The sequence below is a fragment of the Coloeus monedula genome (assembly GCF_965178545.1).
Source record: "Coloeus monedula genome assembly, chromosome: 4".
NCBI classification, from domain to species: Eukaryota; Metazoa; Chordata; class Aves; order Passeriformes; family Corvidae; genus Coloeus; species Coloeus monedula.
Window position 1 is genome coordinate 17,380,610 of NC_138784.1, and position 288,358 is coordinate 17,668,967.

At 40.6% G+C, this 288,358-nt stretch overlaps 2 protein-coding genes across 4 annotated transcripts; both read left to right on the plus strand.

Moving 5' to 3' along the window:
* Positions 1–14,711: 14,711 nt before the first annotated feature.
* Positions 14,712–125,126, plus strand: DGKI (diacylglycerol kinase iota; the record flags this gene model as incomplete). 3 transcript variants are annotated; one of them, XM_082279600.1, is made up of 29 exons in its annotated part: positions 14,712–14,768; positions 17,203–17,259; positions 23,637–23,708; positions 24,040–24,156; positions 30,036–30,122; positions 31,312–31,407; positions 33,210–33,292; positions 34,640–34,700; positions 37,769–37,882; positions 38,415–38,552; positions 39,713–39,791; positions 43,750–43,805; positions 44,654–44,716; positions 44,946–45,019; positions 46,356–46,467; positions 48,885–49,084; positions 59,964–60,064; positions 69,481–69,560; positions 71,407–71,451; positions 74,508–74,577; positions 77,057–77,097; positions 78,675–78,802; positions 79,344–79,469; positions 96,672–96,697; positions 113,049–113,086; positions 114,647–114,767; positions 122,069–122,105; positions 124,004–124,103; positions 125,010–125,126. In XM_082279600.1, 29 exons carry the CDS (start codon positions 14,751–14,753, stop codon positions 125,124–125,126), a joined length of 2,457 nt encoding a protein of 818 aa, XP_082135726.1. The 3 variants fall into 3 exon arrangements, with proteins under 3 accessions (XP_082135726.1, XP_082135725.1, XP_082135724.1); XM_082279599.1 differs by lacking the exons at positions 14,712–14,768; positions 17,203–17,259; positions 23,637–23,708 and adding an exon at positions 52,473–52,535 and having other exon boundaries at positions 24,049–24,156; XM_082279598.1 differs by lacking the exons at positions 14,712–14,768; positions 17,203–17,259; positions 23,637–23,708; positions 79,344–79,469 and having other exon boundaries at positions 24,064–24,156; positions 59,964–60,086; positions 69,452–69,560.
* Positions 125,127–151,718: 26,592 nt separating this feature from the next.
* PTN (pleiotrophin) lies at positions 151,719–222,904 on the plus strand. Its single transcript, XM_082280677.1, has 5 exons — positions 151,719–151,894; positions 205,184–205,293; positions 206,772–206,945; positions 207,990–208,151; positions 222,614–222,904. Exons 2-5 carry the CDS (start codon positions 205,185–205,187, stop codon positions 222,664–222,666), a joined length of 498 nt encoding a protein of 165 aa, XP_082136803.1. The 5' UTR covers positions 151,719–151,894; position 205,184; the 3' UTR covers positions 222,667–222,904.
* The last annotated feature ends 65,454 nt before the right edge of the window (positions 222,905–288,358 follow it).

The window sequence follows — 288,358 nt, forward strand, 5'->3', positions numbered from 1 at the left end:
GCCACAACCTATGACTTTTGAAGAAGGCCACATCTGTGCCTCAAGAGCTGTAAACATGATTTTGGACCAGAAAGATAGAAATGAAATATAAGTGAAAAGAAGCTGTAATTCCTTGGGGGATTCTTATAGGATCAAAGAAGGTGGTGGTTTATGACTTTCCTTCCCAATGGCATCCCCATGCCTTGTTTTATGTAGTTGGATGCTGAATGGATGACTTTTTCCAGCCTATTAACTAAGAAAAAGCAACAGGTGTTTGATTCTTTGTATAAACTCATATTTTGTCTCTCCTATAAATGGTATTTTGAATTATGCATAAATTGATTTAACAGGTCTAGTTGGTGTGTAAGGAATAAGTGTAATGCATGAGGACTCCACTGACACTGGCAAACATAACCACAGATAGTACACTGGATTTGATATTTCAGCTTAGTGCCAGATGAGTAACTGATCTCCATTAAACAGTAATTTCCAGTGATCAGGTTGCTTTATTCTTTCCCTAAACTGCTTTAACAGGAGATGGCATTCAAGCACCATTTCACTGAAGCTGAAATGAGATGCAGTGCTGCCTCTTCTGATTTCTGGAGAAGGCTGGGGAGGATATTTGGTAATTATGTTTGAGGTATATATTTGTTATATATACACTCTGTATATACACTCCATTTATTTGTGTTTTTCTTCTTCTTTTCAATTTGCAGGAAAGCAATCTCCAGGTCAGGCCTCCAGCACTTGGCTCCTGTGCATTCCCTCAACATTGCAGTCACCAATGGACCTGTGAAGGAACCAAGAGCGGCCTTAGAGTGGACTGTAGGTGTTTGGTTTTTTGGCAGTTAATTTCAGCAGTATCTCTAGTTAGTGCTCTCTCCATCCTTAAATCAACATAAGACATTGTGTTTCTATCAGAATTAGTGCTAGTCATTAGGAACATGTTTCTATTATGAAGCACAAGGCAGAGACACAACAACTTGTGGGGACTTGAGTAAAACATGACAGATTTTCCAGCTTGGAAGCTGTGTGGCTACATTTGCCATCCTCCTTCTTGACAAAGTCTGCCAACAAAGGTTGATCTAATTTTAGCACAGTTTTGTGCCTCTGCTCGATGGGCGAAAATTTAAGGCTGAAGACACACGTCAAGTTGTCTGGATCTGTAGAGTAGGTAATTGCAATCTTTGGTCACAGTTCTTTGCAGGTGTGATTAGATTTCTTCTGGGCCCAAGCTGGCATATAGACATGGAGAATATGTTTTTGCCTCTCCTATCTTGCTTCTTTTAGGTTTCTGGGCTGGACCACATCAGGGCTGGCCAAAAGCTAAAGCAGACTGTTAAGGGCATTGTCCAAATGTCTTTTAAACATTGGCAAGAATGGGTCACCAACCACTTCTCTAGGAAGACTGTTCCAGGGTTTGGCCACCCTCTCTGTGTGTAATAATGGCAAGTCTGTACCTCCCCATAACCATCCCTACACACCTCCCATGTGTTTATGCACAGGTACGAGCTAAGAAGATGAGCCATAAGCCAGCAGGTCATACAAATGTCTCAATTAAAGCAAAGCATGCAGTAAATTTTACACTTGGCTGTTGGTAAAGAGCTTGATACATTGCAGTATCAAGGCACCAGCCACCCAAGCAGGTTTTGGTTGAAGATAACTTCTGTTTTGATGAATATGGCTTATATTTATCTTTGCTCTTTATATCAAAACAGAATTGCTTTTTAGATTGCCTGCTCTTCTTGAACCCCAGCTGTTGCACTCAAAGTTTAAGAGGATGAAAATTTGCAGGCTGTGCAGCATGAAGTTGGATTAGATTCACTATGAAGGTCTGCAGTTTGAAAGCTTGTGTAGAATCCTCTTGGCAGTGCTTTGGAGAATAGCTTGTTCTTTCATTCCAGCAAACCCAGGTACTGATTCAACAAGGTAGTAAAGATGCCTGTTTTGAGCCATCACTGCTGTTCAGTGGAAATCTGAAGGATCAGAGACATAAGTGAAGGGTTAAGCACATTAGCTAAATGTAACACCTTTGAAAACGGTATTTAGGAAAAACCAACAGCAACAATTCCTGCAAAAAATCCCAAAAACACCCCTGAACCCCAAGACAACAACCACAGCTTGCCCTTACTCAGTCAATTGTCTGCTACTCCTTTACCAGGATGATCCATGATCCTGTGATGATTACTCCTTTTACCTCATATGATTCCTATACAGCAGGACTTGCTATAGGTTGGTAAATATTTATTAAATATTGTGGATTTTAATTGTGTGTGATGTTTTCGCAGTTTACTTCCTTGCTTATGGTTTAGATTTTTGATCAGTTCAATTTCTTAGCTGTTTACAGTCTCTCAGACTGATGTTGCTGCTTTACTTCACACTTTGATTGGAAAAGGGAGGCAACCTGTGTCATGTGGGGAGAGGCACAGGATAGTGAGTGGAAGATATCTGTGGCTGGGAGGAGACTGAACTGACCAGCTGTAGTAACTGGTAAAAAGGAGAAAGGTATTTCTCAAATCTGAGGTATGATGGAAGTAAGGTTTGGAGACTTGGGGACGTTGAAACGGACCAAAGTATTTTAAAATGTAGTGAACTTCAAAAAAGAAAAAACCCTAAATTTTAAATTAAGTCCAGAGGTATTACTGCAGGCCTGGGCCCTAGGGTATATCACCATGCCCCGCAGCCATAGGGAGGAGGCGGAGAGGAGATCCAGCAGGCAGGAATTGTGCAGCAAGATTGATTTATTTAATTATTTTACAAACTCTTTTACAGACTTTTTTCTTCACAGTCTAATTGGACAAGGATCAGCCACCCCTTGGGGGTGATTGGCTAAAATCCTAAAACATCCATTGTCAAAATATTTTTCTACTATACCATAAACAAGACTTTTCAAGGCTGCAGGTGTTTGGATGTTTACATACTCTGCTACCTCTTCTGTGAGAGAGAAAAGTCTCTCACGGACTTAGAAAATAGCAAGAAAATCCTTGCTAGCAGCATTTTTGTATCTACACAGAGGTGTATTTGGTAGAGTGAAAAGATATTTCAATTGATGTGTCGGAGCCAGAGAAGAAGGTTTTGTATGTAATCACTGGAAGGCAGCATCGATCGGTGTGTGTTGCATCCCCATATACATCATCCTGCTCTTCAGTAGTTCTGAGGATGATTCTCCAAGGACCCATGATGGGAGATCTTTTCAAAGTCTAAGTGACACAAACATAAATTGTCGCTTGATTTAGCAGGGAGGAAATGTTTTCTACCACAGTCTTCACAATAATAACTGGAAAGAATTCCCTGGCCATTGCCTCCATTTTTGAGAACTGCTTGCAGGTGATTTGCCATTATCAGATGGTCTTGTGAACAGGGCACTGAGTCAGAGAGTGGGATTCCATTCTCTGCTCTGTCACTTACCTCGTGAGTGAGCTCAGATGAGTTGTTTTGCCTCTCAGTACATCAGCCTTTCTAGCTGTAAAACAGAGGTGACGATTCTCATGACCCCCAAGACATTTTACAGAAAAAACCAGAATTCTTTATTATTGTTGTTGCTACTGCCTCCCTTCCCTGAGGTTTCTTTTCCCTAACATAGTGTCCAGTTTAATCACATTTGTTACACCTAATTCAAGTTAACTTGCAGCGTTGCTGTATAATTTAAGGTTATCTTTTCACACCAGGGCCATACAGAATACAGTGTCTGGAGTAAGTGTTATAATAACCAGAGGGGAGTGCTGAGGATGCCTTACCAAAAAGGAATTGACCTAAATGGCTGCCCCTGTGATACGTTTATGCATATCCCTTTCTCCCACACTCCTCCATTTTAGACATCACTCCCAAGTGTTAAATAATAAAGTAAGTAAGTAATTCTAGCCCAGATTCTCAAGTAAGTACAGAGTGAGCCGCCCAATACACTGCCTGCGTGCCTCTGAGGATCTAGGTCTTTGTGTATTTTTCTACTGCCATTTGTTACCAAGGATTATAACCACAAGCTTGTACACAAAGTCCTCCTGTAATTTTAAGTACTGCCTTCTAGCTCTTCTTTCTATGGTGTCTACAAAAATATTGACAGCCACTAGAATAGTAGAGAATAGTAGAGTGTTGAACATCCCCAAATATATTTTTTTTTTCATAGTGCATTTTTTCTGTTGATGCCCATTTCTTTCCTTCTCCCATGACAAAGAGATTTAGAATCTTTCCCCCATATCTTAAGAAGCATTTGAAGATATTCAGTTCCATTTTTGGAGGTCAATGAAAAAACTTGACTGATCTGTGCTTTGTGTTCTGTGAATGAATAGCTGGACACATTGAATGTTTTTTAGAAGAGAAATATTATGACTTATACCATAAATTATGTGTGTAAAGGACAAAGCCAGAAATCTTACAGACTTAACAAGAACAGAAAACTATGTGTCAGAGTAGAAGTTGAAAAGTGGTATTTGGTAATATGTGGAAGCAGGCTTAGGTCGGGAGCATTGTACAAGGCATTACCTGATTCCATACAGATGGAGTAAGGAAAGCCAGACCTCATCTAGAGTAGGATCTAACAGGAACAGGAGGGGTTACAAGGATGGTTTCTGTAGGCAAATCAACAGTGATAGGAACAGCAGGAAAAATGTTGGGTTGCCACTGAATAGGTTAGAGAACATGGTGATAAAGGACACGGAAAACCTGAATTGCTCAGTCCCCCCTTTTTTTACCTCCATTTTTTGCTGGTAAGAGCTGCCTTCAGGAATCCCAGGTCACTGATGCCAGTGTCTGAAAGAAGGAAAACTTACTTCTGTGGATAATGATCAAGTTAGGGAATACTTAGACTGAACACACAGAAGTCCATGGGACCTGATGACATGCACAGAAAAGTGCTGAGGGCTGTTATCACTGCTAGGACAGTCTGTTGTCTTTGAGTGGTCATGATGGTCAGAGGACAATCCTGAGGACTGCAACAAAACAAATGTCAATTCTGTTTTCAAGAACGATAAGGAGGATCCAGGGAAGACCAGGCTGATCAGCCTTACCCTGATTCCTGGAAAGGTTATGGAGTAAATCCTTCTGGAAGTAATTTCCAAAAATATTAGGAATAAGAAATAATTGAGAATATTCAGCATTGATTTATGGAGGCGACATGATCCCTGACCAGTCTTACAGACATCTGTAATTAAATGACTGCCTGGAAGATGAGGGGAGAGCAACGGCTGTTGTGTTGACTTTTGCAAGGTTTTTGACACCATCTTCCATAATATCCATGCAGATAAACTGATGGGGGGATGGGCTAGACAAATAGACAGTGAGGAGACCTATACCAGTGAGGTATTTGTAATTAGTGAATGTGACTTTGAAATGAGTCTGTTGCATCATATTCTGTGCCTTTTTGGCAACAGTCAGTAGTTCTGTCTACTTACTGTCATGGACAGTAAGTGCTTGGAAGTGCCTAATGATATGCTAAAGCTTGGATAATTAGCATATGTGTTAATACAGTAGTAGAAGTTTTACATATGATGAAACATTTCCCTCAATATAGATAACTTTATTTCTTTTCCCCATGAATGGTTTGGCTGCTGAATCATAAGTGCCTAAAAGCCATACTAAATTTTGCACCAAAGGATGGGCTTTCCTTCCATTAGACGGTCTTCAAGGCTAAGTTTTGTGAATTGGGAATTGAGCATTCAGTTGAAAAGAGTTGTACATTATTAGATGCTCTCATGATAAAAGGAGAATCTCAGGGTATGGGTATTCCATTAGTCACATAAAAACATGAAGAGGTGATGAGAATTCTAGTTCAAATTAAGTAAGTTGTTGTCGTGGTTTGACACTGCTTTAGTGCCAAGCCCCACAAAATCTAATTTTTTTCTTCTACGATAGTTGAGCGGAGAAGGGGAAATTAAAACTCCATTTTTCATAAGGTGAAATAAGGATTATTGGGGACAACGAAAAGAAACTTCATGGCAAAAAGAGGTCCACGCTTAAACAGTTACAGTATAAAGAAAATTTGTTACTAACAGAATTAAAAGCAAAAAGAAATAATAAGAAATTAAAGCAAACTCCCAGAACACTTTTTCCTTCCAGTACCGTCCCTCTTTCCACCAACCTGTGCAAGGGAAACAGAGCATGGGGTTTGGTCAGTGTTTCATTTCTTAAGAGTCTTTCTTTATGTTTAAGGAAAAGAGTTTCTTCTCTTCGGGAGCTTTCCCATGGGAGATAGTTCTCTACAAACTTCTTTAGTGGTTCAAACTTTCACAAACCAACAGTCTGCCTGGAAAATCTGCTGCAGTGAAAAAATATTCCTCCCATGAATTTTGCAGTCTTCTCACACTGCCAGTCATGGGCCAAAATAGCCATGGGGTTTAGTCTTTTAAGGATGAACTACTCCAGCCTGAAAGCAAAGTCTCTCTTCAATCTCTAAAAGCCTTTCACAACATCTGTGGGCTCTGGCATTGAGCACTTTTTCATGAGCTGTGCGTGGATTTTTGCATCCCCCCCCATGTACTTGAATGAATTACAGAGGAACAGTTTGTAATATTGCAGTCCTCACCATGGCTTGCAAGGAGAATTTAAGTTCTGGTGCTGGAAGCGCCTTCGCCCTCTTTCCCTTCCTTCACAACTGACCTTGGAGTCGCCATGTTAGCTTCTTTCACGCGACTCTAACTTTCCCTTCTTTCTGACTTGGAAGAAAAGATGGCATCTGCAAGCCTTCAGCTGAGAAGTTGATCTCAGTCGGGCCTGGCACCGGGGAAAGACCCGTCCAGTCTCTCACCGTTGGCCGCGTGTGGCGTTTTTCGGTCGGGTGTGGGCCATGCTGGCTGTGTGGAAGGCTCTGCTGGCTCCGTGCAGTGGGCCCACAGTGACTTCAGATCTATCTTGGCCATGTGGTCCCTGCTGCGCTGTTGTTTAAGGCTGATCACGGCTACCTGCGGAGCTGGGACAGCTTTTTCCCCTGCCTGTGCAGGGGGAGCGCAGGCCCACTCCAGGATGGGGCCTGGGGCCCCCTCTCTTTGCCACCCCTGGCAGGGGGAACTGGAACAAAAGGAAATTCCCGCATTTCCTCCTTCTTTAAATATGCACATTGCAGTGGCGTTGCCAGCTTTGCCATTGGCCCAGAAACCTGCCCATGAAATCTAGTTTTAAACCTACCACGGTTGTGATGAGTGCAAGCCCCATGTGTATTTAGAAATTGCTGAAATTTTGTGTGCAGCTGATGCTTGAAGTGCTGTGTTCTGGATCAGTAGTTCTACTCTGCTGCTTCTTTTTCATGAAGGTTTGAGAATTGAGATTCTTTCCAGAGAGATCTAAAGAGGAAAGAGGTCTGTCACATTTCAAAATGGTGGCCAAAATTACCCTTGTATTTTTCCAGTGGTGTAGAGGATGCAGTGATTTTGCAGATGGTGCCCTGCTTGAAAACATGTATTTTTTCACATTGCTGAAATGAAACTGTTATCAGCCAAAGCAGTGGTTCATGAGAACATAGGGAATTATCAACTCAATTGATAGCATCTGAACATTGCTGCTCCATGAAGACAAATGTTGTCATTCTGCTTCTCTATACAGGTGATCTCTTAGCTGAAGCTTATGGGGATCTCAAAATGCAATTGATGCAGAGATGTTGGAAAGCATGATGGGGGAAAGGAGAACCGTATCTGCGTGCTGTTTTATTTTGTTCTATGTCCATGTATTACATTTGCAATAATTAAAAAATACGTGACCTCTACAAGAAAAATATTTCCAAATTAAAATGTCCTAAGATGAAGTTAAAATTGAGAATATATATCAACAGAAAAATATCTGTTGCATTGCTCCTATTTGCAGCATGAGTATTGCAAACTCTGCAATTTCAGAGTTAAGGGTAAAACATAAGCCAAGCATGACAGAAAAACATTTGGGAAAGAGACATCCAAATAAATTTGTTTCTGCTCAATAATCATCTCATAAATAAAAGGGCCAAAACGAATAATTTTTCTTACAAATGTATTTAATTTAGATTGATGAGCACTAATTTTACACTAATCATAAGTATTGCCCAGATGCATATTTGCAAGAAGATTCTTCTCTCTTGCTGGAGTGTTAACAAAGGGAAAACTTTCTTACTGACTTATTTTAGATATCTTTCTTAAATAAGGTTTTGTGGAATGTCAGTCATAGCGGGAGTGGAGGAGAGTTCCATTCCTCCTGTTACAATTAGAGATACAACTCTTTTGAACTAGAAGTTTGGGCTGACTGGTTCATTTGAAGTACAGCTGCTTGACATGGCAAATTAAAACAGTCAGGTTTATCTGCATTGCTTTTGAAACCATGCTGACTGTAATCTGAGGAACAGTGTGGTATGGAGATACTGGAGGGCTTTAGAAAAATGGTAATTCTTGCTCTGTCATTTACTGTGCTGGAGCACTTGAAGAAATCTAGTTGAATTAGTGAAATGTGCACAGCAAGTTACGAACACATGCATATAATTACATTGTTCCCAAACTCCTAGTCCTTGAATTCTCATTTCACTTCCACTTCAGGGGAGATTGTGTGTGGTATTTGTTTCGTAGGCAAGGAATGTTTGCTATACTGAAATTATTTTTGTTTGCTATTAAGGTGGTAATGGATCAGGAGCAATCAAATGGGAGGTCTCCATCTAGGGGAGCACATTGAGTTCGTGTGTCCCCTGTGGGCCAGGCTGCATCTGCCAGGAAAACACTGCTGCCTCCGCTTCGTTGAGCAGTGGCTCTTTTTCTTCCCAGATACTGAGTTCACACACTTGCAAGGGCTGGGAAGCTGGCGACGAGAGAGTGTTCATGGTTTTCTTTATTAGGCCACAGGCATTGCTGCTTTATCCACAATGATGGACAGTATCCATTTTCCACATAGTGAGCCATGCCAGCCCAAAAGCATGATTTGATGGGTCAGCTGAGGTGGCCCAACACTGAGCTGGCACCAAACATCAGTCCCGTTGAAGCCATCTTTAACCCACCACTCTTTATGTCAGATCCAACAGTTATGTGGTCACAGGGTGAGTCATTTTGTCTAGCTGATTTGGGAGATAAGATATCTGGTTTTTTTCCATTAGCTGAACGGATTTTATATGGAGCTCTACAGCCACAGATTCGGCATGAGGAAAATGGCAAGAGCATGAGACTGGCGTCTGTGGCTTCAGGGACAGGAGGAGAACGACTGCTTCTTTAAAAGCCATTAAATCCTAAAGCCAACGTAAAGACATCAAGTACAAAATAAACCAAACTGGCAAACTTTTTATGGAAAAAAAAAAAAGTCTGTCTCAAAATATACAAGTGATGACAGAACTTGTACTGTGGTTTATCTTTGTGTTAAACAAGATGTCATCCTTGAGGTTATCCCAGGGACCTCTTCCTGTCGGCTTCTGTGTTGGTAGGTGGAAATGAGTGCCCTTTTGTCCAGCATGTTGTGGAATATTGCCTGTAAATTCTGGAGTAGAAAATACTGTTTTATTGAAGTAAAAATTCTTCATAGAAATGTATTGATTTTTGCAAAAAATTTTTGTCAGAAGTGAATAAAAATTTGGCTTATAAAAGGTCACAGCACTTCCTTTGACTATATCATCTTGGTTTCCATAAGTGGCAAGAGAATGTCTCATCATATGAATGACAGAGCCCTGTAAAATTTAAAACAGTAATTCCCTTTGATCTTATTGAGACAAATTAACTGACAAAGAAAGATTTTTGAGGGAGGGCATTTCATCTTGGGCAGCCTCAGCTCTTTGCTCTGATTCAGGATGAAAGATTTTTCAAAAGCCAATTTGCTGGAATTGAAATTGTGAGTTTTCACACACAGTGAGGTGAAATTAATTGTGGCAGTAGGTATCTGGAAGTGTGCCACTTATACCGGATCAGGTTATTTACATTTTTATTACTTAGTTGTGTTAGAACTCTATAATAACATGAACTACGAAGGTCATCCTTGTAGACTACTGACTAATTTTATTTACATGGTGATGTAAAGTTAGACATGTAAATCTATGATACAGTCTGGAACAATACAGAGCAAACAGTCTAAACTAGGTTATGGAAATAGGCCACTTTATCTTTAGAAATCCTGATGGCAAGTTGTGTGGACCTGGTCTGAATGAAGCAGCAGTTAATCTATTTTTTAATGTAATTTTTATTCCTTGTTAAAAATTCTGTCCCAGGAGCTGTGTGCTTTCTTACTTAGCTTTCAGAATTCGTCTCTCATCAGAATCTTTTATAACCTATGAAATATACCTCTGGATTATAATGTTGAGTTTGCACTGTTTTGTCAGCAGAGAACCTGCTCAGGTCAAGTACCCTTTGGTGAGCTCATATCCTGCTGCTCAGGAGAAAATAGCTGCAATATAAGGACACATCTGAGGGACAGAGTTTAAAATCTGAATAATGTACCCTCTAAGGGCTTGAAGAACTTCTTAGGTTAGTGCAAGTTCTTAGAAATTATTTTGCATTATAAAAGTGTTGAAAATCCTCACCTAAACTATTGTGCTCTAGGAATTGGAACATTTCTGATGAAGTTAAAGACCTTTAGGCAGGTAGACCTCTCACCAGAAAACAGCCAGTGTTATTCTTGTCCTCTTGTCTTACTTGAAGTGAATGCCATACTTGTGGTAGGCACCGTGTGAAGCCTTGCATAGGTCCTGGCTGTTGTGGATGCACTCTAAAAAGCAAAGGGTTTTGCTACTTCTACTTTTCTTCATTATCTAAGAAATCAGCATGGCAAGAGAAGCTATCTCATTTTATCACTTTGAAACTGACAGTGGTGTTTTAAATAAATAATTTTATCCAAGATGGCTATTTCAGAGCATCCTGCTGTCGGACGCCATCTGTTTGGTGAGCGTCATCATTTGTGACTTCTGCTGTGTGGGAACCAAATGTCAGACTGTCAAAGCGTTTTCTGTCATGCTCTAATTCTAGCTGAACAGAATTCCTATTTATTCACTTTTCTCAAATAGTGTGCAGAGACTTTTAGGCTTTTTAGTCATACCAGGATTACAGGCAAGTGAAACCCATAGTCTATCTACAACCAAGTTTCCCTAGAACAAGAATTTGCATAGAATCAAGGTACAAATTTGGTCAAATGAGGCTGTCAAGACAAAGTTAGATGTTAGCCTGTTGATCACTCCTAAATATCTGTGTGCTAGGTAGATTCTTTTTTGAGAATATTCTCAGATGAATGTGCTGTTATTTCACATATAAAGTTAAAGTCTGGTCTCTCCTGGCTGCGTAATGTTTTGTTGATGTATTTGCAAACAGAGTGTTGACCCAGCCACTTCAAAGAAAGCATTTTCCCTTGTCTAGTTAATCCCATCATCCTAAAGCTACAGTCAGCATGTTGCTTTTCACTCCTGTGCCCAGTTCTCAAATTTTTTAGTCTCTCCAGTTGAAAGTTCATTAGTTGTGTTTTTCTTTCATCTCTCTGGATTTTCTGTTTCTTTAAAATTCTGTGTACACCTCATGCTTATGAAATCTGAATTCCCAGTTAAACTATGCAGCATGTGGGAAGAACATCAGCAAAGTTTAACTGAAGTGCGCTCAAAACCACTTTGGTTTTGATTGGTGACACATCATTGTATTGTCAGCATCCTTTAAGCTGGGATGGTCAGCCAGGGTAATACTGATATCTGCTATGGTTTTGTGTTGTAGAAAACCAAAGGAACACTGGTGGTGTGGTGGTTTTTGTTTGTTGTTTTTGTTTCTTTTTTTTGGTTGTTTTTTTTGTTTTTTTTGGTTTAGTTTAGTTTTCTGAATTGATGTTGAAAATCAAAAATTTTTTTTTCCTCTATACTCACATGGCTGATATTCACAAAACAGATTAACAAGTATTTTTTTTTTCAGGAAAATGCTGTGAATGGAGAGCATCTGTGGCTAGAGACAAATGTTTCTGGGGACCTCTGCTACCTGGGGGAGGAAAGCTGCCAAGTCAAATTCTCAGTGAGTTATTTTTGGATTTCTTTTTCTCTTTCTGAGGTAACAAGTCTGGCTTCAGACTGATGCAGTGCTCAGTCACTTGAGAGCTTGAATTGTTTGCCCGTGTTCCAGAAGGAGAGCAAAAAGGGCAAAAGGCTGCTGGTAAAGACTTTATTGCTTCAGGAAAAAAGCCCAAACCAGTTTTGATTGACCCAGGTTATATACACAGTGAGAATGTATGTAATGAACAGTTTTACTAACATGGTAAGGGGAAAAAAGGGTATAATATTGAGATGTTTCAGGAATATTAAAAGACAGTAGTCTGTTTTATATAAAAATATATACAAATATATCACTTGTTTCAGCCTCTGAGAGGAGGGTCTGATCAAATTTCTGTAATTTTAATCACTGCAACGGCTTGAACTGAATTTTCCAAACTCTTGAATGCACTCACTGGCAATGAGTGCACTCATATTTGAGTGTTTACCTTCTCCTCTTTGGGAATATTCAAGGTTAGCTTTGTATTGAAGCTTTTCTGCTGCGTATGAAAAAGTTTCACTGGATTGATCTCATACCCATGTGTCTGTTCTTTGTTACAATGCCAGTCTACTTCAGGAGCTCTTTTTTGCCTAGTGTATCAGTAAAATTGCTTCAGCCAAAGAGAAGAAAATACCCAACCCCCTCTTATTTTGGTATTTAGGTAGCTTGGGTGAGAGTGGGGATCCTGTGTTCAAGTCCTTGATTTGAAACAATGCTCAAGGGGGTATCTTAGCCCTTGGACTGTGAAGGTTAAAGGGAATTCCTCTTCTCTGGGATGTTTGTGGTTGCTGTCTGTGACTCTTCATGATACTGTCTTTCTGCTTTTATTACCATCCTCCCCAACCCTCCCCCCTCCACCTTCAGAGCATTTAATTCAAATCAAAGCATTTTGAGTCACTAATCACCCCCAGTTTTCATGGCAGTGGGATCCAAAATACTAGTGCTTTCCATAGCACAAATTTAATATCCATCTCCCAAATCTTCTCAAGCAAATTTGTGGATACAATATTGCTGCTAGCAAGAATTTTTCTTGCTTCTTTCCAGTCCTGTGAGATATTTTTCTCTCTCACGGAAGATATTAGCAGAGTTCTATAAACTATGAACACCTGCGACCTTGCAGAGCTTTGTTTATGGTACAGTAGAAAAATATTTTGACAATGGATGTTTTAGGATTTTAGCCAATCACCCCAAGGGGTGGCTGATCCTTGGACCAATTAGACTATGAAGAAAAAAGTCTGTAAAAGAGTTGTAAAATAATTAAATAAATCAATCTTGCTGCACAATTCCTGCCTGCTGGATCTCTCTTCTCCTGCCTACCACTGTGGGATACTGTGGTACAAATTGGTTACATTATAGAATACAGCATTAAGGCCAAGCCTGAGAAGCCTATGGCTCCTTAAGAGTGCTGAAGGAAAGTCCCAAAAAGTGCTGATTGTGTGGTGATACTCAAGGGAAGAGTTACTGTGTGCTTGCTGTGCACTTACGTTGGTCCTGAGGCACTGAGCTTTGGCAAAAGCTGGACACAGGATTTGTTTCACTGAGTGGACCTTTGGTCTCAGCCAGTGTGATGGTTCTTGTGTTCTCAGCAGAAGTTTGCCTTTCTAAAACTGAGAAAATTCTTCCTCGTGATTTAGCGCACTGGAAGTAACACGGAAATTTAATAATATGTTGCATATGGTGTTCACAGAGATTAAAAACATGAACTTACTAAGTAGCAAAACATGTGAAAGCTTAAGCTTAGTCTGCTATACGATGCCATGATTCTTTAGGTGAAACATTAGAACACCACATACATGTGAACATATACAGTTAGGGTGTATCTAGATAAAGATGAGAATTAATAAAATTACTAGAATTATTCCATAATGTGAGCTGAAGCTGTGTTTCCTGTTTCTTCATGAGCTTATTTAAACTATGCTGAAAACTATAAAGAATTAATTTATTAGCGATTTAAATGGACATGAATAAATTGAGTGTAAAAATCCAAAGCAAAGGAATATCAACTTAGCGTGTATTTGTAAATCTTCTGTCCCCCAAGCACAAGTCTGTAAGTTAAATTTCTATGAAAATTAATTCATCTGGTTAATTAAATTGAGTTTATGGAAGTAAAGTAAGTAAATACATTCTCTGTTCTGGATGTATTCTCTTGCCTTTGATATGCTTTGGCCCAGGGGATTCGATGGAAATTATTTCAAAAGCTCTACTGAAATTAATAAAGCTAACCAGCATAATTGAGAATTTTGTCCCTGCTGTAACATTTCATAAGCATTTAACAGCATTCTCTGAGAACTTTATCATTCTCTGCTAAAATGACCCAAGTATTTTTCTGCAAGGCAGTGGTCAGGCCGATCAAATTAAATATTATATGATAAGCATGAAATGACCTCTTGCGAACTGATCCAAGTTCACCGATTTGCACGTACAATTTTTCTCCTCTTTGCACTGCCTTGACTCATCATCTTCATGGGATGCTTGCTTTTAGAGTGATGCTCTGCAGTGTTAGCAACCTAATCCTCTACCTAAAGGGAGGCATTCACTTCTAGTTCCCAAGCTGGAGTGCTGTGGCTGTGTTTCTCACAAAGAAAACCAGAAGAGATTTAACCAGAAGAGCTTCAACCAGAAGAGCTTCAAATCTTTTCATTTATTTATTTGTTTTGTACTCAGTTCAGAGCACCAAGAGAGGAGAAAAAAAAAAAAAGGATGTTGCATAGGGAGTGAAAGATCTCCTGTTTTCCAGCTGACTTTGTTTTCCTGAGGGAATAGCTCACCTCCATGCACCCACGTGTCCCTTTCCTGTTGCAGAAGTCTGCCCTGCGGAGGAAGTGTGCTGCCTGCAAGATCGTGGTCCACAACGCGTGCATGGAGCAGTTAGAGAAGGTAAGACATTGCCATCTTCTGGAGCCTGACGTAGCCAACACGCTTTTAATTCTTTTAGTGAGGTTTCAGCCTGTTAAAAACTATATATGCCACATTAAGTTTTCACAGCTGTTTTAACAATGCACTTGTTAACAAAAGCTGGCTTAAAATTCCACCTTTTTTTTTTTAAGTATGTTTCTTCGAACCCTGTGAACTATAAAAAACCCAAACCCAAGAAAATTCAAAACAAAAGACCAAAAATTACAGAATGCTTTCACAGTTTTAATATTTAAAAAATAAATTGCCTCTACTTCTAGATTAAAAATTGAAGCTAGAAAATGGGGTATCCTGTCATGTATGAAATTGGCCTTTTAGAATTCCCCAGCTAAAGCCAGCATAATTCATTGTATGACAGCTATACTTATTATGAGCAGTACAGCATAAGATGCTAGTGTGAACCTTTTCTCCTGTGTTTACTAGACTATGCTGTTTTCTCCTCAAAACTTCAGAAATCAGCTTTTTGTCTGTAAAATGGAAAACATCAAACCTTTCATGTATACTACCATTATTTCTGTGAGCATCTGTCCTCCTTTGCATTTCCTTCAAGGATCCTTGATCATACTTAAGCACCTACAGAATATCTATCACTGACTTCAGTCTTCTCCTCAGTGATTTGTCTTCATTATGCCTAACTGGAAATGTGCTAGAGAAACCTCCCCCCACCCTTTTCATTCCTGGTGGGATATGTGAAAAGAAATATGTGTGGGAATTTCCCCACTGCTGTCATTAGAGCTTCATTTTCACTCCTATATGTTTAGCAATGTTGTTCTTCATAAAAGAAGCTGATGCATAACGAATTTATAGCAGCAACCCTATGAGGAGAGGGCTTTTTCCTTCCCAAGGAGTTGGACTCCTGTTGACAAATCCCACAGTGATCGCCATAATACCAACTTGGAGAGGTACCATTTCCACCCCCGATGCTTTTATCCACAGTGAAATTAACATTAGCGCATGCTTTCAGCACAAAATGTTACCAGTGAATTTTTCATGACTTCCTCCATCACCAGCAGTGCTGACTTTCCATAGCCCAGCGAGCTGGTGGCACTGCCAGCCAGAGGAAATGAGCACTTAGATAAAACCCAGCTTGCCTGTGCCATTATGGAGACTGTGAAATCCGCCTCTTGGCAGAGGGTTGTTATAAAGTCTGTAAAGTTTAAAGCTGGTGGGTAAGTCTTCTGCTTGGCCCTCTCTGCAGAGGCGCACGTTTTAGGCAAAATAAATGTAAGCTGGGTCTTTCCAGCTTGCCATGAGTGAGCAGTGAAACAACAAATTGCCATTCCAGGTGAAGAGCAAGGGAAGAAGACTAATATTACAATGCCCTTCATTTCTTTATAAGCACTAGGTATTTAGTTTACTTCTTTTTTTGTGTGTGTGCTTTTTTTATTATTATTTTTATTTTTCTCCCTAGACCTAGTATTTTGAAGGCAATTATTAAATGAGGGAAGAACTTATTTATTTGGGGAGGGTTGTATTTGAATTTGGAGAAACTTGGTCCTTCTACCTTCATAACTGAAGCATAGCTGTGCAGTATCTTTAAATGTTTAATTCTTTGAAATATAGTCAACTCAAACTTATTTCATTTAGTGCATCCTTACTTCACATATCCTTTGGTCTTTTTCCAGGTCTCAATCTTCAGTGTATTTTTAAAATTTCTTCATCCCTCTATTCTTATTTCTGTAGATTTTCTTTTCTCAAAAATTTTTTTCCCTTTCTCTAGGAAAGACTGCTTTTTAAAAAATTAAATACTTTTTACTCTTCACCTTCCTAAAAATGTTTTCCATTCATGGAAACTCCTGTTGTCCTCTTTGTCTTTCCTCTCCCATCTGAATTGGCAATACCACTGCATGAGGCAGTACAATGCTCCCCAAATGATTTGTGGCTGGGGAGGTGGATGAAAACATCTTAATTTAAGGAAAGGGTAGAAATTTATGGTGATTTGCATGATTCTTTATGTAAATGACAATTACTCTACAGATTTTTTTTCTGAAGACATAAAGATGGGATGTGCAAAAAGGTTTTACAAAGTGAGATTTCCAGCACCTACTAACTTTTGAGACCTAAGCTGAAGTGTGCACTTATTTGCAAATGATCTTCAGAAAAACAAAACAGATGAAGCTGTTTCCTCCTATAAGGAGGAGGCAGTTTAAATATTTGAACTGAGTAGGCAGCAATAGCATTAGTGCAGATGGGGGTTGTGTAGAGATCTAGCAAGGAGAATTAATATGGCATATGAAAAGAGATTTTTCTGACATCCAGGTAAGTTGCTTTTTTCCACCTAGTGAAGTTTAAATATTAACAGATAATAAATGCTTTGGAAGTCTGGCCTAGATAAAAATATTGGAATAAATTTTCTTTCAGCTCACTTTAAGTTCTAATAGTTTTATTTCAATGCCAGATTAATTTTCGCTGCAAACCGACTTTCCGAGAAGGAGGCTCCAGATCTCCAAGAGAAGTAAGTAAGGGACAAATGATGATAGCTTTTCATTTGACATGTGTGCTGATCCCCCTGGTGTGCAGCTGCAGAAGTGCTTTTAGATTGAGAGGAGTCTTAGACAGAGAATTTGTTCCCAGTGGAACATGTTCTCCTCTCCAGAATAAACGTAAAATGAATTCTAGCCGAAGCTCTCTATTACTTACACTGACAGAAATAATTTCACCTTTCTGTTGTCTTTCGCCCATTTGTTCAGTAATTCTTTTTCCTTTTTTTTTCTGGTAGCATTTTTTTTCTTCCTGGCCTTTGAGCTTGTATTTTTATTATTTTAAAAGTCTATTTCCCTCTCCTTTCACTTGTACTCTCTTCATATTTTTTTTTTTCTCCTCTAGAAGTATCTCAAAGATAAAATCAAACATTTAAAAACCTGAATACTGAGGAAGTAGTTCTGGCCTCATTTCAATGTGGATAAAGAAAACACCACCTTGTCCTTATTCCTCCTACAGTTTTGGTGGTTTTTGAGGTTTCCTGCCATGCCTGCTGTGCATTTTGCTCCACTAATTGCTCCACTCGCTGAAGGAACTTTTTCTTTGGTGTCTGTTAACCAATTTCACATAGATGGTACCACTGACTGCAAGGTGCCATTGTTTCCTAAACCACATCTTTTTGTCCTTGTTTGCAGAACTTTGTGAGGCATCACTGGGTGCACCGGCGGAGGCAGGAGGGCAAATGTAAGCAGTGTGGAAAGGTAAGATTTCCAGCACAGCACAAGCACGACACAGGGCACTCAGAAATTCTGGGTAGCCTGTAGGTCCTTCGAGTCACTGCCTTTTTTCCTATCACAAACACTTGGCCTCTTTTAATGGCTAATGACAAGCCTGAGATGTTGAGCATAAAAGTCCTGATTCCCACGTGGGAAGAGAAAGGCAGCGGCATCTGCAGGTATGAGCACATCATTTGTCCTGGGAGGTTGTGTTGTACTGGCTGCTAAAAATGAGGAGGAGGAAAGCTGTGACTCCTTGAGCCTTTTTAATTGCTAAGCTAACCCTGTACTAATACGATGTTCTTGTAGTGCTGTCCTCTGTGCCAAAATTGTGATGGCCTATTTTTCAGGCTCCTGGAAAAGAAATGCTGTTGCTTTCCTTCTGCCCTAGCAGACTCTAAGATTTGTGAGACTGCTTCATGTTTCCTCTGCTTCATAGATTGTAAAAGTTTATTTTTAAAAACCTATAAAAATGGGGAAGAAGTATTTTAGCTACTGAAGGTCTTTCTTCTGAAATATTATTAACCTTTTAATTATATTCAGATATATTTAAAAATTAAATTAACAGGAGTTTAGCTTCCTTTCTCTACCACTATATTATACTTTTACCTCCTTCTTTACAACTAGTAAGAAAGTCCATGTCTCATCTCCATGGCACAGCACTTCAGTCAGAGGAAAATGAGATTTGTATCTGGCTATTCATGCAGATTTTCAGCTACCAGCTGCAATAGGACATGCAATTAAAATGTGATGTCCTTGCATAGCAAGTACCATAGGAACAGTGCAGCAAGGCACTTTGCATACAGCATTCTTAGGGTATGACTTTGCCATCCTTCTCTGTGTTCTTGGCCTGGATCTCCCCATAAGCATTTGGAGTTGATTTTGCAATGAGAGTGCTTACTGGCTATCATATCAAAACCTGTACTGGGTATGGGCAGCCTTGGTCAATACAGGTCTTCAAGCCCAGCCATCACAGAATATGGAGAAGTTCAGAGAAAATCTCAGTTTTCTCCTTAAATAAGAAATATTCAGTTAAGACTAACATGAGTATACTGTAGTAGAGTGGTTCTTTGCCAGGAAACAAAGAATAAGAGAAAATTATAACACAAAAAAAATCAGTTATACTTACTGGCCAAGCAATCTCCTATTACAGCAAAATACATGTGCTCTGCTATAACATTTAAAAAACATCCAAGTAAGAACCACCTTTATTATTCTCTTGTCTTGCAAGAAAAGGGGAACTATAATTGAGATAGAATGACAGTAAATTTAAAGCAAGAACAAAACCCATTATTCATGGAATACTTAAGGATTCTTGTAGATCTCGTTGTGTAATAATCCTATCCCATCCCATGCCTGGAATGGGATGGGTAAATATGATCATTAATAACAGTTCAAATAAAGAATGTTTTTCGGATATATCCATCTCATGCTTCAAATCATAGGTAAGTGGATAGGAAGGAATGCACCCCATATCCTTAACATAGCCTTGTGGCTTTAAATTCTGTGTGCCATTATGTGCCATAGCTGGCACTTCCTGAAAAGTTGAGTACACAGGTGTATGTCAGTGTTCCACCTTAGATCAGAAATGCAGTTTGAAAGAAATTTTCCTTATTATCATCCCTTCCAATGGTTCACATGTGGGACAGTCTTGTAACAAATGAACTTTTAGATTAAACTCATTTGAAAGTTTACTCTGCAGTTACGAGTGGGCATTCAGTCCACAGGACCAGACTACAGCTAATCCAGAGTAAAATTATCTGAAAATCCTTGTGTGTGGTGTCCTGAGAACACACATTACTTGCTAGTGCAAATACAGCTTATATGAACTCATCTAGGCTTTAGGTTTTTACTCTTCCCAGGGGTGATTTCACTGATTTACTGCTGAAGTACTATATAGAGAAATTGATACCAGGGAAAGGGGACCTGGAATGTGCAGTGTAACCAAGCAATCTATTTCTGTCTTTGTCTCATGAATTCCCAGAAATTGTGGCTTTATATTTAACAACCTATCATAATTTCTTTCCTGTGGTCTTGCCTTGTTGAGCCTTCAGTTCTTGTAAAGTTGTAGCATTTACATCATCCTTTAGCAGAAATTCCTGAACTTAACTACATGCTGTGAGAAGAACTACATTTGGCTGTTTCAAACCTGTCACACATTAATGCTTCATCGCTGTTTTGTTGGAAGAGATGGTAATTAAGTGTTCCCAAGCCATGGTATCAACAACATTCATGATGTATAAGAATTCTTTTCTTTCTATGAAGATGTGGAAAAAAAGACAGTTTCATAGCTGTTAAGTTTTTGTTACCTGGGATCATCAGAGAAATCTGGATACACTTTTATCTTTATATAATATGAAATAAAATGCTCAGACCATGTGGCCCAGCATCCATTTCATAACTATGTACAGTAATAGAAGCTTAAGGAGGAATGAAAAGGAAATGGAAAGGAGGAATGGATAAGAAATCTGTTTCTCATATGCTTCCAGTTAGCAGTGGCTGAGGGGCTTTCTGAGACTGAGAGCACATTTTGGACCATAATGCTAAACAAAAACTATTTCTTTAACCTTCCGTAGTGTCCAAAGCAGGGTGTCCTCTATACACCTGCATTATGTCTACAGTGTCTCTGTCACTGGTCCCTTTAGAGGTCTGTGGATTGATGCAGAGCTGCAGGTAAAGTTAGGACTGACATTTCTAGTACTTGAAAGGCTATTCTAGTTCTTCATTGTTTAGCAGAGATCACCATCCAAATGCTTTTGCTGAAGTCTGTATTTGAGTTGTAATAATACCTGGCTCTCCTACAGTAATGTTGCATTAGGGTATCTCTAAGAGCACTAAAAAGAGAAAATCTATTGTAGGAAAATACCAGCAAAAAATACTATAAGTAGCCCTAACACTGGTGTGAAAATAGTCTTTAATGATAACTACTTCTGAGACTATAAATAAAATGTATCAGAACTAGTAATCCCTATGTGCTCTGCTTGGTGCATGGGTGTTTATATTAATTTGTACTTTGATTCAGACTATTCAGACAGGTTGAATTACCAACACAAGCTGGTTTTACGGACATTCGGGTGTTTTTTTCCTAAGAGTACATTTTTTTCTGGTATGCACAAGTGTTTATTTCTACAGGAGCAGGTCACCACATGGGGTTTCATGTGTTGTGGAGGGATTGGTTGCTGGAGAATCAGTGCTAATCATATACTGTTAGGCTGATGTTCTCAAAGAGGTGAAATTCATTTTATGTCTCAAAATTTCTCATTTGGTGCAGACCTTCTTGCATGATCGAGGACATCTAAAATTCAATTTTCCTTTTCACTCAGAGAAGGCAGAAAATATTATTTCTAGTGAAATGTGGAGGGTTCCTGTGTTTCAGTCCAATAGGCCCTGTCAAATCTCACTGTGACTTATTTTATCAATTATTTTATTAAATATTTTATTTAATTATTTTATCAATTGCTTTATTCGTAAAGCCAGCTTTCAAATAAATGCTATCTTACCCGAAACTTCCTTAGGAACAATTAGCTCACATTTGTAAAGCAATTTGAGGAAGGAAAGTGATGGTTTATTGCTACTTATCATTAATATGTTTTTATTGCTATATCATTTTCTCTAATGACTCCCTAAAAGCTAAATGCCTTACTAAATAAATGAAAAACGGTCCATCCAGAACCAGACAAGCTGCTCAGTCCATATGTTTAAAATGCACAGCGGATGGGCTGTGGAATTAATATACTGAATTTAGTTTTAATTAGTGGAGATTTTGGGAGAGAAGAGTTTTCCCCCTGGCTGTTACAAAGCAGAAAAAACCAAAACACTTCATGCCCATGAGGGACTGAAATAGTTCTTTTTATTTTAATGCACTTTGGAACAAGGAGAAGTGAGATTTGTGAGAAACATTTCGAAGCACTAGAGTAAGTAAATGAGAAATAGCGTTTTGTCCAGTGTCAGACCTCTGTTCCACCACTTGTATCACAGTTACTGTCACTCTGGTTTTATGCCCACACTGGATGGCAGACAAGACGTGCCCAGCCAGAAGTATCTGGCCAGCTTGTCTTTGTTAAGCCACTTCACTACACTCCATTGCTAAGCCTGAATTTGCCAAATCACCACCATTATGAAGAATGTACTCTTTGAATTTCTCTGAATGTAAACCGTGAGGCATTAGGGGAAGGACTGAAACAAAACCCCAAAAATCTAGCCAGAGGTAACACAAGCCTTTTCAGGAGCTGGTCTTGGCAGTGAGGTCTGTGTGGCAAACTGGTTTGAGTGCATGCTGGGGACACCTGTAGAAGAATCTGCAAGGTGGTCAGGCAGGTAGAGCCTCCTCCCCTTCTGAGTATCAATAGGGTTGTCCTCAGCTGCCCTGTATAGAGAGATTGTAACTCAATCTCTCACCTAACAAGACCAGGGCATCTCTGCATGTTTTTTATGGTTGTTTATTTAATTCTTCTTCTTGGTATGCTTGACCTTGTCATTTCACTGAGCACTAATAGGCTCATTTTTCCTGCAGGATAAGAAGGACTTTAATAACAGAAGCAGTGAGGCAGTGTCCTGTTAGATGTTACTAAATCAGTTTGTAACGTTTTTGCACTGGGTCTTGGGCATTGCCCACTGTGTGGGAGATTCAGGTGTTACTCAGCTTGTTGAAAAGAAAACTGGCTAGCAAATTCATCACTTGGTAGAGAGATCAAATTAGAAAATTCTGGGTGGTGATGGGCTACTTGCAGAGGTAGAGAGGCTTGATGGAAGCCCATGAATAAAGGATCTAGCCAACTGCAAATCTGAAATCTAAGTAGTGAAGGTGATCATGACAAACTCCTCAATGAAATTCTGCACTTTCCATCTCTCCAGCCATCAACCCAAATATTTTTCTCTGACTGAAATAAGCTTTAACTCAACTCAAAATTACAGACTGTATCTTATTGTTGCCTGTGTTAGATGCAGAAGGTTATATATGATCCAATTGTCTTTTCCAGCCTTAGAATTTACAGCAAAGTCATATTGCATTCTATAGAAAGAAGCTCCTCTCTAGGAGAATAAAATCTCATTTTCTGGTTGAGGTGGGCTTTTTTATCTTTAAAAATGTAAAGAAATTTTTTTGTGTGTGATCTGAATCAGACCATATTGTTTTTTTGGGAACTTACTGGAAAGATTTTAATTGGAGTCAGTTCAATAAAACTATAAACTTAATTACTTAATTTCCCTTTTAGAACATTCCCAGAGAGACATTGTAGTTAATTTTGTTCTGTAGTAAAAAAAAAAAAAAGGAAAATTCAAATTTTTATAGTTAGCGTAAACAAGGATACAATGACAGAACACTTTGTTCAACAGAAAATCTGAAACCTTCAGGTCTGTAGAAATCCATTAAAAATTAAAATAGACATTCCATCTCTATTTCTTTCTTTGTTATTAACTACAAAAAAAATTAAGGAAAAGCATAAAATTTTGCAGAAACCCTTTTAAAAGGATTGTGTGAATATACCCCAGTGGCAGAATCTTCTCTGTTACCTCCTGTAATTGTTTTATCCCTCAAAAGTCTGCTTCCCTAGCACAGTCACCTGGCTAGAGCTAGAGGTATATATTTTCTTATAGTCAAGAGGAATTAAACCCTTTTTCCCCCTGGTTATTCTAGGGCTTCCAGCAGAAATTCTCCTTCCATAGTAAAGAGATTGTGGCCATCAGTTGTTCCTGGTGCAAGCTGGCGGTAAGTGGATAATGCTTCAGGAGACTGTGATTTGGGTTTAACTGGGAGTGGTTATGGGGTTTTTTTTGGTTTGTTGGTTTGGTGCTTTTGTTTGGCTTGGTTTGCCTGTGTTTGTGTCGTCTTTTTTTTTTTTTTTTTTGTAAGAAGGCATGGCTTAGCAAGATAATCTTTAGTTATATGTTCCTAAATCTCCATGGTTTGAAGGACTTGAAGATGGTGGAGTTGGGAATATTGCTCCAGTTCTTGTACTATCACCCTCTTCTTCTTCTCCAGGCTTCCCCTTTGTCTTTCTTGCCCTCCTTCTTGAGTCTACTCTTTCGTTCTCTTCCAGTTCCATAACAAAGTCACCTGTTTCATGCTACATCACATTGAGGAGCCATGTTCCCTGGGGGCTCATGCTGCTGTCATTGTGCCTCCCACCTGGATCATTAAGGTGAAGAAACCTCAGGTAACTGCATGCTGATGTCTGTTTCTGAAGCTGTCTGGCTGTGCAGGGCCTGTCTGGCTGTGCAGGGCCAGCCTGGCTTCTCTGCTTGGTCCTCCTTCACGAAGGCATGCTTGTTCAACCTTGTCTCTATCCCTGAAACCCAGCATACATCCATGGTGGTTATGAACCTGTATCCTCCTGCCCCTCCATCAAGTCCTTCAATAAATTTCCCTGTTTGGGATGATTAGCAACAAACATGACTTGTTCTGAGCTAATTCAGCTCAGAGTTGTTCCTGTAACTGTGAGTTCAGCAAGCATACTGCAAGAAATCCCGTGTGGTAGGCAGTCAAGCATGTTTCATTAAATAGAGCTGAGCAAATACAGGGAAAAACTTCACAAACATTCACTTGAACTGCAGTAAGAATTGGCTGTGTCTGGACTGGCATCCCTCTGAATTTGCCTTTAATGGGCCTGTAAAGAATCAGGTCTTACTTACCACCAGTGCTTGCGCAGTCAGCGGTAAGCCCACATGCTCCTTTAGTTGCATGTAACAGGCATTGGACTTCAAGCCTTTTGTGATGGATGTGGTAGGTCTTGGAGAGGGTAATTCACTGGTGAACACAACAGGGAGAAAAGATATCCAAAAGAGAGCTGGCCAAAAATTAAAAGTGGGTTCACATCATGCAATCTTTGAAAGTCTGTTTTCACTCCAAGTTGAGCTGAAAGAAACAAACACTGAACATATCAGGGAGTCGGAAATGGTGGCTAAATTTTTATTTCAGAATAATATTCTTTATTTCAGTCCATCCTTGGGAAGTGGCCTGGGCTTTTTGTCTCTGCCTCCTGGCTGTCAAGAAGAAGCTAAGAAGTTCAGGCTGTAGCCAAGGCACTAAGGCAAAACTCGTCCATGAAATGAGAAAAAGGCCTGAAGCCTAAATTGTGACACTGTCTTTAGTTCCAGTTTAGGGATATGGCCAGCAGATTTGGGCATGAGTAGGATTTCTAGCAAGCTGGTTATTAAAGACAAGAAGCAGAGGAAAGAGGAGATATATGTATAGAGTAACCAAAAAGTCAACCAAAGAGGCCTTTATTTTTCCTTTAGGTCAAGAGAGAGCATAACAAGACTCCTAACCACCTCCACTCTGAGAAAAAAGGGGTTTTTGCCATTTGTAGATTTCCCCCACACTCTTCTTTCTCTGTTTTAGTCAGTCTCCTCCAGAGAAATACTTTTTTCCTTTTGTTGAGGAATGTTCGAGGCCTTGGCAGGGACTTAATATCCTTGGCTAATTTTCAGCAACTGTCTGGTATTTGACAGATGTATGCATGTTTGACCTATTAAAAGAAGCTTTTCTTCAATCATTTTGATTTTTATTTTATTTAATTTTTAGTAAAAAACCAGAGTAAAAAACAAGACCAAACCAACAAACCCTGATGTGTAATTTTCTTTGATTTGGCTTTTGCCTAAACCAGGCTACCTTCCTTATAACATTTGTAGAGAATTTGCTTTCTTGTCCATTTTTTTTTTCAATAACTTCAGAATAAAAAATAAATCTAATCTAGGTAATTATAATTTATAGAAAAAATATTTTTTAAATAAAGGCTTAAAATATTAAACTAAAAGAAAGTATCTGTTAGCTTTGTGTGCCTGAGTCATGAGCACAGAGAAAGTACTTCATTATTAACTTGCCATCACATATCTAGTCCTTGAAATTCCTGGTCTGTAGCATGGAAAACCTTATCTTGAGTAGCTGAAGCATTAAATAGCTCAAAATTATGACAATGGGTGCATTTCCATGAAGCTTCTTAATAGCACCCGTTGGAGTTATGAGAAATGCATCTTTATCACTTTAGAAAATAGTGATGCATCTTTTGGATGTGTTTTCAGATTTTTGGCAGAAGTCTTGTTTTCTTATTTATTGTTTTCTTAGGAAATATTTTTCCTCTCCTGCTGTTTCTGGCCAGCTCTACTTCTACATATTATGACCCTCTTCACCCTATAGAAATATTTGATAAACACTATGAAATATTTAGTTCATTCGATCCAGAGAGTACAAACCCAATATTTACAAATTTTTGTAATTTCACATTAAAAAAATGAATGTGTAATCAACAATCTGTTTTGCACATATTCCACAGTCAGAATAAATTTGGCTAGAAGCTTTTTGGGTTTAAAATATTTCCTCAGCTCTAATTACCTACTTACACTGGTCACAGACAACTCCTGAACTGAATTCCCTGCTCATATAAAATTGATTTTAGTGGTGCCTGCATCCTGTTTGTTTGTGGTTTCCTTTAAGTAAATAAGATGGCTTTTTGTAGCAAACCCTTACCCTGTTTTATAATCTTTATTTTTTGATTGCCACAAAAATAGTTTTCCATGCTTATTTTGTACAACGTGGGTCACCACCTTTCAAATATTAGGCTTGCACAAAGACCACACTCTGTGTCTTGTTACCAACAATGTTGTGCTAGTGAAGCATCGTGTTGTAATTGGTTAAGAACAAATTTATGCTGACAACCTGTGTTCTAAATGGGGAGCTTTTGCTTCTTGTAAGAAACTGATTGCAAGATGAAGAATATTCAGAATGGTTCAAGCAGCTTTGGAATAGGTGGTAGCCCTCTGTGTAATGACCCACTTACATGAATGGAAAACTCCCAATACCTCTGCCATGTTATCTGTAATGTGAGCCCCTTCTGTAATTTTCTGCTGATTTTCTGTATTGTTAGCAGTGCTTTGATACCAGCTCTGTTTCCCTGGGGTTCAATACAGTTCCATCTCCTAGTTTGTGAAGCAGGTCACCCCTGTTGACTGGTGGTATTGTGTTATAGGGGAGGTTTGGTAGCCAAAGTGGTGTTAGCTCTGGCAGTGGACTTGCTATGTGCTTGTGTTGTGGGAGAAAAGTAGATGATAAGGAGGATCTGACTGATGGATTTACTGATTCTGTCTTCTGTTTGGGAAGACAAAGGCAGTAACTGTAAAATTCCAAGGTTTTTCTGTTCAAGGTGAGTAAACTTGGTGTTTTCTTCACCTCCTTTGAGGACTGTTAGCTAGTTCTAGTGAATACTTGTATTTTTGGGTTTATTTCTTTATTTCCTCAATTGCTGAGTGCAGTTGGCTTGTCTGGTAGTGGTTTGTGAACAACCAGGAGATAGTCAAGATTGACCTTCCCAGATGCTGTTCACTGTTTAAGTAATTTGAAAATCAGTGTGCTAAAAGCCTTTGGAAACCGAGGCTGAAATATTGTTAAGGAACAGGTTGAAAGGTTGCATTGGATTTGTCTGAGGTAGCCCATGACCTTTGCACCATCCAACACCATACAAGAAGGACTCCAATTCTTCTGTTCATCTACCTAAGCTTGCTGAGGGTTACACTGACCATTCAATAACATGAAACATCTCTTTTTGAAGATGGACAAACTGACATCCACAAAGGAGAGGTTTCCTCTCTAGAGGCAAGTTAGGATTTACTTATGGTGCCCATTTAAAGGTATGCTTTGCTATCAGGTACCTTGCTGAATAACATTATATGTTTACAAAACGCTCATTACCTTGTTCTGTGAACAAGGTATTACTTATCCATTTCTTCACTTCAGTGTGCAAAGACTGCTGATTCTCTTTGGCTGTTACTCTTCTGCATGTTTGCAAAAAACCCTGCGTATGTTTAAGCAGCTTTTTTGCTGTTCATCTGCTATGGACATGTGGTTGCAATTACTGTAGCAAAGCTTTCGGTTCTGTCAACACTATAGATGTAGGCAGGTTTAAAAATTTTTTAAAAAAGAGGTCGAATAACATTGTTTAGTGCCTTTTTGAGTATGGAAATGAAAGTGGTTATAATCATGGATGGACTCTTAGACTTAACCCTTTCCTTTAATACAGCTGTATGCTTTTTTCCACCCCACTGTTAGGTACATTATAGTGGGATTTAATGGCAACTACATTTAAACATTCTTCAAATTATTCTTTTATAATTAGCAGGGTTTTACTGAACTGTCTTTACGCTTGGTATGCGTGTGAGTGTCCAGCAGACTGCTAACAAGACTGTGGATAGACTAGATCTCCTCTCTCTGTCCTGTGCTTTGCTCCAATCCAGGGAGAATCCTTCATCAGAGAATGCCTGAGGAACTAGGCTAAAGCTCCCATGGGAGACAGCTTTGAATGTGATGCCCCCCTAACTTTCTATTGACAACAAGACTTTTGCCTACAGTCAATGTGACTGCTGAGGTAGGGCAATGCAAGACCATGCAGTTGGGATTGCTGATGCATTTGTGTAGCCAGTGCAGTCTTTATGGTTTAACATGCTTTCAGGATCACTGTGTATCAGAGTAGGGAAGAGTATGAGCACTTCTTTGTGTGGTTTCTCAAAATATGTTCTAAAAGGACAAATTCCTGTAATTGCTCTGCAGAGCTGTCTTGTCTTCAGTATTTTCAATAAACAATATGGCATGATTATTTCCTTCTCCAGGAATGCTGAGAGCTTGGGACCTTGTGCTCTACAGCAGGCTTCTCTTGGTCCAAGTGATAAAGGATAATACCTTCAGGTATTTCAGTTAGATAGCTGTTAGTTTTTCTTCTCAGGAATGTGGAGGCATTGTCCTGTGTATCTGGTGTATCATAATCAAGTCTTTATATTCTGAAAGTGGTTGATGTGTATTAAACAAAACCTATTAGTAGCTATTTCTGTTGATGTTGGATAACAAGCAGGATTAAGAATAGACATTGGTTTTAAAGATTTGATGATCTCTGCTTGTTGACTTTCATTAGTGGTATGCTTCTGGTCAAGGTCAGGGCAGAAATGAACTTTCAGATTAGCTGAGTGAATCTTGGTTTCCATCTTATAGCTAGGAAAAAAAAATCAATGAACTTTCTTTCCTCATGCTACTTTATTTTCTGGTGGTAGTTAGACTAGAAGTTGAAATACTGCAAAAATATTTGGAGTATTTCCCGTAAGACAAAATTTCAGTTGTGGAAATGATTAGGGTTTCCTGCAGGTATAACTTCAATTGCTGAATTAAAATAAATAACAAAATATAATAAAATTCTCCTTTTTGGACTGTTCTTATCCCACCAGAACACCGTTTTGCTCAGTGTCACTGAGCAGACTGTCGCCTGCCTGGAGAAAAGCCTTGACATAAGTTCTATTTTAATAGGTTCTGCAAAAATACAAGTAGTTCTATTTTTTTTTTTCTATGTAGTTAAGTGATATTGTTATTAAAAACACAACAAACAGTCACCCCAGAAACACCTTCTTTACTTAAATCCTTAAAAATTAACAATTCAGTTTGTTCCTTAGCAGATGATTACACAAGTTTCTTGATAGGCCTGAACTGACTCTACAGTGCCAGCATCATATGCCATGGTGGCCTACGTTATGTTGAGTCATAATGGTTGCCAGAGCTAAAACTTGTTGTTTTCTTTCCTTAAAAAAAAAAAAAAAAAAAAAGCAAACAAAAAAACATGAAAAATACCTTATTTATCATGTTTTTTTATTACATCTTTATGCAGGTGGTCTCCATACCAGGAGACGAGCCTGATTGGGCAGGAGACTGGAGCCCCGAAGGGGAAACGGGCGTCTCCTACCCCTATTGGGAGGGTTGGCAGGTACAACATGTGGTGTTATGTGAGTCTATGGGAGCATCTGATCTTTTTTCCCCCCTCACAGCGTGGGAAAGTTTCCAGTTCCAAAGCACCAGTCTGGTCTCCGTGTGTGGCTTTCTCCATAAACGGTGGTGTGGAAGTGTAAAGCATGCAGCGCATGTAATTTAAATCTCGAGCATGTGCCAGATACTCTTATCATTCTCCAAGTGGACATGCATGGAAGAGCTTCGTAAAGGGGCTCTGTCTGGGCCTGTCTTCTAAATTTTGTTTTGCTTTTCATGTATTCTTTTTTTCTTTTGATGTAGAACTCCTTAAAGACTTCAACACGGCGAAAGAAGAGAACGTCCTTTAAAAGAAAAGCCAGCAAAAGAGGAAATGAAGTGGGTATTCAAGTGCTTTGGAAATCATGCTCCTTTTGTTTAAATGTCTAAACACAGACTTAAAAGTTTTTAGGCATTTTTTTTTTTCTTCTTTTTTTTCACGGAAGTGTTTAATATATTTTTCCCCTGGAAAATTCCATGCTATTGAATGTGTTGTTAGAAGAGATAAAACTTGTATGAGAAGTTTTATTTTCTGAGTTGATATTTTTCGAGAAACAGCGTACCAGACTCCAGAAGGACCATCACCTAATGAAAGAGTGTTCCCTTGGGATGTAAGAGACTCACCTCACACCCTTTTTTTCCACTAAGCAGAACAGGGGTGTGAAACTGAGGTTGTGAAATCCATGGTGAGTGCACTGATGCAAGGCTGTGGTCTGGTTTGAGGATATCTTCTTCAGGAGATCTCATATTAAAATTTGGCCACAGAGAGAGAAAACAGATTGTTGATCTATTGGTTTGATTTACCATGTGTCTTATAGAGGACTGTGCTTCCAGATCTTTCCTAGTGGATTAGTTATATAGACAAACAGCCTCATGGGAGAGGTGGAGGGAGACTCACCCTTGCATAGCCAGGGCTTTCTGGTTCAAATCCTTTCTATGGTGGGAGAACTGCAGACCAGAAAGTGGAATCTGTGTCTGTAAGAGCCCAGGACAGTGCCCTCTTACTGGGCTCTCAGGTGTCCTGCAAGGGTAAGGGAGTAGGGAGGTAAATAGTTTTCTCAGTGATATCTCATGTTGGATCTGTGGCATTTGTTCAAAGGTGGGAACGCAGCAAGGCCAAGAATTTGGGAGCAGATTATCTGCAAATAAGTGCTTATGCAACTTGGCTGTTGGAATTAATGCAATAAGTAGTTCATCTCATTCTATTTTCCTTTGGAAAAACTGTTTGTGTTAGAAATAACACTGTATCTGACACATAATTACTGTTGTGTGAATAATTGCAGGAAATAGGGTCAGAAATAATCTTGAAAGAATTTTGAAATAGTTGTGTGCTACTCTGAAATGATACTTTCCCCCTCTTATTTTATTCTGTTGTCTCAGCTGGATAAATTATTCTCAGCTGAGCACCACATTGACATGGCTGTACTGTTTCCAGTACCTGACGTAGTTTTGTCAGAGCTAGGTTGGGTCTTCTGTGTGTGCTATGCCAAGGAAACATACATCTCTTGTGCTAAAGCTGTTTCTTGCTTCTGTTTCTCAGGATAACAAAGGCCGGCCTTTTGTGATAAAGCCTATCTCCTCTCCACTCATGAAGCCACTGCTGGTTTTTGTCAATCCAAAAAGTGGAGGGAATCAGGTAAGAGTATCAGTTGGGTCTGAATCACAAAACTTAACAGCAAGGTTTCTGCAAATGAGACTAGTTCTTGGCCAGTCAGATAGGAAGGACTCTATGCCTGAACTGCAGCCCTCAGAAGGGGTCCTTGCTGTGGAATGGCCTTTCTGCTCCAGTGGAGTTGGATGACTGGAATGGGTACTTGAGTATTTGAGTGGTTGTACTCCTCCCTTCAGATTCTTGAGAGGAGTCTAATATGATAGTTTGGAGGTTTTCAGAAGATTTCATCTTTCCCACAGAAAATCTAGGTTTCCAGTGAAGTTTTAGGCTTACCTTTATCCAAAAAGTGGTTTCCTAGCTTTGCTAGGAAAGGCTGTTGAAATTACTGAATGTGGAATGACATAATTCCTATGGCATCTAAAAAAATCATTAGTGGTCTTGTACTGCACCATAGAGACCAAGTTTCAGTGACTAAAATGCAGCAGACTTCTTCCTTAGGATTCTTGGAATGAATACTTACCCAAGTGAATATTTTCCAGGTTCTGCCACTTTTTGAATATCAAATGATCTGAGGGCCTTTTAATAGAAAAGATTGATGTAAGATACAACAGAGGCCTATAGAGCATGGAGAGTAGCATAGGCACTGCTCATTTTCTCCTCTGTTAGAATTAGGGAGGATATAAAGTGAAACTGTTTAGACTGATTCCAAACAAAGGAAAAAGCTGGTCCTCCTCACAGTCTGTAGTTCAGCTGACAAACTCCTTGCAGTAGGATGTTGTGGATGCTAAACATTTAGACAGGCTGAAGGAGATACTTGGAAGTGAAAACCCTGAGGATTACTGAAGTCCAGTACCTCCCTCTGGTTCAAGAGTTCTATGAACTGCACACAGCTGAGACTGGAAGAATACTTGTGGCAAACATCGCACTTATTTTCTCTCTTCTTATACCTTTTCCTAGGTACTATGACTGCTAGTCTTGGTTCTTCACTTCAGGGAAGGTGTCAGGCAGAAGAGCCGTCCCTCAGAAGGGAGAACTATGGAAAATATGATGTGTACCCTCAGGCCATGTCTGAAAGGCATTCTTGAATTAGAGTACAAGCTCACCCCATAGAGTTCTTAGCTCTCTGCTGCTAGTAGGAGATCCTGCCACTGTGTGCCTGGGCAGAACACGAAGGAAGGAAATTGAGTGGAAATATGACCCCCAGAGACTGAGAAAACAGAAATTATAATAACCTTTAGGTGATGGGCTGGCCACACTGCGCTGAGTGATGGGGGCAGCTGTACCCCACAAAGTCCTTAACTCCTGCTGCTTTAGATGGCAGAGGTTACAATTATGAATGATCATTGTGGTGATGGTGGAGGCCTGAGCACTGTCATTGCTTGGATATTGGGCAGGACACTGTTCAGCATGATGGAGACTGGCTACAATCTTGTTCAACTTCTTGCTGTCATGGATGGCTGAGGGTGAGGTGGGATAACAGAGGTTTCTTCTTGTTGCAGGTGGTGAGAGGCAGGAGAACAGGTTGCTGTGGGAGATGAACCTTTGGTCTGACCCCAAATGCCTGTTCTTATGAACCATTAGTGATCTGTGTTGTTGAAATTAGTCTATATGCCTGCATGTGCACCTTGTCCAATTTGGTGGGTTGCTATTCTACAGAGCAGTCATTTGCTATGCCACTTTCTAGTTTGTCTTCTTGTTTTGTGTTTGCCTTATAAAGCACAGAAAAAAAGAAAAGCAGTTCAAATGTAGTGAATAATGCACACTTATTTGCAGTAATCATTAAACTACTCATAATTTCCCTTCCTTTGATTTTTCTTTCTTGCCAGGGCACCAAGGTTCTCCAAATGTTTATGTGGTATTTGAATCCACGCCAGGTCTTTGATCTCTCTCAGGAAGGGCCAAGAGATGCGTAAGTACTGGAGCCTTCATCACTGAGCACCCTATTTCTTGTCTGGTCAGGAAAGCAGGAGAAGATCTGCCTTGGCTAGATTAGTGACCGTGTGAGGCTTACATATCCAGGTTTTGGTAGCATGGGAAGGGCTGCTGTGGTGGCTTTTGTGACAAGAGGTCAGGAGCTGCCCCTGTGTCCAGACAGAGTCAGGTCCAGATGGCTCCAAGGCTTGCTGCAGATCCCAGTGCCTGACCATTCCCTAATGAATGAGCATTCCAGTGGGGTGAGGCTGCCTCCAGACTGCCACACATGGTAGCACTGTATGATTGTCCCTGCTTGCTGAGTAACTAACTCAGCTTATCCGGACAACAGTTGAAGTGTAAGCCTCTTCCAAGGGAGAGAGGACTCTCTTAAAGGGCTGATTCTTGCTGCCAAGGGTTAAGAAACCATCCTTCTGTGCTATTGGACATGGGGATACTGGCCTTACTTAACCATCTGTTCAGAACTACTTTCACAATTCGTAAGTATGTTTTGTATGTTTTTGTAAATATTGTTTCTATAAATATTTTACAGTAATAATGTAAAATCAAATATTTGCCTGTAGAAGAACAGTCCAAGTGTTTCCTATTCAAGGAACCCAGCCTTTTTATTTTCCTGCAGAAACACCTGCAATGCTGTTCTCTCATGATGTTTGGAAGCTTTAAGTTAGACATACATTTTTCAGTGCTGTATAATGGGGCAAAGGAAGGTTAGGTCCTCTGGTTACTTGGCTCTCTAGATGTGAATGTGTCCCTCCCTTCATTAGAAAATATTTCATTATGCCTTTTTGAAGGATACAACTGAAGGAGCAGGACTTCAAAGGGTACTTTTTCTGGTCTCTCCTGTTGGCATTTAGTTCACATATGCAGAGAAAGAACTCTATTACATATTCTTGCCTTCTGTGGTGTTAAAATACAGTCACTAGTTGAAGAAGCTGTCACATTATACAAGACTGAGGAATGGTAGCTCAACAAGTCATGATGAAGAACACTAAATATTGTTTTAAAACCTCAATATTTAAATTTGTTTGCTTTAGGGTAAGAGAAAAATGAAAGATTTTGACCTCTATGGAAGGAATGTGAAAATCTGGGAAGATGCTAAACTGATCAAACACTTGTCAGGAGGTGCTGCCTAAGATGGAGGAAGGCCCCATTTCACATCCTAGTGATTTTGCATTTCCACCTCCACTCAAATTCTTAGTAATGAATATTTGAAAGTGCAGTAAGTGGTGGGTTACACTGTCACTCAGCAAAATGCATAAAAAGTATCTGCATTACTGTTCTTACCTTTTTTCTCTCTCTTTTTCCCTTTTCCCTCCCTGGGCAGGCTGGAGCTGTACAGGAAAGTGCCAAACCTGAGGATCCTGGCATGTGGTGGGGATGGGACGGTAGGTGGCAGGGACCTGGCAGTCCCATGGTCTTGGATCAATGATTAAACTCTTCACAGTGGCAGGTTTCCCACCTCACACTGCCTGCTGAGGCATAGAGAGATAGCATACCTTACACTTGTGAAATCTAATATTTGTTTTTCAATTTTCTCTGTGGCCTGCCCTGTGTAGCTATGGGGCCAGATTTTCATGTCCAGAGCCATCTTTCCTTTATGCATAAAGATTTTATACAGCTTAAAAAAGGTAAAGACTAACTTTGCTGGTCTCCTCGCAACATTTACATTAGGTCTAGAAGGATCTAGAAGGTTAAGTTAGTATCTGGGAGCCATTAAATCTTAATTTCTTCTTCCTGCTAGATTCTGGTAGATCCAGGTTCAGTATTTTTCTTTACAACAGAATTTCTGTGTTCTTAGATAAGTGACTGGAGTCAGATCTTTAAAGGATTTGGGCACCTTCATTTGGAGAAAAACTCTGCAGCTCAGGGTCTGAAGGTCATGAGTGGTAATGGAGTTATTATAATTGCATTCTGTTTCCAGTACTTAAAAATATTTTAAATCTCAGTCTGTGCCACTGAGTGCTAAATACTGTTGAAAAACTGACCTTAATCTCTAGGGGGCTCAGTTCCCCAACATGTGTTTGATGGCAATTTTAACAATAAGTATGGTAAGGAAAATGCATTACTACTTGCAAGATAGAGTGATTGGACAGAACAGATCTATGTAGATCTTTAGGACATGGAGAGGTGGTTGGTTTACTTTGTAGAGAGCTGAATCCCCTCTCTTAATTCATCTCGGCTTGAATTTCTGGGGGAATTTTTTCAGCTTCTGTGTATTCTTTTAAAACCCCAGTGGCAGGGTTATTAATATCAATGCTTCCCCTGCAAGAGTGAAGAAAAAAATCAGTGATAAGACTGCTGTCTTTCTGGTACATGGGAAAGTAAGACATAACGGTTACTGCATGATGAACTTTCCTTAAGAAACATGCAAGGCATTGCTTTAGCAGAAGACACAAGCTGAGAAGAAGTGTTTTGATCTGTTTTCTTTCCCATCTGAGGAAGCCAGTGTTTTCATAGGGAGGAAAAATTAATCATGAAGACATTAAAAGAGAAAAGAATGCAGCTACATTGAGTCAGACCATCCTATTTCACTTTGCTGAAATTTGCAAGCGAGAGGTGGCAGCACCTTCTCATTAGTATGAGCAGCACTCCACTATTACATTTGCTGCTGCTCACTTTGAAGCAAATTAATATCTAGTTATTTCTAAAGCCATTACATCTAGAAATGAAAAATATGGCTCAAGTGGACTTAATGAATATGCAATGAGACCAGATGTTACCTCACATTATTGAGGTGAATCAGAACTTATTGTAACTTTTCCATTGTCACTGCTTGCTGTTACTTCCTGGGGCGGAAGTGGAAAGCTTTGCTTTCAAAGCAGTCAGGAGCTTTCTGTTTACAGGGAAATGATAGTCTGAATCATCCTGGATTGTGCAACAAATGTACAAGGTTTAGAAGTGACCTCAAGTTAAATAGCAGCGTTGTGCTTTCAAATTAGTAATTTGAAGTTTCTGTTCAGCTGTTAAAAGCATCTACAAAAGTGGTGGATGTTGTAATGTTACCTGTAGCAGGGGGAGGCTGAAGCACAGATGTGTGGATTAAGTCAGTGGCAATGACAACGGACTCTTTAAGAAGTCCTGGCCCTACGGATGTTATCTTGACTTTTTATTCTGTCTCCTGTTATCAGTGCAGAAGTATAGATATTTTGAAAGAGAGAGGATTGCTTACCTCTGAAAATCCATTTAAAAGACCTCAGTATTTTTGGAGACACCCAAGGTCATGAGAGCTGTAAGTAGTTGAGATGGCTGTTGTCAGACAATGAACTCAAACAGGGGATCACATCCCAGATGAATGCTTTAATAATTGGACAATTGGTTATGATAAATAGCTGTCTGATAAATGTCATTTGTGCAAAATTAAATTTATTTTCTAAGGAACTTGGAGAAAGAAATACCCTAGAATACTAAATAGCATGGTGGTTTCTGTATTTATCAGGCCACCCCCTCTGCAGTCCTTCAAACTGCAGCTATTTTTCCCCATGCCCATGTTATGCTGGGTGCCTTTTGTGAAGCTCCAGTGTTATCTTGGTTTGGGTTGAGAATCTATTTGAAACCACAGTAACATTGGTTGGGGGAAGAAAATTTCAGTCCAGCTGTAGTCAGGATTTTGATTTTCTGTCCTCTTTAAAAGCTCACATTTCCAGTAGAAACTGAATCTTTGAAAACTGGCAACAGGAAAAAAAAAATCTGTTAATTTTTTATTAATTCTTTATCTAAAAATGCAGCACAGGTTCTTCACAATCTTTTTTTTAAAGAGAGAAGTAGTTTAAGAAAGAGTCCTTTGTTTTTGTAGCAGGAATTTCAGTCACCAAAATTTGATAACGTCTTTAGCAACAATTCTTGCTCCCCTTTGAAAATTTCCATTTAATGAGAACAAAATAACTTACAGTAATTTGTTCCTTCTGGCTAGGTTTCTATTTGAAAGTTTTATGTAGTCCAGAAGAAAGGAGAAACAGTTCTCTGGAATAACTAATAGCTTAGGATACAAAAGAGACAGTTTCATTGTTCCAATCCAAAGCCTTCAACCCTGAGCCTTAGTCTGTCTTTTAGTCTAGTTTTTTATTATTTTATTAGATATGTATGTGTGTGTGTGTGTACCTATATATTGTATATATACAGGTATAATGTCTTGTACTGAGTGAAATAATTCAGCACTAAGGTCTGTTCTCTGGGAAAAAGAGACTTGTGAGCAAGTTCATGCTTGGCAGGACAAGTTCTGAGACACCATGCTGTTTTAATATGTCTCTCATTTTCTTTCATAACTGTTGTCAAAAGTTTAGTTCGTTTTACATAATGATAATTTAAAAAATTATCTTGAATTGTCCATATTATTCTTCATTCATTTTAAAATTTATTTTACTTGATCTTCTCTGTGAAAGAGAATATGATATTATCAAAATATGTCTTTGTCCTTTTACTATTCCTGACATTCTCTTAATTTTCCTTTTTATAGGTGGGCTGGATCCTATCCATCCTTGATGAGCTGCAACTCAGCCCCCCACCTCCTGTGGCTGTCCTTCCCCTTGGCACTGGGAATGACCTTGCTCGCACCCTCAACTGGGGTGGGGTAAGGACTGGCTGGGGCACCCTTACGTGGGGGTTCTCAACTTGCTGCTCAGATTTAGTTGTGTGGGGTGGAACTTCTTTTTTGGCTAAAATAGTAGGCAGGGCTGTGTCCAAGGTCTGCTTCACTCTGGCAGAATGGTTTGCTTCAATTTGCAGTCTGGGATTTTGAATTACTAATGATGTTGTTGCAAAAAAAGCGTACATAGATGTACCTGGTATTTCAGGCCAAGTAACAAGAACAGTAATCAGGCTTCTAATTTCAACAAAGTTTAAACTTTCTCTCTGTTTATCCTTTACTACAGCACTGAAGTTATTCCAGGAAAGGCAAATATACCTTGAATTCCTCTCCCTATGGCCTTACTTTGCCTGCCCTAGATTTGTGCACCCAAATAGTAGCTTGTTAAAATGCATGATCAAAAATTTATCGAGGGTCTTAGGTGTGTGTGAAAGGAGGGAAGTCTGTCAGGTAATTGGTGAGTAACTCAATTTGTTGTCACCATCTGTGGCTGATACTCTGGTCACTCTGCTGTCAGGGTTACACAGATGAGCCGGTGTCGAAGATCCTGTGCCATGTAGAAGATGGGACCATTGTCCAGCTGGACCGCTGGAATCTTCAGGTGGAGCGCAACCCTGATTTGCCCCAGGATGAGCTGGAGGACGGGGCACGTAAGGTTAGAGCCTGCTTTTTCCCATGGAAAATATAGAATGCTTATGAACATCTTTGGGTTACATTTTAAGGAGCATGGATGAGGAGTTCTGCAACTTTTTAATTTTTTATTTGCATCTCTCCCTGTGACTCTTTTCATGTGTCAGTGGTTCCAGAGTTGTGTGAAATGCATTTATTTGTTGTTTGAAACTCCCTGGCATTGAACATTTATGTCAAGGATTAAATCCTGGATAAAAATCCCTAGCGCTTCATCAGAAAGGTCATTGGTGTTTTTCTCTAGTTGCAGGAGTAGTAATCCTGTGACTACCATCCATTCCCCAATTAGACAAAACTAAAAACAGGATGTAAAATTTTATTCCTTAGGATTTTGCTAATGGGTACCAGATGTTTCCTACTTTACAGTAAGGTGTAGTGTATTTTTGTGTTTAACTTCTTTGTGTGTGGGTCTCCACATAATCTCCACTAGTGTATCTTGGTAGTTGAAGAATGGGAAAATTTTAGTGGGGAAATCACATAGTAATTTATCATTTGGACTGGTGATGTTGAAAATACTACAAAAATAGAAACCCCTCCCGATTCTGTGAACCATTTTCCTCTTCTCAGGGATAATTTCCAGCTTATCTATTGGATGCTACAGTTGTCTCTCTACAGCCCTGTTGGGTGTGTGTAACAATGAAAAGGCCAGATGTGTGCTTGCCTGCCTCATGCATCCTCAATAGGATTAGAGCTTCTTCTCTGGGACTTGGATTGCTCCTGGTTATATATGAAGTGAGAAGAACACAGCTGGAGTTTCATTTGCCATGCTGAGCTTGAAGAGCTAGCAAAACCTTTGAAAACCTTTGTGTTGGTGATATCTTAAGTGGTGCAGCCTTATGGGAAATCTAAATGACAACATAAGGAACCCTTTGATGTGTTAACAAAGACACATATATGATCATAAAGCACTGTAGGTCTCTTTGTGTTCTTTGGGCTCCTGTATCTGATCATTTTCCACAAGCCATTACTAACCTTCAGAGCAACCTTCTGCTTACATTTCTCTGATATTTTCCACTTTGTTCTTAGTAGGTTCTCATGATGAGCCAAGTTTTAATGCTTAAACGCTGGTGTGTTGAGAAGTGTTCCATTCATGTTGTTTTTATGTCTCTTTTTATTATCTAATTACAGCTTCCCCTCAATGTCTTCAATAATTACTTCAGTCTTGGGTTTGATGCACATGTTACGCTGGAGTTCCATGAATCCAGAGGTAATAGGAACTTTTTATTTCCTTAGCCCTGTGGGTGGGCAGTTATTTTATTAATTAGAAATAGAGTTGGATTTAACATCCTGTTCTTATAATTCAGAAGTAAAGCTGGAACATAAAACCTTAAGATACATACAAGAAGAAAAAGTGATTGTATCATGAGTTTCCAATTGATTCACAATTAAAAAATGAAAAAAGTACAAGGAAGATTGTAATTTACTGGAGGAAAAGGGCTAAAAGGGAAGATTTCCAAAGTTTTAGATCTTGTAAAGGAGATGATATATAAGTCAGGTGCGAGTGTGGAAGTGGGGGGAAGAGAAGAGCCACAAGACTGGAAATAGCAGGAATATGATTGTGTTCTCAGACTAGACAGCTGTTACCTATGGATCAGTATAGCATAACATCCCTGGACTTGGTACAGACCCAGAGTGTCTCTATACAAGTAAAAGGGTTAAAAGTCTGCAGCAGTGTCAGGAATTTGAGCAGTTGTAGCACCTTGTCTGTCCCCTTGCCAGTGGCAGTTATGCCACCCTGTACATATTGACACGTGGCTTAAGCACTGATATGAATGGCTTTAGGCAGTGCTTGTAGAAACAAACCCTGTTCAGGTGTCTGCCTTCAGCTTTTGGTCATTCCAGCTTCATATGCAGGTATTTTTTCTGAAACACAGCCTTCCTTATATTCACTGTCATGCTATCAGAGTGTCATTTCAAGATGAAAAGATAGCACACTAACGACAGGCTAAATAAGAGCAGGATACATGATGGAATGAGCTAATGCATATTTTATGATGTTTAAGACTGCTTCAAGCTTTAGGAATAATAATGAGGGGCCACAAAAGGGCACAGGAATGAAATTATGACAGCTGTATGCGGTTTTTTTTATGAGTGCATATCACTCTGCATTGCTAATGTGACTGTGAATATACTGTATAGATTAAATGCATGGCTACTTTCTCATTTAATGGAGGCATTATTAAATAATGAAGTTATGGAGCCCTATAAAGAATGAATGTTATTCCAGACATGCCAGTGTTTTAAAAATTTACATGGGTGAAAAAGCACTTGGCAGAGCAAGCTGTGTGTCTGAGTACGTATGGCCAGGAGACCTTTTTGTAGCACAAGTCTTCACTGCTGGTGTCATCCTTATTTTCTTAAATGCAAAAATATATGAAACGAATTCTATGCATTTTAGGAGATGAAAGCTTATAGCCTTGGAGGTGTTGCTGGCGTGTGGGTTGTATTGTTTTTCACGTGGAATTGGGGTTGTGCTGCTTGGAGAAGAAAAGCTTCCTGGGAGCACTAATTATAGCCTTTTGATACTTGAAGGGGATTTATAAGAAAAATGGACCCTGTTTCAATAGGACAAGGGATAATGGTTTTAAGCAAAAAGAGTGTTAATTTGGACTAGATATAAGGCAGAAGTTTTTAACAATGAGGGTGGGTAAACGCCGGCACAAGTTGCCCAGAGAGGTGGTGGGTGCCGCATCCCTGGAAACATTCAAGGTTGGGTTGAATGAGGCTCTGAGCAACCTGATCTAGATGAAGATGTCCCTGCCCATTGCAGACTAGATGTACTTTAAAGGCCCCTTCCAGCCCAAAGTATCCTGTGGCTCAGTGAATTAAGCAATGCAAAGCAGATTATGATCTCATTTACCATTGATGACAATCCAGAGAAATTCTTAGCAACAGTAGCAAAATGTAAAGTACTTTAACAGCTATAGCACTTATGCTCTTGAGATAAGTGGCTGTATGCAGTTGCTTATGTGGAGCTATTGTAATCACACATAGTATTAAAACAAATGAATACCCTGCCTGCAAACCAAAATAAGATAAATTGTTATGAACTCTCAGCCTAGCAGGACACTTTATGCAGTAGAGATTGGTCAGCTGTTATATTTAGAATAAGCAGTGATTGCAACGTCTCAGAGGAACCTATATATTAATGTGGCCTTTTCCATGGCAACCTCTACACTTTCTTGTGACTAATCAGATTGAGACTTGAGGGTTGGATCCAAGTCTAATGTATTTAGCTCTGCTTCTTCGGGAAGTGTTCTGGGTAGTGGCTCTTTCCAACTTCCTCCATTGTTATCCTTATGCTTTGGTAGAGCATGGAAGATGCAATTTACTTTATCCCTGCTGACATGCTGTTTGATCCCTCAGCTCTGCAGGACTGTTCATTTGCAGGAAACTCCCCCACTGCACACAGAGTCTAACATATTCAATTTTCCACTTCCTTGATGGTTTAGGAATGATGAGGATGGAGTGAGCCTTGGATATGCATTCAGTAATTTACTTCTACAATCAAGGTTACACTCAAATCAACTTAAGGCTCTATTTTACATCACAGAGTCCTTACTCCCCACCCATGCTCATCTGTGATGGCAGAAGTAGGAGCAGTAGGTTGAGAGACTGCTTAGTCCCTGACCTCAGAAGAGCTCCTTTCCTGTTCTAAACCAGGGCTTTTGTTATGGGGAGTGTTTGTCATAAGATCCATGTATGATCCAGTGCTGTGGTGTCTGCCGTCTCTAACCATTGGGGATAGTTGCATGAGAGAATGTGCAGCACAGGCACTAAGCCTTCAGAAGCCTTCTGCTGCTTAGCATGGGGTGTCAGGACTCTGCAAAGAGCTGTGAGCTCAGTGTGATGAGATTGACTTATACAATTAAATTCATTTTTTGAGGTAGAAGTGGCCCTGTCTGAGTTTGAGTCACCTGTGACACAGCAACAGGTATAGTAACTGACCCAGCAAGCAAATCAGAAACCTCAAGCAGCTCATTTTTATGAAATGGAGCCACATATTATGAGATGTAGTGGCTGCCAAGAGAACTAGAAGTATTGTGTTAAGTGGTCATTTGAGGGGTAATTTGGATGTGTCCTCACTAAAGTGATGCTTTATCCAGGACTGCTTTGGTAGTTTGATGTTTTCACTAGAGAATCGATGGGCAAGGGTGAGTAGTTGGTAGTAACACTGAATTCAGTGCCAGAAGGGCTGCTTCTGGAATCTCTAGATGCCACAAACAAGGAAAGCAGTTTCCAAGGAGGCCCAAGAATGAACTGTATTCTGGGAAATGTGCCTTGTATTGGGAGATTAAGGGAACTCCATTTAGCTTATTGGAAAGAGGGTTAAGAGGCAATTTAATTACTGCCTGTAAGTATTTACTCAAGGAGAAGATATCTGATAGTTGAAGGCTCTTTAATCTGACACAGAAGCATGACAAGATTTAGCAGTTGGCAGTTGAAGTCTGAAAATTTCAAGATTGGAAACCTCCACATTTACATTAACAGTGAGAATAATTAACCATTAGATGTATATTGGTACTAGACTCAAATTTCTCCATCACTTGGAGTCTAATCAAAATGAAACAGCTTTCTAAATAGGTTTTAGAGTAGCCAATTCTTTTTTTCTTTTTTTTTTTTTTTTGCTGCGAGAATCTTTGGGTAGATATGTCTATTCCTTAGTAACTCTCTAACACTTTCTTAAATTCTGATTAAACTCTTTAATTTAATCAGAATTTAAGGGTCTTTTCCACCTTGTAATTTACTAATACTATACTCCTTGTTCAAAGCACGGGTTAGTGTTTCATTAATTTCTAATAATTCTTAGAGAGTTGTTCTGCATTGCTAGAAACAGAAGTCTCACAAATTGTCATGAGGCATCATAAGATTAATAGTCTGAGAGGTGTTAAATTAACTGATTAAATTCCTGTTACCTCTTTGCTCATGTTTCCCTCTATTTCCACTCTCTACCAGAAAGGGGAAGGATTCAATATCAATGTTCAAAATCTGATAGCAGAGAAAGGCACAGATGGGGGACTCATACATAGAAAACCTATTTATGTTAATATTTTCACTGAGTGATACACTGAAAGCACTGTAGTGCTAGCAGGGAATGTGAAGGTATAATGAAGTCTACTTGTTTCATTAGGGTGTTCATACCTTTATTTTTCATCCTTTCACAGAAGCAAATCCAGAGAAATTCAACAGCCGATTTAGAAATAAAATGTTTTATGCAGGGGTAAGTACAGATTTGTCTTATGGAATGATGTTAACTTAGTTGTTTGAATGTTTTCTTAATTACCTTCCCCCTCACTTTCTCACATCAGAAGGTCATGCCAGTTACAATTTCAAGTGCACACATGCTGTTTCTGGCAGTGCCACACAGACGTGTCTGTAGAAAAGAACCTGAGGTACTATTATACAGAGCTGAGCAGGTGTGAAAAGAGCCACTCCTTTGGACACAGTCATGGTTGTATCTTGGTCCCTCTGCTTCTGGCTCATAAGCTTCTCAAGACACTGCTCTGCTTCTCTCAGGGTTTGGGAAGTGCATTGATAGTGACTTTTCTAGAGGAATTCCCAAAGTTTTGGCCTTTGTAGCTTTGAGGAGTAGTCTTGGATGTAGGGCCATGGGGAGTGCAGGGCATAAATCAGGTATTTGGAGTGATTAATAATGTTTGAATATGCAAATATACTTGTGCATTCAGGAGGCAAATGGACAGCACTTTATTCTAAAGCTGTTAAGAGCAAACACCATTTTGATAACGAGTGGCATATAATGTATTTCTGGATGGTGACACCCACTGTACGCATGTGCCTTAAACATGGAAACAAGTGAGTGAGCAGGAATTTGCACTTAACAGTCCAGGATATCTTGCACTGGGGTGTCCAAGGACTGTTTTTCAGTTAAGCTCTCAAAAGGAGAAGTATCACAATTTAAAACAAAATAAAATTATATCTTCTGAGAGAGTAAGTTTGACAAAAGGATGACATTTTGGTAATTAGCTCTCCAGGGGGATAAGAGCTGAGGGGAAAAAAAAAAAAAAGAGCGAGAAGTGTTGGCAATTCCTGCACTTATTTCTGTTGCAGGCAGCCTTTACAGACTTTCTGCAAAGAAGCTCAAGAGATTTATCCAAGCATGTTAAAGTTGTGGTAAGTATAAGAAATTGTGTCATAGTATTGTGGGGAGGGGGTGGAGGTGGAGGTTTGGAGAGAGAGTGAGGTGAGAGTTTAATGGCTCTGTTACTTTTCAGTTTTGAGCATGACATTTGCAACACATTCCAAGGAAAGTCTTGGGAAAGTTGTTACAAAGCAGCAACACTTCTCTTGTCTGTGGCTCCATTCAGCAATTTCTCTGTGCTCTGTCACTTTGGCTTTGTAGTGTGATGGTACAGACCTGACCCCAAAGATCCAGGAGCTGAAGTTCCAGTGTATAGTGTTTTTAAACATACCCAGGTAAGTGCAAGACAGATTCTTGAAGTTATACAAGAAAAATAAAAATAGTTTTCAAAAGACACTTACCAGCTGTCCTAGACTTGGTGAATGTGCAGGGAGCATTTTGCCTCTGGGCTACCTTGTTGAGAGCTGGAAGCTTATAATGCTATTAATGAGCAACCCAGAATGGCATCAGAGTTCAGAGTGCAGCAAAACCATCCTTTAAAAAGTTGAATATCCTGATACAGTAGAAATGCTTAACAAACACACTTTGAAAAGTTGTTCATATAACCTGGAAATAAGTTAATAAAGAGACAGATGTCTGGTGTTTTGCTTTATTAGAATCAGAGTGTGAAAAAAAGGAAAGGGGGAGGAGGGGACAGAAATGGAGAGAGGGGAAGGATAAGTATTTTACCAGTTAAGGAATACCAAACTGCTGAAAGAAGTTAAAAGGTGCCCTTAATAAAAATATAGCTGAATTATTAAAAGTTGTCAATCTCCTGCTCTCTAGAACAGTAGTCTCCAGGCTTAATTTGATTGTGCATCCCTATCAGTAAAAATCTTTCAAGCACCACCCCAATATTTGTATATTTATAAGTTATATACATGTACCTCTATACCAGTATTACAAACAATATAAAGCATGCACAAATATAAATTAAGAAAAAATGTCATGAAAATGAAACACTTATTTTAATGTTTGTTTTTAAATTTTGCTTTCTTATTTATTAAAAGTAAAAGCAATATTTTTCTTCACATCCTCTAATTGTCTTGTCAGTTGTGGATTTTTCTTGCATGCACCCCACTTTGGAGACCATTGCTTTAGACAACCTCCTACTTTGCTCCACGTGCAGTCCCAAGCACGTGCTCTTTTGAGTTCTGCACTGCAAGCTTCTACTTGGTGTCACCTCTCTAAAGTTCCCCCCTTCTGTCACTTTTAGATCACTTTCACATCTATTCTTTGATGGTAGAAAAGAGAGATGCCACAGCTGTATCTGTTCCTGCTTCTTATGTCTCCCTGCCTCCTCAAGCTATGCAATGTTTTGCGTTCCTTGTGCTGTTAGAACTGCTGAGCTAGCAGGGAGAGAGGAAATAGGGGCAAAACAGCTTTATGGCTTAATAGCTCACCAGCAGGAATCAAAGCAAATAGGGAGAAAAGAGTGCTGCTGCTCTGTTACCTATCTCCTGGCGTTTCACCATTTTCCTCTCAGAGAGGGACCTGATAAAGTTTATGGTGGATACATTTGCAGGTGTTGTATCAGCTTGGAAACAAGCAGAACAGGCTAATAGGCTACTAGTCAGGACCCATCTGGGCAAGCTGCTGCCTCAAACTCGCTCTCCAAACTTCTCTCTGTAGGTACTGTGCTGGCACAATGCCCTGGGGAAACCCTGGTGATCACAGAGACTTTGAGCCTCAGCGTCATGATGATGGCTACATTGAAGTCATCGGGTTCACCATGGCCTCACTGGTGAGTCCATGGGGGTGCTGCCAGGCTGGGTGAGCTCTGTGGGCAACACTGCAGAGGGCAAAATTGTCCTTGTTACTGAAGAATGAGTGGGTTTCCCTGTAGTCAGCGAAGGCCAAAGCATTTCTCTGCTGTTAAATGGCAGAGTCAAATGGTTCTTTTCTAATAAGAGATGTGTTATTTAATAATAAAAAGTATTCTTTGTAAAATATGGCTAATTTGCATCTGCAGTGCTTCCAAGTTAAATGGTAAGATTATTACAGTAAGGACAGTATGAAAAGTCATGATTTTACTGTGGGAGTGTTCTATGATCAAATAAATACTGCTTTTTTCTTTTTAACTTTTGTCTATTTCAATCTATTTCAATAAATGCCTATTTTTAGGTATAGCTAGCATATAAATATGAAATATTATATTAAATTGTATGCACATTCAGTTTCCATATGCTCACCAAAAATCTTGTGAAACCTTAGTAATAGCTGTGGAAAACTTTATTAAGTATTTCTTGCATGAATTTTATGTCTCCTTTTTATTCTGCTAGGAAAAGGAAATTCAGCCAACAATTTAATTTGTCACTGCACTTTCTGTCAATGCTGACCTTAAAGTGAACTAAAACTGAGTTACCATAAAAGCAATCTCTGTAAATACCCTGGTGTCCTGCTGTGGCAGTGGTCAAACACAGTGACAGTGTCTGCAGGGAGTGGTTAAAAGCAGCCAGAGTTGGTAGTTAGTGCTAGCACTAGCCTACCTAAGGCACTGCATCTTGGACTTAGTGTGGCCAACAGAAGGCCTGTAACTGGGCTTCCTGGCAGGTTTTTATAGCTCACACTTAGCTCCATGCCTGTAGGCCTTTGTTGCTGCTGTCTCATGTAAGCTAGTTTAAAACTAAGATGGATAAGCCTGTTTTAGCTAAATTCACTATTTGTGTGACCTGCCCTCAGTCCATAACGCTTTCACTAAATATCCATGATAATGGCGTTTGTTTCCTCAAAGAGAAATTCAGGCAAATCTAAGCTTCAAAGTAAGCAAAAAGCAGTCTTTGTCAATCTTTATTTTAAAAAGTTTGTCTGGGTTAAGGATAATTTTGTGGCATTTCTTTTTTTTTTTTTTTTTGATGAGTCTAGTGGATTAGGAAAGAAAAATTGTTTATTAGCATAGTAGATCTCGTGGAATAAATGTCAAGAGTTTAGGGCATGTTTTTGAAAATGCTGTCAAAATTCTCTTTAGCATGTACCAACTGACAGTTTTCAGTCAGAAGAGTTTTTGGGTTTGTCACTAACACTGCTTCAGCCAATGGAAGTGGCTAAAATGATCTCAAAAGCTACCAACAATTTCAACTGGGGCTGAATTCAAGATGTTGGGTCCTTTGAGCTGCTGTTTCTCTTTAAAGGAAGCCTAGTTGAGAACAGAGGGTCTACAGGTGTACATTGGTTGTGATGCTGAAGAACGATTGTAACCCTAGACTCTCTTGATATAACCCTAACTTGATTTGTATGTCTCTCAGATTTGCTTGTTCATACCTAAGTGGGTCTGTGAAACCAAGGGAAAGAAATACTTTATAAGAAGTATTAATTATTATATTATTGATGCTATTATCAATTGATCCATAATATTAAGTGCACAGAGCACGATTAAGGCCTTGACTTGTGTTTAGGCTGTTCTCTGTCAGCATTTCATTAATATAAGATTTTTTTTTTCTGCTTCTGAGAGGTGAAAGCTAACAGTCACATAATAGTCGTATTCATTAAAAAAATACATTTCTGCCCAAATATGTCTGCCTAGAACTTGAAGGATCTGCTTATTGTCTTCCTTGCTTAATTTCTTTGAAATGAATTCTTAAACATGATATTTAATTGTTTTTGACAAGGTCCTTCTGCTTGCTCTTTTCAGCCAAATGTTGAGGTTGACTTGCTGTGTAGGCTTTCACAATAAAAAATTTAAATTTATCTTAATTATCATTAAGGACTATCCTGTTCAGGAAGGGGAAATAATTTTTCTGTCTCGCAGATGTATCTAATTAGGGACGTTGTTTTAAAGAGCAAATAATTATTAACATTACTGTTATTGTAAAAACAAACCAACCAAAACAATTTGAAAGCTTGAAGAATGAACACAGGTATTTATTTGTGCGTGCACATATAGGTGATGAGTCCTGTAATGCACGTGGTTAGATATCTGCTTGTTGCCCACCACTTTTCTTTATGAAATTTGAAGTATTGCTTTACAGTTTCAGGGTGAAAACACTTTCATTGTGCTCTTTTAGGAAAGCTTAGGTATGGAGTACTGTGTGATGGATGCTGGCAGCAAAGTGGCATTTTGGATTTGTTAACTGCCCCAGCTGTCTCTGTTCTGAGGTATCTTTTCTTTTCCCTGCTTGGTGTTTTGTTTGTTTGTGTTTTTTGCTTGTTTGTTTTTTGCAGGCTGCTCTCCAGGTGGGCGGTCATGGAGAGAGGTTGCACCAGTGCCGGGAGGTGACGCTTTTGACGTACAAGTCTATCCCCATGCAAGTGGATGGTGAACCCTGTCGGTTGGCTCCCTCCCTCATCCGGATCTCCCTAAGGAACCAAGCCAACATGGTGCAGAAAAGCAAGAGGAGAACATCTATGCCTTTGTTGAATGAGTGAGTTGCATATGTGCATGTCCTAGTGGCAGGAGGCCCATGTGGGGCAGCATTCTCAGTCATGGATTTTGCATGTACTGGACTTGCAGCGCATTTGAAAAATAAATTTAAAAAATCACATCTTCTGAAGTCCCTTTTCACTCTATTGTAAATACTTATCTGACTTTCTTTTTATCTTCTGAGTTACCCCTGTCTTGCTTTTAGACTGGTGTTGTATCTTTCTGTCATGTATTTATTTATTTAGAGAGGTTTCTGCAGGCTTGGCAGTGTACCCCTTGGCTTCTGACAGTTCTGCATATGTATGCCATTTGCCCTTGAAGTTTTTTTTGATTTAGTTTCTCAGCTTTATTGATCTGCTTTTTAAGCTGCATTGAAGACCCTGTAAGAAATTGCCACTATCAAGAACTAATCAGGACATATTTCAGTCTCTGTTGTGAGCACATGCTGCCTGGCAGAGTTTATGGAGAAAGACCTGAATGTCCTGAAAGAACCCTTTGTACTTTGTAGGAAATCTTTCTCCAGTATAGAAACCCAAATGAGTAATGTGTTTTGTAAATATGACTAGAGAAAAGCTAAGAAGATTGGAAACTAGTAGTTTGTGAAGAGGAATACTTAGGACTAACATTCCTTTCCATGATTAAACCTTCTTTACAAGCACTTCAGGAAAATTTTAATTAAAGGACACCTAAATGGTCAAATTTTGACCTATGAAAATGTCCATCTAATAAAGTCATTTAGATTATTTTGTAGAGGGTATTACTGTAATCCTTGTATAGGTCTTTATTGCTGCTAAAATGAGTGATGCAAGGGACTTGGCTGTTTTTCATCAAGTATTCTAAACGCGAAGCAAAACAGTCTCTCCCTTATCCAAAGATACTGAAATAACAACCTAAAGTTATTTAGATTCATTTAATTCAAACACTCATGCACCAAGGGCTTTAATATTTCTCAGGAAATGGGTGGGGAATTTTGCTGTTGCAATTGTAATGGTGAGGCAAGTTCTGTGAAGAGATGTAATACCTTTCACTAGACTAACTCATATAAATGGGAAAGAAAGGACAAAGTCTTAGGCACATCTTTTCTTTTAGCTATCTGAAAAGTTGTCTCCCATACAGCTGTGTATCTAGTGAAAGATATTGCTTTACTCCAAACTTTGACTCCAGCCCTTAAGAGTTTTTTGTCATCCCCTGGCTGTCAATCTGTTCATGTAATCAAAGCCACCCTGGTTACTTTCAACATGTTCCTGTTCAATTTAGCACTCTGTTCTCTTTCTGAGACTAATGCTTTTATTTTCAGTAGAAGCCCATTTCTCTGATGTGCAATTTCTATTTGTCTGGAAAATATATAAAGTATGCTCATCTTTCTGGAGCAGAGAATGGCAGACTCTTGACTGTGGGCAGCAGTGCCCAATTTCACCCAACCACTACTCTTCAGTCATTTGTGAAAACTAGAATAAAGCAAAAGGCAAATCTGGGACATCTTTTCCTGCACTGAAGGAGATTTATGCAAACGTAAAAAGAAAATTCTTGGTATTTCAAACTGATAATTACCATGGTTAGGTTTGGACTTTTAGATCTGAATTTAAACTATGGTAGGGAAATACGGATTTGTAGTATATGCGAATTGTCAGGGGGATATTCTTTGTGGTTTAACTTTATTTAAATGTGCCATGGTACACTAAATTACTGTCACAGTCCTTTGATTTGGCTGAGGCATTTTTCTGCAGATCTGTGTCTTGGGAAAATGCAAATGATCTGTCAGGAACTGGAGTCTCAGCTTCACATATCAGAAACTGTGCGTGTATATATTTACATCTATTTCTATATCTATCTGTGTATGTACTTCACTCTGAAGCATTGAAAGCGAAGGTCAGAGGAGTTGAATCTCATGGTGTGTTAAAAAGTAAATGGCATGTTAAAGGTTAAAATCTAAGATATTAGTATTGTAAGAAGTTCATTCATTGTCATGCTGATTGGTAGTATTGCACAAGTGAAGAAATTTGTAATTAAATATGTTTATCTATTTTTCTTAACTTGATATCTAGGGTATAACTCCTTGTTCTGTTGGAATCTCCCAGAAAGCCTTGTATGGGATTGAACATGATAGATTAAGGGGTTATTTATGACTATAATTTGAACGTTAGATGTGTGAGATAAGTAAGTGGGTCTGGAGCTATCCTTAGTTACTAGGCAGCTCTTCTTGAGCTCCTTGCCAGGAAAGCAATTAGAAAATTATCTTGGTCACAGAAATGCAGAGTTGTTATTATTATCAGCTTTGATATTGTTGCCAGATAAGAAGTGGGAGTGATTAGAAAAAGACCTAATTTGAAGGAGATTTACACTGTTTCTATATTTTTTTGTCCCAAACATCTTTGCTCTGGGGGGTGGGGTTTTTTCTCCTTGAAACCCTTGTTGCCTTTCTCATTCCTGTTCCCCACTATTGATCATGGTAGCATGTGAAAGAGACAACGTATAGCTCAGTTTTCTGTGATTGAGCCAAGAAAGTGGTTGTTGTGAGCTATACCAAAAATTATGGGGAATAAGAAGAGAAACTCTGGTTCAGCTTTTCCAGGAATAATTTTCTGATTAGAAACTCCTATGTAGTATATCCCCCAGTAAATTTCAGTTAATGAACACTTTATGAATTGCAAAACGTACTTGGCTCTCACTGACTTTTAGTTTGGGTTGAGGAAGAGCGTCCTGCAAAATGGAAGAGGAAAAAGAGGGAAGGGCTTTTAGATGAAAAAAATTCTAGGCACCTGAGAAAAAGAAAGGCACCATTTGGATATTAACACTAAAGGTGAATTAATATTGGGAGTCACTATATATAAAATGCAAGTTTACCTAAAGTATGAGAAAAAAGAATGGAAACAACAATTTGTTATTGTGGATACATAATCTCCAGTAAGGGTACTTTTTCTTAAACGGTAATTAGAGATGGTCAACCCTTGGAGCCAGTTCTATCCATCTGGATCTCAGCTTTGATGTTTGCCTTTTTGGACCTGCTTCCAAAGTCTTTTGCTTTGAAATTTTTCAGTGCCTGTGAAAGAAATTCTGGGATCCCTTGTCCTCCTTGTATACTTATATGCCGAGCTTGTCACTGGTCCTCACTTGTGTCTTTGGAAAGCTCCTGTGTGCCACATAGCAGTGATTTTCTCCATTTGCATGTCTTCAGTTGCTTTTGGCTTCCTAGTGTGAGCTCAGAGCTCTGCATGTCCCTTCATTCAACTTTTATGTGACACATTCCTTTTGTTTCTGTTTAAATGTTGTGTGTCTTTCTCTTTCTTTCTTCTCCTCCACTCCTCCTCTCTTTCTCTCACCATTTTTTCTTGTCTGTCCTCACTGTGTGCTGTTTTTCTCCCGGCCACTCATTTCCTGCTGCCTTATAGTATCCATAAAGTGCAGTCTGCTGACCTGAGGAGAGTCTCGGCTCCCCCTGATTCCTTCACTGTGTGAGTATCTGGCTTTTTTCTATCCTATAAGTTCCACAGCCTTTTGTTATTACCCCGTGTCATTCAGCCAAGAGATGAGGCAGTAAAATCCAGTGACAAATGGGAAGAGGGAGATTAGGTGACAGCACGACTGATGGGTGCAGGCTCTTGCCAGGAAGGGCACGGTTCTGTAGTAGTCAAGTAGTGTGAGCAGGACATATCTGGTGATGGTGACCAGCTTCAGCCATGAGCCAGCTCCCCAGACATCCATAGCAACAGGCAGATCTGAAGTTAAATGCCAGGCATCATTCCTGGAAAGAACTGAGATGAGATCTTTTCAATCCAACACAGGAGGTTTCCTCTGAACACGAGGAAAAATACTTTTTGTTATAAGGTTGACAGAGCACTCTCACAGATTGCCAAGAGAGGTTTCAGAATATCCGTCTTTAGTGATATTCAAAACCCGCCTGGACCTGGTCCTGGACAGCCTGTGCTAGGTGGTCCTGCTTGAGCAGGAGTTTACACCAGATCACCTCCAGAGGTCTCTTCCAACTTCAGCCATTCTGTGATTCTGTGAAATTTCAGAAATCTGCAATACTTCATTGTTATTTTGCAAACAAGGTAAGACTTCCAGTTTGGTGTGCCTTATTCCTGGGTCCTATTTGGGTACACTAAATTACGGTTACAGTCCTTTATGCTCCTTTATGAGGAGCATAAAGTAATGAAACCAACTTGTCTCACCAACTCAACATCTAAAGCAGCCTCTAGAAAAAAGTTGGGGTAACCCTTATTTCTTACACAGAGCATTGAGCTGTGTGTCTGGGAGAATAAGTACTATATCCAAGCTCAGGGATATCCCTTGGAAAATGACCTCCGAGTTTTGATGCAGTTCATTTTAATGTCCCGTTTGATAATCAACTGTCAGGATAAAGCAGGGAGAGAAAGACTTGCAATCCCCAAACTAATTTGAAAGTCAAAGATGTTTTCTATCTTAAAATCTGTAAAAATAGATTAAATATGCTGCTGCACTGGGGCTGCCAATTATTATGTCTGGCAAATTAAAATAAGAACCCATGAGGTAACAGGAAAATTTGATTTGGATTATGATGGCTTTGAGATTCAAACATGCCCTTGTTTTGTTGTTGAACAACATAGAAGCAGACTGAGTTCCAGTTAGGACTGAACAGCAGGGCAGATCCTACTGAGACCTGGATGGATATAGCCTATCTTAGGTAAATGTCAGGATTTCTGTGGCAAGAAATGCATGGGAATTTGGGGTAGCCAATTTATTAGGATCATATGGTCTTTTTTGCAGGGACAGTAGAACTGTAGTGTGATCTATTGCAAATGTTTGTACAAGGTGTGTAATTAAATACAAGTGTTGTATTTTTGAGGCTCTTTTAAAAGGAAGGTAAAGACTTACATTTTCCAGCTTTATGTTCAGAGATGAGAAGATGCACATGTGAGAGTAAGTTTGTCTTATGTGATTGATGCAAAGGAATGCTGAAAAAATTACCATTGAAAAATAAAACATAATTTACTTATGTAACTCCTACAGCCCTTCTACAAGTGGAATAAACACTGTGGGTAGGCTGTAATTATTTTTTCAATTACAAAATCTGCATAAATGAAAATACAAATATCACTGTATTGGTAAATCCTATTCCTTTATGGAGTTTATGTGGCAATGATTTCAGCAGAGTATGTCTATAAAACCTGTGTGAATAACAAAAGGGTAATAGAAAATAATATTTTTGCTTATAGAGACAGAATCAACTTTCTCAGGCTGAATATGGTTACTGTCTACAAGAGGAGAGTCTAATAAAGAACAGTAGGAGACAAGGTGTAAGGGAGAAAGTGGTAGAAAGTGAACTATTTTCCAAATGCAAAGTTAAGGATGAAAATGCTTATAGACATCTTCTCATTTTTTTATGAAACATGATTTATAGGGAATTGAGTCTCATCCTTTCTTTATCAGTTTTTCCTGTTTAGTATGTGGGTTTCTGAACATGAGCTGTCCCATGTGCTCTGGCAGCCCAGAAAGCCAACCATATCCTGGGCTGCATCAAAAGGAGTGTGGCTAGCAGGTCAAGGGAGGTGATTCTGCCCCTCTATTCTGCTCTTGTGAGACCCCACTGGAGTGCTGCATCCAGCTCCAGGTCCCCAGTCCCCACCATGGGAAGGACATCAACCTGTTGGGGTGAGTTCAGGCAATTAGAGCAATGGAGCACATCTCCTGTGAGGAAAGGCTGAGGGAATTGGGATTGTTCAGCCTGGAGAAGAGAAGGCTTTGGGGTGACCTCACTGTGGCCTTCTGGTGCCTGACGGGAGCCTACAAGAAATATGGAAAGGGACCATTTACGAGAGCATGTAATAAAAAGTGGAATCATTTCAGCCTGTAAGAGAGTAGGATTAGATCAGATATTAGGAAGAAATTCTTTACAGTCAGGTACTGGAACAGGTTGTCCAGAGAGGTTGTGGGTGCCCCATCCCCGGAGGTGTTCAAAGCCAGGTTGGGTGGGGCTTTGAACAACCTGGTCTTGTGAAAAGTATCCCTGCTCATGGCAGAGGAGCTGGAACTGGGTGATCCTTAAGGTCCCTTCCAACCCAAAAAATTCTGTAATTCTGTTTAGTGGGATTATTACTACTGGAGAATCCACTGTGCTTGTAAAGTGTGAGAGAATCACAGTTAGCATGCAGGAGAAGAAAAGCAAGTACCAGGATTCTACTGGGAACTTCAGTATGTGTTTGTACTTTAAGTGTCTGTATTTTAAATGTCTGTGTGGGTGTGGCCTCTACAAAGCAAAGTGTGTTTGCTGAAGCAATTGTGAGATAAGAAAGTGCCAAAGAATTTACTACAGTTGGGTTAACCTGGTTTATCTGGGATAACACTTATGTCCTGGTTTTGGCTGGGTCATGGCTGATTTTCTCCCTAGTAGCTGGTACAGAGCTGTTTTTTGGATTTATGGAAAATATAATGTTTTGGCTGCTGCTAAGTAGTGTTTATCCCAAGTAAAGGACTTTTCAGTGTCTCATACTCTGCTGCTGAGGAGCTGCACTCAAAGATGGGAGGGTGTGAGGCCAGGTCAGCTGACACAAACTGGCCAAAGGGATATTTCACACCAGAGAAGGTCATGCCCAGTATGTAAACTGGAGGAGTTACCTGGGAGGGGTCTGACCACTCTTTGAGAATGGGCTGGTTGTTAAGCAATTGCATTGTGCATCACTTTTTTCTTTCGGGTTTGTTACTCTCTCTACCCCACTTATCATTACAATTATTATTATTACTACCATATTTATTATTAGTACATAATTTTGTTCCCTTATGAAATCCTTATCTCAACTATGAGGTTTACCTTTCCTTTCCAGTGCTTCTCCCACCCAAAGGGGCTGCCCTTTTGCCCAGCATTCCATGACGTGGCTGCTCATCTAGCTCAGATTCTCAAATGAAAGAAAAAAAAATGTGGTAGGGCTTATAATTTTAAGGTTATTTGTTTAGATAAAGAGCTTAGCAAGAGCCTTACCTTAAAATAATAGTGAACTTTTGTGAAGCCCTGAAATTCATCCATAGAAGAGACTGGAGGAGTCTGATCTGTCATGGCAGTTCTTATGTTTTAAGTAGATAGATGCTGTCAGAAACGTATTTTTAATGTACCATTTCCAAGCTTTGTCAATGTGATCTTGAGAGGAAGGTGAATTCCTTTTTGTCTTCTGGCTACAACTTTCCTCTTTCCAATTGTTCAAAACATTTAACTAATTTTCCATGTTTATTTCTTCTCTAGGAGACAGGTAATTCATTAATCATTCATTGTCACTGCAAACATTCCCTAAAAGACTGATTTTTTTTTTTAACTCGAGTATTTGTTGTATGGGGGGAAGTAGATTTCCTTTCCTGTTTACTGAATCATGTTAAAATCTGTTTGTGTGTAGGATGGTGGAGGCTGTATTATTGAAGATCTATCAGAAATTTGTCACTGGATTCTGTAGACTTGTTGGACTGTTTGTACTTATTATTCCTTTCTCTACGGAGACATGAAGCATAAGAAATGGTTCATAAATAACTGATATAGGGATTGGGGTATTTATAATTTACAGGTCTGTCTTCCCAGCTGAATCAGCCTGGTGGCATGGCAGAAGTGTAACCGGCTGCTGTGCAGGAGTGCCAGGCTTGGGCAGGACCCAAGCTCGCTCTGCCCCTGTTGTTCCCTGGGTGCCTGGAGGCAGGAGCATGTTTCCTAGGAAAACCAGCTGTGCTCCAAGTGAGCTGTCTGGCATCCTCTCACTTGTTGCTGGATGATCAATAGGGATGAGAGGAGGAAGTCACAACCTCAGCAAAAGCTGAGTGTATTTTCTAGGTGAAAGATCTTGGAGAAGATTCGTATTTAGGGTTTATGTTTAAATGAAATCCTTATAAATAATAACATGAACAAACAGAATGGTTTAGTTGACCCAAATCTTTATTTACATCCTCATGAGGCAAATGACATTTAATATTTAATTCTGTGGATTGATGTGTTTGTGGAATGAGGATCTTAATTAGATTCTTTAGGAGGTAATGGAATTCATTCATCCATACTTTCAAATACATTTTGTTGACTGTGTAATACACCGTTCAAAAAATAGTAGACAAGTAATTTAAATATTTTAGGTTGAATTAAAGCACAGAAATATCCCCAAATTTATTTATAAATTGTTACTATATGTGGAAAGCTTTTCTTCCTCTCGTTGTGGCTAAGCAAGTTGTTTTACACAGTATTCAGAGACATCTATTTCTATTAATACTGTACTAGTGTTTGTTTTCGGAGACATTCATCACCCTGTTATTTGCTTTTACATGGACATGCTTATGTATTTAATCGTTCTGGTTTCTGCATGTACTGAGTATGTCTGAACAAAGACAAACTGATCGATTTGTATAATAATATGGATTATTATGCAGTGTCTATGAAGACTACAGAAGCGTTGGTAGTGGAAGTATTTTGCTCAGCTGCATTAAATAGAGTTCTGTGAATGAATGAGTTAATTAGTTTGACTGATGAGGACAATATACCCTGGTGTCAATTGCTAGTCTGATAGCACAAGAAATGAATATTCAAATAGTGAGCTTTAGAATCAAATTTATTTTGAATAGGTAATAAAATTTAGTGACAAAATGTGTCAGCCAATGACTATTCTAAGAGGAAAAGGGTGTTTGCAAAGAACTGATGAACAAAACAAGCTTCAGTTACTGAATAAATGTCTCTTTTGTGCATGTGTCAATATACACACGTTTTTAGGAATGTGTACATGCTTACTTGTATAACAAATATGCTACTTGTGACTGGACCTGGCTGCATGTATAAATCTCTACCCTGTAGAAAAGACCTCTTGGCATTGTTATTTCTGATAATAGTTTATTTTCTGTAGAAAGCTACTGTTTCCAAGGCTACGTTTTTTTTGACTAGGACAGCTAAACTTTTCAAGTGGACAAGAGGCCAAGTTCTGTTTCTTTCCAGTTGTATGTTTTAGCACACAACCTGTTTATGTAGTAGTTTTAGCCTGTCTTTATAAAAATGGTGTGAGAGGAGGGCAGAACAGAATATCAAACTCTGGTACTTGGCAGCTGATTGCCCTCCTACACTGGACCTGCTCCTATTTCTCCTCAGAAAATACATCACACTTAAGATGGCCTGCTTGCTGTTCCTGCAGAGGCAAAGTCAGAAATATACAGTGCGCCTATATACCAAAAATTATACTTTTTGCAAAAGCATGGGAAGTATCCTCTTAAACGTTTTCTAATTAAAAGATAATTTTGGAGAGTGTGTGTGTGTGGCTCCTGGAAAAACAAATATATTCTAGATTTGCTCTTCATTTTGGATATTTTTCTCCCGTGAGCTCCCAGCAAACAAAAAGGGCTTGCTTGCTTCTTTGCAGGCGAAAGGACTAATTTGACTCAGAAGGTGATACTGTGTATGCAATAGGTTGCCATCAGCTTCAAGCCAGGAAATAAATAACATTTGTTTTTCTTCCTTGCCTGGCAATAGGTAGTGAGTCAGCATATCTACAGAAGTCAGTGTTGTCTTTCTTTCCCCTTGGTGTCCAAACACTATCCTCAGGTTCTCACAGGTAGGTTGAGGGGAGGCAGATAGCCAAGGTTTGGCAGATGTTGGCATGAGGTCATCCTGTTTCCCTGTCTTTCCTCTCCTGCTTTCATGAGATATTCAGGTTATTCACTGAGATAGAGTTGAAACGAGGCCTGTTGTGGTAAGTCTGCCACTGATTAATTGATGAAGAAAATTCACACTTGAACCAGTGCTTAGAAATGAGGTAACACAGGTAATGCTTGTGAGATGTGCCTTGTCCTGCACTAGCAGTGCAAATGCTGTAGGTCAAATAGTTTAAAATTGAGGTGAAGAAAGAAGCAAACCTGTATATTTATGATAGTACACAGCATTATGACTTTCAAAAGGCAGTGTGTATTAGTCAATATTACTGTAGGCAGAGTCCTGTTACTAACAAAATTAAAACAGAAAATATAGACAGTCTTTTGGTGAAAGCACGGAATGAGTAATCATTGCTTTTAACTGACCTGGGGCTGAGTTCCTATAGAACAGGCATTTGCTATGTGCATTATAATACACAGGTTGTCTATCTTTCTTCAGAAGTGGAAAATGCAAATGTGGCTAAGTTTATTTGCATAGCATCCAGCTAAACTTAAAAAAATCATATAATAGGTTATATTAAGGTAAGAATTAGTGTGAAATGAAAAAAAAGCTTTTCTGGACAAATTTCTAGAAATATATGAACACTTAAATTTCTAGATACAGACCTATTGAGTCTTTCAAAATTATTACTAGTTGAGGTATCTAAATCAGACCAAAATCTGTAAAAATGATGTTAGCATACAGCTACTTGCTTTTAAAAGTCCTCCTGGGTTCTGAGTACTAGACTTGCAATATTAGAAATCCGGTTGTTAGCCACATTTTTGTTGACTGTTTCTAAGACAAGACATGCTGGATCAGGATCCTTCAGAAATTTGGTGTGGATACTCTGATGGGCAGAGGAATGGTTGTCCTGAGATACTTCCCAAGAAGTATCTTTCCATGTCTTGAAATTCAAGGTGGCAGATCTGCTGGCTGTGGTAGGGCTCTAAGAATGTACACAAAGTCGAACTGGAGAAGGGGGGGGGTAGGTACATAGGGGTGTAAGTACTCATAAAAATCTTTACACACAAGCAACAAAAGGGATTCTTGATCTTGCTTATTATTTAAGGTGTAATGTCTATGCTTTTGTGCAGTAGAAAGTCATAATTTTAAATGCAGGAGTAGGCCTGTGGGGACTTGGCCCAGTTTTGAAGAGGCTTGTTCTTCTTCTTCTTCTTTCAGAGAAGATTGAAATCCCTTCACATCCTGTTTTCCTTCACTCTTCTAGGGAACACTTTATCTAAGAAACTTTCTTCTTTTCTTGCAGCCCTCATTCCATCCCAGATCGCCTGCGGATCAGAGTGAACAAGATCAATTTACAGGAATACGAGGGGCTACATTACGACAAGGAAAAACTCCGTGAAGCTTGTAAGTTGGAAGTAGCCAGATTGTAGCAGCTTTTGGTAGAACATTCTGTACAAATCTTACCTTGACCAAAACAACTCCTACCCCAAAAATAACAACAAAAAAACCCCAAACACAGAGGCAAGCGTACATTTTTGGATGTGTAATGTAGAGAGTACACTCATCTGTATGTGCATATGTACAAATGCGTTCTGTCTATATAAATAACCCCTATAAAGATCATGTATAGAGATTCCACCTGCTTTCTTATTTAACTATGTCTGTGACCTCTGATTTTATTTACTGTAAAATAAGTGGTTTTCACACAGGGTATTTTTTTGCTCATGTTTTTCTGTTGGTTCTGCTGGCTTTCTAGTATATAAAACTGTACCCGGTTTTGTGATTAACATCAGATTTCAAACTGAGTGGGAGACCATGATACATTTGAAATTGAGAATGTGCACTGACCTGGAGCATGGTTCTTGCACAGGTACATTTATCTCGGGGAACAAATCTGGCTTCCCCACACTGTTATTTTTTACCAGCCTTCAGTCTTCCATTTCAGAGAATAATCACTGTTTTGTTTCCTTGTGTAATGGTTTAATTGCCGTGTTCAGGGGTAAGTCAAAAGCAGACAGTGGTTGCTTTGGCAACATTGATGATGACAATATGCACTTAAAAACGGAGTTCCTTTTCTTGGTGACACACAGAGTCATTAATCAATGTGGGACAGGGCTGCTTGTGATAACAATTTAATAGTCTTGTTATGCATCTGGCTCATTATTCATATTAAATTATAAGCATGACTGTTGTGCAACAAAGCTTCGGTTCCCTCTGCAATACAGAGTGCTCTGGTAATTATAGGATGGCAATCCTTTTAATTGGTTTGCTTACCTTATTGTTGGAAGATAGTTAAACTGTTTCCATTTCACTCTTCTAATTCCAGCCCTCCTCATTCTACCATCTCTCCTTACAACAAAAGAATTGAAACGGCTTAAATTTTGATATAGGTCTTGACAGCCTTAACTGAGGTTCCTGTTAGTGGATTTTGGTCATATTTAAAGCAATCAAAGTCTTTTTCACTGGACTGAGAAAATTTTTAACAGGATCAGGATTATTCCTCACTGGATGAGAATTTGCCTCAAGTTTAAATTGAGAGTTTGAAATTGAGTGGATTTCAGGCCACATTCAACACACAACTCTCCAACACTGTCAGAAACAACTTGGTTCATTTGAGAAATTCACATCTGAGGAGAACTATCCTCATCCATCCCTACTGTGGATGTAAATTTTCTGTGTCTGTAGTTAGCATATATTATGTCCTTAGGAGCCATTACATATTCTGACACAAATTATACAATTTCTTACACTATTGTCACTGCAGTGGTAATTGTGTATCTATGTTATTTGTCACTTGCCAAGATACATAATGATAACATTATAAGAAAATGCCGGCGACTGATCTAACATCTTAGTTTTAGATTTTATACGTATTTGATCACTTACTAGGAGTGTGCTTAAGAGCTTATCATTCAAAAAACAGATGTTTGTTCATCAAGACTTAAAATAATTGCTTTTGGACATTGGTGGGTCATTCACAATAAAACCCTTTTGTCTCTTTGTAGTTAATGCATGGCCAGCTTGATAATATAACGTAGCTGTACTGGACTATTCTCCCCAGATATTTTCCATTGTGTTGTTTTTCCTACCAGTCCTCTTTGAACTGTCTCACTAATGCTTGTACATTACTGTTTTTACAGAAGAATATGAGAAAGCAAATTTTCCCATCATCCTAAAATTTAGAAACCAGAAAAGATACTTCACCTTAGCCTTTGCAGTTACTAGGAACGTCCTGTGAGAGGACATGTAACTTGCACTAGACACTGGTGGTCATAAGAATACTTCTCTGGTTCTATAACTTAAAATGTCTCTTTTACTGGGGAGTTGTTACTGAAGAGGTGCTGGTTTCCTGCAGCAGGACTGTAGCTCTTGTGTGTATGGATGTCTCACTTGATGCTTGCAGGAGACCAAGTTTACATACTTGTTCAGGCTTTGGCAGAATACCTACAACTGAATTCCAGAATGCTATGCTTAATATCCATTCTCCATCCACAAGGATTAAAAGCACTTCTACCTCCCTAAATAATTTGAGAACAAAGCAGAATCTCTCTCAATCTGAACAGGAAAAGGAAGCTGGTTAATAAGGAGTTATCCCTGAAGGAAAAATAGCAAAGAAGCTATTATGGTTTTTGCATGTTACATGTCTCCATAATACAGTTTTGAAAGCTCTGACTTCAGTCTAATAACCTGGATCATTTTAACTCACAGTAAATACATTTAACTACCCTTGTTTGCTTGAAGTACTGATTTGAATCTATCAACTGTTTCACCTAAGATAGCACTTCCTGACATAGAGGAGCTCATGGTACAAACTGTTCCATGAAGATTAATCTTCACTCTGCTGGAGGTAGACATCTCATTTTGAAAGCTTCCAGAACAATTAAAGAATGTCATTTTGTCCTTTGAAGAGCATGGTTGTCCGTTGCTCATTCTCCTTCTGTTTTCTACTTTTTTTGTCAATGCAGCTGGCATTTAACCAAGATGCTGTTTCTGAATTGTCCCTTTCTTCCCTCCCCTTGCTCCTTCTTTTCTCCTGTCAGCCTCTCAGTATTGTGCATAGGATGATTAATGGTGGTATAGAGGATGCTTATTGATCCTTCAGTGAGGAGCGATGAATGCTTCCAATGCAGCATTTTAAGAAAGGGATATATGTTGGCATTTTATTTAAGTTGTAATGCTCTTCACTGCAAATGTAGTTGTCTTTTCTAACACCTCCTTATTCATGTCCTAAGCACTTGTCACCTTAGTCACAAGCTTCACCATCTCTGGCCAATATGACAGGTGTACGTTACAATGACCATAACTAAGATTGTCTTACAAAGCAAGCTGGACTGATGTTTTTAGGTGGACAGAATTTAATTCTGTCTTTTGCCTGCTTATGTTGTGTGCACTCTCTCTGGCTTCCTGTTATAGCAGGAAAGTGTGAGCCAATGCAGAACTCTGGGTGAACAACTGAATTATTTTTAAAACAGCAAAATCTTTCTGTGTGACACTGTGTTTTCTTCTTTCCAATATAACTAAGAATTTCCTGACAATGGAGGCACATGCAGAAACTAATTATGTTAAAAGAAAAAATTAGCAACAAATAAACCAAACATAATCTAGCTAGTGACCTAGTGATCTTCAATACTTCTTAGTCCTTCCCAGCAACACCATTTCAGATTTGCACCATAAAAATGTATCAGTGAAGTAACTCACCCTAAGCAGTAACTGAACAGTTGTAGGATTTTTTAATAGGGTACATCAGCCCGTACTGCCCTCAACTTGTGTGTGCCCTAGCCATGGAGAATCATCTTAGCTTGCTCAATACCACTAAGGTTAAGGCGGAATCATACCTGACTGCAGTGATGACAGTATCAGAAATAACTCCCAGCCCTGTATCAGCTCTGGTTTCTCACAGTTTCTTTTACACAGAGGCAACTGTTCCATATATTCTCTAGAATAAAATAGCACACTAGCTTCTGAAGGAATTTTAAAAGAAAGTTTAGTTCCAGTCATATAACAATTGGACTGTCTGTAACCTAACAATCCTTTCCTGTGCAGCCTCCTTGCTCTGTGTGTGTTCATGATGCTTTAACATGATGGGATCTTAACCTCGAATTCTTGTCTCTTTGAGCAGCTGAATGTGTATAACGCACGTATCTCTAATATCTGTGGATTACTTGAGGGTTTTGGGGTCATCCTAGGAGTTCTTATCAGATGCATGGGGGTACATGGAGTGACAAGCTTGTGAGTTATTGTGATGTGTACGTGTACAGTGATACTGTAGCTTCCTCATACCAGAAATGCACTTAGAATCCTTGATCTCTCAAAGGCATTCTGACTCTCTAAAACTTAGGGATGTGACAGGTGAAAGTAATTTGGACACTAGTTCATGTGATTATGAACTAGCTAAGTAAGAAAAGGTCAGCACTTAGGACTTGGTATTTATATCCTGAATATATAATGTAAAAGGCAGCAGGGAGCAGAAGACTTCCTGATGAGCCACAAAGGAAATGTGCTCATATTGGGGAGCAACTTTGAGCTGGATGGATTTAGATGAGACAGGTTGTGCAGCTATAAACCTTCTCTTTCATCCTGTAAAGGAAACACCAATGGGCATTTATTTGTCAGGAGATCTCTTAGGGCACATGTTAGAAGCTCCATAAAAGACAACGTTGCCTTCACTCTGCTTAGAAGTCAGTGCCTTGCTGTAACAACTTTGTTTTGCCAATATGTGTTGTGTACACTAGCTAATTTAGGCATTTCTTCTTTACACTGTTTTAGTAAGACCTGAAACTGAGAGGGGTTGGATAGATTGCTTAAAACCACACAGCAAAATGAAAGCAAGAGGATTAGAAATCAGTAGTGAGTTAAATATTGGAAATTGTTATTGCCTGAGGCCGGGGGAAGGAGTAAACCCAAACCACTGAAATTTCGTATCATAGAATCATAAAATGATAGACTCATACAATGATTTGAGTGGGAAGGGATCTTTAAAAATCTTGTTTCCAACCCACCATCATGGGCAGGGACTCCTTCCACTAGACCATGCTGCTCCAAGCCCCTGACCTTGAACTCTCCCAGGGATGGGACATCTACCACTTCTCTGGGCAACCCATTCCAGTGTCTTGCCACTCTCACTGTAAAGAATTTCTTCCTAATATCTAATCTAAATCTACTTTGTCTTGACACCTCACAAGGCGTATTCAGTACAGTCCTCTGCCTTTTGAGCTAGTGGGAAATTGTCATTGTAAGTTTGCCATCTTCGTTAAACTAGAAGAGATGGGCAGTATTCCAAATATGTACAAATTTATATTTACCTTAGAGGAGTGAGGAGAAGCAAGAATATTAAGTTCCTTTTCAAACTTTCCAGGAAATCATACTGTAGTTTATCTTTCTTGGATAGGCTTTTCTGTGAGGCTCTTCTGTCCGTATTCTACTTGCGTGTTTCATTAGCGCTTTTCTGATTTGATTTCCTCTTACTATTTCAGTTCTGGTTGTCCCCTTTGGATAACTCATCCCACGCACATCCTTCCTGCCTGTCTTAGTCTGTCTCTGCAGTCCTCACAGCTCAGGTTCCTGTTCTTCTTCTTAACCATAAATACTTATTCCTTGTTTATCCAGATCTCTGCTGTCGGCTCTTAGTCCCAATACGCATTCCCAGCTCTTCAATTTTTTTTTTCTGTAGTCTGTTCCTTTTTGTGTGGTGTTTGGCACAGGTTCTCTCTTCCTTTGACTTGGGCAGCTTCTTCCCTTTTGTGGCAAGGTATTGGAGAAGTCACTGAGAGACTGGAGGGGATGACTGCTTTTTCAAACATGGTCTGGTTTAATCCGATAACCTGCACTGTGTTTTACCTCCTTATATGTGAGGATTTTGCAAGTCGACTAAAAAAACTGGTAACAAATGAACCTAGGAAGAATTGGGTTTTCTCAGTATAACAAGCAGAAGGGATCTGAAGAGGCACATGGCTTAGATTTGTGTGGCAAGAAAATCCTTTGTCACAAACTCAATGTTATTAAAACCATACTGGGGAAAGCCAAACCTCTTAATATAAATGTCTGAATATTTTATAATTCTCTACCAAGAATTTACTTGCTCCTTCATATTCGTAATACTGGTGGAGGCCCCTCAGGAAAATGGCATTCTTATGCCATATTCAGTAGTGAGGATCCTTTATTTGTTACATTAAACATTTACAGTCCAATGTCTAATCTCCCCAGTCCCCTGAGGTATGTCAGCATCAGAACGAGTTTTCCTGGCATTCGCATCTACTGTAATGATTTGTCTCGAGGCTGCTTTGTTTGGGATTTGAGTGGGTTAGTCATGGTATTAAGATCACAAATTGAATCCTTTCATAACAATAAACAGGGAAGTTAATTGAATTTTATAATATATATATTTGGACTTCCTTCATTTGTGTCCTCAAAACTATTATAGAGTTCACTAGCTCTAGGTATTTAGCATGATGGGCACTTAATAGGTCGAAGATTTGTTTGTTGCTTATAAATTCCATAGCTAATTTCATGAGGATGTAGGAAATCACTCCTAATCTTGCAGTTAATTAGAACACCACTCAAGCCATACTGCTGCATCTACCCAACCCTCCTCCTGCTGATACTTGGTTTTGGTTAGTGTTGCTAGGAACAAAAACCTTTCTGCAGTACTGGTTCGGATTATGAAGCAATTGTCTGCTTGTCTCATTTCCCAGGGTTCTTGTACTGCTGCTCATCGCAGCTGCCTGGACAAAGTCCTTTATAATCACTCAGGGAGCACAAAGGAACTGGGAGCTGGATGCAAGTGGCCAGAAGAGCAGGCACCTCAGGAGAAAAATATCTGGCACTTGAATGCTGTGGCTTGGCTCATGATCTGAGACTATTCCTTATTTTTGGCATATTCACATGTGTGGGTTTATCCATGTGTTCACAGGAGTGGACAGTGTGTGGGTACATGGAAAGTCGCTTTGTAGTGCCCATGCTCTTAATGTAAATATTTGCCCTCCCACCTCTCACCTGGCATATCCAGTAATCCTGAGCCCCTCAGCACAGCTCTGTGCTGTCCACATCCTCATCCACACAGCAAATGCAGAGGCTCCTTTAGTCCTGGATGAAAGTGTCCACAATGTTTACTGACTGCTACGACGTTGGCTTGGTCTTTAACTGATTTATCATAAATTAACTAATTTTGCCTCTATTGCATGGTATTGCACTATTTGCAGAATGAACAGCAACCCCATAGTTTTTATCCCATTATCAATCACTAAGCATTTGCTTTTGTTTTAGAACAGAAACTATTGTGAAGCACTTTGCAAGTCTTGACTGTGCGGTGCATTTTGATTGCTTATTGTGGTTAATGATAAAAATGAGGGCTCTCAACATTTTCCTAGCTGAAAGCCAAATGCATCTTGCAAAAGGAACCAACCAAGCCACAAACAAACAACAACAACAACAGAAGTTGGAAAACAACATTTTAGCATATACTGTAGTGTTATCCAGTAATGGCTTCAAAGGTTTTTCAAAGGGCATGAACTATATGGAATGGAACCACTTGAGACCCATCTCACACATAATCCCTTAGCTAGCCATTGACCCGAAAAACCATAGATCATTCTAATTCACAATTTCCAAACAGTTAAGGCAGCACCATTTTTTTTAAGAGCAAAGTCACACAGCCCAGAGTTTCAGAACTGTTTTTTGACCACTATGAACCTGTATGACATAATTTAATTAAAGCTGTGAATCACTACTTCTTCAATCATTAGATGAGACCCATAAAGTATCACCACAAAGATATCTATTGCATGCTAGTTTTTTCTTTTTAGACATTTTGGTGGATTTCCCTAGAATAACAAATGTTTTAAGGTCCTTCTCCTTTGGGCTGTCAGGAATGGTGATAGTTAAGGATTCCAATTCTGTTGTCTGTGTTGTCTTGTCAGCTCAAAGCTTTAGTCCCCATTACGGATACAGAAGAGAGACAAAATCTGTGATAATAGTGTGTGAGCCTGTGCTGTAACTCCCTAGTGCTCTGTAGCTATTGGAGATGTAGCCGTGTCTGCTGCAATTCAGTTTTCAGAGCTATAAATGAACTTAGCAAACACTTTTTTCAGAAAGGGCTGCAAAGGGATCTGCTCAATTGAAACTAGATAGCCATTAAGAACTCTCTGCATAGAGCTTAAGGGGCTCCTGCCAAAGCAGGTTAAGCAATAATAAATGCTAAGCAAAGAGAATCAGTCTGTAACCCAGAGCACTAGAGCACATGAAGGAAACCCTTTTTCTGACCCTCCTTCCACTCGCTTGTCTCTCAGTCTCTGTTCTGTAATGAAAGAATCTGGGAGGTCTCCATAAGACCTGTTTCCACCTTGCCCTTCTGAAAATGTGCAGGGGGATTGTCATCACTTTTGGATGTCAGTGTTATTTCAGGAGATGTGTGAGCTCTTCCTTCCTGCTTATTCCTTCTTTATGTTATTGTTTCTTGCTCCAGCACTTTTTCCCCTGCTTCCTGTTTTCCTGGGTCCACAGCTCTTCTGCTGTTCAATTTGCCTTCCAAACACAGTTCTGGCAGCTTTGCTGAGCCCTGTGCTGGCCTCTGAGGTCCACAGTGACCTTGACTACAGTAGGTGCTCCCCAGGTCTTCTCCCTGGAAGCTGCTGAGCTCCTTTTTGTGCTTCAAGCCCCGGTGGTCCAGAAAAACAGATCTCTGTTCCCCAACATCTTTTAGCACTGTCCTGTTCTCTTGTCAGAATGAAGAGCTTGTCAGTATTTAAATATCTCTCCCTCTTAGCCAACTTCTTTTCAGCAGCAGGAAGGGTTGCAGTACAGGTGTTTTTTCTGTTTATCTCAGAAACCTTGGTGATTTTATGTTGCTGTTAATTATCCAGTTATCAAAATTGTTTATGAATCGATATTTTGTTCTCCTTCTGGAATATTTCATGTGAGGATTTATATATCTTTCCCACTGCTCCCATAAATCTTTTAGCCATTCTTTGATTAAAGACCCTTCAGGGAGAAAAAAAGAACTTAATTCAGTGATTCAGTTTTATAAAATCCAGTACTCAAGAGTTTTCACTTGTTTTCTTTTTATTTAATGAGGTCTTAGTAGGTAGCTCTCTTGGTGCTTTTCTTGTGGAGTAATTTTTTTCCCTTTTATTGGATTCTTCATTGTTTATTTTTCTTTTTGTGAATTTGTTTTGCACTCTTTTTGGCAGCAAAACCAGAATGACTGTAGAAACCTCAATCTCCCATTATTAAAAATTTTGCCCTAACCTGGAGGGAATTTTTTTCTGCATTTTCATAAGTTATCTCTTTTTTCTGTCTGACTAAATATGGAGATGTGTCAATTCTCTGTGTAGATGGAATAATGCCTGTTTTGATTTTAGAGCAGCCTTACATCCAAATAACCTGCTGTTGGATAGTTTTCCCTGAAATCAGGCTGTGACTATCATTGCTTTAAATCTGTAGAATTTGAGTTCTGAGAATGAAATATCACTCTTATTTCAATGTATAAGGGTGCCCCCCCAAACTCTTGTTCTGGGGTATGTTCCTTTGTTTTGCAGATAATATTTGATGTTCAGATCTGAAAACGAAGTACATAATTTAACTGAATATGTTTTAGCTTCTTTCATGAAACCATGAAAGCCGGTTGAAAATGAAATATTTGATAATTATAAATGGGTGAAACTAATGATGGATAATATGCTCCTGCTTTTAAATAACTGTTAAGATTTAGATAATAGCAAACTTTCATGAGGTTATTAAAAAACAAAATTGGAGCCCATCACAAGTCTGTTAGAGTCCAAGAGGCTTCAGTTAAAGTGGTTTTTCTTTGTTTTTGATTTTACCAGCCATTCCCCTAGGAATCATAGTTGTACGAGGAGACTGTGACTTGGAGACTTGTCGTATGTACATTGACCGCCTACAAGAGGTGAGGCTTTTGTGAATTCAGATATAATTTACTAATCTATTTATGCTTCTTTCAGTTCTGAGTCTAATAATTGCTACAACCATGTATCAAGAGTATTGCAATTTGCCTACCGTTGAAACCAAATTTCTAGAATTAAGATATGGTAATAAAAAAGTACTGAAAAATGTTCCCTAAACAGAAAATTAAAAATCATACTGATTCCTTTTAAATGATAACTGAATTGAAGTGGGTGGGTGTGTTTACTTCTGCTTGATTCACAATGGAATACTAGGACTTTCCATATCCCTTATTGAAATTACATAAATTATGGATTAGAAAGTGTGTTATGCAAGGATAAACATTGTGGTATTTGAGTGGGTCTAATTATGCAAATGTCATTCTTTAATACTGTCATGGAGCAATCTGGGACACCACTAAACACAGCAAATATCAACTAGATATTTTCAAAGACACAGAAATGGGTGTTCATGCAGCTAACAATAGTGTTGCTCTTATTCTCGAATACCTTGCCTCATGAGAGTTCATTCTACAATACAGTCTGGGAAATGCAGACTCCAAGTGGTTCATTGCCCAAATCATTTTAAGTGTGAATGCCTTTAGTGATAAAACTAATGGTTTTCATTAATGTATTGTCTCTGATTTTTTTAATCTCTTAGTGATAGCTTTCAAGAACATTTACAAGCCTGAGGCCATTGCACTTACAAACAATTTATATATTTACATTTATAACAATTTATAAATTGTTGGTCTAGTTTATGTAGGAACAAGGAATCTCATCCCTTCAATTGAACTCTTTGGGAGCCGTTGACTTCCCATAGATTTTGGAACTCTGCACTTGCAGTCTGAATATGAGCATCTCACTTCAGGCTTTCACTTCTTTCCATTTCAGCCAGAATTCCCTTCATCAAATGCGTTTCTGGACATTCAGACCTTGGGTGTGACTAGTATTATCAGACATAAAACCATATTGTAAGGCGATGCATATTTGACGTATCCAATACAGAATATTACAGTGAAATAATCATGATGATGATCTCATCAGATTAGAAATGTGATTTCACACAGAGTTCTGGCAGTTTTAGGTATAACCCTGAAGGGTTATACCTAAACTATATCACAGCTAGATGTTCTGGTTGAATTACCCCTAGTGGATGTGGAGGAACCGTGTTTCTCCAACCTTTTGCAGAGTTTGTACTACTTTTTTGTGTGTGTGCTTGATTTGGCTCAGTCCCATTTGCTGGGAATAGAAACGCCAAGGTTTACTGGGCTCTGTCAACTTGCATGCTGCCAAAGAGCAATGGCCTGCAGGCCAGGCTCTTTGGTAGACTATGTCATGAACTATAATTATTTGACAAAATCTCTATTAAAATAAATTAGATTCCCGAACCCTGTTAAATGTCAGGATCATTCTGATATGACCTTTTTGGAGTGAGGTTGTCTTCAAATAGAGAGAACTGTCAGTGGTTTTCTTTAGTGCATTAATCACTCAGAAATATTTGTAAAAATGTCTTCCAGATTTTTGACATATTTTCATTAATTTTTGTTGCTGATGTTGTAAGTTTAGATAGTTCTCTTGGAAAAAATTGAGTTTGTAACATGGTAAATATATATTAGTGTAATCTCTATATTTTTTAAACTATTTTTTGGACCAAATGCATACAAATCTTAACTTTGTGTACTTTCCTTGACTTTTCTGTAGTGTTTGTTTCATATGCTTAAAACCAGTGAAAAATACTTGCAAAATGATTTGTGTTTGCCCAACCGCTTCAGATAGTAGAACTGCAAACAGCTCTTGTTGTTGCTTTAATCTTTTTCATCACTGCTGTGTTTTTCATCCTCCTGCTAGGACCTACAGTCAGTAACTTCTACTACACAGAGAGTTCATTACCAGGTAAGATAAGCTTTCCTTTCAGTATCAGAACGAATAGAGGCTTAAAAATGGGAACGGCATTCTTTGCATTCGAACCCATATGTTCTTGAGTGAAAGACCCATATGTTAGATGAGTTTCTGATCATCTGATTATCTTATTTACCCTTAAATATTGGAAACTCGTTCTGCTTTCTCTTGGACAGGCCTTATGGAATCACCTTTAAAACTAGCACAGCATGATGATGCGAGTGATATTGCAATGGCAGTATTTTGCACACTGAAGTGAATGTGAAAATGTGTCCTGTAGGACAAATGACAAAAGTAAAATTGTTTCTCTGTTTGAGAAACTGAACAATAACATGTTGTATAGCATACCTGTTGTAATAAAATCTATCAGTGAGGAAAAAAAAAAAAAAGGTGTTTTAGCATCCCAACCTCTTAATAATTCTGTACAGGACAGACATCTACCTTTACTTTAACATAATATTCAGGGTAATTTTTTAATCCATCCTAAGCACATTTGTGTTTTCTGCATGAGATAAATAGGTTTTAGGTTAGGTGGATAGTTCTTAAAATTGGTCTCTTTGTGCTTTACAACTTTATTCTACAGTTTATGTAATACAGAACTTGCCTTTTTAGTTGGAAGTATGATTCAAGAGCACATATTTCTCTCATTAAAGTAATTCATTGTAGAGCATGTAAATTGGAAGTAAACTAACTGAGACTAACTTTACTGACTCCTGAAATTATTTGATAGTAGCACAGAGACTTTCCACAAATCATGGTCAGTTGACACAGTGCTTAGGATCACAGGACAGGTTTGCATGGTGCTGATAGCATTTTCCTAGAAATAACAATGCAAGTCTTGTTGGATCAGCCAGAATGAGTTCACTGAGAAAGCACACAGGGATCCAGCTGACAGGAATGAATTGTAGTGAAATTGTAGATAATTTCTTTGGGGTTAATGATGACTTGGGTGATACAGAATTCCAGTTTCATGAGAATGCCAGTAGATGCACTGACTGCAGACACTGTAAGAAAATGCAGTTTGGCATGTTTTCCTGGAGCTGCCTTCTCTGTATCAGTTCATGGTTCATTTCTTTGTTTCCCTATCCAATGCTAACTTCATATTCTTGACATTTCCATCAATCATTGCCCTGGAACTGAGTTTTAGAGAAGTGTTAGTGTCTAGCAAATTGACTAATGAACCAGCATGTATGATTCTGTTCCACTCATTATAAATTAACCTAAGTGGCTGCTGACTGCTCCATGTATAGGAAACTGCCTGAGGTAAAATGAAGAACTAAATCTGCATATATGGGGAGAGCTACAAGAGAGTATGAAATGTCAGAAATCAGCTCCATACTTGGCTCTAACCTCTGCAGTTACAGCAGTATATAAATTAGTTTCCTACCCATCTTTTGTAGTGCACAGCAGTGTGAAATCCCTAACATACCATTCACTTTTTATGATGCTGCATTTTAAATTCACCTCTCTCTGTGTTTTGTCTTCAATACTTGTTTGTCTAGGAATCTTCATTGTTTGTTTTTTTTCTCAGTGGGTCATTTCTGCAAATTGTCCTCTTAGGTTAATTTGAGGTTTGCTCTGTATTTGTTGGTATCCCTCTACATATTACAGAAATGGGAAAAAGCAGGGGATAAAGAGCATGAGTAGGGTGCTTGAGTTAATGGAACTGTCTTCATACTTCACTAATAAGGCGTCATGGGTACTTTTAAGCCTCATAAATGCAGTTCTCTTGTGTGATTCCTCTGCAGTTCAAAACATAGGCAGTCAGCAGAAATATTAACAAACCCAGGTGCAAATGAGAAAAAATATACCAGAGTTCTTTCTCATTCTGTTTTGTTTCTCCAGTAAGTTTAATGCTCACAAAATATCATTCTCATGGGCCTGAGAATTTGCAAGCTAGTTCTGTAGCTGAACTGTAATGAAGTCTTGGAGGGAGTGTGTTGCAATATGCAATGTGTGACTTGAGCTGATATTTACCAGCAGTATTCCTATCTTCATTTTGTACATTTTGTACTCCATGAATTTTACTCATTTCTCCTGATTTTATAAACTCAATTTTAGTACACACTGTTGGATGTTTTCTTGCTTTTGTCCTTTGTGTTGCAGTCCCTTCCTTTCCACACAGAGTGGACTAAATATTAAGATACATAAAGCTTTGTGCATGTAGATACATCGATGTCAGCAAGCCTAGTAGAGTTCAAAGATCCTTGATTCTTCCACAAACACTCCAGTGGCAATACAATGTAACCTAAAAATCCCACAAGTCCGTTAGCCCGTATTAGACAAAGTTGTATTTTAAATCTGAGTCTGTGAAATCACTGAGATATATTATTTGCTCCTCATGCACAGTTACAGTTCACTTTATGGGATATTTTGCTCTCATTGTCTCCATCTCTGTAATGCACAGAGGCTGGAGACCATAAGCTGTATATGAGAACAAGGTTTATGGGATCAAGTGAAATCCTCTCTGTTGCTTCTACTCTTTCTTTTCTTGCCACGTGACTTGGTACACCGCTCTGTAGTCTTTTGCCTGAAAGAGGAGTAAAGTTAAATCTTGAGGCAACGTGTACCTGAATTTACATTTACAGATGTGCTGACTGTACTGCTTAAGATGTGAATAAGGATAGGATCTGTGTCTATACAAACTGTGTGTGCCAAATATCCATGCTACTGTGTTTTGCCCTGTGCAAATATATTTGTGTTTAAATGTTATATGCAGCAGATTTTGGAAGTTGTCTGACCATTCACTGGCAGCATGGAGCAGAAACATGATCACACTGTGCTCTCTTAGATCTCTTTTGATCCCTTTTACCTCTCCAGTAAGAGATAAAACACATGAGGTTCACTGAGTCCTTGATGAGTCTGGGTCAGGAAGAAGATCTTAATTCCTCCCCAGTCATTTCATTTGGTTCCTGGGTTATACAGAGTTTGCACATTGTGCAATGTCAGTAGAGCAAAATGAAAAAATCAAAGTCTAGAAAACAGTCCTTTTTAGAGAAGAAACAGCTTGTTGGGGTTTTTTTATAATGTAATTTCCCTGCCCTATCCAGGACCAGGAAAGCTCTTTCCCCAGAGTACTTTCTGTTCAGAGGCTCTCTCCTAGATGGTGCTTCCTAGACGGTAAGTTCGTCTCCCTTCTCTTTTGCCTGGCATGCTACTTGCTTCTGGTGTGCTTATGGAGGGTAGATCTGAGTGTATTACTAGAGAGGGGTAATTGCTCCTTCTTGTTACCCTGAGAAGGTAAAAAAGGAGCTGAGTGTCCCCCTTTCCCTTCTCAAAAAATGAAACAGGCCCTTCATCTAGCAATCAAAATATCTGCTGTAGCTTTTTCACCCCAAAGTGAGGTGATCCCCTGAGGGAGGTTGGAAGTTTGGTTTATCAGTGTCTCTGCTGTGGTGAGCAGACTTTATCACGTGCACTGCCTGTGCTCAGAGTGCAGCCAGTTGTGGCAATTCACTGCTGCTGGTAAGGCTGAGTTCTTCACCCTGGTTTCTCTGCAAGTGCTGTATTCTTTAGGCACTACAATGTTTAGGTAACAGAAAGGTACCTCCCTTTCCTTGTAATGCTGCACTTCATGTAACTCCCTGGAGAGCTGCACTTGTATTTGACCCAGACTTTGTCAAAGCAGATGACTTATCTGGGCTTTACATCAGGCTCCAGAGCACAGGAATTAGCAGCTGAAATGGATGGCATCTGCTTTTACAAAAGCTTCAGCATGGGGGAGACTTAAATTTTTAATGCTCTAAACAAAAACAAATTCTCCTTGGCAATTTCTAATCACCCTTCCTTGTCTCTCATGAGGGATATTGATAAAAGGCATAGTGAGAATCTATTTGGTTTTTGGAGAAAGCTGGATGGGTAGATGTGTTCAGTTTTGTCTTTAGTATTTGATATTCCTGTGCAGTGCCAAAACCTACAATGCTCCATCACTGTGCCCTTGTGTCAAAACTGCAGAGTGAATGAACCTGATTTCACTTACCCAAATAAATGCAAAGTGGATACAAAAAAAAATCACATCTGATGAAGCACATTGTAGATGATAAATACTTTTGGGGTTAGTAATATGAATTATTTTGCAGTGACAAGATTCATAATACGTGCTTGATTTAGTGAATCCCCCTATTTTCATGTGTTTTTCATGAGTAGCATAAATTTCCCTTGAACATATTGCTAATTCAGAGTCAATATCTGTGGCCATGCATTTGATTTATAAAGAGCTCCCAAGCATATTATTGTTCTTCAGATTCAGAATTTGAATTAATCCCATTAGACCCATCAAATTCAGTATATGCTTGCTATACTCTCATCAGAACAAAGTAGCTTTTTCTGTCACATATTTTAATGTAATCAATTCTTCTTACAAGACTGAAATCCATTTTATACATTTTTAAAATATTTATTTCAAGTTAATATTTTCAGTGACTGCTGTTTCATTAAGCCTTATCTTTAAATGCAGCATTTAATGGGATAGGAATATCACAGAATCATAGGAGATTAAGGGTTAGAAAGGACCTTAAAGATCATCTAGTCCAAACTCCCCCTGCCATGGGCAGGGCCACCTCTCACTAGACCAGGCTGCTCAAGGCCTTACCCAACCTGACCTTGAACACTGCCAGGGTTGGGGCATTCGCAACTTCCCTGGACAACCTGTTCAACTATCTCACCACTCTCACAATAAAGAATTTCTTCCTAATATTTAGCCTAAATTTCCCCTTTTTTCAGTATGTACCCATTACTCCTTGTCCTGTCACCATGGTTCCTGATGAAGAGTCCCTCTTCAGCCTCCCTGTAGGCCTCTTCAGATGCTGGAAGGTTGCTTTGAGTTCTCCATGCAACCTTATCTTCTCCAGGCAGAGCAGCCCCAACTTTCTCAGACTATCTTTGTCAGGGAGGTGCTCCAGTCCTCTTATCAGCTTCAGGGCCCTCCTCTGGACTTGCTTCAACAGTTCCAGGTCGTTCTCGTGTTGGGGGCAGCAGAACTGTACACAGCAGTCCAGGTGGAGTCTCACAAGAGCAGAGGGGGAGAATCCCTTCCCTTGACCTGGTGGCCACATTCCTTTTTACTGCAGCCCAGGACATGTTTGGCTTTCTGGGCTAAAAGCACACCCAGCAGGTTCTGCTGAGTTTTTCACCAGCCATCACCCCCAAGTCCTTCTCTGTAGGGCTGCTCTCAGTCACTTCTCCACCCAGCCTGTACGTGTGCCTGGTGTTGCCACGGCTCCTGTGAGGACCTCGCACTTTGCTTTGTTGAACACCACGAGGGCTGCACTGGCCCACCTCTCAAGCGTGCCAAGGTGCCCCTGGCTGGTATCCCTTTGCTTCTGCATGTTGACTGCACCACCCAGGCTGGTGTGAGCAGGGAACTCACCAAGGGCACACTTGATCCCACTGTCCCTGTCTCTGACCAAGATGTTGGTCACAGCACTGACCGAAGGGACACCACTCATATGGACATAAGGAATCTGCTTATGTTCTTGTGGAGCCACTGTGACTTCCCTGACACAGAGCTTGTGTTATGAGCTACTGATGTCAGTGCAGCCCATCTTGTCCATCCAGTTTTGCTCAGACTATTTTCTGCTGTTGTTTCTCTGTGTTGCAGCAACTTCTGCTGATCGTTTTTACCGCATTGACAGATCTCAGGTAAATCCTTATTTGGTTTTTCTTTCTACAGATTTTTTTTTTTAAAGCTATGTTATATGCAGCTTAAAATGAATTATCTGCCATTCTTCCTGTGTATTGCAAAATGTTACTCATGATGTCTCATGAGAAGTAGAGAAAAAAATTCTGGGCTGTTTTTTAGTTGATCTAATTCACTTTGTTTCACTGAAGGTCTGGTATCTGCTGACCATCTGCCATTCTGTTCACTACCAATCTGATGTACAGATCAGAATTTCCTTATCAAGTCTTACTAGGGGCATCTGTGTGGTACCAGTGTATTTGTATTTATCATTTCACTGATGTTTTTATGCACCAGAAGTCTTGATCCTGTGTGTGTGCGCCATGAAATAGCTATGGAAGTTATGGTGTTGCTACAATTTGAGAATTATGAAAAGAGATTCATAAAATATTCCCAAGGAACCCCAAAACAATGCGTATCTCTGCTGGATTCAAACCTGTGGCATAGATCTGACAATCTGAATATATTTTCTAAAAGACACTGAAAATTTTACAAGGCTTTTGGTATTTCTGATTTGTAGCCAGAACAGGCCAATTAGTGGCTCAGCATTAAGTGCAAATTGTTGATTTCACACAGTGATTGTTTGTATCTGGTCCCCCTGAGAACTGTGTAAACTGTTTCTGAATCACATGAACATATTACTGTTTCTTAGCAAAAGCAGCTGGTGCTTTAGTTCAAGCAGAAGGAGCTGTGACTTTAGTTTAGAGTTCCCAGGTTCAGTCTCTGCATGTAGCCACCATGGGACTTCTTTGCACACAGTCAAATAAATGCTTTGATGTTGTAATCTAACATTTGGAAGGCAGGGGTGAAGAAGATGCTGCTACAGATTAAACTAGGCAATGTGACTCTGTTTGGCTTATTCTGCATTTCTCTAATACTGTACTAATGGTCATCTTTAACTCCTACTTCATCCTGTGTTTCTGTGGGGAAAAAATCAGTACTGTGTGTTGGTCCCAGCACACAAACAGTGGCAAATTTCCTGGCCATTTGCTGACATAGACAGGCACACTCACACTCAGTGGTTTTTTTTTGAAAGAAAATGAACCTTCATTGTCAATAATAAAAATAAAGGACTGAGAAATACAACTGTGGTAAAGGAGATGTGAAAACAGAATGTACAAGTGGTGGAGATCTGGAAGAGTACCCCCAAACAATGAAAAGTTCTGTCAACCATCATTGAAGAGACCTCAGGTGTTGGTCCTCATTTTGAATGTGAACCTCAGCTTTTTGGGTAGATGTCCAGGTGTCCTCAGAATGGTATACTCGTTGAGTAACAGCCTTTAAAGTGTTGCTGTGAGTGTGCAGCTTGGTCATTGGGAATCTTGTTTGGCTTGAAATCAATGACATATTAATAGGTGACTTCTGTGGCATTGATTTAAATATGTGTGTGTGTGAGTACACATTCAAATAAAAACACAGAGTCCCTTGAATATTCTTCAGAGACCCTGACGTGCACTCAGCTCACTCTAGGGCAGCTGGGTACTCTGAGAGACCAGTGATGCTGCAGGTTCATTATTTGTTGCTTCTGTCACTCCAACAGGAACATTTGCACTTTGTGACGGAAATTTCGCAGGACGAGATTTTTATTCTGGATCCAGAGATGGTAATGTCTCAGCAGGTGGGGACACCACCAGGAATGCCTGATCTGGTAGTGGAGCAGGCATCTGGGTGAGTGCTGCTGGCATCTGATTTTCAGCAGTTGTATTAGAGATGGGCATCTCTTTCCGGTCCCCTTTTCTGAAGGATTAGGAGATATGGGAGGGCAGGTATTAAGTAGGAACAAATCCAGCCGTGGTAATGACAGGCAGACAGTAGTGTAACATCTACTCCATTAAGCTTCCTGGAACACACAGCAGGAATAGTGGACTTCAGCACCTTTTAACCACCTCACACCACCTAACCCTAAATCCTGCCTTAAATCTCTAACAATTGAGTTACAAACTTCTTCTCTGAATGGTCAGATTCCACTGTGTAAGGCCCTGAAGCCCTTTGTGTCTAAGAACGATCATGAAGTGTCTCTGTTTCTTATCATCCTCTTGACGGATCAGAAATACGTCTATTCATCTTTAGGAACAGTTTTGCACTCATAGCGAATTAATTTTAACTTGCCATGGGCTGAAAAATGCTGGGACCCAATAAGCATAAGACAGCTTCAAAGTGGAGCTCACAAGGGGTGTGAATGCCTTTCTCTTCCTTCTTCTCTCCTTAGAATATCGGATCGGTGGAACCCTGCAGTTCGGAAGAGGATGCTGAGCGACAGCGGCCTTGGGAAGATTTCTCCCCACTACGAGGTACCTGACAAACAGAAGGACGCCAGCCAGACACATATGCTGCAGTAAGAGCCCTCTGCCTTTCTCTGCTTGATGATGCACTGTCACTGTCACCACAGACAGCTCCTAATGTGTCCTTTAAGCTTAATGAGTTGTCCCGACATTACAAATTGTGCTGAAATTACAAATACCTTTTGCTAATTCTCTTATGCTTCTCCCTTCTGTTCTTCTTCTTTATCCATTATTTTATGTTCTTGCTTTTGTTTCGTTCCCTGTGGCACCCTGCCCTCTTAATAAACCTAAACCCAAGTATTTGAAAGAAAATAACTTATTTTGGATGTCTGAACTTCCAGCTAAGAAAATCTTGGCAACTGGTTAGGTGAACGGTCAAAACATTCACCCTCAAGGCAGCTCTGATGCAATGTGACAAAGCAGAAACCTCTAGAACGGCTGCTTATTGTCAAAGATGTGGGTAATGGTTTTCATATAATCTTGAACCCTGTAGGATGGCTGTACAGTGGTTTTCTGTCTGATTATTCCTTTATGAAAGAAATTTTTACTGCCTTAGTATTATCTACTATGTTCAGATCTATTTAAAAATATCTCTTATTCTGCTTACCTATAGAAGTGGTTCTTACCTTTTTGGCTATTTCACTTTAGATTTTCAAAACCATCAGTAGATCACTATCAAAGATTAGATGGGAAACACCTGTCAGAACTCTGTGGCTGGCTTTGAAAGTTATTTGTGTTTTGGGGTTGTATTCTCCCCACCCCCCAAGTATATGATGTATAATTATGTTTCTAGTTCTACTGTATCAAGAACCCTATGGGTAGGTTTTAAGACCCGTATAGTATAGTACAGCATAGTAGGTTTTAAAACCCATTTTCAGCACAGAAAAATTTGGAATAGTGACAATGTGGTCCTTTTTCAGATTTTTTTTCTGTCAGGATGTGTGTCGGGGGGCTGCAAGGTACAGAGCAGGCAGAGCCTACAGCTCCAGGACAGGTGCAGGGTGGATGGCAGGCTGCATGGCCATGGGGCTACCAACTGGGAACTTTTCAGCTAGCTGAAAACTGCTGTCAGGGGGAGGTGTCATGGCAAGAAAGGGTGATCAAGGTAGCCCTGCCAGGAGACAATCACCTGGTTTTCCCCCTGAGGGATTCTGGATCAGTTCTTGATACTTTTTGCAAAGTGAAGAATGGTGAATTCAGATTAATTTTTCCACAGACTGGAATGGCAGGGCCCAAAATCTGGACCTGGCAAAGCTGTGAGAAAAATGATACTTGGACAGATTTAGGCAGTGTGGAGAGACGGTGAGAACATGTGGACTAATTTCTAATTGATAAGAAGAATGATTTTGTTTACACCAGCATGACTGGAAATGTTTGCTTTGCTGTAACAATTACATTTGGTAGATTTATTAAGTACAAGGTAAGCCAGTAGCATTGCTCAGAGTAAAGTGTCCCTGTCACTGCCTACTATAAGGAATTGTTTTCTTTACAGCTTCTCTAAACTTTAATTGATTTGGCTGAAATTTTTCATGCTAAGACTCAGTCTATGACTGATTTTTTTCCTTTTACTAAAAACTTCAACAAAAAAGCCAGTTCTTTCTGAAGACAAGATTTGTGGGAAATGTGCTTCTTCAAATGACCTTCTTTCAAATAAATAAATCCAGTGGTTCTTTCCTGAGATGTGTTAGTGCTGGTAGTAGAATGAACTTCATTGGAATGAAATTTTGGAAGCTTGACATTTAGTAAAATGTCATCATAATACCAGGGAGATGCCTTCTGCTGTCTTGAAAATTACCCCTGAATTTGCCCTGCTGATGAGGTTGTTTGTGCACTTTGGAGACACCTCAGATTCAAGAGCTTTGCTTTCAAAAGTTTCTGTCTGTACATGCTCACAGAAGAGTTATGCTTCTCTGTGCTTAATTTGGGTTGCAGACCTGCCCACAGAGCTGAGGGAAGTGGGGCTGTGCTGCTCATTAGCTGATCTCCAGTAGCAAGGAGAAAAGGGATGCAGCAGTCGTGGTCAAATGGAGATGGGTCAGGAGAAGGTCTATGAAGGGACAAGGAAAAGAGGTTCCAAGAGTCAAAGGAGTAGAAGCAAAAAGGGAGGATGTGCAGGAACTCGGGGATGGGATGCTGTTAAGGGCACAGAGGATAACCGGGTGTCTGGGGAATCAGAATGGGAATAATGAAAAGGAGGAGGGCATGGGACACTGATAGGTAAGAGATGAGTGAGGCAGGCTAGGGGCATGGGGGAAGGGTCTGTGGCTGATTCTCTCCAGAATACAGAATTATGGGTTTATGCAGGTTATTACACAAGTGGGAAAGTTCTGAAATATGTTTAGACACTTCCTTACTTGCTACCAAGGTGGAAGGTGTATGGTAAATGAGTCAGGGGACTGCAGTGGAGGCAGCAAGGTATTATTACAGTTAAGACAGTTGAATGATGCTCTGTGGGACTGGCTTCTCTTTTCAGAATCTGTGACAGAATTTCTGAATGGTGAATATTTACAACAAACTTTTCTCAAGTGGCTGGTTCACCATGGGCTCCTCATTCTATGCATGTCCACTGTGAAGTGGGTTTGGTTACTGGGAGGCCATTACAAGGAGATTTTGAAAGTGTGTGGAGGGCTGGAAACTAAGCAATAGGCTTTCCATTGCCTCAGGTTGTATTACTGAAATGAATGGAAAGCTTGTGCCTGCTTTCCCAGCTGCAGAATACAGATAATATTGCAACCTCCCCTTAAAGGAGCACAGTGAGGGTAAATTTCATGGTCATGAGAAACCTGGAGACTATGGGGAGACTCTCAGAGATGCTGAGCAGGACATTAATCATTTTGCCTTCTGTGCACAGTTTTGGCAGTGTGGAAGAAATAAATCTTGAGGCTGTACAGGAGGATGTCAAGCAGGTTTCTACTTAAACACTGAGGAAAGAGTCTAGTAGAGAAAATAGAGACTGGAAATGCAACTAAAAGTTGTTGTAACATTTGAGTGCAACAGGGATGCAGTACGATGCTCAGTGATGTGAGATCCCAAATTTCCAAGCTTCTGGATGTTTGAATTTGCAATCTAAAAAATCTCTCCAACATGGCACTTCAAAGAAAAAAACAAGTACTTTAGAAAGCATTATTATATTTTGGCTGCTAAAGCTGCTCACAGGTTCTTTGCAGAGATTTGTCCCTTCAGAAATTATTTTTCAATTCAAAGTTGAGAAAAGGATTTCAGCAAAATTCCTAGACAGGAATATGGCAGAGAACAGAGGGGACAATTCCTCCTATAAATAGAGCTCTCATGGATCTTCTAAGAGTCATCAGCATCCAATGCTTTATATCCAGTCAGAAATATTGCACAGCTCAAAATGTCTCCTAAACAGGGGTTGTGAGTGAACCTTTTCAGGTGTTAGGAACAGATTAAACCACAGCTGGTCATCATATAGCTTCAGGATGCTTAGAGTGCATCTTTCATCGCTCTATAAACACACATAAATATGTGTATATGCATATATATATATACATATAAAACTTCTTTAAGATGAAGTAATTATTTCTGACATGAATAATGTAGCTAAAAATTCAAAGTATGCAGGTAGAATGATCCCTTATAGTGTTTCAATAACTGAAAGCAGAGAACAGAATATGTGATCTAAAAATAATTATAATGTTAGGTGTTGCTTTTGATCACAAGCTATGTGGTTAAAGCGTAATGTGAATATAATGGTTCTGAAGCAGGGGTCTTTCTGAGAGAAAATTTATGCTTTTGTTTTCAGTTAACTGAGCTTCACATTATTTTCAGGTAGCTGTTGATTAATGGTATTTCATGTTTTGTTCCTTTTTTGATGGCTGTTTGATCTGTGATGAACTGGACAGATGTGAAATAGTGTCTTGATGCAGTAACCAGGAGCTGGGGCAGATTGTAGTTGAATAGGAACATCAGTTAGTGTGAACAGTGCAGAAAAAAATAAAGAAAAACACAGTGGGAAAACAATTTTCTAGGACTAGAGGTGCTTGATCTTGAAAAAATTAAATATTCTGGTCTGACTCCACTGAAGCAGGTAACTGGACTCTTCCTTTGTATGTGAGTGGGTTCATCCTATGATTAAATGGTGCAGTGAGATGCAGAAGACCTCACAGCCTGCTGTAAGTGTTTGTTGTTGGCCATATATTTCTCTTAGTTATGTTTGTCACCCTGTTATGTGATGGGGCTGGAAAATTGCTAAAATAAAAACCCCAACGGCATACAAAGATGAAAAGGTGCCTATACCTCGGTAGAGGTTTAATCTACATCATTTAATTGAAGTCATTAATTTTCCCACTATTTGGGAATAGTTACTCCCCACTATTGGGGGAGCAACAAGCACTTTTCTAGCATCTGTCCAGCTGTGATGGCAATGTGTTTCTCAAGCTGCTAGCTGCAGATTCGGAATTGAGTGCATGGCTCGTGAAGGGTGGGTGAAGGTTGGCCAGGATGCCATCTGGTCCTGTCAGGGAGAAGAATAAAAAACGCCTGTAGGTGCTGGAAGATGGCTGCAGCCCTTTCCACTAAATAGACATTAATTAGCTAGTTTTACCATCCAGGCATTGCTTTATGAAGCAGTAATAGCCTAGTTTCTCAGAGGGAAGAAGAAAAAGGCTAAATGCCAAGTGTTTAACAGCCACAAGAATCTGATCGTTGCCCAGGAAATCAGTGTGACACTGCAGATGTTATGAGGTGGTTTAGGGTATTTTTTAAAGAGAAATCTTTGTGTATTACAAGATGAGAAGAGCACCAGGGATACAAGTTTGCATGCAGAAAGGAGAAAGAATGCTCATTAAGTGAAACTTTAGAAAATATAATCAGAACAAGAACTGCCTAGTGACAGTGAATCTTTAAAATTTCAAAGGTTGGTAAGGACTTGAGAAATCCAAGGGTTTTCCCAAAAAATATTGCATTGGAAAACTCAACATCAGCTTCTAAATAGGTGGAGTAGTCTGCCCTACTGTTTTTGATAGCAAAATCTGAATTAATTTTCAGGTTTGGATTTAGTTCAAGCTGCATTTATAAAATTACACTGCAAGAGTGAAGTGCATGTGTCTTAATCAGGTATTTGTACACCTGTAAGAATTACTTTCCATTCTGCAGATGAAGCTCCATGGGTACTGACTGCTTTCAAGCAAATCTTATTTTAGTGAAGGCATAAATCACCATCACCTTTATTGTACACTCCTGTGTAGTCCTTATAATAGGACTAGAATATAACAGAGTGAAAGTGTCTGTTTTTTGCTCAACTCTCCCTTTTCTTTGTCTTCTGTTGTCTTGGATACTTTTACAAATAGCTTGTAAGTCATCTCTCTCACTACCTGAAAGTGGAGCATGAGAGATTTGCCTAAAGCAACTCTCTGCCTCTCGCTAGGGAAGTCATGTCAAAAAGGAGGGGTTGTCAGTGGAAGGGAAGATGTAGACTCAAAGAAGATGGAAAGTATTGTAAAGAGGATTTAGAATTATTCAGAAGAAGGTAAACATGAATTAAATAGGGAAAGAACTTCAAAGAAAGCAAAGAAGAAAAAATTACAAGAATACAGCAAATGAATAAGAAATGGTTTGGAGTGAAAGGAAGTTCCCTAAGTGAGACTGAGTGTGAAAAAAGTGATGAATTTTGGTGTGGGGTCTAGTCCTGTATTTTTAAAGCTTTTACCATTTGTCAGCATGATGCAGCCACAACATTTAAAATTGTATGCACATCCCAGACAGAGGCTACAATTTATCCACCATTAGGTAAACCTTTCTTCAATTGCTGCTGTAAATCTTCCCTTACCCCCATGTATGAAGAATTCTTTGACAAGGATGGCACCTGTTAATTTTGTTCCTCTAGTGCACAGGTGTGGTAAACAATGTAATGTATTTTAAGCTTCTGTTGTGAATATAATTTCTCTCTGTATACATCAAGTTCTTAGCCATGTTCATTGTTTTGGGAGATTTTCAGTGGGGAAAAATGCAATAATTATTTAGGGACTCCTGGCCGTGTCTGACTAGTAGAAACACCTTGACTCAACTGTAGAAGAAAGGCAGAGTTGGGAGAGGAAATCAGTGTTAAAATAAGAGAGGATGGAGAGGAATGCTCATACTAAAATACCTTTGCAAAGACTGGCCTGCATGAAATACGCTCTTGGTTTATCCTGAGTGGGTTAAACATGAGAACAGCTGCTCTTAGCTCAGGATGCAAGAGGCTTTGTGCTACTTCAGCTGGAATGGTACCATCTCAGGGATGCTTCTGGGCATGGAAAGATCCTGGCATTTAGTTCTGATGTCTGAAGGCACAAAAGCAGGATGAGGGAAAGTGTTGTCACATACAAGCCCTGCCAGGTCAGGGGACGATCCATGGCTTTGTGGTAATTGCACCCACTGGACCTGAGGGACCTTTGCAAACAACAAGAATCAAATGGTTCCGGAACTATTCAACACAAACTTTCAGCAACTTCTGGTGTCACCTTTAAGTGACTGCATACAGGCAAAACCTTATTTAATCATCTCTTCCTCTGTTCTGATTAGTAGCATTTCTATGTCACTACTGTCAAGTCTGGCCTTATCTACTGAGAACTGGGCTGTAGAAAATTCGTGGGTTTTACTTAAAATTTTCTGCAACAGTCATTAGTAATTGGTACTTACACATCATCTTGTCAACCCCAGCTCACTAATACTGAGCTTTAAGATACAGCTTTTGCTTCTGCTCTTGTTAACCGCAATTGGGAAAAGAAGAAATCAGAATTTGGTTTAGATTTGCATGTCTATGACCATATTGGTGTATGTGAATGCAATGCAAAGAGCGAAGAATGAAGTCTCCAGCCTTTGCTGCTGAGGCACCCAGTTACTGAGGGGTTTTAATAACAGTAGGCACATCTGAAGTGGGTTTGGGCATCTGCCCCTTCGATAGATGGCAGAAATAGAGCACATCCTGTATTGTATCCTGTACAGTGTTTTTGTTTCTCATCAGTACTTATTACCAATACATTTTATCATTCTGCATTTAGCTTCCCAGAGTGGATTGGGTGGGATTTAACTTCCTCTTTTCTCACCAGCCTGCTGCCTCTTAATGGCTTTTGTGGCATCTCAACACCTGATGCACAGCGGAGGAAATTCACCCTGCTGACAAATTATTTTGACAGACAGTGACATGCAAAACACTCCCACACACGATGAGACTATAAATCAGCTTCTTTAGAGAGATCTTGCTTCTTGACTGGCATCTCACTTTCCAAAAGGGAAATGCAAGCAGCCCAGCTCTCCTCTACTCCTTGGGGCAACTTCAAGCAACAGAATGCACATGCACTTGACAAAGGAACCATCTTACTTGAATGTTAAAAAGTCAATTACCACCTATCTTGAAAGTGCTTCTGAATATTTCCATAGACAAAGGGGAAAAGCCAAGTTTTCCTCATGGAATGTAAGTTTTTATTTTGGAGTGCATTTAAAGGATAAAAAATGATGTTGTCAGAGAACAGATAGCTGGGTACCTTGGTTTTCTTTAAGTGGTTTACCTTAACAGCTATTAATCTGCTTTCCACTCTCTGGCTGATAGCCAAGACTGAAGCAGTAGAGTCTCTTTTGTCTTTTTTTTTAACAACTGTGTTCTTTTTTCCACCTTTGCTTCCATCCTTGTTTACCTACTTTTAGTCCTGCAGAATCTTCACTGAGAAGTAAAACAGCTTTACAGCAAAGAAGACAGGAATGTATCAAGAGAATAACTTCTCATAATCTTGTTTTCTTTTTGCCTGGGTAAAAGCAAATGACATTTGATAATTTAATTTTTAGGGCCTACTGCTTTCCGTGCAAGCTTTGGACATGTGGTAACTGTACCTGGCAGGAGAAGAGTAGCAAGAGTAGATCTGACAATGCCACTGTAGAATGTGCATTGTCCCTCTCTCCAGCTTTGTGGAGTGGAAACAGCAGACCTGTGGTCTCCAGTGACATTAAAGGCACTGGAAAAGGGGATGAATGGGTTTACTACGGTGATAAAGGATGATTGACAGAAAGATATATTCTTCTGGGTATACTTTAAGTACTGTTATAAATATAGGTTGAATATTCGCCAGCATGGCAGACTTACAATCCAATCAAGATCAGAAAAGTAGTGTACCTTGTAGTTTTAGATATGTGTGTCTGCATTTGTGTGTACTTCTTACTCATTTATAAGAGTTGAAGTAAGAAAAAAACCAACCACAACAACAAAACCAAACCCTAATCCTGCCAGTCCTAATTTTCTTAGCACTGCACAGGAAAAGCAAGCGTGTGTCCATGTGCTCTGTCCCTGCCATAAGGAGCTGCCATCTGCTTGGAGAGGAGATTGGTTCTTAATGTGTTCTCACTCAGTACCAAGCTGTCTTATCAAAGCCAAAACTAGCAAGCTTCAGAGCCTGGGTAAGAAACACAGTCTTGTACATGTGTTACACACACATTGGGCTACATACTGTGTTCAAGCTTTCACACTTGGACATCTCATAATATGCATTCAGACTGTGTTTATATTCCTGTTCATATCCCTACATTCTGGTTTAACAGGCTTTCAAAGAGAATAGAAATATAGTTTGGTAAAATAGCTGCTCTAAACTATCACACAGAAGCACTACTTTGCCCAAATTGACTGTCTTAGACACAAAAAAGCCAAACCTTTCCATAATTCTTCAAATTCTTCATGTTTGTATTTCTACTGTGGCTGAAAACTGGGAAATGTCAAAAATACCATGCAACAAAAAGCTAAAGACAAAGGATAGTTGTGTGAAAATAGGTCATCTTTTGAGGTTTGCAATGGAATATTTTAGACCTGCAAAGTTTAGTGTTTGGGTGAGGCTGGGAATGACATTCTGACGTGAGCATTCACTTAACTCATGGAACAAAAAGTGAGATTTTTTCACTGGGGCTGCTTGGAGAGTTCATTGCTTCCCAAGTTGTGTGTCTTGGCATGGCTGCTCTGCAGGGAGCTGGCCTTTCCCTTCCATGTCTAGGGTGAGTGTCTGAGTCCCCTGGCTCTGGGCTTATATGTCAGGGTGTAGGAGGTACAGTGCCTCTTTATCATGCCTGCCAAAGGACTTGGGTGAGCAGAGAAACTTCTGAAAGCTTAAAAACATTCAAATTGTCCCTGCTTGCCTGCTGCTCCTCTGCACTAGGGAAGGAGCACTAAAACCCACAGCTTTGTCTTGGTAGCTGAGACAGAGAGTGTGTTTAGCAGTGCTGGCACAGAGGTGTGTGCATGGGAGGGAAGTACACGGGAAGCAGGGCCATAACATAGAGCCTTGCTGAGGTTCCTGGCAGCACTGATGCCCATGGGCACGCAGGGACAGATGGACCTGGCTAAATTATGCCAAGAGCTGAAATCAGAGAGCCAGAGGTGGCTAGAAGCCAGTGTAACCCTGACTCCTAGATTCCTGTTTCTGTGCCAGGCATCTAAAAGTGCAGCACAAAACCAAATCTGAAATTCCCATTAGAAGTTTTGCTCTCCATTAGTCTATAGCAGGAGTCTAAATGGCTCAGCAGTTCTGCTCTGCCTAGGATCTGTGTGTTATGCATATTAACTAAGGTGATTTTTAATTTTTTAGATTATTTTTTAAAAGATGGCAGCAAAGTGAGGGTTTCTTAGTGCTTAGCACTTGTTAAAAATCAGGCCACTTATTTTTTAACATAATTGCAAGAATCTTTTTCTGAGGGATTCATGTATTTTAGGAGCAAAATGCTGTTTCTCAAAAGTGACTGTTTGCATTGTTGTAACAAACACACCATTTAGGGTAGTTTCTGGATTGTTTAGAAACTCAAAGTGGCCTAAGATTATTTGGGTAGTGCCTCAAGACACTAAGCAGCTGATGTGCTTCACCTGCATCTAGCCTGAGGGCCAAGTGGAGATGTGTCTTATGAACTAGGTTATACCTGAGGTGCTTAAAATGAGGCTGTCATGGCATTGTGCTTAGCAAAACAATTTCTTTCTCTGGGTTAAATAAAAGTTAAAGTCATAACAAAGTGACCTCAGCTTTAATCTTTTCCTGGAAAAAGTAGAAGTGCACTCATTTGTTGTTGAGGAAAAGTCAGGTGTTTTGTTACCTAATAGATATTCTTTTATTTTCATGTAGAATGCTAAGGAAGTGCATAAATGTAGCCACTTCAGCTCCTGTTCCAGGTCTTCTTGACAATCAAACAACATCCAGTCCCTTGACATTCAGTTTGCTGTTTCACTAAGGCATTGCATGGTGTGCCTAGATCTCACTTTCTTTTAGGGTTAGAGCCACATCAGCTACCGCCTTTCCTTTGCCATTTGACTCCCAAATTCATCAGCAAATTGTCAGGTAGGTCAGTGAGGATTTGGAAGATTTAATTAGAATCTGGAAATGGAAGAATAGCATTTCAAAGAAGCTGGGATAAGGCCCTCTTCAAAATAATTTTCTTGAATTCTACTGAGATATTTTGGTGCTATGTGATGATAATAAAAAGAAAGGCTAAGTATTTAAAAAAAGACAAAACAAAAAACCAAATCCAAACAAACTGTGATCATCCTACAGTGATCCTGCTGCTCATTTGGAAATCCCTTCTTTTTCAAGTAAATACCAAGCCAGCTTGCTCAGGTCATGTTTTGAGGTAGAACTATCTTATTCAAGATGAATTTATAGAACATTTCTCCATCCTTCTCCTCCTTTTTAAAAATCAACACTAGGCATGTTTGGGTTTATATCTGATTTTGTAATAAAATCTTCTATTTGCTTTTTAAGCAGCAATTCCCAGACAGCTCCTCTGGGTGTCAGTACAGCTTCAGGTATAGCTGCATTGTGGCGTTACAAGTTTTCATTAAACCATTCCACAGAGGACAGAGGAGTGGTAAGAGATAAAAAGTTAGACAGGAGTGAAAAAAGATATGTGACAATAAAAAGGGGCACTGCCATGCCTGTGACCCAGCAAGGAACACATCTGAGCTGCCCTGGTTTCCCTAAGAAGCACCAATTACATTCCTGTATGTTGGACTGCACGTGAACAACCTGATTGCTCTGCAGGTAGAGACTGAGACTGCTGGAGGAAGTTACAGAGATGCTAGAAGGAATACTGATCTTTTCCTTTAGCAGAATTAGGAAAGAATATTCTCTCTAGGTTGTTGTTGCAGACTACAGGACATGTCCAAACAGATTTCTGCAATCTAATAGATAACTTGAATGGAATGAGATTCAGGGAGCATTGCTGGCCAGCATTTTCCCATGTGTGTGAGACAGTATGGACATTGGCTGTGAGAAATATTTGAGAGGAAAGAATGACAGGAAAAATGCGGTAGTAAACCCAGAAAGCTTTGTAGAGAGATTTAAAGAATTGCAGAAAAACATGGGTTGGGAAGGACCTCTGAAGTTCATCTTATACAAATCTTCAGAACAGATCCAGCTAGATGAAGTTCAGAGCCTTTTCCAGATAAGTTTTGAATATCTGCAAAACTGGAGATTCAACAATCTCTTTACACAGCCTGCTCTTCTCTTTGATCATCCACATGGTAAAATTTTTTTCCCCTAACATCCCGTCTGAATTTCCCATGTGCCAGCTTGTGACTGTTGCTTCTCCTTTCTTCATGAAGACTCTGTCTTCTCTATACTTTCCTGTTAAGTAGTTGAAGGCAGCAATTAGATTTTTCCCAAACCTGCTCTTCTTACTGAACGAATTCAGCTTCTGTAGCCTCTCCACCTATGCCCACACCATCTCTGCAGCCCTTTCTGGAACTCAGTTCACTTTGTCAACATCTGTCTTGTTCTGAAGACTCCCAAGCACTGAGAAGAGGGTCAAAAATCACTTCCATCTACTTTATGGCTCTGCTCTAGCAAATACAGCTCAGCATGTCATCAGCCCTTGCTGTCTCAGGGAACTCTGCTAACATCAGGAACCCTTTCTGAAAAGCTGTTTTCAGCTGTTAGACAACCCAGCCTGTCTTGTTGCATGGATTTACTCCTCCTGAAGTGCAGGATTTTGAATTTGCCTTTGCTGAACTTGCTAACTTGCTGTACTTCTCCAGCCTCTGATGGTCACTCTGATCTGGGAATGTATAGGGCCAAAGTGAAAGTGTGGGGAAGGTCTCAATAGTTCTTAGACTTTTATTTTTCATCAAGTGCCACGGCAGAAAATGGTGATGCCCAGACTGAGCATTATCTGGTCAGGGACCAGGAAAGCAAGCAGTTCTGCCTTTCTACCAGTAAAATGATGCACTGTCTGCAGCTGGGGCTGCAGGGGACTCACAGTCCCAGAGGTATTGATATAAATTGCTGAATGAGAGGGTTTCCTCACCTATATTTAAAAAATACTTGATGTGCTAAAAATTTTCTTCATTTGCAATCAGGATATGTGAATAAATCCTAACAGGGGTGCCACTTTTGATTCTGAAGAGATGTACATTTAAAATGAGAAGGAATGGGTTTAATTTGACAGCTCTTCCTCTCCCCTCATCACAGGCAGCTGTTGTCAGACTGAATTAGAAAGTGTGAAGAAATACATTCCTTAAGCAGGAAAAAAGTGGAATGGTCATAAACCCCAGTAGAATTGCTGCATAGAGATTGTTATTTGGCCTTTAAATATTAAATGGCTGGTTTTAAATAGGCCTGGTGCAGATGGTTTCTGCTGCAGGTTTATTGATTAAAATAGCTGCTTTACATTAGCTCCAAGTTTGTTTCTCCAGAGGCTTTTGTCTTCATGAATAATGTACCCATTGGCTGAAATTTTGTTAGAATTCATCTCCTGGAGGCTGGCTGTATCTCTAGGTTCCGAAGTCTCAGTTGACTAGGCTCAAAATTGTGACAGTCCCTGCACTTCCCTCCTTAGAAATGAATATTCCTTCTTCCACCCGTCTAGTGCTGAACAAATCTAGTGCTTGCATATTGGAGAGTGCACTTGGAAATGGTCTATTTGGCTGTTTGAGAGAGGCTTGTATGATACTGAAGGTTGCCTTGGCTATATTGAGGATTAGATTTTTGCAGCAGTTCATCCAAACCCTGTGAGTGGAAAAATTCCAGTGAGCTTTGGAGTAGACTGTGAACTTGGAGGCCTGTCATGGTTTCATGTGGGCAGGTCTCATGCCTTCAATATTGTAAGTACTCCAATTTGCTGGATGCATCTAGTGCATCTATGATCAGGCTTTTTTTACACCATTTTTATGGCCTTTTTATGCATTTCTAAATATGTGTACCTTGATTTCTGGAAGATGCTTGTGGATTTTCTGTTAAGCCTAAAGGTTATTGCTTTGCTTGCGTAAGGAGTGGTGGAACAGACATTGCACAGCTTCCCCTTGCAGGCTGAGGCTTGCAAATTCTGTTATCCCTCTGAGCTGAGTTTGCCACTCTGCAACAGGAGAACACTGCTGCTGGACCTATAAGAAAGGAGGGCTATGAACAGCATGGAAAGCAGAGCTGATAAGACCTTTCTTGATAACACGCTTCTCCTCCTCCTCCCTTCTGATCCTCTTCCCTATCACAGAAATATTTGTCTTTCCTTTAACTATCTGCTACAACAATAGCTGTCTGTAAAACCAGAGCAGGAGGAAAGTCAGATTAAAGCATTTGGTGAAAATATGTGAAATCAGGCTCCCCTGTCTCATTTATGCTTGGGAAAATAAATATCATTGTTAGTAGAAGAGCTAATTGAATCTTGTGACTCTGGAAATGTAGCCAGTCACAGACAATCTGGCATGCCTTTATTCTCTTGGGGAGATGGTTGTGCTTTCTTTCTACAAGTTAATTTTACACCAAGATAAAACCAGAAGAAAAACCCAGTTGATATGTGTGTGTATGTATATATATGTAACGAAAAAAGTTATTCCATTCTGAAATGGCCAAGAACAGGATATTGCAGTGCCTGAATCTTTTCCTGAAGATTCTTTCTGTTTTGTTTAACCAAATGAAAATCTCTTCAAGATGTCATTTGGCGAAGTGTTTTGACCCAGGTGAGACCACAGATCTTGACAGTTTATTAGTTTTCCTGAAGTATCTCTGACTTGTGTCTAATTTTTTTTAAGGCATGGAGGCTGTGAAGATGATAACTTGCTTCTTTATGACAGTAAAACACATAGCAAAGATCATACTGGGAGGGTAGCTGACAGGCACTAGACAGATGGTTCCTGTGTGGATGTTAGCAGATGAGAATCCTCCCTTCTTGGGACACCTGTCTGGTGACCAGTGCTGCCACAACATATCTCTCACACTTCTTACAGACCTGAGAGAAAGATGTGTGACCGGAAATATGAGCATCTACTGGATTATTTCCTGTCAGGAATGCCCCCTGTGGCTGTGGAGTGAGTGTGTGTGGCTGAGAGCAGGTCATTAGGCTTTCTCTCTTTCCTCCCTTAGAGCCTGTCAAAGGCATGGGGTGGACAAGTCAGTGCACAAAATGCCCAACACTGTTTAGTGTGGAGGTTTCTGCAGTCTCACTTCCTTCCACCATAGCTACAAGCAAGACTCCCCTTGGTGTAGTTAGGACAGGACTTGAGCAGTTAGGAAAGCCTCCCCCTTGCTAAAATTGCATGGCCTGGAATTGTAGGAGGATGCTGAAAGTCCTCTCTACTCTTTGCCAAAATACTTCATGTCAGTAGTGGAACAAAGAAAGCCCAGTTTATTGCGGCTGCTCCTTTGGTATCTCCAATGGTGGAAGCTCTCGTTGAGGCTTTTCCTGTGGCTGGGATATTCAAACCCTTTCTTTGTGCCTTTGCTACTACATCAGAAAAGTTAAGCTTATGTTATTGTTTTTCCTTGTGAAAGCAGGAATTGACTCTCTAACTCCTCTGTTAACAACACATGAAGTGAGCCAACAAGCTCAGAGTTTATCAGGGTGAGACAGAGAGGTGCATATATACACATCAAGATACTAATATAAACCTGATGAAACTGATATAAATAAGGTTATATAAACCTTATTTTCTCAGGATATCAGGCTACACAGTTACCTGATGGATCCTTTCAAATAAAAACACTCATAGTAGCATCAGTAGTAATGTTAAATTTCTTACAGGCACTGTATTCAAGACATACAACAAAACAAAAAGACAGTAATATTTTAAAAAATAGGTATTAATTTTAGGCACACAAAATATGCATAAACATGTTTTTCATCCTTTCCTTCAATCAATGCTTTAATTGAGAAGGCATTGGTATTGTAATAGTGTCTCTTCTGTTGTTGATGCTTTAAGGAACTAATGACATCTGTTTTCCCAAGCATAAAGAAGCGCCAAATTGTAGGATAATCTGTAATGTTTATTTTATTGTTTCAAATAAAGAACTGAAAGGTGATGAGACTGGGCAATTAAGAAACAAAACAAAGGAATAAGCTCTGCTGATGCAGTGGAATACTGCATTAGCAATGCGGGGGCAGTCAGGATACGTGAGCTAAGGAACCTGGCATGACACTTGCGTGTGAAAATATTTTCAAGTATGTAAAATTTGCACCACTTTTTATGATCCATTCTGCACTGTTTAACCTTGTAGGAAATACAGTGTGTTGAATTTTGATCTTCAGAAAGGTTTCTGTTAGGAGTTAAGGACAAAAGTCTGTAACTAACCGATCAAAGCAGCAGGACAGTTCTAGTGTTGCCTGCTAAATCCTCTGGGTTACCTGCATTCCTGTTGTATTTCCACACACATGGCTGAATGGTCAGGGCAGAGCTGGTCTGGCTGGCAGCAGAGCAGGATACATGCTTAGGATGTACAGCAGCAATCAGAGCCTTTAATGGGAGTAGAGGATTAATTAATTCTGATCCATACAGACACATTGGCTTCTTGTGCAGTCAGAATCCTAATTAGGCAATCAAATTTTTTCCTTTCACAGTGACCATTGCTCCAGCTGTGCTCTAACTCTTTCTTCTCTTTATTTGCAAATCTCTCTCTTTTTTTACAGCAAAAGAAAAATTACATACTTTGGCAGGAAAGCTTCCTTCTTTTCTTTCAATTTTTCCTGTTTGCATCTACATATTTGCATATCTACTTCTGTTGTTCTATATTCCCTCAACCTTCATTTTCAAACTCTTGTTATGAAATGAGATCATGGCTCCTTCCTCAGCTCCTTTATTCCTCTAACCCAGGGTTCCTTCCCTTCTTTTCCCCCCTCCAGCCCTCAGCCCCTGCTGACTCAGTTAAATATACAAGTGCTCTTTTCCCCTTTGTTCCTTCTTTTCCCTTCACCCCTCTGTGGCTGCTTTTCTTATGTTGGCTTTGATCTGTTTGCTGGCAACACTAACATTTTTAAATCTTTTCTAATTTGTTATTTTTGTACATTTTTTTGAAATTATATATCTTGGAAAGGAAACATGGGTTGCCCCATTCACTGCAGGGACAAACTCATTGTTACTTGGGTGGGAAGACTGTATATGCAATTGAAATCTGCGCTGGGAAGTGCTGAGGAATGGCCCAGTCCACTGGACTGTGTGCTGTCAGTCTGGTCTAAATAATGAAGGTACACCTCAGATTCAGCTGTACAGTTAGCCTCAGTTTTGCTAAGCCACACTTCTGCATAAAAGGGAAAAATGGAGGGCCAGTACTTCAGTGTCTTTATGTTCCTTTGTTCTGGGTGGTGACCAAAACCATAAGGAGTGTGATCCTTAGTGATGGGAACTGGACACAAATCCCTGGAATCACTGAGGTTCTTCTCTTTATCAACAGGGACACTGAGAGGTCACCTGTGTTTTATAACCCTTCACTCTCTTGGGGTATTATCAGAGTCTTAACCCACTGGTTAGGGTATCCTGTAACTCTTGTGTTGCTGCTGGTATGTTGCCTTTTTCTGTACCTACATCTGTCCAGATGGGTTTTTTTTTTTTGATCTGTTGTATTACTTCTGTGAAGATGGTGTGAATTGTTATTAATTACAACTACTGTTTTATGCTAACCACTACACTGACTTATGGCAAAAAAAATGGCCACTGTAATGACTCTTGAGTTCCTGCCAAGATGTAATTTCCTTGACCACCTCTAGTTGTGAGGTTTTCTCCTGGCAGTGACAGTATCAGATGAGTTTCTGCCAAGTATCTACAGACAGTCTTGGCATCAATCCTCATGAACATGGCTCCATATGGTCACTCTGGCCTGCAGAACCTGCTGCTAGATGGCCTGTTCGGCTCTATTTCTTTTTTCTTTCTTTTTTTTTTCTTTTTTTTTTTTGTCAGGTGCCTTTCAGTCCTCTCTTCTAAGGAATAAGGAAAAAAACTTCAAATTACTCCATATCCCATTCCCTACACTGAGACTGAACTTTATTTGTGATCTTTTTTTACCAAAGATTGACTGCATTTTGTTTTATTCCAGGTCACCGGTTTCTTCAGAAGATCAAGGTAAGATCTGTTTTATAGATACTAACAGCATATTAAAAATGAGACCAAAGACTAGCGAGTAAGCTCTGTTTTAACCCAGTTGTGGTGGAGAAAAATGTTTTTATAAAAATGAAACTTTGATGTTGATGAAACTGTGTTCACCCTTGACATTAAGTGCTTGATCATTTAGTTAGTTTAATTGGGACTGACATAAGTTGAGTCATTTGTAAAATGAATCTTGCTTAATCAAATGGAACTATTGCAAGAGTTTACAGTTTATTCATCCAACTGTATAGAGCTTCACCCATGGAAAATTGTGTGGCTGAAAGGATCATGCATGTTTTTTGTAAAGATGAGAACATCTTTCATGACTCTCACAGTACAGCATCTTTATTTCTGAGAGGTGAGTGTATTGTGCCTTAAAAGCTTCAACACACATTATCTTGGGTTACCAATAGAGTCATTTTGGTAGGACAGTATGGAATTTAGTGCAGCTAGGCTCTTCTACGTGGAAAAGTCTCATGGCTTGAGTAGCAGGACTTGCAGGTTATGCCAACATGGTTGCTCTGAAGGAGACTTGAAGGATCTGATCTTTCCCTATGGACTAAAGAGGGAGTTTGTGGTGACCAGGTGCTTAATAACGTGGTAAACTAAAGTCCATCTTAAATTTAATCACACTGCGAAGGGGTGGTAATTGCACTGCCAGAGTTGCATAAGGAATGAGGAACAAAAAAAAAGGGAGACTGACTGAGAGGAGGAAGTCCATCATGTGGCTCAGAACTGGGAATACTATTTTGGTCCAAAAGAGAAATATCTATTTTCTTCTGGCATCCAGTTTGTATGCAGTCACACAGTCAGCAAATTTTCTGGCCAATACCGTAAGTATTACTTAAGAAAGGTCCACATGGGAATAGTAAGGACTGTTGCAAATGGAGCTGTAAGTGGGTCTGAGTCTGGAAGTGTGTCACTGAACTATGTTCACTGGGAGTGTGGAGTGACGAGTTAGGTATCAACCTACATTGTCTTTGGCTCCAGCCAAGAGCTTTTTAGTCTAGTATAGTGGATGTCAAATGTATTGTCATCAACAAATTCTCTTCCATCTCCTTGACAAGTCCTTTCTCAGTAAAGAAAGTTGTAAAGAAAGCCATAAAAATGGACAGACACGCAAGACCAAAGATCTATCTGGCCTATCTAGTCCATTCCTGGTGTCTGGCAGCAGCGGATCCCATGACAAATAAAAGTATGAGACTGGCAGAAGCATACAGGTTTAATTTCCTGGTGCACCCTATTAGATTTTTGTGATTTACAGCTCATTGATTTTGTGAACCAGATGGAGTTTTCCTGTTTAATAGTTCCTCTGCTTTTTACCATGACTGCAGCTTCCAGCATGCACTACAGGACACTTGTGAGAAGTTAACAGTATACCTCATGTCTCCATCTCTGAGAAGAGATTTGAAATCATTAGGGTCTAATATACTATTTCAGGACCTGGATTCAAGCTGCATCTCAGTGCATAAACTTGTTAGTGATAGACTGCTCTTGCTTTTTCATTTCCCTTGCATTTATTCTATTGCTTTATCTTCATCTATTAATGGAGCAACAGACGGTGTGTATGCATTTCCTTGTGTATCTTTAAAGGTTTGTATTTCATGCTGTCAGAATGCTTTCCTTCTTTCAACTATTTTTATACTATTCTAGTTTTTCACAAAAACTTCCTGTTTGCCATCTACCATCTGCTGCCACGGTTTGGCTTTTCAGGTTTGATCAACATCTCTGAATAGCCTCTTCTTCCTTGCTTCCCTTTCTCTCACAAGCAAGCTCTTCTGAAATGCAGAGTGAAAGGCCTTGACCAATTAGTGACATGATAGTGCCAGTTATTAGAAGTTTCGTGACCATGGAGTATCCAGCTAGGTTTGTCATCCATGTAAATAAGTAGGAGCTTCTCTCAAGCACAAAAGATTTCCCATTCCCCAGTGACTTTTCAGAAAGAGGGGTCCAGTACTTGGATTTCCTCTATCCCACCATGCCAGCTACAGAATATGGTAAATGGGCACTGTACTAAGAAGAAAATGTGATAAAAGTGCTGCAGCATAAGCTCTTTAGAGCCTAGAAGGTTCTCAGTCCGCTGAGACTGCATGTGTGGAGGCATCTCAAATTAGCCTTAGATCTCAAATCCCTTATCTAAACAAAAAAGAGAGGCTCCAGGAGAGAGCTGAAAACTTATCTCTGAATTTTATAGTGTTTATGCAGATGTCTCCTGGCATATTGTTCTTGGAGTATGTATCTTGGAATCAGTTTTGAGACTTACATGTTCATTAATAGTCAGTACTCAACTGCGTACCTATTCAATATGTTAAACACTCTTTTTTTTTTTAGTAAGGTAATAATGCTTTGGGCTACACAGTGAGGAAAGATCCAACTGTAGAATACTGTACCTACATTCTGTCCTGCATTACAGCTGCTCTTCCCTATTATGGACACCATTCTAGTGCTGATTTTCTGATGTGATAGTTGATCATTACTGAGAAAAAGCTCTTCCTCTGTTGTGTTGAATCTTTTGTTTTAACCTCCCACTTGATTCCTGATCTTTTTGTCTGCTTTAATATTCAGTCATCACTTTTTCTTCTACTATTTCTCTGTGGGTTTTTTTTAATCATCCTCTTCTTGCTTTTTAAACGACTCTTTCCCATGGACCACAAGGTTGCATTCTGCATAGATTTTTGCGTTGTGCTCCTCACCTTGGTTTCTGAATGTCCTGCTTCTCCTCCAGTGTGGACTGACTGCTTTGAGCACTGGTTGCAAACAGTAGCTGTAGCATCTGTAGTGTTCTAACAGACTTGTACCAGAATTAGCATCTAATGTGAGTGGCACTTCCATTAATCCCTGACGGGACAATGCATTATGCTGCCTTGACAAGTGGGTGAAGATAAAGCACCATCTGTCTCAGACTGGGCATCTATTGAACAATTGCAACTGCACACAATGCTCCTTGTTGTGGACACATGTTAAAGGCACCTTTATCAGTTACAAAACAGAGCCATTTTAATTGGCACAGAAAGGGAAAGAGCACTGCTTGAAAATCCCAGACTTCAAAAGAAAAAATACCCAAAGCCTCTTTGAGATTTTAAAAGGTTGGTGTCTTTGTTCTTGGTACAGATAGTTAGGAAATAGATAACTAAAGAGTGAAGTCCATCTTTTTCTTTTTTCTTTTTTTTTTTTTTTTTTTTTGGGATTAACAGAAGGAGTAGACAAAACCCCTAACCCTCAAATGCTCTAACTGATTGACAAAATGATACAAGCCAAGTAAATCCTAAAGCATACTAGTTTAGACAGGGCAGTGATGACTCTGAAGAATGACCTTTTTGGTGAGGTAGGCCCTAGTGCAGTTACCTGCCCTGCAGCCTTGGAAGTCAATGGTCTTCTTTGGGTGTTGGGGTTAAATGAGACTCAACAACGGGAGAGTGTCAGGCCCACAGAAGTCTTGGTGGATGTGATGAGGGACGGCCAGGCAAGTCATCTCTTAGGGAAGGTACCACCAGCTGTACTTTCACTGCATAAAAAGTTCTGGTCATATGCTCAGGGTCTGACATTGCTGGAGGTTATTGTACCCCTTTTTTCTGGAACAGGTAGGGTACTGTGATGGGAATGCAGATTTCTAATACATTGCATTGCCACTACACAGTCATTGTCTGGTTATCATTAGGTGAATAGTTGAGGTTTACCAAACTCTTCCTTCACCCAGCACCCTTCAGAGCTGCACTGTACTTTGTGGGCACACAGGCTCATGCCCTGCTCCCTCCTATTTACAGCCACCCTGCAGAAATCTGCATTAAAAAAATCATATATTTAGCTTCATCTGGCCAAAGTTGGGTTCTCTCTACTGTTCTTTGTTTACCTTGTGTGTTTGAGGTGGTTCTTCATCATCATGTGAGCAGTTGAGGGAAATGGCCTTAAAAAGAGTACAACGAGTTCTATTTCCATTTCAAGTAGTCTGAAAAAACCCCAGCAAACTCTTGCATGTTGCTATTAATGGTGTGGGGATATTGACATGTTATTCATGTCATGGCAACTTGAAGCTGATGCTGTTCAATATTGTGTGTCTAACTTGAAACAGAGGAAACTTGCCTTTGATGGATTTACTCAGTTTTAAGTAGCTGTACTAATGCACTTCAAGTAGCAGTCAACCAGAGCTTAATCCTTATGCATCTGAGTTGCATTCTGAATGGGAAACAGGAGGTTTCAAATATTTATGCCACTGCTCTCTTACTCATTTCTCTATAAACTAATGAAACTGGGCTTTTTGCCTTGTTTTCTTCCAGCAGACATGTTTTTGCTGCGTAAGCATAATTTCTGTAATTTGAGGTTAGTGGTTTTGGTGGGTTTTTTGTGTGATGGATTCAAAATTCATGAGGGAATAGGGGACAACTGAGAAATTAATAAAAAAGGGAGATATATTCAATGGAGCGATTTTGAAGATGGTTAGTTATTACAAAGTAATAATATTATGCAAGGGATTAAGATAAAGGATGGGTTTTCTGCTTGAAAAGACGAATAGCGACACTCAAAGGTCTTTCAGATCCTTCCAGATGCTGGCTCCATGTCATGGAATCACTCCATGACTTGGAGTCATCCAGCCTGGATATCCTACACCTCGGAGGAATTTGTGTAGAGCCAGGAGTGCATTAGAAGTGAAGTGAGTTTATAATGGTGACTTCTACATTAGTCTCTATTAGGAAAAAAGTTTCCACAGGGATTGCTTGGCATGGGTGCAAACTGGAAGTTTTAGGTGGGACATGTAATTCTGTCTCTGGATATCCCTCTGCAAAGAGAGAGCTGCTATCAGAATTGTAAGGAAGGGATGGATCAAGTGTGTGCATGGAAGGCAGTGGTGGCTCCATGCCATACAGGAAAATGCTTTGCTATGCAGTATCCACTCCTGCCTTGGAGGCAGAATGTCCTGTACACTGTGGTATTTACTCTGGTGCCGTCTGCTCCACTAAAGAGAAGAAATCTAAACACATGCAAGGAGGAAGAGGGTTGCAGGAGTCCCAGAAAATAGCACAAGAAGCAATAACACTTCTGGAACCTCCAATAGATGAGATTTCCTGTTGCACATGGTGGCCCTTGGAAACTCAGACTTCACCCTCTCAGCCTCCTTTCTTCATTCTGGAGCCACTCTCCACTAATCTGGATAGTCAGAGTCTGCAAAGGGATGTTCTCCTCTAGAGTTTTGAAGCAATCTGCCGTACTGATTAATAGGATGAGCAGGGTGCTGCAGATGAATCCAACCATCTCAGTGCTGGTAGAATTAAAAAAATAAAGATAAAAAATGAATGGCTATTTTGTACACCAGATGCTTTCGAAAGATAGAGAGGGGATGCTGTGCTCTTCATGGTGATGTTGCAGCTGTTTACCCAGCAACAAACTGAGATGTCTTGCAATGCTTCCTCTGTACAAATTAAAGAGTGTATGGGAGGGGTTGGAGGGGGGGCTCCCGACTACAGGTATTTATTTTGATTAATTAGCCCCTGTGGGAAGAAAGCCCTCCTGGATAGTGTTTTGAAAGTGACTGTGCCCAGCTGAGCCAATGATGCCTTGGGGATCTGCTCTGGGTTTGTTCATTTCCTTCTCAGATCAGCAGAGGCTGGTATTGATGCAGACCCAGGGTACCCCTGTGTTATGATCCAGTTTCAAGGTTCTTAGAAATGTCTCTGCCCGAATTAAGGTGCAAACAAGATCATATGCCAGTGAGAATAGTAAGGGTTTTATTTGATGGTCAATATGAGAGAGAGAGAGAGAAAGAAAGAAGTAGAAAACAGGTGGGGGAGGTGGACAGAAAGAGTGACAGGGACAGAATAAGGAAATTATCACCACTCCGTGCATCCCAACGATGTTTGTTGATCCTCCCCAGCTGGTCTCTCGGTGGTGAAGGTCCCCCAGAAGGCACAGAGTCCCATGGGTGTACATGCTCAGGCTGGGTGGGCATGTCCAGCCATGTCCCCCTGGGGTGGGGTCAGTCTCTCACAGCAGACTCTGGGTCTGTTGCACCACGTGCAGCCCTGTGGGGCCGAGCCTCTCACGGGAAAGTCCCGTGGATGTGCCCTGTGGGGATGGGGGTTCCACAGCTGGGCCAGTTTGTGTAATTGGAGGATGGGTGCTCACTGCCTCTCACCAGAGGCTGCACCATGCACCCAAAACCTCCTCCTCCCCCCTTGGCTGGGGAGAGTCTGTGTAAACCTGGCTTCTGTGAGCTGTGCTCTCACCCCAAACTCAGTTGGAGGCTTTGGCCTATTGTGGATGCATACCTTTCCCTCAGCCTGAGGTGATTGAACATTCCTTTTATCTAATCAGCAGTTCGACTTAGAGTCCAAAGTTCTTCAAGGAGGTTTCTGTGGCTGCAGCTTCTTTAAAACTTTATATCAATGTTTGAGGCATGAACTGTTTCAGCCTCTGACACCCTGGCAAGAGAAAGCACTCTGTGAAAGCACATGTCTAGGGCTGAGGGAGGTCCTTTCTGGACAAAACCCTTAAAAGGTGCCTACACCCCACCTCTTATCATATCCAAGCAGCCTGAGGGGTCAGTAGACAGCTGAGAGGGAGATGTCTGGCAGATGTGGGCATCTGAATCAGTAATAGATAAAGCAGAAAAACATTTATTTCAAGATGGCCACTGCCATTATCCTTTTTCCCCTCTGGAGGAAGTACGAGCAAGGAATATGTTGTCTCAATCTGAGCACTTGTTTTCAAGCAGAAGCTCTGGGTAACCCTGCAACCTACTTTGCTTCTTGGCTTTTTTCTGATGGGATTGTTCATGGTCAGATAAGAGTGGCGATCACTTTACCCACTGAAGAACCTGCATAGAAAAAATATTCTCGAACTGACTTTTGGATGATTTAGTCTTCCTGTGAAGTGCCAGCTTGTTGAGGAAGAGTAACTTAGCTATTGCCAGGCAAAGGCACTGCAGCCAGTGTTACAGTGGCAAAAACCTTAAGGGAGTGTGCTAAGAGTGCCTGTGATGGGAATGATCTACAAAGTCGGGGAAGAGGGAGGAACAGTGTGGCCCACAATGCTTCTTTTTTGCTGTCCTACTTATTTTTAAATTAAAAGTAAACCACTGCTTAACTATTTTACCTAGAATTCTCCTTCTGCCAAGGTAGTGCCACTCTATTGATAAAATTGCTGCATTAGTCAGCCAAAGTCTTCCCTGCCTTGTGTTCTCACCTCATCAGAGACATTTTCTTCCACTGCATCACTCCTGAGAATGACATTAATTGATGTCTTGGCTGAAAAATAAAAATGGTGGAAGGGAAAACGAAGGCAAAAAAGAGATGATGTGAGCCAGATGGTGCTTAGTTTATCTGTGACGGTTCTTTGGGGTTCTGAACTATTTACAAAGGCAGTCCTTTTTTTTTTCTTACAATCCTTTCCTTTTGTAAGTCTGAGTTAAACGATCTTGTAGCAAAAGTTCAATACTAGGGTCTGAATACTTCTACTCCTAACTATCAACTACACTCTCAGCTCTGCACTAGTGCCACATAAACAATTCAGGTTGGACTCTAATTGGCATCAAAGTAGCTTTAAACTGAGTCTGAGTGAAAATGGGGCTTTAAAGGCAGCTTGAGTGTAATTTACATCTGCTTGAAAGCCTCTTTATCCTTCCAGAGTTGTATGAAGGGACTTCTGTGTAAGTGAGAATTTAGCCTTTCTTTCCCTTCAGTATGCATGTGTGGCTAATTTTACTTTTTTCCCCCTCCTTCTCTCCTACCAGTGTTTTGGTGCTGTTGTTTGAATTTAAAATTCTTAAAACGTAAACGCTCATAATGTAAATTTATAGCCACCTGAGTAATGATTGATTTTTTTACACGTTAATATTTTTTCTTATTCACAAGTTAGGCCAACAGGTGCAATCAAAACTGTGTCAGTTCTCCAAATCTGCACGGGATGCAGTGCTTTCTGTAACTAAAGGACAACCCTCAAATATTTAGAAGGGTTTTCTACCTCCTTTGTGCAATCCTAGAAATAGATGTTATTGAGGCATGACTTATTCAGAGGGCCAGCAGACTTCAAAAGTGTCTCTCTCAAACCACAAGAGAATGTGTGCTTATGCACGTTTTCCTGTACAGATGAAATAGTTCAAGATACTGTGTGAAGGCCTTTGCAATATCCCTCTTGTTGAACAGCCATCAGATGTGTGTGTCTGGCTGCTGCTCAGCTGATGTGCTTCTGAGCTCTTGGTTGCAGCACGTTGCTGCCCTGTCAGTTTTCTTGGTCTCTTGGGAGCACTTTGAGCTCTCAGGCTCTTTATTCATTTGTCTTTCATGGAAATAGTGCCTGCAGCAGAGCTGTTGTGAGTTACCTAGACTGGTGCCATTGCCTTCAGGTTCCATAAGAAGCCCAAGACTTTTACGAATCTGAAAGCCTGTGGAGAACCCTTGTTTAACACCTGTTTGTTTAGGGCAGTGGCAGCAAACAGATACATTTTGGAAAAAAATTAAAAATTAATGAGTCTTTGCTTTATTTAGCACAAGAGATACTATGATCTAGGCAGGAAACCTCTAAACTGCATGTATTTTTTGTTGTCATATTTCCACCATGCTTCTTATGCAGTCTTTGGGCTGAGGTAGAAATCCTCTAGCAAGTTCAGGAACCTTTTTCCATTCCCATACAGCTGCTTCAAGTGTAGACCACCAGATGCTTTCTTATGGTTGATTTTGGATTAGAAAGATATGACATAGGGATAGACTTCCTAAAATGGCTAATGAGAGACTTTTGCTTCTTTAGAAGTTAAAATTACATTTATAATTTTCAGGCTTACAGGCAATCAACTTCCTCATCAAAATGCCCCTTGTTTAGTTATAATGCAGCCTCTTCCTGAGCACTGAAACCTGTGGCTGATTCTCATGGTCTGTTAACTGTCTGTTGCTGAAGATGTTTCATTTTCATTGCTCAGCACCAAACTTTAAAAACTGTGCAAGAATATTCTTCTGTCAGATTCCTCCTCAGTACATGGGCTGTGTTTGCCAGATGCTCTCATGAAAAAGGACATTTTGTTCAGCCTGAAGAAGAGACGAGGCTCCAGGGAGACCTTATTGTGACACTTCAGTACTTGGAAGGGGTTTACAAAACAGGTGGGGACGGATGTTTTAGCAGGGCCTGTTGTGCTAGGACAAAGGCTAGTGGCTTTAAACTAAAAGAGGGTTGATATAAGAAATAAGTTCTTTTCAGTGAGGGTGGTAAAACACTGGCACAGGTTGCCCACAGAGGTGGTGGATGCCCCATCCATGGATACGTTTAAGGTCAGGTTGGATAGGGCTCTGAGCACCCTGATGTAGTTGAATATGTCCCTCCTTATTGCAGGGTGGTTGGACTAGGTATACTTTAAATGTCCTTTCCAACTTGAACAATTCTATGATTCTGTGATTTTTTTCTTCTTTCCTGAACACATCTTACTCTATGCACAAGTATAAGAAAAAAGTCAGTCCTTAAAGGTATGTGATAGAACCAAATACTCTTGTCCTTTTCTTGGCTTAAGGAGTGCACTGTTAAAATAATAAGCTCCAAAGAGGGTGAGTATCCCATAATAGGGGCTTGATGCAGCTTTTTGCCCAAGCAGTTAGCTTATATTTGGGGAATTTTGTCTCATTCTATCAGGAGAAAAATTTGGTTCTAACCAGTCAGACAACTGTTTGATGTAAAGCATTTTTTCAGTGAATACAGAAGAAGTGATTTAACCATTTATTTCTGGATTTTTTGGGGTTTTTCTGCCAGCAACTATAATATCCCTTAACCTGCAAGGCTTAATTTCTGTTTAATTTTTTCATAGTCTTCAGTAGTCACTTCCACTACTTGCAGGTGCATAAAATATGTGAAGAAGAATTTAATTGCTCCTTTCACTCAGCTTATCATCAAAGGAAAATATTTAAGCATCATCAGCTTTGGTGAGACTTGAGATTGTCTGTAGATCAAAGACCTGTGAGCTCACAGTCATTCCAACAAAGTGTTATTAATTTTGTAATTTAACTTCTCAGTTATGTAGACAGTTTGGCATGTGTATGTTATAGGTGGTTTCAGGTTTTTTTCTGTAACTTTAAAAGCAGATAAAATGTTGGAAAGAGGTAAAGTTTTTGTAAAAGCTCAAGTGCAGAGATTTGCAACTGCTCTTCATGGAACCCTAAAATTGTTCTATGGGACTGGCAGGCCTCTCAGAAATACCAAGTGAATTCACTGCTCTGTATCTTAGGTGCCTGTTTCTCATAGTCCTCTCAGAAGGGAAGTAATCCACGAACCAAATCCCTGTGGTGCCCCCCACCCCTTTTATCTGCAGGTCAAGGCTGGAGATCATAGCTAGAGTAGAAAAAAGTCAGTTCTGTATGGGTAAGTTATATTTCTGGGTAAGTTATATTACTGTCAGTTTGTCATAAAGCTTTTATGAGCAAATTGTTTACAGAGAAAAGAGTGCATTTCTGAATGATAATCTGTATGGACTCCAGTAATTTGAAAGCCCAGCTTTTTGAGTGATTGATATAGAAGTTATTATTGATTTCTGTAAAAGTAGTGAAAAATAAACCCCAAGGGCTTCTTTTATTATCACTTCTGTAATGCTGATCTTTAATAGCTCAGAAGACTCCAACTGTGTAAAAGCACTCTTCTAATCAGGGTCAGCTTTTAACTTCTCAATGTGTAAAGCAGTAATTACTTTAAATTTCTGACTATGAATTACACAAGGTCTAAAACAGCAATAAAGGGTTGGAAATGTTCTGGAAGTTAAGGATAGTCCAAGTTTAGTAACTGTCAAAAATCTGATGAAGTCACCTTCTCCTATAGTTTCTTCTTCATTATCAGCTCTACAAGGTTTAAACAAGGCAGCATTTTTTGTGGTATTCCTTAAGAGTTCCCCTGAGCACTCTAGTAGGAGATGGTGGTGAACACTGTGATTCAAATTCTGGAAGCCCCACACCAAAGCTCTTGTATTTTTTATTATCTGCCTCCAACCAGTAAGAAGCATCCAGCACTGAAATGCTGATGGCATATCAACTCTCAGTGCTGAGTCAGTGACTTAGAAAGGGCTGGACAGATGCAGGCATTGCCTGTTAAATGAGGTTTCCACAAGGAGCTGATCACTTCAGATTATCAACTGTCATACTGTGTCTTTTGAAAGAGCTAAAGGTTTTATGAGCCTCAATTCTGCTTGAGTTTAGAGAATCACAGAATGGTTTGGGTTGGAAGAAACCTTAAAGAACACCTAGTTCCAGCTCCCCTGCCATGGGCAGGAATGCCACACCCACTAGATCAGGTTGGTCAAAGCACCCTGCTCCAACAAGGTCTTGAGTTATGGTAGCTGAATTTTGTGATAATATCCTATGTGCTTAAATATTCTCATACTCTGATTAGATGCATTGATACCCTGGTATTTTTTTAACTCATGGTAGGATGCATTATTGCAAATAATACTCTGCTCCCACACTGCATTTCATTCATAGGTTTATAATTGCCTGCATTTTAATCATGAATGTGACAACTCCTTGGTGTGGTATATATACTTTATAACATGGTTTTAAGTAATTCTGATCCCTTCAGTTACAATTTTTAGAACTTTACTGAAGAATTGCTTGTAAGTGTTGAAAACTTCAAAATTGCTGTACATTTTAATCAGCATTCCCTGTGGCTTAGTTGGTACAGAATTAGTGGGTTCAAATATGGCATTGAAAGGGTCAAATCAGGTGTGCAATCTGATTGATAAAATCTGGAGGATATTTATGCTTTACAAATAACTTTTACTCAGGTAAAAAGACACATTACCCCTGTACTGCTGACAGTGGCAGGCTGCAGAACTACCTTGTTCTTTGAGATTCTTTCCAGTGCAGACCAACTCCTCTTACTGACTCACTAATCATTATTCAACTAACTTACTAAATATCTTCCGTGTCAACCTACTTTAAGCAAGGAACTTTGTGATTCTGAGATGTTACTTACATGGGTTTACAAGAATCTTTTTCTTCATGTTCTTTCTGAAAGTGTTTTAGCAGCAAAGTTTCTGGTGTGATAGTAACCTGGCGATGAGCCCTGCGTCTGTCCTTGGTGTTAAGCTGATCAGCAGCTTTAGGATTAGGATAAAATTTTTCTGCAGGGCATACCAGGAAGGGGGTAGTTGTTTGAGGTTTTTCCTTGCTTGTGATGCTTCTGAGGATTTTCATGGCTTTTGAAGTGAGCGAGGTGATAGTGATGACTTCTGATTCTCTCCTGCTCTATTCTTCTGATGTGCTGCAGCCACTTGTTAGCCCTCACATTTATGAGACATTCTCATTCTGCCACCTGTATGGTATATGAAGAACTAAAATTTCCAATACCATGAGCATTGCCTGGTGCTAGGAGTATCACACTTTGGAAAACCTTAAAAGAAGACCTCCTGTTTTGCCCTTGTTTGGTTGTCATTCCTGGAGGTGATCAGACATGTCCTCCTGGAATCATGCCATTCTGAAGGATCCCCTCTCTGTCTTAGTTTGACTCTTAATTTAGCTGCTGCAAGTTGGAGGTCATTTTCTCTAGAGCTCCTTTAGTCTGTGGAGCACAACATGAACTGATGCAGGGAAAACCAGGTTATTATCTATGGAGAGTTATTTTCTCTTCTGACCATCCAAGCAACCCTGTGAGACCTCTCAGGCATCCTGCAGCCTCTGAAGTTACTGAGTGTGAATACTTCACCCCTTCTTTATCTGATGCCCAGTGTTTAATGACCGATTTTGCAGCACTGTTTTAATGGTGCTGGGTTCACATGCAGAGCCAGAAAGCAATTGTTATTTCATAAGTTAATTTTGTCTGGAAAACAAAAATGTTTGTTGTAACTCAGTGACATTAATGTATATTTTTAGAATATGAAATAAAACTAGTTGTTTCCAATGGGAGCAATGGATACCAAAATAGAAATTAGATGAGTGATATATGCCCTAGGAAAAGTAATGTTTTCAGCATGAGTGTGTACTAGTAGTTGTTTATCCTGTGTCTCAAGCTGCATTAGTTTGCAGCATTACCACAATTCAATTAGCAGCCTTTTCAACATGGCTTTTTTTTCTGTTGGATCATTATCCACTTGTATCTGCTCAATAATAATTTATAAGTCAGGTATGCGTGTGAGGGGGTTTGTTTTGAAGTGAGTGTTTTTTTGGTGTTTGTTTTGGTAGTCATTTTTTTTGTGTTTGCTGGCAGGCCTGGGTGGAGTTTTTGGTGGTTTTTTGTTTTGGTTGGTTGGTTGGCTTTTTGTTTTGCTTTGTTTGTTTTTGTTTTATGAAGATTATTTTCTAAGTTGGGTAGTTAGTCTTATCATCCCATCTCAAAATCCATCCAGTAGAAATCAGAAGTTGCTAGTCCCTGGCAGCTCTTCCACAGATCACCTGCATTTGTGGCTGTCCACATCCTACCAGGTAACTAGGTAACTGGTTTTGTCAAGATCCATCAGCCTGGCCAGGGACTGACACATTTGCAGGCAGTTTCAGCTGAGATCTCAGTGATGCAGCAGGGACTCTCTGCAGGGGTGTACCAGTGGAGAGGGCTGAACTTTGCTTAGGAGGCAGCCTGGGGACCGAGTGCTTCCTCAAAATATGGACAGAGAACTCCAGTCACCAGTTTTGCCAAACTGTCACCTTACACCAGCAATAAAGCTACTTGCTAAATAAATATAAAAGGTAATAAACCACTTTTATTCATAACGAGAAATGCTTTTCTTAGGAGAAATTGAGAAAATAATGACTTCATTAAAATGTTAATTAAATCAAGTAATTTTTAAGATATCTTTAAGACCTGAATGTATATTATATATGACAAAAGAGTGGCATAGTTCATTTTATGTATTACACCATCAGTGCAGTGTTGCTTAGAAGAAATAAAACAATTCTCACTTTAATGTTTCTAATTTTAAGCTAGCCTGGCATTACATGTTAACAGAACTTTTCTCCAACTTCTCAGTCTGCTCTCTCTTGTCAATGCCATCTGCTTGCTTGCTTCACCACCTCTTTAACAACCAGGTGATTTTTGCCATCTTCACCCTCCTCCTCAATATGCCCAGCAGTCCCATTTGGGTTTATGGGGTTAGTGTGCTAAGCAATATTTGTATATTTATGTAAACATGTTCCTGATTCTAAAGAACCTTGCTCCATTTCTAGCTCAACAGCTTCTAAATCTTCCTGCATCAGGACATACAGCTCTGAATTATTTTACTGTAGTCTAATCTCTTGTTATGGCAACTTGTTTTGTTGATGTGCAATGTATTCATTTATCCAATAGGTTCTACTGTAGCAAAGCACTTAATTTAAAGAGTGCAGGTAGACTTGGTGTGAAAAGAATGTAATTAGCTCAAAGCTAAGCACTTGCTTAAATGCTTTGCTGGATTTGAGGCTTAGGAAAGAGATGAAAAGATTGGTCTAATTATGTTGAATTTGTTTTAGAGCTGCTTTGTCCTAATAGCCTTATCACCAGACCAGCTTCTGGTGATGGATATTCAGCATAGAAGATTTTTCACATCTTGTCAGGCTTTTCATAGAATCATAGCTGTCTCTCCTGGTTTTTTTGAACTGTAATCTTAAGCGTGGCCTGCATAAGAAAATGCATCACTGCCTCTTAGGAAAGTGACTTCAGGGAATCCATGTCTTAAAAAATTGGATGTAGAAGGCAATGAAAAACTGGTGACTCATGTCACCAGTTCATTTGATTTTCATGTGCAAGGAGTGCAAAATATTTATACAATTCAGACTGCGGTAGATTAAAGACGTCAATGAGACCAGACTGATGAAAAAAAGAGGGAAATAGATAAAGCAAATTACATGAGTTAAATTTCTGCTCTGCTATTAATTTGGGCTGAGCAATTGTTTGAACCCTTGGGAGAAAAAAAGAAGGATATAAGCCACTGAAAATAAAAACTGAAGATTGTTCTAGTTCTTACCTGCTGGTGTTTGCCTTCTTCAGTTCCTAAAATCTATGTGTCCTCACTTTCACAGATGCCAGAGGGATTTTTACGATTTAGCTTAACTCCTGGGCACTGAAAAACTGTCCTAAATCTAAGGTTGCAAGAATTGCTGCTACTGCTTCCTGAAGACAGGACCTAGCTGGACGGGGTTTCTGCTTTTCCCACTGCTGCGTGGCCAGGGAATCAGGCATTACTGAGACCAGAAAGCCACATAGCCAGGTGTTTTCAAAGAAAGGGACACTTGTTGAGTTGCCTTTGAACATCCTTCCTCTTCTGCAGTGTTAAGCTTGGATGTCTTGTCATTTCTGAAGGCGTAACAAGCTCATCATGGAATTCCCACTGTGGTTCTCTTTCCCCCCTTGTTCCTGCTTCCGTGAGCTTTTGGCATCTTTATCAAGGATGGCACTTGAGCAAATGCTTAATTTGATTGCACTGCCTAGATGCAAAGGTAGAAATGGGCTTAGACACTCTTGAAAAAGTATGAGTTGAGGCAGGTGTTTAATGCTTTCTAAGATGCAAACCACATACGTGCTGTCTCAGAAAGACTATTCATCGTTTTTTACAATATATATCATGATAGGGAGAAGGAGGAGAAAAGAAGGAGATAGCCACATAGTGGTAGGTTTGTAACAGCTTCTCTGGGCAATAGAGAGTACCAGGCTTTTGCCTTCCTTCTGTTTTTTAACAGGCTCAGGGCAGACAGAAGTGGGTGGGGAGAAGCTCCCAGCTGTTTGCAGCTCTGTCCTGCCTTGTTGTGAGCTCTTATCCTCTTTGTTGCTTTTTCCTTCTATGTCTGTTTAAAATACAAAGGCTGATAAGGTGAGGGCTGGCTCTTGCTTTGTGTTTGACCCTGCCTGCCAAACCCAGGGGACTTGCTTCCCGCTGGCATCTAATAATGTTTTTGTAATACAAGTAATTGTGAAGAAATTTCTCTCTTGTCACTTAATCATCTACAATTTGGGGTTCTCAGTGTATTGGGGACTGACTGACCATTCCACCATTGGTATGGCAAAGTCTGACAGGTCTGAAGACATTTTCAGGTTCTCTGTGTGGATAACACTGATATCTTCAGTGCTGGCTCAGGTTCTGGAGACTCGACCTTGTCCATCTTGTGGACACTGTTGAGAAGTCTCAGAAGTATTTCAAGTGAAAAATTCAGACAGAAGCCTACAGTTCCAGGTCAGCATTGGAAATGATGGCTTGATGTCCATACAGCTTTCATCACCATGGGTTGTCTTCTGCCTTTCCAATATGTGTCAGTGCAGGGTTTGCACTGGTTTTAGTAGCACATGAGAGTGCAAGTGGACTGGGGGATGTCAGTCTTAACTTGCACATGCTGTGAGCTATGTCCTCAGCTGTGAGGCTGTATGCATAATGCTTTCTGCCTGACATCAGTTTTCTTTTTGCCTTTTGCAGCACTTTTACAGGCAGTCGTATCTGGTGATCTACTGAAGGTAAGTACAGAGCACTGAATGTCCACTTATTCACAGTTTTTTGCTGGTCAGATATACTGTAAATTTTATCACACCTCTGCTCAAAACATAAATAGGTGGCTGTAGGGACTGCTGGCAAGGGCCATTTTACAGCCTTTCCAGGAAACCCTGAATATTAGGGGAACACATCATTTAGGTGAGGTGTGAAATTTGTGTGAATAGGATCTGGTGTTAGACAGCACCTTTTTGCCCAGGATTCAGAGCCCACTGCACAGAGCAATGTGCCAGTTGCTAACAGGGAAATTACTATACTGGCAGCATTGAACAGCAGGGTGGTTCTGACACAGCCTACCACACAAAAGGATATTTTGCACCAGTGAGGTTGGTGGCCAAGCCCCCAAGTGCTAGCTTTTTCAAAGTCTACGTAGGCAACCACCAGACCAGGTAGAACAAACCTCAGCTGGTTGTTCTATCACCTGATGGATGTCTCAAAACATGAAGTGCCTTGGTATAGTTGGTTTGGGAGAAAAAAACCACTCATGCAAAATTTTTTGTGCCCAATGACTGAAGTCCCGCATCAGAGAGCTATTCAGGCTGCATGTCTTAGTAGCCAAGTCAGGATCTGAGAACATGCCCTCAAATTTGGATGAGGACTGTGATTAATGATTGCAATTTTATCTGTGAGAAGCCAGCTTGGAGCCATTTGTAAAAATTACAGTGCTGTTAGGCCAACTTTTTGCCTGCAGGTGCCCCTTCTATACCACTGCCTCAGCACTTGTGTCTGCAGCATCTAGGGAGCAGTCCTTCAATCAGTCATAAAAATATTGTCTTCTTTCCACTTCTTGAAAACTTTTTGCCTGAGCTGGCTTTGATGGGGAAACTCCTTGCCCTTCCTCAGATGTGCTGCATCATAAATGAGTCCTCAGTGTTGTAATTCTCTCCTTTTTCTGCAGTGATCTGCACTGCAAATCCCACTCTCCCTCCCCCAAAGTTTGCAGCATTTCCGAGACCTGGCTGGTTGTAGTTCCCCCCTCATTCTTACCCCTCCTCTGCTTCCTCCTCGGCCAGCCCTGAACAGGGGGCACAGTGAGAAAGGAGGTCCGTGACAGTCACCTCACCTCCTTGTGGAATTTTGAGTTGGAATTTTCTGATTTAGTCAGAAAATCTTCAGCTCCTGAGCTAAGGAAAAATTTGAGTCTTCAGTAAAGAAGCCAGAATTTTGTATCAAGTACATATATTTTAATATATCCCAGCAGTTTCACCAGATGTGGTTTGCAAGCATTGCTAGCAAACAATAAATCATCACCAGTAGAGTAGCAATGTCTCATTGTTTAGGAAATACAGACTGTTCTCTTTAACCCATATAATTGTCAATACTTCTGGTTTCAGATGTTTTATATTAGGGCCTAAAAGCTGGTTTTAAATTTATGTCTTATTTTCTTTTGTTTCAATTTGGTACTGACTTACAATTGGAACCAGTAAAGAATTTACTGACATACTTGTTTTTCTGCTCCTTCCCTCTTACCCTTCTGTATGTTTTTTTTTTCTCTCTCTCTCTTTTTTTTTTCCCCCCTCATCCAGTTCATAGAATGTTGTAAAAAAGGAGCCAATTTGTTAATCCAAGGACCTGATCACTGCTCCTTGTTGCACCATGCTGCCAAGACTGGGAATGGAGAGATTGTGAAATACATCCTGGAGCATGGTGAGTCACAGTGGGCAAATCCACAGGGAGCTATACTTCAGCCAAGTGTCAGTCGGGCAAAACCACACCGGGCAGCTGAAAGTGGCCTCACTCATCTGTGGTCTTCCTCAGTGAAATGTCCACCTGCAGTATGTGTGAGCAGGAGGCTGGGGATGGGGTAGCAGTGATAGTGATGGCTCCAGGTAAAGTGTGAAAAGAAGAATTAGAATGGCTTTTGAGGAGGATGATGTTTTCATGTTTGCATCAGCTGGGGGGCTGTGCAGACACAGTGTGAAGCTCTAGTTAGAACCGCTGGAACAGAAATCTTCTGAACTGTTTTTCAACTAGAGCGTATGTTGTAGAAAGCATCTAATCTCCATTAAAACATTTACAGCAGCGAAGAGCCCATACAACCACTGCTATTATTTCAGCATTTAGCAACACACTGGTCAGGAATCTGCTTAGTTATTTCTAGATGAATTCATCTAGCTTCCATACCAATCTTAGACTATTAAGTCTGTTAGATTCAAGACCACTCAATAGCAAAAACTTATGATCTGAATTTTGTATTTATAGACTGTGATCATGCCATTGCCCTTTTTTCCTTTTGACTCTTCTCTTCGTCGGTAGCAGGGATTGCAGGCTATGCAGCAATTTGTGTCTGAGGCAGTCACATTTAGGAGTTTCTGCCAGTTGCACCACTGTAACTTTGTTCTCTCACTGCTGGAAAGTGGCACAGTAATGTAGTCACTGCTCTGCACATAGAGCTGAAGTCACAGTTATCAGCCTCCTTGATTGTAGGAAAAGTTTTCTAGTTGTGACTCTTCTCTGACCTCACTTCAAAATATCAGTGGTTATTTTGGCTTCTGAATGTCAAAATATCAGCTACATTATTTAAGCAGCAGTGTTAGCACTGAACACAGAGGCTGCCCTTGGCAACTATGATGAGTGTTAGGTAATGCTCCAAGGCATTGCACAAATTGTGCAGAGAGAAGAAAAAAGCACAACTCGTAAGGAAGGAAGAAGTAACAATGCATCTCTTTGAGCTTGACTCCTAAGTTAGGTGTTGACATATAGGTGTCAGGTATATAGGTCCAAGTTCCTGTACTGTCAACAGCAATCTGTGTCTTAGTTCATTTGTTCTTGTGTGACAGAGACACTTGCAGTGGCAGATGGAAGTGAAGAGGGCATCCTTAATAGCAGCAGACTTCTGGCACGACTAACTCAGAGGAGATCCTAGTCAAGGTAGTCATTGGAGCCCAGAAAGTGATTTGGGCTTCAGTTACCTGTGTTCATTTAGATAAACATAAATGTCTAATGCCATTTGCCCTTGGATAGCCAGGACATTTGGTTGGGTCTACAAGATAACCCACAAGGCCCAGAGGAGGCCCAACCTGCACAGACAGTCAAAGCCCAAGCAAGCGTCTCTATCATTCCAAATGCATCCCAAGGCTGGTCTGTAGGTATATCAAATGACACAAAATATCTGTGTGTGGGCAACTGAACTGTGCCCCAAAATCTGACTGAGAGGGGCTGAATTGTTCTTTTACTTCTCTACGTATAGATACCTGCACATGGATAGACCAGTGCAGTTGGCCTTGTACCCAAATAATGGTTGGTTTTCTTACCAGTTCTAGCAAGCTTTACCAGTGCTGACTCAACTTCCTATTTAACTGCTCTGGATTATCTCATTAGTCACAGTGCACATATGTGCCACTGAATTCTGTAGACAGGCACAATTTTGTTTTATTTTCTTACTGCCCTGGTCTCTTTTCACACTGCACATGACCTGTGCCAATTCACTGTCATAGATGCTTTTCCAGGATTTTTATTAGACACATATACTTTAACTTAGTCACAGTCTGACCTAGTTACTGCTCTTTTGGTGAAGGTTTAAAGTGAAATAATTTAAACTGGTAAGAATGTAAGCAGGGAATCCATGGGAATTTTTGAAGTAGGTAGAGAAATGTGAGGGATTATGGACTGTTAGACAAAGACAAATCAGAAGCTTGAGCAAATGTCAGCTCAGTTAATCTCTCCCTTCTTTATCCCCAAGGATGGCAGGAAGCTTTTGCAGCTTTCCAGACATATGTCCTCTGGGCTTCTCCAAATGCATTGTTTGTTTAACATTCTCTGGGGATCAGGGAGTGCATGGGACAATGCTCTAATAGAGTCCTCCCCTCTTCTCCCACCAAGCAATTAATGAAACTAATTTCTACCCTGGGCACTTCTCAGCCACAAATGAGCTCTCTTGCTGAATCATCATCATCATAATGTCCTTCTTTTTCTTTGCATTCTCTGGCATTTGGCATCTTCTCAGCAATTATTACTGTATACAACCTGATCCAATGCTACTAACATCTAAGGGTTTCCCTGTGTGAAACTTCTTGTTTCTGCCGATATAAACCCATAAAAATTTCATAAAAATGAGTCTTCTGTTCTGGCAATTACCTCTGCCCAGTCACACTTCCTCTCTAGTTTATCAGCTTCCCATACATGGCTGGAGATAGTCAATGCTAACAGGAATTCCACCCTCAAGCACGCAGCACAGAAAATCTGTTATTAACCACACGGGGAAAAATTTCCTGAATATCTCTAAAAAACAACAGCAACAAAAGAAGACAAAACCCACTGCCCTGGGAACTTTAATTGTCTAGTTTGAAAAACAGTGGGGTGAATCCAATGTAGTGCAGGGGTGGCACCCATAAAACTAGAATTACAAAGGAAGGAAAATGATGTAGTGATGCTAAAGCTGTTCTTTGTGGAGATGGCTTTCTGCAAACATGCAGGGCACATTGATATGAAAGCTCATTCTCTGATCATGATCAAAATGATTTCAGATGTTAAGGGGAGGAAAATAACCTATCTTAAATTAGAAATAGCAGAGATGAGTCACACAGGGGGACTGCTGTGCAATGCCACCTGATAATTCACAGTGGTCCAGCACAAGCCTGGAATAGTAGCTGAAGCACCAATGTAGTAGGTGTCAGGATGTCTTTTCCTTTTAGTAGAAGGGTTAGCTTTAAAAACTTGTCTGTAGCTGAGGTAAGAAATGCTTAGCTAGAAACTGAAGGGCAAACTCAGTAGGTATCAGAATCACAGCTTTTTAGTGCTGCAGTCAGCAACTGCATCATGTCCTAATGCATGTACATTAGAGAAGAGTTAACTGTCTGCTTGAGTAACACAGGCAGAATTGAGGAAGGCTTAAGAACCTCTGTTAGAAAAAGGGCCTCCTAAATCATCTGTATTTGGTATCAAACTTGGATTGGAGTCTTTATCTGGAAGCTGTGAAAAATTTATAATTTATAAACATTATGCAAATAATTCCATTTGCTTTGTCTTGTCTTCTGTAGACATTCCAAAGACAAGCAAGAACTGTATAGTTCATCCAGGGTATTTTAATTTTAAACAGAAGAGAGGAAAGATGCTTACCCCTGCCTTAGGAGTTTGTGGTGGGAACTTCTGATGTAACAGATGGTATGTAGGGCATCCCATCCTAAACATTTCTGTGTCCTCAAACGTCAATGTCCTTGCTTCACTAGAAAGCATCCTCTGGTAAAAAAAAGATGATGCTTTCATTAATCTTAGCACTGCAAAGTCCAGAGTTAAGAGCCATCAGCGAATCCAGATTTGCATCCTGACCAGATTCAGAAGTTTCTAAGAAGGCTTTTGGAAAGCAAATTTTGTTGTGACAGAGATGTGTGTTGGGGACAAATTTGAATAGTCATCAGAAAGCAACACTGAATGAGAGTGAGTTTGTATGACACTTGTTAGTATGTCTAGATTTGCAGAGTGTTTTAGGGTAGTGGTCGTTTGTGAGGGCCCTAAGCAGAAAACAATTTAGTTTTTCTAGAAGACACAAGGTATAACATAGTCTATTTTAATTTCAAGTTTACCAGATTTTACAGCAACATGACAGACAGGTAGGAAGGAATGCTCCCATAACCTGACTGGCCTCTATACTACAGTGGAAATTCTGAGCTAAAAGACACTAGCAGAAAAAAAAACCACTGTTAATTTTCACATCAGGTAAAAAAGAAGAGGGTGGAGTTGGGGAAAGGCTAGAAATAGTTATGAATTTCCAGGTTATTGTTATTTTAAAAATACTCCCACTTCGAAGGTAAGGATGCACATGCAGTTTTGTTCCCCAGATAACAAGCTCAATCAGGTTATTAAACAAAGAGGATTTTGACAGATAAGCATCCAGAAATGTTGATAATATCTGACATTGCTGCTTAGAGTAAATACCCTTCTTCCCCAGTTCTGTGAAGGACTGACAGGACACGGGACTGGCAGGGGCTAATATCTGTGGGTCTCCTGTGGGTAGCTGTAACCACATCCATTGGAGAGGGCTATGCTGTGGGCCCAGAGGCCTTCCAAGAATGTGTAGTGCTGTATATTTTGGAAATGCCTCTGAAATATGGTCACTGAAAGTATTTTTTTTGTTGTAGTGAGCTCAGTGAAGGAGCAGCTGCTTTTGAGCGTCTCCTTCCCTTCCCTCCTCCCATACCCAGCTCAGGCTGCTTTGCCTTCTGAGAAACTGGAGAAGGGCTTTGGTGAAGCAAAAGAGGGCAAAAGGAGAGAAGGAAAAAAGTTAATAATTCTACACAGACAGTCTGTGGGCGATGTTAAGGAAAGAGAGTGATCTCAGCTGGGCTTCCCCTCGGTGCGTCATGCTTTTCAGCTCTTTTCATGCAAACTTCTCCCCCCACCCCGTCCCCCGTCCCCATCCTGCCATTCTTCAGCCCCCCAGTCTCTTTTTCCCTTTCTCTCTCTTTTTTTTTCCTCCCTCCACCTCTCCACACATTTCTATCTTTTGTTTTTATTTCCCCCCCTGCTGTTTTCCTTGATAGAAATCTCACTCATGCATTTCCCTTCCGGATTTCTATTGGGTTATTTTGTCCTCTTTCTCTCTGTGCCTTGGTCCCCTTTTCTTTCTCTGCCTCTTGTCCCAGAGTAAAACAGCCGCCTCCCCGCTGGGTCAGGATGACAGTGCTGTTAGCTTTCCCAGTGCCAGCCCTTCCCACATCTGTGCAGCTTTTGTCCCTGGGCAGAGGGGGATTTGGAATGGTCGGTTGGCAGCGCCAGGGAGACTGATATAAAAATGAGGTCCAAAAAAGAGGGGAAAGGGAATTAGGAGGAGGGCGTGAGATGGTTTAAGAGAAGCACAAGTGAAAATAAAATAAAGAAGTAAAGGGCACAGCTCAGGCTGTGAGTTGGGACATTTCAGCTTCAAAGATAGGCCAGAGAGAATGAAATTAATCAATCCTGGTACCACGTTGTGCAGCTAATTGTTAACCCCAGTATCTGGCCCTTATGTATGGCTCGGATGGAGTCAGGGCTCTCCCATGAAATGCTGAATTTGGGACAGTATCCAGGAGAGCACCCTTCTCACTTAGGTGGGATGTACTTGTCATCTCCTCAGGTCTGTACTCACAGACTGCCCTCACAGTCCTCAGCACTGAGCTCCTCTGTCCTAGCCCTGCTATTCCTTCCTCCTTCAGACCAGTTTTCCTTCACCCTTGGCTTCTCTCCAAACCTACTCTGCCCCAGCTTTCTTCTCCCCCTCAGGTCATATTCTTCCAACTACTCTCCATTTTACTACCTTTACTTAAATTTTAACATCTTTTTCCGCTTACCTGGGCAAGTAACTCTATGTCCCATAAACCCAGACCTGTCACCCTGTTCCACCTTGGCAATACAACCTTCCTTGCTCCATCCATGAACAGAAATAACAGGTGGCAGTGTCTTCTCTAACACACTGCAAGCAATTCCTGCTTACCTATCAATGGGATGTGGCATTGCAGGAAGCTATGGGGAATTACCTTTCTTTTCAAGAGAACATGATTTTCTCCTAGGAAATGTAAAGGACTCCTTTTCTTCATATGTGTTTTTTTAATTGTGTTTTTAGTCTCTCAGGCATTATCTTTTTTTTGCCTCAACAAGAAGCTCTGCTTATCACCCTTTATCCTTCTCCACGCTTCTGGGAGCTCGAGGGTAATGACTGATTCTTCTTTCAGACAGGCAGGAGAGAACACACCACTGCCAAGTGTGGAGATGAGGATGTGTGGTGGTAGAGCCAGGGTGCATTAAATAACTGGCAGTGGCTACTGAGTTTGGGGAACTGTCATGACAGGTATGCAGTGACACACAATGCCCTGTGCACTAAGGACTAAGCACCACCTTTTCTCGTGATGACAGAAGATGAAGTGAAGGAGCTTCCTGCAGCTCCAGCAGCCCCCAGTGATGCTCCATGTGTATATTGTAAAAGCAGGGAGGTAAAGACAGGCTGCTCTGATCTGTTTTGACACACACTCAGAGTGAAATGACTGTAGAGAGGTTGCGTGTAGGCCTTTGTAAGCAAGTAGTGTGAAATTCCTCAGTTCCAGGTGAGATTTGCTGTAAGCTCTTGAGGACTCTTGAATTTCAAAGTCACAGTGTGCTGAAGAGAAATATTCATGTGCAGGAAGGAAAAGTCTTGTAAAGTTTCCCTATTCCCCTTGCTGACTGCCCTATACCATCTAACACTACACTCCAGAGCAGTGAAGAGAAGAATAATATGACAGACTGCAAAGGAAAAGTTTTGTTGTTTTTTTTTTTCAAATGCTATCCAGATCCTAGCCTCTCCCATATCACTGTAATTCAGTGATGGAATTTGCTGCTATAAATATCTGCCTGTAGTGAATATCAAGGACAAAAGGACATTAACATAAATGCATTATTTTTTTTCCCACTTAACAAAAATCTCTTCTGTTTTTCTTAATGTTACTTTCCTGATCATTGCTAACCAGTAGAGTACAGGATTTGCATATCAATATAAAGACTGCTGGGAATATTCCACCCTGATCTACATTTTGTATAATGCTATTAAATGGACTAGCACAAGGATGTCATTCAGGATGGAATTTGGCTAATTTCAACTTTCTAATGACATTTTCCCTCTAATGCCAACAATAGATTTTAACTTGCAATATATCAGGGTTTCCAGTATATCAGAATTTTCAGTGTACTGTACTTATGTGAACCACTTAATTGAGCAAGGTAAAGAGTGAGAAAATAAACTCCATGAATATTCATTCCCAGTATAATTTAGAGGCTGCTACTCCCTGTTGCTGACACTCCAGCAGTGACTGTGCATTCAGAATTTTACTAGTGCAAGGGCTCACACAAGCAAATATTACACTGAAGTTTGACATATTGTTGCAGGCTGAGCTTTCACTTGGCTTCTTTTATGTATTTGTACTGGGAATCTTCTCCTGGTAGACATACTCTTTTAGTCATGCAGGCAAATGCAATATGACATACCTGACTATCTTTTGCAGGTCCATCTGAATTACTGGACATGGCAGACAGTGAAACGTAAGTACAACCTACTCTGTCCTTCACATTATGCGTGTTAGACTGGCAGACTCCTCTTGGCTTTCAAGTGCAAACTTTTAAATAGGAAAAAGATTTTAAAATGGCACAGCTCTTCGAAAAAACCAAACAGAAGTCCCCCTAAAAACCACATACCAACTACCTCATATGTGGCTTTCTTTCCTAAACCAAACACTTCTTGGATTTCACAGAGGACTTTCTCCCTATTGCTTCCCATGATTCCTCAATCCTTCTAGAGGAATAGAAGCCTTGCTTTGTGTTTTGATGTTTCTGGCCTCCATCAGGCCTCCTCCCTGATGTTTCAGGGACCAACCTGAAGAGTAAATTCCAGAAGTCAGGAAATTACTTTTCTTGACCTATACCTTTTTTCAGTCCCTTCTTGATTCATCCAGGGTTCTCTGCCTTAGCTCTCCCAAGTGACCAGGACCTGTGCAGTTGAAGTAGTTAAAACATCCATCAGCTCTGTTCTGACATTAAAAAAACCCAACCCAACCAACAAAAAAAATTACCTTCCTTTCCAATTCCCAACTGTTTTACATCTTGTATAATCAAAGTTTCACAAAAGTATGTAAGGGAAGCATGAATAATCCTGGAAAATATGTGTAATACATGTGAAATAAAAGCAGTCTTTCTGACAAGGATCAAGCCTACCATTTCTCATCCCACAGTGCCCTTGTCTGCTAACAGAGAAGACCTTTTGCACAAGGTGCATGTGGGAAGTCCAGAGATGACAGGGGCTGGATGGACTGCCCGGTCCTTTTCATCTAGGAGTGTAGCACAACCACATAAAGTGTTAGTGAGCATGGCTATGAGCTATGAACTTCCTTTTACAAAGGTTCCTCTACCTCTAACCCTTGAAAAGGGAAGGTTCAAGCTGTAACTGGCAGTATGAATTTGTCTTTGGTCCTCATGGGGAAATAGGATAGTATACCATTCTGATACTAGTTCTCATGCAGCAAGAGCATATTTATTACAAGGTTGCCTCTTAACATTTCAACTTCCCCTGTCGTGGATGAGGGCTGAAATTCCTCTATGCACTCTGTGTAGGTAGGTGCAAGATTTGTCCTACTACACATATTTCTTGTCATTTGTTATTTCACCGGTTATGTAATGGCCCTGCTTGTTGGATATTTGTATTAAAGACTCCTTTTCAACCCACTCAAAGCATACTTGAAAACATCCTCTTCTTCCTAGGCAAATCTAGATAGATTTCTTTACTCTCAGTACTACAGCCAGTTTCAGAATCCTGCCAGACTTAGCTCCAGTGTAAGTGAGAAGCTTTGCAACAAATGCACTCCCACTACCCAGTCTTCCCTTCTGAAAAGCTTGTGTTTAATCTTCCCCAGTAGCTCAGCAGTCCAGTGGTGGAAAACAAACACATAGCTCTTGCTCTCATACATCCAAGAGAGCAGGATATCAGAACCAGGGCAGCAAGTGCAGCAGTCATAGCTTTGATGGGCAGGATTTTTGCAGGATGACTGCAAGAATGAGGCTGAGGAAAAAAATTGCAGGAAGAAACAAACCCTGTTGCTGTTTTGCCTCCTGTGAAATAAGAAGGTGTCTGGTTTGCCTTTTCAGCAGTTAACAGAGCTGGTGGTTGGATGGGAATGTGACATTCAGTCCTCTGAATACATAAAATCTGTGCATGTTTCTTTCCCATCCCTCAGAAGTTCTTCGTCTGCTATTTGTGCATTGCAGGCTTTCCTACTGAGTCAAAGGATGTAGATGCTAAGGGAGAGAGTGCACAAGTCCACCTCTGCCAGCAAGAGGGAACCTCGCAGAAATGCAGCATCCTTCTGTGTCTATCCTCTGCACCTCATACTTCGTAAATGTACATTGGTGTGATGTGTCTCACTGCTGGTTTCTGTACTTTGGTCTAGGGGTGAGACAGCATTACATAAGGCAGCCTGCCAGCGCCACCGCGCCGTCTGCCAGCTCCTGGTGGATGCGGGAGCCTCTCTGAGAAAGACAGACTCCAAGGTAATGCAGCTCCATCAACTGCTATAAACCCCTGCAGCCAAGCGAGACCCATCAGCATCCGTCCCTGCTGTTTGCATGACTGAGGCTTCCTTGTGTGTGCCAAGGGCAGCTCCTTTTAAGCAAGCTATTTTTATAGGGAAAACTGTATTGATTTAAACAAGTACAAGAGACTTCAGTTCACTCCCCTACATGGGTCACTATCACCATAGTGAGAGCCTGGCCTCCAGCTATTTGGTGCACTGGGTGTGAATGAGACATCTCCATGGCACAGCAGTATCCTCCTCCTGTGTGGTCAAAAGAGAGGCCTGTGGGCAAGGACCACCTGCAGGAGCCTTGGTTTCTGATTGCACAGCATCAGTGAGGCTTGATTATTGTGGCTGACTTGCTTTGTGAGGAGGGCTAACTATCTTCTTTTGCCCTGGCTTGCCCCTATGCTCACTGATGTGACACTAACCACAGCACTCTCTTGGTGTAAACTTGACTGAGAAAGAAGTCTGGGAAAAATTAAATCCAAGGAATATTCCGTCATTGCAACAGTCTGATTGCTTAGGAACATGATCCAGAAGCTGCCTCTCTGGAGTTTCTGAGCACAAGCACCCTGTGGTCAGCAGCTGAGAGTGGGTTGGTTCTCTGGGCTTCAGATTCAGAAGCACCCTTGCTGCAGCCAGGCAATCAAAACTAATTCCTACCTTCTGGGGCTCTATGAGGTAGCCTATAGTGGGAAGAGAAATCATTTATGATTCTATGATTTGTTCAGATGATAGAATTGTATGTTGCAAAAAGCTTTCAAAAACAGATGAAATCCAGACAAGTGACTTCTGACTTGTTAATTGTCTTCTACCTAGAAATCATTTGTTGCTCTAAATATGTTAGCACAAGACCTTCTCTTCATGTTTCTTATTATAGGGTAAGACCCCTCGTGACAGGGCTCAGCAGGCTGGTGATCCGGATCTGGCCTCCTACCTGGAGAGTCGACAAAACTATCAAATGGTTTCCCACGAGGATCTAGAGACAGCAGTCTGATGTCTGAAAATGTCCAAGAGGATTCCTGGAAATCTCGAGACTGCACCTGAGGCACTCGGGCATCATGTGAAGAAGAAACTGATGCAATCACCGTGTCTCTCACTCTCGAGGAAAATACCTGAGGACATGCCACCAGTTTCTAAGGGCTACTGAGTCTTGCCACGGAACAGTTATGTTCCATAAGTTAGCCCATGATGGATGAGGTGGGACACTCAAAGGTCTGTGGAATCCATAGGCCACAAAAATTTACCTTTATTGCTTCCAGCAAGTAGCATGAACTTCTCCCATGTTCATCTGTACAATTTGTTTAAAAAAAAAAAAGGAAAGAGTAAAGAGGGTCTGGGGGAACAAAACTCCAAACTAACTGGGACATTAAGCCACCCAACCAGGCCCTCCTCCATCCTTACAGTTTCCTGAATTGCTTTTATTCTCCTGTTCCCCTCACTTCTCATCAGTTAAATATTACCTGTTATCTCTGTATTGTCTTCACCAATGGTCAGGCAGTAGCAAAATATTTGAGGAGCTCTGGATGCCCTTAAGAAATATCCAGTGTTTTTACCAGCTACATTCCCTCCCTTGCCATCCTCTCGGCAGCTGTGTTGTCAGTACTCAGCACCACGGAGTTTCCTTGCTTTTGGAGAGGATGCTGCATATTGCCTTGTTTCCAGGGTGTGGGGCAGAGTTAGATTTACAGCAGTGACAAAACCCAACCTCATTGTTGCTGGGCATATGGTTATGGTATCCTCATGAGACAGGCATTTGTATGGAAAGGAGGTATATGGGATATACCATGCTGAATGGCAGAGCAGAAAGTCACCAGGAAGGTTTCTCATACCACTTTTGTGCCCGTAATGACTGGCCCAGTTCTGCTCAGGTTTTAGGCCTCCCTAGAAGTTGATAGCTGTTCCTTACCTCTGAAAAGATGGGTTTTCCACTGGGGAGAGATTTGTGCAAGACTCTGGGAATTCTGATGGGCTGACTTGCAGACCTAGTCCCCTTTGCAGTACAGCCAGAGGGATGAAGGAGACCTGGACTATCAGCAGCCAGCCTGGGCTTGCTGCTGCCAGCAAACAAATGGGCACTCGCCTGGTGGCATTGGGAACGGGAAAACCTTTTTGACTGAACCTGTAAACGATCTGATTTTTCAAGGGAACAAAGTTTTGGGGAATCTGTCCCCCTGGAGAAGGACAAGCAGCAGCTCTTTGCCTTGTAACCCACAATAGGTTTGAAATGTAAAGCTTAGCTGCTGTAAAGGCCAGCTGTGTCTTCTGTACTCATCTGTTCTCTGTCTTATAACCATAAAAGAAGAGAAAGCAAACAAATACCCAGGCATAAACAAAATGTTTTACCTTTTGGTTTCCAATTCCTACCGATATCTCAGCTGACAAAATAGCAGAGCTTCCGCTCCTACTTTGTCAGACCAGTTCCCATGAAGACGCTCATGGCTGACTTTTGGCATAATTCTTGCAATACATTTTTGAATTTTGCTTTGTTGTTTGATTCGAAAGATCCATCAGTGTTTGTTTTCACATGCCTTGCTAGAGGTAGCTCTCTGATAGATGGTGATCATCGGGGTTACATACATTTGGAAACCATGAAAATAACTCAGGTCATTATCCAGATAAGTTTTTCTTCTTTGGTAGAAGTGGAAGAAATCAAACGAATGCAATTTTTCTTTCTTTCTTTTTTTTTTTTTTTTAACCACACATGATTGTTATGGTAGGGAGGGGGGAGCTAAAAAATATATTTTAAATTGTTTTCTCCTCTTTTCAAAAGTTCATTTGATATGGGCAAAATATTTCTTTAGTATTTCTTCCTCTGGAAGGAAACTATATATATTTGTAATCTATAGATCAATGGCGACATGAAATGTATTTTGTCTTATTTTCTGTCTTTACCTTTCTCATTTAAAAAAATAAAATATGAAAGCCAAATTACGTCCCTTGATAATTATCCAGGGGCTTGTGGAGAAAATAATTAGAACAGAATTTGTATATATTAGAACAGAATTTGGCAACTGCTAAAATAAAAAATAAGAATATAGTTTTGGTTTATGTGATATTTCCACAAGGAAAGATCCTCACACTGTGGTTTCATGGTAGGCCTTGCTTCATCTCCCAGCTGTGAGAAAAGACATTACTGTAATATTTCTATATGTTTGATGAAAGCAAGAATTATGTTACTATCACTTTAACCTCTTGGTTTGTTTTACTGACGTGAGAAATGGAGGAAGTTTCAATGACACAGGAGCTTGGCTCTGTCCTGTGCTGAGGCCAAGCTGACTATGGTCACTGAGCCCGTGACAGCTTCCTGGTCATTTAGTCCCATGAAACAAGTGGAGCAGTAAAGGCTTGCTTTAACCACAGGTAGCCTCCAGAGGCCACATGTGGATTATGATAAGGGAGCTGGGTCTGGTCCTCGCCTTGTCAGCCCATCCCTGGTACACAGGAGGTGCCTGCAGCTGTGGCTGGATCTGGAGCAGCTTGTCAGGATGGGCAGATTTCCCGAGCAATTTTGTGCCATTTGGACTGCTCAGAGGAACTCAGAGCACATGAGAGAGCGTGGCCTGCCTTTTCCCCTGGAAGCTGGATGATATGATCAGAGTGAGCCTATTGTGTCTCTGGAAAGCTGCCTGTGCTGTGTGCTCAGTAGGAGACAGCTACTGTATGATAAAAATAGCCCTCAGCACAGGGGGAGCAGGAACTGGCTGGATGTAGTGCCTTTGATGTTCAAGGTGTCCCAAAGCACTGCACACATGATGCACTAGATACTGGTGACGTTTTGTATTTGTAGGTGACAGAGCATGTCTATTGTTTTCTACAATGTCTCAGGCATGGAAAGGAATATCAGGTTCACTGAGGGCAGCTCGGGACCAGGATGCTGCAGGACTGTTCCTTATCCTTTTTCAAGTGTGATGGGATTACCAGAGGCAGGCAGACTCTGCAGCAGTTAAAGGTGACACATAGGCATTGAATCTCTGGAGCACCTGGAGTCTAGATTAGTACAGTACAATTGTGCCTGCACTGGGCAGGGCCCAAATTCCAGTGGGCAGCTGGGAGTCCATTTAAATTACACGTAAAGCATTTTGATTTACTGAAAGTGTCTGCTCAGTGGCTGTGTCTGTTAATGTGTGTATATTACTATATATATGTATATTTATAAATAGCAGTATGCATGTATATAGGTGCACACATACATATGCGAACACACTTAAAATTGTGCCATTTGAATGACAAAGTACCTAAGGATGCTCAGCTACTGAGATTGCTGGACTGACAAAACGTTGTTTTCCATTTTAATTTGTTATTAAAGGGAACCTTTTTCAGTAGAACTGAGGAGCTCCTGAATTGTTCCATTGTACTGGTTTTACTATCTCATTTTGGAGTTAAATGGAGGGAAAGAAAGTATTTATAATGTTGATAAAATAAACTTAATTTTGTAATTTAATAGCATCAATTACTCTTATTATTTCATGTTTCAATGCTAGAGGTATCTTTTATGTGTTATTCAAAGCATGATGATGTCATACATTTTTCACTTATTATAGCATAGAATGGCAATGGACAGGGACACCTTGCACTAGACCAGGCTGCTCAGGGCTCCATCTAAGCTGACCTTGAAATCTTCCAGGGATAGGTCATCCACAACTTCTCTGGGCATCCCTCAATACTGTGAGATGTGAGTTTTGCTTATGTAAAACCGGGGCTGAAGGTAAATTGTGCCTGTTACAAAACAGGTGTCAGACTCCAGTGGCTCTTTCACCACTTCATGTGGTGGCTTGCTTGTCTGTGTTTTAGCACTTTAAGGTGTCTGTAGGTGTTTTTACTGAGACCTGTCATTTTTGCTTTTCCCCAGCAGCAGTAGAATTGCTCAGTTTCAACTCATGATGCTGTAGCCTGGATTCAGTCTACATGAGATGTCCCCTTCTACATGAGGACTGTCATACAGAAGAACCCTAGACAAAGAAAATAGTACAAAATTGATGTTTTGTTGCCACTGATCTTCCCAGGTGTATTTGCTGAGCTGGTGCTGTTGTGTAAGAACAGATGGGGCACATGGTTTTTCTGGAGGTGTGGCTGTAGGAGGTTTGTTTCAGTAATATTTCATGGCCTCTTTGGCTCATTTTTGTCTTTGCTGTGACAATGAAATGCATGGTAGTGAAAGTTTCTAGCACAAATTCATCTAGAAGGTGGCTATTTTCCTTTCAGCCATCCCAGAGGCCTTCTATGGGACATGTATATGTGTTGACCCTTCCAGGATGACAAAAGCATGTTGACATGATCTGTGTCTGGGGTATGAAATGGGCAAGACACATCAGTAGCCTCAAGTTTTCTTGGAGTTTAATGGTACTCAACAAAGGTATGAACATGCTGGAAATTTAAATGCCTTGAAAAATCTCCAAGGAAATTCCCTCCTTGTGCTCTATGTACTCTGAGAAAAAAGCAGTTCCTTGTGCTGATCCATTTGAGGTGGGTCATTTTCCTTGCCCCACTTTCTTCTTCTTTTGCACCAAATTAACATCTATAGAGAAGTATTCTATAAGACCTGTTTATGAGCTTGCAAAAAGTAACATTTTGGCCTCCATTTTACCTATTCATTCCCATTCATAAGATACTGTTTCCTCTCTTTCTTTTCCTCCGTGAATCTAAGCCAGAGTGACATTACATTATTAGCTTCCTAATTAGTCTAAAGCATCAAATGTGAGTATCTTTGGACATTTCAGCAGTCCTGGAAACAGTTTATATTCCTGTGCCTTTCTGGATGCATGTGAAGCTATAAGACACAGTATTACAGTGCTCACTGTGTACTCATCTTCTCATCTTGCTTTCTTAAAAAAAAGAAAGCTGCTATTTTTCTTAGCAATGGATTGCTACAGCCTTAAATTCCATGATCTGCCTGCCAAAATCTGTTGATTGCAACGGCAACTCAGTAATGTGCTGAAAGTTACTTGCTGGCATACTGATGAATACCAGAATTTAGTGTGGAGGATGTGTCTCGAGCTTCAGTGTTTTCACTCCCCCTTTGTAAGGGCAGGATGCAGCTCATGACTGCATCCCTGGAAATGCCTCGAGAGGAGCTGTAACCCAACCCTGCACCCAGCTGTTGGGGTGAACAGAATCTATAGAGGAGTTGGGATGTCTCAGCCTTTGCCAAGAGGTACCAATAGAGACAAATTGCAGCAGCTCAGCACTTGGCTTGGGCTGCCCAAAGCCAAGAGCTTGGGCAGTTTCTCACTTCTAATTCTTTGAAAAAGCTTGGGAGGAGTGGATTACCCAGTAGTCAAAGTGACCATGGCTGCTTTTACTCCAGGTTCTGCCATGGCACCGGAGTTCTCTGGACTGCCTGCCTGAGATTCCCTGCAGGTACCAGAGCTCAGGGGCTTCCCCTCCCCGGTGTGTTTCCAGCACCACTGCCTATGGTGGTGCCCACAGAGAGTGCTGTTCTCTCATCCCCTGTACATGTGCACTGGAGCAACACCCCCTACCTTGGCCGAGGAATTTCCTGGCCCGCGTATGGTGCCATTTGTGCAAAAGGGGAAAATTCCCTCCCTTGGGCCTTGATCACACCAGTAAATTCATTACATTTGACTTCAGTGATTAGGCAGGCTTAGAGCTGAATAACCTTACTGTATTCAGCCATCAGAGTGCATCTTGTCTCCTGCCTTATTTATAAGGTGCCACATTCCAGTCTCAGCTGCAGTTTCTTGTTTCCCTGACTGATTTTATGAAAAAAAAAGAACCAAAAAGACAAAAAACCAATCTCTCCTATGCAGTACACATGTATCTAGTTACCCAGAGAGTGGGGAAGACAGGCAGCTCATTTTAAAATCCCCTCATTCTGATGTAGCACATCGTGGCTTCTAAAGTCTGAGCAGGGGGATGCCTTGCAACAAAAACATTTGTTTCAATATTAACACATCTATATTTCAGGAAATAACTTGAGGCTAAGCCCTGTTAAAACAGTCAGCTTATGCTCTTAGATCTCCTACATGTCAGAGATTTGGGGAATCTAAGAAAGCAGTAATTCTCTTGACATGCACATAAAGGTAGGTGAATGCCCCAAAAAGTGAAAAACCTGCTTTCTTAAAAAATTTGTTTCTATTTTGCTGCCCTCATCCACTAGAATCGGAACCCTGATTTGGGAATGCTATTTCAGAGTTCACCAATATTTTAACAGCCTCAGCATTCATATGCAAAATATATAGAAGCTGCAGCATTTTGACATGCAAGAAATAAAGCACTATTTCTTTGAGCAATATAATACTACGTATGTAATTGCTTCATCTCGAGCCAGCCTCCTTTTGCTGGTGAAGTGCCACACCTGGCTCTTCAATTAGTCCCTGTCTGGGAGGCTGCTTGATGTGTAAGCCAGCACTCAGTGAAGTGTGCAGGTAGCAATCCAACGCTCTGGTTCGGCAAGGGCTGCTGCAATTAATGAACTGCAAACGCGCGAACCCCGTGCAGTTCATTTCTTAGTGTGCACTTCATTTTAATGAGAAAAATGGCCCTCTCATTCCAGCTGCCTTAGTGATCTTCAATTTCCACTCTTTTCCTCAACCTGTGGTCAAGAAGTAGAAGGTAATCTCTGTTCCTATACGTATTCAGGAATCCAAATCCTGTCTAGGAACTGTACAAATCCGGTTTGTAGGTATGGAGAAGAACTCAAGAAGCTCTTGAGTCTGATGCAGCTGACATGAGTGATTTATACTTGGCTAATTAGGCTTTAATAAGTAGTTGCACTTTTCTAGGGCTGTTCTTCCTGTGTGACACTCACATAAAAAATGAAAGATGACAAAATTAGAAAAGCAAAGTTAAGCTGGCCCCTGGGAATGGGGAATCCTACAGAATGGCTTCCTCATGCACTGCTCTTTTCTAGATAGGGAGTTGCAGTGCTACTTCTTGAATAACACTGTAATGAGTAATTATGTATCATAATTGGATATATCTAATTGTAATAGTGAGGTGGGTGCTCACTGTGTTCAACACTTGTCACCCAGGTACAGAGGTATTCCTGCCCCTATAGAGATCACCACACAGTCTCGTGGGGGACACCCTTCTATTGGCAAAGCTTGAGGCTTTTTGAAGTGAGACACGAGCCCTAAGGTGTGCAAGGACATCCCTCCCTGCTCCTCAGCCATGCTGGAGGTTTTCCTTCCAAATGAATGGAAGCAATGCCACATCAAGATAAATGATTGTTGTAGGTCACAAAGTGAATAGTTGTATTTCCTCTCCTGTCCCCTGCTTCAGCCCTTCTCCAGGACTATTTTTTTTTTCCCTTCATCAGAATGAGAAGTCTGCTGATGTGCCTGTTTTAATAGAAGATAGGTGCAGTTGTGGTTGTTTGTGATCTTGCAATTATTGTAATACTCTCATTATCTGCATGGTATATGGGAGGAGTACATTCCTGTCAAAGCTAAGAAAAAAAGTGATCTTGCTGCAGCTAATGGCAGGAAGGAACTAGAACATAATATTATTTAAATTTGATTTTAAATATTCTTCAGTGCTCTTTGCTTTTCCTTCCTCCCCTCCTCCTCTTTAGAGTTTCTGTACTGAAGTCTTTAATCTTTCATCACTTCTTCTCTCCTTAGCTCATCCTACCTTCATTTTTTTGACTGGAAAGATCAAAATCCTGCCCATGTGCTTACCCCTTGGGACACTTCTGCTTGACCAGTCACAGATGGTTGGATCTCCTCTGACCATGTACAGACATGGGTAGGGAATGTTGAAATTCTCTGTACTAGGAATGAGTTGGATGTGCAGTACTAAAGGCTCCTCTGAGGGTAATGCCCGAGTTGTAATCTCAGGATTAAACAGATGGGAAGTATGATGGACTTGGGTTTTTCATACCTGCAGGCTTGATTTCAGCCTTTCCAGACTTAGTCTTAATATGAATAGGAAAATTCTTATGTATATTTTTTTCTGTCTACTCTCATGTTCTTTCCCTTTGTGATTTTCCTGTTAAATAATCTCTGTCTGGGCAAATGTAGTTGTGTTGCTCCATGATGTGCTTGCAGGAAGAGGCAGCTGCTTCCAACTGGCAAGTGAGTGTGCTGGTCTCGCCTGCAAAATGGCTGGCTTTGCTACTGTACAGTTTTCTGCTCAGCATGTATCTCAGAAAAATCACAGGGAGATGGCAGGGGCTTATCAGGATTTTTTGTTCCGTTTACATGTCACTGCAGAGAGATTCTCTTCCATCTGCCTCCTTTGATCACACAACAGCTTTGGGAGAAAAGAACAGAAGTGACTGAGCCTTCAAAGCACTAAGTAGCTCTTGGGAGCTTTGTCTCTTCCCTAGCTTGCTGTTGCACCTCACAGAGCTGGGCAAAGGGAAAGCAGGGGATGCCTTATGTGCAGAAAGATCCATCTCTCACCCTCCTGGCAAAAGTAACAACTCTTTGAAGGTACCTATTCCAGACACCCCACCAGTGCCAGGTAGAGTGTAAAATACATAAGGACATCAGCAAGCCTGCAGGAGCTCACTTCCTTCCTAAGGGCTCTTCCAAGCTCTTTTTGATTCTGTTCCTGGTACCTCAGGACAGGGATTCCTGCCTGTGTCTTCCTACAGCAATCATCCTGAGAATGCCCTTTGTAATGGGTGCCATCTAGCTGCCCTCACACCATGTGTTACATGTGCTCTGTGTCCTGTAACTCGATTGGAAAGTGAAACAATCAAGAGTTAAAATCCCTTTCAGAATGGACTTAGGAGCTGCCAGCTTTGGCCACTGACCCACCAGGGTGCAGTGCACTGGGGAGGGGAATATGGAATACGACTGCCAACATTTCTCTGTAGAAACGTCCTCAAGGTGAAATGTGCTTTCACAGTGGGAAATGAAGGTTATTTTTCTTCTGCCCATATTATTTTCTGTTGCAAACCCTGTGCCAGTCATTTTGGATGCAGACAGCTTTTTGGAAGCAGGAAGCTTTTGGAAGATTTTTGAAAGTCTAGCCAGTGATCAAGCTGAGGACTTGTGTTCTGCAGCTCCCACACAAACCTTCTGGCAGTCCGTGGAGGTTTCAGTGTCCTCTCCGAGTCAGTGAGCAGAATATTTTGCTACAAACTACAGGCCTACCTTTGTGCCACTGCTATTGCTACTTTGCTTCTGCACAGCTTTTAGAACAGGTGTGGTTTTGCAGCCTTGCACTTGGTAAAACCAAGGTGTTATAAGGGAAAACATGATTTTCCCATGGACAGAAACACTCCTCAAGCTGCAGTTTTGTGCTAATGAAAATGCGATTTTACGTAAAGACCGAGCTTGGTTTATGAGACTGTCACAGCTAGCTTGGTGAGGTTTTATTTCCAGCAAGACTGGACCTGTTGTTTCACTGCAAAACAAAGAAGATTATGCAAAAAATAATCACTTGGTTTAACGGTATGCTTCTGTCTTATGACAGTTTACAAGTCTAACTGTGCCACATGGTTGTGTCACAGAAAAGGGAAGTATTTGCTTTCAGAATTTATCAGAATTCTCTCTGGTCGTACTGTGGTCAAAGAAATAGGGCCAAAAGTAGCAAATCAAGGGTTTGAGGTTGTATTCCTGCCACTTCCATTGAGTCATTTTTGGGTAAGTCATTCAGCCTTACTGTGCCTCAGTTTTCTTATCTGTAAAATGGGGATAATATCACCGCCCCATACACAGACAGGTAAGGTGCTTTGTGTTATGAGCCCAAAATCTGCTGTATATTAACTATTTTTGAATTGTTTGTTTTTTATTTTTTGTTGTTGTTTGGTTTTTTGTGGTTTTTTTTTTTTGGTGGTTTTGTTTTTTGTTTTGTTTTATTTTTCTTTTTTTGGCGTGCCTTGTAATGTTACTCCTCTATGGCATCCTGCTTCTTCTGGAGCCTTTTTTTGAGAGGGTGAGAGTAGCCCTCTCCCATGCTTTTAACTGGTTTAAGTCGAGATAGTAAAGGGTGCTGGAGAATGACAATTTTCTAATGAGCTATTTTGCACTTCTCATGCTTGATTTCCATGTTTGTGCTATCTTGCATTAAAAGTTGTAACTCAGGTGATATTTCAAGTCAATGAAAGCATTCAGGTGGTTTTTCTCTCTTCAGAGAAGAGTATTTTGCTGAATTTTAGAGCAGCTTTATTCCATCATATTGAGTTGATTGAGCACAGAATTTTTCCTTTGGGAGTGCCCATCTCAGAAATAACTTTCTGTCATCTCTCTATTCTGTTGGTATGACAGAATTACTGCCTAAGAGTCCAGAAATCACCACTTCAGTTTGTTGATGCAAAAGGTTTTTGGGGAATGAAGAGAAACATTTGAGGGAACAGATTCTCTGGCCTTCATGTTAACATCTCCTCTGGCCACCTGGCAAATGGGAGATGAAAACTGGTAAAGAACAAGGACAAGAGTTAGCAAAGATTTAGGGAACTGGAAGTTTCTCGTGCAAAAAGGAAGAAGGCTAGGAAGGAGTGGGATGGTGATGAACACGCTCTTGATGGAAAGGCTGAGTTCCATCAGGCTAGGTATATATATATATCTCTATCTATAGCGGTGCTTCCTGGAGATTGTGGAGAAAGGACAATGGACAGATTGTGATCTCCTCTGCACTAATTTCACTCCTGGTCAACCAAGATGGGACTGAGGCCAGAATCTGGACCACTCCATAATGTGTTTGACCCCTGAACAGAGCAGTAAATTCAAATAACAAACGTGCATTTTTAGTCAACATTTCATAGGCATCCAGAGTTCCAGTATATGTACATACCCTATTATCTGAACCCACATCTGTTCCAGGAGTTGTAATAACATCTCAAAGGGCTCTTTTATGCTACCTGACCCCATGCATAATGCGCTGGAACATCTTGAGGCTGCCACCTGGCAAAGGAATCCGAGGCACGCAGCAGTACCCATGAACTGAGGATATATGTTTAACAGAGAATCAAGGCACAGGTAATCATCAGTGAGGGGGAATATGAGAAGGAGGAGGGGTTTTTTTGTAACAAAGTAAGAAAGTATTTTCTTCCATGATTTTCTTGCATTTCCTATTTATACCAAGTATCTTGATCACTGTGTTGCCTATCTAAGGAGATTTTAAACTGGGGGAAGGAAGAAATATGTATACAGTGAAAGAGCTGGTTACTGTTCCTTTTGGACACTTTTTCTGTATTGTGACTTGTGTGGAAATGTACAGAATAAAAGTGAAGAAGCGCATGCCTTGGCTGGGCTGAGTTTCTTTGTGTCATTTGCCAGCAGAGCTGGGTTGCTGCTTCTGGCAGAGTGGAAAGTGGTGGGACTTGGAAGTTGTGAAGAGTTAGGGGGAGTGGAGGAAAGGGATCCAGGGGTCAAAATTCTGCATATGTGTGTATGATAGTGTAGAGAAGGGAGTGTTAAGCCTCTGGATAAATCAACTTCAAGGTCATGGTAAAGAAAAAGGTTAATGATACCTTTAATATTTCCAAGAAAATCTTTTCTGTCCCTTAGTAAACGCAGATTGTCAGCACAGTATTCAGTGTGTGCAGGAGGGATCCAGCAGGGATTAGCAGGACTGTAACGCAGGTTTATAGGTCACCTCAGGATCTTAGCCATGCATCTCAGGAGAGTTTCTCCAGTGCAGGAGACTATTATCTCAGGACTAACCCATGAGCCTATAATGACTCTGTTAGCTCCTGCCCAGCTGTGTCTGATTGAAGAATTCTTGAGAATGTCATGGCCATTGCTCGCTTTCTTGTCTTCAGCAGCTCCCCTCCCTGCCTCGCTCAGGAGTTTCTGTGCCATTTCTGACACAAAAGTTTTGTGACCTCTCTTCTGTGCAAGTCAATGTTTCCCAACAGCTCCCTTGCCTCTGCTGTCCCACCCTGAAATTGTATTCCTGAATCATTTTGTGATGTTTCCTTTGTGCTGTCTCTCTGGGACAGTGCCTGCCCCCAAAACACCTCCCTCACACATGGTTCTGGCTCCCTCCTCCACTCCAAGCCCTTTGATGCTCACTGCTGTTGCCAGCAGCCAGCTGTGTGCTTGTCTCTTTTAAAGGATGTCTTAAGCTCCCTTTTCCTGCTGTCTCAGAGAGCCTAGGAATATTATTATAATTAATAAGAATAGTGCTAAAAAGACCAACTGTTCTGCCTGTGCATGACTAGCTGGAGCTGGACGAGGATGTAGCCTAGTCATGGGTTACACTGCACAGCAAGGAGCAACTACCAAGCCCTGCTTTGACGTCCATAAGCCGCGTGGTACAAAGCACTGACTCCTCTGGGGTCCTTCACAGTCACCAGCTGCACCAAATGGCAGCCAGCTGCTCTCTGGAAATGTCTGTGGAGAAGAGGTGCTTTTTGATGTGCTTGGGACTGCCCCCACAGCAACCTCTGGAGGTGTTCCACCACCTGCAGGCAGAGCTGCTCAGTGGTGCATCTGAAAAAATGAGAAAACAGCTTTGCATCCTACTGGGTTTGCACCCCAAATTCTTGAATGTGTGTGGCCTTACACATGCATGTAGTTCTGAAGAGAGTCCAACTGCTCTTTTCTCATCCACTGTAATTTGCCCTTGTTACTCAGCCTTTCAGCTCTGTTAACTGTTTCTAACACAGGGCTGGTTTCTTGCCAACTTTCCCTACGAAATTCTTTAATAGGGCCAGTGAAATTCATAACTATATATGCACATACATACATACACACACACATTTAAATGTCTATCTCATAGGCTAATATACTTCCTTAAGTGAGGAAAGTATTCCCTTTTTCACGCAATCTTTCTTTACATATGAAATGTAATAATATTTCTTTAAAAAAGCTAAAGCTTTCATAGTAGGAATGTAACTACAATGAAAAAAAACAAAAACCCATTCTTGGGAGGAAAAAAACCCAATCCTGACAGGAATGATTTGCTTTGAAACTTTTCTCCCCCTAAAACCCTGCAGCTTCACTGCAGCCAAGTGATTTCAGTATTTCCCTGCAGTTAAAATGTGGTTCTCTCTAACAAGGGACCTTTTAAACTAGGTAGTGATGCTTGTAAGACATGTTGCCAAGGTTGTTAAGTTTACAAATAGGTAAATATTGGAAGGAGTCCCACAGTTTCAAGGTGTTAGATCTCATATTTTCACATTCAAGGCTTGATATTGATACATGAGTATTGTATTTGCAGCTGTATTAGTTCACAGCAGCACAAGAAAACCTTTAGAGATGGACTCTCTCTGCTTCTGCCCCATCTACCCACAATCTTAATTGGCACCAGGGATGTGTGAGTGTGTGTTTGCCAGGAACTGTTGTTATGAGAGTGTGGAGTTAAAGTATTAGTGTGTCAAGTGCATGGATTTTGCAGCTCTCATTCAGTAAGGCAAGGAGTCCCGCAGGTATTAAAGGTGAGCTGTGAGTTCCAAGACCCAGAAAAATAAAGGATTTGTTTCTCATGGATAAGAAACAGGAGTTGGCTGCTGGATGTTAACTCAAATGGACAATTTGTAGATGACAGGAAGCCAGGGGAATGAAGCACTGCTTGGTTAACACCTATAAGAAGTTTGCTATCAGAGAACTAACAAAAATCAGTAGGACTGACTGTCAGAAGGACTTCTGACTGCAGCCTCCATTGGTCTACACTCCCAAAGCACATAACACCTTGACAGGAAGCCACAGAGGTTTCAGCTTTTGGATGAAGACTTCTGCAAAAATTAGAGGGAAGGAGGAGGCTTCTCACACAAGGATGGGTGTAGACCTGTTCAGGAGGAAGTTCTGTTAAGCTGGAAAAAACATGGAGGGCACAGAGTAGGTGGAATCTATTTTGTTGTTATTTGGATGACTTTTTTAAAGGTGATAGGAGAATGAAGAAGTGACTTTAAAAGGAAAGAATAAAATTAAAAATGTAGTTCTGAATATTTTGGATCCCAGAGCTCATCCAACCTGAACAACCTTGAGTGAAAAATGGTGTTAGGTGATTCAGACTAGTGTTTGGTGTCTAGATTTTGGGGGTTTTGTTCCTGATATTTATCAGCCAACAGGCTGTGGGGACTGTGTTTTCTTGAAATAAGGTATGATTACCTCTTTTTGTTAATGCATCTATGTACCACACAAATTTCTTCGCTGACAGAGCTGATGATATTCTAACAAGCTCTGGTCTTTCTCAGTCCATTTATGAACACATACTTAGCTCCAGGAGTATCTGTGTTTTGCTAATGGGTCTCACTATCATCCCTGAAGTACAATATAATGAGAGGCGAGGCTCCATATAAATATAAGGGGTTATTATTCTGGCTGTTCACCCTTTTTCCTTGTTCCTCCCTTCTGCCTTTTATGAAATGTATAATGAAAGGGCAGATATGAACAGTGGTGTCCAGTGGAATGAGATTGTACAGTAAGGGGTCACTGGATAACTAGCAGTTCCTCTGTGTAACACAGCTATTAAAAGTTCTTGTTAGTCTTTCCAGTCACTTGCAGGTTCTTCTGTAGTTTGAAGTTTTCCCTAATAAAAAACCAAGTGAACAGTATGTCTGACTCCATAAGTCACCCTGAAATTCTTACACTGGATATGCAGTCAAGCTGATTTTTACTCACAGTGCCCATCTCTAAGAAGTGACCCCCTAATGGGAGAGCTAGTTCAGTATTGCAGTGTTCTGGAGATCATCTATGGCTTTTTTTCACCCTTTAATAACGAAGGAGGTCCAGTCTGTTGCCAGAAGTTAAACACCTTTGTGCTTATGGGGGGGAAAGAGAATAAGGGCTAATTAGGATTATGAGGCACTGTCTGATTTAGAATGCCAATACTTTCTGGCCTTCTCATGTTTAAGATTTCTTCTTTTTTTAAGCTTCTGTAATTTTCTGTATGCCAACTTTGAAAATACAGCAATACAGGATATGATTATCTTCTTTTTTTCATTATTATTAGTAACAAACACTGAGATTAATATTTCTATAATACATATTCACAGCTCCTTCTAAATGACAGCTTTTTTCAATGTCTCAACTCAGTCATCCAATAAAAAAGACATCTGTAAAAATGGCCATATGTACGTGTATGGTGAAGGCTCTGGAGCACAGGTTTTAAGAGGAGCAGCTGTGGGAGTTGAGGTTGTTCAGCCTGGAAAAAAGGAGGCTCATGGGAGACCTTATGGCTCTCTACAACCACCTGAAAGAAAGTGATAGCAATGTGAGGGTTGGCCTCTTCTCCCAGGTAACACGTGATGGTACAAGAGGGAATGGCCTTAAGTTGTGCCAGGTGAGGTTTAGATCGGATACAAGAAAAATCTCTTTTAAGAAAAGTCTTGCCAAAAGGGTTGAAAAGCACTGGAACAGGCTGTCCTGGCAAGTGGTTGAGTTGCTGTCCCTGGAGGTATTTAAAAACCGTGTAGATGTGGCGTTTAGTGATGTGGTTTAGTGGTGGACTTGTGGTTAATGGTTGGGCTTGGTCTTAAAGGTCTTTTCCAACCTAAATGATTCAGTGGTTCTATGAAGGTCTTGGATCCAAGGACTTGGGAACAGTGGATAATTCAGAAACTTCATTGTCATTGGCCAAAGTTAGTTTCTCTGCTTTAGAATCTTTCTTACTACGTGTGTCTTGAGGAAATGAAACTTTCTGGTGTGAGAAATTAACCTTCTGCTTCCAGACTATGATGACCACCTCTAGTTTTGTCTCAGATCTGAACTTTGGTCCTACCCAGACATATTGAACCTTCCTGTTGCTGCTGCCCTTTTTTCCTAACCAATTTGAGATTTTTTGCAGCTCTTTGCTATTTTTTGTCATTAGATTACAGAAACAATTTGTGTTTATCACATAACATTATATACATATATACAGATTGTATAATACAAATGTAGGCTAATTTATGTTGGTGGGGACATCTGATCCAGTCTTGCACTCAAACCAGGGTCAACTCTGAGGTTAGAGCAAGGTTATCAGGGTTGGATCCTTGTGTTTAGGACCATTATTTAGGTCTTACCAATGCCTTCCTTGGGTTTTTACAAAAGAAGAAAGAAAAAAGTACTTGCTATAAGGAACAGGGAATATGAATTGATAAATGGAAACACAAAATGTGTGAGATTTTCAGATCCAGGTGCTGAACACACTACAGACAGATAAAGAGAGGCTTCTTTCTATTACTCAAAGGCACCCAGGAAATCACTGCTAGAAACAAAGACTAGACCTGCAAGTCCTCTGACTCCCGCTATATTAACCTCACATCTGGTAAATTCTACTGCACTGTGTGTCTCCTATTGAATTTTCTAGTTTCTGCAGTCTCTTGTGCAGAAGGTTATTTCATGAACTTATGCACTTTTCTTTCAGTTGTTAGGGTTTGTTGTGGGCTTTTTTTGTTCCCTGAAGCTAAAAGTTGCATCCCTATTGTGCAGGAAACAGGAAACAGATTTGCTCTTCTCAAAAATATTGGGCCTTTAAATGGAAACTGGGAGGAGAAGGGGGGGACAGCCTGCAGCCTTGTCACATTCTTTCCATTGATACACATGGACACCAGGAAAAAGTGTGATTCTGATCCCTTAAAACAATAGATATGGAAAAGTTTTCTCTTTTGTTTAGTTTTTCTTCTGTCCATCTTAATGTGAGCACAGCAGCGAAAAGCACTACAGGGCCTGGTCTAGGACTTGTGTTCTCTGTTAGTCCACAGAAAAAGCGAGAGCTGCTTACCCCACAAGTTCAAATACCTCTGTACTGGCCAACAACAACAACAAAATGGTTTTATCTCAGTGGGAACTGAACATAACAGTTTAAAAATTATCTGCCTCAGGGTACAGCTGTGTCCATGCTTGCCTAAACACAGCCGTGAAGGAGCAGTGTGTTTGACTGGAAGGAGCACATGGAATTTTCAGATAAGCAGGTGGGTAATTCCTCATCTTCCTGCCACAAGGGTGGGAGGTGTAGGTTCCCATGGAGGTGTCATGATGTAGATATAGTTCAGCAAACCAAGCCAGGCCTCAGTGACCACTGTCTTTCAGTCCTGTCCTTGTCATCATTTTCTTCAACAACCATGAAGTAAGCGAGCCTAATGAGATCTGGTGCAGCCACAAGACAAAGAGCAACCATGGTTTGTCCTGGGATGGGAGAGGGCAAAATGCATTGGCTGAAGCTCCAGTGGCAGAGGGGCCAGTTCCTGTCTCACACTTATACACAGAGAGGCCAGTCAGCATCCAGAGGCTTGAACTTAGCATTTATTTTGCTTACTAATAAAAAAAAAATATGTAAATGCTGGTCTTAACTTATCTTAGCCATTGGGATAAGCACCAGCATAGAGCATGCAATAATATTGATGAAGCTTTCAGATCTCAGATGAAACGTGCTACAGGTTTTCATAACAAATGAAGAAAACTAATTACCCTTAAGGTAGAACTGCTGTTCCAAGCCTTCTTTTTTCATTTGCCTCAACCTTTCAAACTTACCTTCTTGGAAAAATTATGCCCATTCTTAGCTATTGCTCTGAAATATTAATTATGGGAAAAAAAAAAGAACAAAAATCTACACCAAAAAGAAACAAACCTTGACCAAAAGTGACCAATTTAATCTCCTTCATATGTTAATTACACAAATGTTTTTAAGAATTCATAAGGAAAAAATTGGCACAAGAATGAAGGTCAAAATCAGCAGTTCAGTCTTGCCTCATGTCTCAAGTATTGACGAGATGTATGAAACAAGACCTCTTCAAGCTGGAGGACATTTGGTTAATGACTTTTACAGCTATGAATGCTAGAATTTTCAAAATGTTGGTCAAGTAATTCTGCACAAGGGTAACAGGAAATCACTTTCCATTTTCTTTAATTCATCTTCATTTTTTAGACAGCCCAAGCTTAAAAATGTTCTGCATTCTGAAGAGGTTCCAAATCCAGCACTCTTCCTCTTCTCAGTTGTCCCACATAAAAAACCACCTGAATGTTAAAACAATATTGTTGGTCTCTCTCAAATTCTGTTCAATAATCTTAGTGGGTGGGATTTGAATTTTGAAAAGTTGTAATCAGAGGAAAATTTGAATCAGTAATGGTTTTGAGACATCTTGAGTGGTATCTTGATGTTCCAGGAATTGTGACCCTGAGGTTTTATAAACATATTGTTATTGCGGCCTGAGAAGGTGTAAATTCCAAATAATTTACCTGCTCTGTTTTGGTTTGGGTTTTTTTTCTTCCTTTAATAACAGTAAGCCCAGCAAAATTTGCCTTGAATCCCCTTCCTAGAGCAATTCTTATAGTAAAGTGCCAGGTAGTATTTCAGACTCAGTCACACAGCTGGCTTATCACGTTAGTGGGGAAGATGACAGGTGAGAATATGCTCCACAGTGAGGAGAGCCTGGATGCAGTGTGCCTGCAGTGGGATCTGAGCATTCCTTACAGGAGGAATCTGAGTCCTAGACAGGCTGGGGCAGCAGGGGAACCCAGCTGTGGGGGGTCATGTAGGATTTAATACAAAGGTTATCCCTGTTAATAAACCAGGATTCCATGGAGGATGACTTTTTCCTGTCCAGATCAGGCCGTGTATCAGTTTGCACGGGCTTCACCCATCTTCACTTTTCAATTTCATGAATAAACAAACCCACAAAAGACACGCTTGCTAAACAAGTTCATGGATTCCCAGCACTTCTTTCATCATTAGAACAACCAGGGGAAAAACACTATATAAAGAGCATTGAATTACATCTGTGACCTGGTCCTATGACTGTGCTTCAAAATTAGGTGTTTTTCATTTTTCTGACCAACACTGTAGGAATAATTTGAAACATAAAGGGAGTATCATTTTACAACATTCCAAAACAATATTTCATCTGGAAAATGAATGGTACCCATAGATGCTAGAGTAAAGACAGGCAGTGCAGCTAGGAAAGTGCTCCTCATTTCCTATCCCAGACAGCTGAAACAAAACAGATGTCACACACACACACACACAAAAAAAAAAAAAAAAAAAAAAAAAAAAAAAAAAAAGAGAAAAGGGGAAAAATTTAATCAGAATCTAAAACATGCCACTAAAGAAAGAATTCAGGCAACAGTGATACAGGGTCACAGACTCATATGAACTCCTTGTTAAAAACTCATGTTTTCTACCTCCTGAAAGATATGATGATGGAAATGTAGACAGGCAAATTGTACCAGAAGCATGGGAATTTTGTTAAATATTGGGAACATTTCATTAAATGTCACATTGCCTTTAGGCAGTTAACTGTGGTTCCTAACACATTTCTGGTGGTGTTGCTGCTTTCAGCTCCTTGCAATTTCTAGATGTGCGTTATTTATGCTGTCCTAATCAGATCTTATATTAGCATCATTTAGACAAAGAGAAGGATGCAGGTTATTTAAAGAGAGAGGGATGAATGCTGAAGAGAGAGACAGAGCTCAACTCTTTGGAAAGGTCTACTTCACAATATCTTAGTGTTTAGGCAGAATAATTAGAAAAAGCATACCCTGGGGAGGTGAAAACAATTCTGAAGAGTCTCATGTAGTGTTGAAAAGCAAATTAAAAAAGCAAGAATATTGCTACTGAAGTACAAATATCCTCTTAGGTTCTGAATATAATTTCATCAACAATGGCACATATATAGCTAAGATTGCATTCCTTTGTTTTAAACATTGCATAAATACTACTAAAAAATCATGGTATATTCAAAAGGCATAAAGTTCTTGAGGGGTCTTAGAAGACCAGATGAGACCCTGTTCTTATCCACTTCTTGGTAAAGAAGAGCTGTGGATGCTACAGAGTTACCCTGATTGTTCCTGTTTCTCAAGGTATCTTTGCTCAGACCCAACCCCTTTTAAAATCTCCATAATTTCACTTTAGAAATGAATGGTAAAGCAAAATTATTACAAGCAATAGCTATGGTGGTTTTGTCAAAATGAGCCTAAAATTAGGATTTTTTAAGTGATGTCAGAAATTATTCTGCATGGGAAGATACCTTCCCATGTCTTCTACCCCCTTCAAAATCCTGATATGCAAAGTAAACTACTGAAGAGAAGGATGTAGTAGAGAAAATAACCAAAAGAACAACATGTGTGGCTATTTTCTTGAGTCTTTCTCACTATGTTGACAGTTCCAAGAATTAAAAATGTGAAAAAACTCCCTACCAACCCTTGTGAGAAAGGCTCCAAATGTTAAACACGTGTATGTATTATATATTATAATATACAAGTTTATGATATACAGTTTGACACACATTCGGAACATTTTTATTAACGCTGGATTTTTTAAACAACCTTTTAACATTTATATTCTGAAATTTTCCCATAAAGCATAAGTGGAAGAATCAGGACTTTCTCCCCTATGTTTGCTTGTTCACTTTTTACTATTGAAAACTGCAAGTCTAATGCAATCACATAATGCTGGGAACTAGGTCTTTGGGGAAAAACTTACATCATTCAGCAAGAAGTGTTAGCATTGCCCACAGTAATCCCCATAATTTGATATCAGCATGAAATTTTTAATGTGGATGGTAAAGGGTTTTAATGTGCACATTTTTTTTAATAACAGCCAGTCCAGGTCTAGGTCTGTGAATGATGATGCCACGTTTTGTTAAACTCCTCAGCATGAAAACCTAGATCAAGCTGACGTTGAAGCCAACAGCATCCCACAGGAGTTTCCATCAAAGATGTATTGTGCTTTATGAGGGCCATGCAACTGGCTCAAATCTCAAGCAAGAAATTGCCAGTAAGTTAAGAACAGATGTACCTAATTTTGTTCTTATGGGCAAAAAAATCCTGGCCATTACATTAACTAATGAGGCACTGCACATGTGCAGGTAATAGCTGTTTGTCCTCCAGTTCTTATGTTTCTAACAACAGACCTTTATGCAGGTTTCTCGTTATCTCTATATGTGTAGATTATATATTGCCTGAATTTCCCATTTGCCACAGTTGTTTCTAAAACAATGTCATCAGGTAAAGAGTACTACATGACCTTAATACAATTTCACTTTTTATCTTATTCTCTTGTGAAAATATTAGCTAGCTTCTAAAGTGCTTTGCAACTCTATCATCCTCTGAAACAACCATTTTAGGGCCTGAATTTCATGATGTCCTACTTAATGGATGAGTTGCTGTCACTTCCACAACTGTCAGTCTCAGTGCACGCTTGCCTTTACTACAGTGACTGCTACTAACTAAAGTGAAGAAAAACCCCTCTGTTAGTATGTGCAAGCTTGTACTGTAACCATTGAAATCTGATGAGCTCAACTGTGAACTAGGCCACCAAAGTCTTGGGAAAAACAGCTATAAAGAACTCTCAGTAATGGTATTTCTGAATATGTTTGAAAATTATTTGTCAATATTATTTTCTCAATGTTCCCTCTATTGCTGTGATCTCACTAAAATTCATAATCAAGGATTTAGCTGCCTGTTCTGCAGTTGCTCTGAGAGAGAACTCTTATCATTTGATTGTGCGTGAGAAAAACTCGTTAAAACCACTTATATTTGTCCTTAAACGTGAAGTTTAGCATCATTATAATCACCCAGGTGAGCTCTTTATGAATTGACAAACAAATTGGAAAGCAAGAGAACATTTTGGTTTGAGGAATTTCTTCTTTGTTCATACATTCAACTCAGAGTTGTGCTGGTTGCATCACATTGCAGATGCAAAGGGTGTTGTAATGGTTGCTCCCCAAAATACTACCAATTCATCCTATAGTGAGAAATATTTCTTTGATTATACAGGCACAATTGGATTGAAAGTTACTGATGATGTATTTCACAACGTGGTTTCTATAGATTTACTTTTAACTGGAAAATGTGGTGTGCCATGATTCAGCTCATAGGGGAAGTATCAGAATGCTCCTAATTTTCTAATCACTTGCCTGCTATATAGTTAGAGCCTCTAATTTGTTATTTCTAGCTTGGCAGAGAGTAAAACTGACCATTTCAGTCCAGTGCCCAGGGCAAAGCTATTTAGTACTATGCCTGATACTAGCTGATTCTCTTAATGAAGCATCAAGGACTGAGTTGGGATTATAAATACTATCTTCTCCACTTCTAAAGCCCATCCTTTCATAGAGTAGTTAGGCATGTGGGTATAGTGCCTTGTGAAAAAATAGTTTTTAGCAAATCAGGTTCTTCCTGTGAGAAACTGAGGGGAATTTGCATTCTAATTGTACAGTAATTTTCTGCCGTAAGTTTGAAATCAATTAAAAATGTTAATTTTATCGGTTCTTTTTCAAAGGAAAAACATGTTGTTTCTGCATTTTGCTTTGATTTTTGCAATGCATAGTGACAAAACCCCAGAAAACAGAAGTGATAGCTGTTGCTCAGCCCTTTGTAAAAAAATGCCATTTTCTTTTGCTTTAAACTTCTCCCTAAACTTCAAAACTAGAGTGCAACGAACATGCTTGTTTATGTAGGAAAAAAAGTGATCATGTACTCAAAGCAGGTTTTTTTCATCATAGCTAAGGTATTTTATTTTCAATGCAGTAGACTTCAAATCCTGGATACGTAGGACTTCCAGGATTGCCAGCACAAACAAAAGAAGAAAGTAGTGAGAGAAGCCAACATACGAAGAGCAGCCTTTTAAATGCTGGGGATCTGGAAAGGCCTGCTGTGTCGCATTATATTTGTGGATTTCAAACTGCAACATGCAGATGTATGCACATGAATAATTTTGAGCAGAAGAGCTTTAATCCCCTCGTAGAAAAAAGAGTCAGTCAAATGTGTAAAGTTACAACATGTATTCATGGTTTGGCGACTGAAGCTTAAGATCAAGTTCTGGGCCACTGACTGTGTTTTCAAATATCTTAATTTTTTAGCATATGTGCATGAAAGAATAACTCTTCTGAGTTCATGCTTTCCCCCTCGTCTTCCACACGCATCTGGGAAACCTGATTTTTTATATGCTGGATTACTTTAATACTAGAGAGTGAGGTATGAATTATTATTTCTGAACTCCATGGATTTTTCTGCTCCAATTATAAGATTGATAGTCTCCGTGATGATATTGTGCGGGCTTGAAATGAAAGATAGAGTGAGAGGGTACACAGCTCAGAAGCAGTTGATTTCAATCTTCAATGCATTCACTAAATAATTCAGTATCACTAATGGAAATCTGATCTGAGCAGGGATGCAGGGCACTCAGTTGCCAAGGCTTGGCAGCTCAATAGCTCAGGAACAACAATGGAGCAAAAGGTGAAAAAACCTTTAAACTGTTGTGGGGTTCTCTTCTCTGCTTTCCTGGAATCAAGTTACGTTTTCCTGGAGCTGCTGTGGCTGATGGCTGGGGATGGCAGAGAAAAAAATTGATATTTACAGCGGACCTGAAACAAACAAGGCAAGCTCAGCTCCAGCTGACCTTCTAACCTACTCAGCAGTGGGATGGAAAACAGGGAAGCTCTTCTTGAGAGAAAATTGCATAAAGCCTTGTCCTCTGACTTGCTCTTTGAACTTTAGAGTCAGAATTTTTATAAGGCCATCTTTGGAAAAAAAGTACAAACTCCTGTTAGAAGCTCCAACTATCTCCTTCAGGTGGGTTGTGAAATGATTACCTAAGGGTAACAAAAACCCCACCTTCAAAGAGAAACCAGCTAGGTAAAGGGAACTTATTATGGGCTGCTTTCTGCATTTTGGCAAAAAATTGTATCTAAAGCTGGGAGCTTCTTTCCCCAAAATTGTCATAAACTTTTACCGATTGAATTGGGATCCTAATTAGGAACTATTACTTCTGGATTTTTTATGAGACCATTTGCATGTGGCATCAAAGGCCCTTTTATAGCTTGTTATGGCTCTAACCATCACTTTTCCTTTTTAACAGGTATGTCAGCCCTGTCTCACTCATTAGGGTGTGCATTTTTGCTTCAGGTAACAAAGAGGACACGTGAAAACAGAAACTGGACTTCTACAGCTGCCAGTCCATTCCTCACCATCGTTTTTTGACCAGAGTGGAACCTGTAGCTGTAAACAAATGTTGAGGATTTTAAAGATAAGTATCCCTGACAATCTGTGAGCAAAGTCTCTTTTCTAGGTTACTTTTGTATTCAGAGTAGAAAAGTAATAGTCGAAAAGTATTTTTTCAGTAGGGATTTTCCTGTATATCACAAAAAATGTTGACTAGTCTGCAGTCCCAGAGATCATGCAGCAAATATATCATTGTCTGAGACAAAAAAGTCAAGAGAGACAAAACAGCAGAGAAGATCTGGAGATAAGCTTCTCCAACCTTACTATTCTTTTACTAAGGAATAGAAGTTATTGTGAAAGTAAGTGATCATACCTTATCTTCCATCCATCCCTTTTCTCCATGCTGTACTGCTGTTTCCCACTGGGAACCAGTGCCACAGGCACCTTTGAGGCTGTGACTAACATATAGTTGGTGACCTTTCTCTTGGTGAAAGAAGTTACATTTGTCCTCTCAAGACTGCTGTATTCACAGTCCCATCTTCTGCGTCTTAACCGGTTCTATCTCAATAGCAAAAGTTCAGTCCAGAAATTCAAGTGTTATGCTCCATTAATATCAAATGTATCCAACACAGTGAACAATCTGGGGCAACAAATATTTTTTCAGTGTTTGTACAGTGCTTATTGCAATGGAAACCTCATTTAAGCCTCAAGGTGCTATTGAAACAAATAACGTGAACATTAAAACACATTTACTTTTTGGCAATCAAAAACTGAGATACTCCTTTTTTCACTCATAGGTGCTTCGAACAATGATGTGTCCCCTGAGAAACTCTGCTAACCTTGTCTGCAGTTTTATTTTAGAGATTATGAGTCAAAAACCACACAAAACTAGTTTCTGTGCATGTAAACTCAGCTCTAGGAAATAATGTCTGAGCCATAAAAAACAGAAATGGAGAAAAGCTGGGAGCAAATTTGGTTGAAGATTAACTGTTGACATTGCTTCCAAAATTTAGTGACCAAATGACGCATCTAACATCACGTACATCTTTGTGTAAAGCAGTTGCTTTCCGCAGAAACTTTCCACTCTTTTATGAAAATGCTAAGTTTGCAGTCTTTTGGCTAAGACTCAGATTTCTGTGAGGAAAGTAAGAAATCTCTTGACCCATTTTGATGCAATCTGTTTTGGTTTCAATCAAGGTGAAGTTATGGCCATTGTTCTCTTTCCTACTTTGTTACTCAGACAGGATTGATCATCTGAAATGTGCTGCAGTGGTTGTATGGAGAATTTCTTGGGTCTGAAAAGTGTTAACCACTACCAGGTGTTTTTTGATGGAAAGTTCCTTTCTCTAGATGCTTGTCATGCTTAGCACCGTGCTGCTAGGATTTCACTGAGAAGCCATCAGGAAGGTGCAGGCTGGCTATCAAGCATTCATTCAGCTTTGCATGCTCTGAAACACGAGTACTACTGAGCGCTCATTTCCACTCATCCAGCTGCTAGAAAAGATATTCTCTCCATCTCAAGCCATTGCTTTACACTGCAAATCAAAATTGTTTTTTTAAATTACATCACTGTCATTAAACCTGCTGGTGGTGCAAATCCTGAACAGCCATGCCAGGACTGAACACATAACTGTGTGATGAAAAGAAGATGCCAAGGTGTGGATGGAAGGGGTTAGTTTACTTTACTAAGAGGACTCCAGGTGAGTGCAATTGCCCGCGCTGGGACTGGCTGTACAGTGCTTTTCATTGTCACAGATGGTAGGTGTTAGATGATGCAATGTGTACGGTGCCAGACAAATTACTTTTTTAGCTCATTCCTCTGGAAACAGGAGCGGAATCTGAACTGGATTTCTGTGCAAACCTGGAGCAGGAGCTGCAAGCTCCAAACCCAGCTGAGACCTAAGCAGTGAATAGGCCCAGTCTTTCAAGTGGAGGCAGAGACTTGCTCTGGGGAGAGGGAATTACACAGAAATTGCCTGGAGTTTGGAACAAGTCCACTTAGTTTTAAATTAAGCTGTGGACTGGGGAACACTCTTATTCAGTGGATGTAATGAACCTAAAAGTTGGAAAAGCCTGCTCCTAAATGAAAGCCTTGATACAACTCCAGCAACCGCTATGACCAAAAGTGTTAAAATGGCATGGCAAAAGTTGTTCTCATAGCACTTGCAGGCCAAGTTGAAATTAAAAGCTGGGGGTGGAGGGTTGGGGGGGAGGGAAGAAGGGGTCGGCTTTGGGCTTTTAATTTTTAATTTATTTATTTTCTTGTTTCCCACTCCCCAGCAGTATTTCCAATCTATCACTCCCGTGGTCAAAATGGCAAGCTGGAAGTCAGCGAGGCCGAAGTTAGAGCTCTCCAAACTCTGACAGCCAAAGGCGACCCGGGCAAAAGCTGCGGAGGACGTTTGTACCTGCGGTGGCAGCTGAACCCCGCACCTGCCGGGGTGTAGGGCGAGGCGCATCTCCCTGCCCTCGGTTCGCCCTCTCCCTGGGTGATGAAGAGGAGGGCAAGCTGCCTGGGCTAACAAGCCCGCTAGGAGTCCTTGGGCTGGCTTCGCACCGCCCCACCGGGCTCTCCCCGGTGCGCTCCACCCGCGGGAGCTGCGGCCGAGCCCCAGAGGAGCGGAGAGGAGCGGCCCCGTCCCGCCCCCAGCCCAGCCCAGCCCAGCCCCGCGGCGGGGGCGAGGCTGCCCCGCGGCTGACCCGCCCGGCGGGCGCGGCCCCTCCGCATCACACGAGGGGGCAGCGCGGCCGCTCGCTCTGCCCCGGCGCCCGCCTGCCTTCCCTCCTCTCGCCGCCTCGCCGCAGCCCGGGCTCCGCCGAGTCAAAGCGCGGATCAGGTTCCCTGCCTCCAGTATAAAAATCGCGGCGAGAAACCTCCGGCGGGAGAGAGAGCCGGGGCGCGGGCGGAGCGTGAGGCGGCGGCCGGCGAGCCCGTCCGTGGGGAAGCGCAGGGACGCGCGGCGGCAGAACCAGCCGCTGCTCACCGGGGACGGTCGCGGCTCGCCCCTTTCAGCTGCGGGAGAAGAGCTTTTTGCCGCCCGAAGTAAGTCCGAGGCAGCGGCTGGTGCCTGCAGCGCTTGTTCCCCCGGGGCAGGGTGGGAAGCGCTTCCCCTCGTCCCTGCCGTGGCTGCGGGACACTTGCCCTAGCAGGGCTCCGCAGAGGGTGGCCGGCCAGAGGTGCCGTGGGGCTGGGTGGCAGCGGGGGGGCACCTGAGGGGCGCACCTGAGCCCCCGGAGACACCTGGCCGAGGGGCAGGCGGGGGAGAGGTCTGGGAGTTCCCGGGAGCAGGAACGGGACCGCGCTTTGCCGGGTGCGGAGCGCTGCCGCCGCGGCGCCTCGGTCCCTGGGAGCGTTTAAATGCCCGTGCAGGGCGAGAGGGACAGGGGTGGCGGTGGGTGACGTGACCCAGCGGGGAAGGGAGGCAGGAGTACTCGGTCAGGTCCGTTTCGAGAGGACAGAAGGGCAGCGAAGTGACCCCAGAGCGGCCTGTGCCAGGAATGTCCCGGCTGATACTCGGGAGTTTAAATTGTACCTTCGGACTGAGCGCTTCGGCTGATCTTTTTCTTGGGACTTTGCCTTCTTATCCCTAGTTTACTTTTGGTGAAACAACTAAATCCAGCAAGTGCTGATAGATCTATCTAAAACTGCCGTCGTTAGTTTGTGTCTTCTCCTTCCTCAGGAGGGATAGGTTGGGGGAAAATCTGAGTTAACAACGGTGAAGACACAGTCTCCTGTTTGTTGAACCTATGTTATTCTGCAAATGTTTCATGGTCTCCAACCTTGGCGCTTCGAACTCCGTACCCTCCTTTCTTCTCTCCTTTTTAAAAGTACAACTTTTCATAGGGGAGAGGTAGTATTCATTCTTCGGGAGCTTATGTGCTCCTCTTACATCTTCCAGTTGGCTGTCACAGCTCTCTTCCGCACCGCCAGTGGCTTTGCCCTGGTGGTGAATGTCTACTGCACTTTAACTTAGTGGTACCCTCGGGAGCTGGCTTCTAGGATGTACACCCGAGAGACTGGTTGGGGAAATGTTTGTGACGAGTTAGATCTTTCTCTGTGACATAACCCTGCAGCTATGGGTAGTGGTGTTTTAACTGGATGCTGTTTGAAATGACTTGTATTATGGTAGAGGAACGCTTTACCTGTGGCTCATCACCTCTCGAGTTGATGTCCTTTCCTTGTTTTCCCTTTGGGCACTGATTGATTTTGGGCTTTTAGCAAAGCTCAACTTTTTGGACAAGAAACAGACTGTGTGTGCAACTGACTGTATTAGGCAGAAGGAGGGAAGGGATGAAGAGAGAAAAAGAGAAGGAAAATAAAAATTGTTACAAAGAAATACTCGGGTTTTTAGGTGTTCTGAGCAGTGTTCTTGAGCTGATTACAAAACAAATTTAATGTTTCTCTGTTTGTTTTGTTTGTTTCGATTTCCTCCCTGCAAAGGTATAAGAATTAAAAAAAAAAAAAAGAAGTCTGAACTTTTGATCATGAGAAATAGTTTGAAGGGAAAAAGGAACCAGTGTATTTGTGACAAAATTTGTTAATTTGCCGTAAGAATTAAAATTTGGAAGTGCATGGAGACGTACTTCATTGGACCAAAAAAACCCAAAACCCCCATGACTGACACCAAAAAGCAGAAAAAAAATTCCTGCTGCATAATTTAGTAACTTTTGCTAGAGAGAATGAAAGTGAAGATTTAATATACTCTTGTCTGCAGGCTAAGCTAAACTCTTCAGTGATTTTTTAATGTATGAAGCTTTGGGTGAAACTGAAGGACAGAAACTCGCCGACTTTGCTCCCAAGCCAGCTCTTGGGTGGGGAAAAAGAGAAGCCAGCAACAAATCTTTCTTTCACAAATGGTAAATATTCGTTCATAGTGTAGAAGTGGCCTAAGAAAAACAGGTTTTTTGCAATTATCCAGATGTCTATCCGTAGTTATTTGAGATGCAGTCTGTGGCTGATGCATCCCTTGCCAGCAGAAGGTTTGTCTTGCTATAGTATTACAAAACATAGTGCTGCTATCCCAGTACCATATGCCTGAGCTCTACGCCCATACTGACGCTGGGGACACTTTGGAGGCTTATCTTATTCCTGACACAGTTGCACTGATGGATGTGTTGTGTAGATTAATCTTTCTGCCATGAATGTGAATATTATTACTTAGCAAACTTCCAGCAGTCGTTGCTCCAGCAAGGTAGTTCCTTGACATATCCTCTATTTCTTCTTGATCATTTTGGGAATGGTTGTTCTTGAGCCCTCACATAACAGTTAAAAATAATCCTTTACAGGAGCTCTGAAAATGCACTCATTTAACTCATGGTATTTTTATTTCTCTGTGTGTTGGGTTATTTTGTCAAGGAAAATACAATTTATCTAGTGTTATTGTATAACAAGTGTTTTAGTGTAAGACCAGGGCATTAGGGATGGAGCTGGCATGGCTCATTGCTTCTGCTCTGTTCAGGCCCCCTCATTACCTACATTCCCAACTGTGGTGTTTTCTGTGGGAATTGGTCTTTAACAATGTATGCTTTGCTTCGATATTTACAACCTCTTGCTGATCAGTCTATCAAAAGCATTTTCATTTAGAGGATGCATTTCAGGACTTTAATTGAGGAAATCTCTTTGTTTCAAGGCTCCATAATAAACCATACAAAATGCTGTCTTTGAACGAACTAGGTCACTGTAACGCGTGCACACATAGAGTGATTCTCATCTGCTTAGAGTAGCCGACACTCGCTTGAGCCCTGTCCCTGGTGAGCTTGTCCCTGATTTATCCTTCTTGGACTGGCTTGTTCACAGGGAGCTTATGCTGAAAATTCACTGCTGGAGGTCATTCTCCATTCTTGGCATCTCTGGCAGCCTTAAGCTTAAATTGCAGCCTCGTTTTCTATCCAATCAATACCACTCTTATGTCGCTGAGTTTCCATGGTGCCCCCAATCTTCTGTCTACATATTGATGTCTGACAGCAGGAATAGCATTCTGTGTCGCTATATATACTTACTAAACCTGTCAAAACTATTTAGGGTCTGTCGCACTAATTTATATCCATATCCTGATATTATTTGTATCTGTTGAGCTTTGACTGATGGAACTTGCTGCACTAAGGAATCAGCCCCAACAATGCACTCCAGGGATGGCTCAAGGGATGGATGTTTTGAGAAAGGGGAAAAAGACTCTCTTCTGGAGTAGCTGGGGTAGTCTAGAATCCTTTGAGCACAATAGAGTCATTTTGAAAACATCCAAGTCTCAATGGCTCCAAGTTAATGCTTTGGAAATCATTCTTCATTGTGCTGCTCTGAATGCACAGAGGGTCCTCTCCAATGGAGCTGTGGAGAGGAAAATAGAAAAGTGGGCATTGTCAAGTGCTCAATGTGTATTTGAGGGGAGTTGGGGGAAATTTGAGTCAGTTGTCTGACATCAATTTCTTCAGCAGAAGCACTGTGAAAAAATGGAATTAAAGGAGCCAGCAATGTCTTCTGTAATGTGGATGTTTTTGTTTTACTACAGTAAGCCACAGAGCAGTTGTTGCGTAAGAAATGGTATGGCGGTGTCTCTGTGGACTGACAGCAGCAGTGAGGCCCGATGAGAAAAGGCAAATCTTCTGTGTATCACTAAATTTCAGGGCACTGACTACTTGCTACTCATGTCAACAGTATTAGGCACTAAATAAAGACCATATAGATTTTTAGAAAATTTAAATATGCTTTGCATACCGTTGATTTTAGATTGAACATAAGTGGTCATCAGCAAAGAAACTCTTTAATCCCACTACCTTTAAAATGAGCTTGATCCAACCCATGAAGTAGGAGCGGGCAGTCAGTATGGAATTTGCTACTTAATATTTTGCTTGTTCTGAGTTGCCAGAAGAACTGATCTTGTGATGCCAAGTTTGTCAGTACTTTTCAGACCCTTTCAGGCTCCTACAGTTTTTTTCCCTAGTGAAAAGCAAGGATCTTCAAGACTTAAAAGGACCTGTTGCAGGTGGTGGCATTAAAGTAGTTCAGTTTGTTTTCAGCAGTGGTTCACCTTATCATGGTGGAAAGGGTCAGTAGAACTTCACCTAACCAGACACTCTCTTGGCTGATATGTCTCACCTTCTTTTATTCTAAGGAACAGAATCACTATGCCATTTAAAATATCTGGCTCTACCTTCTGCAGCAGCACTGTGATGATTTTCTCATTTTTTAACTTTTTTATTTCCTTCCTTGTCTATATGTGTGGGAGTGACTTTCTAAAAACTGTAGTCGTCTTGCAGACTGCTTTTTCATGTCTTTCAGGCTGAAGATTGAGAGAACACAGCTGTAGGCAGTTTGATGGGAGATGAGAAGGGGGAATGGGAATGTGATAAAGAGCAAGCTGTATTCCTGATAAAGCCACCGGGGTATTTTCACCCTCGCCATCCCTCCACGCCAAAAAGCCCTTCTTTGCCATTCCCAGAATGACACATTCTAGTTTCAGTGGGGATGACCTCTGGAGGTGAGGAGTTGAGCTAAAACTATGTCTGAGGCAAAATCCAATTCATTAAGTACAGTACATTAAGAAAAATGTATTAATGTATCATTTTGGGCCTTAGAAGCACATTACTTGGCAAGTGCCACTGATTGCATGGCAGCTGCAGCAGAGGACTAAAGACTTTTAGAGCAGAAGAGCATTACGGGAGTTGGGTATTTTCTGATAAAAATAGTCTTTGAAAAGAAATAGTGCATGGGGCTCCAGCACATTGCCATTTAGTAAACTACAAAGTTCGGTTTTAAACTGGGCCTTTCTCCTTTGAGGCCTGCCAGCACTATTTCAGAGCTCATTAAATGTCTCATGAGAGCATTATAAAAATCTTCCTTCCTCATTACTTTCTACACAGTTTCAGCATAGCTTGGACCTTGTAAACATCCCCTGTTTAGTTGTGGATGAAACTCGTCAAATGGCTGTGGGGAAGGAAGAGAAAGAGGAGAAACTCTTTAATAGCCCAGTCTAAATCCTTGTTTTGACACTGGTCTACAGGTAGCTAACCACATAAATGAAACAGAATTTTGCCATCTTCAATCAATATTTTTGGAGTAATTCCCTATCCATACAAAAACTCTCCCCTCAAGAGTAAAACCAGACAGAACAATTGGGAGGGAAGATGAGTCTGGATGGGCTCTGCTTTCCTTCTGAAAGCCTCATCTACACACCTGGGGTGATGCTCAGATATTTTAGGGAGGCTGGTCCAGCTGAGTGGAGGCAGGACAGGACTATGAGGTAGAGGTAGGCTGATTCTCAGGCTTGGGTGCAAAGTTGGTCTTGGTCTTATGAGCTCGTTAAGGCGCAGAGACAACTCTGCTGTTGTCTTCATCATCTGACTTTGCTAATTGCATCTACCTGTTGCTTTTTCTGTCCCTAAGGATTAAAAAGGCAAAAAACCAGATAATTTGACTCCATGAGTGCATAGGAATTCCTTTTGTGTTGACACAAACAGTAAATAGATATGTATCTGTGGAAGCCAGAGTGTCCCTGCACAGAAATAACTGAACTAACTTCTCAGATTCAGTTCCAGTGGATATCATGCACAAAACCTGTTTTGTTCTCATGGTGGTTTTTTTTTTTTTTTGTTTTTTTGTTTTTTTTTTTTTTTTGTTCTCCTCAGAGCCGTGTGAACAGTGGCATTAGTTTCATAACCAACTAAAGATGATATGACTCCTGCATTTAAGGCTTCCTTGTTTCTACGGGATCACTAGAACAACAGATCCATTTATGTATTTATTTATTTTTTTAGCTCTACTCCTCACACATCATGTATCTCGAAGTGCAAAGGAGCCTTAGTAGTGCAATGCAAATGTATGCACCCATCTGTAGCCAGCAACAGAAGGCTCACAGTCTGTAGCATCTTTTCCTCTGTGATAGGAGCATCCAGAATGTGCTTAATACATTGTGTAAGGGTATTTCTTATATCAAAAACTTTGTATTTAAAGATAACTATTTTAGGTGTTCTGTCTTTTTGTTTTTTAGCGGGTTTACAGCATGTGAGCAACAGTGGGAAGAGTAACATTGCCTAAAAATGCCCATTTTAACATTTCTGTAATGCTCATTTAGGCACTTTGTCAGATGGTAAAGGCTGGATCTCTTAAGGAAAGTCTATGGTCTTTGAAAGTAAGATAGGAAGTGATATAGAAATAGCCTTGGTAGAAAGATGGCATTTTTGATGTGGTGGTGTCTGTGCAGTGGTGCTACAAAGTTACAGCTTGCTTTCAGACAACCCAGCTTCTTCCATTTCAATATTTAGTTCTTTTCAGCTCACTAGAAATAATATTCTTCCTGTCTAGCAGAGATTAATATTTAACCAGGCACACATCCTCCAAACATTATTCAGGCAAAGTTGATGCTTCAGCAAGAGCTTCATCAGAATAAGGAATATATCATTCAGTCTAAGATTTAGAAAGAGTAACTCCTCCTTTGTTTTGGTAAAAAATTCTTCAAAATAAGACACAAATGAGCTATAATACTGCAAAATGGTTGTGACTTCTTGCACTTGCAGCAGAATCTCATTGCTTTCATTGAAAGTGCCTTTGGAGTGAAGTATCTTTTAGTAAATGAAAGATAAATCAAGAGATTGTCCTGATAGTCTGCCTTAATTCTGGTAGAAAAACACTTTGTTCCTTTAGCTCAAACAATAAAAATTGCATGTTTAAAAGTAGCCTCCCCACCCCATGACATTAAACAGAAATAATTTGAAATTCTTTTTCTGCTCAGGATGGTTTCACCTGGAAAAACCAGTCTTTTACTGTAGGGACTTAGCTTGCTTTTTGGTGCTGAAAAGCCCCAGAGATGCCGTGGTTGCTTCCCAATAGCTTGTGCCACCTGAGTGCCTGCTTGTTTGCTTGGATTTCTGCCTTCCCAGAGGCCAGAAAGATGTTTTCCTTTGTGCAAGAGTCACTTGCTTTTATTAGAAGCCTGTCTGGCTGCAGCTGATATGCAGTAGGGACGGGTGGATGGAAAAAATCTACAATCCAACAGATAGGATTTTCAGCAGTCTTCCAAAAATGCTGCAAGCTTTCATTCAGGAACTTCATGTAATTTCACTTACTAAATCCTCACTTTGCTAAGATGTCCCTTCAGCCCGTGTTTCTTGTCCGATTTGCGCGTTGTCAGATGCTTTTGCTAATCTCTGTGGTTGATGTTTGCTTAAGTGATTATTTGGCAGCAGCGTGTGAGCAGGCGTGTGTGTGTGATTGCTGTTGGCACGGCAGTTGGTACGAGATGGCATTAGCATACTTGTTCCATGCTCTGGGCCTCCTCCACTTCTAGGCTTGTTTATGCAGCAGAAGGACAAAAAAATCCCCCACAAACCAAACCAAAAACCCCTGTAAACCAAACCAGAAACCCATGTGCAAGCTGGTTACACTACGGTGATCCTCTGGCCGGTTTGTCCAGAGATCTGCAGAGTTCAGAGGAGCCTGAAGGTTGCTCTCATTTTCCTTCTAGTACTAATTCCAAACAGGCCATCCACCAGCAGAGGATTTATAAAGAGCTGCAGGGATTATGGGCTGCCTAAGTAGGGGTATCTACATTGAATCTAGTCTTTGCTGTGCTTGCAAATACCATGGGAACTGTGTTTATGGGGTGATAAAGAAGAAAAGGCAAGCTCCTCTCCCTTCATGTTCGTTAGCTCAAGAGGCTGTCATTAAATGGGACATGGGTTTTAGTTTGTTTTGGACTCATTAATATTGAGTGGTCACTGGGATTATAGGTGTATGGGTTTTAAGAGGTGCTGTTCTCTTCCTTCCATCACTTCTAATTTGAGCTATAATCTTTGCATGTCTCGTGCATTGTTGGAACATCTTTATGGGCCCTGAGTTACCTTGCTGAGAACATTGGGATTTACTTAGACAAAGTAAGTGTAAAAGTGCGTGTGAAGTCTTTGCTTAATTTATAACTGTAACATAATTAGTGGAAATAAAACTCTGATGGCACAGTATGGGTTCAGGTCCATGCCCTTTGTGAGTGGGTGGGGATGAAAGCTCTTGTGATAAGTTTTATAGTGATACTTTTACCATGGGGCTTTTGACAGCTTCAGTTGGTATTTTTCTGGACACTTGTTTAAGCATGAACTGCTCTTGTATTAATTTTTTTTTTTGTGAAGTCAAGCTAATGATGAGCTGGGTTTCTCCTCCACTTTCCAATGTAAACTGCTTCTGTTACTCCATGTTAAGAACCATAACTTTTCGAGGCAGAATCTGGGCTGTGCATAACCACTGGCCAGACCTGTCCCTGAATGACAGTCTGGTGCTGTGAAGGTTCTGGGTTTATCCTGATGAGAGGTGGAGGCTACCATCTTCCTGCTGGGATCAACCCCTGGTTTTGTCTCTGAAGGGAGAAATCTCTGGGCTTAACATCTGAAATGTTTTATAAAGTTGGCTGAAAGCAGAAATGTAGGAGAGAGGGCAACATTTTCTCTCTCTGTTCATAACTACCTGCAAAATTGGTCATATTTTCATGATGGAAAAAAAATCTGAAGTTCAAAAAGGGATGGGAATGTGAGGAGAAGTATGTGAACTTCCTGTTCTTATTCATAGTATTGATCCAGAAAAGTTATTTTGAAGCTGCTTTCAAAAATACAGGCATTTCCAGTATTTTGCAACTGAGTTAACATTTACAAGCACCTTTTCTTACGTGGTGCTACAGTGTCCTACATGGTCCTGGCCTTTCTTTGGCTGCTTCTCTGTGCCCAAATACAGCACCTCTGTACTAATTTTCCCAAAGGGTGAGAGATTTTGAGAATAGCTGTAGGTTGAATACGGCCACACAAGACAAGGGCTTGAAAAATAAAGGTGGCATCTGACAGCATCTGCTTTGTTCATTTAATTGCTATGTACTATATTTTAGTTTGAATTATTTATGGCTATGTCTGAAAGTCCTTTAAATAAGAGCCCCTCTTTCTGTGCTAACCACAACCATAGAGGTTGAGTGGGTATGGCAGGCGTGTGTTTTTATAGAGAAAAAGAGAGACATGTATAGAGACTTTACCCTGACATCAGGCTTTACACACATACTAAAGGCAAGTCTCTGCTTGGAGAAACTTTCAGAACTGTAGGAATGTATAGCAAAAATGTGTTAGATAACTTTAGACTTACTAATTGTGCAACATGTACTGCAAATGACAAGTTCACATCTTTATGCATTGACACTTTCAGCATATGCAATAAGGCTCTGATTCCAGTTGGGATTTTACCAACTGAGATTTCTCAAGTAATTGTGGGTGGGAATTTCTTGTCTTATTTAAACTGCAACAAACAAAAAACTCAGAGCAGGAGAAGTCTGTGAAGTGTAAATTATCCGTCTTAAGTCAAGAAAAATTGAGGTTGAAATATTTAATCTAAGGCTTATCGAAATGGAAATTTCTGAGTTACTGAATCCATGATTTCTGTTCCAGGTCAGTGGAATTCTACTTTGTATCTGAACATTTTCAGCACTTACTGGGCACTGAGAGAATGGAAACAAGAACTTAGCCTACATATGAGATAGACACACTGGCTACAGTAAACTCTTCATGATGCCCTGTGGTGTCCAGCTGGTGCTGTTCATTAGGGCATTTTTATGATCACGATGTCTCATAAATAAGTGCTGTAGAATACAGCAGTGGGGAATGAGGAGCATTTTCTCTAATTTATCCTTTCCTGATCAGCTTAAAATTTTCTTCAAAGCATACCTTTGAGAATTAAAATCCAAGTGTAGTATTTATAAACATTTTAAATAGTTGCAATAATTATAAGTTGTTATCAAGTTGTCTATTACAACTGTTTACAATTATTTTGTAAATAATTTGTAATTGTTATTTACAATTATTATTACTATTATTGTAGAATTGAACAAAAATACAAACTTGATTTCATTTTTTTCCCCAAAACTTCTGCATGTCCTTTTCAGTTGCCTCACAGGACATGGTGTTTTGAATATTTTTTTCCTTTCTTCTTTATTTTTATTCTCCCCATATAATCATAACTTCTGTTGCAAAAGATATTTTAGCCTTTGATCAGTGCCCTTAGGAGAGAATAAGCATGGTTTTCACTGCCTGATGCAAAGCATGATTGGTATGAAATGAAAGGGATATTTTTCTAATCTCATTTATATCAAGTTTAAAAACTATATTCTAGGCCTAAATACTTTTTGGAGTAGCAGAACTTCCAAGATGTAGCTGCTGATCCCAGGTGAACTGTGGTTTCCTTGCTCAGATTCAGGTCCCAGTTTTGCTGCCTTGCAGAGCTGAACCATTGAAGACAGAAAGTGCTTCTGTAGCAGCCGCTGGCTCAGTCTGTGAATTAGGCCTAGGTTTTCCCAGGGCATGGATCATGCTCTGTGAGCAGCAGCCCAACTCCACATGATGAGAAAGTGGATGGAAGAGCATAGGTCGAGTTCTCTAAAACCAGGCTTATGCGGGCTCCTTAAAACTCTTTGCAAATATTGTTCATCTTCCTTAGCTTTAAATGTGGACAGATCTGAAAGAGATTTCCTCCTGAACAGATAAGCCACAAGCAATCCGTTCTGGTTTTGAAGATGTATTTTCATTACTCTGACTAGCTGAGGTTTCCTGAATCTTAATTTTGAATTCATTTGTCTATAATGCCCTTATTTTCATAACCTCAACTTGTCTTTGCTTTAATCTCTCTTCTATTTAAATAGTGCAGTAGGTCACCTTTCATAAATATTGCACATTCTCTCATGTTTCTCATTTTCAGTAGCCTTTTACGGCCCCATGCCTAGTTCTAAATCGACAGAATATTTCAGTTTCTTTATTTCTAAGTGTGCTCACAATTCATGCCCTTATTCTAGCAATCACACTTAGTTGAAATTTAACCCAGCATTCTATAATTATGTTATAATTTCCACAGTCAAACATTTTCTTTCATATTACAGTTTAAACTTTTAGAAGTGCTGTTCCAAAGTTTTGTCTACTCTGGAATGACTCTTTTGCTAGGCACAGGGATGTGACATCATCTGTCTCCAGAACTTTTTTGATGTCTTGGAGTTAGTTCAGTAGTTGCTGGTGTACAGTGATATGAAAGCAGGTATATGACTTCGCTATGTCTGTAGTGGATTTTTTCTGGTATTTGTGCTGTCCAGTTGCCTGGGTAGTTGTGAGGACAAGTTGGTTAACACCACATTATATGGGCACTGTGTTTTGTGGCCTTGTTTTCCATTCTTTCTTTCAGATGCTTCACAAATGCCTTCTGCAACACTGATCCTGAGCAGTACTTGGGGTGCTAAAACATCTCCCTTTTGTACGAAAAAAATACTATTTTTCTTATCCTGGGAGTCTCTGTTCCTTGGCTGATATTTAAAGAGTGACAGGACCTTTCTTCTTGTCCCAAGATGACAAAGCTCTCCTAACAAAGTCTTCGAAAATCTGAACAATTTACACGTAGTGAAAAATAGCCAGGATATGTTTTTAAAGCCTTTTTGTAGGTTAGTGAGGCATGATTTATCATTGCGAAAAATGTGCTTTTTTAGACTTCTCTAGTTTGTGGGGCTCCTGGTTCAGGCTAGCTGCTTCACACTTGCCTTTAACTGACTTTTCTCAGCTCTGGAAATGCAGTGTAGTGCAATCAAATTTCTCGAGTAGTTTCTTTTTTTTTCAATGGCTTTATTTTATTTCCCCTAACTCTGTCTGGCAGTTCTGCCTCCGGTTCTTTACCTGTGTAACCCTGGGGTTTGTGTCTCCCTTCCCTGCTTTGAAGTGAAAACTGAAGGCGAGGAGCCATTTAACTTCTGTGCAGCCTCTCTTTCTGCCCTCACTGACTTTGTGTCAGGAGAGTCTGCAGGACCCACTGGTTCTTCTGGAGTTCCAGCTTCCCGTGTGCTTAGGGAATGCCTTATTACTTGTCACTGTCTATTTGCTTCCTTGTTCTTCAACTGTGCTCTTGGACCTCTTAATCTCCATTTTACATCTCACCTGCCAAAGTTGTTCTCTCCTATTAGTTTCACTTGGGCTGCATTTCCATTTCCTTTCTCTTAAAGACATTCTGTCAGTGAATAAATTCTTAAACTACATTTGCGAAGTAATTTTGTTTTCTTTTTTCCCTGAATGACCAGAAGTATCATCAGTGATTGCACTTTGGCATCATTTCAGATTATCTGTGCTCATTCTTGGCATGCTTTTTGAAAGGACAGCTCTCAGGGAACAGAAAGAAGCGACTCCCACACTGTGATTTTTAAAACCTGGTTCCCTTAGAACTGGTAGCCTCCCAGTCATACACCATAATCAGGCTGTAACTTTGGTGTGAAAATTTCAAATGACTGTGAGAGAATTCTGTGTTTACATCCTGTGGAGATGTATCTGAACTGTCGCAGTCCTCACTTTGGAAATTGGTCTAGAAGTGGCCCTACCTAATTCCTTAATAAATTCTTTTTCATTGTTTGGGACTTACTCCTTGTAGATTTTCCTTTTGCAGTCTTCAAACTACTGCCACCATGTGAATTGGTTACACTGACAAGAAATAGTTTATAAAAATCACTGCACTTTCACCTTTACTGAAAATGGTAATGTCATCATTAGATCACCAACTATTTCACTTTGATCAGCCTTGGTCTGAATTGGAGACTTGTATATTATCATCCTCAAGACTGTAGCTGAGAATTTCTCCCCTTCTGTACCTCCCTGCGAGGAAAGCCTGAAAAGTCCTATTTGTCCTTCTGACTTCTTCTTCCTTAGCTGGTATGTGTGCAATATTGTATATTTTTACCTTTTAGAGGAATTCTCTCTAAGCATTTTATCTAAAAGCCTGATCCAAAGTATCTGAAGTCCACCAAAGTAACTAAATGAATACGTAAAAAAAAAAAAAAGTATATACGTATATAGGCTCATTGTGATTTAGACTGGCTGTATAATTTAACAATTTGTGTGCTCCTGCCTTTTTGCTAACATTTGGGCTAACTGTGCTCCAGGAAACTGTTTGTGGTGTTAGAAATGTGAGCTAATTGCATCCATGTACATCTGATTTGTTGCCCTGATGCTTTTCAGCTGTCGTAAATGGACAATTATTTTAAAACAAATATGTTGTCAGAAGTGAAATATCCTGTGAATACTACCCATTTGCCCTTAAGTCTTAACTGTGTTCAGTTCATCTGATGCTGTCTTAGCCTCCCTGCATCTCACAGAAAATGATTTTAATATTAACTTCTCATAGTAACACGCTTCTAAAATGTCTTTCATTTAACTCCTAGAATTATTTGTATTATTTCCAAAACTGCTGTTTATTCTGCCCTCTTCATCCCCTTTGTGATTCCTGTTATGGAAAATCAAGACTTAGTAAGTCAAGGTTGAGGGTACTTTAATGTTATTACCTTTTAAATATGGAATCCCAAAGCAACTCTTTTTTTGAAAGGGAGGAAGCTTTTGTTTCAGCTTTCATTTTGGAGCTGTGCTGCATGCTCAGCAGTGGTGGGGAGGGCAGGGTTTGGATATCTGCCACTGTGCTTGCTCCTCAGCAGAAGGTCATGTGCAACCCTTTCCCCAGGTTGCACTCCTGCGCACAGATGGAGTGAGGGAGATGGGACAGTAGTGTCTTATCACTAGCTGATGTCACAACAAACAGTCTCAAAACATCTCTGTGCATCTTTCTTTTCTGTTTTAATGCATGGCAGCATCTTTTTAGCAGAAGAAAATCAACTTATGCAAACATATGCCACGAGCAGGAAAGGAAGGCTATTTCATCAGGAAGTATGAAATGGGCTTGTCTTTAACAGTTGGTTTTCTCTCTTTGTGCTAATGGAGCAAGATTTATAACAGTGATTAGAAATCACAAAGGTCACCCAAGCCATTTTAAATTCATATCTTTAGAGAAAAGCATCTGTAAAGAAATATATGAAGAGGAAAGAGGCAGTTGTGAGCCTGAGCTAGGCAGTGCTGACATGTTCTTCCTTTTTAGCAAACTGGTACGTGCAAGTTAGGTGCATTGCCACTTGTCAGCCCTGCCTCTCAACATTTCCATATAAGCCTGTTAACTGGATTGGGCTGGATTTAAGAAAGAGTGCATTCCTAATCTTGATGAGCTCAAGTGGCTTTTATGGAGGGTGCTGTGCATGGGCACAAGGGCTGAGTGTTCCTTGCCATCATGCGAGTCACTAGATGTGTTACAGGTTTTGCTGTGACACACACAGCACCAGGAGTGGCAGAAGCCAAGTGAGCCTGCAGATAACCTCCTTCTTCTAATGATGGAGCTTTTTGCCTACCACGCCTCTGAGTGTAGCGAATGAAGGTGTGACAAGTAGCTTTTATTTAAAGTCAATCATTGTTTAGGTGGGACTTGAGAAAAAACATGCCTGGTTTGAATGGTGCTCCACTGTGCAAAGGCTTTGGAAATGAAATAACTTGACCTTTCTTAATAGTACACCTGTGTTTGACATCCAGCTGCTAATGCCACTGGGCTGAGCTGCACAGTTAGAGGATTTCTGGGGGAGGGAAGAGTTTAAGTATGCTGATCAGAGCTCAGTGGAAATGTTTTTGTCATATGACAGGGAGAAACAAGGACTGCCAGCCTCCTGGGACTGGAGCAAGCCTTCACCTTGGTCCAGTGGGTCTATGGGATTCTCTACAATGGAGAGAGTTTTTCACAGTAAAATGGAGCACACTGTCCTTTGGAGTTAATAAAATGTGCACACATAAAATTTGGAAATGTTGTATGATAGCAGGAGCTGGTCTAACAGCAGTTTCCATTTGCTGCCAAGAATGCTGAGTGTTCATCTTTTAACCCAGTCACTCCAGGACAGCCGAGCTCTCGTTGTGGTCTGTATGGGTGGTTTGGTGCACAGGGACTAACCTAGTTACTGTGTGCTTTCAGTTATGACTCATTTTGGAGTGAGAATTTCTAAGTGAGAATTGGATGTAGTGGCTAAAATGTGCTTGGCCCCATTTGGTGTTACTTCAGCATCTGCCTCTTCGGAGGCTGGGTTGGTTTGGAGCTGGGGAGGCTCCTGAAAGAGGCAGAGACCTCTCAAAACATTTGACTTTGTGATTCCTGGAACATCTACCATAGCTGTAAAGGCAGATGAAGGTGGTGTCCAAGAAAGGACCAAAGGGGATTAATTGCAGGGTGCTCTAAACCTGAGGAGGGAACTTTGATGTACTATGACAAACCTAGGCAGGACATGCTGGGAAGTTCCCTGGCCTAACATTGATTGGAAAACAAGCTGCATTGTCATGCTCTTAGAGCCTTTTCCCAGGGCCAGGCTTGGGGACAGCTGTTGGGATGGTGGGGTGGGAAAAAGGGCTCCCACACTGTGAGGAGCAGTGGATGCTGCATAGTGATTAAGAAATGGTAGGAGTACAGGGACACTGAGGACTGCGGTAGCAATGCATCCTTTTTTTTATTCATCCTTGTGGCTAGAACAGGACTGTGAATACTGAGGAAGTGCTGTAGGATAAGACACATGTTTTTATGGAAGACTAAGGGCAAGAGAAATGAAACAATGCAGTGTGAAATGCTTTGGCAGAGTTGTGTGTAGGAAGATTCCATTTCGCTTGTCTGCAGCAAACTTGGTGTAGTTAATAGTACTGAATGCGTTTTTTTTTTTTTATTATTTTTTTGAGGTTTTCTTTTCCTCTCTTTTAAGCAATGTATTTACCATGTAAAGGAAAACAAAATGTTATTCACGTATGTAGTACCTTCCAGGGAATTGGGAGGAGCCCAGGGCAGTTTGCAGTTGACACAGATTTATTTATTCCTGGCTGAAAAATCAGTTCCTGAGAGGCTGTGGGATGGTCCCCAAGCAGGTGTGTGATTGGGCTTTCATGAACTTCCAGCTTCTTGTGTCATACTGTCCATTCAGAAGATCTCAGGACATTTTTAAAAGCTGATCATGATCTGGGCCCACTTCTGATTGTTGTCTCCCATTCTGTTTGCTGTTCTAATTACTTTCAACTTGCAGTGCCTGAGCATTGAAGATAAATCCCATCACAAATTGTGTGGAGTCTCTGGATCTTTTACTGCATACAGAATTGAGGCTTTCTCTTGCTCTTCACTGGGAAAAAGGAGAAAAAAATCTATTGCTGAAAACATACTGGGTTAAAAAGACAAGAGATGAAATAAATACACCTTATGGTCCCTTGGATGTAAGGACAAGTGGGTGTAGTATCAGACTGCAATGGAGATCAGAGGCAGAGCTCCTTCAAAGACTGTTCTCCAGGCATGAGCTGCCTGGTCTGAAAGTTTGCAGACTCTTTGAGGAGGTTGATGTTATGGTGCTCCTCAGAAGCCTGAGTGTTAAACAGCATCCCTTTCCCATTTTCCAGTCACACGGCTGCATAAGATAAAAGCTTCATCGAACTCCTAAACCTTGGATCAGTCTTGCAAAATCCAGCCAGCCATTGTGAGTGGGGCTAATTCACACCGTCGCCACAGAAGACAAAATGGATCTTTGAAACAAATGTGGTGGTGGGGGTAAACCCATCAATCATGTGAATGCTGCTTTACAGTAATTCACAACTGCGGCTTTTCTCTTGAGCAAGGGCTGGCCGAGTCCGATCAATCCCTTGGCTCTCAAATAGGTCTCAGCAGGCACTAGCTTGCTCCTTGTGGGTTTGTATGTACATGAAAGCCCACTTTATATTAACTCTGTGGAATAGTATTTTTCCCTCTCTCTAAACCCCTTAGCACTAATTCAGTGTAATTATACTCATTGAATACGGTGCTGACAGCCCCACTCCTCCCCCTTTCCTGTCAGGATATTTGCCTAAAAATCGCCAGATGAAGAAAATCCAAAACAATGATGGGATTCTTTGTTCTGGCCTTCCACATAGGTTTTTATTATTTTAATGTAACCCGATGGTCATACTTTCAAGTATTTTCTTTAAAGACTGAAGATACATTTTAATTCTTTTTCTTTTAAAAATTAATGAAGAATTAGACTTTAGTCTATAAGGAAAATGTTAAATATTGCAAAAGTCATTAGTAACTGAGCACTGGAGTAATTATTAACAGTCTGAGGCTGCCGAGGACCTCTTTCTACCTTTTTGGGAAGAGGGAAAGACATCAGGAGAAGGCAGGGAGCCTCTTTCCACCTGTTCCTTTTTGTGTCTGTTTGTGTCTTAGGGTTGGGTGACATTTTCCCTGTCGTGTGTCAATGCTGAAAATAATGATGCAAGTGTCTTAGCACAGCATGTTTTGGTCCTTACTATCTCCATATGTTTGAATGAAACTTATATAGTGGAGATACCTGGAAAGCAGTGATTAGAAAGGATTTTAGGAGGTCATAGGAAGCAGGAATTGTCAGATGAGCTCTGGAGAAAAGTCTAAAACCAAATCGTAGGTATAAGCCAGAGAGGGCCAGACCAGGGTGATGATGGTGATGATAGAGACACCAGGATAAGACATCCTGTGTTGGTGTCAACATTTTCAAAAGATGGAAAAAAAAAAAAAAAGAAAGGGAAGGAAAAACTCTCCAGCAAACTTGTGTCTGGAGAAAGTTTGCTCTGTGGCTTAAAGAGCTTAGTCTGCCTGACAAACTCAAGAAGAACAGATAACCACATTATAAATATCTCCTAGGGAAGAAAAATTATAAGTACTGAAGGCCTCTCTAACTTGCTGGGAAAAGCTATGATAAGAAAAATTCAATTACAAACTAATTTACTATATTACAGTGTTGATGGTGGGAGGCAGGATGATAATCTCACAAAAGCTTTCCTTAGAAGGCAGTGGATCCTTCATCTTACAAAGTGTAAATGGCAAATGTGGAGTTGTGGATACCAGAAGATTGCTACAAGGAACTAACTTGAGGCTTTTGCATAAGGACATCCATTTTGTCTTGACAGAAGAGTTTTTCTCAGCTTCTCAGAGGTGAAATGCAGTCAGGTCAGGGAAGCAGAAGCTTGCGTTTTAAAAGATAGCAAATGTGTCCTGCTTTAACAAGTAATTGAGTTCCCTTTTTAACTGTAGTATGCAAATGCTGTAATTTAGGTGCCAATTTGCTTCCTACAAAGGCTGTGGCATGTTGCAAGTCACACCTCTTGTGTTGCCCTTTATCATATCAATTTGTAACTTGGCTCCTGTAAACCTAGTAAAATAGAGTCAAACATCATGTGAGAAACAGAGGGAACAGAGAAACATGCATTATAGAAACTAAAAGGGCCCTTTTGGGAGGTCATTTACCATCAAAATAGGGAGTTGCTTACTCTTTCCTTTCTAAGAATATTTTTGTTGTTGGTTGTTTTTTCTGTTTTCTTTCTGTTTTTTCTCCTGCTTACCTTTCCTTTGTGGAATGCCAGCTAAGTGCATGCTTTCCTTTCCAATCAAGAGATATTTTCTTGTTAGAAGACAGGCAGGCCACAGCCCTTATTCCTGAAGCCCTGGTCCTTGGGTACAAAAGGTCTCCATCCAAGCATTGTCTTCCTGTTTTCGAGTCTCACCTGTATGAAGCCTCTTAGAAAGGTGAATCTGAATGAAGAAAAACATGCATTTTTGAGATAGGTAGACCGTGTTTAGGTGGGGTGGAGGAGATGTCAGTATTATAGGCTTCCTTTGCTCATGGGAGCACAACATGCTTTTCTAGTCATGTGGATAAGCCAGTTCTGTTTCCAGAATCAAGGGAAATGCTGATTTTCCTCTCATTGAGAAGAATGAAGAAGCTTAGCAGCTTTGAACTCTAGTTCAATTTGAGCACTGGCTATAGCTATAATAAATTGCTGGCTTTATTTAAGAAGATTCTGAAACATCAAATACCAAACAGGATTTTCCCAAATGGGAAAATTTGTTTGTTCCTCTCTCTGAGAATATGGAACTGTGCCAGTCCTTAAATTGTGTAATACGACTTGGGTGGGGAGGACAGGGGGCAAGAAAGCAGAAGTTGTAAGCCTGTGATGTGGAAGGTGGTTATAGTCTACATCAGTTTCACAGACCTGAGAGCAGCCCCTGTTCTCTTTGTCCTGCTTTGTTTTACACAATCATTGTTCTCCCCAGTGAGCATTAGGAGCCATTACCTTTTGTTTTGCCTCTGTGACTAATTTTGCCTGTTTTGATGATTGTGTTGATCTAGTTGGAACCATCTGGTGATTCAACTTCAAAAGGCTGAAACTTTAGGCTGAAAACTTTGGATAGAAGTGCCAGCATTGGCCAACCTGGGTTCTGTGGAGCGGCGGGAAAGTAACTCTGGATTTCTAGAGCTGATCAGATATTTATTCTTCAGCTTTATGCAGGTAGCTCCTCCTGTTTCTACAAAAAATGTTTTCAACAAGTTGTGGTGTTTGGGCGAAGGCATCTTAATTTTGAACTTTCTTCTGTGAGCAGTTGCCTAGGTAGCAAACTCTCTAGCATAAGAGGGGACTTCTGTTTAAACAACACACACAGTAAGTGTTACCAGAGCCAGATAACTGCAGATAAGCAGGCAGCTTGATGAGATTAGAAGGGCAGCACTAGGTACCACAAACAGAGGCATATACATTACGAGCTATTCTGATTAGCCCCTATAATCCTTAAACAGACTTTACTGAACTGTGCCTGGTTGAATTGTTCTCTCTTGGGGCACTGTGTTTTGATTTGTTGCTGACACAGAAGAACCATCCATGCTACCTTTTGAGTAATTGTGAGCTGCCAAGGCTGAGAGTTCAAAGCCTGGAGCACGAATTGGGCAACGGCAGCCAGGAGCTGGTGCTCTTGAACAGATGGTGACCCAGAAAGCTGTCTGCTCAGCAGTAAGTACTTAATGACTTGCAGGTGTCCTTCATGTTTGGCACACTGAAGTTTTTAAGTGTACTGTAGGAAGTTTCTTTGAAGACCAAATGAGGCTTCCCACCTCTGTGGAGCCGTTTGTGGCACAATTTGCTGCTTCCAAAATCTGTTTAACATAATCAGATGTGCAGCAGAAAGCTGACCTGAACTGCCCTGCAGCAGGAATTAAGCATGGATCAACCAGAGACATCTTCATTCAAGACAATTCAAAGCCTGAGCCTGAGGCCACCAGAGAGAAGAACCATTTAGAGGGTAGCTCCTCACTAAAATATTACTGCTATCTGTTCTTAACTGTGACACAAGTTTGTTACACCAGGGCTATGTGTTTGCTCTGTCTGTGGAATAGCATCATCCTATTAACTTTTGCCATGCCCGGAATAAACAGGGGTTTTTTAAGAACTAGCAAAACCTTTCCTAAGTGATCTCTTTCTGTTTGCAAGCCAGATTTGAATAGGCAAAGCTACATGGAGGTGGGGAGAGAGGAAGAAGTCTGCAGCTCAGAGGCCTGGGGAAGATGAGGCAAAGTGTGAGGATGTGAGGAGCATCACTGTAGGGTTTCTTGGTCTCTTTCCCCCTCAGCCATGTTGCAGTGCTCTCCCTTCTGGCTTCAGGCTACAAGCCTGTAGCACTACTTGTGGCTTTTCCATGTTAGCAGAGCTGCTTCTTATGAAGGACAAGAGGGGTAGCAGCAATTCTGCATTGTGCCTTCAGTGCTGTCATCCCTCTGTAGTGAGATGTGCCTCACTAGCTTTAATAGGCAATACCTGTGATCTTATCCTTTGTGTGTGTGGAGGGATTGACTCCCCAATGACAAGGAATGAAGGTAAAAACACCACCTCAATAGTAGGCATTCTGCAGGTGAAAAGGAGTGGTACCTGTGCCTACTTCCATTTTTGATAGATGTGTTTTGATAGCTGTGGAAGAGAGATTTGGAAGCAATGGAGAATGCCAGCTTTAGTTTCAGTTAATTTGTATACAAGTTGCCATTTCTATTTTTCTTTATTCAGAAGGCTTTGTGAATATTCTGGGTCCCTCTTACTGTGATTCCCAGGCTGTATATCGATGTATACTAAAGTGAGTGTTTCTGCTTGTGAACCTGAATTTCCCTCCCTGAGGAATCTTCAGGGTAGCTCGGCTGGGGCAGGGTATGAGCCACTATAGAGAGTAATACAGGTTAACCAAAAGCTGAAGCTTAATTATGAGCTCTAGGTCTGAGCTCACTGGCCAGCAGAGGTGCTAACGTCATTCCCAGGAAGCTTGGCTTGGCATCCAGTTCACTGAATTAACACTGAATAAAGTTTAATGATTCCTGCCTCTCAGGCGATACCTTTTCACTCAAATGCTAAAAAAAAGGAATTAAATTGTGGCCAAAGGATTGGAGGAATGAAAGAGAATCATGCCTGATTAGCTTTCGGAAGGAGGAAAAAGAATCTCACGGTTCAGAATGGTAATCACTCTGCGAGGGGCAGCTATCTCCTGGAGTTATCACTTAATCTCTAGGTAGGCTCTCTTCTGAGTCGTGCTTAATGGGTAAGCTTTGGACTGGCCTTCACTGAAAAGGAGAAGTGCATTATTATTTCTCTGTTGGGATAAGGCTGGAAGGCAGTCTTAGGTAAGAATTTGCCTCTTACGGAGATCTGCCCTTTACAGCTTTTCTCCCATAACCATCCCCAAGGGTCCTGCTCGCTTCTGCCTAGTTTTTGGTATGTCTGAGATGAATTTTGACTGGTTATTCTGGGAAGTCATCAATTATATAAATATCCTAATACAATCTATGACACTCTTATCTAATACCTTTGCAAAAGATTCTGTGCTTAGGGAATCACTTGTCACAGCTTGTTGCCTTCCTTCTGTCCTGCTTATCTCTTTCGCAAGTGGTGCAGGCAAATAAGCTCTTTGGAGCTGCTGCATTTCAGGCTTTCCTTTCTGCCCTTCTCCCTTTCTTTCTGTCACTGGCATCAGCAAGCTCCCTCAGCTCTATGAGACAGCATGAAGTAGCACATTTTCCTTCATCTGACGTTGGGATACGTGGTGTCATTTGACTGTGTTTTTAATTATTATTGTTTTACTGTGCATCTGTTTCAGATGCTCTGAAAAGAAGGAGCTCTTTGCAGTTGTAGTGAGGTTGTGAGAAATGGGGAAATAGAGGAATGCACCAGAAAGCTGGTGCTATGTCTGAGTGAATTAAGCTATTACCTCTGAAGTGCTTTACTCCCTAGTGCTAAAAATTGCTTTGGTATTTGATTGATATCACATATGAAGACAAATCAAGCTGTGTGATGCAGAGGTGATGGGGAGGAAAGGCACGTCTATGTATTGGGAGAAGAATACTTCTCTCTAAAGTAGGAGATTTGCTGAAGGGAATTTAAATACTAAAAACACAGCTTTCTTTCTAATTATATTTTTTTCCTTTCCATGAGTGGTCCATCCTTCAGACTTTGACTGAAATTTCTTTTCAGGCATTTCTCCCTTCTCCCCTCAAATTTCTATCCTTTTCCTGGTAATCCTTTCCTATGAAATTCTGTCTTGGGAAGGGGCTGAGGAAACCGCCCCTGCTCCCCAAATCAGCATCTTTCTTGGTGGAATCTGTAGTTTTTGCAAATGAACTATGTTGCCTCACACCTCCTGTGCTTTTCTTTTTCAAATCACATAACTTCCTGCATGAGGTAACCTTTTCTGTCTCAGGCTGTCTCTCTCCCTTGCTTGCTCTGCCTCTGGCTTGCTCTCTGGGTCCCTTGCTCAGTGATGAATGAGTTTCATTCATCTTTCTTTTGGGGGCTCTGTGAAAAGCTTTAGACTTTGCCTGCTCCAATTTTTTCGCTCAGCTATTCATTTCCATGGCGATGGAGAAAGGAGGGGGGTGGCAGAGTGGGTGGCAGTGGGGCCAGAGGTCAAGAGTGGCCACTTTCTGAATTAAAGCTTTGAATTCCATTAAAGGTGACACGTTGTAACCTGGAGTAACTCTCCAAGAACTTGGCTGTCAAAGTCATCAAAGCAAAGAGAGAGGGAGGCAGGAGAAAGAGAGAGATCAGAGGAGGAGGAGGAAACCAAGAGCTTGGAGCTGCTGTCAGGATTACATCTGGTGACTTAATATAGGGGTAGTTCATTTATGTTGCCATACACTGTGCTTCAGTGAGGCCATGCTCCGAAATCTGCATGTGGATGGGGTGTGTCAGCTAGAGCGGATTCCCCTCATCCTTTGATCAACGAATGTAATCTTCTGATTAGGTAAACAGCCCTTCTCCTCTGAGAAATGGGAAGGGGAAATTGAGTACAGATAAGAATCCCAGCTACTTTGGCATTTCACTAGGTTATTTTTTCATTTCTTTCAAAGAGGTGCCAGGAGGACTCGGCCCACAAAGATGAGGAATGTTTTCTTGGCATCGTACAAACAGTCCCTGGGTGAAGGTCCTAGTCCCAGAAGACAGCATGTGAAGTAGCGAAGTGTATCAAGCTGTTTCCAAGCATCCAAAATTTAGATGTTTTAAAAACATTAATTTAGGAAACCACCAATCCCTATATTTAAGAAAAAAGCAAACATGAAAAAACAAAACCAAAATAAAACCTGCTGAATTTTGACTTGTGCAGATGTTTTTTCTCTGAAGGTTGATTATACAGGGCAGGAATTAGAAGGAAGGACTTCATGCCAGGTGTGTTACATTCTGAATTCACATCCCCTCTTTGAATGGTCTCATCATAGCAGTAATCAAGTTGGTGCTAAGATTCCCCTTTTTTTCACTTCTGTGACCTGATGAGTCAGTGGTTCAAAGCAGAATCTTCTGTTAGTTTCCAAGTGGGGGATCTTACTTCTGGTACTATTGAGTTTCAGAACTTGTTATCCCTCCATCTCCAAGGTTATCCATTTCTTCTTGTACGATGACCTGAGCCTAATGTGAACTAGCAGGAAAAGCTGCTAATTTTGAAGTGGATAAGATCTGTCATCCTTGATATCTTGTGTCTTCCATAATGAATGAAAATGCAAAAGTTTGGTTCTAAACTCCTTGAGGAACCTGCTTGGGAGCCTTGCCTCAGCATTATGTTTCTCAGCTTGTTAAGTCTGTCTAGATCCCAGAGTGAGCAATACTGCTCTTGCCAGTCCTGAGTATGCCCCTGTCAAAAACTGTGCCGCGTGATCAGCAACCAAAGTTTATAGAAGTCTCTCTGTACTCTGAATCATGCATGGTATGAAGCCTTCAGCATCCAGGTCAAGTTGGGAAGTCTGGAAAGACTCAGTTCCTTCTCATTCCAGGTACTTGAAACTTCTTAGACAGGATTTTCTTATAATTATGGTTCCTCTGTCTTTTTTGCCATTCAGTAGCATCCCTGAGCTTCCCTGTGGGCCTGTTATGAGCAGCTTAACCTGTTCAAGGTGGAGGAGGATTCTGGGGTTTTTATTTTGCTAGAAAAGTGTGGCTTTTATTGCTGGAGGCTGTTAGGGTTCTTTGCTGAAAGTAAACTGTGACAGACTCTTGCCTGCAGACTTTTGCTGGTTTTTTTTTTATTATTATGCATTCCTTCATATTAAAAAAAATACATTTCAGAATCTTGTAAAATAATGATCCTAATGATTCTTTTTTGTTTCCGAGTCTGTATTTCCATGGAGTTTTTTTACTGATGTGTGGTATATAAGACAGTAGTAGCCAGTAATTGGTCTAGTAATGTAGCATATTATTTTTTAATCTCAGGCATGTCTTCACTTGTTTAAAAATGCAATAATGAGGGACTTGTAGCAAAAGGAACACTGGATTTTTCAGACTAATTTGCACTAAACTCTGCATCTTTGCAATGGAGTAAAAGTAAGAATTGAGGCTGTATATAGTAACTACAGGAGTTAAAAACATGCCACTAGGAAAGTTATTAGAAAAGTTTGACATTCCTGTGCATTTTTTGTTTGTTTGTTTTGGATTTTGGGGCTAGGAAAGATAGGGAAGGAATAGTTTTGTTTGCCAGAAGTACTCTAAACTGACAAGCAAAGGCAGAATGGAGGCTTACATTACTGAATGAATGAGAGTCCTATCAGTCAAATGTGACTCTAGAGATATTAAAATTCCTCTAATTAGGGAGAGAATCAGCTGTGATATGCATTTTTCCGTGCTAAAGGAGAGACTGCTGAGAGAAAGAGCTCTAGCTTTGGAGAAGTGCTGCAGCTAATAGAGGCAGCTAAACCAGGCAGGGGAAGAAAGGATCAAAACTGTAACAGCAACCACTGGTTCAGAGGTATGCAAACTCAGGCTGAGGGACCCCAGAAGAGGCAAGAGACAAAGTGAATGGAGAATAAAGGCATAGGAGGCCTTTTTACATGAGAGGTAGAAGGAAGCAGTGCAGGGACTGAGAGTGGAGAGTTTCTTTTTTAATAAGGAAGATACTGGCCTACTTTAGCACACTCAGACTCTGTTTGGCAGCACATGAATAGGAGGGGAGCTGCTATCATGTTTGTAATTGTGGCATTTCATGGGAGATCTCCCTGTATCTGCAGGATGGCGAGTTTGATGTAGCATTATCTCAAAGAATGGGTGCTGTGAGCTGCCTCAGGAGTAGCACTTGTACCAAGTGTGCTGGCCGGTGAACCAGGGCTATTGTCTTTTTCCTCTTAAGAGATTTGTCTCCTTTTTTAATCTGCTTTTGTTGTGGAGATGCTTGTTTGGAACAAATCTGCTCCAGCAGGATTTTCAGTTCCGTTATTCCCCTATTCCACTCACCTGAAACAAACAAAAAATTAGGACAATCGAGAGAAAGCATAGAAATTTGATTTGCTGCAGAGACTTGATTTATCTGTTCTGCTATCTTTGATCCTCCTTTTCCAGGTACACTTTCCTTCATGTGACAGTCTCATAGTTTCATCCTCAAGGGTGTTGCCTTGCTCAGTCTTATTCAATTTCTTTGTATTTTCCTATCTGCTTGGAATACATTCTTCCCCTCTCTGGGGCAAACCCACTTGTTAATGTTGGCTCTGCCTTGAAGAGCTAGTGCTAAGAGAAAGCTGACTTAATTATGTGTTATCTGAGGAGTGAGAGTACTGTTCCTTGCAGAAGCTGTAGTAGGACAGATTTGGTATAGCACAAGTGTTTTTCTTTTCTGTCAAGCCATTTTGAGAATCAAAATGCAGGAATACAGCATTTTGCAAGCTATAATAGTTGTGCATTTCATTTAGAGGTGTGTCTTGCTGAAGAGCAGACATGGCAAAACATTAAATCACAGGGCTTTTGCCTCCCTAGCTGGTTGAATCTTGACTGTAAAACTTGTTAGCATGGATGAGGTGAGGAGAAGGGCATGCACTGTGTGTTATCTTAAAAGAGAAGGGGACAATTGGTACTAAATTAGCTTTTTACTTGTAGGAACTAAGAGTAGCAGCACTGCCACTTCAGCTGCCGTCTCAGTCATGTGCAGACACTGACATCTTGATAAAGTTTTGAGTCTGGAGGGACAATGTTCTTGCTCCTTCAAAGAGACTTGATTGCTGTGTAAGACAACCTGGAGCTGCAGGGAAATTGGTCCCCTGCTGTGGTTTATACCCAAGTAACACTTAAGACTGCAACGCTTTGTAGGCATCCCGCGTGTCTTCTTCGGTCATGGAGCCGGGAAGCCAAAGCAGCCGGGGGCTAAATTTGGTAGGAAGGCATCTAAATCAGAATTTTCTTTGCTTTGGAGGAGAGTTCAAACCTCCAGTGTATGCAGAGGAATGGTTTGATGATTTGTGCAGTCTGGGTGGTGTGAAGAGGTCCTGATCACATGAAGTATTTAAATACAGCTTTCCTGAAACCTGTGAGGATGAATTGCTGCTAGGAAAACTGGTAAGAGTGTCCTGGGAGGGCTCTGCTGTCAATTGGCCCCTGAAATGGCTTGAACTCCTGGGATGGTTTTGTTCCTTCCTGCCCCCAGTCTGCAGGCTTTTTCACTAAGAGTCCTGCTTTTTATTTCTAAGGTTATTTCTGGGTCAGTGAAGATGAAGGTATAATCCTGGAGCCTTGTGAGGTAGTTACCTTAATCATCCAACCTTCTTCTGGCAGAAAGCTGCTTACAACAAGCCTGTGCTGTGGCAGGGAGGGAGGTGGAGTCGGAGGAAATAGGGTGGCCTGGATAACAGGTCTGGAAATAGGTGCTGGAAATCCCACTCATCTGACGTAGAACTCCCATCGTTAAATCTCCTGACAGCCTTTGGCTTATGTAAATGTTTAGATGAGGGGGAATCAAATTACTCCAATCTTCTAGAGGTTGAAAGTCTGACATCTACGGGTAATTGTTTTTTCAGTTAAATGCTATAAGGTTTAGTAGTAACAGTTATTAAATTTATGTTTCCATCCTTTGAAATCTTACAGGGTGCTTTTTTTAAAGTCTAACCCTTAGTAAGTTCCAGTATAATTAAGCTGTCGTCGTCTTGGCTTGAGAAGATAATCTTCGGAAGGATTTATTTTTCTCCATTTTCTTCACCGAGTTTCAGGGCACAGAAACAGGGCCGACTCTCAAGTGCTCTCAGGTGAGCGACTACCTCAGTTCCTGTGTCCTCAGCCCAGATGGCTGGGCTGAGCTTCATATTCAGAGACTTTCTTTATCAGTCTTCCACCTCAATTCACAGCCTCCTTGTCCCCATGTCTCCTGGCCCATCCCATTCCTCATCGTTATTTTCTTCCAAGTCCTCTCTTGTACCATCTGTTTTAGGCCTTTGCCATCTGTAACACGGTCCTCTACCCTGAAAGGGTTCAGTCTTTACCTTGAGTGACAGAGTTGGGACTGATTGTTTCTCTGCTTGGTGTATCTAACATATAGCTTTTGTGTCATCCCTGTCAGCTTTTGGAAACTGTTTCTCATAACATGTATATGAAATATCTACTTTACCTTCTCCCTTCAGGAATGAGTAAGACCTTGAGTGACAGGGCTTGTGAAAATACAGTGATATAGTATATTTGCTTTTTAAAATATATATTTAAAGGAATTAGTAAACAAGGGATACAGACAAATGTAAATCCAATCCCTGTCCACTTCTCACTGTATTGTGACTGAATCATGACTTTTCTCTTTTTCTGGAGAACTGCAAACCAGGCAAATGTTGACTCTGAAGAGATCAAGCAAATAATTTCTGCTCTTCTTTGGTTCATGCTGTTGTAGTAGGAGGGCAGATCAATGGAGTGAAACAGAAGCTGGATATCTGCCCTGACCCATAAGGAAACAGGGTCCTAGGAGTGGAGCAGGACAGTGATAGAACAGGTGCTGTCTTTATTCCATCCGTTCCAAGGGCAGGCTGTGGTTACAGCCAGTCCCGGTTGGTGTGGTAGTGAGGATGTATTGCAGGTTGCTGTGCATCAGAGCATCAGAGTAACCTGCAGTGCTGCTCTGGGAATCTAGGAAGAGCATCAGACTAATTTTCTCATCACTTTTGGCTGATGTGATTAGCAGTCAAGGCTAATTACCTGCAGGAATGCTCCCTCTTGCCTCCCTGGATCCATACGTGAGAAAGCTGGTGTTATGATCCTTGGCAGTATAAGCTGTTCTTCCTCCTTTCTGTCATAGATGAAGATATAAATATTAATGAATTTAACACAGGGTAATGCTTCATCCTCTTTCTTCGATTTTTCTTCTTTCTGTGTTCTGTGTTGTTTTGTTTCTCCTACTGCTAGAACAAGGAATGACTGGAATGTTCTCAGAAGCAATCTCATGCATACATCCATTACGCAAACAGATACAGGTTCTCTTTTCATAGCAAAATGTAAAAGTAGAAAAGAGCCAGCAGGTATCAGTACATGAACTAGTATATAAACTCTGTACCACAAACTATCCAGAAGGAAAAAACTAACATGGCAAGGCTGGATTTTGGTGTCTGAACCCTTGCCTCCTGTGGCGGCACTCATCACTGAAGGTGCGTTCAGCCTCATGGAGCTCATTGTTCAGGAGTGGGATTGAGAATCGTTAGGATTGATGATGTACAGGGAGAATGAAGAGTGTATGACTGAGATCCATAAAGGCCTGCTGACTGAGTGGTAGCTTGGGTGCTGAAGATTGTGTGGCTACAGTAATGCAGAAAGGTAATGAGGTAAGTTAGCTTATAATGAGCCCTATGAAGCCAGAGATTTCCAATATTCTAGCTACTCAGGATGGAGCTGAGCTACAGTGATGTCTAGCTGTATTTAAACCACTGCCATGTGAGAAATTATCAGCACTTGATGAGCACTGAGCAGAGGTACAAAGCGTTCACGTTTTGTGAATCTAGGTATCTCACACACCAGTAAAGTCCCAAGTCTCTGAGGACTAAATATGCAAGCACTTGCCTGATTAACCCCATCAGCACAGAAGGGTGCCAGAAAAATATAATGGAGTTTGTGAGCTCCACACATTCATTAAAGGCAGCAAATTCACTTAGTGTGGGTTTTTACTTTCTAAAGCATGCAGCCTTACAGACATGAACGCATGATCTTGTAGTTGTATATGTGAGAGAAGATCCAGTGCTGGGTCCATTGAAAGTTTTGGGCTTTGTTTTGTTTTGGCTTGATTTTTTTTTTTTTAAGATTATTATTTTTATTTTTGTAGAAACTGAGATGGGAAGGGATTATGAATGCATGAAATTTTCCAGTACTTTAGGCTTTGTTTGCAAATGAAACAGTTTTTGGCTCTGCTTTCTCTTGGCATGTAATGAACAACAACAAATAGCATAATTTTCAGAAAGTTTTGACAGTGGAAGGTTGTTCCTTGCCCTTCTGTCAGCATTACTCTTTCATTTTCCAAATTTCATCGGGAGTCATGGTGCCATGAGGTCCAAGTTGAATGTAAGTCTTTCTGTTCTTTGGCTGTGCTACCTTACTCATGCCTTATTGCAGTTGTAACTCGAACTCGATCCTCATCGGTATTTTCTCTGATAGGGGCTAAAAGTCAGTCTCAGGAAAGCTTAGATACACAGTTTCTTTCATGCAAAACTACACTGGACTTTTTCTAGTTTCTTGTTGGCAATAATTTCCAAATGCAATTATATGGTATAATTATAAAGAGAACAAACTATTTTTTCCCCCTTTCCCTATTGGCAACATTTAACTCAAAAGGAGGCTGTATGTTGCCAGAGTCCTCCCACTCCTGTCCTGTCCTCTAGGGATTCTGCATATTGCTTTGGAATGCACCAAGACCTTTTTTATGGGACACCCACACCCTGTGAGAGAAAAGAAAGATCAGCCATTTGATACTTTCCCTGCATTGGTTTTCTGACATTGCTATGAAAAAGTATCAGGGATATACTGTGACTATTATATTTGTGGCCATTTGAAACCTTGCAAAATCTTTTTTTTTCTTTTTTCCTTGTGGTTGTTCAGGACAGGACAGTGATCACATGGAGATTTTTCACATTCTGAAAAATCACCAAGCATTTTCTAATGTAAATCATGAATAGCTACTGTTGTGGGAAAAAAAGTCAACTTAATCAGTTAATCAACAATATAATCAGTCATGATGCACAGTGTGCCCAAAGATAAAGAACAGTCTTAAGTAAAGTTTGCCTTTGCTACTTAAAATATAAGTTACAATGTGTTTTAGTTTGGAGTTTTGGATTTTTTTTTCCTTTGAATGGTTGTGCTTTAAAATGTAAAGTAGGGAATGAACCTGAGTGTGACAGACTTTAGAGAATTTTATATGCATTGCCTTGCACGTTAAATCACTTTGCTGAAATATTTGCATTGTGATTTATTCCCTCAGTCTTAAATTGGAGCGATCATCTGCATCACTGGCCATAGTGACCACTGATAATTCCAAAAAAACCTGATAACTGGTGCTGTTTTGGAATTGTTGCATGTTTAGGTGTCTCCTGTCATTACAAGAATGATTTTATGGTTTGGCATGTTGTCCAGTCATTGGTTCAAGGCGAGTATAAAACATTAATGGACCATTTTGCCTACTCACTTGAACAAGGATAGATAATTAAAAAAAAAACAAACCAAACACAAAGCAGTGAAAAATTGGGCTGTTGCTGTGAATTGTATTCTGTAATGTCTGCCTGGTCCATAAAAGTCTATTTTGGCATCTAGGTAGACTCTGTATTTAAGAATTGATTTCTACATAAGGTGAACCTTGTCACCTTTCTTTTTTCATATGTATATAATTCTTATCTTCCATCTGTCACACTCAGTACATTCTTCCCAATTTCATGTCTGAATGCTTTCATATGTAATAATGCAGACCTTCTAACCTTCTATTAGTGTTAATTTTTCTACTTTGCACACTTTGTAAGCTGAAATTGCTAGATTATCAAACCTTGACCTGTGGTGCTAACCTCTTTCTAGAGATCAAGCAGTGTAGGGGTTTTTTTTTGTTTTCATTTCATGTGGCTGGGGTTGAAAATTTTTAAGTTAAACCCCAGCTACTGCTCTTGGCTTGCCAGTACAGGGAGAAAAAAGAAGCAGGAAAAGGGCAAAGTGCAGTCTGATACTTTGGAAATGCAGTATAATGAAAAGGTGAAATGTTATGGTAGTAGAATTTAATTAGCTGTAAGATAAGAGAAAACAAATCATGACATTTATTTTTAGGAAGAAGCCTCCCACAGAGAACTCTGAATACCTTACAGGGAGAAGCAGGCTAAAGGGGGCTTTTTAGAGTATGGATATTCTCAGTAAGCAATGAAGCAAGAAAGTATCTTTAGAAACTGAGGTGTTTATTATTGTTGTTACTAACACTACCACCCATGAAGAAAAGTGGGTTTCTCTCACAGCCACTAGAGACATAACAGAGTTGGAATCCTAAGAAAACTGGGGATATAAACAGCTGCTTTTGCAGCCTAGAAATCCTGAAGAGAATATACTGCATGAATTTTTGGTGGAAGAAGGAAAATGAGTAAAATGTTAAACTGAGATTGAAATGAGAGAATCAAGTAGAGAGTGAAAAGGGAAAGAGTGGTGGGAAAAGCAAAGTTAGAAGAAACCCAATAAAGGACCAATTAAGAAGTGCAAGGGTAGACTGTGGAAATTAGTATAAATGGGAAAGAGCTCTCTTTTTGCATTTCCTTTTTATCTGAAACAGTATTTTGCTAACTCTCAGCTTCCCGTATATTAGTCTGAATTAGCAGATGTCCTGATTCTCTGGATGGGGTCCCATTTTGTACAGCAGCAAGCTACAGGATGCAAAAGGCCCTGCTGTGTCTTTTACATGATCAGCAAGAATAATAGCTGAAGAAATACAGAAATGGGATTTGTTGTCTTTATCTAGGTCATATGAGTATAATTAACCCATTGCAGATAGCTGTGTTCAAGCAAATATTTACACATACAGGTGTGCCTATATACATGTAAATGTGTGTGCATTTGGTTGGTTATCCCAAAAGTCAATAAGACAAGGAATAGTCAGCAAATGATAGATGATAAAAAGCAGGAATGGACAAAAAAATTTGCTTTATATCATAGTGCTGCATCTAGTTTGCCCTTTTGTCATGGTTTAAACCCAGCTGGCAATTAGGTACCATGCGGCCACTAGCTCAACTTTTTCTCCTGTGGGAAGGGGAGGAGAATTGGAAAGAAGGTAATACCCATGGGTTGAGATAAAAACAGTGTAACAACTGAAACAGAACATAAAAATTATAACAATAATAATAATAATTGTAATGAAAAGGGAGACGGCACAAAAGAGAGAAATAAAACAAAGAAAAACCCCAAGTGATGCACAAAGCAATAGTTCACCATCCACTGACTGATGCCCAGACCAGCCCTGAGCAGTGACAAGCACCTCCTAGCCCATTTCTCCCAGTTTATATACTGAGCATAATGTTCTGTGGTATGGGACAGCCCTTAGGTCAGTTGGGGTCAGCTGTCCTGTCTGTGTCCCCTCACAACTTCCTGTGCACCTCCAGCCTGCTCGCTGGCAGGGAAGGAGAAGCTGAGAAGTCCTTGACTTCATATAAACACTACTTAGCAACAAGTAAAACATCAGTGTGCTATCAACATTATTTGCACGCTAAACCCAAGGCACAGCACAGTACCAGCTACTAGGAAGAAAATTAACTCTATCCTTGTCAAAAGCAGGAGATCCTTCCTTATTCTTGTCATGCTCATCCTACGTCAGTCCCCAGTCTCTGTATTCATGGCTATGAAGAGATTGGAAATAGCACTTGAGTCTTCATCAGGAGATGCCCAGAAAGAAGTTGGTAGAAGTTGTACATAGCAGGAATGCTGTGTGTTGGGTAACACCCAGTTGGATGTGACAGTCATGTGTGACTGATCACTCTTGTAGGTACCAGAATTCAGCCAGAGTTCACCTACATTCCAGCTTTGGCTTGTTTAGATGTGATGTGTCTGTGTGCACTGAATCTGTGCAGTGTTTGGGCTCTGGGGGATGCATAATGGTCTGTGGCTGTTGCTGCACTGGGGAAGGGCTGAATAAATCAACACTGGCCCTTGTCTGAAGCAGTGCTAGCCCTGTGGGGGAAAAGAAAGGCTTAGGAATAAGCATTCATTCACTATTTCATTCCTTATTTGGTAGCAGGATATTCCCTTATGGTAATTAGTACAGTGTTTGTTTAAAGAGCATCCTCTCTAGCTCAGCCAGAGGGAACTTTTGCATGAGTAGACAGCTTAAAATCCAGCAGAGGGCAATGCTGTATTGCACCTATACAGATACTGCAAATGAGTCTACTTCGAGGACCCTTGAGTTATCTTCCCTAATGAGAAATCATGCATTTAATTTGTGATAGATTATACCAACCTTGTGGTTGGGGTTTTGCAATAAAGTCCTGAGGCAATTCTGGAAAAATCACTCCCATTGGAGGTAGGTGTGTTGCCAGTGTAAGAATGGACTGATTGCATTTCAGGTTTGAGCTGTGCAGAAATAAACCAGTAAAGACTTGTCATAACTTTTCACCAAAACTATCAAGAGTTAACATCCCCCACCTTTTCTTCTTTCCTTCCCCCATCCCTCCTCAGTACCTGCCTATTAACTTCAGCTATTGCAGCTTTACTAAGGCATTTTCCCCCATCAGTATTTCTTGCAAATTCACAAAAATGAAAAATGACAAACTCAGTAGTTAAAAGAGATTGTGTTCTTGGGAGACTCATTGATCCTGAATTCCTTTTTTACAGAAATTGTAAAAACCATGCATACCACAAGACTTTTCTGCTTATTAAACCGCTGGGAAGAAATTAGAAACAAAGAATCAGTGGGAAGAACCATTTAGAGTTACAAATATATTCAGCTCTCTAATGCCTCATGAAGAGTATAAAGAGCAGTGGAAAGCTTACAAGGTCTGGTGCATTTCCAGACAGCTTCAATTTCAGAGGTTTATATGACACTGATTTCATTTGAGGTGGATGGCACTCCTGTTGTCTCAGGACTCGTGTGTGTGTAGTTCTGCTGTAACTGAAGAATCCAGAGCCTTCAGGAGCTCTTTGCTCTGACAAGGGTCCTTGGGCCCAGAGAGGAGCCCATGAAATTGGTCTTTCAGTCACACACTAACTCGTCTTTATTACTACTGTGGCAGCTCATAGAAGTAGTACAGTCCCTGGAAAGCTGCTTTTGCCATGCTAGTCTCCAAATTCCTCAGTCAGCAATAGCAGTAAAGACTTTCAGTTAAGTTTATGGGAACAGAAACAAAAAGTGTTCACAAGGGATTCTGTCTCGAGTAAAGCATCTCTTTGAGAAACCTTGTGTACTTTTCCCATCCTCCCAGGTTAGACTATTCTCTGGAGTAACCTGCAGTGTGTGTTTTTATCACACTTTGTATTTTTTTCCTGTTCCTAATTCCAAAACAAGTTATCAGTGAATTCTGCGTCTTGCAAGCCCATTTGTTCTAGGGGACTGGCTGGACTTATTAGGATGCAGGGCAGAGAATCCATTTTCTGTGGTTTGCATATTTGATTATAATTGCAGAGAGCAAAGGAGAGGAGAGGGTGGAGGGGATGAGGATGTGTTTTGCTGGTGCTTACCTGTTGGGCACTAAGGATGGTATGATATTGAGGGAGGGTATACTGGAAGGGAAGGAACACAGTGTAAAGCCTTACTGATCTGAACCATGGGTGGTACTCCTGTTTGCATTTAAATATTGGTGTCTTGGAGAATCCAACTTGTACAGAAAGAACTTGCTGGAGAAGAGCAGACAGATGACATCCTTGCTTTGTGTGAGGAATTCATGCTGCTGCTCCTACCCTGGACAGGCATTACATAGAGACATCCAGCCTGGGACTGGCAAAATGCTGTGATTGATAGTTTATACACCATTATTGTAAATAATAGAAAATCAACAACAAATTAAATGTTAAGGGGTTTATGACAGTAGATTACGTGAGGGAGGTAGTTGTGAGTTTTTCAAACTGCAGTCTGGGATTTATAACTAATCTCCAGGCAAACTGTTTTTCTTAATTGATCTGTGCAGAAATGACTTAAAATTCAAAGTCTGGAGCCAGTCCCCTCACAAAGTCAGTGTGTATGCGGTACCCTGAGTGGCACAGACTGCCTGCTGTTTTCTAGGAGAACTGTGGTTCCTGGATCAGAGCTGTAAATCCCATGCTGTACAGATAAGTGTCTTGAGCTACCTTCTTGCTAGATACCAAGCCAGTGGAGCAGCCAAGTTGTGTCCCAGGAGGAGGAGATGTCTCAGGTGCGGTCCCTGGTCTGTACCTACCTCAGTGAGAGTTTTAAGGTGCTTTTGTGTTTTGGGTCCTGTCTGTCCCCACCAAATCTAGCCCCAAAATGGGTGTTAAAAATGGATGAGAAAATGATATTTATTTGTGTAGTAAACAACAGGCTATAGATGCAAAGAAGGATGAAGGCAGAAAGACTGCCCTGGCTTTTCTCTTCAGTGAGAACTAAAGCCTCCAAGTGTTGTTTATAAAACAAGTCTCAATATCCAGCTTTTCTTAGGTCTTTAAGAGTGCAAATATAGCTTGCAGCCAAAGAAATTTCATTGTCTCTGCTCTGTGGCCAAGTAAGTGTTTTAATTATATATTTTTTTTAAGGACATTCGGACTGGGTCTCTGAATACCAAGTCTCGTCTGAGCATGAATTCAAATGACTAAGGCCTAAGCCCCTGATAATAAGGGTTTATTAAGGAAGCACTAACAGAGCTGAACTGGAGTGGGCTGAATGGCTAAACCGAAATAATGGGATGCTTGTGGCAACCAGAAAATGATTGTTTATTGGCATAATCCCAGGATAAACTTCTGCCAAGAGCACACGGTCTTTCCTTGCCAAGTTCTTCATATGGGGAAATACAGTACTGAATTTCTGCACGTATTAGCAGTGCAGAAGACTGGGAGAAGTGGCAGTCTGCATGAGGAAGGGATAAAAATGTACATCCCAAATGGTGTAAGCAGAGTGATCCTTAGAGCTCCACTCAGCAGCAGGCTCTAAAGAGACCACCTGGGTTTAGACTTCAGGAACATGGTCTGAAAAACATGGATTTGGCTATGGAGTTCTATCACTTGAATCTCTTAAGTATCCCTGCATGCATCATGCAGAGAGCAGAAAAATTTGGAACTTTTTTCTAAAAATCCTGCCTCTGTGATTGTTGAAGTGCTTACAAGCAGTTTCTTTCACGCATGACAAACAGGGCTCTTTCGCAGCTCTGCTGGGAGACACATTCTCAAGAAAATTCTGTTGAATAACACTTGGCAAATATTTTGTTCACTGAGAAAGGCAGTTACACAGCATAGCTACACATGAATGCAGGTTAAGTTTAAAAGTTTGTGGAATAACTGCTGTTCATACAAGGAAGAAGAGAGGCTACTCTGTATCATACTGCCTTGCCCTTTTCTAGCAGTCTTTTGAATATGATGTTTAGTGAGGGAGTCCTGATTCACATCACCTCTCTGTTGTTTTGGAGAAGATTTTTCTCTTCAGCCCAAAGCTGGCATATCTGAATGCCATAAATGTTGTCCTGTGAGGCACTTTATAGTGGTAGTTTCCCCATACCTCCTGTGGATGATAAACATGTGGTATAAAATATTTTAATATTCCCTAGGGCATAATAATGTCACCTTCCAGGAAAATGCCTTGGGGACCATCAGAAATATCTGTAGTATAAAACAAGTCCTCTATATGGGGGATTGAGGTGCTGCCTGAAAAATCTTTGAGCTGTAGCTAGGGCTGTTTACAGGAGTAGGAAGCAGTAATCAAAAGATCAGCTATCAATTAGAGAAGACAGCTCTTCCAAGATTTAATTTTTTTTTTTTTAATTAAGCATAACCATAAATTATTTTTCTCTTTCTTTTACTTTCTGCTGGAAAATTAGCACAAAGATTGTGTGACTAACTGATTGTTCAAAGTTCCAAAGGGGTGGTTCTCAAAGAGCTTCATCCAGAGCCTGGTTGCTGTGATGTAAGGTCCAAAGATGAAAACCAGTCTGGTTTGGAAAGATGTGGAAGATTATATTGTCTGGAAAAAAATCAATCAGTAGATCAGCAAGAAATCTGAGCTTTTCTCAGCCTGCATTTTTTTTTCTTTTTTACTTTTAGTTATTACTGCATTTGGATACATGGCATAGATACAGCTGTTAAAAATTACCTTATTTATATGTTAATAAGAACTCAATTTGAATAAAACCTGCCTTTCAGCAGTATTTCAGCATCCTCCAGGCTGTAGCCTCCCTTTGGAGGTCAAAAATGCCAACTTCTTCCTTCCTAAATGCAGTCTTACCTTTCTGGCATCTCCTGGCTGATTCTGTAATTCTGTGATGATACAGTATATCATTAGCATGACCTATATCACACAAGTCTACAGATTCTGGACACCATTAAAAAAAACACAAAAGAAATAAAAATGAACTAAAATATCTCTTTAGCCATTGGGGTTTGGAAAGACAGTTGTCTAGAAAGCTTTTCATGTGTGAGCTGTTGCATTTTTATTTATGTGAATCTTGAGTAAACTGAACAGTAGTTCTTGGGTCATTTTGTTATTCTCAGCTTGCTATTAACTCTCTCTGCCAAAGATGTCTTAAATGTCAATGTTTAATGCTTATTTTTTTCTTCTTTGAGTATCTAGTTCTCCTGTTTGGACTCTCAGGATAACGATGGGTCTGGTTCATCCTCCTGTTAGTTCCCAAAGTCTCCAGTTGTCTCCCTGAGATTTTCTGGCTCCTACTTGCACATTGAGTACTGAGATCTGTGGCAGATGCAAAATGAAGACAATGGGAACAGTGTGAAATGTGTATTTCCCTGCCCACATTTTAAGACGAGTTTCAGCTTTGCATTGCAAATTTTGCATTAGTGTTACTAAATGAAATTCCAATTTTCTGATTATTGTTGTGTATTATCTTCCCATCAAATAATCTGTTAAATACTTAATAGTATAAATAACTCCTCCATTTTTTCCCCTTTGTGGTGTTGTTTTATGTCCTTCCAATGCTAGAAATTATTCTTAGTTTCAGAGACATAGATGGAATAGAATATGTGTCTGGTTTTGGAAGGACATAGCTTCCCTTAGGAACTCTCACCTTCCAGTGGTTTGGTGAGTGCTACCTTCCAGTTTAGACAGAGGATATTTTCCCTCCCTCCCCCCCCCTTTTTTTCCCTCCCTCCCCCCCCCTTTTTTTCCCTCCCTCCCCCCCCCTTTTTTTCCCTCCCTCCCCCCCCCTTTTTTTTCCTCCCTCCCCCCCCCTTTTTTTTCCTCCCTCCCCCCCCCTTTTTTCCCTCCCTCCCCCCCCCTTTTTTTCCCCTCCCTCCCCCCCCTTTTTTTCCCCTCCCTCCCCCCCCTTTTTTTCCCCTCCCTCCCCCCCCTTTTTTTCCCTCCCTCCCCCCCCTTTTTTTCCCTCCCTCCCCCCCCTTTTTTTCCCTCCCTCCCCCCCCTTTTTTCCCTCCCCCCCTTTTTTTCCCTTCCCCCCCCTTTTTTTCCCTTCCCCCCCCTTTTTTTCCCTTCCCCCCCCTTTTTTTCCCTTCCCCCCCCTTTTTTCCCTCCCCCCCTTTGTTTTACCCCCCTTTCCCCCCCTCTTTTTTTTCCCCCTTTTCCCTTTCCTGTTGTTTTAGTAGTCTTGAGGGAACTTTGTGACCTGAAGCAGCCATAAGGTGCAGAATGACTAATAAGGACATTCTCTTTAAACGTGTGTACAAGGATAAAGGAGCAAAGAGGAAGGGAGCATCATCTGTGATTGGACAAGATGAGACTTGGAAAGGTAATTGAAAGGACAGAGTGAAATGGTGACCCTCAGTTTACAGCAGGGATGTCAGATGACAAGAATTTTTCATTTGGACGGGGTTTCTTAATTTTTTCCACAACTTTCCACCAGATAAGGATGGCAACAGAGAAGACTAATTAGCCATGAAGACACATTCCCACCCTGCTTGGGTAGATGAAAACAGACTTTTAAAGAATTGAATGCATTTTTACCTGTTGCATTGCTGGAATGAGACACAGTGTCCTTTCAATAGTAATGCAGCAGCATGCAGCCTTACTCTGTAGCTACCAAAATTTTCCTGCAAGTATGCAGCTCTGTACTGATTTCCAGAATTGAAAGATTTTTATGGAAAGTAAAAAAAAAGCTCAACAGTCTAAAAGCCGAAAAGGCTGCACTGAAGTCACACCTCAGGTGTGTTGCATGCTGTACAACTTCATGTCCTACCACCTGAAATGATACAGGTGCAGTATTGTTTGATCTTTTTTACCTTGGATAGAAAAATGAAACTTATTCCTATAAGTGAAGAGACTGGACAGGGACAACTCTGTCTTCCTGGGCATATTTGAAAGCAGGATTTTCTGTCTAGGATGTTTTTCTCTTTAAGGTGAAAGACTATTTTCTCTGAAAAAAGTTCTCTCTGTCACACACATTTCTTTGGTAATTACAAGCAAGTTGATTTATGTCTATAAACCTCAGTTTCTGTTCTGCCAAGTGAGGGTGATTGTACTTTCCTTTCTTCCACTGGCTTGCTTGTTTGCAGGACAATCTCCCACGGATGGAGGCACTACCTTCTGGGGCTGACACCATCAGTGAACAGCCTAAAGCTGCTGCACTGCAGCTGTTGAAAGGTTGTTCCTTGCTAGCCCTGATACGGTCATGGTGAGCATTGGCCAGACTCCAGTAACTGGAAAGGGAATGGCAGTGCATCCCAACTCTTTTTTGCTACTGTTAAATGCTATGGTGAATGTTCTTTCATGAGTTCAAGGGAGGGTCCAACTTAAGTGGTTGCTAAATTGCTCTGGAATAAGTGAGGCAGTTCCTAACTTCTAGCTAAGTGGGAAAGGCTGGGAAGTACCTGACAGGAGGTTGTAGCGAGGTCTGGGTCAGTCTCTTTTCCTGAGTTAACAGGTAATAGGATGAGCAGAAATGGCCTCAAGTTGCACCAGGAGCAGGTTTAGATTGAATATTATGAAATATTTCTTGGTGAAGGGGCTGTCAAGCCCTGGAACAGGCTGCCCAGGGAAGGGGTTGAGTCATCGTCCCTGTAACGTGAAGATGTGACACTGAGAGACATGGATTAGTGGTGGTCTTGGCAGTCTAGGTTGATGGTTGAACTTGATGATCTTAAAGGTGTTTTCCAACCTAAAATATTCTATGTTTCTGTGAATTAATTGCAGAACATGAGGTGTGGGCTTTTGTCTTTATTTGCTGGCTGGTGTCACACTGGAGGGCATATGAGTGTTGGAGATGCTATTTGCTGACTGGCAAAGATGAGATAACACATACTCATACACAACTGCTGCCCTCTGCTCACTGTTTTTGGGAGAGAAGGATTTAAAAACACATTCTAGTCCTGTGTCACAACAAGGCTAAAACACAGATTTCCTTTCACATAGCCTTTGTTTCAGTTTATTTAATTTTTTTCCTAATTCATTTTTGCACAGCTGTCCCAATGCCCTGAGATTTGTCACTTGAAGCAAAGAGACAATTTTTCTGAAAAAAAGTATAAATGGAGTCCCTTGGAAAGATTAACAGGGGGCATTGGTGAGAGGCCCTTTGCTTTCAGCTTAAATAGTTGTCTTATTGTACTGCATATTTTGGAATGTCATCTGAAGGGACAGACAGCAAAGGGGATGGAGTCATAATGAATACAAGAAAAAAGATGGATTGTTTTCTTTATGAGTATGGAGTATTTCCCAGAGCCTGATTTGAAGGAAAAAAACCAAAAACAAAACAACAACAACAAAAAAACCATTAAAAATTCTCCAACCTGACAGTCATCTCAGACAAATCAAAACTCAGGTATTTGCCAAAATTTGTTTACTTTTGCTGAAAGGTAGTTATCAAAGATGAGGGGGTTCTGCTGAGTCTGGCAGCTTTCCTTTAGCAACATGCTGAGCCACTGGGAGTTGCACAGTGTTCCTGCTGCTCTCCTCTGCTTGGGGGAGTCTGGCTAGCCTGCTCAAAACCTGGAACCATGGAGGCATGAGATGCAGGAAAGTAGAGCAAGCTGCAGCTGATGCTGGATAATAAAATTATCCCCTCTTCACATAATCATTTTTATTATGGGTTTCTCAGTGTTCTTTTAAAGGAGGCAAGTGCTATTATCCCTGTTTCATAGATGCAGAAGTGAGGATAGTGACAGATGCTGTGATTTGCCTACTGCCATTGAGCTGAAAATGTCTTCATTGGGGCAGAGGGAGAAAATGAAAATACAGTGGAGGCATCTGTTTGGCTTGTACAGTACAGCTGTTCATTATGCAAATCATGTCAGCTTAACCAGCTCTCAAACCATGATTCATTCACAATGGTGGTATGACCACTGGGACTGTGGTGACACCAAAATATAAAATATATCTGCAGGCAGTTTTTGTCCTCACAGTAGTAGTAATCATCTTTGGCTCTGCACCCAGTTACAAAAACAGTTGTATTCCTTGATCACTCCTTTTCTTTTTCCTTCCTGTGATACCCATAGGACATTGTTACAACTGCAATGGACAGGAAAATGAGGCTTCATAAACGTGCTCTGTTTCAGTGAATGAGTTTATATGAGTGAAGAAAACTTTCTCTTGGATAGACAGGGACAATGAGAAACTCTTTTCTGCCTCTGTTTAGCAAGTGGATGGGAATATGCTGCTCCTTACTCTAACAGTTAAGAGTACCCAAATTAATCTCTGGTAGATGAAAACACATTAGGGAGCCAAATAGGTGTCAGCAATATTCTTTATACCAGAATGCTCTCTGTAATAGTATTTATTTGCCCTTTTCTGGTCTTGTAGTGTCATGGTAGTGGAGTAGTTGGGATCTGGTTAGAGGCATTGAAAAACCATGAGAAAATTCTTTGTGTTTTAACAATCTCAGGCAACCAGAAGATCATTAGGTAAAGCAGAGCCACTGGCTAGTTTGGGGTGGGAAAAGAGGCAGAAAGAATACTGTTTTCCCACTGCTATCATCAAGTAATTATATCTTTTGCACCTTGGGGGAGCAGAGTTGAAAGAGAATAGAGAGAGGGGGTTTACCAGTCATTGTGGTACTCGTGACCACAACACAAGGAGAGAAACAGTGATGCAAAGGATGCATGGGAGAGTTCAGTCACAAGTCTGGCCTCGCTAACACTGAAGCGAAAACCTTTGGAGGGAAAGGTGGTCAGTCTCCTGTGGTCTTCCTGGTGATCAGATCCAGGAGTGTTTAATCTTATCTTTAGTCCTGGAGAACTGAATGTCTAAGAAACCAACTGTGATTTCATTGATACTGAGACAGCAGCTGTGATTGTTGTGGAAAGAGCAGGGAGGAGAGAAAATTGCAGCAACAAGTGGCTTGAAACGTCTTTTTCAGTTAAGATCTGGAAATATAGTAGAATGAACTGAAATATGAGTTGCTTTGGTTAAGGTTTTTGTTTTGTTTCTTCAGCCTCTCAGCTGGAGCAGTGGGAGTGGAAGGTTAATAGAAGAGGCAGTTGCAGAGGTCAATATTACTTATCAATTCAGAGCCCAGACTTGCTCAGGCCCACAAAGAGCAAAAGAGAGGAAGAAAATGTGTGTGTTGTGGATGAGAACAAAATACGAGCTTGGCGAATGAGAGGAAACTGATTTCAACGGCAATGTTCATTTTAAAAATCTCATTTCTAAGACAGTTTTTGAAGGCCAGGGCTAAAAAAATGATCTCTGTACACTCACTGGGGACCAACATAAAAAATAGCAACCACCCCTTGTACATGAAATAAGTGTAATACTTATTTTGAAAGCACAGCATGTTTTTTCTTCCCTTTATAGACATGGCTGTTTTCTTAACATCACTTTATGGTATTGAACGGGTTTTTTTGTTGCTAGGTTGTCTTTGTTTTTTCCCCCCCCCTCCTCAAGTATTATTGTTTAGAAATATTAGATGTGTTCCCTAGGCTTTCTGAAAAAAAAACCCCACTTACTAAAAATCTCATGTTGGAGGTCTGGAAAGGGAGAAGCATAAAATTTTTAATCCCCTTGAAAGTTTTGGCCATCTTCACTAGATTTTTAATTCTTTGGCCTTTTAACCATCACTACTGCCTGCTGTGTTTGTTTTGCACTATGTTTCCACTTACTACACTTTTCCTTCGAGGAAGAAATTATTTGCTACCATTATATCTCGTTCACAACTGTACTGTGTGAACGCTAAAATTTGACACCCAAAATGACACCTTTTATTACTGATTGATTCTTCTGTGATCAGATAAAGACTTACAGTGACTTGGTTTGGCAAAATTTTGCTTAAAACTTGCAATAAAGGAATTGCACAGTTGTTGGTGCTTCCTGAGAGAGAGAGCTGGCTAATGAGAAGTCCAAACAGAAGTTCAGATTTGTAGTTTGGATGTCATGTTGCAGAAGTATCTGTAGAGTCTGCTTATGAGCAGCAGTAGGATCCTCTGTGTAGCTTGTGTAAAATGATGTTTTTAATGGAAGGGAATGCAGTTGTATAGTAGTGAGCTGATAAAAATGCACATAAATTTATTTTAATTCACAAGAATGCTTTCAAAGACTTGCCATCCTGTGGAAATTGATGTTCTCCCATGAAACACTTCAATTTTGGCAAAACATTTTGGAAAAATGAAAGAAATGTTCCTTCTGTATTTGTTTGTACCATCCATTTCCTTGAGTCTTATACCAGTCTAAATTATGCTCAGCATTTAAAGGCAGAATTCATATATTAGGGGTATCTGTTATCAACTTGGACTATTAATTTATGTCTGGGGAACTAGAAATATAAAATATCCATGGTATGTGTGTTTGCCTTAGCCTGATGTGAGAGACAAATATGCTAAGCAAATATCAAAGGCTAGGGGAACGGTTATCCACAACTTAACTGATTACTTTAGCTTATTTACTTGAACAAAGCTAGATGGGATGTGTTAATAGGTCATTGGGTTTTTTTTCTTTTTTTCTTTTTTTTTTTTTTTTTTGTTTGCATGTTAATAATTTTCTTCAGTCATGTAACCCTTGGTTCCTGACTTCTTCCTATGGCATAGCTCACTGACCTCATTGCTCATTTTTCTGGCCCTTAATAATGTCCATGTTGAAAAGAGAACATAGAATTGGTTACATGTTGAAAAGTGTTGTCCCTGAGCTGCACACTGCAATTTTTGAAATTAAGCATTTGACTTGGGCTTATCAGAAGGGTCATGCTATGATTTTTTTGTTCCTTTTTAGCTAACTGTTTAATTCTGGTTTGTTATTATGGTACCCTGTGCTACAGCTGAGCATAAATGCTAGTTTAAAAAATACAGAAAGTTTGCCAAATATAATTTCAGCCTTCTAGAGCTTTCTCACTTCCCTCTGGCTGATCTGTAGCCACAAACAGATAGTTACACTCAATTTCATGTTTTTCAAATTTGCCACTGTACTGCAGAATAAATTGCTGCTTACCCAACTCTTTCCAGCTCTGGCTCACCTTGAAGCAATTGCCTCTTCCCTCTCAGCTGCTGCGTGCCAGCTTTTCCCCTCCCGCATGGAGGGAGAGCATTTCTGGAGCTGCTTCCATGTGTGGTGGCCCCTCTCTCTACCCCAAATGGAAGCAAAGCTGAGGAAGGAAAAAAGAAAAGCAGAAAAGTGCCTGCTAGTTGAAACTCCCTGATTCTCTTGCTATTTTGCCAGACAGGACAACCAGTCAGCTGCACTGGGTTGTGTGTTTTGAAATGAGGACCTGAAGGGCTGTTGCTGGGATGCTGGCTCTGCTCCTGGGCTGAAATGCAGGGAGCTTATTTTCGGTTTCCAGCATGGCTTTGGACCATCTTGTTAGCACACAGGCTCAGAGTACTGACATCCACTGTTTGGTGTTACTGATGGAACTGCTGAAGTTTCATTACTTTGGGCAGAATTGCAGTGGCTGCAGGTCTCTGAATGAATATTGGGGAGTTTTTGATACACTGACCAACCCACTCACCCCTACCTTCCCAAGTGTAAAGTATAATTTAATTACTTAATTTGTCCAAAGAAGAAAACTCAGTGTTTCATCATTATCCTAGTAGGTTTTCTTTAACAAAACCATTCTGAAAGATCACTATTGTTATAAATGAGATTAGGACATGGTTTTTCAGCCAGAGAGAGACTATTTGGCTGAACAGTCAGTTATTATAATTAAAGGTTCTTTCTTTCTTTAAATCTTGGCTCAGTCTTAGGCTTAGACCACTAAGGCTATAGTAATATAGTAATAGTTTGAAATTAACACAGCATTTCTCTGGTCCATGAAGGTGCAATGAAATGATGGAGGGCAGCAAGTTGGCTCAAGATTTTGTGCTCTGAGAAGAGTTTAATGATCTTTACTCTTGAGAAAGTATACAGAGTAATGGAGGTGATGTCTATGTCTACTTTTTGTTCTCAGGAAACGAAAAGTAAGGTGAATGAAGACTTTGCATTGGATAAAGGAATGAAACTACAATGACAGGGTAGACAAGACAAAGAACTAAATTAAACTGTGAACCACAGTAGTCAGGGTGGAAAGCAGTTAAGGAGAAGTTGGAACCTGAAAGACATTTGGGTGAGAACAGCGAGAAATATCAGGTGCAGACAGCCTGGGAAATTAACTGGAGAAGTCGGAAAGAGGTGTAGTACTTGTAAATGAAAATTAATGGGTTAGCCCCCACACACTCTGTAATGGAAGTCATGGCTGGTTGACAGAAAGTCCAGAAAACATTCAGAAAATAGAGAAACCATAGCAAAGGAAATACAGCTGGAATTGAATGATATGCACTAAGTAAATAAAAGCAAGCTCTTGGTGTACTTTGTTTGTTTAGCCTGGAGAAGAGACTGAGGAGAAGCTTCCTTGTGGTCTTCAGTGAGGGGAAGTGGAGGGGCAGATACTGCTTCTCTTCACTCTCATGATCAGGGACAGGACTCAAGGAAACAGCCTGAAGTTGGTTGGAAGAGGTTCACGTTGAGATGATCAGGAAGAAGTTTTTCACCCAGAGGGTGGTTGGGCACTGGAGCAGGCTCCCCAGGGAGGTGGTGTCAGCACCAAGCCTGACAGAACTCAAGGAGTGTTTGGGCAATGCCCTCAGGCACACGGTGTGATTCTTGGGGTGTCCTGTGAAGGGCCAAGAGCTGGACTTTATGATCCTGATGAGTCTTTTCCAACTCAGCATGTTCTATGAGTCTATGGAACCTTATCTTGGAGGAGTATAGAAAAACATCTACTAGCTTTGTGTCATCCCAAAGTTGGATGTGGATAACTTTAGTTAGAAGTCCTTGTGTAATTATGCATGGGTAGAATAGAAAGAGATCTTTCATTACAGAAGGGTTTATCTTTCACAACTTAAATTAGAAGGTAAATGGGACTAATAGGAATAGGGACTATTTATTTGTGGATGTGATTTCTTCATTACCTACCACAGGAGTATAAAAAGTTGAAGTATTTTAGAATTTAATTCAGTATAACCTTGTATCTCATCTTAAAGCTTATTCTTGAAAATACCCACTTGTATCAAGTGTTAAGTTGATTTGCTTTATGTTGCATAGGAGCATGAACATAGATTCTGATTAAAGTTTTAAAAGTTGGCATTTGTGAAATTAAGTAAACTGGTGATGTGTGTTGGACTAATCCAAGTTTTTAAATAAAGGACTGATTCAAATTTATTTGTATTAAAGTAGCAAAAAAATTCCTCTAGAAAAAGAGTGGGGAAAAACGCTGTAGTGAGGAATTCCGTGTCTAACTGGGGATCAACCCACTGAAGTGCTATTATGAGCTTGCAGAAATTTGAAAAAATGGTAGTGATCATCCTATAAAGTAGTGTCTGGAAAGTCCAGAAGTGGAAGATTGCTGAGACTCACCAAAAAATAAGGTGGCTTAAATCTTGGAAGGGAAATGAAAAGGAAATCTAGATTTTTATTTCCCTAGTAGTGCAAATAAAGACAACAAAGAAAATGTGTATGTGTGTGAAGGAAGAGGGAACACGTTACGGTTGGAAGATTATGGTTCATAAAGGTCTAGATCCAGAAGCATGTGAGCATTTGCCTCAGTTTTCTATATGGGAGATCAGGTAGGATGTAGGGGCATGCACCACGTGGTGAATGAGATAAAGACTTGGAGAAGCAAAAGATTCTTCAAGTGTTTCTGAAGTAAAACTCCCAAGAGCCAATTGCTCTTAATTTCTCTTTTGCAGAGAAAACTTGTGTTTCCATCTCTGAGTACTGTAAAAATGGCATTTGACATTTCAGATTCATTAAGACCATTAAACCATGGATCAGATTTTATTTCCTGCTGTTGTTCCTCACTGGAGCTTAGCAAATAAAATATTTACATTTAAGAAGGGGGAAAGAAGCAGATCCAGGTAGCTGCAGACATATTCATCTGCCCTCAATGGACTGCAAAGTAGAGCAGATTTTGAATAAGAGAATAATTTAAGTGCAGTTAAATATTAAGTTTCATTAAACACAGCATGTGTTTACCAAAAGGAGACTGATGTCCCGAACTAGCTCATTTAAAAACTGATTTTGTAGATGTGATTAATCTGGCACTAATCAAACTGTAATTTATTAAAGTATTTGTTGTGGGACTTGATGAGAAATTATTCATTCAAGCAGGAAAAAAGAAGGATTAATGCAAAAGTTAGTTCTAACGTGGACAAGGAGTTTAAAGAGGACTTAAAATGAGCAGTGTTTTGAAGAAAAATAATGGGTTGTAGGAACTTCTTAAGTCTGCACCTGGGATTCCTTTTTATTCTTGGTCATGGGATGAAAATAATAGTGTGTGAAGCTGGGAGTCATAGCTATGCTCAAAATATTGTTTACTGCAAAAGAGGAACCATACCTTTTCTTAGATAGTTATATTGAGCCAAAGATTTATTGTTCGTATAGTTTAAATCTTAATGATCTAATCCAAGGATTGTTATTAGTGCGGGTGTAATTACTGCAGAGAAAAATTGTATCTATGCAGGTGTTACAGTAATGTTAACAACAATGCTACCACCACCCCACAGTTAAAATTGTTACACACAGATTCAGCTGCTTTTCCTGATGTTATACTGACCCTTCCCCAGCTCTTCTTGGCCCCCAGGTTGGTGATTTCATTGTGGTGGTTGTGGTGACCTGTCATCATCTGGGGTCCTTGGCCAGGAGGATGTTCATGTTGCTGGTTTCTTTTTCCTTGCTCGAGGATCAACCTGGGGTTGGTTTTTTTTTTGTTTGCTAGCATGCTTTGATGCTGTTCTCTCTTTTTTCTTTTGTCTGCAGTCATGTTATATCCAAACTTCCTAGAGTTTACACCTTTTAGGTATATTGGAAACTATTTCTGCTTTCTCTTTCTTACCCCTGTATCCAGTTTTGTCCAGATCCATGTCTGTGTTTTTTTATCTGACCTTGGGACAATTGTTTATAGCAAGTGTTTGTGTCTCCACTGTCAAGCCAGTGCCCCATCTCATATCTTCCATAACTGTACTCCTCTACAATGCATCCTGTGTCTCCACTTCCCAGGGCTTTTGCTAACATACCAGCCCTGCATTTCCTTATAGTACATTATCATAATAGGGTTGTAAAACCTGTGTGGCTCCATACAATGACAAAGAAAACTAAATCAAATCAGCCACAGCTGGTTGGTCAATTAGAAAAAAATGCTGTTGCAGCTAAAGCAAATGTGACAAAGCTGTGGACAGGCCAGGGAATGCTCAGAAAGGGCAAACCTTGACAAGCCTTGGTCCAGAGCCCTGGCAAACTCACTACAAAGCCCGTGGCCCATCATTAGCAATGGCAATACCTTCAGTATTGCTTTACATGCAGCTTAACAGTATCATCAACACAGCTGGTGTTTGGCACATTATACTGGAAGAGCTGGAGGATATAGGCAGGTTAAATCACATGAGAAAACCTGATTGTTCAGAGTGGTAGTTTGCACTCATATGGACTAATAATAAAATACTAGCTTCTATAATCTGGGACCTTGCCAGTTGCTTTGGAAAGAACAGATGAAGGGAAGGTCTTGTGCATGAAAGTTATTAACAGCAAAAAAAGGCACCTGCAAAAGGCATATGTGATCCTGGGATGTGCTGCATATGCCAGCTTCAGTCAGGCTAGGAAAAATAAACACTGGCTCACAGATAGAGCTTCATCTGAAATTATCTGCTTTTTTCTGAACACTTGTGTTTGGGAAAGACTTGTTCAGGTTCAGGAGTACCTGGGTGTGAATACCTGTGTGAGTGCAGATAGAGCCACTCTGGCAAGCTTGACTTGCACTAACAGGGATCCAGAGGTCTGAGAAGCACAGCATGGAAATGCCTGTGCTGCCTTGGGTGACCCATTTGAGTGGGATTGTAAAATCAGGTTGTGGGTAGTGTGGGATTTAGAGTGGGAGGCTCAAGCTCTGCTCAGAAGGTGCTTAAACTGCAGCCATAGGGTGACTTCTGCTTGATTCTCTTTCTGGGGCTCAACGTGTAATTGAAACCATGGATGGATGGTTGATGACGTCATTAATTCTCTGATTGCCTGCCATTTTTTAATTTTCCTTTCATTTTTACTCCCAAGCAGAGATTGACTGTGAAATCAACTGTAAGACTGAAGTAATTCCTATGCCTTATTTTTGCTGCAAGAAGCTACTTGCTGTGGTGTATCTCAGTTGGTCTTCAATTTCACTTCATTATACACTTCATGATTTTTTTACTCTCTCTCTTTTAGTGTTTAACTATCATTAACTACTTCTCTCTTCTCTCTTTCCTGTTTTGGTGCTCTTTACATGATTACTCCTCTCTTTTCCTCATGTTGTTCCAACTTCCCATTTAAAATGTTCTAAACTCTCTTTCTCTCTCTTTACCTTTTCTATCTTCTGAAGTTTCCTGTAGCAGCCCCAACCCCAAATATCTCTTTTCTTTCTTTCACTTTTATCTTTGTCTTTCCATGGTTGTAAACACCACTGCCATTTGTTTAAATGCTGCTACCTTGCTCTGTTTAGGGGCTGTCATACATGATTTTAGAGATGCTTTCCTTTCGTGGCATGTGATTTACTTGTTACCATTGGTGTATCCAGAAGACTCATTACAAAAATCAAAATATCCAGGAGCAGTCCGTTTTGTATGTAGTGTAACACTTTTTATTTCATTTTCATTAGAAGTTTTGGCAGTTCTTTAAATCAAAGGTTGAACAGGAAACATTATCAAAGAATCTAATAAAAAGGAAAAACTGTCACCTTTGAATTTTGAAAAAGTAAACCAAAAAGGACAAAGTTATTTTCAGTAGAATATATTGTTTGCAGAAAGAAGTCTGGTCTGGTGAGTTTTTATCTTAGTCTATCTTTTAACTGCCAACTGAAATATTTGCAAGAAAAACTAAAGACTGGAGTCAAATACTTGTTGGTAGATGAAATTTTCTGGCCTTTTGAAAAAAATACCTACTATTTCATGAGTACTACATATGGGCTGTTTGTAATTTTGTGAGAGCACCCACCTTTGCTGTTACCATGTGCAAAACAGATAGATGGCTTTCTGTGGTCTACTGGTTACATCAAATTTGAGGTGTTGGTGTGTTGTGAAGCAAGGCCTCCATTTGTACAACATAGCATTTCATGTGTTGGTATAGGAAAGGCACTTCAGGGAGCAGCCTGGGTCTCTGCAGAGAGACAAAATATCTACATCTCTGCAGGTTTAGTGTTTGCACCAGACATTTGACAAGTGTTTTGGCTGTAGGGAAGTCTTGAGTCTTAGGAAAACATGCTGTATTAAGGCTCTGTGGGGTTTTGTTTACAGACTTCTGAAATGTTTCAAACTCCAAAACCCAACTATTTCTCCCATTTTTTTGCTGAAAAGAATGTCACTCAGATTTAAGTTTGAGTTCCTTTCAACTCAACAAAGCCAGCAGTGGCTGCCAGCAGCCTCTGGGTTATGTGTGACCACATCCCAGGTCCCTGGCATAGGCAGCAAAGATTTGGAGGCAGCCCCATACCTTTGGCCATCTCTTGTATTTGGTGGCATCCTGTAGAGTAAAACCACTAGTCAGTGCTCCTTTGCTTCAGCTTCTGACACCCGCAGGCAGTGACTTGAGATTATGGAAGTATTTGTATCTCAGTCCACATGTGTTTCCATGAAAGCACTTAACTCTCTCCTTCAGCAAAGGATTCTGGTGAGTTGATTGGCAGAGATGAAGTGAGAAGACAAATTATAGTGAAAATGGGATGTTAGGTGATATGCAGTGTTACTGGTGGGGAAGCTCCCCCAAAGGAAAGGGACGAGGGACTGGGTGTGGAGTTTGATTTTTTTTAATAGTATGCAACTGTGTTTGAATCATAAAACGGTTTGTGTTGGAAGGGACCTTAAGGATCATCTAATTCCACCCCCCTGCCGTAGGTAGGGACACTTTTCACTCGACTAGGTTGCTCAGAGCTCCTTCCAACCTGGCCTTGAACACTTCCAGGGATGAGGCTTCCACAGCTTTCTTCAACAGGGTAACCTGTTCCAGTGCCTCACCACTCTCACAGGTGGGAATTAGATATTCCTAATATCTAATCTAACCCTACTCTCATTTTGAATTCATTCCTCTTTGTTCTGTCACTACATACTCTCGTAGAAGGTTTCTCTTCATCTTTCTCAGGACCTCCCTTCAGGCAGTGGAAGGCTGCAGTTAGGTCACCCCAAAGCCTTCTCTTTTTCAGGCTGAACAAACACAATTCTCTCAGCCTTTCCACATAGAAGAGGTGCTTGTTTGATTATGGAAAAGCAGTTTGAAGTAAGCTGAGCTAAAAGGCAGGTTGCATATTTAGTTTTTAATTGCTTATTTAATGTATTTATTAATTTGTATATCGATTTTATTTATTTAATTAATTTTCTGTGAAACCTGAGAGGCTCTGAGTGGAAACGTGTAGAAGAAAGGGAAAAACAAATCTGAGCTCTCTGGCAACTCATGTGCTTACTCTGGGCTCTGTTTGAGTTCGCTGGAAACAATGGTGGTCCTTTCTTTTTGAAGAGAAACGATACTTTCTTTTGAAGTAAATGAAACTGGTGCTAATGACAGCTCTTTCAGACATTTGAATGCCAGGTCTCTTGTAGTCTTCAAATAAACTTTATTTCAATAGACCTATTAAGTTGTCTCATCTGACTTCTAGAATGATATTAAAGCCAGATACTTGAAAGTCTCTGTGTTTGGGATTCCTCTCATGTTTTCCATGTCAGTTATAATTACATTGCATTTGAGCAAGAGGTTGCCAGCAGAGAATACTGAGGAGTGCCAAATTAAATTTCAAATACATTTTGTTCTTTGTTCATGTTGAGAAACATTTCTCCTCTAAGGTTGGTGTGCTCAGCAAATGAGATCAGGCTGCCATTAAACTCTCTGTAAATACCAGTCTAGCTGAGTTTTAAAGGCCATCTTAGTGGCACTCTTACACCTCCTCTGAAGGCTGGTGTAACATGAACATCGTGGGTCCTGGTTTGAAGAAAAAAAACCAAAAAAAAAAGTAAAATTGGAGAAACCTTCCTTTCATCCAAGCAATCTCTATCTTGGTACCTGGCTGCCTACTAGAGAGATGTCCCTTGGAAAGGGAGAGGTTGCTTATTTTTAACATATATATTGAAGGCCCTGTGTTCTGATAAACAGTGCCAAAATGAGACAATGCAAATCATAGGAATGGAAAAGGAAAAGCTCAGAATGGCTTTTGGTGACTGGTTAGTGACTGATGCTTCACCCCCAACCAAATGTATTTAATGCCTTTTTTGTATTAGAATATTTGCTTCCCAAATCCAGATTCTGGGTTCATTAGCATGCTGTGGATAGCCTCTAGCAGTGTGTGCAAGTCCTATCTCTGTGCCTACTTTGCATATCAAACAATTAGCTTAATTTATATTATGAAGAGACACTAATTGGAGCGGAAGGAAGAAGTAAGTAGCAACATGCCAATGACAATTAAGATAATGCATCACATCTCACCTATGTAAGTTTTTGTGAAAGAAGCTCTTTTCCGATGTCAATTAAGCCTAATAAGAACTTGAACCCTTGCAAGGTGGACAGTAGAGTATTCCCTACTTTATATGAATTGGTAAACTGAAGAATGAATTGCATGTTTTGCTTATTTTTACACAGCCAGAGGTCAGAAAAGAAGAGGGAAGTTCCAGACCTGTCAGGATCCTTGATTCTCTAGCAGGCTTCTAGAAGACAAGCAATAGTTACAGAACTTCCCATGGCAAAACTCATCCAATAACATCAGTGATGTAGATCAGGGATTTGGTACACAGGCTGGAAAACAGTTAAAAATCTCCGTATTCTCTCTGGAATGAAGATAATTGCCCATTCTTGCAATAGCTAATTATGTGTGACCTGCTTGTGTCTTGTGGTCCTGAAGCAGAGCTTCCCAAAAATGCTTTAGTTGGAGTCCCACTTTTTACAGTCTCACTAATCATTTTTTTCCTCTCTGATATTGATCTGCAGAATGCAACAGCAACAAGAGCAACGTCGAATGTTCACAGCTGCCCTCCTGGCACTTATTTTCATTCTGGCCACTGTGGGTACCACTGAGGCTGGCAAGAAAGAGAAACCAGGTAAGGTCCAGTCTAATTCGGAGTTAATCCCCAAGATAGATAGCATGTGTGGGAGAATGCCAAATGCTTGTGGTTTTGTTATGAAATTCAGGTCATTTGTTAACCTTTTGACATTAGGGCAGGATTTGTGGCTGTGATGTGTTCTGTGTTAAACAGGGAAACAGAAATTGGTTTCCATGTCAAGTGGAAGCTTGACAGCCCCAGAGGCTGGAGTCCTTGGTTTATCACACACTGCATATTGCAAAGCAGCTTAAAATGTGCTCCATGAGTAGTTTCATGCTTGACTTAGGGAGAAGCAAACAGGAGTGGTGAAAGAGCAGTTATGTCACTTGTTCAGTGTTATAAATGACAGTGCTACACTGATGCTGTGTGATGTGGAAATCCCCTGACAAAGAATTGTACTAACTCGCTGTTGCACAGCCAGCCAGACATCCAGCAGTATTGCTTTCTGTCAGTGATGAACTCAGACCTCATTATAGGAGAAGCCGGCCTGGGGTGGAAAATTCATATCTGTCAAACTTAGTTTTGACATTTTTTAAAAAACTTGCTGTTTTTCTTAAGGTCTTATTATTTTCAGGCTACTTATACACCAGATAATATGAACTGCAAATCTATCAGAATTAGTGTTCCCAGTAAAAAGAAAGGAACTTTTTAACCATTTTAACTTTGTGGAAATAATGAGAAAAGGGTAGCATAAACATGCAAGACCTAGAAGAAAAATAATTTTTTATAAGTATATTTAGTATTTAAGTATGTTGTGATATTTTAGGGGCCTAAGTAATTGTATTTGTGAGCCCTTGGGTCTGATAACATTGCTGTCTTTTCTCATAAGACTTGGGTTTAAGGATCTAAATAAAATCATGATCCTTACATTTGTCCCTGAGCAACAAACTCACCTGAATTAACAGCACTTTGAATACACTTCTCCATGTAGCTCCTTTGCCTTTGAAGTTTTGTTCATATTCTGATATAAAATGTGACGTGGTATAGCAAATCAAAAGTTTGCATCCCCCAGCTGTTCCCTGAAGGTGCTCAAATCCTGTGATATACAACGTCAGCACATACATTTCTCATTGTTTGGTGTACAGTGCTTCAGCTGCAACTGAGGATATACTGGACACAGAGGAGTGTCCTTTCTGAGTGAGAGCCCTCCTGCATGTTTTGGTCAGAGATACTTGTGGGTTTTTAGATTTCTGAAGATGAGAATCCACTTGAGAATATGCAGGAGGACTAGTAAACATGTCAGTGGGGCCGAGTTTGAGTGATGATCCAATGATCATCGTTGGACTCAAAGGGGCTGACTTGTCTCTGCAGAACTGAGAAGACAATGTCAGACCTTCTGCTTTTAACCCAGTTGTGTTACAAATTATTGCTTATTGACCCTTCCAGGTGCTGTTACTTTGATTCCGTTTAGAGAACATCTCCATATGCACTGGGTACTGACCACTTCTCTTGCTTGGTTCCTTGTCTCCATCCAGAGAAAAAGGCGAAGAAGTCTGACTGTGGGGAATGGCAGTGGAGTGTCTGTGTGCCTACCAGTGGTGACTGTGGCTTGGGGACACGTGAGGGCACTCGCACTGGCGCCGAGTGCAAACAAACCACCAAGACTCAGAAGTGTAAGATTCCCTGCAACTGGAAGAAGCAATTTGGAGGTCAGCATCACCCTCTTAAGGGATTTACTTCAGCTTTTGTTTTAAGTATGGAGCAGGAAGCCTGTATTTTCTGCTTAGTTCTGCGAATGTCTTGGCGAAGGGGTTAGTCCTGTGCTTCAGGTTCATCAGGACTAGAACACGCAAGGCAACAGAAGGCAGCTTCCTCAGAGCTCCTCTGCAGAGAGTACTTATAACCTACTTGTTGTAAACTCAGCCTTCCAGCATGCTGAGATCTGCTCTGGGTGGTGTTCAGCCCTGTGTAGGGCACTTTTGCAGGTTCCCAGCTGTGATCCTCTGCCATGGCTATCACAGGCTTTACAGTGTGTGATGTGGAGCATGGGGCGCTGGCTGCCTGTGTGTGCAGTGAAAGGAGTGAGTGCAGACCCGTGTATTTCATTTTTATCATTCAGTTCATAAGGTTCATATGTAACAGTTTGGGAAGATACGTCAGATCTGTCCTGGACAAGATGTCTGCCCAAAACTCAAATTTTTTTTACAGAATCACAGAATTAACTGATTTGATTACTCTTGCAAACTTGGCTTTTTTTCTGGTAAGCAGCTTGCATGATTTTGAAGTTATTGTGACCTTACCAACACAATCAGTGCTACAGTTTCAGACTTAAGAAGTTTATGGTTGCACGTACATTCTAGAAACTATTCAAGCCTTATTTGGTAACCTCTGGCATCACACAAATGGAGAAACAGCCATACAGAATGTAAATGATATTTCTCGCTGCCGTTTCTTTCTTTTTCTTATTTTTAAAATCTTTTATATTCACAGCTGAATGCATTTTTCTTTATATGACAAAAATGCGATATCCATGCAAAAGCACAAGGATTAAATTTTAAAACATTGGGGAGGGGGGAGACTGCAATTACCACTGCAAACAATCTTTAAAGTTTTCTTGGGATTCTTTTCCTCAGCTGTATGTCTTTTTGTCTGTGAGCACCAACTGCCTGTGATATCCTAGTAGACTCACAACATTTTGGATTTCACACTCAGTCATTGTGTTTTAAATTTTGCCTTTTACTTCCTTGCTGCAGCGGAGTGCAAATACCAGTTCCAGGCCTGGGGAGAATGTGACTTGAACACGGCCTTGAAGACTCGAACTGGGAACCTAAAGAGAGCCCTGCATAACGCTGACTGCCAGAAGACTGTCACAATCTCAAAGCCCTGTGGGAAGCTTACCAAACCCAAACCTCAAGGTAAATTCCATTTGCTGAAACTGCATGATAGTTCATTTAAATCATTGGGTTTGGGATGTCGTGTCCTCTTCAGTGAGAGCTCAGTTTTACAGGGTATTGCACTTTCATGGCCTTTCCTCAGCTCTGCACTGCTCCTGTCTCTCAGTGCTCAGGCAGGGAATATTCCTGAGCTGGATAGTCAAGGCTGTCTCACACTTGAAAAGTAAGCTGAAGATTAGAGCTCCAATTTTAACTTTAGACCACCTGTACTGTTACCAGTTTGCTTACACAACTAGAGTTCCAGAGTAAAGATTCTTTTCATAACTCACTTGTTGATGGGAACAGAATAATAATAATAGCATGAAAATATACCCCTCGATAAAGTCATCTTTTATATAGGTTTTGTTTGGTATTGAATAATGGCTAGTTGGAAAAAGGACTGCTTTCCTTCTGGACAAGTAGCATTGAAAGGATATTCTTCTCACTGAACACTGAAATATGAAAATGTTGTTCACCCTTGGGGTTGTTTATTCTTTATTCAAACATAGCAGGAAAGATAGTACAGAATGTACATGTCTTATTTTTGACTGGCAGTATAATTCCTAGCACACAGAAAGACATATGCCCTGCATTTGTGTTTCCAGGTGGCCCTTAGGAAAACTTATTTTCTTTGTAATAATTTGTGCCTTTTAATGCACTCTTTTGTTGGAGCAGCAGGTGTTATGTGTATAGGATGATTTACAGTGGGAGCTAAAACTGTGAGATCTTGTTTGAGATACAAAAGTAGTGTGTTTTAAGTAGACTATAAAAGCTATCCTACCCTGACATTGTTTACTTAAGACCAGCAGGATTTGACACATTCCAGGCTCTGAATACTTGGATAATAATACAAATAAATGTGATTAGGTGTGACAGGTGTACCTGGGACAAGCAATTTTCATGTTGTGGGTTGTGGTGCACCATTGATCAGAGGAGTACCTGCAGGTGGCCTGCTCTGCTTGTGCAACCAGAGCAGTTGCAGGCACTTTGTGTTAGTGCATGCATCCATCTGCTTTGCAGTCAGCGTGGCTGTGACTGGCTTTCCTTGCACACTGTCCATGGAGTTACCAGAGGAGCCTAGAACCTGTGTAGATAGTGACAGGCTGTGGAGCAGCAAAGTTACAACTAGATTTTCAGAGACCACCTGGATTGGTTGAGCTGGCAACAATAAACATCATTTAGGGATTGAAGCGATTGGATGGGAAGGGCTTTGAGATGTGTGATTTTATTGTGTAGCAGTTTGGGGCGGCAGGAGGTTTTTTTCGTGTTTTCAGGGTTTGGGTTGTTTTGATAGGCTTTTTTTGGTGGTTTGATTTTTTTTTTTTCCCTACTGAGTTTCAATGCCTAAGTAGCATCTAGGAGTTTACTGAATGAGGCTTCCTGTTGTGCTGCCAGAAGGCCTCTGCCCCTGGAGCCTCTGCCTTGTCCTGCTTCCACTGAGTCATATATCCATATTCTGTCAATGGCTGTCAGAACAGGGGGAGAGGGAGATGAAGCAGAGCATTGATGCAGCATTGTTTTATGAGAGCAGTGCTCTTGGGTGGTACAGGCTCATTTTCAAGTTACAGTTTTAAAGGCAGAGCTTGAGAAATTGCTGGATTGGAGTCAACTTTAACCAATCCTAGATTCTAGGAGTGAGTTACAGCTGAGACTGAAACTTGGATTGGGACTGACTGCAGCAAAGTTATGGGGTTTGACTTAATTAGGAGACCAGAGTTCCTTTGATTTGAAGGAATGCAAAAAGAGAAATAGGTACAAATGTAGGTTTTTAATCATAATAACTGTGGGCAGAAGTTCTGCTCTCCTGATCTGCGTTAGAAATCTCATGGCATCTTCCTGTGTGCCACCTGCTCATTCATCTGCTCTTGGCATTAGTAGCAGCAGCAGGCATGGGAGTCACACACACGCAGCCTGCCGGGGCTCTGAGCTAAGTCCATATTGCAGATCTGTGGGTATAACTATATGGGAGCTACACTGGACAGTGTGTTGGCACCAGTAGGAGGATCTAGAGGAAGAAATTAGGTCAAGCAGATTAGTACTGTGTGAAAAGTTTTGCCCCACTGAACTTTATTTCTGACTTAAAAATCGGAGTGCTGGCATGTTGGCTGGAATGAGTGTTTGTTTTCTTCCTGAGGTGAAGGAAAATAGAGGTTGGAGGTAAGTACTAACCCACAACTAGATAAAGGAAAAGAATTACACTGTATTCATTCTATGGCTAGAATCTTAATGAATTTCCTTCTTTGGATATGAGAAGTAAGAACTGGATTATGGCCTGAGCCCTTCAAATGGTATACAGTTATATGTTAGGCTCCTTTTTCACCCCTAACTTTGCATCAGCGCCTCAAGACTATACCAGAAAAAGCCCATGATGCATTATTTGGAAGCAGCAGGTTATTATCTGAGGCACAGTGTTGCAAAAGGTCTATGCTGAAATTTAGCTAGATCTCTGAATGCTGGTCAAGGGCTTTCCATTCCTCCCAGGATTGCCTGGAGTAGCAGGGCAGGGGCTTTCTGGCATTTGGGTGCTCTGGCAGCAGAGCAGTCTGTCAGGGGCTTAGCAGTCCCAGGAATGTGTTTTGCTGTGAATGGTTTCCTTTCTGACTGGTGTGTGCATCAAGAGCACATCTCTGACAGCAACAGGCTGAGAGCACCAAAAGCAGGCGTGAAGTGACAGAGAATATTGCACTGAAAAATACCTGTATATTCAGAAAAAAGTGTTGTTTTTGTGATTTTTCCAGACTAACCCCCTTTGCAGTGAGGTGAAATTTTTATTCTGTTAGGTTGTGTTTGTAACCTCTCCATTACATCAGTTTTCCTTTTGATGTCATATTGTAAATAAGGTCAGTAAAAGCCCCTATTTAGTTTCTCCAATCAATGGTAGTTTTATATATTTTCTTTTACTTTTTTTGTCACTCGCCATCTTTTAAAGCTAAAACTTCTGACTTAAGTATTTGTGTAATAATTTACCCACAATAAGAATACTCAACTGCTGGACTTAGCTAAATTCCTTCTATTATTGCAAAAGAGCTTTTGTTGTGAAGAGACTGGATTTTAAGCAGTATTCTAAGCATGTCCTCTACAGGTGTGTGTTGAAAGAATAAAATATTGTTGTAATACTACTTTTATTGCTCATTAGACCCACTAAATTAGCTAAAAAGAATTTTAATTTTGATCACCTATTGCATGGGGAGTACCTGAGACCTTCGAAATTCTCCCTAATTAAAAAAAAGAATAATTAATGTGATTAGTTAAGAACCCCAGAAACTGTGTGGGTAAGACAGGTTATCTTGTCTAAGCCTGACCAATGAAGTGTTGTGTGTCAAATTTCACCTGACACATTTCCTCCATGTGATATGGTGTCTGAAGTTCCTCCTCACCTTGTCTGCTCTTTGAGGAAAATGCAAATTGATTGATCTTAACTGTAGATGCTGCTCTACTGTTGCTTACCCACCTTTCCAGCTCATCAACACATGGCAGCTTTGCTGATAGGATGAGTCTCTCCCCTCTCACTTAACCGTTTCTAAAATGACGGCTGTTCATAGGCGTTGGATCTGTTCTTAACACAAAGGAAAATTATACTTGCAAAAATATCACAGGGTTTATAATTTTACAGATTTGTTGATAGCAAATATAGTTAGGTTTTCCAGGAACTTCTATGATCTCTGACAAAACTTGCGCTAAGTTAAAGCAGGAGATCCTCACAAAGTTTGAGAGTCAATGCCTTCTTCATAAACTGGAGACCTAAGTGTTCCTATGGATTTGTTTTATAGTTAGTAAGCATTCACAGAAAAGCCTTAAAATATTTTTTAAGCAGTCTTCATTATTTTGGAAACTAAAAAAATAAATATTTGCTTCTTAGCAACTGCTCTCTGTCAGTACTTTTTACTTCTCAGCAGCTGTCTTATGGATTACAACTATATTTAAGGGTGAGAGCAGATGATGAACCAGGAATTTTAATTTTATCTGGCTTCCTGACAAGCTCTTTTCTCCATAGCTTTACTCACATGTTCTCAGACTGGAAGACAGTAGCTTGGTCCTGGGCTGCTGGGCTAAAGTGTAGGTATCACAGGATGAAAAACATCTTTCCTCCTTGAATATTGTGCATTTAGACAGAGAGATTGTCAGCAACGTAACAGTGATGTCCCAGGCACCACGATTTGTTGTGCATTTAGTACACAAATGAGGTCATGAGAAAGCCTGTCCCAAAGTCTGGAAAGGATGAAAGGATAATTTTTATCATGAAATCCCAGTGGAGGCAGGCACCTCTCCTCTAGCACACACAATTGCATATTGTAATCAGTGTCTGCAAGGCTGCTGTTGCTGAAGGTCTCCCTAAACTCTCCTGACAGATGTGACAGACTGGGGCACTTCTGTCAAGTGGCTGCTCTAATGGCCAGCTTGTGCTGAGGAGCACAAAATGCTTCCGACATCCTCCATCTGGTCTAGTACTTCACACCCACCCAGACTTGATTGATGCTTGTTCAGGTTCCAGCCAGCCAGAAAGCAGAAGAATGGGGTATTGTCAGGATTGAGGAAACATTTTGTTTTAACTGCTAAGAGACGAGGAATTTATTTTCATTGAGCTGGGTTGCCTGATGGACTTTTTCTTTTTACACTCTTTTTGTCGGTCTCATTCTTTCTCTCTCTCTCCCCATAACTGTTGTACTTTCAGATATTTATTCTTCTGATTAAGATAAAATTAAGTAGAATAAGCAGTTTGCCTGCCCTTTCTGCAATGTAGCCTTCATTTTTTTTGAGTTATGCTCCTTTCTGATAACTTTTTCACCTGGCTATATTTAGTTCTTTTTAATAAATCTCCCTTCCCAACTCTTGATCAATTTACAGTATATCACATCTATGAGTTACTTTGTCATGCCTCAGCTCAGTCCTTGCCACACAGCAAAACTGTGTGCTGAGGTTGGCAAACATTAACACTGCTCACACCGCTGTTGTCTTTAGTAATTGGGGTGCCAACCAAAGATCACATACTCCAACATGCAGTGTTTTGGAAAGATTTCCCACATGAAGGCTAGACCTAACTGAGTTGTTAATGGCTGTAATCTCTTCTGTATGATTTGGATCAGGTTTAGCATTTGAGAGCATAGCAAGGTGTCAGTACAATTCCCTGTGTTTGGTGCAGTGAGTGCTACTGCAGTGGACGACAGACTGCACTCTGTATTTTAATCATTTCATATAATTTGAAGAGTTTTACTTCAGAGTTAAGTATAAATAATCCACCCCACCTGGTTTCTTTTATCTTTATATCTTTACAGGCAGCAATTAGCTAATCCTGCTATCACTCCTTGGAGCTTAGGAAGTCTAATTAAAAGGAAAGTAGTAACTGAAAGTCAGAAAGGCTAAATGATCTCCCAGATTGACTAAGTATCAGTGGCAGGTCCAGGCATGCAGCTAGTAGCTGCTGCTCCCTTTTATCATGGTCTGCAAATAAAATTATCAGAATGTGACAGTTGACTTCAAGGTGAGTGTCTGAACTGCAGTCTTTAATTAAGGTCTTTGGTTTTGACGTCGGTAATCTCAGTGGACTTCCATCAGTGTTAAACACCATTTTACCTTGGGTCTTCTTAGGGAGCTTGGTGTCAAATCATAGAGATGAGCCTGTGTTAATGGGCAGGTATATCCCTGTCTTTACTTTGGTAGCAGGAAAAGAAAACAACCTGTGGTTTTTGAGCACTCCAGTGACAGATTCCTACCTGTAGGGAGAACGTCTTACTTGGAGTGCACTGCCAGAACAGACTGACCAGCTTTGGCAGGATGACTTGACTGCTGGTTGTTGCAAGGAGCTGACAGTGGGGTATGAGTGACTTGCTCTTCTGAGCTATTTGTTCCTCAGACAAACTGGGTGCTGCACTGATGAAATTGGACCACTTCATTTTGCATGTTGGACAAGTTGCTTCTTCTGGGCTGCCCTCCCTCAACCTTGCCTTTGTGCAACAGCACAAAGAGCAGCTGGAGGGGACACAGAGTGAGAGGAAATGACTTGTTAGGGCTGCAAGTTTCTTTTGTTTGAAAGATGCTGGTGTCTCCTGTTTTGGCTTCGCAGTCATGCTGTATCTCCCTCTGTAGGTTTTAGTATTCCCCATCTCTAATGTAACTCATTAGTCGTGCAGGCATGCAGCTAGTGTAATAATTAGTATTACAGGAGGCAGAATAATAGAATCTGCTCAAACTAATTAGTTATAAAAATGAGGGATTTTCTCATATTAGGAAACAGCTGTGATAGTTAAAGCAAAACCTGAAAGGCAAAATTGGGAGGTTTTTTTCTGTTCTAAAGGGTGAGACAGGTTTATTGAAGAATGGGCACTGACCAGGAGCCTGTAGTGAAATACAGTGATCTGAGCTCTGTGGGACAGGACACTGGAAGTGTTTGCCCAGTGGGAACAGCATAGCTGGCTGTTATTATTGTTGCTATCATCATGATTATTTGTATTGCATGAATGCCCAGAGGCCCCAGCTGAAAAAGGGTGCCATTGTACTAAGCACTGCATAAACATTGTGAGAAGCAGTTTTGCCATGAATAATTTATGCCTTATGGTGCTGGGAAATGTGAAAACCAAGAGAAGAAACAGTGGTCCAGAGGGGCGAGACTGGGTACTAAATGCTTGGTTGTGTTTCCCAGTGCCCTGTGCTAGTCTGAGGACAAGGCTTGTGTTTCAGGATGAAGTGAAACTCGCTGGAAACTTTAGGCTCTGAGACAGATCTCTGTCATTTGGCTCCTTGCTGCCATAACAGGAGGAAATAAGGTGTTTCTCAATTTCAGTGGGAATGAGAATAAGCTATATAAGAAAAACAAAACACAATGGTGCTTACAGTGTGGACCAGCCTCAAGTTGCTTATAAGCTGCCAGTGTAGCCCATAACTAATAAAGTTTGGATGTCTTTTAATGGTGTTTTTTCTGGTTCCATTTCCTTAGGTTTCTTGGAGGCTTTGCACTGTAGTTTCCCTTGAGACTGCTTTTGTACCTTTGAAAAATTTTCCTGTTTGGATAAATAATTTGAATGCCTTGTCAGATCATAGCATATTATCAATCTGATTGATAATATCAATCTCATTCCAGGGAGAAGGAAATGCATGTAGGAGAGGGAGAAAAAAAAAATTTTTAAAACTAAATATTTTTCAATTTTTTATTGTTCTGCAACTTTTATGGGTGTTTTTGAAAAGAAAAACATTGGGATGTTTCATTGAAACCTAAATCTCCATGTTTTTCTGACCCCCTGGTTTGTATTTCTGACTTTTTTTTTATTCTATGCTGCCCCAAAAGATGAAGAACTGGATTTGACAAATTCTCATTTAACTGTGTTGCACCTGCAGGTGTTTCTTTTAGGGTTAAATGCAGACCTTTTTGGGTGAAAGCTGAAATAGTCTTGTGTGTGTCAATTCTGTTAGGTGCTCATTGTCTCATTTTCCTGGCTTGTGAAAGCAGCCCAGCCTCCTTGGCATTAGTTAGTGCCCTTGAGCCATGAAAATGCCTTAAGCTATGGGATTTGCTGTGATAAAAGGTATGCCATCAGCAAATGTTTACCCACATTACTGTTCCCAGCAGTGACACAGAGAGAAAGCCTTGTTCCTTCCATTCTGGCCTTTTCCTTTTCTATTTCTTCACTTCCTTTCCTTTCAAGTTTTCAGGTTTTTTGGTTTTTTTTCCCTTCTTTATCCCTCCATCTCATTTTTCACATTGCCATTTCTCTATCTTTCCTTCTATCTGTGCTTACTGGAAAACTTTTGCAGGCAACTCTGCAGAGTCTGAAGCACTGATCAAAGCCAACCCAGTGTCCTGTGCCCTGAGGGTAGAGCTCATCTAGGGCAGATGCAGGAAGCACAGCTGAAAAGGGCATGTGCCTGTTTTTTAAGAGCTAACTGAATAAAATAGGTTCTCTATTCACATTGTACCACAAATAACTTTCTGCTAAATAACATTTTATATAATATATATATATTTATATACTTACATATAATACAGATCTCAGTTTGACATGTGTGATCTTTTTGCTGTATAGGTATATACTAAAGTCCCAATGGATTATTAATGCTCTCTGTTTCCAGCAGTCTCCTGCAGACATGTGAATGCAGAGAGTAAGCCCTAAATGTATCAGTCTGTGCCTGCACCTGTCTTGCTGGCATTAAGAGGGATCTTGTGTACGGCATAGATGTCTGTACACAGAGAGGGGGCTGAAGAGCCAGCTGGGACTGTGTCCCTCTTGTGCTGAGCACATAGCATGATGAAGAACAGTGAGAAGGTTCCTACCCTACAGCAGCAGCAGTGGAAATGTACCTGAGGTGGATGAGAAGAAGCCGACTGCAGCACAAAGTGAGCTACTTCTGGAAATCAGTTAGCCAGACCCCTTTAGCAGACTCCAGCTGCAAAACAGCCTTGGTTTGAAAAGTTTATCCATTGCAATCTTCTGAATACTTACTCTTAAGATCTAACATCTTAAGGGCTAACATAGATGTAAAGAAAATGAGATGAAACTTTCATGTTCTTTGCCTTCAGGCTGTTAGGCCATCTAGCAAAATCAGAAATTGCGGGTGTCTTTGTGGTCTTTTGAGTGCCTGTGCATAGGCAATTTTGAAACTTTTTCTCCCAGATATTTGAAGGAAGAAAATCATCAAAGGGAAACCTTTCTGATGAAAATCCTTGGTTTCAGCAAATTATCTCTTAAATAAAATCTCCCTGTAATTCCTGTCTAGTTTAAGTAAAGATGTTAAAGGAAAAGTTTTAAAGGTCTTACATCTGTATGCCAGATCCAAGAATTGGCTTCTGACTGGCTAAGATAGTTTCAGGTTTTGTGGCTCATTTTAGAACAAATTGGATTATTTTTCCCTTACATTTATTTCTTCTTGAAATTCCAGTGAGAAAGAAAAATTATTAACACACTTTCTGTGAGTGGTGACTTAGTTCCATTCCTTTTTCACATATGTTAGTGTTTGTTACAAACATAAATCTGGCTATTTCCCATTCATAACACACTTTGCAGCATGACTTTCTGACTTTAGTGGGGCAGCTGCACCCTTTAGGCCTAAACCAAGTTGTGTTCAACTGGGAACAAATCAAAGTCTATCCAAAACAAAACTTTAGCAAAGTGAGAAGCAGAACAAAACCTAATGGAGAGGATTAAGCACAAGTGTGAAGAAATTGAGGACCACAGATAACTGGAGAAAGCTGTTAAGGAGCACAGGCTAAAACATAAGGCATATAATCAGTTGTAATCTATTAATGAAGTAAAAGTCACATCAAGGTGATTGATTGATGGATTGGAGAGATGCCTTCTGCTGCTGTTCACATGGTGGATTATTGCTTTTTTTTCCCTGTCCAGTAGAACTGTGTTTCTCAAAGAGGCTTTACAGAAGAATTCATTATGGAACAAAGTTTCTATCATAATACAGTTTTTCCTTCTTAAACATTTGGAATACCTAAATGCTATATATATTACAGGAAAATAGGAAGAAAAGGATTTAGATAGCCATGAAAAGTTCTCTTTCTCTACAAGAAAAAGAAATACCACGTTTAAACGGTCTTTGGAAATCCAGGGATTTGTTTTTACAGTCATGGAAATCACAAGATAATACAGTTTCTGTTCCTAGAGAGGAGTGTGAATCTCTTTAAGGTGAGATTTTTTTTTTGCCAAGGTATAAAATCCTTGATTTTACCAAAGTAAAGACTTCTCCATTCCACAGGCATTGGCATTTCATCCCCAAAATTCAGAAGCTCCCTGCAAACCATGGCATCATTGCCCTTTACCACCATAGCAACTTGGTGCTTTGGGAAATTTGCTCTAATGAGAGGTAGAGAAGCCTTTCTAAAACATGCCTTCCTCTGAGCTTAGTAGGACTGAGTGCTGGGTCCTGGGAAAATTGTATCCTAAACATCTGATGTGGAATTTTTTTTACTCTAACTTTCCATCAGCACAGTTTTTGCTATTTTGAATGATTTATATTGCTTTTGGGGACACTGCTCGGCTTCTATGCACAGGAGTTCAGCAGTGCCATGAGTGAATTGTTACCTTCTTTTCAACAAATGAAAATAAATACCTGCAAATCTTGGCTTACAAAGCTTGACTTCCATTAAGATGCAATTACCTGCCTTTTGTGCCTTACATTAAGAGTGGCTTCAAATGGTGTGTGGCTCCTGTTCAGCTAAATTACTTTCATTTGCTGCTTGCGTGGTAAGAATGAGGTTCTGGAATAAAGATGGCTGTTTAAAGAGGACTGCTGCAATTCCAAATTGCATAGAGAAAGTTCTGCTAATCAAATTAATTTCTTTACTCAGTAAGACCCTGACTGGAATCTTTGTTACTGGCCATCATGGGCCCACAGAAAGGGGTCCAGTGCTTATCCATGACCACACAGTTTTTAATCCTGTATGTCTAAGGTTTGCAACAATTCATAGGGCTATTCTGGTGATGAATGATTAGATAATTCAGTGTCTGTGCATTGACACACTTTGCTCCTGCAGGGCTGCTTTTTTTTAATCTTGCTGGAAGTGCATGGGTTCCAGGGGGAGCAGAGTGGCTGTGCAATGCTTGGTTGTTGCACACTGCAGGGACTACCAGGCATTTGGAATTTGCTCTTTGCCTGTGCCCTGGTCCAGGATACTTAGCCTGGCTGAGCAGGTCCCTGAACTGACCAAAGTCTGCTCTTCTGAAATCCAGGATTATCATCTTGCCTTTTGTTTTGCTCTTGTCTCTCTGGATCCTGAATTATAGCATAGATAGCTCATAAAGATGCCTCCAGCTGGTGTCTGGCACAGCTGGGCCACCCAACTTGAAAGCAAATAGGGCAGTGAATAGATTCAGATGAAAATTCTGTGTGGGCTGGTGAGAACCTGAGTTTCATCTGGGTGAGTGGTTTTACGGTAGTGTCTCCCTGTATTTTTGGTAGCACTTGTCTGCAGCAAACACATTCCCTGAAGGCAAAGGACAGCTGGTGCACAGAGCCATGGCTCTGCCTGTGGAAATACTGTGCTCAGTGGGGTGGGTGAGGTGAAAGAGGCTGCTGTAGGCCCAAAGCGCCTGCAAATGGCCGGGTTCTGCTCAGGGTAGTCCCTGTTCACTGGGCAGCTTTTCCTGCTTCCTTCTGGCTCAGTGGTGAGTGTTTGCAGCACCAGTAGTCAGATGTGGAATCAGCTCAGTGGCTTCCCCATGATAAAGGCTGTCTCCGTGGGACTGCTTAGTGGGTCACTGTAATTTCTGATGGGACTGCATTAAGATGCCTGGTAGGAAAGGGCTGAACCAAAGGTCTCAACATCCGATCTGTGCTAACCTGAACTGAATTTTTAATAATTTTCATGTACAGAACAGGAAACTGAAGGGGACTGTTGGACACAGTGTATGTAGGGAATCTTTCCCTCACTTAACCAGCAGCTGGCTACAGCTGATGCTGGAGTGTGGGCCTGTTGAGCTGGCAGATAACTGGCACTGTACTCTCAGCTGGCCAGCTTTGGAGCATGGTGACCCTTTTGGTCACGCCTGGTTACTCTGGGGAGGGCAGCAGGGGCAGGTTGATGTGGTTCCCAGTGTGGCTGTGTGAGCTGACCCAATAGCATGTCATAAAAGTGGAAATAGTAGCATAGGGGGAACAGAGGTGAGGATGATAAAAGCCTGAATGGCACAAATGCAAAGAGTAGGTTGAGAAATTAAAAAACATGAGCAAAGTGCATCTTAAAGCAACTTTATATGTTGTTAGCCATGGGCATACCATCAGTCTGTACCCTGAGCATATTCGAAACAGATAGAGTGTAGCTGTGAACAGACTTGTACATGAGTGTATGAACATCAACATTTTCATGGGTCAGCACATGGGTACTGGTGTCTGTGGCAGGAATTTTAAAAGAGCCTAAGGGCTGGGAAATATTTGAGCAGTTTTCTTTTTTTCCTTTTTTTTTTTAATATTTCCACAATTCTGTGTATGCATGCCATTTCATGGAGCAAATATGCTGTGCATCAATACAGATTACCTGTTGGAAAGATGAAGCCGTGGTGGTGTACTTTTAATGAGGGAGGAATTACATCTAGCACATGACAGTTTTATTCCACTGAGGCCCAAAGCAGAGTCACTTGTCTTTGTAGGTAGATGGGTTTGGCAGTTTGGATGATGTGCAAATTACCACAAGGTAGACAGCAGGGAAGAATTGAGAAAGGAAGAGATGTGGACCCACAGGGATTAAGTGCAAATGGATAAACAGTGGGTTGTCTGGTACCTCAAGTCAAGTGAGGATGGGGACCTGGTGCACTCACACAACTCCAGACTGAAGTTTTCTTCTGGTGGTGATCTCATTCCTACCATGAGCTGCACAAACTCTTCAGCAGAGTCCTGTTAGCAGTCTGCCTGCATTTATATGTCTCCTTTGCGTGCAGTAAATTTGGTCAAAGTCTGCATAGTGCCCTTCTGCTTGTGCTGGGTCTAAATAAATTTCACAGATTCCAGTGCTGGTCTGATTGATAAAATGTCACTGTTTCTTTCGGAGAAAGTGGTGTTGTGTGGGGAGTACAAAGTATGAGGGAGAGTGCAATCAATACAGATCCAGGAGGGTCAGTTTTGTAGAGAAGCAAAATTAGAGGAAGTGGAAGATGTGGGAAAGAGAGGTTGAGGGGGGGATACAGGAAATTTGTGGGGGTGAGAGGGGGGAGGGAAGCTTTAGCTGAAAGCAAATTAGATACTAACTGAATGAAAGATTACTTTTTCGAATGACAGGTTATGAAATAGTGTCAAATTTTGTGAATAGCTCCAGACTACCCAGTCAGATACACATGCAAGCACACACACAGACACATGCAAAGGCAGGGGGCAAAAATTAATTTTCAAATGAAAACAAATTACTTCTTCTTTTAAACTATTATCCCTTTGAAAGTTAAGCAAATTTTTAAGGGAAAGAGATTTTAGAGTAGATTATATGACTAAACAAGTATTTTACTTTGCTTTGACTAAAGGATTATTGGAAACAATTTTTGTCTTGTTGTAATAGGTGAAGAAAAAATTTTAGTTTGAAACACTCGGAAAGAGGAAAAACTACCATCAGAGAAATGTGATAGTCTAAGTTTGCCTTCTGCTGGAGGTACTTGGCCCTATCCATACCTGAAAGATGTTGGTATAGTTGCCTTGGTTTTAATAAAAACAAAATGTTTTTACCACAAATGGTGATTCCTGGACTATGTTGTGTAAATGAGTCAGAGGGAAAAGAATCATATTCGCAAAGAACAGTACCTCCTTAAGGGCCAAGTGCTTTTCTTCTCATTCAAGGTGATAGTTGTTATTTAACCAGAGGTAGTGTTCATGGCAGCAAGATTGGCAGAGTTCAAGAAGTGCTCTCAGGCAACACGGTGTGATTTTTTTGGGTGGCCCTGTGCAGGGCCAGGAGGTGGACTCAGTGATCTTTCTGGGTCCCTTCCAACTCAGCATAGTCTATGATTCTGTGATAGCTTTGCTTGGTTTTGTTAATGAAATCTGGGTTAAGGCAAACCTGGGTCTGCTTGCTTGCTGTTTTGGTTACAGGACAGATGCTTCACAGAAGCTCTGTTTCCATGTCTCTGTGGTACCTGTTTTGCTGTTTTGTGCTGATACCAGTAAGGAGTTGCTCATTATTTTCCCTATTACAAGGTGACATGTGACAGAAGACTACCTAATCCTCATAATTTGTTTTAATTTTGTAGGTCCCTCTGTGAATTTCTTTCACCTGTAGAATACCACACTACCCTTCAGTACAGTGAAAGCTACGGCAGGTGGTAGCACAAGACATAAATTTTCACTTGTACCTTCACATCGTTCCCTTATTTATCCCAAATTAATTAGAGAAGCAGGTGCTCCTTAGTCCTTTGATCATTCCATCAGTCCCAGCTGGCTGGACAGGCCGTGCTCCCATGACCCCAGGCCAAGCTTCCACTGCCTCCCGAGTGCACATAGGTGTCTGTCCCAGGGGAAGGGGGAAGGGTTGGCAGTGGAGGAGCTGAAGAAACAAGAGAGCTTTCTCCCCATGCTCTGGAGCTGCTGGCACATTCAGAGAAAGCCAAAGACTAACAATGAGACAGAAAGGAAGCAGGGGAAGGGTATATGTGTGGGTAGTGTGTGCAACGCTTTCTTCCAGCTCTCCACTGAGCTGTGACCCGGTTTCTCCAGGAGATGCCTGCTGTTTTCTTATTTTCCAAGCAAGTTCCTGACACAATGCTTTGCATGCCAAACAGGGTCAGCTCCTCAGATAGGGAGGGTTCTGAACGGAACATGCAACTCCCTTTCCATCTTCTCTACTGCCTTGGCCTTTCCTGTTATTTTTCTTCTTTTCCTTCTCTTTTCCCTTTCTTTGCTCAAAATGAGGAAACAATTCTTATGTGCATGGAGAAAAAAAAAAAGGGGGGAACTTACACGGGTGTTAAATGAAATTTATTGCAGTGCCTGCTAGACACTAATTTTTTATTGTTATTGTTCTGTCTTGACAGAATCCAAGAAGAAGAAAAAGGAAGGCAAGAAACAAGAAAAGATGCTGGATTAATGGAGTCAACTTGGGCAATGTGAGAAAGGGACATCAGCAAACATGATCAGTTAACAGTTTCATTTATACTTAGGCATTTTATCCTAAAATTATTTATAGCTTAATGGTACCATAGAAGAAAAAAAGCAAACACAGAAAAAAAAAATCTTTTTTTTTATTACTTTAGTATTTTTAATGTATAACCCTAACAACAATTTTTAGAGGCCTGTAATAAAGGACTCCAAACTCATTTAGAAAATTATGTCTATTGTATATTGAACAATATAGAGGTTTTTAAATTTTTTTTTTGTCAAGTCTTGCCATAGGTCTCAATCTGGTAATTAGTCCATGCAAGCAGAACCTGAGCCTATGTGGAGCTCTGCTGAAGCCAGTGGTACCCTGTGTGAACATAGCACTCTGGCTGGATGCATTTATATTTAAGATTGGGACCTTATATCTGAAAAATTGAGGCCTGCTTCTTAATTTCTGATCACATCTGCATAACTGTATGAAATTGAATGTTTAAGGAAAGGATGGGGGCATTTTGTTGAGTATTTACAAGTATGGATTTTTCTTGGATGTGTGCTTAATGTTCATTTCAAAATGTCACCATCTACAGGTAAAAACCAGTAACACTCCTTTCCTTAACCATATTTTGAACATTGGCAGTAAATCTAAAATCTTTCCACAATTGGACATAAAAGAGTCCTAATTTTTCATGGTCTTCTAGCAATGATTTTTCAAAGTGGAATGATGACAAAACCTTCCACTTTTCAGCATATCAGTGTTGGTGGATGGTAGTGTCCTCCATTTCACCTATAAAAGCTGAAAAATGCTGTATTTTATTTGTTCATTTTGATAGAAGGGAGAAAATCCTTTTTATAAAAGATCTAGTTGAAATTGTTGTGATTCTGCCTGACCCACTCCCTTTTGTATCAGTGGCAATATTCCTGTTGATTTTAATTATAGCTGGTTAAAAAATAGTATGTCTGGTGGGAAATAAAAGGAGAAATCTGTTTGGAAACCACCAGACGTAGTTCATATTTTTGACCAAAAAAGGGACAATTTGTGGGACCTGAAACCAATAGGAATGAAATTATTTTTGGTTTATCTTTTAGTAAAACAGAAGGGAAATATAAAACCAGTACCTTTTGCTTTCTTCCATTTTTATATAAGCAAAAAGACCTTGGAAAAAGCTCAGTCAACGTAAAAATAGTTCTGATTTTTTTTTTTATTAAAGTCTGCAGGGGGAAAAAAAAGAAAAGTTATAACCAGCTGCTTTTTAGTTTGCTCATTTTTAATGTAATTTAAATGATTCTGAGTCCTGAGAGAAGTCACAAGGTATAAAAAAGATCTGACAAATGGCTGGTCTGTCTCAAGGCAAAGGGTTGTTTAACAACTTGACAACAAGCAGACCAAAATTTTTAGAGGAAACATAAGGGATTTCAGTGCCCAAATTAAGTTCAAAATCATTGCTTCTGAATTCTAAATCTTAAAGTTCAACAGCAAGAAATAAGCTTTGCCACTTGTGTAGGCTGGAGGCTTGCCTGCTGGTCAAGAGGAATAGCCTCCTTTGTACTCTCCTGCATGGTACCCACTGACTTCAGTGAAGCTGCAGCAGGTTGTGTTCATCTGAGTAATTCACATTTCTCTCTTGGGATTAGCTTGCAGACAAGCAGAGTCTCTTTTTTTTCATGCTAACATCACTCCCTTTTCTATGCAAAAAGAAATTGTAACAGTTGCAGAGCTTGCCCTCTATTTTCTCACCTGGAGGGTATGGCTGGACTCACGGTGAGGCAAGTCCTTCTGTTCCCAAACACTCCTGAAGCCAGCTAGCCAAGCCTGCACATAGCTTAAGGTAGACTAGCCTCACAATTATTTCCCAGACTCCTTGGGTGTGTTTTGCAGTCTGTGTTGATGTTGTTGTTATTTTGACTATGCTGTTAGACATACCTGAGTCCGTGGTAGAGTTAAAAATGTCCCCCACGTATGGTGGATGTGCAATGACCAAATCTAAAATCATAAATGCTCATATTTAGGTGGTTCTGGGTGCTATTTGGTTTGTTCATGGTCTAATCAGGTCTACCTGTGCTTGTGCCTCAGACTTAAACTAATGGTTTGGTAGGTCTGATTGAAAGCAAAGGGGGAAAGGAACTTTTTCACTCACCAAAGGTTTGTCTGTCTAAATGCTGCATCAGTTCACTTAAAGTGGTTCAGCTTTGAGTGCAAACACTGTTGCACCACTGTCTCACACTGGTTAATCTAGTCCATGTTTCATAGGGAGCTGGCAGGAAATGGGAATGATGCTGAGACCAACACTTTGACTATCCTTTAGCAAACCTTAGATGTGACTTCTTATTTCCATCTCTGTGAGTATAAAAAAAATAAATTCCCCTGTGTTTCCTCTGGTACCTTACGGTCCTTTCATTTAACTGCCCATCTGGCTTGTTAAAGGAACATTCCTAATAGATTTTGAAGGAAGCCAGTCAAGTTCCTGTGGTGGCATAGGGCCCTCAGGGAGAGAATTTACAGAAAACAAGGAAACAAAATATATCATGTTAGGACCAGAGGAAAATGCAGCAAAGGGTGTGAAATAGGAGAACATTTCTTATGTACTACTCAGCCACATATGTTCAGAGCTATATTGGCATTGTATCATTGACAGCAATTGGAGTAATGGTTACTACAAAAACTTAACTTAAAATAGACTTAAAATGAAGAAAATTTCCAATAAGCCAGAAGAAAACATTCAGTGGAAGCTCTAGCTATTCAGGAGATGATAAAGTAATTCATGGCAGAACACAGAGGAAGATTAAGTCAGTCAGGTCAGCTCTAAAAGGAAGTACTCAGTACCTAACAGGAGCCCTTGTTTCACTGGTCACATTACCAAGAAAGCAAAAGGCACGATTCTGAACAAAACCTCTTCCCACCCATCTTGAGCAGTTTCTACTTCAGTCATTTTGAAACTTCTCCTTACTTGTTTTCTAATCTTCTACCCTTCCTGCTTTGGGAGGGCGAACTTGTCTGACAGTGCTGTGGGAGCGGCTACTTCAGATGAAAAACGTGTTTACCCTCTTGGTGCTATCCTATTGCAATGAAAAATGACTTAGCAGACATGTGCTACTTACCTAGTTTAACTGACAGAAATTTGTTTCATGAATGTCCCTCTCGAGGAGTGGTTTACATCTTCATTTGCTACAGCTGTAATAGAGTATGGGGAGATGATAAAAATCCCCCAAATGACAGCCTTTTCCTGAGCACTTAAACCTCTTAGAAAAGAGATGGTGAGTTGCTGAACATCAGCTAAGGATGAATCTGCATCCAGACTCTGGGTTCCAGTCAGTTTAAACCTAAATATATTTGGGTATATCTCACTTCTGTTTCTCTAAGTAAGCTGAGGCAATGTGTCTTTCAGTCAGGCCCATCTATATCTTGATTTAAAAGAGTATTTGAGGATTGGGACATTTTCTGACTTAGATGTGTCTTCTGGCAGAAATACCCATGGTGAATGAGAATCATTGCTTGTCAGCCTGGCCTATTTAACAGTCTATTAGGTGCAGCAAAACTTCTGGGCAAGGCTCCAGGAAGGGAAAATGTTTGTTGTACATGCAGGTAGATACTAAATAGTAATTTACTGATTTTCATCTTCTATTTCCATAATGACATTCTGGGCTTGAGCTGTTTTTCAAAGGAGAAAAGTTAGAAGAAATTAAAGAATAACAATTATAAAATGTATCAACAGGCAGCTTTGGAGACTTGGTCAAGAAGAGACAGATAGGAAGTCAGGAAAATTTTATACAAAACTTCTTTTGCATGCTCCTTAAGTGCGGAAGGCAGAGCTACTGGTTGGCACGTTTGTTTTTGTGCTTTCCCTGATTTGTGCCTTAATGAAAACTAATCCAATATAAAGTGTTGCAGGAAAGTAAAGTCTTACTCCAGCCTCAAAAGAAAGTATTCAACTGGAGGCAAAGTCAAAAGGAGACAATAGTATATAGGCTAATGTGAGTGTTGAGGATGGGACAACGACCTGATTTTCCCTCAGTCTAGGAACTGCAGCAACATTAACAATGTAAACTTACCCCTTTTCTAAAGCAATACATTGGTGAGGTGTACACCATTTTGATACGACACAGCAGGCTTTCATGTCTCCCAAATCCTAATCAGAAGGGGGAGCAGTATGTCAGTGGGGGTAGGTGTCTTGTATTCAATCCGTTTTAATTCTCAAGGACAGCACTTCTATGAAGTTGAGGCTGAGTTCTCTCCTTTGCAGACACAGATTACACCTGTTGCCTGCCTTCCCACGCCTATCCATAATTTTTGTGGTGTTCATAGGTTTTCTGTCAATTCTGCTAAGGAACTCTACCTCTCAGTTGAACTTCTGTGGGTGTTGCTGATCTTTCCTCATCCTTGAGACTATATTCTCCATTTCTTCCTGGATTGTTGCAAAACAGCCCCAGGAAGCTCATACCATCAAGTTCCTCCAACTTTGTCCTTCTGAAACTAAAAGACACAGTAGCAACTTGTTAATCACTATATGACAATGAACAAGGAAGCGTGATAATGAGCTAGGGAGTCCCTGGATTTGCTGGGAGGGTGGATTGCTGGTAAAACTTTCCTCATAATTCAACCTGGTCAAGGCTTCCCAGGGAACAGAAACGATCAAATGATCATCTCAAAAATTAGAGACATTGATGCAGGAGTGTCTGCCTTCAAACAAAAAAACCCCAGAAAACAGAAAAACACCCTAACAGACAAATAGTGGCAAGAAGCTGTATCCTTTACCACTGTCTTCTTTTATCATCAAATTACCATCATGCATAGAGTTTGAGGCATAGTGAAAGACTTGCCTGAGCAGGTGTAGAGCATGGAGAGCGCCTCTTCCACCCATGGCTGTTTGCAGTTGGAGAAGATGTAGGTAGTCTCATTCATAGCAGCATCAGACTTTGCTTTTGGACCAAAACTAAACAATGCTGATATCTGATAATTTTCCTAATGGTCCCTTTCTGCTACTGTTCACAAATGGCCATCTGCCTTGTGTCCTCATCACTCTCAATGGAGCAAAAATTTGGGAAAACGTGAGAATTCAACTATTATTATCTCATTGTTGGGGTTGTACAAACCTTTAGCCCTTTCTGCAGTTTGCTATTTCAATATGGGGTGTTATGGAGTCCCAGATGTCTAAAGAACTCTGTAAGTATCTCCTAGCCTTTAAATCACTTGGCTTTGAGTGAGTTGTGTATGAAAAAACCTGTACCTACAGATTTTACTCCTTTCTTAAAAAATCCACGATGACAAACAAAACCTGCAACAAAACTGAAAACATGTCCAGTGAGTGGATTTATTGATGAGATAAAACAGAGGCTCACGAGTATTCCAGTTTCAGCAGGTCACTGAAAGTTAAAGACTGTACAAAACCTTTAACCCTGAATTCAGTGATGGAAAGCTAGGAAAATGGGTAGCCTCTGCAGGACTGTCTTACCCACAGCCAATTTCATTCAATTAATTTTGCTGTTTGAATGCCCTCACTCTAATCTACCTGGCAACAAGACATTATTTAACTTTTCTCATTAGATCGTTCATTGCACTCCCCATGTTATAATTATGTAGTTCCTCTAGACTTTTACAGCTGAAGGAAATGGCTGTGATAGTCCAGAGTGTGTTGTGGTTGCTGAGGTGATCTGAAGCACAGACAGGCTGCAGCTTAGAGCTAGAATCCACCTAATGCAGATATCAGCATCAGAGACAGCAGCTCTCTAAATACACACACGTGCATACTGCATAGATAAATATACATACACATATGGGGAAGCAAAACTCTAGGAAGGTGCATGCATAACTCTAAATGTGAATCCCAACCAGCGCTGCCATGTTTTCAGGCTGTGGGTGAAATGAAAGAGCTTTTTGTCCTGTGTTGTTATTTAAGTGAGGATACACAAGTAGGATGAAGAGCTAGATTTCTTCCCACTTGCCAGCACTTCAGTTTACGGATAGCCGTGTCCAAGGGAAATGCAAAACACATGCTAATGAAATGGCCAAAAGGACTTACTATCACAGTGATGTTCTCTTCTGTCACACCAAGTACATTGCAAGGGTTTTGTTCAAAGCTTCAAAGTGGACAAACTGCTTCAGTTAGGTGTGAACATAAAAACATAGGCAGAAAAAGTCTTTTGCTCTGCCAATAAAAACTGAGGAATATGGGTAAAATAAGATGGAAAACTAAAAGTAAGAGAGAAACCATCTGAATACTTATAGTTTGAGTGTTAAACCGAAAGGAAAAATGAAAGTCAAAATAACAATTTAAAGCCTGAATCTCATGTTCAGTGGATTTCTAATTCTGTATATATCTATTAAACCAGTGCTATATATCTTCTCATGGGTTACTTTCTTTTCTTGTTCCTTTTCCTTTATTTTCCAGTTTGTATATTGATTTTGTAAGCTAGCAGTGTGTTACCTTTTCAATTTTTTAAAACTTGTATGAAAGCCATATATCCATATTGTAGAATGAAAGCATTAATCCTGTAACATCCCTTAATGTTTCCCTTAGCTCTGTGGGATTGTGGGGGGCTCTAGCGAATGTATATGTTTACCAATTGTATCAGCATAATTTACTTGCTCTTAGTGGCGATAAAGAATTAAATAAACTAATACACAGACACGTGGTGTCCTCATTTGGTTGTGGAAACCGTTTCTGGAGTTTCTTAAATTAATTCTAAGTACTTAATGGTATCTCTTTATAGTACTAATTTTCCTTGGCTGTAGGTGTTGCTTGACACACAAACAGATCTGTAAATTCAGAAAAAGTTTTGGTCTGTAGAGAGAAGTCTACCAGAAAGTGACCCTAGCAGAAAACATTTCTTTGGTTTGTGCACACCAAAGCCTGTCTGTCCCAGTTTCCTGTCACTTTCCAGTTCCTTTAAGCAGCTTGTTTCAGTAAACATTTATTTCAACCTGTGTGATATTGACACAATGATGGATTATTACAGATGAAGAATTTGGCTTTTTTTTTTTAATGACACTATCATGACACTCATATCATAAGCAGTGGCAAGCCCTTATTCCCAGCCCTGTCATGCTCAGCTGTTTAACAGGGACTTTAATGTGTGTGTGTTTGGTGAGAGATGATTAAGACTCAACAGTAGAATAAAAAAGCTACATGATATTAATGAGCTAAATATAATTATGCAGAAATTCAGGTAATGCTCATTGTATGTTAATTTCTTTTCCTTTCTTTTTGTTCCTTCATTGTCCTTTTTTCCTAAATTTACTTTGTTTTCCATATAATTTTTCTGGTTTTGTTTCTGTGTCCAACTATTATTTTAAATCCTAGAATAATTAATTAATTACTCTATGAAAACATTTCCATCAGTCACTGCCAAAAGAGGGAGATGCTTCACATTTTTTACAAGATGAGGTGATTGATATAGGCTTCTGAAGTTGTTTGGAGGAAAATTAAGTATTATAAGGTATGAAAACTGACAGTACATTCTTCAAACCACTAATGGACTGAGAAACCTAAATCCTATCCTTGGAAAGGAGACCAAGTATTCACCATTGTTTAATTACAAAAGAAAAATTTTAATTCCTTTTTAATATGCTGCTTAGCAGTTAGTTACATTTTTAGGTTACTGAACAGTGAGAGAGTTTCAAGATGCTCTTGTACTTCCATGTGAGATATCTGATCCTGTCAGTAAACGTGAGCTGCTTGAGGCGTGTGTCAGGTCATGGTTAGCTTCCCTAAGCTCCATCGTGCAGGAGACACAGTTCTGGATTTCTCATGTCCTTCCCACCTCTGTCCTCAGATGCTGACTGAGCTATAAACAGGCACAGAGCTTTTACACCCATTCTTTTTGGCTGGAATGGGTTTTAGAAGGCCATCTCTGATATTACATGGCCTCTTTTTGGTTTGTTATGTATGGAGTACATGAATGGAGAGGACTTCATGCAGAAGAGACCCCAAGTTCGGCTACCACTTTGGTGCTCCAAACTTTTTGGAATGGTCGTTCATTAGGTGGGTGTGTGGATGGAAGGAGGACTGCCAGAGGTGAGTGGGGTGAGATGTCTGCAGACAAGTATCTGCTAGCAGCACAAAGCCACTTTGAGACTCCAGAGCTCATCTGGTGCACTGCTACAGCTGAGGTTAAAAGCCTGTTTGCACTTCATCATCCCTCTGGCCTTGAACAGGATAGACTTGTAAATAATACTCACATGCATGATAGTCACCCTTGCACAGACAGAGACACACTCACATCCTCCCTTGGCTTGTAGATGATGAAGCAACACCTGATTTTCACTGAGAACAGAGAATTTGCAAACTGAACTCTTCATGTTCAGGATTAAACCTTCTCACAAGGTAGTAATCTAGGTTTTTGTCCATTATTATCTTTTATGGTGATATGGGAAGTCACCTACGTGAGATCCTCTCTGTTTTTCTTAGCTGGTAATAATTGTCTCCAGTGTAACCCAAATGGAAGAAAAAAAAACCCTGTAATCTTGTAGTAAAACACAAGCCTCTTATAAAATCTTCACTGGGAGCATTTCTGAAGAAAGATTATTGCATTTGTGGTCAAATGAGATTAAATATAAATATGGGTACACACAGAGTATCTTTTACACAAAAATATCTTCATCCTTACTGGGTACCCCGAGTTACTGAAGGCTTTGTTGGTACCCAATCACCACTGAAATTATTGTCTCCATTGGCAGAGAACGTTTTTTTGTTAGTGTTTATTCAATCTCTGCTTTCTAGTTACACTTTTCATTTGCTGCTTTATACCTTTTCTACCACAGGAGCAAAATATGAAATCTTGGATCTGAAAAGGTCAGTAACTTTTTTTTGTTCTGTTCAGTAGATAAAGCCTTGCAAGACCAAAACACAAAAAAAACCCCCAAAACCTTGTCTTTACAAACAATGTTTTCAATTAATTGATACTTAGGAGTTTTTCTGTATTTGTTACTGGAAGTTCTGGAGGCAGAGTAAGAGGAAAGTGTTTTATGTTGGCAGTGGAGGAAAAGCAAAGATCTTTCCATAATGATAATTAGCTTGCATACTACTGCATTTTGAGATACAGGTTTTTCCACCCTGATACACCATTTTAAAAACCCTACTGTTCCTAATAAAAGAGTTCCACATGTATATAATTATGTGGGGGTTTTCTGGCTGAAAAACTGAAGCTTTTTTATTACATTTACTTTTAAATTTTTATTATTTCTTACAATTCACTAGAGATTCTCATGGGATCTAGATATTCAGCCTTGGTCAAGTGCAGTGGGTGTTGCTCCAGGGTGCTCAGTGGGGCTCAGTTTGATGAAGAGGCTGCCTGGGGATGTGCTCGATGCAATAGGAATCTCCAGCTGGAAGGCTGAACCAACTTCCAGTTTCTCCTCAAAGCTTTTACAGTGGAGGTAGTAGTCAAAGAGAGGTAACCCAAGGCAATATTATCCATATTGTTGTTTTTCACTTCCTTTCTTTTCCTTTCTCCCTTGCTTGCTTGCTTTCTTCCTTTCTTCCACTTTCTGCCTGGGCTTAGGCTTCACACCGCTGACCCAGAATTCAGGGTTTAAGTGATGACCTGGGAAGAACCATGCCCGTGACGTCTGCAACTACATGGAGTCACTCTTGTAAACAGTCTTTAAACTTCTGTGGGGCTAGAAGATACAGGAAGAAATTCTGGGGAGAAGTGGTTTTGAAAAGTGGGAGTAGAATCTCTGATGTAAAGATCAACACAACAAAAAAAATGGGTACGTGAATTATAAAAAGACACAAGAAAGGACACAGACCGGGGTATTGAAGAATCCTGTCCCAAATATAGGTCTGCCTGGGTGGTTGCTGGAACTGGCTGCAAGGTAAGCCAAGTATATCTGACATATAAAAATATATAGGTCATATATATATATACACACACATATATTTAGTATATCTGACGAGATACACTAAAAAAAGATTTATGTTGAATTCAGGACCTGATTTTGGATCTATTCCAAATGTGAACTGGCCCGTTTTCAGCATGGAAAAATGTTTTGAGACTCACGATATGATGCGCAAAGATCCTAAAATATGTCATACCTCAGTCCTGTAACAATTTACATGAATGCTGTGCACGTAGTCCTACTGACTCAACAGGACACTTCCCAGTGCCAAAAGGGGTGGCAAGACCAGGTGTCCATTTATCCTTAGCTGGGAGTGAAGTGCCACGTTTGTTCTCTTTGCTGCTGTCCTCCTCTGCTGCCAGGGGTCCATCACAGCCCCTGTATAACTGAGTGTCTCAGAAACAAAACACACACTCCCTCAGATAAAGACTGTTTTGTAAGTAGCTGAATTTGAGCTGGGCCTGGGTTATCACAGCTGCTAGTTGCTGTCTTATCAGGAAAGCTCCCTAAATAAGCTACTGCTCTATCTGCTCACATGCAAAGAAAAAAGACCAGTCAATTTTCTTACAGTGCAGGGTGCCCTGCAACCTTTCACATAAGGGTCACAGTAAACTGGTACAACAGAGTAAGAAAACGACAATGGAAAAGGCAGCTACCTTCCTACTTTGCAGCATTTATGCTACAGGTCTCTAGAGACTTCATCAAGGGAGATGAAAAACAGTCTAATCTTAAATCCAGAAATACACTTTACTTGCTGTTGTTATTAGCAGCAATTAGAACAACGATGTAATAGCCATTATTGTGATTTATGCTGTAGTTTAGTAATACACTCTCAGTTAACACCTTTGATTCAGGGGCTTTCATGCAGTTTGTCTGTGCTAAGCATCCACCACCCCTGTGTGTGGGGTCGGAGGTTAATCTCAGAGGCTGTCCTTAAGCTCCCTCTGTAGTCAATGGAGCATGACAAGTCCATTCAGAAGGTGATTCAGACTAGAGGGCTAATTTAGCAAATCTGAAAGATGTCAGAAAGGGCCTCTTTCCTTGCTAGATGCTGAGGGAGCTTAGGGAAATGAAGTGTATGAGGCTGACTGGAGTTTTGCTTGGTAGTTTGCCCTTCCAATGAGGTTGCAAGCTGCTAAACTGCAGGCCAGCACTTCAAAAGTATTTAGGAGTTTATAAAATAAAGTGTCTTAACAGCTCTGAGTACAGGGACGCAAATATGTAAAAGGCAAGTGGATTACAGCCACGTATTGTGGCAGTGAGAGATTTGATCTGAAGTCGCGGTGCAAAACTGTGCTGCCAGATGGAAGGACTGCCCACACAGCACAGCTGAGAGGGACCAGAGAGTGGGAGAGAGGGGACAGTGGAGAGCTCACTGCCTCCTCCTTGGCCCTGACATTGGTACTGAGGAGAGGGGAGGCGAAGTGCCCGCTTTTGTTCCCTTTGCCTGAGCTGAGGGAGGGGGGAGGCCGAGCCCGTGCCCCCTGCGGGCTGCGGGCCCTTTGTGGTGCGCAGCGGGTGCGGGGGAAGCTCCAGCCTGCGGATGAATGCGCGGCTGGACGCGGATGCCCCCGCTTCTTTCACGGCCGCGCTGGGAACCAGGGCGAAGCCGCATTTCTCAACAGCAGGCCAGTAATTCCTGGAAACAAGCGAGCACGGGAAGGGGCCGTGGAGGGAGAATGGGGATGGTTTGGGAATAGCTCTGCAGGACCACTCCTTATCTCGCTTTTCCTGCTGACAGATTTAGGGCTTCATCCCGCAAGGTGATCAGCATCTCCTGAGAGACCTCAAACTGGTACCTTAACTACTTTTCTCTGTGAAAAGCTCATCTGGACAAAAAATCCCTTTTAAATACTTCAGTTGAAAGAGGCTACATAAACTTGAACAAAATCTTCACAGCACCCTCAGGTCCCTCTTCTGCACACCCCAGTTCCTCACTTGCTCTCTGTTTGATGTGGGTGAGCTGTCACCAGCCCAGTACTCTTCCCCCTGCTCCCATATCAGCAGCTGCACTGGCAGGAGCTCTCAGCCAAATGCCTGGCATGTGGGAGCCTCTGCCAGGACAAAACCACATATTTAGTTCTCTGTGCCAGTGCCAGCTGAGAGGTGTGAACACCAAAGAGAGCAGGCCTGGGGCTGCAGCTGGCTGGCTGTGCTATTGATCCAGAGGGTCAGCCAGTGTGAGAGAGCTTCAGAAAAACTTAATTAAGCACAGCAAACCAGATAATAATTGAGGTTAGAAAAGACCTTTTATATCATCAAGTCCAACTGTTTAATCTGGGAATGCCACATCCGTGAATTAGAGCAGAAGGGTTGGAGTGCTGAATTTGCCTCATGCTTTTAACACTTAAAGTAGGTTTATAAAAAAGAGAGAGGGTGACTTTTTACACAGGCAGGTAGTGATAGGTCAAGTGGGAATCATTTTAAACTAAAAGAGGTTTAGATTAGATGTTAGGAAGAAATTCTTTACTCAGAGGATGCTGAGGCACTGAAACAGTTTGCCCGGAGAGGTTGTGGATGGCCATGCCTGGAAGTGTATAAGGACAGGTTGGATGGGGCTCTGAGAAACCTGGTCTAGTGGAAGGTGTCCCTGCCCATGGCAGGTGGGGTGGGACTACATGATCTTTGATAATTTTTGAGGTCCCTTCCAACCCAAACTATTCTCTGATTCTGTCATTCCCGAGATGGTGTTGGTTTGCCTCAAAGCCACATCATGTCATGTTTAAAAAGAAAGGTTGAACTTGCTTTTAAGTTTTTGAGTATGGTTTTAGCCACCTAGTCAAATAAAAAAGCAATCTTATATTCCCTTTTGTAGCAGATACTGTAGGTCAGGCTGTGAGAATTGCTGCCTCTAGGGATCAAACCTGCAGCCACTGGAGATAAAACGTGCTGAACTAGGAGACCCATCCCCCAGGTGTGCTGTAGCACACAGGACTATATCCAGGTAGCCCAAACCCTTGCTGTGTTTCTGAAAATACTATTGCCTGTGGATTGGGCTCTTCTTTTCTGTGGGGCAAAACTGACCTGGTCTCTGACCTGTGGAATCAACAGATCTCATGGATCTCTTGACAGGACCAGACAGTCCAGATTTTCAGGGATATTGAAGATTAAAAAAAAAAAGGAAAAAGAGAGCATACAAATATTCCCAGCAGAAATGGGTGCAGCAAAGATAAAGCTGCCTTTAGACATGCAGAGGCACTTTATACACATCCATGGAAAAAGAAACAATTGTGCGTATAAGAATCTGAATTTTTGTATTGCCAACCAGCATGTAATTTAGGAAGCATTGAACTGGCATTCCTAGAACTCACAACTTTCTATTAAAAAAAAAGTCTTTGACACTGAACCTCAGCCATGCTGTGGGAACAAAGCTGGGCAATTTGTGGATGTGATTGGTCATTTTCAGTCATTCCACCCCAGTGCCAGAAGGGATAATTGCTATCTACACCAGAAAGTCAGCTTGAACTCACTATGTGAGGAAAGGACAAAATGAGAATAAACACTGTGACAGGTTCACAGTCAAGTGCACAAAGAAAATGAGCCACAAGAAAACTAAACTTTTAAGCTTTGTTCATAGTTTGGAGGAGGTTTAGCCTGGCAAGTTGGAGAGGTGACAGGATAAGTTTTCTTCCTACACATATCTAATGCTTGCAGTGCACACCCTGGCCTCCTGCCAGGGAAAGCATCTTTGTCTGAGAAGTTTGTTTTCATAGTCTGCCAGGTAGGCTTGCAAAACAGCACTCACAGAATCAGGCAGACTACTGCTCAAAACAGTTAACAGCTCTGCACCAAGAGATTTCAAACGGATTGCAGGTACCTTTTGGCTTGGAATGAGAAGCTGAAATAAACTCTCTTGCTTAGCATCATTCATGGCTGTAAACACCTAGCAAGATGTGAACATGCCACAGTCATATCTTGCCAAGAGATTAGGGACTTCAGCTCATCTCTCTGGTGGCACGTCTGCTCGGGCTCTGTGCTCTCTGTCAAAGCACATTATGCCTCTTCAAGCTACTTGCTTTCTAATCTTCACCTCGTCAGAAGAGCTGGCTCCAAAACACATATTTAACTGTTGTGGGATGGAACTAAAGGCTTTTCTCCACTCATCAGCTTTCTATGGGTGAATTCTTTTAATTAGAACCTTCCATACTCTTTTTTTAATTGCTCGAATGTTGGAAATATTTAGAAGGAAATCTCGATATTTTTTCTGTGCAACTGAAAGGAAACATAGTGAATGAAGAGCTATCACTAGCTGCTTTTCTAAAAAGCTGGTCTGGAAAAGCCCTGAGCCCTTCTTCAGATGGATATCTTCCCTCTTGGGCCTCTGGGAAATGCCTAGGTTTGACCTAATCCTGGATATTCTTCACCCAACTGCAGCATCCCAGGGGCAGGATGCTCTCCAAGAGGCATCATGTTTACAAGCAGCATTTGGAATGGCTTTTATTTCCATTTCTCGCTGAGAGTAGGCTGTAAAGAAATGAGGTGGGATGGTGAAGAGAAACACAGTTGATGTTTTCAGCCTGCTTTGTTTCTTTATCCACTGTTTGTGTTAATGATGGCCTGCAGAGTTCATTTTCTATCTGGCCCAGGTGGAGAATGTATTGGAGATGACTGTTTTACACAATGTTTATGCTGGTCATACTTTTTGAATATACATATATAGATTTCAATATATAGCCTATATCTATTTTTACATGGCTTATATGTGCATTTTGTGGGTTCTCTATTAAAAACTCAGTGTGTGCTTAAGTTATGGAACTGTTTCTATTCAGGTTGTTTTCACAGTTAAAAATTTAAAGAGGTTCAAATAGTCATTGGACAAATTAAATGGAAAAATACACCAAAACTTTCTGAACTAATAAATGCAAAGTTTCTGCCTGTAATTTAAGAAATCTCCAAGATGTAGCTGTTAAGTTGGCAGTACACATTAATTAGGAGTTAAGGGATTGCCTTCCTTGCCCTGAATTTCTTCTTTTCCCTGGTGCCACTGGTCACTGTCTGTATTAACAACTCGTAAGGCTGGGATGATGCTTGACCTCTAGAACTGCCTCACAGTACCAGCCCCACAAAGCAAAACAAGCCAAAAAATAGCAGATAAGCCAAAGGTGTTGTGGGACAATAACCAATAAAAGGGAAAGGGATGAGACCACAAAACTTTCTGGCCATGTAGAGGCAGCACACAGAACTTGCTGGACTCCACCACTTACCTGGTTGTTTGTCCTCGTGTTTTTTGTAATGTTTTCAATGTTTAACTGTAAGACATTGAATCTCATACTTCAACATTTACTAAACAACATTTCCCTCTGTTTCCCTGCCACAGCAATCTGGTGTCAGTGAGCACAGTGAAACAGCTCAAGGAGAGCAAAGGGAGCAGAGATCCCAGAGGGACCAGCAGTCAGAGGCATTCCCAGGGAGCCTGGCAGTGTGTCCTGCTGCTGCAGACCATGAAGGTGGGGGCTGCTGCTGTCCTTTCATGTCTTCTGCCCTCCTCTACTTTGGAACCCTGTCACAGAATTGAGTAAAGGCTGAAATGTCATGTATCAGTCCTGTATTAGTGCTTTTAAGCTGTCATATTTGTCCTATACTCACTAATATTTTTAAAATGAGCAAATAATTCTCACGCATTTTTTTTCTTGGTCCCACTCTTCTATGAGTCTGTTGTTCCTGAACAGCTCCTACATGCTGTTCTACATGGGTGCTTTCATTACTGGAAATTAATTGCAAGCATTTTCCTGCAGGGATTTGCTCTGTGACTTCTTGGTGGCTTTTCAGCTATGCACTTGCAGTATGGCATGAACTAAGCCTCTGTCCCTAAGTGAGTCTGTGAAACTATTAGAATTGCCTTGCTGGCAGAAATTATAATATTTTCAGATTCAAAAATTGACATAGATGAGCTATTTATTCTAACTTTTTTTTTTTTTTTTGTCAGCAAACTGCACTGCTGGGTTCTTTCCAGAGAGCTAACAGAAAAAGGGCATCTGTGCATTCAGAGGGAACCCACTTACAATCTGAATTACTGTTAATGGAAGACATTTTACACTTGATTTAATGAGAGTTTTTGGTTTTATCTGAGGCTCCATGTCTTTTTGCTTTTGGCTAAATTTCCACTGAGCAACATGGAAGCCTGATAATCAGAGGAATTGAACCATCATGCCCTCATTTTCAACAGTTACAAAATTCTTTATTTGAAGCTGGGAAATTTCAGTAACAGGTGAACACCCTTGCACAGATAATTATTTCTCATACTCTGAGACATAAATGGGAAGGTTGTCTCTGCCAAGGGAGTTTGCTTATCTTTTTTTATTTTGTAGTGTAGTTGCAATTTGAACCTGTTTATAAGGTGCTGGTGTGTACTCTGAATGCAAACCAGCCATTGCTGACGGGTTGGTATGTCCCATGGCCCCATGAGCAGACAATAAAATTCTACTACTGTGTCCATACATTGCTGAAGAGAGCATAAGCTTTCCAGGAAAATGAAAAGATCTAGGAAATCTGGGGGACTACTTGAAGCTTTTCTCTTCAGTTATGGCTAAAAATATACAGTTGGCTTATGATGCAAGTGAACTCGATCAAAAGACACATCATTAGCTTATAATGAAATGATTTGGTCTTCATTTATTTCCATCTTGAATACATCATTACTGATTTTTTTTCATTACTCCCATTCTTTACATTGTCATGCAATTTTCAAGACAGAATGAGCTCCATGAATTTATCCTCTCTTACTGCTGTAGCTGTGAAAACACATTTCCAACTTTAAGCTGTCTCTGCTGTTTGAGATGGCCTCCTCCTGCAAACACAGTGACACCAAGACAGTCTGCTGTGATTTCCCAGGCATTCAGCAGGAAGCCCAAGTGCTGACCTGCTCTCCCAGCACAACTATCATCTCCTTCACAGAAGGGAAAGGCTAGAAAAAGATCATTTACTAGGGGATGTTCTGCTGCCAGACTGTGCCTGTTGTGCAGGCACCAGACCTTTATTTTGATTTTCCAAAGGGTCCCTGCCACACGGTGCAGTGCTTTCCAGGGTCACTGCTCAGGGCAAATTTTAGCTGGGACAACTTCATGGCTGCTTTTATCCCTCCTGGTCCTCCCCAGTCTGGCCGTACCTGTGGCCAAGCTGTTCTTGGCCACCCTCAGGAGCTTCCTGCTATACTTGCCATCAGGTAATGTGGTGACTTACAGCTGATTTTTGCATCTACCACAGTACTACCCCGTGCCATCTTTACTGGAAAATCAAGTGAAGACTGAGACAGTGTTGGGGGAAAAACAGGGCTGCAAGCCATTGTACTGGGCTGATAAAACCTTAGGCAAGTGAGGGCAAATCTACCTTATCGACTATGAAAAAAAGCCCCACACAATCATCCTAGGCATTTTGCTTAATTCAGTGTCCTTTTTCCATCCCAATGTCATTTGATTCTGACATTTATACCAGGGGAATAATGAAAAAGCTTTCTCTGTGTATATGTCTCCCTAAGATACATCATCTATGAGCAGTTAGATTGGAGACCAGACAGATTGCCCTGGGACACTAATTAATGCAGAGCATTTACTGACATTACATCACATTAAAACCAATTACACTTCCATTACACTCATCTACTTTACCCCTTCCTGTACATGTGCCTGTTGAATCCAGTCCATATTTAATTTGGGAATGGATTAGCTAATGAGGTGGTAGAATCAGTTACTAGCCTGGCATCAAGGCAGTGACAGCCATCCAGAAAACACTTTCTGGTTTGGAAGTTTTCTCTGAAGGGCAGCAAAGAAAAAAGAAGCTGGAGCAAGGCCTGTTCATTAATCCAACTTCCCCTAGGAATGGTCTGACCATAGTTCCCTCATGTGGTTGATTTTCTTCTTCTTTTTTCTATTTTGTGGTAGTGTGGGGTGACTGAAAGCCCAGTTACTGAGAAAGAGCATTTGTGCAGTAACTGTTCCAGGATAGAGGAAAGGTTTACATTTGCACAAACTGACTCCAGGAGAACCTGCTTTAGTTAAATAGCAAATGTTCTGGGATCAAATGGATGCTCCACAAATATTTTGTCAGTGGAATTATTCTGGAATAATTCTAATTCTGTATCTAGTGCCCTGTTCTTGTAATTTTCACACAGGGGCAGACAGAAAGGTTGCAGCATCCACAGTCAAGCAAACATGCTGTGCATAAAACAGGTCTGTGCCCCACTTGCTGGGAAAGAACACACAGTGACAATTAAAAGTGAGGCTCAGAGTTCTCCACAGGGAGAGGAACTGGGAATATCTTAGGAAGGAAGGGATTCTCAGTGCTACCAGGGAGGGAACAGAAAGGAGCCCGGGTCCAGGTGGAACAAAGCAGAGAAGAGGGAAGAAAAAGGGTGGTGTGGGTACTGTTCCATCAGCAGTATTTTATTTGCTGCTTACTGATAGTCTTATGCACTTCTTTGGCCAGGCTCTTGTTGGTGCCTGGCTTTTTGAACAGGGACAACTGTTAGCTACAGCTGCATCTAGAATGTACAGTCAAGAGTGTTTCTAAAATTGACAGCTGATTTTAATAGCTTGTAGCTTTCAACCATGAAGGGAAGAACAAACAAAACCTTTTCTGCTAATAATGTTTACACAAGTCCCAAAAGCAGGCTATTCTATCCTTTCCTACAGTCAAGACAAAATAAACCAAACCAGACTGTCCAAAGAAGGGAGGAATGAAAGAGCTTTTCATCCAGGCTCCTCCCTCCTGTTATCCACCCCCTATTGTCTACAACAAAAAATTGACTGAATCATGAAAGATGGGAAATCCAGCATCACAGATTACAAGGACATGCAGCACGTCCACTTGCTTTATCAGGCAACAGCACAGCCTTCTAGTCACAGCTCCAGCCAGCTCTTTCAGAGCCCTGTTAACAACAACCTGGCTGAGCATGGCAGCTTGACAGGCTGGGCTGACCCCTATTGTCTGGCCACTGCTTTTCATCCCTGCTGCCATCACTCTGCTGTGTGGCTGCTGTGAGTGGCAGCGGGCAAGGGCCGCGCTTTTGAGCAGAGGAGCTTTCTGAGGTGAAGTCGTGTGCAGCTTCACATATGAGGGTTTAAGGAAGTGGTAGTGACAAAATGAAGAGATTGAAATTATAATCCTCACACCATTGTGAATTCAGCCACGAATCCAAAACACGGCAGGAAATGGTGCAAAGAGGAAAATGAGCCACTTTAGTGCAGAGTTCAGTCTCATATATTTTTCATTACATGAAATCTTTATTTTTCTTTACAGATGGACACAGCTTGCCAAGGGATGAATATCTTCTGTTTCTGATTTAATGTTTTTAGCTTTTCAGCTCTAACATCGTGCTGGATTTTTATTTCAAAACAAGGTACATGGGAAGGAGGGAATATGTGAGTGGAGTACTCCCCAGTAAGTTATGACTGTATTCGTTTTGTACTTTGAAAATATCATATGGGCATCTGAGACAATTTTAATCGTAATATCTTATAGACTGGCCAAAAAATCATGTAGTTCTTCAGCTACACTATTACATGGATTAATTTACTGTGTGTCTCTCCTCGTAATAGCAAGGCTGCTGCTGGTACCAGAACTACATGGCTTAGAGATTACCTGAGAGATGTTATAGTCCATACAGGTGGGAGCATGCACTAAACAGGAGATTGCTGAATTCCAGTGCAGTATCAGCCCAAAAGAGCAGTAATAAAGGGATTTGGCAGTAGGCATAGAAAAGACCATGTGAGTTTCAGATGCTGCAAAAATTTCTGAGATGATGAGCAAACAGCAGCCACAGTCATTAGCAACAGTCTAAATATGAGTCTGTGTGAATGATAAAAGAGAAGACAGCACAGAAGTTTCTGCTATTATTAATCATTGTAGAGATGGAGCAGGGAAGGCAGGGAATTCAATGTCTGGGTTGTTGGATTTGAATGCATGGAGGAACTTGGAGCTGTGACAGTTTGGGAGGGCACCAAGTCGAAGTGTGCCTTACACTTTGCCCTTCCAAGGTCATATTTAAAACTGTAGAGTGTGAATGCACTCGCTAGGAAGCCAATGAGATTTAAAAGCAGTCCAAAAACATTCAAGCTGCCATCAGCCCTGTCTCAGAATGGCCAGTGTGCCCAGCCCATCACCAAGCAACTTGGGGATACACGGGGCTTTTTAATGCAAGGCATTTTAGCGCAGTCCAAAGACGCTGTCATGACACATGCCAGCAGTGATTCACTGCCTCTCAGCTACCATGTGATTACCTCCCCCCATACAGTCTCTCTAATTATTGCTTCCTTTAAAAAAAAAAAAAAATCCTTGTGTTCTTATCTTTCCCATACAAAACCATCAACTTTTCAAAAAAGAGAGTACCTGGTAAAAATTTACTTTTTTTTCCACCTTGTCTGGCTTCTTTCAAGCCAAGCTAAGCACAGCTCTAGTGCAGCATGACAAGTCCTAACTGCTGAGATTTCACAGACACTGGGGGAATGGTGGTGGGAGGGAGCAGGGAAATTGTTTTTGTAAGGGTTTTGCTGCAAGCTGCTGCATTCTCAGGGGCTCTCACAGATACCTTGCAATTCAGGGAGGGCAGGTAGCTAAAATGGAGCAGAGGGAGACACATTTCAACAGGAAAGCAGTGTAGGAATAGAAAAAAAATATGATGGTAAATTGTATATTTCAGTGTAAGAAAAGCTGCTGCTTTAAACAGCCAAAAAAGTGAAAACTTATTTCAGTAATGAGATCTGCCCCAGGAAAGGAAGCAGGAGGTCCTTGAGTCATTATTTGGTGTGTTTTATTTTGAGGCAGAGGACTTATTTTACTGACTGAAACTGGATTGAAGGATTACTGTGCTACAAGCAGGCCATCTGTCCATAACTGTATTAGACATGATAATGTTCTTTTCTTCGCAGCTATTAATACCATGGCTCCAGTTGGCCTGCTCCTCTGCATCGTCTGCCTGGAGCTGCCTGGTAAACAGGCACTATAAGAGACTGCTCTGTTCCTAAGATAAAAATATTTTACCAAGTCTAAAAACTCCCATTGCAGGGTTACTGAAGGAAAGGGAGCATGTCTTTTGCCATGCAAGATGCAAACCCCCGGTAGCTAAAAAGTCTTGTAGGTCAGTGTTCAGCAGCAGAACTGCACCTCTTTACACCAGTGGTGTCATTCACACATTCATTGCATCAGGAGAGCACTAGATAGGACAGTGCCTTCTTACTTTTACCTTTTCGTTTAATTTAGATAATTCTTAACTGAAGAGATTTGGACAGGCATTCCTGATTTGTTACTTTCTTGTGCAGGTCTCCAGCTCCCTGCCAGATGCAATTACAATTGTTGGCATATTTAGGAGGAAAGATAGTGTTTTATGGGTTATGCAACGAAGGTGGGGAGGAGATGATGAAAAGAGAGATCTGCAGAAAGCAATCTGCTTTTGTAACAGCAAAATTTCAGCTTATTTGCCTCCTTGGTTGTGACACCTTTTATTTTGCCAAAGGAAGCAAGTAATAAGTAGCATTCAAGCATCAGAATACCCAGGGATACAAATGCACTGTGATTATCCTGGGACTTTCTTCTGCCACTATCTATAGCAGCAATTGAGTTTACAGCTGGAAAAACGTCTCTTTTCTTTTTTCTCTGTTGTTACCTTTCTAGATGGCAGATAGGAGGCAAGCTTCTTTTCAATAGTTGTCAATCTCCAGCTCTTAAACAAAACCTGCTGTAGGAACTCCTCTTTTTCCTAAGTTATAGCAGATTCACCCAGGAGCAGGAACTCACTCAGGGGCAGGAAATCACTCAAGAGCCATCTTGCTCCAGAGATTTTTTGCAGTATTCTGGCAAACATGTACCCAGCCTTCACTGGATGGGCAGCCACCAGGTGAGTTTGTTACGGCTCTCCATCAGCTCCAGTTTCCTCTTCCCCAGCAAATAGCTCTGGGCAATTCATGGCTTCTTGTTCCCTTCAGCCTGGCCATTGGATTGAGACACTGTCATCACTTTAGTTCTCAAACTGTGAGGCACCCCACAGTGCAGGCTGTATTAATCCAGAGGAAGTGAGGTTACACAGTGACAGTGCATGCAGTGTCATTATAAAAACAAAAAAAGGAAAAAAAAATTCCTTGGGCATAATGGTATCATTTTGCTAATATTCTCTAATTCAATAAACAAGCAATAGAGCATTGATTCATAGCTAGTTGAAAAAAGAACTGCATTTCTCACTAATAACATTTCCCATTTCTGATTTGACAATAGCTGATGGCAGCTTTTATAGACCGATCTCTGCTGAGCACACACCTGCAAGGAAATGGACCTGGGAGTTGATGTATTATATAGACTTAGCTCAGGAATAATTTGTACAAATTGATGGCAAAAGCCAAATCAAACACACACAGCCTGCTCTGACAGCAGCTAGTGAGGCACAGGCCTACAGGAGGTTGGTGACTTCCCCATGCACTTCAGCTGGAGCCCACAAGGTGCCCTGCTCTTCCAGCTGAGCCTAGAGTGAAAACAAATTTAAACCAACCCTTTGCTACAGCTACTTTTGGTAGTGAGTTCTCACTTGCATGTCTAATTCCCACCTGAGTAAATGCTCTTCACTGCAAGGAAGGATTGCACAGCTTAGCTCTACACCGTGGAATGAGAGGAGGAAAAATGGGTGAAGACACCATATGTGGGGAAAGTTAATGTTGGTGCATTCTTGGTGCCAAAGGAGAATTTCTCAGGTTCTCCTTGACTCAGAATTTCAAGGAAAAACACCATCCTGAGGAGAGATAATTCTTGCTGGGTTTTCTCTCTGTCGTAAAATGCTTTTGCAGTTCTGTTTCTGTTGGAAGATGTGTAGAGCTCAAGGGTAGTCAAGGCTTTATATTGAAGGCCAAATGTTAACATAACAGGCTAAATTATCATGATCACTTCATGCTTCTTCCCTCTCCAGGTGCTCACTGAGCCTTTTAACATAGCTTGAGTGGAGATGTTTCACAAAAGGTATTTCAGGTTTGTCTCCATTAAGAAAATAAACCAGTTCTAATTAAAAAAAAAAAAAATTAAATTATTGTCAGGTGATTTATAACACTAGAATGTGTGAGCCTAAATCAGTTTGATTAATAGCAGAGATTGAACTGTTTTTCTGCACCCATCAGATTATTTGAATAGAGAAACAATCTCAAGGGCTGTAGCTACTCCACTTCTGTGTATTAACTGTTTATTAGTGCAAGGAGGGCTGATTATGCCACTGCTCTGAGCATGCAGGTGCAGAGTGGACGCTGATGGACCCAGGGAGACATCCAGTGTTGTGTCACTAGAGGAACAGACAGTCCTCCCTCAGTGGTCCTGCAGAGATTTAGGCTAACATGTAGCGTGAAGAAAACTGATTTTCAGGTCATAGGTATTGTTAAAGAATGCATGGGAGCCTCTTGGTGGCAAAACCATGTAAGGGTATATTCTGATGGACTTTAGCACAGAAGGGGCTTTCTCTGTTAGGATCAACATGTTCCCTCAAGAAAAAAAATCCTGGTCACTCAACAAGTTCTCATTCAGGCTTGAGGGACCTGTCTTTTAAATTTTTCTTCACTCCTTCAGGAGAAAAAAATGTATGAGTTTGCTTCTGGAGACATGTGAGTTCTCAGTTCTATCAAAAGGAACTGCCTTCTTGTGGGTCTCAAATACCTCTTTCTCTTGCCATGACCAAACTGTAACAAAGATATGATGTGATACTGCACGCTCAAGCTTTCTTGTCCTCAGGAAAAATGTGTGAAAGGTAGGGTCAAGCAAAATGGAGATAACTTCTATCCTAATGAAATAAAATACCTTGTGCTAAGTGAAAATAGCCTGCTTGACACCTTTTCTAGAGAAAAAAAGAAGAGTGAATCAGGAAAACTGCTCTAAGAAAACATCAGGTAGTTGGTTTTCTTTTTATTGGTCTGAATGCAGATTGATCCTGGTCCCTAGAAATCCACACTTTCTCCAATAGGATACATCAGCTGTTACTCACCTGCAGAAATATTCCCCTGGTGGAGGGGGAAGCTGATTCCTTACATGTATGAAGAAATCTATGGCTAAAATATTAGAGACTGCAAGCTTGTGTTTTCAGTTTCTATTTCTGAGGTACCAAAAGGTACGCTGTGCACTGGGGAGGATAAATAAAATTGCTATAGACAAAATGAAAATGGCAAATACTCTCCACTCTGCTGTTTCTCATCCATATTTTATTAACCAGTTTATGTGTTCTGCTGTCACTAATTATTTTTGAGCGTGTCTTTTTCTCTCTTCATTTTGCACTCATCCTGAGTACATGTGCTGCTACAAGCAAGAACTCTTCAGCAGATGTTTCTGCTTTGAGGACTCTGGCATTCCATACTTGGATGCTTCTTGGGAACTAGAAATCCTGACTGGGATGATTCATTTTTCTCACATGAGCAATGGGAGCACCACAGAATAACATCTAATCAGTACTAATTCCTGTAGCTTGTATTAACATTAATTTCTCAACTTTGGGGACAGAACATACCCTCAGCAAATTTGCAGATGATGCTAAACTGGGGGAAGGCTTAACATGCTGAACAGCAAAGTTCCAATCCAAAGAAACTTGAGTGTTGGGCCAACAGGAACTTCATGAAGTGCCAGAAGGGGAGTGCAAAGCTCTGCAGGAATAACAGCAGGCATGAGTACTGAGTTAGAGGGGGTTCCATGCTGTGAGTTAGCAGTGCACTCTCATTGCAATCAACACGGACTGCACAGCGGGCAATGGCAGAGGCAGCATGGCCAGCAGGCCATGGGGATGTGATAGTTTGGCAATGGTGAAATAGTTTCATTTTTGCAGACTTTGCCACCCAAGAGAAAAGGGAGAGAAAAGAGAAGATTGAGTAGAAGACTAATAGGATTTTCAGATGCCTGGAGCATAGACTTGGAAGGACACACTGGGGAGCTGGGCTAGTCTAGGCTGGTGAAGAGATTAATCTAATTTACCACAGAATACAGCTACCTGCTCAGGAGCTGCAGAGGTACCTGAGACAAACTCCTCTTAAGAGTGGCAAGTGATATAAAAAGGGACAAAAGTCACATGTTGTAACTTGGCAGGTTCAGATTGAACATTAGGAAAAACTTCTTCACTGTGAGGCTGGTGCAGCTCTGGAACAGGTTACCCAGAGTAGTCAGGGACTCTCTGTCCTTGGAAGTTCTCGGGACTCAGCCAGGCAAAGCAACAGCTGATCTGATCTAGTGTTGGCAACAGCCCTGCCTCCTATGGGGGACAGGGCCCGAGGCATCCAGAGATCTCTTCCAGCCAGCACTCCAGTGCTTGTATGAATTTGAGGGATGCACTGAGCCAATCTAAAATAATCCTGTTGCAGTCAAACTTTAATTGAACAGCCTACAGTTATGAAGTGTTGCTGAGAAGTGAACAGTACAATGGGAAATCTATTCTCCCAACTCGTGCTACACGTGTTACGGAGCTGCACCAGAGTTCATGAGTCCCTGATGAGGGCAACTTTTCTTACTGGCTTGTGCCCTAGTCCTGGAAGACTTGTACATGCCAACATGGAAGTATAGACTTTGTTTTAAACCTTGGCATCTATTTGTTGCTTGGTTAAACTCCAAAAGTATGTGCATCACTCTTTAATGAATCAGAGGATTTGCAAGCCCTTAGCTGGCTCCTGGTGCAGTGGTTGTTCTGTTCCTGAGGTACCTCAGCTGTGGCTGACTCTGAAGAATTAGGTCAGACAAACTGAATGTACATTTTACATTGAGCACATCTGTGTCCCTTATTCAGGTTACTGGTTCACAAAATAGAATATCTGCATTCCAAGGGAAACTTCCATGAAAATACAAGCTGCTCCTGCCTTATGAGTCCAGTTCTTCCCAGAAGGAAAATCCCCCAACATCTGCAGAAGTGATAACTATTTCAGCCAGGAGTATTTGCTTTGCAAAATACACCCAAAACAGCTGAGGAAGGTTTTTAAAAGTAAAGTAGATCTTGCAAGTAGTCCATGACATGCTTTAGCTCTTCACCAGATTCCTGTCTTGTTACACTAAAGACAAGAATGTTATCACTCTGGTTGATGCATTATTCATAGGACTCATTAATTTGCTGTCACATGGCCAAAGTTATTTTTTCACAGTATCTTGTTTCAGTATGAGTGAAAGCTGTAGAACATGAATTCAAAGCATGTTCCAGGCCTGTGGAAACCTTTTCTAAGGCTCTTTTTTGAGTAACCCTGTACAAAACTTGAGGGAATGGCATTATATATTGAGACATTCTCATTTGACTGCAGTATTTAGATAATGTGTGTATTTGTAAGAATGCGTGCTATGTGAGTTTAAACATCTTGAAACTCAGATTCCCACTGCCCAGGTCAATGGACTTTTCCAGAATTGTTTCATGTTTCTCTACTTGTTTTCATATTTTTTCTTTTCATATACTTTTATGATACTCTTATTCCACAGAGAGGGTGGTTATACCCAGTGTAGAACAAGCCTTTGCTATATTCAAACCCCATTATGTGACCAATACTTTCTGATAGGTTTGAAAAGGTTGCAGGATGTCATTTGCAGCTAAGAGCAGGTAAACTAGCGAATCTTCTATATGGCAAAGACTTCTTATCAGTAGAGAGATAAGAACTATAGTTAACATTACATGCATGTATTCAAAAGGGAAGTTATGGGGTGCTGCTGACAGCTTGTATCTTTTGCTTCCTTTCAAAAATACAGTATTTTGAGTCTTCCTGATTTGAACTTTTGTCTTCAAAAATATGGAAAATTTATGTCTTATTAACCGAAAAATGTCCTGCAAATCCTTTAGCCAGCATCTTGTTGTCCAGTATTGTGTCCTTAGTTTACAACACTGACATTTGTTTAGGGTAACTCAGTTTGCATTATTGTAATGTAAATTACTTCATCCAGGAAAGTAAGAATAACAGTGTTCAAGTACTGTGACTTTTTGTTTGATCTTCACTCATGCTTTAACTTCCATATCGTTTATGTATTATGGGAAGCCAGAGACAGAATTAGTGTCAAGAAAAGCCAGAAAGAAAAAATTGCTCAAACATGCAAGATTCTCCTAGAGTCAGCTCATTCAGCCATTATACTAAATACATTTGTACAAGATTCTTTTTGTCACATCCTTTTCTCCTGAAGCTGTGATTTAGTCGAATGAAAGAATGGAAAGGTACCACGTGCTGTAATGGACAGTGCACCAAACACTTGCTCGTGCCTTTTCTGAAGCTGTTACATTGTCCTGTTTCCAGCCCACTGGATGATGTATGGGGCTCACAGGCTGCCTCGTGCCTCTGCCCTCTGCAGGTGATAACACTCATTCATGCCTCCTCTACTCCTAGAACGCTAGTGGCCCATTGGCAACAGGAATAGTGTGTCTCAGCAGCTACCCTTCTGAAGGACTCCTAGCTGGACCCTTCAGAAAGGCTTAGATCTACATTTAAAGAGGATGCAGTTACCTACTTCTTTATGAAAGACCCATGGGTTTTGAAAAGAAATCATGCTTTAAACAGAAAGTAAGGATTAAAAAACAAGGTTTTAATGCAGAGGCTTCCATTGACTGTTGCTGCTAATCTCTGTGGAGCTCCTGGTCTTTTTACACAGGTATCACTGAATTAGTGTAAAGCCATATGCATATACAATTAGGAGACTGCTGTGTGAAATACATTTTTTTTTAAACAATTACTTATTATTGACATGAATATTTGATGCTGGAGATACCATTTGGCATGTGGCCAAGGATAAAGACCCATAAACAACTATGTATGGTTTAGAAAGAGAGGCTGGAAGTGAGGATTATATTCAGCTCCAGATTGGAGACATCTGCATTAGGAATATGAAAGAGAGATCTTCATATGTGTTGGGTGCATGAGTACCCATTCTAGTCAGAGGAGAGTCAATGTTTTATTAAGCTTTTTTTTTTTTTTATAAATATCTAATCAACAGAAATTCTTTTAAGGAACCTGAAGTATCATCTTTGCACTGGCAAGTATGACACAAGACACAAAGGAACCTTGTGCTTTTCTGCACATAAATGAAAGTCAGGAAAGATACTGCAGGACAACTGAAACAGCAGTATGTGGATAAATGGACAAGCCCTAGACCTCCAGCGACTATGCTGGGAGTTCAGACACCTGAACCACAGGTAGATCCATACAGGTAGTACTTCAGACATCTGAATTTGAGTGTAATGGATAAGCTAAGTGACTGAAGAATAGTCTTCACTGTAGCTGAGGAGGTACAAAGCCATTTTTGGTATATGCCTAATGATCCATCAAAAAAATTGTTCCAAATTGTTGGACTTGTTATAGGTGGGGCTTTAATTGATAGTTATAGTGATCCAAGATCTGATCTCATTTTCTAACAGCTGTGTAGGAGTGGCCCTTCTGAGCAATGACAGAGCTCCAATCCAAAAAGTCCTTAGCTTTTGCTCAGTGATGGGCACCTTGGTGACTTACTAGGCTGTTCTGGCTTATGCAGGAATAAGCTTAAGGAGTTGTAAGGTTTCTTTGGGCTCAGTAAGTTACAGTGTTGTCTTAGCTGCCTTTTGTAAATGCCCTGGGTGTAGACTCGCTTCAGAGAAGCAAACTCCAGGGATGTGATTACCTCCTCCAAGTACTTGGACACACATGAGCTGTTTCCCAGAGCACAATACCTGAAGGCAGTCTGTTGAAAAGTTGGTTTTCTCAGAAATTCTGAGTACTAGAAGAACCTTTTGTACTGGCAAGGTTTTCACTTCCAACTGTGCAAGAAACTCATGGATCTAGGAAAAACAGCAAAACATCTGAGTTTTTACCCTTGCACTGTGTTCTTTGGATTTAGGCCAGGTGCTTCAGGGTCTCTATAATTCCTCTTACATGTCTTCTATACAGCCCATTTTTCTCCTCCCTGAGTATTACCCTGAATATAAAACCAAATTCCTTGTCAGCTGAAGTTGGTGAACTGACTTCTGTGAGATTTTATTCAGATACCACTAATAATTTTAAAGTGGCATCAGAAAGGCTTCTTACCTGTTCACTCCTGAAGTGTATTCCTATACAATTTTTCAGGGGTCTATGCCTCCTTGCCATTATCTCCTGAACTCTTCATCCCCTTTCTCACTTGATGTGACAGTGAAATTATGGTTATTTGCACTGCTCAGTCAAAAGTTGTGCTCAGAGAGTAAATGAAAAAGACAACAGACTCACAATGAGAAAGCACACAGGAGGCACGAGGTACAACTCAGCCAGTCCCCTGGTCCTAACCTATACCTGCCCATTGAAGAGTACTCTGTTATACCTCCAGTTTAAAGAAGCTTTCAGTATTACACTCATTTCATCAAAGCAATAGTGATTTGCAGTAGCTGACGGCCTAGTTGTGCTCAGATTTTTAGAAGAAGCCCAGCAGACAAGTGCAGTGAATGTAAAGGATTATCAAATAAGCCCTATTTGTGGTTTATTCTATTACATATCTCACTGGTGTCAAAAATGCTTGTGTGGTTCTCTTTGAGGGAATAATTCTTCCATTTAAATTCTGGTTTCTTCATCCTACCTGCTGGGTTATTAATTTTTTTTCCCATAAAATTACCTTGCAGCAGAAGACCATAACCTCTTGGGTGAAACACTCAATGGGCAGAAACTGCAATCTGGCCATTTTCAAGGGGAGATCAAATTACACAGTTTGCTGTATAAAGCAAATAAATTTTAGTCTGGTTGGCGCTTATCTATTTTTGCAAGTATATCACTTTGGAAAGAGACTTGCTCAGCTAATCTATGGCTGTCATGGAAATGTAATTTTTCCTTCCTCTGAACCAATAACGGGCACCTGGCAAGCTTGCTTGTGCACCCATGCGTTCAAGTCTAGCAGTTTCCATGGAAACCCATCAAAACTGTCGCACCAGTTTTCTAACATGCTGCCACTTCACAAACACAGGACAAGTTGTTTTGCACAAAATTCCTCTATAATGCTGTTCTGGTTTCTCTCCGGAGACAATTCAGCAAGACTAAATGTTTATACATTTAGATGGCAAGAATTGCTTCTAGCTGCAAGTAAACCAGCTCATCTGTATGAGACCATTCAAGCTGAAGCTTTCAGAAACTCACTGAAAAATATATTTTAGGCTATGGAACACCCCATCTTTAGGTGAGAAAAGGAAAATTTTCTTTTAAAATGTAAATATATTTATACTTTGATTTTGCTAATACACCACCTATGTCTCTAATCTCCTTCTGGAAAGATATTTGAATTCCTAACTCAACAAGCCAGACACAGCTGCTGCTTTTGTGAAACTGCCATGCTAACTTTCAAGTTAGTTTGATAAAGTTGTAACAGGAGTTTAAGAACATGATCTCTGCGACAACAGGAGATGGGAGTCAGAGTTCCAAGGGTCTCCTTCACTCTATGGCTTCAGGCCCATCTAGTGACTAAGAAAAATGCATGGCTGGTTTAGTTATGAATAATTCAGATTTCAAGCTGTATCCTAACGTACCCAACAAACAAGTTTTCAGATGAGCTTCAGAATCTCAGAAGTACAGATCTGTCTGGTACTCTCTCATCTCTTTCCAAACATGTAGGTTTCAGCTATGGTTCAACACATATATTCCTCCTAGGTTTTCTGTTTGAGTAAAATTCATGGCATGTACCCTCCCACCATGCAACTCAACATCTATTTATTATTCAGCCAGTAAAAAGTAAATAAACATCCTGACATGACCATTTTTTGATTCACGCACTGCTCATTTTTAAAAATGATTCCTGAATGTTAGAAGCTACCAGCTCTATAATGAGGAGTATGTTCTGAGCATTTTTAAAAATATCAAGCATTTTTTTGCATTTGTTTCTTCCCTGTGCAGTACCGTTCTATCAATATCAGCAGTTGGCCCTCATCTAAACTGGAGGAGCATCAAACACAATGATTTCATCCTGTGGAACAGCAAAAGATAGTTAATGGTACACGTGAGATGAAGCTCAAAGAAGTTTGAAAACAGGACAATTAGTTGGCAGGAGCCATAGAATTAAGGCACAGCAAAATGTGCAAGAATGCCTTATCCACTGAATTTTAGTAATAGAGATCAGATGAAGTTGGTAGCTGGAGGGGCATAAACTGGATAAATGCTTATTTATCAAGAAACGTCTTTCAGCTGAGGAAACGAAATAGTGAATACTGTAAAAGATTGGATACACTTAATATTGGCTTGCTTAATGGAAAACTTTGCCTGCGCTATTAGCTTTAATTTAATGCTAATTTGCCCATTTAATAACAATTGATATTAAGCAGTTTCCTATTTAATGTTAATTGAAAATCACTGGTCTCCTGTTCCAGACAATATTTAATGTCACTTATTTCAACTTGGGACAAAAAAATGCATTTTTATTGTGGCCTGAAAACTTTGCAGGAAATATAACACACAGAAGAAGCATAGATCAGTTAGTAGAACTACACACTTTAATTTAATTGTATTATTATTTTAAGAATGACCATCAGAACCTAGAAACATAATGAAATACCACAAACCACGAAGGATACACTGAGATGAAACTGCAGTGCCTGCAAACTGAGTCACACTTGTGTTTGCTTCCTTTACTTTTTTCCCTTATTTTTTCCTTTGTGTTGAGAATGGGCATAAAATGGTTGTAGTAAGCAAAAGAATTCTGGTTTGACTGCCACCTTTTCTGGATAAAATCCTGTACCCATCTTCTGACTTTCCAGAGCAGGTGCCACTGGCCTACCAACAAAAACTGATGGCATAATGCCTCAGCTTGCATTCACTGTTTTGCTAGCTCTATGAATATATACTGAAAATATGCATTATGGATTCCAGACTGTCTGTGAACTCTAAAAAGATTCTCAGCATCCTACAGCCTCTCCCTGTAGTTATCTACAAGCTTTTATTTAGATCCAGAATGTAACTCATTTCAGAAATTATATTCTATTTCTACTGCAGGTGTGCTTGTATGACATGGATTGAGTGTGTAGACCATTTATAAAATATCTTTGTCGCTTCCCTCGTGCATGTACATGCCCAGAGTAAAAAGAATATGTAACACCTGAGGGTGGGATCAAAAAGTGAAATGTGTTCACATGCTATGGTAAGTACATTTGCATCATTATTTATAAGTGGTCTGTCAGTCTAGCTGTCTAATCTGCTACTGATGTCAGGATCTTCATACCTCCCTCAGTCTTGCTGGATTTCTTCGCTGCCATTTTGTTTCCCAGGACCTGACTCTAGTTTGGCACAAGTTATCACAGTTATGTTTCCTGTGCATTCTCTTACTGGTTTATTTCAAAAAGTACAATGAGTCAATTATACTGTTGCCTGTTTCCTACATGTGGGGGAAAAGCTCTAATTGCTTTCTGTCAGTTGACCCAGGCATGGCTATTTCCTAAGTAATTTCTCTTCTCCAGCAGAATAATCTCCCACTGAGAATACTCCCTCCTCATTGTAGAAATACGTATTTTGGTGGGTTATAATTAATAACAATGATGTTATTAATCTCCACAGCATTTTCTAACCTTTCAAAAATTAAAAAAAAAAAAAAAAGGAAAATCTCCCATAATTTATAATGTTAAGGAATGAAATTATGGCCCACTCCTTCCCTGAGGGGAAATAGGTTTCCTGCACAATTCTCGATTCTTTCCCACAATTAATAGAGCCTGCAGCAGTCTTTTAAAAGCAAAGCTAACTGTGGAGGAGTGGGAGGCAATACGGATGGCATTACTTTACTGTGAGCCTCATTGCTCTTGCACATGGGAAGTGAAGAATGCATTCAGGGCAATGCTAATGGTAAAAGGTCTGTTTTGGACAGGAGCTGGCACATCTGTTGTGAGCACCACTGACGGATCACCCTCTCTTCTGATTCTGATCTGTGCTGACGTGCAAAGGTCCATTTACCTGAATCAGTGCAAGGCATTGAGCACATCGAGCTGCTGCTCTCCTACTGCTTGCATTGATAATTCATCCTCTGCAGTAAAATTTGACAAGCATAAAGTTTTGAAAAGGTCAAGTTTGGGGTCTCCTGAGATTATTTTTGACCTTAGTTTTGACAGCAAATGAAGGAAATCACTAGCTGTGTGCATTTTGCAAGTCCATTAAGCAACTGAGGCCTGGCAAGATGCTGTTATTAGTAGGATTAGTGATAGCAACCTTTCCATAGCTAATGGAAGCCAGAGTTGACATTAGAGTCTGACAAATACAGACGAGCTTGTGTCACCGCAGGGACAAAATAAATACACGCAGCAATTGATTGTGGACAAATAGGGGCTTTCCAAACTGGAAATCCTTCTGCTTCGAAACCATGAGACCATATCCTGGTAGGGTCTTTGATCTCTGAGGTATCAGCATTTCAGGAGGAGGCACTAAGGCTTTAACGAGGTTTGTTGTATGTTCTTCTTCATAGTGACCTGAAATCTCTGAACTGCTGGTCTAACAACTGTGGTGTCTTATCCAGCTGGAACAGGAAAATAACCCCCACTTTAAATATGACTTTGCAGGGTCAGATTGGAAGGTTTAAGGAAATATCCCATACCAACCTTTGCCATCTCCAAAGGCAACAGTAGGGATACAAATACTCCTCCAGGGAGTGATCTGTGGCCTCACTCATTTGTACCAGCAATAAATTACATCTGTGGTTCTCCTACTAACAGGTGTGGTCTGAGAGGAGCCAGCCTCAGTGATGAAGGTACTTATGCAGTAAATATGTCAGAATCCATTTTCCATGTGCACCAGAGGAAGAAAGTCCTGTTAATTGAAGCTTAAGTAAAATGTAAGAACTCTGTGTTAGGAAATTATCATGCTTGGGAGACTAACCACCCACAAATTAAATTTATAGCTGTGGATTGGTGTCCTCTTTCCCAATTTTACCCTGTTGATGTTAGTCTTCACAGGATAGTTACAGAAAGAAAATGAGGAATGAATGTAGCAGGGATACTGTGAACTTGGTATTAATGAAGGAGCCCTTCTTCTGAGGGCAAGAGGGAAGTTCAACATAAAATTTATGAACTGGCTTTTGACAATTTAGAGGCACTAATATAGACTTTGGCCAAATCAATATAAATATTATTTATTCATGCAACCTTACAGATTTTTAGTAGTGGCTTGGTTTGCTTTCATAAAAATATGTTGGTTTTACTAAATCTTTATTTCAGGTAGCAGATGAGGGTTCACTTTCTTTAAGATCATTCCTTTCTTTCAGATTTTGATTTAGTCTATTTAGAAAGGAAGATAAATCCTTTGCAATGAAAAAGAGCACAATATGGGGAAAAAACAGAGCTGCTGCCAGGGCTTGTACAGGCCCATAGGCTGGCCCACTTTTTTTTGCCAGAGTCAGAGTTCTTCTAGCCACATTCCCTTGCTGTCAGCAGTTCTGCCTGTGTGTCCCAGCTCTACCCATTCACCGATCAGTCAACAGTGCTGATTTCTCCTGTCTGCATACCTGGCTCCAGCACAGCACTCCCAGGACAGGGAAATACCTCATTCCCCTCTTGGCACAGGGTCTTCAGCCCAGTTTTTTGATGGATATCTAGTAGCGACACATTTCCTTGCTGTTGCAATAGCAGCAAAAAGTAATGAGGGAAGACAAGAAATTTCAGTCAAAGAGAACTGATTTCACTTCAAAAAGAAAAAAAAAAGATGTTAGAAAAAGATAATCTCAAGGCAATTCAGAAACTGTTGGATTTGCAGGCAGTATGGTGCTGGTTTGTTCCCTACTCAACTTCTATTTTGGCTGTACAGTATGTCAGTTTATTTTTTCTTTATAATTATTTTTAAACTCAACAGCCAGCCAAGGTAAATGAGTTCATCCTTAGAAACAGGCTATCATTTATTATGAATTGTCTTTTGTGCCATGTAAACTGTCCTTGTCTCAGGCATTTGTGCCTTTTAGCACTCTGTGGCCCCCAGAGCATAGTGATAAACCTTTGATACCTTGAAAATTATACCCTTGTTCTACATTACCACAAAATCCTTCAAACTGAATCAATACCAAAGGTGGCTATGATAGGGAGGGAGGGAGGGAGGAAGGAAGGAAGGAAGGGAGGGAGGAAGGGAGGGAGGAAGGGAGGGAGGGAGGGAGGGAGGGAGGGAGGGAGGGAGGAAGGAAGGAAGGAAGGAAGGAAGGAAGGAAGGAAGGAAGGAAGGAAGGAAGGAAGGAAGGAAGGAAGGAAGTTTCATAGTAGCAAGAGACATGATGCAAAGAAAAGAACTCATTTAGGGAAGAAAAAAATATATAAAAGAATCAATCTCTTAGGAGGTGAAATAAAATTTGAGTCTTGTGTTCTACTGTGACTATTTTATCTTTTGGAGGATTCCTTTCTCTAAGAGTGATCTTCTGGTGATATCTGCCTGTACAAGGAGCTTTGAAGTATACCTAAGGGCTATGGGAGTGTGTCAGAGGATGCTTCAGAAAATGAGACATGATTTGAGCAGTGCTGGGTTTCAATATAGTTAGCATCTTGAGATGTTAATTAAGTCCACTTGGGAATATTGTTGAGAATATATAGTATTTTCTCTTAGAACCATGCCTTTAACGTGCTTGGTGAATCCTCCTAGTGCACAAGTTTTGGACTGATCCGGGGCTATTTGTAGTCACCTGTAGCCACCACTCTCCCATTTGCTGACATTTTCACTCACTTTACATAAAGGATGACAGTGGGCAAATACAGCTGCGAGATTTGGGTCTGACTCGTGGCCATGGATGTGCACTGTGCCATGAAGAGCTATAAAAATTATATCAGTGATGTTAAAATGTTGTAAGTACACAGCATAGCATTTTAACTCTGAGGGTTTAAAGCAATACAGCATCTGCTGGATGGTTTCATTGTCACTAACAACTGTCAATGACAGTGGGAGGTGGCAGAGGAAAGGCATCTGTCTGATTTACACGGAATTCTACTTGCAAGTGTTCCTAACTCCTATCTGAAAGGTTTCCAAACATTTATTAGTACTTTGTATAGGAGATAACAATATTTTCTCTTCTGTAAAGAAGAGCACAGTGACTGCATCTTGTCTGCAGCCCTTGCACGGACAAAGGCAAAGTTTTAGAGAAGCTTCAGTTGTCATTTTGCTTAAATTAATTGAATTGCTCTGGATCCTGTGTGACATTAGCCTCCTGGTCTCCCCAGGCAAAAATCTCAGCACTCAGTTACTCCTGAGCTGGAGATACTTTCTCACAAGATCCTTTCCTCAGAGCTCAGCAAGAGCTCAGCAACAATCAGTTAGTTCTCTTATCTGTTAGAAATAATGTGTTGTCAATACCCTTGGGTTGGAATCACTGGCATGGGTCAATTTTTTTAATATTAGAAGGTGTTGGAAAAGGTAAGCCTATTCAGTGCAATCGCTTTGCAAAAGCTACTTAGTGTTGCCACAGAGGAGCTAAACTTTACTTATTTTAAATTTTTGCAAAAACTTCATTTTTGACTTTGTTTTCATGACATGCCAAAACTTCCTTTTAAAGGGGCTTTGAAAGACGCAAGCATTAAACTAGAAGAAAAAACCTTGCAATGGAAAAAACGTGGGATTTTTTCCCTTAGTATGGAAAAGAAAACATGAAAAAAAGTTACCTTTTAAAAATCTGAAATACACAAGTGCATGCAAGTAGTTGTTGACTGCCATTTTTCAGTCTACAAAATTATTGATGTTGACTGCATTCAGTATACTCGTACAGAGTATGTGGTGCAAGGTACACAAATATACTTAGGAAATAGGTGGATAGGGCTGCTGTTGTGCTGTTTCATTGACTTACCACATACATAAGGAGCCCACAAGTGTGTGTCTGTGCCACACAGTAGGACCAAGGACTGCACTAGAATTGAAATCTTAGCTCTTTTTTAATCATAGGTCATAAACCAATTTATCTCACACTAATCTTATAGATATTTACAATTAAATTGGATCTTGCCTCCTCTGAAGCCATCTCCTCCTTTGACTGTCTCTGAGCTTCTAGTGAAGAAAAATTACACTGAGCTCGTGTCATCCTTAGCAAGATATTATCCTGACATCAAATGCAGGGTCAAACAAGGGTAGGTGCCTTATTGCAAGAAGAAGAAGTAGCTTTTACAGGAAGCCTGTCTGGTGAGGTAAACATTCCCATCACTCCAGGTTCTTTCAGGGGAGTGCTAGCCAGCATCCATATGTTGTTATCAGTTCCAAGTGGCGCAAAATCTAAAGGAAAAGCAAAGGCCCTATGGGCCTCTATAATACACCACAACCACACTGAAGGTCAGACAGATGTGTCAGTTTGAGAGTTGTATTTTTGAAACACTGAAAACCCCAAAATAACAAATTACAAGTATTCTAGGAAAGCAATATATTCTGTTCTGCAAAAAGAATATTTGATTTTTTTTCTGAACTCAAAGCCATCTAGTAACTTGAACATTTCAAATATCATTCCTGAGAGACAATTCCAAAAATGTGAAGCACATTTTAAACCATCAGTATAGTTAGGCATGGAAGAATGTCTACTGAATTGTGATGGATTCTTCATTCTTGAAAACTGTGGCATTAAAAATGATCATTCTTCCACAGAGGACACTCTTGTCCAAACAGAAATAATTCAGTCCTGAAAATCACGTGATCTGTGTTGTGCTGTTGGCCAGACTCGACTGTCACAGTGGCACTCTGGGATTATTTATGGATGTATCTGTGTGGCACTGCTTACAGAAGAATCAGCACTCATTTTGTTGAAGAATTTTTATTGATGACTGGCTTTGTTTTAACTTTATTTTTTCTCAGTGGGCACCAAAAACCAAATTCTAATTACCAATTTGTAGGGAAAAAGCATAAAAGCGTTTGTCTTCATTTCCTCAAGCAGATGTTTAGATGCAACCTAGAAGAGTGGATGAGAGAAGAGGAAAGCTGTGGGCAAGGGCTATCCCAGTCTGTTAGGTGTGATGAATGGCTCTTGATGCTCAACGTGCTGGAAGCCTCGGCAGCTCCATCTGACAGTCACAGCCACAAACAACAGCAGCACGCACTTCTTGTTTAAAGGATGAGAGAATACTTTTTGCTGCTGTTTCAGCTTTGGGTAAGTGTTTGTTTCTCTGTTCTCCAGATAAAGCTTTAAGTTCCTTTAAGTTCAAGGAAGTGAGAGAGAAGCTGCAAACAGAATGAGGACTAGGAAAAGAAGTGCAGTGTTTAGCAGCTTCAAATTCTGTTCCTGACACCAGCAACCAATTGAAATGGTGCAAAATCCTTAGTGTTGGTCCTGCTCCCTCACATGCTACAGTTAGAGGGGAAGAGTCATTATCCTGCCACCAACTTTTCTCTGCCCTGTCTGTGAGCAAAGAGGCACACAGCCCTTTTCATATAATCATAGCCCGAGTTGGAAGGGACACAAGGATCATTGAGTTCAGCTCTTGGCTCTGCTCTGGGCAACCCCAAACCCCACACTTTTGCTGATATGTGAATGTTCACGTAGACTGCGGAGAAGTTTCTGGATTTTAAGTTACTGCCAAGTGCACCCAGGATGGTCTAAAATTTGGCTTTTCATGTTGGAGATGAAATAGGTCCATGAAATTCCTTTGTTGTTTCCTATACCTCAAAATTTTGCCTCAGGAATGCTTGAGGAATGCTTGCAATGAAGGCATAACTTCTTTGTTAATGTTAATTCATGGTCTCTCATCTCCAGAACAATTAAACTGTTTCTCTTTAAGGTGCATATATATGGCAGGAATTTATTTATGCATATTCAGCAAGAGCTTGAGGATGAACCCAGTGGAAAAAAATAAATACTGGCAGTGTTCTGAAATCCCAAAGTGAAAAATGCTATGATTAAACGCATGATGATGCTGGTTTATATGTCTCCTTTAGTGGAAAGAAATCATGACATATTCACATTACATTATTTTTGCCTCCCAGATGGCCTTTCTTAAGGAAAATGGGAAAATTTGCTTTTTCAAGAAATGATTGCAGGATTTCTCTTTTGTTTGTTTTTCAAATTTTCAATGTTGTGGATAAAAGCAAAAATTCACTGTCAGAATTTCCATCTTTGATGTGCTGCATTGATAAATTAGTGGCTACATATATACATGCTTTTTTTTTCTCACCCACCTACAAGTCTTTCCTCCCCTGACAAAGGTGAATAATTTGAATTACCAAGAAACTCAAAATAATATTTTCAAAGGTCTGTTGAACAAACATCTTTTTCAATGATTTGAACTAGACTTCAACTAAGGGATTGAAGAAATAAAACAAGAAACTGTAAGAGAGAGGAAAAAACTAGCTATCCATCATCTCTATCAGTCTAGCTTTTAGCAGAACTCTTCTAATTCGAATTAATATCTTCAATGACTTCAAATTTCTGATTCCATAAATTCTCTTAATTAATCTTGGCACAATTACTCTACTCCCTGATTGTGCTCTTTACAAGGCACTCATTACACTGAGAGCGCATGTGACAGAGTTAGAAGGATGTGTCACAACATCCTAAATGATATCTGTCCCTCTGTCTTTGGAAATTGCCTCCTGAAACAACTGCACTGCAGCACCGGTGAGGAAAGACTGTAACAAGTCAAAGATGCTTCTGAAATGTCATCCTTGTTGTATCATGATGGAGTAGTACCCATTAATCCTTAGATTTTGCATGGAGAAAAATTATTGTCTAAATTGATGGGGAACTGACTTAATTTAGATGTCATGCAAGGAGACCCTGAAGGTGAAGATTGATTTCAGTCACATTGTAGGTTTTTACCTGATAATGTTTAAATAATTCCACCTTCTTATTTCCCACATATCTCAAGGAAGCTGAAGTTCCCTGCAGCTCTAGTGCGAGGCAAGAATGAATACAGTTCGTTTGTCAAAGTCTCACTGACCTATTTTATAATAACCTGTACAGTAGCCACAAGTTCCAGATTTATTTCTCTGGTGGGACAGTGAAAGCAATTTTATTGCAGATAAATTGACACTGGAAACAAGCTCTCCCTTTCCCTGCAGCGTTCCTACGGGCAGCAACCCAGACAGGGCCGTGGGAGTCTTTGAAGGAAAGTTTTACTGCACAACAAACATGCATTCATAAACTATCAGATGCCACCAGACAACCTTCTGGAAATGTAAGCCACAAAAACGAGACACCCACTTAAACACTCACCCAGGGATCAGCCTGTGTCCACATATAGGCACACACACACAATATACAGGCACATGTGCACATGCTCCCACACAAATGTGAGAGGCAGCAAAGGTTTTCCTGTTTCACTATAACCATAAATGTATAAAAGCCTATTACTTTCTCACCTTCATATCCACACAGGGAGGAGCAATTAGGCAAGTGTTAGACTTTATCATGTCAGTATTAGGGGCAGCTAGTTAATCTTTAGAGAGGATTAAAAAGGGGGTTATAGCATTATATGGACTTGGCAATATCCTAAGGAGAGAGGGAAAGTAAGGAAAGCTTAGAGAGCCCTGTCCCAGTAGGTTCTGGCAATACAGAAGAAAAGTGGGAATGAGCTGGGACTTTTGGATGTCTTTCTTTTCCCATGTGCCACATGCCATCCCCAAGACAAGTGTACCTGTAATTATCTCACTTGCTTGAACACCAGGGTTGTTTATCAGGAAAAATGTGTTTCCCATCCTTCCTGCATTTAGTGGAAATAAGATACTCCTATTGGCTTTGTGACATTTAGCACACTCAGTTTAAAAGAGATGTTTTATTGTCTTTTCAAGTGCCTTCTCTGTTAGCTTCATACTTTTGAGACTATCCACAGAGTAACAGCATGATGATTGTTTTCTAAAATCCTCTTGAAGTTTCATTAGATTTCTTTGGATCTTGTAATAAGCTCAGAGAAACTCTTTGAGACCCATGACTATAAGTGCATTTATTTTGCTAAACTTTATTTTCCTTTCCTCTGTTGCCTAGGGCCAATATTTTTTTTGTGTGACACTTTGTAAATGTGTTAAAAGACTGTGGACATACATAGAGGGAGGTGACTGCATTTAATCAGTGACTGACTGCATGCAAAGAACAATATTTGATTTCTCCCTCGTATCACCAGCAAATGAAAAAAGAAGGGTAGGAAGGAGGTGGTGTGGTTTCAATCTTTCTCATTAAAACCTGCAAAGGAATTATTACCAACCTCAGCCTGAGTGTTGACATAGTAGATGAGTTGTAGCATAAGCAGTCCAGTCGAACCCTTCTGTCAGTCTCTGTCTTGTGCTGGGGCAGAAAATGGAGAGGTCTGAGATGGAGGAATTGTGCACAGCTCACACCTACATGGTGCTTGGCTTCAGAAAGCCATCTGCTCACAATGCTTTCCTATGACATGTCTGTGTTTCCAATGGAAAACTGTTCATGTTTATAGTCTCAATTTATCAGCGTCAAACCACAGCACCCTCTCACAGATGTAGAGAGAAAATGCAAGGCAAGGCAGAATCAGGCACCATGCCTGGGATTCAGAATTTAAAATTAAACCATTGAATCCAAGTTTTTATGCCACTACATTCCATTTAAGCTTCTAAGATTGAAAAGATATAGAAAAAAATATTTTTCCTCATAGAAGTTTGTACATTGCTGTTTGGGTTTTGTGATGAGAGCAGTGCTGAGAACATAGGGACAGAATCAAGGACCTTTTCGGCTTCTCACACTGCCCTGCTCATGAGGAGGCACAAAAAATTGGGAAGGGTCACAGTGGGGACAGCTGACCCCAGCTGACCATGGGAAGATCTTCCATGCCATATGATGTTGTGTTCATCAACTAAAGCTGGGGGAAGAAAGGGGAGGGGGACACTCAGAGTGTTTGTGTTTGTCTTCCCTGACTATTAGGTGGGATGGAGCCCTGCTTTCCTGGACGTGGCTAAACACCTGCCTGCAGATGGGAAGGAGGGGATGAAGTCCTTCATTTGCTTTGCTTAGGTGTGCAACTTTTGCTTTACCTAGTAAACTGTCTTTATCTCAGCCCACAAGGTTTCTCATTTGTACTCCTGTAATTTTCTGCCTATCCCACTTGGGTGTGAGGAAGCAGCTGTGTGGAGCTGAGCTGTCCACAAGGGTAAACAGACAGCAGTTCTTTGTGGTGCCCCAATGTAGGCCATGACCCATGGTCTGTGCACCCCTGCCCATAAAATGTGTCCTTTTGGGCTTAATGTTTTTGTCCTGAAGCAGCATTTGTTTACAGCAGTTCAAAAAGGACACAAAAAGTACCTTTCAGTACATGGCAGTAATTACATCTACCCAGTATAGACTTAGGTGCAAGTTCAGTCTAAACCAGAGGTAAGCAACTCCTGTTTTTCCTGGAAATGAGTCCTTGTTCAGTGTGCTGGAGGAAACTGAAAGCTGGAGCCTTCTCTGCCCTTACACTGAATTAACTGGGGATCTCTCCCATGATGATGTAAATGTGTGTTCTCTTCAGGGAGGTAACATATGTACCATGGTGATTCACTATCAGTTCATCAATCAATAAAAAGCTGACTTCTTATGCAAAACCGAGCTTCTAAAATTTTCATGGTTGCTTGATGGAAGGGACCAAAGAAAAGCCAGCCAAATTGGGCTGTGAGCTATTTGGAATTTGAATATGACTAATTTTTCATTCACAATTAATGCAGCGATTCACTCTGCATGAAGAGCAAAATCACATGCTGCCCCTGAAATAGTTTTTAGATGACTTGGAGGCACACAGTTTTGTTCTTTGACTGCGTAAACTGAGGACAATAAAAGCCCCAAGGGATCCTAGAGGGGACCTGGCTTTGATACTTTGTGCTAACTAAGTCCAAGTGACATGTCATAGCTGTTGATTAGAAGCATTCATTAAGTTAGAAAGTTGTTTTAAAAAGTTTGTGCTATTCCCTTCTGTGTTTTTCTTTTAATTTAAAAGTTCAAAGCCTCACTAAAGTAGAATAGAGAACATTATTCTAATGATTTGTAAATATATAGGAATAAATGTTATTTGAGATATATCTTCCAGACTAATTTTTATTTATGTTTTTTTTTTTCTTGCAGGATACTGAAGATTTGCTAGGATGGCACATCAGACTGAATGGACTTCTGGTCAAAGAGCACATGTGCATTAGTAAAGCTGTCAATCAATTCTAAGCCTATTGGTAGGCCCAAGTGTAAGACCTTCTATAGGACAATGTAAGAAATAGTATGTGGAAATCACTATGGATGGAACAAGATAAAAATGATGACAGTAATTTTGCACAAATGAGAAAAAATGAAGGCCACTTATGCCAGAATAATTTATTATGTTAGGAAGTTAGGTAACTGGGACACTTTATGGACACAGATCAGAAGAGTTAAGTCTGTTCAAAAGGCACCTGATCAACATTTTGTAAAGTACTTCAATTAAGATAAAAGAGTACTCTGATATGTTACCACCTTAAATAAGGTATTTATTGATATGTGTATGCCAATAATAAAAATAAAAGAAAGACCACCAGGGAGAAGATGCTGTCCTTCCATTAATCCCATGCTCATCAACAGATTCTCATCTTTTAATACCTTAAAAATACCTCTGTGACTCTAGCTCAAGAATGCAGGTTGCTTGAGTAAGGTTTCTGCCTTAGTAAATTAAATTCTTTAGAAATAATCTTTACATTTACTTTGTATAATCTTTCATATCACATGCACTTTTCAGTGTAATTGTTGGCTGCGTACCCTTTACATCTCTGTGAGACAGGACATGTATGAGATACTATTTACTTATTTAGTCATTGCATTGCAGTTTCAAATGAAAATTCTTTTCATCTCTTACAGTTGCTTGGAGTGGGTTACTTGAACTCTCTTGGTTCTCAGCTAATGTCAACATGTGGGAGAAACAGAACCTGTCTGGGTCATGTTCTTTTTTGCTCAAAATTTAATTGCTGCATGTGCAAGGAATGTGCAGCACTGCCAAATGGATAACCCCATGGAGACTGACATTATAGCTTGCTGTGGGGTGCTTGTGCCTGGGATGAAGCAAATTCCAGAGCAGTAGGGACCTGAACATCTCTGAGCACAATCTGTCTCATTTTACCGAGTATCTCACAGAATTCTGGCCTTTAATCCAATGCAGAATGAAAACAAGGTATTTTCTAAAAAAATTTGATTCCTGTTTGATATTAATCTAGTCCCACATATTCTACTGATTAGGAGAGCATTGCTGGAGGAAATGAACTACCTCAAGGCTGGATTCTACCCCCTCCTTAGCTCAGCCTGCCCAATAATTTATGTAGTGCTTAGAAAGGGCAGCCAGGCATTACTTTAAATGGACGGAGACCTGTACTTGTATTCCTACTTAAAATCCATCACATTTCTCCCTAAGCCACCACCTGTTTTCCTTGAAAGCTTGGAACAAGCTGTCTGAAGTAAACAGGGGTTCATTGGTTGGACTCAGCTGGAGTGCTGTTGTCCACAGACATCATAACAAACTGCTAAGCCAGTAGCTGCATGCGAGTATTTCCACTGCTCTGCTGCCACCTCACCTTTCACAATGTTGCCAGTATTTTACCCATGTTTTGCATTCAGCCTAGCTCATACACTGTTCATTTTCTGCAGCATCATTGATACCAGTTTTGGGGGTTGTTCGTAAAGGAGTCCAAAAGGAGTACCTCCGTAAAAAAGAAAAAAAATTATTGTTTTATATTTTTAGCTGTTTTAGGAGCTGAAAATCGAGGAAAAAAAGGATGTTAAACTTGACTGGTATACCCATTTTGCTTTTTGCCAGAATAGTCTTGTTGCTAGCCTTTGAAAATTTACTTCCTTTGGGGATTGTCTCTTCCCCCTTCCTCAGCAGCCTGGATCAGAGCTGTTTGCCCTTGAAGGCTGCTTCTGGTTAAGAGGAGTTGTCCTCCCACGCTCTCGATAACTGCTCCTGGTGAGGATGAGTGAATTAAAAAAGCAAAAGCACTGTGAGTGTCAGAAATACTATTTTCCTTGTGATATTTTAATGAGGTTACATCTTATGGTAATCAAGAAATTCCCCACTCTGGGAAAGAAAAGGGGTTTATGCTAATCTGCTGTGATGCTGATTGTTTTCCTAGTGTGAAATGATGTTGTGCCTGTGTAGCAGCAGCCTCAGCCTGTGTCCCCCTCCCTGCTGGGCCTGGGAGTACAGAGGTTGGGGTTGTGAAATGGGTGATAGAGAGCCACTCCTGTTTGATACAAGCTGCCTAGGTGTCTTTTACAGGCATTTTATCAGTCCTTCCCTTTGACCACAACCTCAGGGTACGTACAGCTCTCTGTGTTTTCTTTTTGCACCTGCAGTGGGTTGTGAGACCAAGAACATATTATCACTTTTAAAATAAGTGATTCCATTTAAGGAGAATCTTCCTGTTGAAATATAATTTTTATGGGTATGTTAGCTCTCTCCCTTAAATATTGCTCACATAAAAGCTGTCCGTTTTCCCTGGGAATTTTATTTGCATGCATTAAGAAACTTGTAAAACCAAGAAATTGGGCTTTCACTACAGTTAAATGGTAAGAGTGTTGAGCAGGTTTGGACAGAAATATTTTAACTGTGGGATTTTAAAAGAAAGTTCCCAAACATCGTCACTTTAAAATTTGAACGCTGAAACTAACAGGGAGCATATTTCAGTGAAAAGTATAACAGTAGAGATTGGGGTAGCCTGGATTATCCTGTAATCACAACCCTTGTGTACATTGAAAACACTGTCTTGTTTACTCACAGTGTGTTTTTCCATGCAGGGATATACCCTGCCCCTTCAGGCTGGGCTCTGTTGGCCCTGAAAGTATAGTGGCTTAGGGGAGATGAACAAAAGGCAGAGGAGAAAACACCGCTTGTTGCTAGCTGGCAAAAATTAACTTTGCAGAAGGCTGCATTTCCAAGAAAAACTTTCTGAGTGTCTACAAGCAAAAAAATCCCAACACTGAAAGCTATTGTCTTCTGAAATGGAAGGATAATTCAGGAGTCAACAGCACAGTAAATGGTTCAGGGATTGCTCTCTTGAGAGATAGAGTTTGCTTCTTCGGACAAAATGTGGTGTGAATAATTCTCCTGTGCATCCATGGATAAATAGGAAAAAGAGACCCTGATGAGAGGAGTCCTTCAAGCTGACAAATTACAAGTGTTCTACTGTATCACAGAATATTGTGTGTTGAGAGGGGCCCACAAGGTTCAAGTCCAACTCTGCAGTGAATGGCCCATCCCGGGATCAAACCCACAACCTTGGTGTTGTTAACACCATGCTCTGACCAACTGAGCCAGTATGATGCTATATTCAAAAGAGAAACTCAGCAAACTTGCATGCATAAGGTGTAGTCCTATAAGACTGCTTGTGCACATCTTTGAAAAGCTTCACTTTAGAGAGGAAATTGTGAGTAGAATTTCATAAATTGCACCCCAAACAGAAGAGACTACACCCATGTTACCTGGGATAGAGCCATTTCACTGCTTCCTATATTTTTCTTGGAAAGTTGCTCTATTTTAGGAGGCTGGAACAGGTACTGAAATAAACAGCACAAGTTGGAAAGTCATTAAAAAAAATCCACACCAAACCTCAAATGCTACTGTGTGCCTGAGACAAATAAGAACCTGGCTGTCATGTGGTTTGGGGCATGCAACAGCTGCCTTTAGCTAGAAGAATTGTACAGGGCCTAGTTAAGCTGTGCTGTGTGCCTATAGGCACACATTCTTTCTCTGTCCCTCTTTCTCTTTGCCTGAGGCACAGTAATTATATCTGTATTTTGGGAAAACATAGGCAGGCCCTCCTTCCAGTCACATAAAATTTCCTGCCTGGACTGCTTTTTGTTTCTTGTCACAGGGAGAAGCCTGTGACTGCTTTCAAAACTGACTGTGTGAGGAACTGAAGCTGCAGGAGGGATGAATGGTGTAAGTGCCAAGTTCCATAGCAAGAGGGGACTTTAGAAGATATGGGATGCTTCACATCTCAGAGGCCTGGTTTTCCTGAATGGAAGAGATAACTGGTAGGTGATTAAGAACTGGAAATCTTTTCACGGCCATCTTTGGAGTTGTCTTTCAATATGCGAATAAGGGCAAATCTCCCTGGGTTTCCTGTGGTCATCCTCTTTGTTCTGATCCCTTTCCCTTTGCTCAGTTCCCTCAGCAACATTAGTTGTGGATACCTTGCCTCCAGCTGGAAGGATGAGATGTGTGGGAACTTTCCAAAGCTGCACATTGATGACAGCATAGGGGGCTCAGCTGAACAACTATCACCTTTTATTTAATACAGCTAAACGCAAGGTTGCTCATCTAGGAATGAAAATTGTAGGCCTTACTTTATAAGATGAAGGATGTGTTTAGAAATCATGATTGAGATAAAGGACTGAAGGATCACGGTGAATAATCTTTGCAACATGAGCTCTAAGGATGGTGTAGTAGCAGGATGAGAGGCTAAGCAGTCCTTGATTGTGTAAATAAAGATCAATCACAAGCAGAGCAGCTGCTAGCACTATATGTAGCAAGACTACATACAGACTACATACATCAGATAAAGAAAGATTATCTGAAAAGCAGGAATGGTGTTTTACCAGTAGAGATTGGGACAGCCTGGATTAACAGGGTGTTTCAAGGCATAGTCATTGTTTTTAGCCCTGCAAACCAAAATTGTCTGATATTTGTTGCGTGAAAGCTAGAGAACTCAAAGGCATTCAAAGTAGCCTGTGGCAAGTAGTGGTTGCCCTCCCGTGGGACATTGTGGACTTAATTCAGTGGCTGGATGAGTGTCCCAAGGGGTGCCTTGGAGCCTGGGTACATCTTGGCACCTGGTGCATTCCAGCCTCCTTGATGGTCCCCAGCCACAGCCACCTCTTTTCCCTGCCATGGCAGAGCTCCCATCCTGTGGGAGTGCTGCAGCAAGGCCTGGACATGTTTGTACCTTGGACAGTCCCTCAGGACACCCAAGATGGTGGTCTTCCCACCAGGCTATGTGTCACAGTTTGTGGGTCTGCTTTGCTGGATTTGGATCAGGAATTTGAACCCAAGATATTCGTGCCAGGAGCAGTGCCAGGAGAGAGCTTGTGCAACACACGATGAACTACAATTTCCTCAGTTTATCTCCACTGAGCTTCAGTGAGTTACAAAAAGTGCAAGAACTCCAGCTGGAGACAATCAATGCAGAGCACTGCTGGTTTAGTGGTTAGGTCAATCCCTTGGATTACCAGAGTTAAAGATTTGAGATCCCTGCTTTGAACTTAGATGACTTGTACATGTATCAGCCACATTCCTAGAAAATATTTGCATTGTTGGTCTAATTCTGAGACAGTTTGGCAATCTCCTGTAAATCCTTGTGTTTCCATGGAAAACTTTGTTTTACATTGAGAAAGGTGTTTCAAAGAAAACTGCTCACAATCAGCTCTATTTCATATTTTTAAAAGCATATTGACAAACTGAGAAGTCTAGAAAAGAGCTACAAGGAATACTGGAGTCTTGTAATATCTTTTTTACTGTAAAATGTCTTTTTCGTTTGTCTTTAAAAGTTAATGGTGCCTGTTCACAGCACATAAGTGCCTATGAGAGGAGCAGATTTACTAGAAGACAACATTTTAACCTTCTGAAAGTATAAAAATCTGCAGATGGCTTTCATGGCTGGAAGCTGAAGCTACTCAAATTCAGAATAGAAATCAATGGCAAATGTTTAAGATAAGAATAATCAATCACTGAAGCATCTTTAAGAGAAATAGATTATACCTGCCAGCAAAGGCTGTCACAAACCAGGATTATTTTTAAAATGTCTCAAGTTTCAGCAGAAAGTTTTTCTATAAAACAAGTTTTAATTCTAGTGCAATTTCTGAACTTGCAGTAGGAATCTCTTGATGGTGACTCCTGGTATCTCTTCTGCAGAAGGTCAGAGTTGATGACTGTATTGAAGTCAAGGTTTTGCAATTATTTTCTGCCTCATAATCTAAAATTAATGATAAAAAATATTAGGTCAAATGAAATGTTTTCTCACTAGACATTCTTCCGAAATCTACTTAAATGAAACAAGGCTTGTTTTATTATTCCTTTCCTTATTTTCCACTTACTAAACTATAATGCAGGCCATTTTTCAAAGACATTCCTTTCTTTTTCACATTTTCCTGAAAATATTTCAATTATTCATGCTAAGATTTTCTTTTTTTCCCTCAGTATAAATTTTGAGAAACACTTGACAAATAATTTTTGTTGACTCAAATATGTATTTTTTAAATCCCAGCATTAAGAAGATCTATGCCTTATCATCTGAGCTCAAATGTTAGGATTTTGAGAAAAGAATCGGAACTTACTCTCTGGTACCTTTCCCCACACTGAAGGGCATGCAAGCCCTGGGCTTACATGTCATCTTTTTCCTTGAGGATTTGTTAAGTAGCAGTCTTAGTTCTAGAGAGATGATAGAAAAAAATTTTAGACTCTTGTTTATAGGGATGTTCACTAGTCATGCTTAATAAAGAGTAGCAAATTGCCATGATAAAGGCAGATAAGTAACTGATGAAGGCTAATTAGTATCAGAACACCTCATTGCTGAATAGGGTTATAGCTGGCTGAAAGAGAACACAAATGCTGAATTTCACCAGTATGAGTGATGATTTTGGCACAGGAAATAGATGATCCTGCCCAATTTCATTCTTTTTCTAATGAAAATTTTATAATTTTATTTTATGGGACAGTTCCCTGCACCCATGAATCTTTCCACAGAGATAAAAGGCAAAGGTTATGAGAAGATTTTGACCAAATCTTTGATGATTTGTTTTCAAAATAGCCTCTTCTTTGTATCCTACTAAGCATGCCATAGATGAGGAACGCTCCCAGGGATATGTAGAAGTGGCGCACCTAAAAACACAGAGATGGCATTCTGGAGTGGCATCCCTTGTGCTTTCTTACTGTGTGGTGAATCCAACACACTGTTAAAAAATACAGTTCTTTGAACACTCCTTCATTAAGTGTAAAATGAGAAGCTCGCAAATGGATTAAGTTTCAAAGAAGGTTCAATACGTGCTTTGGATTGTCTGAGTGTCTCTCTGAATTGCTTTATTTCTAAAAGAAATAGTGACATCTAAAAAATGTCTCAGCTGGATGACTGTAGTAATCACCTCATCTCATTATTTTCAAAAATTTGCATGTTGCTACTTCAGGAGAGAAAAAGGGTTCAGAAGCCACCTCGATTTGTGTTGGCATCTCATTTCAGATAGTCCTAAAAATGAACAGGTTTCCAGTAACTCCCGAAACTTAGTTTCAAGGAAGATTCTTGCCTACAAGGAAATGAGTTTGTGTTCAAATGCAGCCTCTTGCTCAGTGAGAGCATCACCACCGGGATCTCCAGGATTTCAGAAGCCTGTGGCCCTAAGTGCAAGGCAAAGGATTGCTGCTAAGTCTTTCCTGAGAGATTGAAGGAGAGGAAAGAGGAAGGGCAGGGCTGGAGAGGGTTGGGTGAGATCAAGAGCTCAATCTTTATTCAAGAAATACTGCTGAGCAATGAAACCTGAGTTAATTCATCATCTGTGGCCTATTTCTGTGTAATTCTAATTAGCCTACTTTGTGTTTGTGGTCAGCTGTTGAATCAGATTACAGAACAGCATATGTGTCCTGGTTTCAGCCAGGACAGAGTTGGAGTTAATTTCTTCTTGTTACAGTTCTGTGTTTTGGATTCTGACTGAGAATGGTCTTGATAACACAATGATGTTTTGGGTTTTTTTGCTAAGTTATGTTTATCCTAAATCAAGGACTTTTGTCTCATGCTCTGCCTTTTGGAGCTGCACAAAAGAAACTGGGAGGAAGCACAGCTGGGACAGGTGACCCAAAGTGGGCAGAGGGATATTCCACACCACAGAACATCATGCCCAGTATATAAACTGGGGGGAGTTATCCAGAAGGGTGGCTGATCTGGGCTGGGAAAGGGGGATCTTGCATCAGTCAGCAAATGGTGAGCAACCACATTGTGCAATTCCAGAGCTGGAGAGAAGAAACCAGTTTGGATCCTGATTTGAAAAGCCTGAAGCATTGGGCAAGTGGCAGAGCACCATGGATGACAGCCTGGGGTCCCCAGCTGGAAGAACTGCCTGAGAAGCTCCTCCATGGGAATGATTTATCACTGCAATGCATTTCCCTCTGATTAGGCAGCAGGCAACAGTTGTCTTCAGCTGCAAATGCATTAGTAAGGATGAGTGTGTCATGGGGAACATACTGCCTTCTCACTGCACTGAAGGAAAGGGCAATTTTTTTTCGAGGCTATTGCTGTAATTATTCTGTTGTGTTTGAATTACTCCCAATATATGTCATGAATAGGAATTTACCTTATAGGATGTCTCCAGATGCAGAGCTTCCATCCATCTAAAGGGAAGTCTATTTTGTATTTATAGGTGCAATTTTTTCCCAGCTTGCTGCCAGTTTCTCAGACTTAAAGCAATGCTTTTGTCGCCCAGGGATGGTTGTCTACCATTAGAAAACCTTGGTTCATATCTGTCTGTAGTGTCCAAGAAGGCTGAAATATCCATCTTCCATTTAAATCCATAAGAGCAACAGATTCATCAATCTCTTCTTTTTAATACACTCAACAGAGTGACCACCTAACCTCCTGTTTAGAGCACTGGAAAAAAAGGGGGAAAGTCAGTGCTGGCAGTTGTCCCAGGTAATATCTGAGGCACCCACAGGCATCTTCTGCCACAGCTGAGTATCCTAACAGCAGGTATCAAGCGGGTAAGGAGTCATTCTTCTGTTCCACTCTTGTAGTTCTTGAAAAGTAGGAAAAGTTCAGCCAGGAGATATGAGGAGGCATTGCTGACAGCCCCTGCTGACAGCAGGACTGGGAGAAGAACTGGGAAAAAAGTGAAAATTCATGGATAATAATGCTGTCCATGTCATTAATTGTTGTCTTCCCTGATGGGGGACATGTTCAGATTTTTGCCAGGACAAAAAAGGAGGCGAATGGGACTTCATGCTTCTCAGTCTCCAGATAGGCGTTTAATAATTCTTATCTGAGGAGTACAAGCCACTGGCATGGCCTAGACATAGCACAGAGCAGAGAATGCAGCAAGAAGACAACTTATCAAGATCTCACAGCCTTTTTAAGGTAAATTACCCAATGAAAGCTTAAAATGCAAGATCTTTTCACTTTTTTACCAATGTCCAACAAGTTCCTAAATCACGTAGACAGGAACTGTGGAATTCTGTATCCAATCATCCTAAACCACTATTGCTGCAAAATATGGAGTTAGTGAAGAAGGAGAAAGAAGCTTTTAACTACAACTTATCCTCCAATTTGAGGTTTTCTACTTCTATCTATTTACTATGCAAATAGACCTAAAACATCTAAATTTTTCACCCTGTGATAATCTCACATAGTATTTTATCACCTCATTCACACCATTGTAGATTCAAATTCTTCCCAGAGGCTAGGCAAATTTTCCCATGGACAAAGGTCAAAACCAGTAATGTCCAGAGGGGTAAAACCTTTCAAAACAGGCAGAGAAATATTCTCTGCATTCTAGGTTCCCACAGTTTAACCATTGAAACAAACTAAATATAATACAAATGATACTAATGATAACAATGCTAGTAATTGTAATGAAAAGGAGAGAGAGGGAAATAAAACCCAAGAAAGGCATGTGATGCAGAGTACAAGTGTTCACCACCTGATTCCTGGCCTGTCCCTGAGCAGTGATTGGCCACCCCGGGCCAATTTCCCCTTAGTTTATATACTGAGCATGATCTTCTATGGTATGGAACATCCCTTTGGTTATTTCAGGTCAGCTGTCCTGGATATGCTCCCCCCCAGCTTCTTGTGCACCTACTTTCTGAAAAGTCCTTGAGTTTGGGTAAACACTACCTAGCAACAACTTAAACATCAGTGTATTAACAACCTTATTCTCATGCTAAATCCAAAACACAGCACTGTACCAGCTACTAAGAAGAAAATTAACTCTGTCTTGGCTGAAACCAGGACAGACAGGCAGAAGAATATTTGTTTATGAGTTTTTGAATGCCAGCAGATCTTGTGGATGAACAGAGACCCTCCATAGTCAGCACTCTGTGGGCAGAGGCAGCTCAGCAATGCAGCTACAAGTATTTAGGCACTGGGGATGTTTTATCAGTTCTCTACTTAGTCCTCTACCTCTGCTCCTGTCACTGCACAGGGAGTCTTGCAAACTCAGAGTCTATCCTCAGCTACCATGCAAGTTGATCTTAGCTCATTTAAGTATTTTTCTCTGACATTTTGCATGGCTGTTTCTGTGTCCTTATGGCTAAGGTCTTGGGTGTGTGAGGAATGTTTTGTTGAAACTTTTGGACTATTTGTTGCTTATGTCAGAAGTGTGGGCACAGGGGAAATGACACCTGTTAGGTATTGGTGACTTCTGCTGAAGATGTTTGCTCACTTTTTCTCCTTGTTGTGGTCTAGTGACCTGAAGTCAATCACCTTCTCCTTCTGCTTTGTTCACTACAATCTCAGTATGAGAAATGTCATAAAACAAGAATGGAAGTTGCTTTACACTACAGAACATAGCTGAGACTACTTAAAATAACTTGTATATTATTAGGAAAAACAACCAGGAACACTTGTCTTGTTTTTTCCTGAACATAAATGTTATATCTGTCTAACTCTTTTTTTGCACAGGTTATTTTCTCTGTGTTTGCTACCATTGCCTTTTTCACATGCACTAACAGCAAGTTGTTAAATTAAGCAGTGAAAATGGGATACCTCCCTCAAGTTTCCTCATATATCCCTTGGAAAGAGCCCAATATTTTGGGACTTTTTGACCAGCAAACAGGATTTGCTCCTTACTGGGAGCCAGCTGCAGATGATTTTTTCTGTCTGTCATTGTTCTCCACGCTCCCTTCAAGCTGTTTTAATTTCCTCTCTTACTCCTGAGGACCACAGAGCAGCCAATCCAGGTAGCTGAACACAGAGGGACCAGGGAGCTGAGGGCTCTGTGCAGCACTGCCACTCTGCACCAGGCAGTGCCCACAAGGGGCCCCAACCCCACTGAAAACTCCTGATTAAGACACAGCAGCATCTGACACCTAATTGCTTTGTGTGGGAGTTTTCAGTGAAACATCCTGAGAGTGTAATAACTTTTGCAATTGATGGCACCTCTTGGAGCCCTTCTGGTTATTTAATTGATTCCAGGCTGGTGCTAAGAAAAATGCAGCTTGTGGGTGCTTGAGCTGTTTATTACCCATTAATAACCACGTGGGTGGACAGCTGCATTGTGCTGATCAATATGCAGAGCTGTGCTCCTGAAACAGGGGTAGGGGGAATTTGGCACTCAGGCTGTGCAGGGAGAGGAGTTCCCTTCCAGCCTACAAAGATACTTCTTGCCCTTGCTCAGCTGGCCTAAACTCCTACAAGCATCAATCATTCCCAGGTGTCTGGAGAGGCATGTTTGTATGAGCCATGAAAGACAGGCTGTGTGCTGATGCTGATCCACCTCTTCCCAGCTGAGGGACTGATCAGGACAGCAACCACCACCCCCCTCTCCCAGATTGTGAAAAAGTACTGCTTTTCAGTGTTTTTCTGAGGTTTAAAACAGAAGATTTTTGTTTTGCCCTGCTCAGACCATACTTACTGCACAATTACATTGAATACAAATTTTAAATATTGAAATAAGTATTTATACTGAGGAGACAGTAGTTATTTATACTTCAGCTTCTGTGCCTGCTTTTGTGATGTCTAGTATGTCAGCATCCTGGCCTTCAGGTTTTTCAGTTTTATGTCTGTGTATGTTCTCATGTGGTAGACACACAAATATTAGGGACATTGAAATACAGTTTTTCAACTCATGGAAAACTAGGAAATTATTATTTTGTTTTTTAGGCTTGGAACAAAAGCTTGTTTCTACAACTTTCTATGAAATGAGAAATCCTGAAAATTGTTTTCAGTATCTTATGTTATATGGTGCATGAATTTCACTGATTTATCACAGCATCATTTAGAAATACATACAATAATCAAAGAATAAACGATGCAATTGTGTTAGATGAAATTTTCATTTTGTTGAATTTTTCATTTCTAGTTTTGACTTGCTTTTCTAATGCTTATGTCACTACATGTGTAATACTATACCCCTCCCTCCCCTTGCACTTTCACTCTAGAATAACTTACTGACAAATTTATGGGCAAGATTATTGACAAATGCTTGCTGGGCTCGTATTTGCTCTGAGTTGAAGGTTAATTCTGAATTTGTTTCAGATAAGCTACTGACCTGATGAAAACCAGCAGAAATTAAAGATAAAACTCATAACCTTCCCTCCCTAAATTCTACATTTCATCTAGGTTCTGCCTTTAAGTGCTTTGCTTTGTGGCAGCAGTACCCACCACCATTAACATATTCTGTCATCAACAGATTGTGATCACTTCTAGCCATGGAGAAACTAGAGGTGGTTTCAAGGCAATGACCTAGAGATGAGGGGTACTTTATCTCATTAGAAGGTAATCAGCACTGTCTGGGCCCCTGAGAAATTACTGTTTTATGATTAGGTCCATAACCCAATAGGAAGAAAGCCCCTTGGAGGAGTTTTCTTGGAAAAATAGGCAAAAGGCAATACAGAAGGAGATAGGCTGTGCAACAAAAATTACTTTAAACAGGAGTCTCAAGGCTTCTCCTGGCAAATTAACAGCCAAGGGTGTATTTTTTTATTCAGTATATTTACAGCTTATCCATTACAGTCACAACCTGTGTCCAGCATAACAGGAAGAGCAGTGACTTGTGTGGAATTGATTCCAAATCTGTTATTTTATTTGTCCCTTCTGTACAAAATGCAAACTTCGAGGGGGAGGGGAGGATGAAAATGGAAAAAATACATGTAAACTGCTGCCTGCCCCTTCCTTTTCCTCTAGGTGGTTGTCACATTAGGCCTTTGCAATCAGGTTCACAGTTGCCTTTGTAAGGCTCCTCTCATTTCAGGTTAGTATTCCTGTGGGGCGATGTTATCGTGAAGTGGCTTTCCTGGCACCTTCGGTGGGATGCATGCTAATAGGGAGTGATGGAGAGGGGAAAACGTGATGGGGATGTCAGACCCTGTTAACAGAGCAGTCCTGCTCTGCCCTTTGCAGCTTGCACTGCACCAGGCCAGAGCTCTTTGCCTGATTGCTTTGTTCACTTCACATGATGAAAGGGGCAGGTCCATGCTAGCCGTGACCATTGCACCCAGAGTAGAGAAAGAATACTGTTCTGTGCCCTCAGGAAACTTATCTCAAAGGTGGCTCTACTGCATTCAAGGACATGCAACTGGACATCACCGTTGCTGCTGTAAGAACCAAATGTTGTCTCAGAACAAAAGACTCCTGGATACAGAGCAAAGGCATAAGAACATCCAGTTTGCAGCTTTGCATAATGGATTTCTCTTCTTTCCTCCCCTCTCTACTTCTTATTTTTTCCCAGCATGACACCAGTTATTATAATTACTGTTACAGCTACATCTACAAAACCTATGAAACCCTGGAGCTGTGCACACGTGGACTGAGAAGCATCTTGTCTAACTGCAGCAGTTCAAAAGAGGGTCATCTGAGCCTGTCCCCCTGGCTCTCCCTATCATCAGTATAGGCAGAAAAAACTGTATCCAAAGAGGCCTTCAAGCCATTTCAATAAGGTTCCTGTTCTAGGGAAAATTATATTTCTACATTGCCCCCAGGAGGGTGTCCTACTTTTGACAGATGAAGTGTGACATGCCTCATCTTCATTTCTTGCTGTGGCTTCAGAGTTCTTTGCAAACACCATTGACTTTCACTTTTCAGCCCTGTCCACTCTGAACTGTGTCTGCCAGGGGATTAACACATGTTATAGCATGTATCTTTTAAAGTATATATTCCTCCCTTCTATTCCTCTTTGCAGGGTCCCACATGTTAGAGTAGCACCACTATAACTGTTCATAAAAGTATAATCATGCTGGTTGTATGCTCTGGATTATGACCCAAGCATGCCCAGAACAGAAATGGTGGTCATTCCTGTTCTTTGTGAAATGCTATGGAGATCTGCTTATGCTTGTTCTACCCTGGTGCATGTCTCTGTTGAACCTCTGCTCAAGGCTGTGCATAAGCCATACAATTTATCCCTTTTTTTTCCTAGAGCATTTCAAAACCAGGAATTCATTTGAAATCACAGATTCACAGAATAAGCTGAGTTGGAATGGACCTTCAAGGATCATCAGGTCCACCTCCTGATCCTGCACAGCACCATCTCCTAGAGTCACACCATGTGCCCAAAGAGTATTGTTCTTGAGCGTCTTGAGCTCTGTCAGGCTTGGTGCTGTGACCACTTCCCTGGGGAGCCTGTTCCAGTGCCCAGTCACCCTTTGGATGAAGAGTATTTCCCTGATATCCAACTTGAGCCTCCCCTGACACAACTTCAGGCCATTCCCTCGAGGGGGTCCTGTCCCTGGTCACCACAGAGCAGAGATCAGTGTCTGCCCCTCCTCTTCCCCTTACGAGGAAGTTGTAACTGCAATGAAGTTTCCCCTCAGTCTCCTCTTGCTTTGCCCACCCCCCTGAAAAAAAATTAACAAATCAGCATTTTATAGCAGGAAAAAAGTTTCACTGGAAAGTTCCCAAACAATTGTTGTTGTAACTGCTGGACTCTGCCTAGCAGGCTGCAGCTCCCTGAGAGCTCAGTGAGGGTTTCCCAGGGCTGTGTGATCAGGCGCATCCCGGAGCCCATTTGGGACAGCCCCGTGATCTGGCTCCGGCAGCAGCAGCGTTACAGAGCAGGGGTGGTAAAGGAGGCAGAGAAGGGTCTCTCGTGAGGGTGTGAGATGGCTTTAATCACATCTTCTCCCAGCCCCCTCGGAGGCAGAGAGAGAGACACCTCGTGGTCTGGGTGCAGGGTGCTTTTGTCAGGGCCCAGAGGCGGTCCCTGGGCGGGGTTGGAGTACAGAACAAATAGGGAGAAACCGAAGGAGTGGCCAAGGCTAGGGCAGGGAACAGCGGGAACATGGCATCACAGAATCAGGGGGGTTAGCAGGCTACCACAAAACAACTCCATTATTTTGTAGTTGTCTAGTCCTCTCAGCATGATGTAAAAGCCACTGAACAGAAGACATCAACCCTCCCTTTTAAAAAATTATGGTGACTTTTTTCCTCACGAGGAAATTACATGGAAAATATATTAATTTAAACACTTGGAAACTTTTTCTATATTTATTTTTAATTTTAGAAAGACAGCATAACAAAATCTGGGATTTGATGTCCATATTTGATATGTCTTATTTATATTTTCTGAGAAACATCCGGAACATCCACGGTTTTAATAACTAAGCCTGTATACACTGAATTCTGCTCTCATCTCTTGGCTACTGGCAGGAATGCTGAAGCCTGACCCTCATGTTGAAAGACATGCAATATTGGCAGTAGCTTAGTTCTTTGTACCCAAAATGACAGCCTGGCCAGACAATCCAGGAGCACCTTAATTTGTGCCAAAGAGTGCGACTTTTGTGGAGTTCTTGCTCTTTGGGCTCCTGGCACTTCTTAGTCTTCCCCTCTGTGATGGGAGCTAAGGTAGATCTGTGCTGGAGGGATTTAATTGCTTTGACCTTACTCCCTATTCTTTTATTAGGTTGCATTTTAGTAGGATGAATTTTGTAAAACCACAGATCCACTGTATCTATATTTCCAGAAAATGGTTCGGTGCAGCTGCCATCAGCTTCCATTTAGAAATATTGCTCCAATGCTTCCATTTAGAAATATTGCTCCAATGCTTCCATTTAGAAATATTGCTCCTGTGCCATATGGATTCAATCATCTCTGCTCAGCCCTGTTTATATGTGTTTTTCAACTGCAGGCAAAATGATAGCAATGATTATGGGGGGAGTCAGGGAAAACCTTTGGTCCCTAAGCTAAATGAATTAACTCCAGTGTTTTGAGGCATTCCTTCTTGTATTTTTCCCTCCTACATTGCTTCACATTTTTAAGCCAAAGGCTTTGATTTCTTAGTGATTCATTTGGCACCTTTTGCAAGCTGTTAATGAGAGAGAGAAACCTGGAGAGGTAGATGAGACTTGTCAGAGACAGGAGAGGAAGAAAGGGACAGGGAGAGGGAGGAAGGAGCGAAATAAGGAAGGGGAGGGTGGCAAGACAGAACAAAGACTGAGAGCAGAAGGAAAGGGGTATTTTTGTCTCTCCACTTCTTCAATATCATTCTTGCTGATTTTCTTCTTTTCCCTCATTCTGTGTGTTGGCAGAAGTGAAGTTGGCAAGCTCCATGGAGAAGAAGGTGTCAATCTCCTAGTGCTGCCAAGTAGGTTCCCACGTCTAGACGGTGCATGTAATGATTGGCAAAAGGCCAGAAACAGTGTTAATGGATTTACTAAATAGCAGCATTTCTCTGTATTGATTTTCTTAGGGAGTTCCCAGAACTCAGGGTGAAGTAGGTAGCTATGCTTTACCTGATATTTTCTGCTAATAAATGGCCTCAGAGAGAAGCACTTAATAGAGACACTTCTGGCCTGGTGCCATTGTCTCAAGATGTCCCTCCAGAGGGAGATGATGGATATTATCAGGTATTATATTAACTGCAAGTATTGCTGGCTGTACTTGAAGATTGAGGTGGCAATTTCTATTGTGCTAAGAGTGATTCTGCTCTTTTAAAGAAAAACGTAACTTTGCTCAGACCCAGTGGTGAAACTGTGAGTGTGAGTGAATGGCTTAGGCAGGTATTCTGGCATATCCATGTACCTTTTCTACTGTGTACAATCAGCACTGGCAAAAAAGTTCTCAAAATATATGTGGGAAGACAAACAAAGATTTAGCATCAGTGCTCTGAATTTACTGGTAGCCTTAGCTGTACGTTTCTGCAATGTTGATCTTAAATACATGTATAAATAAGAAATGTGCATGCCAAAAATAGTTGTGCCTTGGGAAAACAGAGTTCAGGTACCTGTTTGTGTCTCTATTATAATTCTTACAAATGTCTTTTGACCATCAGCGTCTACCCCTTAAAATTTTCCCACCTTACAGCCTATCAGTAGAGTCCTTCATCTGCAGGGTTCAAGGGGCCTTACATACAGGGCAAGAAAATAAATCTATTCAAACACATCAATTTATCTGACTGCCCTGAGAAAACGACAGTTGAAAAACTGGCTTTTCTCATTTTTATTGTGGAAAGGTGGTGGGCAGGAGGGTGGTGAAATGGCTGGAGGTGAGCTTGGGCTGAAGAAACAGTAGAGCAAATGGCAGAGGCAGGAAGTCTTTGGCAGAGAGGTTGACACAGGTGTAAAGTCCTCTAAAGGTGGAACCAGTGAAGATCCTCAAAATTTAGAAAGGAAAAATTGAGAAAAAGGAAGCCAATCTTATTAAAATGGCTTCTTCCCATTCTGGAGTGGCTGGACAAAAGTAACCTGACCCTGCCATGGCTGATGCATCCACCATGCCCAAGAGACCCCCTCTTCAATCACGTGTCAGACTGATTGACTGAGCTCCAAAACCTAGATTTACCTCGGCAGGCATGGCCCCACATCACCCCCACTGTCTCCCTCTGCTTCTTTGGAGCCCTGTCTGCTTCCAAAGTTGGCGTGAAACTGTGTTCTGAGACCCTGAGAAGATGAATACGCACCTTATTTCTTTACCTCTACTCCCAGATGCTTTCCAAGCCTGCCATGCAGCTAGGTTTGCATTCATAAGGCAAAGGGAGCTCAACATATATTTGGTTGTTAGTGGTGCCATCTGCCTTCATAACTAAAAAAATTCTTTTGCTTGGATACAACAGGATGGCTACAAAAGAATCTTACCTATTCCCTTCCAATACTTGGATGACAGAAATATCTGGAGGAATGTTTTATTGGAGGCCCTTGTCAGACTGCTCAAGGGACGTTGTGGTTAAAGGTGACATTTTCTGAAGGAGGAACAGAGATGTGGACAAAACAAGGACAGGTGAAGTTGTACTTCAGACGTCTCTTGAACTTCACACTTGCCAAGAAAGTCAGGCAAAAGAAGGTTACAATTTTTTTTCTGGTTACTACAGACATTCTCACTGCCTGTGGCTGCTGTAGGAAAAGCATTTCTTTCGATCTATCACTGTTTCATATTTCACAGAGTAGTTCAGTAGGTGGAAAGATAAATTAAACAGAAATACCACATACAAACACATTTTTACTATTATAATTCTCTGTTTAATGCAATGCTTTAACTAGGAATACAACTCAGCAGAAATACATACACATATATTGCATGTAATTTTAGTCGTCTCTTCAAAATGTTTCAAACCCTCATCATCTTATTCCTTCATGGCTTGTTTTGGTGAAATACCTTCTTTCTTCATCTTGTATAACAAGTTAGAATGCTGCTGAATAACACAGACATTTTTCCTCCAAATGAAATACAACATTACATCCAAATTCCCAGTTAATATGACTTTAACAAACTTCGCTTTCACTGTATGAACGTTGTGTATAATATATGTATATCTATACAGCATATATAAATATATATCTATAATGTATATATAATCAAGTGGGTCAGCTTTACACAGCTAACCATAAACTTGTGCTTATCTTATTTATATGAGATCAAATGTACGGCATCAAGAATTTGACCAGTTCCCGACTTGTAAGATTCTCAGTTCCTGGTTTTACCACATGATTTTGGACATCACATACAGGTAACGCATTCCCTTCTTTTTTGCAGTCATATTTTCTTTTGAGGAAAAGAATGCAGGTGTTTTTTAATACATATATAAATGAATAACAAGTTTTTCATATCCTTAAGTTAAAAAAGATCTCAAGAAGAGATGAGATTCTTCCTTGTACATAGAACTTGAAGAGTAGTTTGACATTCATTGTAGATATATTTACATTACAACCTTATCTGGATAGTATTACACATAATGTATTATTTTTTACACAGTCAGGATATGGTATTGGTCATGTTAAAACACACTATCTAAAGGTATTTACAAATTGCTAGTCTCTAACTTACCAACCACCTCAGGTAAGTGGCACCAGAAATAAGGGATAAGATAGAAGAAAGTCTGTGTTTGGCAGTCATGGCACTCCCACCAGTGTTTTTATTATTATTATTACTGCCACTACTACCATGATGTGCTTCAGAGAAGGGTTGTCTTTGGGGTAGAGGTGGAGACAGAGTCTCCAGTGGGGGAAGAAATCCCTACCTCCTCCCTGAAGCCTACATGAACTGGGGGAAGCAGAAAAGCAATCCAGCTGGGACTTGCTTGTCCCTTTACAAGTAAAAGCACACCAACCTTGTCCCCCTGTGCTTTCTCCATTTCCATCAGGTGTGTCCAGACATTAAACACTCAGCGAAGTCCTTGCTTCCAAGGGCACTGTAACACAGGCTGTGATCACACTGCCTCATGTACTACACAGAGCTGCTTCTGTCAGAGTCAGAACACGTTGGGACATCTCTCAGAAAATAGTTTCTGTGTGCTTTTTGGTAAGTATGATCCAAAAAAATAAAAAAGAAAAATAAAAAAAGGAAAGAAACTCACCGTGGAAAGATGGAAAAGAGTAGTTACTGAATGGCACTTTTCAGGTAATGCGGAATTTTGGAAGGCAAAAAGACACCAGAATTTATTTTCCTTTATTTGGTTAATACTGGAATAAAATGTGTTTAACAAATCTACCCAGTACCCTGAGATATGAGGCCTGGGAGGACTAAGACGCTCGTGTAACCCACTAGTTCCACAATGTAGCAAAAGAGGCCATAGCAAAAGGAGGGAAGGAAAATTATAGGAGAAATAATTGCATTGGTTGTGGTAAATGATTCATGTTCAACCTAGCCTTGCTATAATTACATTCTTAGGTTTGGACTCTCAGTGCATACTCTGCTAGTAAGCTCATGAATGAAAGGGGATTTGAGGGAAGGCAGGGCTGCCTTTCCGTTGCACAGAGCATAAAATTAATCCGTGCATGTTGCAGCATGATATTCCACTACAAGCACATTTGCTCCTTGACATTATCCACTGTTGTGCCTAATACAGAGATAACAAAACTGGGGAACAAAAGAACTGATTTGGCTTTTTTTCATCTGAGGGTTTGTTTTACTTCCATTTTAAAACCCATGCAGAAAGGATTTATGGAACTTGCCACTCCACACAGTAGTTTGGGCTTCAGTGGAGGGGGATGTGCATGCTAGGGAAGGCAGTTTTTGGGTGGAGTTAAAGAGGTTGAGTACCAGCGTTCACAGTGCCTGAAAGGCAAATGAAACTGCATGCCTGTAGCTGAAACACAGGTGACATTTGTTAAAGCGAGGAAGGAAGAAAGCTTTTTGTTAAAACTGTGGTAAAAGAGGAAAAACAGGCAGAGAAGAGAGGCCACAGCAAATTAAAGACCATCTCTCAGATTCCTTCAAGGCCAGATTTTCTATAAATTAAAAAAAAGATTCCTTAAAAGCCTGCAGCATTTCATGACATACAAGAACTGTAAAAGCAATATTGTATAGAAATCATACCCTTGTAAGTGTCTTTAGACATAGTATATAGACCCAGTGTGAAAGAAAAGCTAACTTCTTTTTAGCCTCTCAATTTCTACCACTTGTACTGCTGTCATCTGGGACTATTAAACTCCAAACTCACTGTCAGAAAACACCCCCCATGCACAGGGTTTGTTTTCTGGTCATTTCTTTTGTAAGACTTTAGCTTCTCACCCCAAAACCACCACAATTTGTCAAAAAATAAAGATTTTTAGGATATAATTTAAGGGGAGGGAGAAAAACATCAGCATCACTCTTCTCCACTTCCCCCCCACCCCAAGCTGCGCTCATGTCAGCTTTGCAGCAGGGGGGCTGTCAGGATGCTTTACCTATTTGGTCCTGCCATGATTAGTTTTGGGGCACAGAAGTGGCAAGGAGAGGTACTGTCAACAGAAGTGAAAAATTCAAAATGTGCCACCTCAGCACCACAGGAGAAACTGGGAGCCATATCCTGAGGCAACACTCATCCACAGGAATGTCTCATTCATAGGAATGAAGAACAGAGACCAAAATTGGTCAAAACTGGGCAAGTGGACAGTGAGTTTGCTAGCAAGTCCCACAGACAGATGGACACATTCAAATCCATAAAGAGATAAAACCAAAAAATTCTGTGCCCTCCTGCTCCTAACCCTGGATGGGAGGCCAGGAGCTGCTGGGCCACTTCAAGGTTTCTCAGTGGTGTGTGGGCTGCTCTCACCACAGTCACACTTCATAAAAGCACCTCTTCTAGTCAGTATGTTGTCCTCCACAAGAAGGGCATAAAATGGAGGGCTGATAGATTTAGCACTTGCTTTTGTCCCCTTCATGCTTTGTGAATGCCAAACAACTGATCTCTGGGGTCCACTTGAGCACTCCCTATCCCGTCAGCATTTGTACAGCTAAAAAAGAATGAAAGAAGGGAAGAAAAAGCAATCTGACCTATACAGATGTATTTGTTGCCTTTGGACCGTCTCTCATCAGGCAGCATTCATATACTTTCCTATATTTTAATAGATCCTATGATTTCTAATAAATCAAATGAAAATCTCAAACAGAAAGAAGGCTGACAAGTTTTTCTTAGACTTTGTTCTCGCTGGAAAACAGATTTTCAATATTGCTTCAGATTTCTCTTTCTCTTTTCTTTTCTTTCTTCTTTTCTTTTCTTTTCTTTTCTTTTCTTTTCTTTTCTTTTCTTTTCTTTTCTTTTCTTTTCTTTTCTTTTCTTTTTTCTTTTCTTTTCTTTTCTTTTCTTTTCTTTTCTTTTCTTTTCTTTTCTTTTCTTTTCTTTTCTTTTTCTTTTTCTTTTTCTTTTTTCTCTTTCCTTTCTCTTTCTTTTTCTTTTTCTTTTTCTTTTTCTTTTTCTTTTTCTTTTTCTTTTTCTTTTTCTTTTTCTTTTTCTTTTTCTTTTTCTTTTTCTTTTTCTTTTTCTTTTTTTTTCTTTTTCTTTTTCTTTTTCTTTTTCTTTTTCTTTTTCTTTTTCTTTTTCTTTTTCTTTTTCTTTTTCTTTTTCTTTTTCTTTTTCTTTTTCTTTTTCTTTTTCTTTCTTCCTCTCTTCCTTCCTTTCTCTTTTACCACAACACCTTTAATACTCAGAGAAGTTGCTCACTGGATTGTTGCATCAAGTTGCTATTTTCTTCCTGAAGAGTGAAGGTAGGGCTGTCCTGTGACAACACATATCACTCCCCGTGGGCTGCCTCTTTCTGGAAGTAATGAAAGAGGGAAAAAAACGAGGGAACAAGAAGTTCTTGCTGCAGTTTTTTGTTGTTAGCTATCCTTTTTTGTTTTTATTTTTCCTTTTTCTTTTTTGTTCTCATTAGCCACCTGCACAGTATGCTTGATTTCTGTGTGAAGCAAAAGTGGTCAGTGCAGCACGTGGTGTGGATGTGCCGCTGGGATCCTCTGGCCAAGCCCAAGGTGAAGATGAGGCAGCTCCAGCAGCAGGGCCACTTGGGGCCGCGGGGCCATGGGATGCAGGTGACAGCCAGGGAAGCCGAAGTTACCCAGGGAGAGTTGCTCTTCAAGACTGACATCTAGATCCCGCAGAACTATCACTCAGAAGGGAAGTGAAACCTGGTGAACGTGGTTTGGGACACAAAGGAAAGACATGAAAGCTCAAAGGATATTCAAGAACAAATTGTTTCGTGGTTCTGAACCATTATGACATTTTTGTCTTACTGAGCCAGCTGAAGACCCAAGAGGTTCCCAATATCTCAGGGCACTCTCTATCTGTACCTCTTCTCTGCTTTCAGGAGAGGCTAGATAGTGCAATAAGTGTTGGCTCTGCAGCTGCCAGCACCTGGTAATGCACACAAGGCAGACAAGATTCCATGCAATATCTTGATTAGTAGTTGGTTATTTTTCATGTATATAAACTATATTGGGTTGTGTGTTTGCTTGCCTGTGGACACATGCATTATGTCATCTATTTTTACACTGTTTAGTTGTCTGCAAATGTAGAGGTATCATGGAACTGTTGCAGGGTGAGAACACAAAGGACTGTGTGTCCTGCAAGCCTTTAAATATACTAAAACACAAATTAAAGCACCTTGTCTTTTGGGCTCAAAAGTGAGGGTGGTGCCAGGGAAAAGCGCTAGAAAGCTTTGAACTGATATTTTTCCTTTGCTTGTTTGTTACATGAATGCTGGGCCCCAAAATACTTTTTTTTCTGTGGTATTTTGAGT

Coding starts and splice junctions, on each gene's coding strand:
- PTN (XM_082280677.1), top strand. CDS start 205,185: ATGCAACAGCAACAAGAGCAACGTCGAATGTTCACAGCTGCCCTCCTG. Junction 206,946..207,989: donor CTGGAAGAAGCAATTTGGAG/GTCAGCATCACC, acceptor TCCTTGCTGCAG/CGGAGTGCAAATACCAGTTC. Junction 208,152..222,613: donor TACCAAACCCAAACCTCAAG/GTAAATTCCATT, acceptor CTGTCTTGACAG/AATCCAAGAAGAAGAAAAAG.